General features: G+C 41.7%; 11 protein-coding genes across 24 annotated transcripts; 5 read left to right on the forward strand and 6 right to left on the reverse strand.

Annotated features, from left to right (window-relative positions):
• Positions 1-462: 462 nt before the first annotated feature.
• fhdc1 (FH2 domain containing 1) lies at positions 463-28,607 on the reverse strand. 3 transcript variants are annotated; one of them, XM_084371863.1, is made up of 12 exons: positions 28,482-28,607; positions 13,921-14,740; positions 11,327-11,388; positions 9,298-9,400; positions 9,095-9,180; positions 8,463-8,563; positions 7,258-7,328; positions 6,831-6,938; positions 5,966-6,036; positions 5,213-5,330; positions 4,883-5,047; positions 463-4,588 (listed from the first exon to the last, which is right to left on the reverse strand). In XM_084371863.1, exons 2-12 carry the CDS (start codon positions 14,422-14,424, stop codon positions 2,393-2,395), a joined length of 3,585 nt encoding a protein of 1,194 aa, XP_084227989.1. In that variant the 5' UTR covers positions 14,425-14,740; positions 28,482-28,607; the 3' UTR covers positions 463-2,392. The 3 variants fall into 3 exon arrangements, with proteins under 3 accessions (XP_084227989.1, XP_084227988.1, XP_084227990.1); XM_084371862.1 differs by lacking the exon at positions 28,482-28,607 and adding an exon at positions 15,191-15,252; XM_084371864.1 differs by lacking the exon at positions 28,482-28,607 and having other exon boundaries at positions 13,921-14,975.
• Positions 28,608-30,181: 1,574 nt separating this feature from the next.
• arfip1 (ADP-ribosylation factor interacting protein 1 (arfaptin 1)) lies at positions 30,182-45,737 on the reverse strand. 3 transcript variants are annotated; one of them, XM_084371948.1, is made up of 10 exons: positions 45,243-45,737; positions 43,108-43,577; positions 38,297-38,398; positions 36,653-36,761; positions 35,944-36,045; positions 34,589-34,701; positions 34,060-34,281; positions 33,339-33,496; positions 33,015-33,189; positions 30,182-32,919 (listed from the first exon to the last, which is right to left on the reverse strand). In XM_084371948.1, the coding sequence occupies exons 2-10, from the start codon at positions 43,573-43,575 to the stop codon at positions 32,764-32,766; spliced, it is 1,605 nt and encodes a 534-aa protein (XP_084228074.1). In that variant the 5' UTR covers positions 43,576-43,577; positions 45,243-45,737; the 3' UTR covers positions 30,182-32,763. The 3 variants fall into 3 exon arrangements, with proteins under 3 accessions (XP_084228074.1, XP_084228075.1, XP_084228076.1); XM_084371949.1 differs by lacking the exon at positions 35,944-36,045 and having other exon boundaries at positions 45,243-45,736; XM_084371950.1 differs by lacking the exon at positions 43,108-43,577 and having other exon boundaries at positions 45,243-45,734.
• An 81-nt stretch (positions 45,738-45,818) lies between these two features.
• Positions 45,819-65,487, forward strand: fam193a (family with sequence similarity 193 member A). Of its 3 annotated transcripts, XM_084371834.1 has the most exons (24): positions 45,819-46,229; positions 47,885-47,959; positions 49,702-49,944; positions 52,478-52,653; positions 52,739-52,906; positions 53,613-53,859; positions 54,324-54,448; positions 54,671-54,818; positions 54,933-55,007; positions 55,117-55,191; positions 55,280-55,392; positions 56,213-56,455; positions 56,590-56,746; positions 56,920-57,066; positions 58,151-58,429; positions 59,438-59,660; positions 59,749-60,111; positions 61,386-61,665; positions 61,754-61,937; positions 62,035-62,274; positions 62,453-63,350; positions 63,987-64,068; positions 64,459-64,560; positions 65,062-65,487. In XM_084371834.1, the coding sequence occupies exons 1-23, from the start codon at positions 46,008-46,010 to the stop codon at positions 64,550-64,552; spliced, it is 4,857 nt and encodes a 1,618-aa protein (XP_084227960.1). In that variant the 5' UTR covers positions 45,819-46,007; the 3' UTR covers positions 64,553-64,560; positions 65,062-65,487. The 3 variants fall into 3 exon arrangements, with proteins under 3 accessions (XP_084227960.1, XP_084227959.1, XP_084227961.1); XM_084371833.1 differs by having other exon boundaries at positions 45,820-46,229; positions 64,459-65,487; XM_084371835.1 differs by having other exon boundaries at positions 45,820-46,229; positions 59,749-60,063; positions 64,459-65,487.
• A 5,496-nt stretch (positions 65,488-70,983) lies between these two features.
• Positions 70,984-74,625, reverse strand: tnip2 (TNFAIP3 interacting protein 2). Of its 2 annotated transcripts, none has more exons than XM_084371986.1 (6): positions 73,952-74,625; positions 73,119-73,421; positions 72,913-73,002; positions 72,462-72,725; positions 72,234-72,350; positions 70,984-72,136 (listed from the first exon to the last, which is right to left on the reverse strand). In XM_084371986.1, the coding sequence occupies exons 1-6, from the start codon at positions 74,267-74,269 to the stop codon at positions 71,840-71,842; spliced, it is 1,389 nt and encodes a 462-aa protein (XP_084228112.1). In that variant the 5' UTR covers positions 74,270-74,625; the 3' UTR covers positions 70,984-71,839. The 2 variants fall into 2 exon arrangements, with proteins under 2 accessions (XP_084228112.1, XP_084228111.1); XM_084371985.1 differs by having other exon boundaries at positions 70,984-72,139.
• Positions 74,626-78,971: 4,346 nt separating this feature from the next.
• On the reverse strand, positions 78,972-82,491 carry sfrp2 (secreted frizzled-related protein 2). The gene is made up of 3 exons (XM_084372036.1): positions 81,927-82,491; positions 81,606-81,686; positions 78,972-81,376 (listed from the first exon to the last, which is right to left on the reverse strand). Exons 1-3 carry the CDS (start codon positions 82,426-82,428, stop codon positions 81,072-81,074), a joined length of 888 nt encoding a protein of 295 aa, XP_084228162.1. The 5' UTR covers positions 82,429-82,491; the 3' UTR covers positions 78,972-81,071.
• Positions 82,492-100,688: 18,197 nt separating this feature from the next.
• On the reverse strand, positions 100,689-129,712 carry dchs2 (dachsous cadherin-related 2). The gene is made up of 20 exons (XM_084371824.1): positions 127,745-129,712; positions 124,054-124,245; positions 123,721-123,952; positions 121,989-122,225; positions 119,806-120,834; positions 119,493-119,680; positions 119,305-119,404; positions 119,040-119,209; positions 117,604-118,447; positions 117,169-117,408; positions 114,695-114,829; positions 111,530-111,739; positions 110,435-111,295; positions 110,241-110,354; positions 109,266-109,477; positions 109,016-109,167; positions 107,897-108,027; positions 107,530-107,816; positions 106,973-107,114; positions 100,689-105,033 (listed from the first exon to the last, which is right to left on the reverse strand). The coding sequence occupies exons 1-20, from the start codon at positions 129,488-129,490 to the stop codon at positions 102,422-102,424; spliced, it is 9,834 nt and encodes a 3,277-aa protein (XP_084227950.1). The 5' UTR covers positions 129,491-129,712; the 3' UTR covers positions 100,689-102,421.
• Positions 129,713-129,838: 126 nt separating this feature from the next.
• On the forward strand, positions 129,839-133,818 carry LOC311268390 (uncharacterized protein; the record flags this gene model as incomplete). The annotated part of the gene is made up of 6 exons (XM_084372019.1): positions 129,839-129,894; positions 131,108-131,249; positions 131,348-131,548; positions 131,642-131,847; positions 133,259-133,402; positions 133,610-133,818. The coding sequence occupies exons 1-6, from the start codon at positions 129,885-129,887 to the stop codon at positions 133,816-133,818; spliced, it is 912 nt and encodes a 303-aa protein (XP_084228145.1). The 5' UTR covers positions 129,839-129,884.
• On the reverse strand, positions 133,776-138,201 carry plrg1 (pleiotropic regulator 1). The gene is made up of 15 exons (XM_084371976.1): positions 138,035-138,201; positions 137,715-137,821; positions 137,083-137,210; positions 136,835-136,888; positions 136,661-136,754; positions 136,442-136,532; positions 136,247-136,345; positions 136,041-136,133; positions 135,507-135,656; positions 135,314-135,415; positions 135,104-135,206; positions 134,886-134,994; positions 134,419-134,558; positions 134,074-134,267; positions 133,776-133,967 (listed from the first exon to the last, which is right to left on the reverse strand). Exons 1-15 carry the CDS (start codon positions 138,041-138,043, stop codon positions 133,908-133,910), a joined length of 1,533 nt encoding a protein of 510 aa, XP_084228102.1. The 5' UTR covers positions 138,044-138,201; the 3' UTR covers positions 133,776-133,907.
• Positions 138,202-140,381: 2,180 nt separating this feature from the next.
• Positions 140,382-144,520, forward strand: msmo1 (methylsterol monooxygenase 1). 2 transcript variants are annotated; one of them, XM_084372044.1, is made up of 6 exons: positions 140,382-140,458; positions 141,586-141,881; positions 141,967-142,115; positions 142,238-142,364; positions 142,454-142,608; positions 143,806-144,520. In XM_084372044.1, exons 2-6 carry the CDS (start codon positions 141,618-141,620, stop codon positions 143,990-143,992), a joined length of 882 nt encoding a protein of 293 aa, XP_084228170.1. In that variant the 5' UTR covers positions 140,382-140,458; positions 141,586-141,617; the 3' UTR covers positions 143,993-144,520. The 2 variants fall into 2 exon arrangements, with proteins under 2 accessions (XP_084228170.1, XP_084228171.1); XM_084372045.1 differs by having other exon boundaries at positions 140,398-140,519.
• A 1,888-nt stretch (positions 144,521-146,408) lies between these two features.
• On the forward strand, positions 146,409-162,100 carry cpe (carboxypeptidase E). The gene is made up of 9 exons (XM_084372007.1): positions 146,409-146,812; positions 156,451-156,647; positions 156,837-157,004; positions 158,150-158,267; positions 158,611-158,793; positions 159,105-159,244; positions 159,621-159,720; positions 159,950-160,068; positions 160,892-162,100. Exons 1-9 carry the CDS (start codon positions 146,572-146,574, stop codon positions 160,988-160,990), a joined length of 1,365 nt encoding a protein of 454 aa, XP_084228133.1. The 5' UTR covers positions 146,409-146,571; the 3' UTR covers positions 160,991-162,100.
• Positions 162,101-163,671: 1,571 nt separating this feature from the next.
• Positions 163,672-221,392, forward strand: tll1 (tolloid-like 1). Of its 6 annotated transcripts, XM_084371896.1 has the most exons (24): positions 163,672-163,830; positions 164,466-164,672; positions 166,307-166,360; positions 167,718-167,784; positions 190,900-191,022; positions 191,223-191,303; positions 193,054-193,227; positions 193,328-193,445; positions 196,046-196,224; positions 196,684-196,789; positions 197,461-197,585; positions 198,979-199,094; positions 199,306-199,408; positions 200,423-200,539; positions 200,644-200,789; positions 201,358-201,553; positions 201,651-201,776; positions 203,100-203,260; positions 203,856-204,036; positions 209,718-209,843; positions 213,735-213,862; positions 217,184-217,397; positions 217,656-217,906; positions 219,121-221,392. In XM_084371896.1, exons 5-24 carry the CDS (start codon positions 190,944-190,946, stop codon positions 219,253-219,255), a joined length of 2,862 nt encoding a protein of 953 aa, XP_084228022.1. In that variant the 5' UTR covers positions 163,672-163,830; positions 164,466-164,672; positions 166,307-166,360; positions 167,718-167,784; positions 190,900-190,943; the 3' UTR covers positions 219,256-221,392. The 6 variants fall into 6 exon arrangements, with proteins under 6 accessions (XP_084228022.1, XP_084228023.1, XP_084228021.1 ...); XM_084371897.1 differs by lacking the exon at positions 166,307-166,360; XM_084371892.1 differs by lacking the exons at positions 163,672-163,830; positions 164,466-164,672; positions 166,307-166,360; positions 167,718-167,784 and adding exons at positions 171,676-173,443; positions 173,728-174,010; positions 175,584-176,045.
• The last annotated feature ends 5,277 nt before the right edge of the window (positions 221,393-226,669 follow it).

The raw sequence follows: 226,669 nt of genomic DNA on the forward strand, positions 1-226,669 counted from the left end.
ATCTGCGCTCACATACTTCACTCTTTTACCCTTCATGTTTTAATGCAATGTAAACATATTGATAGTCAGAAAAATACTATGTCTTTACATTATGTACAAGGTGAATCACTAACCAGCAGTTTGGTGAGACGATGGAATGAAGGAAAAGTTTCTACTCTCCTTTTACAATCGGGTTTCTACTGGTGATGAGATCGGCTACATTAAGCTTTAAGGCAATGCACTGTTGTGAGTGTTGTTGCCATCAAGGCAATGGCACAAAGCAGTCTGAAAGGCAAGTGGTGTGAAATGGTCAACAGGACTTCATTAGCTCCAGTTTGCGCCTCTCGTGTGTCTCCATTATGTCCGAGTCACAGAGCTAAGCAACCATTTACATAAAATAACAATAATGATTATAATCTCTGATTTTTTAAAAGCTAAAAAGGTTCATAAAAAGGTTTTATAAAAGGTATTTCCAGACGTGAGTGTGGCCCCCTGGTGGGCAGTGAAGGCACTGCAGGTGGGCAGCAACAGGTCCTTCAGAATAAATAAATAAAAGGATGTTAAATTTTCATTAAGTTTAAATTTGCCTTAACATTTTTATGATAAAATATTTTATTAATGAAAACAAAAAATCAGAACTGATAAAACAAGGTAGTTAATTTACGTGCAGTTCTTCATTTATCTGACATTTATCCGGTGTTGTGTTAAAAGTCTGTTTTGGTGGGTGGAATTGCAGGAAACTCAATTTTAACAGGAAGGCAAAACTATTTGACACGTACACAGACTTTGACTCATCAGCATTTATCGCCGTGTCAATGACGGGATCAGAGTCGTGATTAAAAGTGTGGACTGGTGGAAGATTTTCTGATTTCAAAGAGGGCTGCTGTACTACAAGATAAACCCGATTTTTAAATCATTGACCAAGTTGGAAACAAAACTATCAGCCAGGTAGCTGGAGTCCTAGTCCACAATCATTTCGTGTGTCACAACGCATGTGTGTTTCATCCATATTCATATTTCATGATAAATGGTGATATCAGATCAACAATTTGAGTGAAAAGATTAATCTTTCAAAAATGGGCACACATTTCAGAATATCTTAGTGTAAGTATTTGGTATATATCTTCTCCCGGTATGATCTGACAGTGTTAATCTGACACTTCTACTTACCTACTATACTTCTTATTTCCAGGTTTATATGACTATATTAGAGATTATCAATGTGGTCAATGTGGTATAAATATTTTAATTGCAAACTGAATATTTTTCTCCACACGATTCTGGGAATACCTTCAAAACATCAGTAAGTTCTGTTAAACAACCTTCTGGTATCTATTTGATGTTTTTCTGTGTCGGTACACGAGAGGCACAGACTGGAGCCAGGCTGAATCATGACCAGTTATTGTTGCAGTTGAACCTCGTCAAGAAAAAGGTGCAGGCCTAGAGAAAATATGAAACGACTACATTCACAGTAGAAAAATTAGACCAGACTGTCAAAATAATCACATGACTGATGATCATGTCAGTGTCGTTTCAAACGCTTTCCTCTCAAAGCATTAGCATTGATCGTGTTATTAGCCTACGGTATACAGGAAACATCTCCTACGTGCACGTCTACTCCACGACGTTATGGAGGAGTTCTAACACATTTACAAACTACCGACACAAACATACACGAGGTACAACAAGTACCACAGTTGGTATACACTGGCTTATAATCTGTGACTTTACATATTGTAGTAACATATCTATACCAGGAATCTGTAAAAAGTGACATTGCAGTTCGAACCAATGTATCAGATTTTGTCTACATCTTCATCATGCAGAGCCGAATGAACACATACTACATTTTCTGCTGGTACAAGGCCACTGCGATCGTTCTGAGGTATCAAGCAAAGGAACGGAAAAGCAAACGGAGCGATTCTCTACAGGAGGGTGCGACAAAACTAAAAGTAACAGCAGCAAGTTAAGGTACAACGACTCTTGTAACCTGACCTGAATGAAAAAAAGACACTGAAACTCGGTCTCAAATTGTCAGAGCTCATTAGCAGCATCATACAGTCGGTAGTGATCGACATCAACATCATCACAGACACTAGCGGATACAGGACGCAGACAGCTAAGCAGGCAAAGAGGCTCCTGTGTAGAAACATCAATTTGCCATTTGTCAGTTGAGTTAATGCCCACCCCAGAAAATAAAGGAAGTTGTGAAGCTTTTTTTTTTTGTACGAACACAAGAGGAACACCTGGAGCAGTTCATTGCATCTTGCTCTTTGCAATTCATAAACCTGATACAGAGTCAGCTACTGGAGGATCCTTAGTTAGAGAGCTTGATTTTGTCTGTTGCATGACATGAGGAGTGAAAATCAATTTACATCAAACTCAAGGAGAACGTTTCTACACTAGGTTTGTTTCATTTCCAGCTCGGTTTAGCACTCCTGCTGGGCGTCACCATGTCTCTAGACTTCTCAGAAAAGCTGTTAGTCTTGCGAATATCCTCACGTGTCGGAGGTGGCGTCTGAGGTGGCGGCGGAGTCTCGCTGCGGTAGGCGCTGCGACTGGCTGCTTTCACACTCTGCACCCGCCGCAGGTTTGTCCCTTGTGGCCGCTCCTCGCTAGTTTGAACCGAGGGCGACAACCTGTTCTGCTTCAACGATGTTTGTCGACCTCGGAGTGAGGGGCTGTGAGACGGCGTGGAGGGGACGGATGGCGGGCCCAGCTCCTTCTTGGTCCTGGAAGTTGAAGCTACGGTGTTGCGGGCAAAGCTGGGGACACCAGAGGTGTTTTTTAAGCTGACTGTGTGAGAGCTGCTGTTCTCAGAGGAAGCTGCAGCAGGAGTCTGAGCTTGAGCCTGAGCTTGAGCTTGAGCTTGAGCTTGAGCTTGAGCTTGAGCTTGAGCCAGGGCTCTCATGGTGGAGCGGCACATCTTCTCCTCAGGTGCAGGTTTGGGGATGTTCCTCAGGGGTTTGGCGCTCGGCTTGTGGATGGAAGCTTTTCTCTGGGTTGAATCACGTGCCCATCTTGAAACGCCGGCTGTGAGGCTGCTTCCCCTCTGAGCTTTCGACTCGTCCGGTGGCAGGCTGGAGTGTCGGAGAGGTCTTGCGGCCTTCTCGGTCCTTCCTCTCGCTGGAGTGCTCTGATCTCGAAGAGGCCGACGTGACTCTCCATTGTCGTGCACCTCTGCTCTCTTGCTGCTACCCGTCCTTGTCAGCTTGCTAATGGGCACGACTTTACGCATGCCCTGGCTCTCGCTGCTGATCAGCACTCGTACGCCACGACCTCCGCTGGGCTTGGTCGCTTTGTTAGCTTTGCTCTTTGTGTGGGCTGGCTTTCTGCTGCTTCTCTGTGGATCTTTCTCCTGTGCGCCTTGCTTCCCCTCAGCGGTGTCACAGCTCTCTGTGTCCCACTCCTCTGTGGTGGCAGACGGAGTCATGGATGCTGCGTCCACCGATTTTGGCGCTGAAAGCTCATTGGTTGAAGCGGACTGGTCGTTGGGTGACAGGGACTCCATGTTAGAGGACAGAGAGCTTGGATCTTGCGGGCTCTCCTGATCTTTGCTGCAGTCGGCCGCTCTGAAGAGTCCCTCTTTGGTTAGAGACGAGCTTTCAACCTCAGAGTAATCCAAAGCGACAGAGCAGTCTGTTTCTGTGCAGTCTAGTATATAAAACATTGGTTTCTTATTGGATACAGAGGTGTCTAATGGGAGGGGCGTATCACAGGTTGTTGATGAAACTGTACTGTTGTCCTCTTCTTCTTTCTCTCTCTCAGGAGACACACCAGCCTGTATTGGAAGATCTAGTTTCCCTGCTCCTCCTTCTAAAACTTTACCCTGCAGGAGATTGTCCGGACTCACGGGAGAACGTCTCTCCCTCTCTAAATCAGTCACCACGACATCCCCCTGGTTGACAAAGTGCAAATGATTACTGTTATTGTTTGGACTCGGTAGGTCAAAAGCTTGAGGACCTCGAACTAAAGTGTGCTTCTCCACACTGACATTCATGTGGCTGGTGGCTGTTGGGTTGGGAAGATGTGCCGGTTTCTGAAAGACACAAAAGGGGCGAGGCAGTGCGCTGCCCTCTGACACTGATGAGTAAATATTGTTGTTGTTGTACGGATCGTTATCGTTCAGCCCAGAGGAGGAAAACCTGGCCAGAGGGCTGATGGGCTCAGTTTCTGCGTGCGGAGACGTCACTTGTCTGTCACAGCCCAGTTCGCGGTTGTCGTCCTGCGCTAAAATCCAGGGGGTCGTCCTCCGCTGCACGGCGCGGCCCGACCGAGGTAGGCTGTTAAACTTGGAGTAGTCTGTAGGATTCCCAGTGCCTCCGAACAGCTCCAGGTATCCTTGGAGTTCTCGGTCTGCTATGGAGGTCATGGTGTGACGGTGGCGGCGGGCGCTGGCAGAGCGTCCCAGAGGGCTTTGTGGGCTGTGAGACCTCTGCTGGAAGAAGTCCAGCAGGCCTTCCTTGGTGAGCATCTCCACGTCGTTCTCACTGCTGCTCCGACCAAACACACCGCTCTGATCTGCACCCGACCAAGCGAAGCGCTTCTCCTCCAACTCTCTCAGACGACGCTGCCGGGCTGCTTCCTTCAGCTCGCGGTCCGTGTTGTCCTGAGAGAAAGAGGAGAGTGGAGAAATGTTCAGAGGCAGGCAGGGAGGCAGAGATAGTAAAATCCAGCAGCTGTGACAGATTTCTGGTCTCCGTTAATCCATCAGTGCATGAAGATACAATTAAACAGGTTGTAAGAAAATTCAACATTTATTTGTTTCTTTCAACACATCCAGTCAGACTTCTTTCTAGTGATGTCGAGGTGTTCAGAGATCTCAAACAATGCTATTTTCCCCCATGGGCATGAAACCCAAAACTTTGAAAAGTTGTAACCAACCCTTTTCATGAAAACCAACCTTGACAGCTTTGTTGAACTTGTTGCAGAAGTCCTGAAAGATGCGGAAGCACTCGTCCAGCTTGAAGGTGTCCTTGTCCTCACAAAAGAAATCGATGAGAGCGTTCCCCTCCTTGCGCAGATCCAGCCTGCGTCTCTTCAGGTCCTGAAGCGTCCGAGCTGAACTCTGAGACATCAGACACACAGTTTCAATATATATAATGTTACACACCTTTATGGGTGTAATCATCCGTAGCACTTGAGTCAGCAGTTCCAGAAATGTACACTGGCCTGGATCCAGCTTTCTGTATGTCTGTGCACATGATGTATTACATAACGACTGCTGCATCACCTGCAGAAAAGGCTCCAGCTGCTGCAGCAGCTCCTGGTCTCCTTGAACCTTCTCCTCCAGAGTTTTAATCCGAACGTATAAGGAGGAAAACTCCATCTCGATGCTTTCCACTGAGATTCTACATGAAGACAGAACAGCAGCAAGAAAATGTGCTTAGAGACATTTTTTGGCGATGACATGCATAATAATCACATTACCGACTGCAAACTGTCCTCGTAACACTGCTAGGCGTGACACTTTGCTGAACGCAGTGTCAGACTGTCATCTGTTAAAGGTGAAGACAGACCCGCTGTGAGGAAATGTATGCAGGAGGGAGGGAGGCTCGGCTCTGTGGTGCAGGAGCTGTACTGACTAAACACAGAGGTGACCTTGGGAAGCTGACAGAGCCTGACAGCCACCAGCATCACACTGCAACTCTCAAAGTACTGCACTTAAGTCAGACGTCAGCTTGAGTAATGAGGCTGGATGAGCGCGTCAATTCAGCGGATGATAAAAATGTCAAAACATCAGTTACGCTTCTGGTCGTTTACAGAATAAAACACAGAAAAATATATTCATCCTATACACATTGATTCATAGAACCCCTTTAAGCTCCGGGAATGAAATTAAGTTTGGTGAAACTGAACAACCTTTGGTGGAAAATGTCCCTCACTATACTTCATAGACAAACAATCGGTGCCATCGTTCTCTTTGACAGAAAATGACGTATTACTATGTTTACAGTGTTGTCTAAAAATGTCAGGAGCAGATTACCTGGCTGCACTTTGCACATCCTGAAGTTTCTCCGGAAACTTGAGCAGCTTCTCGTCTTTTTTCTTTGCCTCCTGTGTGAAGAGACACATCATGCGAATTAAATCTTAATGTTGGTGTACTTTGCACGATCGAGTGGCATCACTGCAGTGTAAAGCACTGCTCTTTACTTTGTTATATAAGTGCTTGGCCAGCCTCTCTCGGCTCTTTTTCTGTTTCCTGTCACCATCTGCTGTCCACCTGCCCCTCCTGAAGTCGCAGTGTTTGGACGCCGTTTACTCAAACACCACTGCTGTGACAGATTTATATAAAATAAAGTCTCTGTGGCCGACAAATGATTGTCTCTTAATGCACGCTGGACTGAAATACAGTATGTCTGCACATTTTGTTTCACACATTTGAAGTTAAGTGTGATTTGACTGTAGTAATCTGATAGACCACAGAGCTTCTAATATTAAATATTAATAGGATTAAATCTGTGTTTAGTTATATCCTACACACCTCAGCGTTGTCTGAGAAAGAGTTTACATAGCACATCACTTTAATTCAGTATATTTCATTGATTCAGTACACATTCAGAAATAGTATAATCTTCTTTACAGGTGAAAAATGTGTCCAATATAAAAATAAATGGCTTCAAAAACACAAGAATATGTTACATGGTTATTATTCTTATATAGACGTATATAAAGTAGAGGTTTGACTTCATGTAGCCCAACAAACAACACACAGTAGCCTGTTAGGTGTTAACTCCATTGTCATTTCTGAAGCCGCACTTGGCTGCATTGTATTGTATTACATAAGACAGCAACGCTCTTCATGGTATTGTATATACATTGTATTGTATAACTGAAGCTTTTCCACTAACCATGGCGACAAAGTGCAGCAGGTTCATCCCTGGCTTGTTGGCTTTGGTGTCAGCCAGTGAGAGGAGGGACGACAGCTTGAACCCCACAGCGTTGCCTGCGTAGCCGCCCTGAGAAACACACAGAAACATATGAAGACGATCAAAAAAAACCAAAAATGATTTGCTTTACTAGCAAGCAGGATCTGAAATATATATGCGGAAGGCTTTAGGATTGTAAACACTGATCACCGGTATCTGACAGTAGCTTATTCCCTGACTAAGTAATGAATTCCCTGTAAGTTATGAAATTAAACGTTCTTGGTAGGTGGAGAAAAGTTTATATTCCTTGTAGAAGCTTTTAACAATAATAAAGCAAGCCTAATCTTCTAACCCAGAAGGACAGGAGAGTGGTATTAATGCACTAAGTGAACATTACTGTTGGACTTACAGCGTTCATGATGTTTCCGGCCTGCAGCACCAGATGCAGAATGGCATGAAGCTCCTCGCAGCTCATCAGCTCTATAAGATGAAAATCAATACGAAGTCAATTAGAGGATGGACATCCACACATTGCTTCACTCTCATTTTCCACCGTCACACAGAGCAACTATCAGCAGCAATAATGACAATCTGCTCTAAATTCACAGGAGGTTAACTGGAATGTGTTTCTGCATTCTGACCATGTCTCCTTTGGGACGAGCAGCGAGGGTAAACGTCCCGTACTGTTCAAAGTTTTTTCATTAAACGGTGTCATTAAAAGTTCTACTCAATTTGTCCCACGCAGTGTTTAACTGATAGCTCTGCAATGCAGTGAAAAGGTCACAGTCCTGCAGAAGAGGGTGAAGAGGGTTTAAGGAAAACCAATAAAGCACAGAGAGGAGAGTGTGACTCAGCCGAAATGACACAGGCTCAAGTGATGGCTGCAAAAAACGGATGGATGGCCGTAAAATTTGATACAGACATCCACATCCCCTTTAGGGTTTATTGTAACAACTTTGGTGCCATAGTCGGGCCCAAAACTTTGGTTTGCCAAGTATCTGGAAAATGAATGGCAGTCCCAGCAGCCTTAGCTGTACTTCATGTCTACATGTGAATTATGTTAGCATGCTAACATCCTGAACTAAAATGGTAAACATATTAAACATCTGCTGTTTGCGTGTCAGCATTTTGACTGTGAGGATGTATGAGTGCTGTAATGTAACTGAGTGTATTTACTGAAGTACTGTACTCATGTTGAGGTACATGTACTTAAAAGTAACCAACATCATACTTGAGTAAAAGTAAAGATATCATGTTAAATTATTACTTTGGTGTAAGTGAATGTTGCCCATATGAATTGGGCCTTGTTGTACCTGATATTAAAAGTATCAAAAGTTCATAAATAAAATGTATAAATAAAAAAAATCACAATTATAACACATTACAAAGATGACACAGCCTTGTCTTTCCACTCTGTCCCCACATCACTCTATCTCAGGTGACACATTCCTACTGTGTGTTCAGCACCGCTGACAGCTCAAATATCTGGGTCACCTGTCTGAGCACATGTGACTGTATGCGTATGCGTATGTGTGTGTGTGTGTGTGTGTGTGTGTGTGTGTGTGTGTGTGTGTGTGTGTGTGTGTTTAGGTTCAAGTGCCCGTGTGTTATTACCTTTAGTGGCGACGCGGACGACATCGATCTCGTGGCTCATTACAGCACAGGAAGGGAAGAACTCTTCGCGGAGGACAATGGCCTCGATCCGAACCTCGAACCTGCCAGAGACGAAGCAGAAAGGTGTTACATTTGTTGAATCGCATGTGGAGAAGCTCATCCTGTAGGTTGTGATAAGACAGACTTCTTTAACGAAATAATAAGTGACGGGCATGTTGGGTGTTTAGTCTCTCCAATCACGCCCTTTCAGTCTTATATTTCATTCGTTTTATGACAAACCGATCTCTAGAGTTGAAAATTTGACTTTTAAACTCACAAACATCATATGTGTAATTCAAGGCACAATTCAAACTGGATCAAATAATTATATGTCTCTTGCCATTCACTAGCATCTAATGAAAGTGACATGCCCTCGCCTCTCTATTAATGTGCACTGTCCAAAAAACAAACAGACAAGAAACATACAAACACAACACTTTTATATGACTACGTGTGAGGGAGGAAGGCGGCGCGATGTTGTTGTAAAGTCCCCACAAAATGCAAATCTATCGTCAGAATGACTGTCAAACAAGTGACTTCACATTTCCCCTTTGACTGAGACTACACCGTGTACTCTATAGAAATCCACTTACCGAGGCACCTGGATCAGGAGGTACATAAAGGAATCGACCAGCGTCAGCTTGTCTGGGTCTCCTTTAAACGACTGAAGTTTCTTGATCTGTCGGGAGAATAAGAGAAAGAGGAAGCTCAGCAGTCTGTATTGTTTTCTGTCTCCATTCACTGTCTTTTATCATCAGTTTGAGTTGAAGCCACACAGACATTCACAAACACAGACCTCCTCAGTGTCAGGCAGGAGCTTCAGCAGGTCTTTGAGCAGCTCTGCTCCATAAATCTTTCCCTCTCCTCGTCGTATGTCTTCAACAATGGAGCGGTTGGACCTGGAAGACAAAGAGTTTATTTCGTTTAGGATCGATGATAGACGGCACAGGTGCTCTCTCTTAATGCTCGCTCCCGTTGTGTTTACAAATGCAGTAAAAAAAACAGCTGTTAGTCTGACGTCCCCGTCGGAGCTGACTTCATTAAATGGAAAAGCAAAACTAAAAATACGGACAAAGACGAGACAAGTAAAATGAAAAACATCCTCTTCAGCTGAGCTCAGTTCAACATGTTTTCTCAACCATGACTCATTGCTTCTCATAACACGCTGAAGTCTGGTGCTGCAACACAATTCCCAGTTACATCACGGAGATAAAAGATGACTGTTAGAAAACCTTCAAGGACGATATTCAGTAAGCTGACACCTTATAATGTGATGTAACACGTTACAGCAGCTTTGTTATGAATGTCACCTTCGTGCTTTTACTGCATAATTCACTGACTGTATCAGAAACACATTTATTTAACTCCAGGCCTGAGTTTTATTGTTGTATTAGATCAAATTATATGTACAGCTGACATCATGAGCTGCAACGATTAGTCTTTTAATCGATTAGTCCATCACAAGAATACTAAATGTCAAACATTTACTGTTTCCAGCTTCTTAAATTTAAGGATTTGCTGCTTTTCTTTCTCATTTATTCCAGTAAATGAATCTTTGGGTTTTGGACGGTTGGTTTGACAAAAGAAGATGTCACCTTGGGCTCTGGGAAACTGTAATTAGCACACATTTTTTTAAAAACATTTTACAGACTCGACAATTTATCTTGAAAGTTAGTGGCCGCACTGTTGTAGTGTTGCTGTTTTATTCAAGATCCTAAATTTATGGATTGCTGCATGCAAGAGTGTCACTTTATGTTGTAAAACGGTGGGAACATAAGGGCTCAGATGAAGAGAGACATTTTTTTTGAATGATATTCAACATATGTGTTTTTTTGGCAGTGTAATAGAGGATCAGTATGAGGTCAGAGTAGATAATTACAGTGGCACTTTGAAAGGATGTTGTGAAAACTGAACTAAAGCATTTGTCAACACATGTAGGAGAGCATAGAGGATGACATATATGAAGAGGTTGAGCACATGTTAGATTTGAAGTCAAATAAAAAAAGGCACACGCACAAAAGTAAACACTAACTGTGATGAAGTCACTGCTCAAACTCAGTCCTGACTGAGTACAGTAAAGCTCACAGTCAAATGTCATTAAAATACAGAGGGGAGCCATGCAAATACACCGTCATGCAAAACAGACACCTAACACACTTTTTGTACTCTGCCGCTCCAGACGACTTCTGTAACACAACGCTGAGTCCAGTCGAACACGCCTCTAGATTTCCTGAACCAATTAATTATAAACAATGGAGAGCTAAGAAGGCCTCTTAAAGACACTGACACAGATTTTGACCCTAATCTTCCTCAGTTATTAAGGTTTTTACTTCCTCAGTCAGGCGCTGAAACACAAACTGAAACTGAGAGTGTTTTCAGGATAACATCAGTGATAAGTCTCATATCTCTGGGCAGTCTGAACAGCTGAAACGCACCATTATCCTGCTTCATCTACCACTTTGGATTATAAAGTCTTATGATGTTATTCTCTATTAGATATTATCAGTTTTATTACATCTATCCCGAGTCGCAGATTAGCTTGGGAGCAGATATTGTTTTTGTTAGCTAAACAGAAAACTGTGTGCTGTCGTCATCAACTGACACACAGTAAAAGACATTAACCTATGTTAAGTGTTCTTTAGAAAGCACTCTCCACCACCATCATCAAAACACCGAAGATGCAATAACAAGTCATGTTTGACTCCAGAGACTAGAGCCGAGCAGCACCAACGCTGTTCACTGAGACATCTTATGTTGTTTTGTTTCCCACTGAGCTCTAAGGAAGCAGCTCTTCTCTCAGGTAGTGAAGCAGGTGGACGACTTACTTCTTGAACTGCTTCAGGAAAATGCCCACATTCATTCCTCTCTTCGAGTCGAGGATGCTGATCTGAAAACAAACGAAAGGCACAATAAGCGATACGTGATTTCATTGTGGTTAAACACACAATGAAACACACACACACACACGGTATGTACCCACCCCCCTCCCCTTCTCCTTGTTGTTGCTTGAGTTACCGACACCACCCCGACCACCACCCGTTGTCACCCTATGGGACACTGAAACTCCACCGGGCCTCACTGTGGTTCACACACCTCCCTCGTTAACAATGGCGCGTACATGCTTCCTTTCACAGGCGACTGTACAGTACGTACATTTTTAAAAAGGCTCCCTCGCAAGACCTAATTACTGCTTTTAAATCATTTAAATAATAAATTAAGTTTTGGAGATACCTGCCGCATTTTATGGAACTAGATGGCGCTCAGCTGGTGGTGAAAAACATACAGATGAAAAACTGAACAGCAGTGTCTCTTTCCAGAAATCATGACCCGGTTACTCAAGATAATCCTCAGACCTTGTTGATAATTAGTTAATAGTTTCATGAAGGAACTATTTTCTTTCTACCGAACTACAGCCGCCAGCCGTATCACTGCACACATGGCAGCATGCTTCCACTCATGCTTGAGATGCTGGCTAACTAAGCTAAATAAGCAAGCTAACAAGCCGAGTGACATCTAGACATCTAGAGAAGGCAGACATCTCTACGGACGCTATCTCCAAAACTCAGTAACTCACAACAAAACAATCTAGATGAATAGATAGCACTACAGGAAAGAGAACAAAGATCTTTTTTTGATTCTTGGGTTGAAAAATCTTTGTGTTTTGGACCGTTATTTGCACAAAAAAGCCGAGAGAGGACGTCACCTTGGGCTCTGAGAACTGGGTTAGTTCTCAGAGCAAACAATCAATAAATAATCAATCAACTGAGGCTGAAAACTGTTTGAAGCCCTAATATATATGAAAAACAAGAGCACACAAAGAGCATCAACCACAGATACAGTATGTTCCTGTGTGCACATTATTTTAAACTCCCAAAGGAGTTTTTGGTCACAACTGTTCCCTGCTGACAATGTGAGGTTTGACCAGCAGCAGCCGGTTCATTGTGGGGACACTGAGGAGTCTCCCTGCGCCTCACGCAGGTATTGCTTTACAGTTCACACGTTACCTTCCAGGAGTCCATAAAGACGCAAACATGTTTTTTGTTCTGTTTTTGAATGCAAATCATTTTTTGCACTGAAAGAAAAGCTGTAACTGAGCACCGTTACCTAACGCGTCCCTGCAGGGGTATCTTAATACAGTGGGAGCAGGGTAGAGTTATGTACTGGAGTATTGTGATGTGTGTTCAGGACCTGAGGTAACATGTGCAACACAATGGCAGTGGATGCAAGAGTTTGTGGGCATCGGGACGAGGAATGTTCTGAATCTGAGCGTTTCAATGACAGCAAACTGAATATAGATACTATAATATTTGTAATTACAAATCTGAGAGCGTTCCAGTCGGTAGATCCTCATCAGGTAAGATTCAGGCCAAAATCCTGACTGTGACTGTGTGAGTTTTTGGCCTGATGCTTATCATTATTACGTAATAACATGCTAAATGTTCTTGAAATTCATATAATATACAGTTTAATATAAATCCTAAATCTGAAAAAAAAACACTTTCCTCAGCAATAAAAAAATCTGTGAAACTGTCCGCACAGATCACAAACAAGAGCACTTTTTAAAATCTTATTTGTTGAGTCGGTGTCATGTCTGTGTTCGACAGGCTTGTTGGAGAGGAGATAAATATTATACTAATCACTGTTTACTTTATGAAAAAGGCAATCAAGTCCTCACAAGCAGCAACAACAAGGGTAACTATACGCTTTTTGTCTCTGTCTAAAGCTGCCTCAGTATATCTCATCTTCTCAAATTCAAAGCGACTTTTAAGCAGATCAGATCAAGTAAATCCTGAACTTGGGACATCTCATCATATTGGATACATTTGAGATCTATGTGATTGTCTATGATACTGTTTTGTGACTGGCTGTGGGCTTTGTGCGTCTTCTACAAAAGAGAGATCTTGATCTTAATAACTACGTTACACGCACACTATTATTAAAATATAATTAAATATGGCAGTTTGCGACACACGGCCTTCGTGCCTGTTTACAGTCAGCTCTGTGCACTGCCTGGCCGACAGTTTGTAAGGTCGGGGTAGAGATGCCCACATTTCTGGTCAGAAGGAGACACGCACCTACTTTCAAACACTTCAGAAGACTTTGATATCAACAAATATCACTGAGGGAATGAAAGTCGGAGGCTTCACTAGCCATGTAAACAGCTGCACATGGTACAGTAACAGGACATTATGTGCAAGTAAACGTAGTCACTGAGACGACGTGAGTAAGTACATGTTACATAATAAGTACTGGTGATTGTTAAAGGGAGTTGTAGTGGCAAGTCCTGCACGTTGAATATAATGACTTCTTAGAGAAAGGGCCACTTTAATCTTAAGAGGATTTATTTACAATCACTGTTTCAACACTCTCTAAGTGTTGCTGGTGTCAGTGTTACAACAGACTCGTGACAACCACTCACCTCATCCTTGCTGCTTTCCTTGAAGGAGCGCGACCTGGAGATACGAGCTGAGCTTCCAGTGGCCGGTGTCGACCCACGTATGCCTGTCAACGCCTCCTCTTGCTGCCCGAACAGCTCCTCCACAGAGCGAACATCGATCTGATACTGCTGCTGCCGCACCGCCATCGTCCAGATGTTGGGCTTCCCGCGTACCTTCTCCTCCGGTATCGGCTTCCAGAAGAAGCTGCGGACGCGGCGCTTCTTCCTTGCGTTGTGGCTGGTGGATGTGGTCGCGGGGGGTGGAGGGGGCGGGGGTGCCCCCGGCGGCGGCGGCAGGGGGGGCGGTGGCGGAGCATCATGCTTAGAGGTGTCGGGGGCGTCACTGAGGGAGGGTACGGTGGCGTGAGTGTGTCCGGACATAGAGGAAGGGTCAGAGGTGGTGATGGAGGAAGTGGTGCAGCTGCTTCCCTCGCTGCTGCAGCTCTCTGGCTCATTGGTTGTGGATGGACAACTCATAACAAGCATCACAGGGACGAGCAGTCAGCATATGAGCTGACACAGAACACAAAATGAATATGTCTGATCAGCGTTTACTCTTCTTCAAAATGATCTCCGAAGAACTATTTTGTTTTTTTCACTCTGGGGAACATCAAAATGCTGCAGGGTACGTCCCCTCACTGCTGGAGGAAGGAAGGTGTCCCTTCATCTGGTCACAATGAAGGGAGCACGTCCTTTGATTCTGTCCATCTCCATCACTCAGCTGGTCATCCATCGTGCTGAGCAGAGCCTTTGAAGGTTACCTCCCAGGGGGAGAGGGTAGGGGGCGGCAACGGCCATGGAGCTACGAGAGCAACAAAAACAACATAGGACAGGATTATACAGAGGTAGTCATGCATGTTGTCATGGACAATCTGAAATTAGGGGAAATTAAGGGGTGCGACAGATCAAAAGACGAGGGGTACCCAGTCAAAGGGGCTCACAATGAGGGGAATGGCAAATCCTATTTTTTCCTGCTTTTGAAGGGCTTTGAAGTCAGGCTGTGGGGTGTATAATGATCAGAGACATCCACAGCTTAGCTTCTGTTACACAGTTTGGTATCGTTTTCAATCTGAAGAAGTTCTCATGTAGCGGACATCGAAGAAAGATACAAGATTAAACAATGATGTAACTTTAAAGTAGTGTGTTCTGTGGTGCAGTGAAAAAGTAAAACATGAAAAGTAACTTTGTCCAATAAATAAATAAGTTCAACTAAAATCAGTTCTTGCTGTATGTCCAATAATGGCCAGCTCACTTATTTCTGGGTTCATTTCAAATGTATACTGGTGGCCAATCAGCATCCGGTGCTAACTTTAGCTTTATGGAAAACAACCGGCGGTCTCTCATGTATTCACATCAACATCATCTGTTGCCGTAGGGCAGAGTCTGTTGCGTAGCAACGGCATTAACAAAAACAACACAGTGCACCAGGAAAAAAATTGAGATTAGGCAAATCCAACAAAGACACACGTTACCAGGCACAGAAACGGACATATACACGACTGCACATGCTTATTTGCTTTAGAGCAAATCTTAATCTGTAAATCCCTGGGTGGACTTCAAATTCATTGAAATACAAAGCTTTTAAAGGACGACTCTTCAGTTACATTGTAACTCCTGCAAAACTCTGAGCTGAGCTGACAGCTCACTGCGACAGGAGACGGGTGGAGAGGGGCATGAGGAGGAGCATGAGCTAACAAAGACATCACACAGTGATAATCTACAACCAGTAATACCACCAGATCATAAACATAAAATAAAGAGATAAATAATAAGTCGATTGACACACAAAAAAAGAATTAACACGTATTTTGATTATCTGTTAATTGTTGAAAATAGTCAGTGCTTACTGGTTAAATCATACAGACAGTATTTATCATCAGGGCTCCAGGGTGCGACCGGTGCACCTGAAACTAAGCCATTTATTTTTTAAAGAAGTTACAACAGATTGATGCAATGTCATCTTGCAATTGCTGTGATCTGAATGAAAAAAAACATGTATTTGCACCTTTATTCCTGTTAACAACCATATACATAATGTGTTAGAATAAGAATTAAATTAAAATGATAGATTATTACTGGATGCACCTAAAGTATGTGCGTGTGCACCTAAATGAAAAAGCTACAGACGCACCAGTGCAGCCGGTGTGAAAAGTGAGTCTGGAGGAGTAACAGTAACTGGACTATTGAGGCCATTAATGATATCAGTATTTTTGGACTGCATCTAACTAATCATTCTTAATTATCAAGATTATTTTCTCAACTAATTGATTAACCATTTGGTCTTAAATAAAGTAAATATTTGATCTATTTTAATGTGAAGAGAGATCAAGTGACGAGAATCTGGAATCACCCAGTTGACAACTAGACTACTTAAGTAAAAAAAAAACAGTCTTTGAAAACACCAGAGGATAATTTATTTAATACATACAGTAAGAGGTTATTGATGGTATCGTAAATTATTACTGGAAAACCCAACCAGTCCTCGACCTCACAGACCAGAAGGAGACCAGAAGGAAAGGAAGCACTTGCCTCGCCCACCCTCCTCTGTCTCTCTTTGTCAAATTAACGGTTTCACTGTAGCTCTCAGTTGGAGGGAAACTGCTTCTGTTTCAGGACAACACATCACTCACTGCCACGGTTGACGTGACTAGAGTGATCTGATACCTCTTCTTGGCCTGAACAAAGAAATGAATGGTGCTTCTGACAAAAAAAACAGGAGATAAATCAGAGGCAGGGTGGCGATGGGGGTGAATATGTTGCTTCCAACAACTTAACGGAAAGAGTTTGGTTTCAGGGCAGATGATCAGTCTGGGCATTGGTTCAAAATAAATATACTAATGAAAAATGTCATGCTGTTGATTTCTATAATCAGCTCTCTACCACTTACACAACTTTGAAACATCTTAGTGGTAATCCCCCGTGAGATAGCAGCCTTCACCACCTGATACTCGGAGATTATTACTAATTAATAAAGCAGACGTCACAAATGGCCTCATGTTGCCAACATCAGCCTGCGTGCTCAGCTGTCCCGTCCTCGGAGCTGGACCACACCGTCACTCATGTCTAATTCATAAGACTGTGAGAACATCTGACCTCACACCGAGTCTTCGCCTTCTGCGGTGCTTAAAACGTGAGTACGCTAAGGGATGCTACTCCCTCGTCTGTAGGCCTACGTTAAAAATGAAGCTACGTGTAGGAGCCGGTTAGCTTAGTTTAGCGTAGGTTACCTCTTGTTTCTTTAATCTGTACAATAAAACAAAGAGACCCCACAAAGTCAAAGCATGTTGGGCTAGCTAGGCTAATGGTCGGGCACATCACCCCATAAAACAACTAACAGTGTTTTTCACTCTTTGGTTTTTGTACAAGTTGAAATCAGCTCTCCGTGATTGATTTGTAGCCTTTCACATTCATTTAATCATATTTCAAAAGGGACAACATCGACCAAGCAACAAGTCTGTAACTGACATCCTTTTGTCTGACATGATTTACAGAGAGGAAGCCACCTGTCAGTAACACTATCCAGAGGAGCCCTGAGGGAGAGAAAAGACTCTGTGTTAGACAGTTTCCAGATTCTTCACATCCACCTGCTGCCATGACTGAACACAGACAGATAGTGGGGTTTCATTTAAAAGTTCACCTGTTGTCAGCCCTGAGGCATTCCCGCCCCTATCAGTCTTCATTACTGACAAGTACGAAGCGTACCCCACACCCTGTCATTAGTCTTTGATCGGTAACACAGCCCAGGAAAACCTGAGGTCGACATGAATATGTTTTTCTGAAGCAGTGGTATCGGGACCTCTTGTCACAAGACAAAACTGAGGTTCTGATGGTTCCACTTGGGTCCGAGTAACTGAAACCACACCCAAGACCCAAGTCAGCAATTATATTCAGATTAAAAACAGTGATAATTTTCATTTGTCCAGTTTCTAACAAATTAATGTCTGTCAGGATGAAATATTTTGTGAAATTATAACAAAGCGTTTGTTCAACCTACTTTATCTTAATCTTATCTTAAACACTCCCATTAATACATATACCTTTTATTTGTTGCATCGATGTCTGCAAGACACAAGGAGATTGAAGGGCAAATGGCGATGTTTTTTATCCTCATGTTTACATCAGACTGTGGCTCTTTCATCCTTTTTGAATCACAACTCTTTTCTTGAAATTCATTAATGCACGTTGATTTTAAGTAGGCCTGTTCTGGGTAGGACATTTCAGAAGACCTCTAATTTGACGGGTTGCGATATGATTAACAGAGTTTTTTCAATCTGGCTGAACTGGTCACCCTTAGACAAACTATGCAATGTTGAAAGTAGGCTTTTGCTTCATTTTAAGGGGTCCTGAAGGAAGAAGAGAGTCCAGAAGCGTCTCAGACTTCAGTGACAAATTCAAGGAAAAACCTTCATAAATATGTCAAGAAACAATACAGATGCTTCAGAAGGCTCACTGAATAATTTGATAAGTGTATTCTTTGTCCAAAAGCACCAAATGAGGGGATATCTCTCAGATGAGTGGTGTTAATCCCTCCGGTAGAGGTCTAGAGACTTGGAGACCCTATGTCAAGGAGCACTGAAGCTCTCACTCCTCTTTAGTTACATAACAAGACCTCTGACTGTATGAAGCATTTTTCTCAATCTTTAAAAAACATTCTGCAAAGCTGAAAAAAGATTTGAACCGGAGGTAACTGTCATCAAGCATCCAGGGAGCCACAAAATCCAAAATAAATAATCCCAAAGGTCAAGGCGCTACTGCCTGTTATAGTAATTCGCTGTTGGTAGATTCTAGTTCAATTTCCTGAGGGTCAGTGAACACCCCACAGAGCCGAGGTCTTTCGCTTACACCGTAGGGGCAAAGGGGTGCGTTCACAGGAATTTGGCGAGTCGCGCTCCATCATCATTACCATGGGAGCGCTCGTTAGCAGAGCGAGGTTTTGCGTAGGGCTCAGTGGGATGTCGCTGTCAGACCTGTTTGTTTTTTGATCCCTCCGACCAACTTCATCTCTACTTGTCCAAACAGTGTTAAAGGGGCAGCTGGTGACAGTTTGTACTTTTTAAGACCGTAACATTTTGCTCGGTCATTATCGAATCAGCTTTGGATTGTTTTTCTTTCCCTAACATTTAATGAATCAAGTGGAAAGTGCCCTCACCCCACTGTGACTTATCGATTGTTTTGTCCACCCAGCAGCCCAAAGATATCCAATTTGCAATGGTATAAAACAAGAAAAATCAACTTTATCATCTCCAGGCATCTCTTGTTTCTCCTCCCTCCCTATTTATTGCATCCTTTTTGTGTTTTGTGTAGTCGGCCCTCTTTCAAGGTACAAAACTGTATGTAAGGCTCATGGATCTTAGATTAAACTGGCAAACTGGGCAGTGCTGATCACATATAATTTAAAAGCCTGTTACTGTATCATCTATTTCTTGTCTCAAATGTTATCAGAAGCACATTTTTTGAGTTTTGTTTGGGTATAGCTTGAGATTGTTTTTGACCAATCCTGCTTGGCTCTACGTCACATCTTTCGTTGCTCTTACTGGTTGTAGTTTTAGTCATTTTAGTCTGCGACCCTTGATAATGCCCCTTGCAAATTGAAAATTAACTGAGCGGTTCCAATATGTATTTGCCTGACTAATGAAGCCAGTTCAATCAGGGAGCAATCGCTCTAAGTTGTCATCAAACCTGAGCCTTCACCTCTTGGGATTTTAAACAAGCTGTTTGTCTCTCTACTGTCACAGGGAGTCCGTGCCACTTTACCCTTTCCCCACTCAACCACCATGATACCAAGGGCCCTGATAATGGCTCCCAAGAGGGATCTCTGTAAGGCCGCCATCTAAAGGGTTTTCACAGATTAATTGATTGAACTGATAAGCTGCTAACTTACCAATCACTGTGCGAGAATCATGAACAAACACGTACAAACTGTCTGTGCTTTACCACTTGGATTGTGTGTTTCTGTATCCTGCAGCAGCTCAGTGAGTTTTCTGGGACTTTTTGGATGAAAAGGACTTAAAGTCCACTTGGGAACTCTCTTCACAGCACTGGCTTATCTCTCTGATTTCCATGTCTTGTTTACAATGGAGAGGATACACAATAGACTGAGCATATTCTCAGCAACAACGCACACAGACACACACTTCCCCCGGCTACGACTGCCCAGATACCAAAGACAAAAGGAGCGCAGTGCCAAAAATTCTCTTTTCACACACAGAGGATATGAAATGACACCTTTTAGGTGTGTGTAGCAAACAGAGACAAGCGTTTACAGTACGGCGGCTCTTGGCAACCGCAGAGAGACTGCGGTTCATCATTCAGATGTAGCAGAAGGTGACAGACTGCAGCAGGATCTCTAATGTATTCAAGCCATATAAATCTGGTCTGTTACATAAATCACATTCAGCCTCCAGCCTTGCATGTAAACAAAATGCACCATAATCAAACAAGATGTACGTCACTTCTATGTAAAAAAAAACAACTTGCTCTTAGCACACTTTGTGTTATCAGGACAAAATACGCTTCAGTTTCAAGCTAAATATCTGATGAACTGCAGGTCATTCATCACCTCATGCCACTGGTTGTGTAATGCACCATAACACCCGAGCAGAGCACAGCAGAAAAGTCGTCTAATTGGGAAACACGGTGGTGGACAAAGAGCCTATTATTCAGAAAATCCTGGATTTATCAAATATTTTCAAAGATTGAGAGCTTGGTACTGACATGTCTGTATTTTCGGAGTGAACTCTGGCAGAACCTGACAGGGTAAATTATTCATGTCCCCATGAATAAAGTAACCTCTCTTCCAACACGACTGCTGATGTCCTGAGTGGATAGCCACTCAGTGGTGCTGACCCAGAGGCAAGTCACCTGTGCAGGTTTATGGCTCGGTGAAATATTTATAAAGGAGGAGCAACATGTCCTTGAATGAGAAGAAATATAACTTCTGTATCTTGTCTCTAGAAATGGACAGGTTTTATGCTATATCAGGATTCTTGCCAGGTTCAACAAGTTCAAAGTGGAAACAGACAACTTCCACCGCATTTTATAATAACTAGCATTAGCAACTAGCATTACTGCTTACAACAGGCTTGAAAACATATGTAAGGCCAGAGGAAAGAAAATTAAGACTTTTTTCATATCTTTGAATTAGGGCTGTACTGAATTGTTCAAAGCTTCATTCATCATTTCTGAATCAACGCTGCAGAGCACTTTTTTTTGTGCATATTTGACTGTTGATTCTCAAATCACGGCCGTCGAATACAGACGCTTGCTCGGATTGAGCCACCAAATCGCGGGTATCTGACGACCTAGAAATGAGACACAACAATCAACTATCTTTCTCCAGAAACGTTCACCTTGAACGGGGCGGTCCAGCAGCAATGTAACAGCCCTTTGACGCCCTTTTGTTGAGTAAAGGCCTGCAGATACCCTGCATGTGAGGTCCAAAATGCTTAATTAGCTCATCTGATAATCAACTTTGAAGGATCAATGAGTTAAAACACTCAAGCTTTCAGCCCTACTCCCTCGACACAAAGCGATCACGATTTGGCCTCCGGATGAGCGAATACATCAATGGACATGTCAGGACTCTGTCCACAGGCTGTCAAATCAGATAATCCTCAACACAGGAGGAGTCTCCTTTATTTCCTCGGCTCAGCTCCGACATGTCTGCTGATCTTTTAACTTTTGTTCAAAAGGTTGACAGAGTTCGTGCCACTTCTTTTTTCCCTTTCAGCAGCCCTAATTTATTTAGTGAAAAAAAAGAGGACACTGATTAAAACAGTACTTTATGTGACACGTAGCTTCAAAACATTTGTTGCACATACAGTCCAACAGCCTCCAAAACACACAGCCATGTGTCGCACAGTGGGCCTCGCATGGAGGATTAACGTGGCTTGAACAAAACTCAGCAGTTCACTTCACTCGCAAAGCTGCAAAATCGTTTTAAGGAGATTATTACATGGTGTTATTTGTCTAGAGTGAGGAACATAACTCTTAACGAGGCCAAGGTACAGTTCCTGGTACGTCATGCAATGTGAAAGTAAACCTGCAATATTGACGAACGCGGATCTTTCCATCACGTTTATCTGCTAAAAGTCGGCTGAGCATCATTCTAGTTATCTAACTTTGTTGATGTTAAGCTGCAGGAAATAGGAACAAACATGAAAACTGAGAACTGTCTCCTTAGATCGATTTAAATAAACAGCTGAGGTCCTGCTCAATTTTTAGCATGGCAATTAAATCCACCTAAAAACTGTCCCTGATGTTCCTCTGCCTCGACTCAAAACTGGCCCACAATCTACAATCAACGTTACTTAAAATAGACCGCAATCTCCCGTCCATCTCTGTCTCTGCACCACAGACCCATTCAGTGTGAGAAGAAGGAAGCTGTCAGCTGGAGGTGACAGGAGTGTCTTTTTAATTCATAAAGTTTAATAAGCACCCTGATTATTAACCTCACAACCCCAATTATCTTGTTTTTTTCTATAACTGAGCAAAGAATACTTGAGGATTGAAATTTTTTAAATAAGTCACCCAGTAGGTAGTTTTTATTGTTGTGGACAACTGGATTATAATTTGTATTTTCTAATCAAGTTGGTATGAGAGCAAATCTCCAGCTTGTGCCACCAGCGTGGCTGAACCTGAGATTTAGCAATGTGGGTTTCTGGGTTATGTAGTACAGACTGGAAAGTACAAAACACTTGGCTGGATATTTGTGGCAGTTTTGATTAATGATCACGTCAAACAATTATGGCATTGTGTTCTGCTGCTACACTTTGAGTCCTGTTCATGAGTCATGAAACCGAGTTGCATCCTTCTGTATCATCCACTGACCCAGCTCTTGCCCTAGGACCGCCCAGTCCTGTGTCAATGGTGTCTACGATACATTAGAAATACATCATAAATCATAATTACATTTACAGGGTTAGGTTAGTAATTGGGAATGTGTTCTTTCGTCACTTTATATATATAAAATGTAAAAAAAATAGCTGAAGCGCCATTTATAATGGGGTCATAGCTCAAGATGACGTCTTCACGTCGCTTGTTTTGTCTGACAAACAGCCCCAAACCCAAAGATATTCAGTTTAAAACAATGTAAAACAGAGAAAAGCTGCAACTTATCATTTAATCAACTAATTATTTCAGCAGAATTGGAAATGCTCTTAGAAGTAAGCTTGTGATTGATGAGTCATTATAGTCAAGACTTATTTCATGCTGTGTGGGATCGTATCAGTCCCGTTTCAGATCCTAAATTATCAGCTGTTTACCAACAAAACTCTTATCTGCTCCGTCAGTTGTTAAGAGGATAATCACAGATTTCTTGTTTGCTTGAATCAGATTTAAAAAGGCTTTACTGTTGGTTCTGATTAGATGAATTCCCTCTCCAGTTACAGGTGAGCTGACAGGCGTGATACAACCTGTGTTACAGCTGAGACAGTCGTTCATATTAGTCTTAGCTGAACCCGTCTGAAGCCTGTTCAAACAGTCACTGACACGGCAGGCGTGCGTGCTCTGCAAACTGTCAGCTTTAATCTTTAAAATCTGAAAACCTCGTTCGAGACACGGGCTGTTATTAGCAGATTTATGCTAAGCTTGGGGGATGTGTTGTGTTGGGGCCTCCTGTATCTGCACACAGTCGTTACTAAACCCTTCGTTCTCTGACTCTGCAGGTGCTCGTGTGACAGGAGGAGGTGCAGTGAAGTTCAGTTACAAGACAGGTACAGGGGTTTTGCAGCCAAGGTATTTCTTTTTTTCTTTCATCTCCAGGCACAGAACGGTGTTTATTACATGGTGCTTTACTCTATGATTCAGAGCTGATGTAAGCTATAGCATGATTTGTGACAGTGTTGGCAGTACCTGTGTTTTGGCGCTCTACATCTTTTAAATCCAGTATGCTCCTCGTCATCAATAATTTCCTCATCCTGTCAACAGAAAGTAATGCTACACTTGCACAGTTTTCTTTAAAAAATGCCTTGTTAGACATCATTTCTCCCTCAGCAGTCTGCAGGGTATCGCACAATGCTTCTCTGTGCAGAGATAATGAAAAAAGAGGGTTTTAAAGTGGACATGACTGTTGGCACTCAGCATTAATGCGGATATAATGACTCAGTGGGTAAAGAGAAGTATTAGAACAAGTAGAACAGTCTGTTATTCAGAACATTACATCACTTTACTGTAACGCCTTTAAAACCAGGAAAAGACAACACTAATATCACAACAAGACAATACATAGTCTCATATTGGGGTAACGATACAGTAATGATATATTGTCCATCAATGAATCCATCCAATCTCTGAATCTGACTGACTGGATGTGAATATTTTCTGGTTTCTTTACTAATTCACGACAGCAAAATTGAAACTTGGGTCTCTCTCAGCAACGTCTCAGAGAACGTGTGATTGACAACAGGAGGTCAGATTGTCCACTAAATATTAAACAAACACCTGTCGGTATAACGCAAAACAAACGAACAGTGCCACAAACTACATCCTCCAAAATGATCATAAAGACGGTTACAGTAGGATGCACTTGTTTCAGCCAGGTGTACCTGACTAACTGGCAGCAGAATGGATGTCTTTAAAGCTGCTGACAAACTGACTTCACATCATATACTGTAGGCCTACCCAGCATCAAATGACAGACGGCTGGTGATGACACTGAAGCATTTGGCTGCTGAAGAGCCAGAGGGAGAGTTAACAATGAAATTACACATACAGTACGCTCAGACCCACTTCTGATAGGAACCATGCTATCCCACACAATGACACAGCAGTTTCAAACCTACCCCAGAGAGCATTTTTACACTTCAGATCACAAAACAAACACTGAATCTCCTACTAAAAGATACACAGACATTACGCTCCCTGAGAAAAAGTAAACCAGGTGAAACAAAACCCAGTCATAGGAGGTAATGACAAGAAGGAGGGATGAGAGGAGACATCTGCCGAGCTTTGAATCGTCTTCTGTTTGTTCTTTTGTTTAACAGGTGATCGGTGTCTGGCCTGCAGCAGACCGCTGCGTCTCTATCACTTCTGGCTCTGCTCCCCAATTGTTGCTTCAGCAATCTGAGCCGGATGCCAAAGTTAAGCTTTAGGCAAATCTCGCTGTACTTCTTGGCTTTCACAGCCCTGTGCAGCATCAAACCAACGTCGGCCACAGAAGCTTACAGATTAATCACAGCACGTTTCGGGCATTAATAAAGCACGTACTGTATGATTGAGTGAAAACTTCCTGAATCAGGCGCAGGTTATTGTGGCGAATAAAGCCGGCGTTCCAGTCACCGTAGAGACAACAGCAGGGAAACATGGGGGAAATGCAAACATGTTTACATGGCGGTGGGGGAAAGAGTTCGCCCGAGGGCCCAGAGACACAGCAGCCTTCATTAGAATACACTTTAGTACCTGTGACACACTACGTAGAGGCAGCGCATGTGCACGGATCACGTTACAGCCTCATAGACAACTATCATTAAGACAACATCCGAGGAATAGATGTGAATATATGAGTATGCGTTGTTATTTTAGACAGGAATTATATATTTTTCTTTTTTTTGGCAGAAAACATTTCTGGGGCTTCTCAGCGAAACAGCGTTGCAGCTTTCTTCTAAACAACTTCAGTAGATGAAGACTTGTTTAAAATGTAAAAAGCAACACAGGCCCAGACAGCTCATCCGGCGTAATCAAAGTTTTCTGAAGCCTAAAGCCTAAAAACTTAGCCGGTCACAGATATATTGGTATCGGCATATATGTTGGCCAATATGCGCCGAAATGAGAGCTTTATAACCCAGAAACTCCCATTTAGTTTTGTTATTTTGGACAATAAAGTTTATTGTTGAACAGTAAATTATCCTGCCGCTGTCGCATGTCTTTGTCACAAGTGTTTGATAACCATCTGTGCAAAAAATTTGTGTGTATCAACCAATATATCAATATCGGTGTTTGTTTTACACAATATAGAGTGCAATATCCAAATCGCAAGAGCTGCAGTTATTTTCTGAAGGTAAATTGTGTCACAGAACAGTGTTTTAATGAAATGTTGTAGTGCTGCAGAGATGCTCTGGTCCATGAAGCTTGTTCTCCAGATGTAATAAAAACATGTTTCTTTGGCAGAGGCCGAGAGAAATGCTACATCATCATGATTTTACTAGTGTTTTTGATGACAATATAAAATGTAATCATCCGTAATAATCATGAATTATATCGCAATCGCGATATAATTCATGATTATTACGGATGATTACATTTTAATTAAGTGGGATGCATTTTGGATCAGCCCTCAAATCGTCTATAGTGAAGATTTCAGCTTTAAAAAAGGATGTGAACAAGTCTTTTCAAGTCAATTTAGGGATTCTGGAGACTTTTTTTTGCGTTGTAAAACCGCTCACCGTCTACTTCGATCGTTGCCGCAATGCTGTTTCGCTGTGAAGCTCCAGAAATGTTTCGTTGACCACAAAACTGCACCCGATTTTCCGTCAGCATGAGGGTGAGTAGATGATGATAGGGCGAACTTTTCCTTTACGTTTTCTTGTTTTTCTTTATCAGACGGTTTATAGCTGAGAGACCTGGGTGGTAACAGGGGTGGGGGTTTGGGGCGTGCAAACAAGGACCCTTTAATTTCCTTCCTCTTTTGTCGTGTTTTTTTATTTTTTCGCCGTTTGTCACTGCAGACTAAAATTGAATTTAAAAGACGGGGGCAGATTTCGGGGCCATAAAGACCACTCGAAACAACCCAAGTCGGCCACAACTATTCAGCCCCTCCTTGCTCCCACAGAGATAAATCAACCCCCCCCCAAACACCTTCCTCCTCCGGATGACGTCAGAGAATTGAGTTTTCCGTGTTACTCTCGGCTTCCACAGCAACCGGGGGGCGACACCGCCCTCTCCCTTGACCTGACCCGGGGAGAAACTCTTTTTTTTCCACGGGGGTATTGTTCCCCACACTTGAATGGATTGCCCTCTAATTCATCCCCAGCATGTATAATAGTGTACAAAAGCCAAGGAAGCCGGGGTCTGAGGCGCAGAACAAAACCAACAGGGGCAGAGTTGTAAAGCCATACATGTTGGGCTCAAAGGGCTGAGGACGGGGCGGTGAGCTCTGTGAGTGGGTCCACAACAACCAGTAAACACTGCTTCGTACTGCTGTTATCACTTAAACTTAAGAAATGAGCAGAAATTGAGCTAGCAACCAATATCCATCAGCAGCACCATGTGGCATGAAAAATTATGAAAATGTCTGGTCAGATCTGTGGTTTTGTTTACTTATTCTTCGGTCAGATAATCCTAAATATAATCAAAGTTTTGCAAATTTTTAACTGATTTATTTAGGGGAAACTTCTTGTGTGACTGGCTGTGAATAGACATTTTAAATTTGAGAACTTTGGCTGCTTTTGTTAAATAAAACAACGAGGAAAATATGTTTATATTAAGCAAAAAAAGTCACTGAGCACCAAAACATACAGCAGAAGCACCAATATCGGAAGATTTCAAACAATATCCAGCAAGAATTCAATATTTATGGATTATGCAAGTAGTTAAACTACCAATTAAACAAAATATCTTTTGCAAAAGCAGACTTTTAATCGAAAGTGACAACTGGAAATATTCAACTGTGTATATAAATGTTTTCGTATCTGAATGAAATCAAAGTTTTGCCAGTTTACCCGTTTTATTTTGCCGATGTTCTTGTGTGACTGGCTGTGAACAGACACTTTAAATCGTAGCAACTTTGTCGACTTTTGCGAAATAAAACAAGGATTTTGTAGGAAAAGTTCGATCAACCACTCAATCGTACAATAACAGCAGTAATGCTGGAAGATTTCAAACTATATCCAGCCAAAATACAATATGTATAGATTATTTAAGTAGGCAAACTACCAATTTAACACAATATGAAAGCTTCAATCACACTCAAAACTCCAACTATGAGCAGACATGTTTTACTCCAACATTAAATGACTACTACTCTACATACTGTGTACCTACAGCGCCTATAAAAAGTACTCTGGAGCTTTTATTCTTTCTATAGGCTGCATGTCTACTTTTCATTTTACATTACAGAATAGTTGCTTATATGAAAATGAAGTTTTTCTGGAAAAACACTGAAGTAAACATACAAAATTCTTCATTTATTGTGCATTAAGTTACATTTTAGTCTCTCTTGTGGCAATAGTCACAGCATATAAAGTATATTATTGAATTAAATATTCAAAATACTGAGAAAAACTCCTGTTTGCTCGGTGTTTACACTGCCCAGAGCAACAGCAGAGCAACAGCTTCAGGCCTCAAACTACACTAAATCTTCATAATGATGTAATTTTGGACCTTAACTGCATTGCAGGACACCTTCAGCTGTCACCTTACAGATAGACACAGCAGCGGGGTGGTTGAATCCTTTTCTGCTCTGCTAACATGAACACAGCCTGCTCTCTCACGGTACAATGACTTCTCACAGCAGAGTTACAGCAGCAGCAGCAGCAGCAGCAGCAGCTCGGTACATATCTCACATCCACACACAGCATGATGCGGCGGTGCCGTCCTGCCTGACTTACCGGAGGGGGGGAGGAGGATGAGAGGGCTCGTCGGGACACGCTTGCTCGCTCCGACGCCGTTCACAGAGTTAGTGGTCGATACTTTTCAGAGGAGAAAATCTGTGTTATCAGGTGAGCTGCTGCTGTCCGGCTCGAGCTGCGGTACAAACAGTCCGGAGTCACCCCGCAGCGGCAGCACCAGCAGCAGCAGACGGCGGTGTGAGCTGAGCCTCCTCGGGACGTGATTGGGCAGGTGGAACAGGCGCGTTCACGTGGACCCTGCGCCCGCGCGCGCCACACGCAGCTTGTGACCACTGGTGCAATCACAAGGCTGCAACACAGGCTCAGGTGGGCTCAGGTAACTGAGTGCACTTCATCAACTGGGGAGGAATAAACTACATTTTGTCAAGTACTGTAATTAAGTACACGTGTATTTCTATTTTATACAACTGATGATACACTTCATGTTTTTTAACATTAATTTTTTGCATCATTTTGGCTGTATCAAAGCATATTTTATACATTTTGGCAAATGTGTCTAAATTTCAACCTGAGCTCTAAAAATAAAAACCATATATAAGCAAGAATAATAAAAAATAGAATAAAAATATAAGAAATGTACATTAGAAATATATCTATTACACTGTATATATAGATATATTTCTAGTAGAATGTACATTCTTTATCATTCTTGCTTATATATAATTTTTATTTTTCTGCATATTTCTTAGACTTTTGAATGGGAGCAGCTGTAACACAAGCAATTTCCCCTCTGGGATCAATAAAGTCTTTCTGATTCTGATCTGATAATGTGTTTATAATACGCTGTCTATATTACAGACAGACAGCTAAAACTTGAACCATTCAAACCCCATTAACACCAATTATTTGAATCCCAGCATAAATCATGTATCCCACGTTATCAGGCTTTCATTCTGTGGTCCTGGGTGAGTTTTTGTAATTGTTTACTATTTTTCACCAGATAGGGCAATTGACCTGTATTTTGCCCAAATACATAACATTTTGTTTTTTTCATTTAAAAAAACAGTGGCGTCATGTAAACAAACTGGACTTGTTTCAAGAGGCTTCTTCAGTCAGAACTGACTCTTGTCAACTTTTTCATACAAGCTGTCTTCAGCTTGATGACATAATGCATTTCAGATGTAATTGCAAAAATATCTTCTCATATATTCTTGCTTTCTCTCCTACTCTGAATTTGTATACATGTGTGCATTTTACAGTACAAGTACAGTTAAATAGCTTTATTTGACATGATGTCTTGTCTCTGTCCTGGTGCTTTAAAACAAATCTATTTGTTCTGAGGAGCCACGAAGATAAAACAACACTGAGGCTGTGATCAACATCCTCAGAGCTTTTCTGAGGATTAACCAGATCCTGTCAAATGTATACCTGTGGGTGTGGTGGGGTTGTGATTATAAAAAATCTAAAAAAGCACCTGGAGTTGAGTAAACAGAAGCCAATTTGAATTCATATGGCCACAGAATATAAACCATTGCAGGATAACTGCAGAGCGGGTTTACTGAAAATACAATTATAAAATGTCACGGGCCGTGACAGACGCTTTTCTTTGCTTTTACTGTATCTTTTATGCTGTAGCCAATAAGACTTTATCTTGCATCATACGTCTTTGTTGGCCCCTGGTGGTGACTTTTCATACAAGCTGCCTTCAATAATAATAAAAATAAACCCTCTGAACATGCTTAAAGAAAAGAAAACTTTTATTTTCCCAAAGAGGTTACACAACATTCAGAATCCTTTCTTAATTCAACACTTGTTAATGTTTCATTATTATAAAAGGTGGAGATCCGCTAGCACGTACTAGTACTAGCACATCATTCTGTAGGTCTTCAGGAAAAACAAAGCCGAGCGGCAGCATTGGTCAAAGACTACATACTCAAGGTAAAATAGAGAAAATTACAAATATATATCCATCTATTTCAGGGAAACAATAGATTGTTGTACAAGATTCACACTCTCAAACTGCTATGGTGAGCCATAGGAAAAGTACAAATCAACAAAGTGAAGACGTGACGGCTGGTTATCAATACCAGCGTTCAATATGTCCTCTTTTGAAAAATATACTTTTATATAGCCCGATGAAAGAGACTGTTAGCAGCTCAGACAAAAAGATGCTGGTCAATTTACAAAAAGTTTCTCAAGTTAATCGCATTTTGGTTTTCACCTTTACATTTCATACAGTTTTTACAAGTCTTTTGTAATTAGTCTCAAATGCATAAATGTGCGTATGTGCAATATGGATAAATATCTTTGAGAAGTCTGAAAATATATTTAGACTTTCTGAAGTTACTGAGTATTCTTCAAGTACAGCTATCGTTTTTTTTGTCGTGTGGTGTGTTTTATCATGTACAGTTGTACAGACTAACTGTACGTCCTTCCTGGAGACAGAGTTTGTGTATGTGTGAGTTTGTGTTTGGTCCATTCTCTTACTTCAAGAGTTGGTCCCGAGTGCCTGTTTTCAATAATAAGACCAGAAATCGTTACACGGAGGGGAAGAGGAGAACAAATTCAAGAAATCAAGGCACATTTAGTCACATAAGGCTGGTCCTTCATTTTCTCTGGAATTTAACAGAATCAACACTTTAACCCATTCAGTCATACCATACGCCGTGAATGTAGACAATTTGGAAAATGCTTAAAAAAAACAAGAGGGCAATATTGATTAAAAGTAGTCAACACAATCATATCACAACATGCGAGATTTGTTGTGAACAGCCATCAATATGACTTTTAAAACATAATTTTAAAGACATGGTTGGACATTTCAGAAAAAAAAGGCTTATTTGTTTTCTTGCAGAGAGTTAGATGAGAAGATCTATACTGCCCTCAGCTTCAGCCTGCAGCTCAAGCCCCCAGAGGGAGCGCCAGGCTTTGAAGCCAATTTCACATAATAGTCAAACCCTGTAATTACAATGTTAAGTAATGCACACTGGTCAACAGCTGGAAACAGCCAGCCTGACTCTGTTCTGGGGCACATAACCTCCAGTAAAAACCACAGCTTGATTTAGTTTTTACACTTTCGTTTTTGTATTAGTGATGTTTAGAGGTGCTGGTAGGCAGAATATTTTACCTTTGGACAAAGCCAGTGGTTTTCTGGTTTCCGGCCTTTTATGCTATGCTAAGCTTACAGCAAATGGCTGCAGCCATAAAGACCAATCACCATAACGTCCTGCAAACAACAACTCGCTTTTTGATAGACAACTGGCGATTGATTTGCAGTGAGAAATTATGTGAAACTTGTTTTTTTTCTGTTGTCATTTTCAGCCGTAACTCCAATGTCTAGAGACCTGATGTTTCTGTTGTGCTTATTTCATGTACTGTGTTGCTTTGCTAGCATCTTCTACCCAGCAGTGACATCTGAGACTAATTGTTAGTTTGGGGCAAACGCAAGCTGTCATTTCTGTTACCTAATGGGTGAAAGAGTTGTTATTAATGAGGTATGAAGCATCGAACATGCAATTTAGATGAATAAGATTTATACACTTGGAAATAACATAATAATAACAAGGCAAGGCAATTAGAGCCTATTGCCTGATGCAGGGGTTTTCTACACAGCAGTTATTGTGATTGGTCTTGTATGGAACAGACAGATACGACAGCTGTGTTGAACTCTCAGCAAGAAAGCAAATAAGCATATTTCTGAAAATGTCAAACTACTTCTTTAATCAGAGTTTGCTGGTAAAAGTGACCAGTTTGCATGATCCAGAAATCTGAATGCTGTTTTTCTCCAGTTTATCAGTACAGGTGAAAAGTCAAATCATCAGAGAATTCATGATCAGAGTCTCTGGAAGCGTCCTGATTACACTTTCATAAGATTTCCATTCTATCTCAGTCAGTTGACAAGAGTAATTCAAACAAGGTGAGCAAAACGGAAGTTGTTTTTTTTTTTTTTATCCCATAGCTGCCCTTACAGAGCCAAGATGTCCGCCATGTGAGATACAACATTCATATGCTGGAATACAAAAGGCCATTTACAGTTTCCAGATGTGTTTACTGCAGCAACTCCTGCTCAACAGATTTGTCAAACAGTACAAAAGTGCATTTCCTATGATTTGAAAGAACTGCAAGACAAAAAGGTTGATTCAACATCAACAGTAAAACGGATTGTGGAAGTTTTTTTTTTTTTGTTTTTTTCTCGATTCATGTATTGAGTTAAAAGATTTACAATTCTGAAAGTTTGAAAGGCAGTGACAGTAGAGTTTAAAGGGGGAAGGGTTTCCTGTAGTTTCTGTAGAACTTGCCACGAGGGCTTCATAGGGAGTGATTAGTGCTCTTCCAGCCAGGATGGACTGTCCCCACCTGGCATTTTCAACTTGATGTGGAACTGCTTGAGTGTCTGTTCCAGCTGCTGTTGGTTTCCAGCGTAGTACGCAGCTATGGCATTGTGGAACAGGATGAGCTGGTTATGCAATACCTTTACCTATTTGTGAGCAGGAAAACAAAACAAAGAGATGATGAGCTGAAAGCCAATATATTGGTGCAGGGTATTTAGAGCAGAACCAGCCGTTGACCCACCTTGTTCTCTTCCAGGAACTTCAGCTTGACGGAGACGTCGTTTCGCATCCTCTCGTACTTCTCGCGGTGGACCTGGAACTGCTGCTGGGACAGCTCGATCTTGGGCATGGTGGTGGCGTCACGTGGCCCCAGATTCAGTTCCTCCAAGTCTGTACGGTACGCGTCATACTCAACCCTAGAAGCGTGTCATTATTTTAACAGTATTAGGATATGTTGTATGTGAGTGAGTGTACACGTTATGATGGGTGCTGTTTCTGTTTTTTAAAACGCGTACTAAACATGGTGGTCACTTGTAAACAGGCTGCCTACCTACACATTACCTACCTGGCAAATTCATACTGCTTGATATTAAGCATGGTGTCTTCGATCGTTTTGTCCACGAGTGTCTCAACACTGCAGATGAAGAAGTTGATTGCCCCCAGCAGTGTCTCTCCATTTTTGGCCAAAAGCTTTTGGGTGTCAGCATTGTAACCAAACTCCTCCTAAAGAACAAAGGTAACACATTTTCATTGTCTTGGTTATTTGGCATGTTGTCCAGTAAATTTTTGCAAACATATACACAGTAATAGTAACTGTTGAAATTAGGAGCAAATCAAACAATTTTGTTTCCATTTGCATTAATTAAAACACAAAAAATGCAATGAATGTAGAGACTAAATCCTCAGAAATCAACACAACATTCCCAGAAGTAGAAGTGTATTGTATATGCAAACATGGAACAACAACATCAATAAATCCTGTAATAAGAGGACTCGAAGGAAGTAGATGAAGACTTAATCTTTAATTATGCATGACTCTCTGTTGTCTTTTAAACCGTCAACTTCCTAGTTTAGGGGGTTTGTGATGCCTTAGTAAAACAAACAATACACAGAGACAAACATTATACTAAAAGGATGAAAGTGGAGTCTCAGAAAACAGTTTTTTGAGCAGATGACCCCCCGAGTCAACAGATATTCTACATTTATTTATGAATCTTTGCTAAAACACTTATTAGGTATTCATCCTACCCAATCAATTGATGTATAAATGATACATATGGACTCACATGGAGTTCTGGTGACTTGAGGCTGAGGTCGGCGAAGGCGTCGCCCAGCTGCCTCTGCGTCTGCATCATCTGGGTCAGCTGATTGGCCAGCGTCTGAGCCAGCTTGATTACATGTTGGTACTTTCTCTTGTTGTCGCGGAGGACTTCGATTTGAGCCTCCAGCTCCATGTCCACAGTCCTGGAGCCCCGACCCAGCTTCTCTGACAGGATCTGCCTGGTACACTGCAGAGGACAGCAGGCTTATTAACACACACTGATAAGAGTTAAATAAGTCCACTTTTAAAAAAAAGACTTCTGGGAGTTTCTACTGTTTTTGTTGTAGAAGAGACAGTCAGACAGAGAGGAGCCAAAATAAAAAGTTTACAGCAAGAGACATTTTTAATCATTTGTCTGGGTGAGTTTGGGGAATAGTTCACTCTTCTGCCAACATCCTAATAACTGAGAGAAGACAAAGAGTGGGACAAAAGGCTGAGAGACGGAGCAGGGTAGAGGAGGGACATAAATATAAATCAAGGACAGAGAGGATTACTTTATATGTGTTGATGCTCCACTTTCTCACAAGGTCCAGTTTTTCCATGGCTGGGTTCTTTAAGTCATCTGAAAGGACCACCGCTCCACTCTTTGGCTGTGCTTGCATCGCGCCTGGACAATTAAAAGTCATTCACTTAGTAAGTGATTAAGTTATTGGGATTGCAGGCTAGAGAGCTGTGGTGAAAATTAGGGAGGTATAATTCAAGTTTAATTATCAAACAGTGTGATGAGATTGTCATTTCAACAGTGACTCACAGACAATACACCGAGGCAGTAGAGGAGGCTGATGATTATTCAAATCAAAATGAACATTCAAATACAATTAGTCATGACTTACCACTTTTTTAATGCTAATAGTCACAGTAAGAGTGATGAAAAGTGCTTTATTGTGGTTTGGACAAAGAGGGGAAATGTTGAAAGATATTGAGCCCCGAAACTGTATTTGAAGATTACCAGACAAGTCAGAAATAGAGCTGAATACATCATTTAATGTTGTTAAATAATTAACTTTGAGTATTTAAAGAAAGATGTTATACTTTTAGCCAACAAGCTAGTACTAACAAAGGTAGCCAAGAAACAGGACCACAATGCAAATACGTAATGGACTTTATTGCGTCATCTTTGTGAAGATGACATAAAAAAGATGACTTAATGTCTTTATGTCTCTTTTCTAATGATGTTGACAGAAAATTTTAAGCGTCTTAATCAACTGATTGGTAGCAAATGAAAAAACAAAGTTTTTAATGTTTTTTCACCACCAACTGAATAGAGGTTAAAAGTATAACATGTATATTTCTTTTTTCACTCTATTTTAATTATTTTTTAAACCAAAAATATATCTATTCATGTATTCAGTTCGATTTTTGACTCGCTGGCAACCTTCATCTCGTCAGTGTCGTGACTCCATAGAAGAGACTATGGGTGCCAACTTTTGCAAGGACAAAGGTTGCAAGCAGGAAAACCCACTGAGATTAGATGTGAAAGAAATTTTCTTTCCAAGCCAAGCGAATGCTTTAGGCATCAAGAGGTTGCATCAGATCTAGAAGTCTTGACATCTAGATCTCAGGAAAATTACTCAAAGGAGTAGCCTATGTCAACGCTTATAATTAGCCACTGCAAAGCAGGAAACTACTTCAATAAGCCCAGACTCATTGAGAGGTTAAGTTTGGAGAGCCAACATACAAGAAAGGAGAAGAAGAAAGGTTTGATTCTGAATGGAGTACAGCCTGTGGGAACAAGTAGCAGGTAAGAAACTGATGAAAACCAAGAAGGGTACAAAAGACTGCGGTTAATTCAGTGTGCAAATGGTGACGATTCAGTATAATCTGATTCATACTCCATCGCTGCCGGTACCTTTCTCAGCCTGACTATCGCTGGAAGAGCGTGCCAGGCGGCTAGCAACAGCCGAGCTGGGAGCTACAGGTGCCACGGGAGACGTGGGCAGGCTTGCTGACCCTGGGAGATATTCAGAGTTATCATTCATTAGTACTGTATGTCACCATCCCGCCAACACAAGTGTAAGGGGGAATTTCTTATTGATTTTTTATTTCCTGTGCGTTCGTTTAAATAACGGTGGCTCTCTCCATGTTGTAGGATCAATGTGTTACTGAACAAAAGCCTACCTCATCCAGTGTAATTAACATGGAAAATAGCCATGGCAACATTGTGGTGAACGGGCTACAACAGCTCACTCCTCTATGAGGAGGGTTTTTATTTGCATTTGTAACAAGGGCATGATGATGAAAAGGAAAGGAGGGTCACAACCTGGAGATCAGAGGAAACTCATTAAATTCAATTGGATGTCCACCTTTACAAATTCAAATGTCTGCCTTTCAAATTTCACAGAGATTATAAACCAAAAAAGGAGCGCTGAGAGTACATGGAGAGAACGACTGCTTGTGAGCAACGAAAGCTGCAAAGCAATCAAATATTGGGACAAGATGACAACCCCTAATGATGTTTTTCAATGAGCCGCTCCATCACAAAACTCTTAAGAGTGAGGAAACACTGCAGACACAAAACAAGGAGAGCAACAGTAGAGATGGGGAGTGAAGTGTTTTACCTTTGTATGGTCCGGATTCAATGATGCCCTCTGTTGTTGAAGCATAGTTGCTGGAGCTGACACTGGACTCTGAAAGGTTTAGGGCCCCAGGGACACTGGGGTAAGAGTCCTGTGAAAAAAATCAAACAGGATTTATATTAGGCTAACAGCTTCCAAGCAGAAGGGCAGCCATGGCAAGAAAGTTTCTGCACTTTCTGTATTTGCGATCCACATTCGGGATTCACCAAAACACTGCACCTAACCCGTTAACCTTTGTGAAAGTGAACTACTCACAACGAAGGAAAATATTCAAAAAGTGCACTACATTTAGATCAACTTCATAATAAAAGCCGTAATAACTTCCCTTTAAGCCAGTTATTGTAAATCAGGTGAAAGACATGTTCTGATAAAATGAACATGCTCTCCACACTGGGTCCCTGCTAACATTTTCTCATTATTTAGCTGCTCTCAATGATGAATTTCCTGTAACATAAATATAATTTCAAACTGAAAGTTTACATGAGCACAAAACAGCAGAGAGGGAAAGGACAAGGATAGTAGATTTTAAAGTGTGATGAGAACTAAAAATTGCAAAAATAATCATTCCCACTAATCGTGAGTCATATCGCAGTTGCAATATAGGTGAAAAAAAATTGCAATATGTTTTATTTTTACCGTTTTCAGCAGAATTTAAAACGACTGAATCATAACTTTGGCGTGGTTGTTGCTGATGTAGTGTTATAAATTGTTTATTGAGAAAAATAGTTGATTATACAGCAGCAAAAATGTTATACCACTTATGTCACCCTACTGATTAAAGTAAAGCTGCCTCATCACAAACCTAAAGTAATGCACTGCAGCTATGTGTAGCACTGCATAGCTGTGAACGCATCAATTTACATTCAAGTCAGGTCTGACACAAATGATCACAGAAGGACAGAAAACTAGACAGGATACAGTAAATCCTTTGCCTGAACTAGTTTTTGAAATGTTTGAATCAGCGTATGTGCCTGTGGCTGTGGTGTCTTCCCTGCACAGACTGCCAGTGTGGCTGTGAGCTATTAGGAGTAAACAGCATCCCATCTGGAGGCTCTGCCAGCTCAAGAGTCAGATGGATGAGAGAAAAGGCGAGGGCACCCTGAGGTCTCCGTCTTAATGACTTCACTGCAGAAGGATCTCACCTCGACTGTCCGAGGATGCCACTGCTACACAGACAGAACAGAAACCTATTTTCTACAACTGCAACAAATTATTGAATCGTAACGAATTTCAGTACGTTTCCTTAAGCTATGGGGAACCATAAAAGGCATTTCTCACCACGTTGTGTTATTTCACAATTTAATTAAGATAATAACCTTTAAATTGATGTTGCAGCCCTTGGAAGACATACATTTCCTATATTTGTTTGCCCTGTTAATATTCATCCAGAAGTAGAGTTTTTACTCTTTCATGTTGAGCCAGTTTGATGTAGGATATCTTGCTTGATGTGTCAATCAAAGACACAGTCATCATAACAAGGGGTAGTGTTGTTGTAAAAGACACCATCTTTTGAAGACCTATTCATTGTTTTCTCTGGGAAGCCAGCCAGGAGACTCATTTACATTGTCTCAGACGCTTGTACAGTTTTGAGAGATGCTGTTCTCAAGTCTCTGAACGAGCCCTTACCCTCTGGAAAACCGTCTCAGGGCTCTGATCCAGTTCTCCGTTGCTGGTGACTGGGATCTCAGCGGCTGAGCTTCTGTGGGACTCCTCAGCCATTGTGCTTTCCTGTAATGAGGAGGATGAAATGAAGCAGGTTATTCTTGAGAAGCTTTCCCAACACAACTTCAAAGAGAGGGAAGTCCACTGGGAGGACTCAGGGTCCACTAGTGGGACACAACAGTTGTGGGCTGCCATCTTGTGGACACAGACATAGTGGACTTAAGTGACCTGGGCCACGATTCAATACTGATCATTACCTGTGGAATCACATTGTGATGACCTGATACTGTGATATCAGGGTGAACAACACTTCTATACATTTATGATTTTGATCTAATGACACTGTTTTGGATTTAACATTAGAAACAATGTGACAAACACTGTACCGATAAAACAAAAAAAGATTATGATGACACTGACTGATTGTTCTACCCCAGCAAGAGTTTGAGAGTCACACACCTGTGTTCTGATCAAACCACCTTTTTTTAATGATTTCTTGCAGGGCAGGGTGAAAAGCTTAGTGTCATTGAACTTGAGTCAGTTATATTGCTGCATTACAGTATTTACCAGGATACCAGGAAGTGCTTGTGCAACAACTGACATTCAAGTTTGAACACTCCTCTATTTTACAACACAGCAGGTGGGAATATGTAACCAGTAAGATTACACCATCTGTAACCCTACCCTGCAACCAGTAGGATTGCATTACATACTGTACATACTGGATTTTCAAGATATACTGTGAGTGCCACGAGTGACGCAAGCTTTTGTGCTATTAAAGGTGGAGAAATGAACACAAAAATAGAGGGGAAATGATCACTATATATGATCCAATAATAATAATGGTATGGCTACAGTATACAGAAAGAAGAACTCAGAGAAGCAAGTTAACAGTAGTGATGGAAGGGAGGGGGTGAGGCCGGGTTAAGTTATCATCATCGGATGATGATCGGACCTGTGGCCTTTGCTGCACGTCGTCCCCTCTCTCTCTCTCTCATCCCTTTATCCTGTCATCTCTCAAAGCTGTTCTATCGAATACAAAAAATCTATATTTTCTTACCAACAGCGAATTGACACACACACACACACACACAATAATACAATGCCCCATAAACTGCCTCATTCAGTAAATGGACTTCGATGCTGTTGTGCTGAACTCAAAGTAAACAAGTACTGTTATATTTATTCTTTTTTTTAATCTTAAAATGTTATACCCTTATTAGGTTTCTACATAGTATTGAACATCATATCAAATATCTATATTTTTCAAGGTATTGTATCAGTTATAAATTCCAGTATCCTGACAACATTGCTACTGATGTTTACAAACCTTTACAACTGCTTAATAAATGGTTTATAAAGCATTTATTTGTCCGTTAACAGTGCAAAAAGTATTAACTAAAGTTTCATTAACTATGAATTTACCATTCATTAGCGATGGTTATCATACAGTGTTACCGGGTTATGTAGTGTCAACACAATGTTTCGCTACGATTGATTTTCATGCGAAAGATCTATATCATAATAAAAAAAGGGAGGAGAAAGGTAGACCAATAAAAATGTGGTCACAAAAAATAAATTCTTGGTTTGTGGAGTATTGTTAACACATGACATTATTTATTGTGAGGGTTTAGTGCATATGACTAATGACTTAGGAAAGGAAATGAAGGGAAATCAACTGGTCATCTCGAACATCTGCTGTTCTCCATAGCAATGCTTTGGTCAGATAACATCTGGTTTCTCATTGCCACGGTCATGTCAGCATTTAATAACAAACACGAGGCTTTATATTTTACAGTGACATCAATTACTTCAGAACATGTTAAACCCTGTGTGTCGCGGCTTATAACTGCTCATTTTGTGGTTCATCTTGGAAAATCCAGTGAAGCAGGAACACGCATGGAACAAAATTCTCCTTGGCCTTGAATAAAACTAACAACCACGTGGGCTGACCAGTTACAATCTTTATGACCACGTATAAATCATGGTCTCTCTTAATCGTGCCTGTGGATTGAAATGACAGTGACACATTGGCTTGCTACGCTGCGCATTCACTTGTTGGCTTGCAGCAAGCCACAGGGTGGAGACAACAGTTTGTGGCAACATCACATTTGCTTAAGTTGTAATAAACTTGCTGCCTGTAAGTGTAGGCTGAAGATGTATCTGTGCTATTTTTAGAGAAAATGCTGTGGCTTAATCACTGTGGACTATGGAACTAGGACACTGGGCTAACTGATATAGAGCTTTACAAGGTTTAACAATCTAAAATTGGTTAGTATTCATGAGTGAAATGCCTGACAAAAGGTGGCAGGTACCCCCAAGAGACCATATTATAAATCAACAAATCTGTATTTGCATCTTTGAAACAACCTTCAACTATAGGTGGACCTTGACCAGTGTCTAAATAATGCAAATAGCTACCAGATCACCAGGTAACAAGATCTGTGTCTGGTCAGAGGGACGGACTTGTTTCACTGTGTAAGCAACAACAGTGAGTTTAAATCTTGGGTTTACATTAATAAAACATTTTATATCAAAGTTAGAATGTTTGGGTTGAATTCATTTTGTAAATTAAAGTCTTTCCAGTCGGTCCTGGGTAATTATAGTGTATCAGTCTCTCGTTTCTATTCAGTCTGGCTTTCATGTTGTGTCTTCAAATTTATGTTTTGTGTTTATACTACAATTTTCAACTATTTATTCTGCCATTAACATTTTACTGTTAATCATTATTATTATATTTTATTGTATCAACTTTTTAAAGTGTGACTGTAGTATTATATAATAATATTTTTAAAGATTTTTTTTTGCTTGTATATCCTCATATTCTTCATCTTTTATTATTTTAACTACCCATATTTTATTGCTGTTCTTGTGTTCGTTCATCTCTAAATCCATTGTTTTCTTAAAACTTGTGAAGCACATTGAACAGCATTTGTATTTGTTTGAAAGGTGCTGTATAAATAAAGTCTGATTGAGTGATTTCATACTGTATGTGTGTTTATAAAGAGTTAAAAACCTGTCTTTGAGAAAGAAGCTTGATGTAAACAAGCTGGAATGTTTGTCTTTCCTAAAGTCACAACATGTCATTTGAAAAGTGAGAAGCAGTATCTTAAGATTTCTGGTATGTTAAGCAGAACATAATATCAAACAGACCAAAGTGAAGCTTTTTAAAATGATTTCCGTAGGCATGTGTGACAAAGACTTAACTGAGTGTTGTGTCATGTGACACAGACACATAAATACTTAAAGGCCATATGATGCCCGCATGCAGGCGGGCAGCACAGACATGCACTGCTAGGCTTGTCTAACCACCGACTGCAGATAAGGCACACTCCTGTCCTGTCTGGCAGTCCTCTCTGACATCAACTTAAAACGGGGTGTCTGGTAGAGGTACGTCTCTGATTACATTACAAAAAAGAGTGAAAATAAAAACTGACTAACAGAATTTGCTGACCAGCACTGTTTGTGTTATTTGGCTGCGGATGTAGCAGAATTATCCACGTATCTTGATTTAAGAGTTTTCTTCTTAAATTGCAAACTCTTATGACGCAGATTCTGCCATTGGCCCAGTGATAATCAGTGGTCACAGAACCACAACGATCTGTAATCACTCTGCAAGGAAGTCCGTTAATAGTGTCAGCCTGCTGGAGCACTGAGAGTAGTAAAGTAGCTGCAGATTAATCAGGCATAAGAAGAGGCAAGGTGTGGCATGTCACCCTGTGCTGATCCTTTTAGTTCAGTATCCTGGATACGAGCTAACATGACGTGGGAGGCTGGGAGGAATAACAACAATGAGCTAATCGTCCAATTAGCTGCAAGGAGGAAAGGGGAAAGCATCATCTATGCCTCTCAAACTGAGGAAGAACACGACACAAACCATGTTGCACAACGTCAGGTTTCAGCTGCAAAAAGGACGGAAAAACTGTCTTAATTGTGTTACAACTGTGCTGCTTTAAGGGATACTCAATGAGGAAAGGGAGGAGTTTTGATCTTAAATTCTGGCGATCAGACGTGCAGTACTGGCACCGAGCCCTGAAACAGAACGTGAATCAACAGTCTGACGTGTCACACATTCCAGCAGCACAAGAACTGTGGGACTGCCTGAGAATGTGCAGTCAGGAGTCCAAATCTGTTTCACTTACCCAGCCATGTGACTGACAGCATGTAGGGCTCTGTGTACAACCAACTCACAAACATTGTCACGGGGAAACATTGTGAAGAAATGGCATAATTTACACATCACGCTCACTTACACACAAAAAGGTCAGTGTCCAACAAAAGAAGGCAAAAATGTAAAGAAGTGTATACTTACTGACTTACACTTTATAATAACATTGTATAGTAATGAACAGTATGATGATCATTCTCAACAATCACTTTGAGATGAACCAACACTGATAGAAAGCAGAGAAAACGAAAGACGCCTTGATCATCCCCAAATACAGAAGGCACCTCAGTCACAAGAAAAGAGAGAAAGCCAGTAGCTGCACCATCAACAAAGAGCAACAGCTACACCAGATTTATATTTCCAAAACCTCAAACAAAGCAGGAAGAAATCTGAAACACATCTACCCACATAAAAGTGAGAAACAAACACAATCACTTCACAGCTGTAGCTCAGGTTGATGTTGTTGATTATATCAGATAAGCCATCACAACGAAATACATTACGTAGGAAAGAGACCACCACCAAATAAAGATCAAATCAGCGACAAGACCAAGAGCAGAGTAAGGATTTGCTAAAGAGGATTGTCCAAAGTGAACATAAATATCACCTTTGTTTCAGTGTGCGAATCTCCACTTTCCTCTGGTGTTTCAGCTGTCTCAACATGGTGATTTGTCTCGTGCCGGTCATTGTCTACACTGTCAGACACGTGTGCAGCATCACTGTCACTGTGCGTCACCACACTCTCACTCTGAACACCCTCATCCTCCTCCTGAACACCCTCGCCACTGTTTTCTGCATGTTCTTCAGCACTGTCAATATCAATGTCGTAGAGCACTTCGTCTCTGTCCTCTCCTTCCCTGCTGTTGTCTACACTCTCCTGTTTTACATCGTCACTCAAACTCTCCTGTTTTACATCCTCACTCAAACTCTCCTGTTTTACATCCTCACTCAAACTCTCCTGTTTTACATCCTCACTCAAACTCTCCTCTGCTTTGTCAGCCTCCTCCTCACAATCCATCTGAGGGTCCTCGGCTGAGGTGTTCCTTGATTCCGCCTCAAGACTAACTTCAGACATACCTGAAAACAAACAGATAGGAGGGTATGAATGGGTCCTACCAAGCTAGCTGAGTGTTACAATACAGAAGTGAACTACTACCTATCCCCAGTTTGTGCCTGCATGTTAATGTTTCTGTTATTGAATTCACATCTCAGGGGTAAGAAGGAGATACATCACTGACAATATTTGCTTGATAAATATTTAATTTCTTTTACTTTTCCTTCTAAGTTGTGACTATGGAACTGACATATCTTCATGTTCATTTTGTGCAACATAAGGAAAATATATAAAACTCATTATTTTGAATAAAAGTCTAAATTAGAGCCTGACCAACACTTGATTTTTGGGCCAATACTGAGATCAAGGAGTAAAAAAAATCTGATACTGGTATTTTTTGCAAGTGTGGTTATCAAACAGATGACAAAGATTTGTCATGAAGGCAGGGTACTTTACAGTTTAACCATAACTCCACTGTCAGCAGTGCACTGAAAAACTAAAGTTTACTCAGAATATCATAATTTTAAATTAACCCAAGCATCTTTTTTTGCATTACAGTCTCTTAAACAAAAGTTTTTCTATCAGCGCATATCAGACAACATATATGCCGATACCAATTTAAGTGTGATAGGTCAATATCGGCCAACCATCGGGCTGTAGTCTATAGTCTGGATCAATAACATTAATATAATCAATTATACCTATTATATATTAGACCTTATTGATCTGAAAGTGGACATTTGTTTCCACACTGTGTACATTAACGCTGCCTATGAAACATAGATGCATGCATACAGTACATACTGCCGGACACACCCAAATAAACATCCATACACATACCAATACAGACAAATGATGAGCTAATTTAATTCTGCTTCATGTCATGTAAATCAAGCAAATATGTCATTTTCAGCTCCCAACTTTGATTGATTTTTTCGCTTTGTAAAGCCTTTGACCTGCTGTTGTATTTTTTTTTTCTTTTACTTTACTGTCCAACCATCTTCCATTAATGACAACATCAGCTGTCACTTGAGACACTACAGCAATCCTTGGATAGGATACAGATATTGTGAACACCTGGCATTGGCAACGTTTCAGGTGTGCATTTCCAGTTTTGCAGCTTCAGACAATATGACCCACTTACATACAGTAGTGATGACCGAGACAGCTTTTGTACTACGTGGATGCTATTACTTGTACACCTGATAGCTAAACATTACAGCCGTTGTCAGAGTTTCTCTCTTTAACATCACACAACACCTGAACTGGCATGGCAAGGTTAGGTAAATTACCTGTTGCGGCACAATCACGTGACTAGGGTGTCCAAAAAGTGATAAAACACGTTATAATGCTGCTAACGAGACAACATATACTGTAACATTCATGTAATTGTCAAGGCTAAGCAGACATAATGTACTTGGAAAGCAAGCATTGAACAAACCCTTCTGTAGTTTTACCTCCTGGTCAGTTAGCTTAGCTAGCACCCACTAATTTAACTTGACGTGAATGTATCAGAGCCGTTGACGTGTTGTTAGCTAACGTAGCTACACAGCAGATAGCACAGATGACGAACTTATGAAAAACTTCAATAAAGGCACTTAAAGTTGTTAACATCTCGCCGTTTTGCCACGTATGCAACTAGAAGCCAAAAGGGAATGGCTGTGAACAAAAACTTTAGTTTACATTACCTGTCTGCGGCCGTGGCTAACTGTTTAGCTGTGAACTGTTAGCCGCTGTAGTTGCTCACTGAAATCCTTTAGTGTCGTGTCGCACTGGACGCTTCTCTGAAAGGCGGTGCGCCTGCTGTTAATGCAAACGTTGCATAGATGTACTACCAAACGATCATCGGTGGTCCTCGGCTCTTCTCAAGCACAGTACTCTTGCTGTTTGAACCCCGGAAAGACAGATCCAGTGTGCGGGCCCTCGGCTGTCATCAGAAGCAGACAGCATCATTTGCGGCGTGCGCTCTCCCCCTGCTGTCAAAATATGTTGCTTGCAGCTTGTGTCGACTGTCTCAAATAAGCTCATTTAATATTTTCTTTAACCGGGTGAATACGTTAAGACAAGTCTCAGGTTAAAATACGATAATTAATCGACTATTATGCTGGTCAAGCCTTCGTCGTTAACGTTTATCTCAGCTCAACCACATCTTTCTCCCTTTAGCTTGCTTCAATGCGATGTGACTCAAAAAAACTCCGTTTCCCACAAGCCCCGGCATGCGCGACGCACAGTTGCGTCGCGACGCAAACCGAAGCCTGGCTGAGGCAGCCCAGCTAGAAGCCATATTGGAACCTATGAAGTCGGCTTGCACTTTGATGGAACTGAGTGTCTGTCGTTTTGGGAGTCTCTAAAATCGCTATCCCGGATCTATACCCGAGTGATTGCGCCCGGCATTCCACCTGAGACCCTGCCAAGTCTGGACGGCACGTTGTCTCGCTTCTGTTGTGGAAAAAATGAGTCCAACCGATGCTAAACGAGGGGCTAAACGCAGGAAGAACAAGCGGGGCGGTGGCAGTAGCTGCAGTGCTGTCTGCAATACCAGCGGTGGCAAGGCCGGGGTTGCCTCGGCCCTAGGCTGTGCGGGAACAGCAACACCTGCCTCTGTCGTCAGCTTTTTAACACCTGGCAGCACAGGCAACGGGAATATGGGGTCCATCACGGGCATAAACGGAGAGGTAAGAGTGTCACACACCTTGAACCGGTAGATGTCAAAACGGGGGCGACTAGCTAGCAGCGTTATCAACGACACAAATCTGCTTTGGGCCCGACACTGATGCGAGGAAGGCAGCTAGCTAACTAACCTATGCAACGTAGCTAGAAATTAACTGGCTTAATTACTGCTAATGCCGGTTGTTATACTTTGTCGAATACCGTGCTAGCTAGCAAATCGTTAGCCATAGCTGTGTAGTTGAACGGGACTTGTTATATTGTATGGGACTGCCGTAAACATTAGGTTGCCTGTGCCCTGGCCAAACGCTGTGACTACCATCGTTAGCTTATGTCAAGGGATCGCAGCTGAATCGGCAACAATTTAAACACCACGAAGCCTTATTTTGAGCTAATACATCCCAGGTAGGTGGAGATTACATTGGTCAAGCCAAGATTATTCGTGAGTACTATTCGGGTAAACACTGTTGGCCACAGGCTGCTATTACACAGATAAACATTAATGCTAGCTAATGCTAACAGTGCAGAGTACTAACAACTTCAACCCCGTCGGGCCTCGGTGTGTTTTTACAAGCAGACCTCACAATTATCGTGCTTATAAAGGTTTATCCGAGTTAAACTGCATTGTATTTGCCAAAAGATAGGCTAAACCACCCAACTGCCTTCAGTAATCCAAGGTGAATTAGTTATACACGTTAAGTTGGCACTTAAATAATAATTTGCATTGACACCACAAGATGTTAGCTGGTTTCTGTGAAACTGAGTGTTTTCAACTCACAGATGTCAGCTCAAAAGTTAGCTGGTAAGCTTTTCGGGTCACAGTGATCTCTGATGTTGCCTATAATTCTGTATGTTGGTGAAATGTCTCTTTTCTGTTATTCTCTGTGTATTTAATGTGTAGTATAATACCATAAGGTAATCAAAAGTCTAGCAGATGTGTGACTGTCTGATATATGCCGAACAGCCAACATCCTAACAAATGAATAACCTCCTTGGATGTTGGGACCTCTTCATTTAGAGAAATCTTTCAATTCATGAGAATTACTTCCTGTATTTATCATGGGAAAATAACAGACTGCATGATAAAATGTTTAAACATTGTGTAAGCTGTGGTTTCAGCATTTGTCTACTTGTGTTGATACTCATTAGTGTGTCTAATAAGGTGACACAGCATTCATTTGCAGTAGTTTTAACACAGCTGTCTGCACGCTATTTACATTTTATCTGTCATGAATGTTAATCGTCAGTTTTACCCAAATTGACAAAAGGAGGGCAAATAAAACCTAAATAACATGTTATTAGGCGAAAGTGGGAAATTGTTTTATTATAATTTGGATGAACTGACTCATTAGATTACATGATGTTTATATAGTAAACAACAGTCTACCTGCCTTGCCTGGGCAGGCCTGATAGTAATTCCTCCTAATTTTCTTCCGTGATTGTGCGCCAAACACACACAGGTCAAAAACTCGGAAAATACATCCTTCTACTTCACGATGTTAGGATTGAACTGTGATTTTCATCCAGTCAGACGTCATAAACAAAACTATCAATCAGACTCACTCTTAAAGACTGTCTTAATTCAAGTTTTACTAACTGTAATTAATAAAGCACATACGTGGTCAGATCTATGTTAACACTGAGTTTTTTTTGTATCCCTCAGGTCAAAGTCAACAACAGTGTAACACCACAGTTTACAGAAGGACCAGTGAATGCTGACTTCTCCGGAGTCCTTCAGGTAAAGTGTCTCAGAAGTTCATCTAAGGTCACTGTGTGAATTTCTCTGTCCGACTCTTCTGCCTAACGTAATTTACGCACTGATGAAGCGCTGGGACGACTAATCTATTAGTTTACATAGTGAACTATTAAATTATTTTCATAATTAGAAAGCACACTAGAAGGAGATGGACTCTACAAGATGGCTTGATTTAGTCTTTATTTTTTTGCATTTACTCTCCAAAGTTTGGAGTGACACAACTGTGACAAATATCAAGCATATTCAGTTCTGACAAGCTCCGAACACAGTTGTGTGCTCCTGCAACAGCGGGACATCACGATGCTCAGATAACTGTATTCAGTCTCATCGTAATGTGAGTGATCACTTACAGGCGTAATTTCACTGTCGGCAGCCCTTTTTTGTTTTGTTTTCAGCAGTGTTATAGTGCAAATTCAGCTTTCTGTCGGCATTCAGCCGTATTTGAAGTGACTGTTATCAAAACATGCTCTTGAAACCAAACTTTAAATTGTCCTATTGGAATAATCCACTGACACAAAACACCAGCTTAACTGGATATCACAGCATCAAGACAATTACTGAGGTTTATTTGAATGTATGCCGGAAAGGCATACAGTCAAATTAAACTCATTTGAATAATAGAGAGGAACTTTGCCCCATATCACAGTAAAATCTCTGTATCTTGCCAAAATTGAATCCATCTGATTGATAGTCACATAGTAATAACATGCGTGTTACTGAATAGAGTAGAATATGTTGTCCTGTTTACACATTTACACAAGTATCTAATCAGTAAAGCCTCACCAGTCTTTTTGTGCGTATTATTCAGAAGAAGACATTTTATTTAGCGCGTATGGTGAATCCAATGATTTCACTGTTGTTCAAAATCTGTCATGTGGCTCTTTACCTGGGCTATCTAATGTTTTTGTCTCCACACCTGGTTGTTTGTCATCTTATAAAACACTGTTTTTGTATTACGCTGATAAGAAATCGCTCTAAATGGGTCCGACAAAACTCCATTGCTTGATTGCAAGGCAAATGTCATATTCTTGCAAAATTGATGGTTGTAGTGAATTGGAAATCGAAATGTGTGGAGCATTGTTTGAAACTGCTTTTTCTGTTATATCAGAAATGTATCGAATTGAATGAATCAAACCATGAACTATTTCTGTTGTTACGCTCCATCTGACCATATACAAAATAAACAGGCAAAGACTTTTGGATTGAAATTATTCGTTAACTGTTCAGCTTTTTAGTGTAGTCATAAAGCGCCACTGCTTGGAGTGGGTGAAGTTGAATAACCCAGAGCACCCACAGATTCAGAGTCTCCTGTGAACTACTGGTACACCTATAAAATGTTGCTGAAATAGATGCTAAAGCAACCTACTTTTTGAAATCATGAAAGCCATTTTGCTTACTGACAAACACTGCCAATTTGGACATCATGAATTGAATCTTCTGGCTGCTAATTATGTGTCTGTATCACTCTGTGGTTCACTCACTGACAAGGGTGTGCATTAAGAAAAGGTTCCCGAGTTTTAATGGAGTCCAGTGGGGCGGTTCAGACAGCTGGTTACCCAGAGTGCAATGGGAACATATACTGTATAGCAGACTGTTCAATCTTGAAGGCAATGTGGACTTCACAATTTTTTCTAAAAAATCAGTTTTTCTTCCACAACAACCTATAAGATGCTAAGTGTCTCTGTACCTTATGGTATATTTCTCTCTCTACTTCCTCACCACAGACTCCATTCACGTTCGGCTTAAACCAGCGGGCTCCCTACACAGCCGGTGATCGCTGCCTCTTGTGCCGATGTGAGCGTAAAGACGGTGCCGTGCCTTCAGAGACAGGGATCACAGGCCAGAACGGTACGTCGCAACCCAACAAGACGCCCAGTGCCCTGCAGCTGCCTCTGTGGGTGTGCTCCGACTGCAGGCGCACAGTGGAGAAGGAGGACCGACACACTGCTCTGGAGCAGTCGTTGGGGGTAAGTCACAAGCGTATTGAGTTTTTTTTAAATGGTGGGGAAGGACGTTGTTGAAGTTTGTGGCTGTAGTGAAAGGACTTTAAGTCTTTTGGTTCTTTGCGTGATTCCACCGCTTCCAAACCATGTCTGTGTCTGCATTGATGCCACATATCTTCGATTTAACTCGCACAGCTGTGGTCAGTCTTGCAGAGGATGGTGTAGTTCTTGTTCAGCCAGAAAAGCTAGAACAGATGGAGCAACCAGAAGCAACAGCTGCTACTGTAAAAAGATGTTACAATGGACAGACTATCGTTTAATATTCTAGCTTGGGTTCACCTTGAAATATAGCTAGAAAATAGTATCTAGGTCAAAAATAAGTGATGCAGCAGATGAAATACTTCCAATATTATACTCTGTAATTTAGCTCTTTTCAGTTTCTTTCAAGTATTTTCCCAACTTTTGTAGAAGTTGCGTTTTCTTTACACATCAGAGTGTAAATATCCTCTCGGGCGTACGTTGTGAAATGCCATGATGTGTTAGACTAATGCCTCTTCATATAAAGAGCTTCTTACATTAGACGGCCTAGCTATGTGCTGAACACCAACTTAAATGTGGAAAAATCTTGTGATTCCACACACCGTTGTTTTTTTTTCCCCCAACTGAAATACAAAGTAACTTTTCTTCCACTGGGTTGTGTTAATAAGGGTGTGATCATTGGCTGTAATTAATAAGGCCGGTAACAACTCTTGTCGGGACTCACCATATATTTTCCTTTAATCACTAATTCTTTGTTTCTATGTCTGGTGTGATGAAGAGTAAAACACACATGAGTAGGATAATAGTTATTTGTAGTTTAGACTCTAAGGAAATAGTTTCATATTTCACCATTCATTTTTGAGCAGAGCCTGAAACTGTCTGTCTTTACTGTTTCCGTATATCTGCTGTCGCTTTACTGTGCTGTGCGCTGCAAGTTTTGTTTTGCATGTGTGACCTGAACCTCAAGTAAACTCTTGTCAGAAATAATGTGCAGTCATCTTCAGCAACTACAATTATTGGTTAATTCCTGCTCATTTTGCTGTTTGCACATTGGTGACTTGTCTCCTAATTATGTGAAATTCCTGTATCATTACTCAACCATCGGATAAGGACATTAAGTTAGGGAATTTAAAACACCAACGATTGTAGCAGATTACTAAATTTTATTTTATTTTACATACTTTTTGCTGGTACCAGGGGTTTCACAGAATAATAACTATCAAAACCACTAGTCGACACTGCATTGTTGTGGACTATTTATTTTTTTTATTTTAGCACAATGCAAAATAAGCCTTTGAGATGGCCTTCTAATGACCAAAAGTTGAGAAAACTTTAGTTGCTGTTGAACATATATGTGCTTGAACAATGTTTTTCTACGTAATGCCATGTTAAACATAGTTCAGGTGTGAAAAGGAACGACTCCCGCTATCCCTGCAAGCAAGCAGTCCTGTTGTTCCCACAGTCGAACAGTATCACGGTTGCGTCGAGGACTCTTGATTAACCCTTTACTGTTTCTTTTTGAGACCTTTTGTTGTGAATTGATCATTGTAATTGGCTGACAAAAAACTCCTGCGATCAATACCTCAAGTAGTTCTATTCTATTGATCATGCTTCGGTGATCAGGCTTGTTGGGTATGTCAGGGGGGTTTAGTTTCCTCAGTTGTGGGTGTGGGTGCCTTGGCCTTTTCTATTTGGCTTGGGTTTGGTTTCCTCCATATATGTATTGTTCCATTTCATCCTCAAGGCAGAGGGGTACAATGCTGACTCACAATATCACAGACCTGTGGTAAACAGAGCCAAACCACTGGGAAGCTTTTATCGTGATGCAGCTGCAGAATGTGTGCCTGAAGAGAAATTTAACGCTTAATTATAGCCCCAATAGCTTGGCAATGGATAGATCAGAAACCAGCAAGCCTCCTATCTTGGTTCACAGAGGTTTTTTGTGACCAACTGCTAACCTTAAAAAACCCAGCATGTGATTTAAGTAAGAAAACACTTACGCAGTGTCATTTCCTGTCGTAGCAAAGATTCTTAAATGGGGACAAGACTTACTCCTCGGATTGGCTGATCCAAACAAACTGTACCTGGACTTCTTCTGTCATCAGCTCATAACACGTCTTCTTTCTTGGCCTTGCAGCTGCCACAGTGAGTTAGGAGAAATTTATTGCTGGATTTAACAATGTCCAGACCTCTGAATCCTGCAGTTCTTGCTTGATAAAGTAATGTTATTCTTTATTACTGAAGAGTTTGGTTCCATAGGCAAGAATTAATCATAAAATATTCCTAAATACAAACGGTCGATCTACATTTGCATTATATGTTATATTTAATGCTTACTGCACAATCCTCCTGACATGCCCGATGTGTTCCCGTCATGTGATGTTTTAATGACTTTAGATATCAAAAAGTGATCAACATCAATGACACAATTGATACTTCGTTATATTTGCTCAGTTGCATCTTGAGGAAAGTATAAAAATTGTTGTGTATCTTTAACTGTTCTTCATATTTCCCACAGAGCCAAGACTTCCTTTTGCACATGCCTGTGGGTAACGGAAACCTGGGCCAGGAGGCAGCCACAGGGGACAGACTGACCACTGCTGTGCCTACACTACCCATGCTCCCTGCCCCGGACCTCACCGCACCGATGCCTGCTGATACAGTGTGCAGCTGTGAAGCCTGCAACGAGCGACGGTCAGTTCAGACCTATTACCACTGAGGTAGATTCATTATTTAGTCTTTGTGTTTGGTCTTTATTAATATATGTCCTGGTTAACAGGGAGATCTCTGCCGAGTCAGAGAATGAGTCACAGCAGCTGCAGAACCACTGGTCGGAGGTTCGCTACCTGGTGCGCTGCATCTACCGTCAGACAGGAACACCACTAGCAGATGACCACGATCAGCCCCTCGAGAGAGACAAGGAGGGCATGAAGGAGCTGGTCGACAGGTAGAACTACTTTGTCTTTGTCCACTAGGGGTCTCTATTGAACTGCAAACGCCAATGTGGATGCAGTAAAAGGCCTTCGAAAGCAATGATGTCACCAAATTGAAACTACTACCCTCGCTGCTGTCATCAGTTAGGTTAAAAGCCCCTTACAATGCCGTCTTTATTTCCTTGATATGATGCATTTCCTGTTGAAACAGGAACAGCTGTGCCATGACTCACTGAGGGAATATTTGATCTATAGAAGGGCAAGATTATGGAGAGAAAACCAGTCTTGTTTGGAGGAGTTTCCTTATACATATATATTTTTAGCTGTTTTTTCATTTAGACCAACATGTCCAGTCTCACTTTATTTTAAGATATGTAACACTTCTGCTTTAAAATGTCAACAAATGAATAGACCTTCTTTTAATTTATTTTGAGCTGTGTACTTACAGTATCCTAAATGTTTCCTGCAATGTTCAAACCAGAGTGATGTAAGAAGTTGGAAAATATGACCAAACATCATGAATAAAACTCTATAATGTTACCGTGTCTGTTAACACATCTGCCTGAGTCACATCACAAAGATTTCCATCTGCAATGGATCGGCACTCCCATGATCCCACACTACTTCAGTGTCATCAACCTATGTCTTTTGTTTCATCGTATTGATCGATTGATTGAGATACTGTTTGCTTAAGATTAGTCTTTTTATTTTCCCATGTAGACTCTGTGAGAAGGACCCGTTCCAGCTGTATCAACGGTTGGAGCAGCAGGCTCGTGAATACGTCTTGGAAATGAAGGTGCGGCTTCTGAAGCACCTGTCGACAGGTCCCAAGACAACAGGACCAGCGGGGACCGTGGCTGCAGCGCAGGGTCCTCCTCAGGCCTACCAGTTCATCTCCCTGCTGCTGGAGGAGTACAGCGCCCTCTGTCAAGCTGCACGCACCATCAGCAGTTTCCTGCTCACCCTGGTCAGTTTACATTTAGTGTAGCGAGATTTGCAAAGAGATACTGTGTTGGCTATCCTACAACTTAAAATGTGTTCAATTCAGTCTTATAGATTTAAGGCTTTAAAATTCATGTCTTACATTTTAATTTGTGAGATCTTAATTGCCACAAACATTGTATATATTTTCATTAATTCATCTTTGAATGTCTTTTTGTCAAAATAAGTAATTTTTACTTTACTTGAATTAACCTGTTGGCATAATGCAGATTAACCTAATTTACACTATTAACCATATTCCCACATAGAACCTATGGGATTACATATATACTATGTACCTTAAATGCTTGATAAGAAAAAGATCCAACAATGTGTCCAAAATTGGGTTAAAAATTATCTTGGAAAGGTCTTGAAGGCATTGAATTTAAATGTCTGACACATGTCAACATCCTGTCACAGCCCGTCTTACTGTATTTGTTGTTTTCTCAGGAGAATGAGCACCTCCAGAAATTCCAGGTGACGTGGGAGCTGCACAACAAGCACCTTTTTGAGAATCTGGTGTTCTCTGAACCGATCTTGCACAGCAGTTTACCTGCACTGGTTGCACAGCTGAAGTAAGATATAGTTGTACTTGTTAAAAGAAAGATATGAGATATTCATCCATCACTATTACCTAATCTGTTGATTTAGAGATGAGTTAAACCAATGTTGCACACACAAGTTTAGAAATTCAAAGACCTGTTCGTGAACACAAATTCAACAAATTTCTGTCTTAAGAGTCTACAAGTGTCTTTAATAGCTTGCGCTTGTCTTTTATCCTGCACCCTTATTTTTAGACATGGCACAGCCTCCCATGATTCATACAATGAAGATATGTACAGGACCTTGTTAGAAAGCTACCAGCAGCTGCAGCAGGAGATGGCTTCGGTGGCTGCTGAATGGCAGGAGTGTGAGAAGAGGATTGACGACTATGTAGATGAACAGGTAAACACATCCAAGACAAACAGACACTGATCCAGGAAATCACAGTACTTGTATAAATTGTTGGTACTTGTCAAAGGAGCAGTAATTAAAGCTGTCGGGTTGTGACTCTTACAGCTGCTTTTTAAGGTGGAGGGTCAGGGTCTCACCAACCAAAGAACAGAGCCACACAAGTCCTTGATTAGCAAAAACGTAAGACATTTAAATGTTATATCCACACAAAGTCAGCCTTTTCATCTTATCTTCAAATGTATATCATTTATGGAAGTTCATGTTCTTCTCATTTCCTGCCCATTTTCAGACTTTGAAGACAAAGCAGCGGATGCTGAAGGAGGACTGGGAGTTCTTTAAGCAGAGAAGATTTATAGAAGAACAGGTACACAACAAGAACACAGAGCCGTCACGACAGATTAAAATGTGCATTTCTGTGCTTCACAGCAGTTTTTTTGCTGTTTTCTTTATAGTTACCCAACAGTAAGAAGTCCCCAACTGGAGATAACAACTTCACAGACACGATGAGGATGCTCTCATCTCGTCTGAGTATTCCAGACTGTCCAAACTGCAATTATCGAAGAAGGTGAGTTATATCATTTTCTGGGCTGGGATTTGGTGTCACTTTCACTTTTGAAGCTTCCAAATTGATTTAATTATTATTTTTCTTATATACTCATTGATCTATAATCAGGGTTGTTATGATTTCCTTATGTCAGATGTTTTTTGTTTTAAAGATTTCATTCACCAACTTTGTGTTGTCAGGGAATTCATCCCTCCCTAAATGTTATGCCCATGCCTCATATAAGTGAGCTAATGTCTGAGAACATGTTGAAGCTGGTATTTGTGATACATGTATGGTCCCATCTGTAATTATGACAAATATCAAAATTTAGTTGTTGCTCCCATCTTCTGTCTTTAATCAAGACACCTAACATAGATGAGAATGAGCCATTATGGGTTATTGTAGTTTTTTTTTTAATTGATTGTAGCATTTTTAATTTGTACTTTTTGTGATTGTTAAGTTTATAATAAAATATATTATTATCTTGATTTGACATTTTTTGCAGTCTGAACCAAAACATGTTGTCTTAGCTCTGGAAAACAAGATTTGTCATTTTATCAACAAATTGCAGCTTCTTTTGATCTGGATAGTCCACTTTTGATGATATATCAACTTATTTTTGGCCTCTGGTTAATAAGACCCCCAGGAAGACAAGCAGCCTTTTTGTGGAAGCTAATGAGCATCCAATTAAGAATGAGAAATAAAGAATTTATCAGATTTTGTAGAATTATTACTGTCTTCAATGTCATTTTGAAGGCTTTATATCATATCAATATTCACACAATGCTGTGATCATTATTGTTATATGAACCCTGTTCTTATCACCCACTCCGACCAACAGGTGTACATGTGATGACTGCAGTCTGTCCCACATCCTGACATGCGGCATCATGGACTCTCCGATCGCCGAGGACCTCCACATCAAACTGCCCCTGCAAGGGGAACCTCCCCGTGACTACCTGGCCGAGGTGCACCCTCCCAGCCTCTCCTCCGGCAGTTCAGCGTCTGGCTCCAACTCTAGTTCTCCCATCACCATTCAGCAGCATCCCAGGCTCATCCTGCCTGAGGGGGATACCAACACTTTGTAAGTCACTTTGAGGCATGTGATATGATATATTGTGTGTCAGATGGTCGTAATTACACACCTCTTCCCATAAACAACAATTTCCCTTTGTTAACTTCCCCCTAACCCGACCACTCATTTCTGTTTACTGCTAGTATTAGTGATGATGACGAAGTGCCTCCGTTGTCCAGTAAGTTCGGGGACATCTACCCCATGAGTGGTTATGAGGATAACAGCGTTGTGACTGCTGCTGTGAACGGCCTCCATAATGACATCAACGGGGAAGCTGAGAACGTGGCACTAAAGGCAGGGGTAAGTTCTGCACTGAGGTATTTTAGATTACTTGTGAATTTCCCTACCGAGTTTCTGGATGATGTATCTGGAGTTCATTATTAGTGGGTTACTGGTAGTAGGGGAACTGTTCTGTCTACTGTTCCTTGACTGTTTCCTAATCTTGTCTTCTTTGTTCAACACGTCTGTTTCAGTCTCCTCACATTACCAGCAGCAGCAGTTCATCGGAGGGTGACGAGGAGGAAGCTGACGGTGATGTTGGCAGGGAGCCCCGAGGGCAGCAGGAGGAGCTTTCCTCAGGAAAGACCAGCAGTCCTCCACCTTCTTACAGCCACCAACAGGTGTTCAAACACTTTTAATGAGCTTACTTTGTCAAAACTGGTTGAAAATCTTGTGAATGAATCTGTTGCTCATACACAGTGAACATGCACCTGTAATTGCTGAAAAAAGGAAATGACGGCAATCACAGCACTGTTCACATTTCACAAGATCATTTTATATTATAATCAAGAAAAAGGACATTTTGGTTTAGGGAGCTTTTTGAAAGAAGTAGCTATTTGGGCTGAGTAACAAATCTCAAAACCTTGTCCAGAACCTCTTCTTTACTGATTCTGCTTGATTCTAACCGTTAAGCTTTCTTGGTTAGAGATATGCTTGAATTTGAATAATCCTTGAGCTTCAAAATAATCTGGTGTTTCATCTACGCAATCACATATGTAAACCAAAAATCTTTTAATATTTGAAATGAAACGATCCTGTAATCATATTTGTCTATTCTCTCCTGGTGTCAGAATTAGCAAGCATTAAATAATTATGTTCAAAACATGCAATCAAAGATAATATGAACTGCTGGTAAATGGATTGAATGCTGTTGGTGTAAGATAATTCTCTAAGCATTATTTTTTGCAATAACCTTTACAGTAACAACCAAGATGTGATGACAAAGGCTCAGAGAGTCTTGACACTTTTGGTTTCGGTTCTTTAAAGCATAATCTGATATTTCACAGCCTTTTTAAAAGTAAAATCCAAGTGCTTTAATTGAGGCAAAGTTTGACGGTTAACATTTGAGAGCTTATCTTAATTAAAGGAAAAAAATGGGTTGGTAGAAAAACAAGTCTATATTTATCAAGTGAGGTATTCATACTGAAACTTGACTATCATAATGGTACCAATATTAAAAAAGGTCAAACAGTCCCCTGGTCTTTGACTGTAAGGGTGCAACTAACACAAACTTTCATTACTGATTCATATTTTGTCAATTAAAGGTTAGAAAATAGGTCCGCATAATTTCCAAGGTGACGTCTACAATTATCTGTTTTGGTCAAAACCCTGAAAATAGGGTAAATGATAAAGTGCAAAGCAGATGATCATACACCCCAGAATTAAAGTGGATAACGTGTTTTGAATTTGTGTCACTACTCTCAGATAGAACAGGTCCAGCATGCCTGCGAGTGCCACGTGTGCAACCAGGACCCCAGCTCCTCCACCCTGGGCCCCGCCACATGCTTGCCCCCCAGTCGGCTCCACGCTGCACCTCCTCCCACTGCCGGACACCAGTTCTTCACAGACAGCAAGACTCCCCCCGCCCACCCCGCCCTCCACCTCTACCCCCACATCCACGGCCACCTGCCCCTACACAACTTCTCCCGGCCCCTGCTGCACCCCACACTCTACCCTCCCAGTCCTCCACTCACACACAACAAGGTGAGGATTATTCTTGAGCCCATACAGTCGCAAGGCTTTTTACAGTGTGTAAAAGTATAGCTGTGAGCGTCTCTTAAGGGAAAATTGATTCATTTCCTTATCACCGGGGATTTTTTTAAGGTTCCAGGAACAATACTGAGCTTAGTTGTATTCTAGTTTCACTGTCATTTTTACATTCACTGCCACAAGAGGTCAGAGTTAATCCATTGTCAGAAATCTAAAGCAATCCAAAACCTGTGTGTGTGCTGTCTTAAAACAGTTCATCTCATACTCCAAAACTCATCGAGTCAAGTCACAATGCCTCAGGGGTTTTTTACAAGTGGATGACACCGTCTTTCCTAAGACCCTCAATTTGAGTAAGGAAAACTACCCCAGAAAAAAACCCTTATACCAAGGGGTAAAATGGAAGAAATCTTTTTTTATTTCATTGCGCACAAGAAAAGAAAATGCATAATAGATGTGAAAAAGAAAGAAATACATACAGTATATAATTATTAGGAAGTAAAAAAAAAAAAACTTTGAAAAGAAACTTGCAGATAGAGTAAAATAAAAAACAATACGGATTTGTCGAGTGGCCCTATTTAATGTGAAGCATTTAACATAAAGAAGTACAAACAAATGTATGACACGGCTAAAGACAAAACATTGTTTCTAAGGTGTAAAAAAAAATTTACAGTGATGTTGCACTGCTTAATTGGCCTAACAAAAAATGAAGGGTTTCCTTGGATTTGTGTCTCCTCGCCACAATGGTGACCTGGAAGAGGACAGGTCACAGAAAGGAAATTACTAATAATAATTAATGAATTATTAGTAGCTGAGAAAAGATAGAGGAGCAAACTAGGGAACGATGGACAGTTTGAGGGAAAAACCAACAGAAGTTAGAGAAATTCAGTGTTTATTGTTTACACTTGTATTCTCATCGGCAGGACGCACATGAGTTATAACTAGTAGGATTGAGATTGTGTTAATGGCATGATTTATTTTCTAACTCCTGTCTGTCTCCTTAAGCCTCTGCCCCCGAACCCTACATCAAACCACTCTGCAGCCAAACAGCCAGCATTCAGCCCATCGTTACCGGAGCACGTTTACCAGAATTGCTTTGGCGGTGCGGGTGGAGCAGGCGACTGGAACAGCTCGCTGCAGTGCCTCTCACTCAAGTTCGAGAACCTGTGGGACGCTGCCGTGATGAAGAGCTGGAATCCGTCTGTGCTGTTGCCAGAGTCCCTGCCAGGTGAGCCACTTTGGCGTAGCAGAAACGACCAACGAATCTCAAGTGAAAGAGTTAAAATCATGACTCGCCTCGTGCCGTTTCTCAACAGGTGACATGCTTGGACCACCCCTCGCTGACGTGCCCCTCCCTCCAACGTCATCTATCGGCCCCCAAGGGGAACACCCCTCGCTGCCCACCCCTCTGCCCCCTTCCTCCTCCACTTCTTCGTCATTGTCATCGTCTTCATCCTCTTCATCGTCGTCATCGTGCTCCTCTTCGGAAGCCAAAGAGCAGAAGAAGAGTGGTGCCAAGAAGAAGTGTCTCTACAATTTCCAGGATGCCTTCATGGAGACCAACCGAGTGGTGATGGCCACATCCGCCTCCACGTCCTCTGTGTCCTGCACTGCCACCACTGTCCAGTCAAGTAATAACCCACCCATCCACCTAGCATCTAAAAGACCCAACTCTTTAGGTAATCTAGGATGTAGGAGCAGTGGTTAGGTTTGTACTGATGGTTGTTTATTTGTTTTTCTTCATAAGTAGATTATGGGTCCCTAGTTATGAGTTAGTACAGCGTGTTACATGTATTGTTGAACCCATCAAGGAAATGTTGTGCTGTTTAACTTTAAAAGTGAGTTAAAAGACTGAATTCTTCTTCAGTCATGTTGGTGCTGCTATTCATCAGCAGCATATCAGTAAGATAATTATTCAGTTACTCTGGTAATAGTTTTTTATGGATTTGTTAAATAGGAACCACCTGGACTATTCAGTCCTAGAATGGATAGGATGTGGGAGGCATGCGTGATGCCATTTTCAGTGTTAAGTGTCTATAAAGGCATTTCTACCAGGCCTGCTTATGTGACTTAAGGGAAGGAATTCCCCTTACAGGACAGTTAATGCACTAATAGGGCACTAATGACAGTAAAGCACACCCTCTTGTGTAAGATTGCTTAAATATAAACAATAATTATGTTGCAGCTATTGTGCAAAATTTTCCATCTTTTCAAAAGACCATTGAAAGAGTTTGGACATATTTGTGGAAATGGCATCTTTCAGGCCTTTAGCACGGCGTTTTATCATTGTAAGGAGAGAAAATAAAAACTTCTGTGCTGTGCTACAGACTGAAGGACATCATAGTGTGTAGCCCATGTAGCATTGCTCATGCACCGTTGTTGATTTAAGACATCTGACCCTTTTTACATCATCAAATGTTTTTACTTCGCCTGGCAGACTAGCAAACTAGGTTAACTACTGCACATGGAATAAGTTTTCCTTGAGGGATTTCTGCCAGAAACCCTTTCTAACACGTTGCTTATGTTAGGAGAAAGTCTATTTTAACCCAAATAATTATCTTTTCTCTAACCCTAACCTAACCAAGTAGTTTTGTTGCTTAAACCTCATTTAACAGTGGCTGAAAAACTGGAAGTAATTCATTTACTTTCAGTTTTTGTATTAAGTCTGAAAGTTGTTCTGTAAAGCTGTAGTAGGAAGTGCTAGTACTACCAAAAAATAGATAAAACTTGAATTTCTCCTTTTTGCAAAGTTACCAATTTCAAGTCCAAAGACATACTAAGGATATATACACAGATTTAAAAAGAAGAAGAATAATTTCAGCTCAACTTTAAATGAATCTTATTCTTAAAAATATGAGTGCCAGCTCTGTGAATACCTGCATGTTTTAAAGAGTTGGTTTTAGGACAAAGACCTAATCAAAGATCTCATCAAATACATCTTTGTCTCCTCTAGACGATGTATTTCACAATCTAGGTAAAGAGGACCATAGGCAACCCGCTCCAGCCACCCCTAGAAACGGCCCTACAGGACTGACTTCCCTCCCTCCACTCTCGGGCCCCACCCTGCCTCCAGCCCCCACCACACACCTCCCCACAATGGGATCCCAGCCCTTTCCAAAGATGGCCGCTCCAGCTCCAGACTTCGAGGCGCACCAAGGTTTGTGCCTCCCGCCTGCTGAGCCTCCCGCCTCTTCAGCAGATGGTCCTATCAGTGCCCCACCTAGTGTCTGCAGGTGAGACCACTACGATTTTCTACACCCATTAATGAAATGTAATGTCAGTGTATTTCTAGGGACCAGTTTTAAGCATCATTCTTTTCAGTGATCCGGACTGCGAAGGCCATCGCTGTGAGGGGAACGGGGCATACGACCAGCCGTACGATGGAGAGGAGAGTCAGGACGAGGACAGCTGCTCCGAGCATAGCTCCTCCACCTCCACTTCCACCAACCAGAAAGAAGGAAAGTACTGTGACTGCTGCTACTGCGAGTTCTTTGGGCATGGCGGGGTAAGAGACACGCATTCATCACTCACTGGAATTGGCCTGTTCACCTCAAATTAACATGTCATGTCCTCACTGATTGCTTCATTCCCTTTTTTTCCAGCCCCCAGCTGCTCCTACCAGTCGAAACTATGCAGAGATGCGGGAGAAGCTGCGCTTGCGTCTGACAAAGCGTAAGGAGGAGCAGCCTAAACGTGAGGAGCACCAACCAATAATAGAACGAGATGGAGGGGTGGAGGACCACAGGCGGGTGGAGGACCTGTTGCAGTTCATCAACAGTGCCGACAGCAAACCTGCCTCCAGTTCTAAGGCAGCCAAACGGGCCAGGCATAAACAAAAGAAGGTACTCTCCCTTCTAATCTGTTGAGAAATCTTTTTAAAATCATTAAAATAGCCTCCAGTGATTGATATAGATATACCACAACTCTGCTAGTACTTAATACGCAGGTGTTTAACCCTAACCCTAACCCCACAGCTAGTAAGTGCTGAATGCTGAAAGTGTTTGTCTCTGTCTGCTTCAGATGGAGGAGAAGGCCCGTCTGGAGGCGGAGGCCCGCGAAAGGGAGGAGCTGCAGCTATTGGAAGAGCAGCAACGACGACAGCGGCAGGAAGAGGAAGAGGCAGCGCTTCAAAAGGAACTGCTCCGGCTGCAGGAGCTGCAGCAACATCGTGCCGCCAAGAAGAAAAAGAAAGAGAAAGCAAAGGAAAACACCGCTCCCCCTCAAAACAACCCACAGCCCCTCAAACAGACAGCTCAGAACGTCCTAGATAACTTACAGAATGGAAAATCACAGCTGCTTCAAACCCTCATCCGCCTCCCCCACCAGAAAGAGCCCCGATTCGACCCCGCACCCCGGCCCAACGCACTGCACAGCCCAAAACACACAAGTGAGAAGGGGTTTTCAACCGAGACCAACGTCCCCAACTCTCCAGCCACCCTCCACAATGGCACTTCTACACCTCAGCTCGAGGCCAACAGTAAAATTAAGGCCAAGCAGTCTGTTAAAGTGGCCACTTGTGAGGCTGCTGTAAAGAAAGCTCCAGAGTTACCCAAGAGCTCAGATGTGCCAGTAAAGCTAGCTAATGGCACCACCCCCATCACTACAACAGACACCAAAGCAACACGGATCAGGCCTGCCGAGGCCCTGGCTCCTCTCCCGACCACCGAACCAAGGAGGGAGGACAGGAGTAATATCAGAAGCGCCAGTGGAAAAAGGCAGCAGCAGCAACCGCTGACTCAAATGAAGGAAGACAGGAGAAGTCCACCTGTGTCAAACCCTTCCCCGTCTCCCCCTCCAACCTGCCAGTCTGAGCAGAGCCAGCAGAATGGCAAACCTCCCAGTGCAGAGTCCCCGCAGCCCAAAGGCAAGACCAAGAAGAACAAGAAGAAGAAGGGGGACAAGATGAACAGCTCAATAGGTTGGTATTTATTTGGTGGTTGAGGTGTGTGTTAACCACAAGACAGTACTGTATCTTTCCAATAGTTTCGTCTTAGTCTCATTCTTGACCAGCTTTACTGCTGAATTAACTGGTGTGCTTCCACAGAAGTGATGCTAGATGAGGGAAGTGAGTCTCAAACCGAACCCTCTGACCAGGGACTGCCTGATCTAGTCCTTCACTTGTCTCTTGAGTATTCTGTGGTATAACCGCGTCATCACAGCGTGGTTTGTGAAAGTGTGCACTGCAGTTTGCTGCACTCACTTATTTCTCAGTGCCATTCACAGGTAGTATGGGAAGTTCCTTATTGTAGCTTGAGTTAATGACACAAAAAATGGTATTGAACTCGTGCTCTTAAGATGTGGCTGCACCAAGTGGCGCACAAGTCCAACTATGTATCTCACAGTTTGCCTGAAGTTTGAGAGCAAGTCAGATAGGACTAAACATTAAATATAACTTCAGTCTCTGTTGTTATTTAATAAACCCTTAATATATAAAACTATTTTTATCAGGGCAAGTAAAAATTTGCCTCGAGCAAGTAGATATCTGACCCACAAGTGAAAAAAATCATTAACGTTGAGCCCTGCAGTAAAATGGCTGTATGTTATTTTGTTTCAGACGACGTATTCTTGCCCAAAGACATCGACCTGGATAGCACTGAAATGGATGAAACAGAGAGGGAGGTTGAATATTTCAAAAGGTACGTATATAATGCCAAATACTGATGAGATAGTTCTGAAATCTTTTCTCTTAGAGGTACCCTGTGGAGATTTGGACGACTAGTGGCACTATTGAGTGATGTTTTCATACATTTAGCTTGTATTGCTTGTACAGTATACACATAAAAATGCATGTGGTGAAGCACAGTTCCCATTTTTTTACGCTTGATTGACATTTGGATAGCAATCAGTGTGTCGGCAAAGGCAACGAAGAAGCGTCTGTTATCCGTAGTAAAGACTGTAGGTTTTAAAATCTCCAAAACTTTGTTCTTTGTTGCCGTTTGTTCTTTCTTTGGGGTACCTTTAAACATTTAAAACAGAGGTAGTACGACTCTCCAGAAGCTGAATGTGTGTGTATTTCTTCTCTGCAGGTTTTGCTTGGATTCTGCCCGGCAGACCCGCCAACGTCTTTCCATCAACTGGTCAAACTTTAGTTTGAAGAAAGCAACGTTTGCTGCACACTGAGGGTGTTAGTGAGTGACTGTCAGGACACAATCAGTACCTTAACAGCTATACCAACCCACGCGGTCTCCCCCCACCCATCCCTGTTGTCCTCCCAGAACTTTTCTCCTGCTGTGCCCAAATCACACCCACGCTGCCTTGCTTTGTTCTTGTCACTGTGTGGTTCCAACACAGACCCATCTGGACTGATCCACCTGCAGAACTAAAACAAAAATGAAATGAAATGACACAAAAAGAATCACAAAATGCTACTTTACATCTGATTAATTTTCCTTGCGTGCTTGTGTGCTTTTAGTCTGAGTTGGGCATTTCTCTTGACTGAAAAAGCCATGGTATGAAATTATTTTCTTATACTGGCTTTACCTGTAGTCAAAAGATGCTTACTATGTCTGGATGGTTTCCTTCCCAAAAAAAAAAGACAAAGGAAACTACAAAAAAATGAGAAATGTAATGAATTAAAAGCTGTATTTGAGATATTGTGGCTTACTATCCCATCGTTTCCCCGTTCCTAGCACGGCATCTCATCCACATGATTGACAAGGGAATGGGCTTGGTCAGCTGGTCTCCACTCCCTGCCCCCAACCCACCCACCACCACCACCTCCTCCTCCTCCTCCTCCTCCACCCTATTTCACAGAAAGGAGGAAAGCGTAATACTTGACAATGTTCTTTTTTGGTTTTTAAGTACTGTTTAACAAACTGTTGAGTAAAAGTGTTCCAGTTACAGTTTTTGTTTTCTTTCTTTTTGACCTGTAGCCAGCTTGTATCAGAATACTTTCAGAATGAAATTGAAAAAGAACAATACTCACACTATCAATCTGTTATAGAGTGTATATTGTATTAACACTGCAGCCAAACTGGCTACTTTTAACATATTGTTAAGTAATATTAAATCTTGTCTTTCTTTTTTGAAAGATGGAATACAGTAGTATGGCAGGATTATGTGTCTTGTGTCAAACCTTATTTCCTACATGCAGTAGAAATTGCCAATAAAGGACATGGACACCTAAAACTACACACACACATGTGAAGACATAGTTCAACATTTTTTGGGGAACTAAGCGTGTTCACTTTCAGGGGAGAGTTGTGTGAGAAGATCAACGCCATTCATATCTTTATTTCAAGGTGCGGGAGTTAGGAGGATCTATTAGCAGAAATGTGATATAGTATTAATAATTATGTTTTCATTAATGTGTATATAAACAACTGTAAGTAGAAGTGGGTCCGCCATGTTTCTACAGTAGCCCTGAACGGACAATCCAAACACTGGCTCTGAAGAGGGCCCTTCATGTTTTAAGGGGAGTTTCAGATAAGCTAGCAGCCAGTTAGCTTAGCAAAAAGACTTGTTTACATGGCATCTTTTTGTACAGATCAAACAAACAATATTTAGCTTGTTGAGGTACCTTCAGAGGCAGCGTTACCTGATGGGAAATGTTAACTAATCGCAGCAGAGGCATAAAATTATCGCATTTGGGGGGAAATTACCTTACTTGAGTCATAACCACAAGGAAGAAAATGGATGTAAATGTGTAATTTTACAGAACACACGTTTAAAATAAATGACCGGGCTTATTGGTGCATTCGAAACAGCTCGACCACAACAAGCCTTTGTGTGTGAAAGCTGAAGCTCCACTTCCAAGTTGCTTGTGAATCACATTCATGATCAAAGCCTACACCGTGCATGACTGGCTGAAAAGAGCTCACGTGAGACGTAGGATCCAAATTTTGCCATCCTGATAATGGCCAGAAATGAGTAAGCATAGACTACACTCGCAGTTACTCTGTTTTTCCAGTCTTTGTGCTAGCTAAGCTAAGCTAACCAACTCCTGCTAGATTTGAGTTTAAAGCAGCTGCAAGGACCTTTAATTTTTTGTTGATTCTGGCGGCCCCTGTGGACAAAAGTGGTACGAGCATCATGGCCTACTGTGGTAAAGATCTCGATCTGCTAGCACATGCATTCTTATTGAAATGAAGTGAAAGATTCAATACTATTTTTCTTATGTAAAAACAGCTGTTTATAATGATATTGATGAGACGTACTGTACCACCAAACTGTAGAGAAGCTTCTTTCCTCAGCACCCTGCCATAGAAATTGTCTAAACTTTGACTGATCCGACCCGGTGACGTGCATTAAGAAAAAGTACAATGACATCCAATCTCTGTCTCTGGTCTCGTTTACTTATGTAGGTCATACAGAAGCAGCAGTAAAGCGAGAGTGTTTCATAACCAGTTAAAAGTTCCTCGTAGCACGGTGAAGTTATTGAAAGCAAAATCGAGAAGACCAAACTTCCCTTAAAGGCCGTTTGCTTCAACATGATCATGTCCATATGAGGCAGGTGAAGAACATGTACCGCTTCCTCCAAAACAGGAATTTTACCCATTGTTGCTTCTCTGCACGTCTGCGGCGAGATGAGGTTGCAGGGTGAGTCACACCCTGAAATACGTGTTCCTTTTGGGAAATGCACTAATTGACAGTCATAATCAGTGTCGAGGGACACTGTTACTGAGTCATGTAGATCCTGAGGTTCAGTTTCAAATGTGAGGTACTTAAAAGCCACATAGGTAGCTGCCACTGGGCTACTTCAGGCATTTACATGTAGCCCCATTTCATACATGCACATGAAACTTGAGGGAAAATTGATTTCAAGCTGTTATGAAATCAAGTACATTCCCTCAGGGTAAAGCGAGCGCGAAATGAGGTCATGCTCTGGCTTATCTATGTAGATGACTTAATACATACCTTTGACTGAGCCTCACTGACAGGACACTGGGTACATCAACAGCAGTAAAAGCTTTCGCTTGGTGTTTTTCCACCAGTTGGTTTGAATTAAATCTTAATAAACTTTTGTAAGGTATCAATGATTGTTGGGGTTGTAGTTTCACTACTATCTGTTTTGGAAATATGGATGTATACTAACAAAAATGCACATTAAGTTGATTCAGTAAGCTTTTCTTAGAAACAAATATGTTGGAGACTAAACAGCGTTTTTCTTAGACGGCACTGTTATACAAAAAAAAACCCAGAATCAAACCCACAACCACAAAGGATCCATGAAAGTTTGAACCCTTATTTAACAAAGAAATAAGTGTAATGTGGTGCCAGACATACTGGAGTTTTAAGCAGCACTGGACTTTCAAAAAAAATGTACAATATGTTCATATCTTCCATCCAGAGCCAGACGGCTAATGTGAAGAGGAAGTGAGTTACAGTAAAGTTCACAGTGGCTGCTTCCTCTTAACTTTTTCCACTTATTTCTTAAAACCGCGGGATTTTACTATGAAAAAATTACCACTCTTACAAATTTGATGAATGAGAGAATTGCGGTAAAAATGTAGAAAGGAGCAAAAGGTTTTGGTTTTTGTGCGAGCCACCCGAGCCAGATATGACTCAGAGTATATTTCAGGTATGAATGACTGCCGGGCTGTTTGTAGCTCTACGTGCTCGCTCTCAGTCACCAGTGATGTAAGATCAGATCTACCACATTTGAGCAAATGCCCCGCAAAACTACGCGAACGTAGACGAGTCAAAAACACCGAGCAGAAACGTCTGAGACGAAAGGGGGCCGTGATCTAAATAAAACATGAACATTGGAGCAGATAAAAGACATTTTTTGTTCATAAAAAGTTACTTTAAACAAATTTCCATCATGTTTCCTTTGAAAACACTTTGTTGATTCGACCTTTGCTGTAAACATGGTCTCGGTCGATGATGAAGGGGAACACAATGGTGCACTTAGAGCAGTCTGACAATGACAAGGGTGAGCGCCAATAGGATTATTAAAAGGGATCACGGCTGCCTTGTAGCTTGTAATCAGAATGCTGATCTTTTCATTGTCAACTTGCCTGGAGCACTTCAGGATCACATACACTTCTAAAGAGGGAATCCCCCCCTCTTGTTTCCTGGCTACACTTTGCCACAATAGTGTTTTTTTTTTTGGTGGCCGAAACCTTGGACTTCCTTAGAGAAAAGCCTTGAGAAAACAACATTAATACCAACTACCTCCACCGACATACTTTAAATCAAAACGATCTGCTCAAGTCGACAGCACTCACATTTTCAAATAAACTCGTCTGCTTTTTTTGGGAATTCCCTCCGCGATGGCGGGAAATTCCCATTCTTTTAGGATACACACAAGATTAAAGGCTGCATCTATCCATTCTGTGTTTGTCGGGATAAGTGTCAGGCTGAAGTTTTCCCTCTTTGTTAAAAGTACATGACAGCTACGTCGGCACATCCTGATGCTTTGAAACCTGGTTTATTTTAAACAGGAACTGGTCTACCGCTGTCACCTGACTTTTCTCATTAATTCTTTTCTTTCTTAGAAAAAGTTCCCAGACACTCAGGTGGGGATTTGTGACCTATTTTTTCCACTCTCAGATCGGTGGGTAGAGCGTTTTGTGTGTGTGGAAGTTCAGTCACTTATAGACCCTGTTGTATGCGTAGGTGTGTGCTGGCGGGGGGAGAATCCCCAGCAGACAACTCGTGGCCTTTTTTGGGCCTGTGTGTATTTCTACCAGTCTGTGTGTGGTTGGCTTACAGGCGAGATACTCAAGTTGCCCTTTAAAGCACAAAATTGGAACCAATCACTCTGTAATGTAAATGAATTGGGGCCAGGCTGGTGTTATGTAAATGAAATACATGTGTGGAAACTAATTCGGCTACAATATCTCCCCCTGTTAGCTGATGAGTAACTTAACATGTGACGCTGCCTGAAGGCTGAAGCTGAAGGCTGATTTGTAGGCTTGGGGAGTTGGGTGCATAAACTAGCTTCACAGCTAACCTCTGTTCATAATTTATATGTTGTGTATTTAATCCGTACAAACCAAAAGTGTACTGAAGAAAAACCAAACAGACAATTTGACATTTGCTAGCCTCACACTGTCCAATCACGAAATAAAGAAGCCTATATCTTGTGTGCTTAATCTTTACACTATCAATGGCAACGTGTGATAACAAATGACAATTTGACATTTTATTGTGGTTTCTGGCTGAAAGTTAGATGAGAAGACTGATACTACTCGTGTGCAGGGTAAACCCAAAGCTACTACTAGCAGCTGATAAACTAGCTAAACAGCTAGCCTAGCTCTGTCCAATCACTAATTAGCATCATATGTACAAAAAGTGTAAAGAGTAAGTGTGAAAAAAACAAAACAACTTTCTCTTATACGAGGGGTTCAAGCAAAAACTTAGATGAGAAGATTGATAGCACTTATATAGCCCATCCTATTAGTAAGCTTAGCTAGCATAGCTCTGTCCAATCACTAATTAACGTATATCTTGTGATTGATTGGTACAAAAAGTTTAATTTACAAAAAAAAAACAAAAAAACAGTTTGAATTTTATGGGTTTCTGACAACAACAAAATAATAATAACATAGATAACACTTATTTTGTGCAGTAAATGTGAAGTTTCCAGTGGCAGCCCATAAGCTAGCGGTGCAGCTAACCTAGCTCTTTCAGTTTACTTATATATATTAATATAAATATAAATATAATATTTAAATATTAAATATTTCCTGGACTATTTCTCTGAATTCTGCCTTTTACACGTGGTTAAGTGTTTGTGCTAAGCTAGGCTAAGATAAACAACTGCTCGCATTAGCTTGGTTTTTACCCTACATTGTTAAGAGTGGTATCAATCTTCTCAACTGACCCTTAAGAAAGCAACAAATCCATTTTTGAACATCCTTATCTTAATGGGATTTTAAAAACAAAACCCCTGAGAGTGTAACTTCTAATGGATTCAACTTTTCACTGATAAGAATAATGTCTGTTCTTTTAGTTTCATGTGTTGTGTCTTCACTGTGCCTTTGCTTTAAATGAACCTTTATCTGATCGAAATAACAATGCTGCTCACTCAGTCGCGGTGAACACAGTTGTTAAGCTACGTCTTTTCTATGCACTGCAACTGCCTACTTCCTTTTAAACAGGGGATGTCCAGCTTCCTGTTCTTACTACACAAAATCCATGACAACTGATTCACCAAACAGCACTGTTGGCCCGTTTGTGTCAAAACGATACTTCACGACTGACTGCACAATGTTTAGGTCCCCGAAGTGATCAGCAGGCGGTTATTGAGGGTCGTTGGGATGTAACTTGAGCTACCATCTTTCACTCTGTCTTCTCAGTACCCCTGTAGTGTTTGCCTCAGCCACACAACAGCTGGGAATATGGTTTGTCACAGTACAGCGTGCCCATTCAGGCAACACTGGGAAGGGGTTTTCCACCGCGCACAAGCACATACACGTGACACAGATGGACACACACAAACACACAAAAAAGACATGCACACAGACTTAGATTAAGTAGTGCCAACATTTTCGTGGTTAGGCTGTGATCTGTGGTTACAGCTCCAGGCTGCAGACTCAAGAAGCAAAATACACCACGCAGTTATAAAACATATTTAAAGCTGTATAAATCACCATAAGATAAAGTGAGGCTGAACAGTCTTTTATTACAAAAATAATGTGCCAGCTCAAGAGAAACAGCACCAAGATCTCCAAAAAAAATAAGCATTTTGTCAGTTGGGATGCAATCTTTAAAAACAGTTTAAAAAAAAAAAAGGTGGATCTCAAACATTTTCTCCAGTTGTAATGTATTTTACATTTTTGATCCCAAAAAAGTTTACAGAAAAAAACAAAGTATTTCATGGCTTTATAGAAAAAAGGCAACAACACATTGCACTAAAAATAATTTGCCTCTTCCTATCACTATGCAAAGAGAATAAATATTAATAGAATAGTTATATATTTTAAATCTGTTATTAAGAATATATAATTTACAGACCAGAACTACGTAAAGTTCAATCAAAAACAACTAATAGCACCACATTATCAACTAAGATGTCTAGATCCAAAAATAAGAAGCTTATGCGTCATGAATCTCTTAATCGTACGATTAATTTTTGGCTAAATGTCAAAAAAGTGCAATAGGTTTGTAATTTGACACATTGAGGTATATTATATTTGATATATTGCATTGGCATCCACTTCTCCACCACAACAACCTCCTGCATTGCAACAGGAGAACACTAAGAACCAGACACTGGATTTTTTTTTTATACTAGAATAGCCTGATGAATTCATTTCTCTTGCGACAGGGGAACTTTGGGTTGTACAGTTTTGCTTCACCGTGTCCAATCATCTCAAGTCAGTCGTTTCATTTGTTGTCAAAGCCTCTCCGAATTGGAAACTCCACTCAAGTTGTTTTTCTGTCGTGTAGTGCTGCTCCTCAGTGTTGAGTTACTGTCAGCGAGAGATAACTGTCTTCTCCAAATGAGTGTTGTTCCGTTCATAGTTTGGCGCACTCCTCGCAGTGGTTCAGGTACTCTGCAGCGTCCCTGTCGTTGAACGTGGCGAGGCACCGCGGGCACTGTAGCTCCGACAGGCCTGGGCATTCGTTCCAGGCGGGGCTCGGTGTTGTTGTTGTTTTTGTTGTTGTCGCCGCTGCAGCTGCAGGCTGTTTCTGCATCTCAGCTGTGGTCATCAGTAGAGGCTCTGAAGAGTCCTTATGTCGCCTCGAGGAGATCCTGTGTCCTATGTGCACACGACACATGGGAACCACTTCTCTGCTCTCTCTGCTTGCTCCCTGCTGAAGTCACATACAAACACTGTTAGGACTGCACAAGCAAGCGTATGTGCACAAAGCTGCTCTTATCCACCTGATTTATTGGTTGTCGGCTCACCTGTTTGTGTAGCTGCCGTTTTAACTGATGAACCTGCTCCTTCAGGTCTTCGATCTGGCCCTGTGCTCGCTCTCTGTCTGCACGCTCAGACTTAAAGTCCTCTGCATAGATGAGCACCTAAGGGATGAAAAGAAGAAACCTTTAGTCGTCTTGATCCTGTTAACGCTCAAGTTATACAAAAGCAATCTCAAGATTAAATGCAGCAGACTACAGGGATGTAGCACCAACCTGCTGCTCAAGAGTCTGGATTCGCTCCCGGTCTTGCCTCCTAATGTCCTCCACTTCTCTATCCAGCCGCTCACACTCGGTCATCTTCTCGTCGAGTAAGCCGTTGAGCCTGGAGATCTCATGATGAAGCAACCCAGTGCTTACAGAGCCCAGCACAGGCATCATGCCTGGCCCAGAGGTCTCCTTCAGCCTCTGACATAAACCTCTGATATAGTCCTCCCTGCTGGCATCATACTTCTGCCACTGAGAATTCAGACCTTGAACCTAAAAGGAGCAACCACAACAAAAGGTTTAAGTTGTAAAAAAGGCATTTGAATATATTTTCTTGAACAAAATCACCGCAATATCTTGTCTAAATATTTGTTTTTCTTGTGCCAGGTTGACTTTAAGGCAAAAAATACACATTTCTTTATGAACACAACTTGTAAACATGTTCTGTGTGAAGACTTACATATGCCACTCGCTGCTTTAGCTGTTGATTCTCCTCCTGAAGTCGACAGATTTGGGTGTTCACACCACTTACGTCAGCAGACTCTGACAACTGAAGAAAATGGTGGAAGTAAAGTTACAACAGAGCCCTCCAAAAGAATATGTACCAACACTGCAGTTAAATGTCTAATGCAATGAAGCTCCAAGTATACAAAAACACATCCACACCTCCTTAGCATTTTGCTGCTGAACCACAACCTCCACTTCGTCTCCCCCCTCCTTCTCTTTCTCCAGCCTGGCCAGCAGCTCCTGGCACACCTTCACTGTTGCGCCGAGCTGGCTGCGCAGCTGGTCAGCCTCCTCCGCCAGGGATGTGCAGAGGACGGCTCTGGTGGCCTCGGACCGCTTCCTCTCCTCCAGGGCGGACCGCAGCCTCTGGATCTCCTGGTCCTTCTCGTGGTCCGGCTGGCACCTGACAGTCTCCAGCTCCAGCTCCTTCTCTCTGAGCTGCACAGTCAGCCTCTGGATCTCCTGAGAGATGAATCAGATGATCACATGAGTTCGTTATAGGTCATCTTATTTATAGTGCATTGATGTATTAAGGATACATGTAGAAAAAAAAAATGTGTGAGTCTTATTATTGCTACTCATTACTCAAAATGAGTTAGGGGCATTATGGATATATGTGCATGGATGTGCAGTAAAAGTCAAATGAAATGTGTCGCATTATTTGTGGGGAGCAAAAACACTCACAAAACACAAAATAGAAATTAAGCTACTAATTCTGAGTAGCGTTTTTATTGTCTTTTAATCATGCATCTATTTGTGATCCTATCTGATGATGTCCAGCAATGAATTTAAATAAATCCATGTAAAAACAATATTTTTTACACCCCCAGAAGACAGAGAAAGTGGAACATTGCAATGTGGATTTAATAGTTTAAGCTAGTTTAAGGTTTGTTATTAAAAGTAGACATATGGACAGAGATGTTACACTTTTTCCTCCATCACTCATCTGCACGGAAAACAACTTATTCACATCATTTTCCTGCATTATTTACCTCTGCCTGTCGCGACGCCTTGAACTCCATATCGTTCCTCTTCTGTTTCAGTTTGCATATTTCTTTACACAAGCTCTCCAGCAGAGACTTGGACGGCCCGATGACCACAGACTCTTTATCTCCCAGCGACATGTAGATCCTCTCATATCTCCCCAGCCTCGCTTTCAAATCGGCGATGATATTGTCCTTCACGTAGATCTGTTTGTTGAGGAGGTCGATTTCCTGCTGCGTCTCATGATACAGAGAGTTCAGCGTGCTGTAACTCCGGACCTTGTCTCTCAGCACGTCGTTATCCGTGTTTATACTGACGTTATCCATTCCGAGGCTGTTTGTTGTTTTTAAAAGAAGAAAAAAAAAAATGTTTGACAGAAGGATTCGTCTTATTTAATAATCCTGCATTTGACGCCTCTGCTCCCGGCCGTGTGTCTTTTAGAAATGCACCGAGGAGGTCAATTGTGTGCACCAGTCTTGAGAATAATATCCCCGAACAGGGGATTTCCTAGGGAACTTCCCCGCGGACTTTTTTGAGCTTCGTCAAAATGAGCTCTGCTCGCTTTTAAAGATTCACCGTCGACCGTCATTGGGAGGTAATTGGGGTTTTATAGCCTATTGGCACGAATGTTGAAGAAAACACAGAAACTCAAATGTTTAATAGCGGCTCACGAACTTTTAAGCTAGCTGCCACCAACGGCTGAAAAAAAGAAGTAGCGGTGGTGCGTTCACAGCGGTCGTAAACTCGCAACTCTCTCTCATCGCAGTGAGTTAGCGGTGTTTGAACGCAGTCAAGTGCTTTTGATTAGCAGTAGCGCACAAACAGTGTTTTAATTTGTTTTATTTTTAGAAATTGGGGCACATGACTTTGACATGACAACATTGTTCCTTCCACTCCAAAAAAAAAAAAAAGGAGTTCAACAGAAACTAGCTTTAAAAAAAAAAAAAACCCTAACCTTAGACATGAAGTCCCCCCCTAAAGTATTAGCTAATATTTTGCAAGTAATCACAAACAATACTTAATTCAAGGGCATTAATTTTCCCAGCGGTAGTTTACAAGGTTTTCCACGCATCCCGCCCCCTAAACGTCACATCAGTGCCGGTGAGTGTCTGCAAATTCCCCACACACTCCAGTCATTTGTGTTCATTTATTCACCGTCGCTCACACGGTTTCAGTTTTTCCCATCGCTCTGAAGGCATCACAAGCGTCTCTTCTTCGTGATGTAATTGATTGCACTGAGCAGCCTGGATTGCGCAGTTGTGGCCAAACCGGAGTGTGTTGAGTCTGCTGCGGCTGATTCATGCTGTGACTGACCATTGTGTGGCTCTTAATAACCGTATGGGACATTTCTGCTTTCTGAAATGTTGGAATTAGAAATATATCCGCTAGGACCGTGATCTCATTGTTCTTGAAATTTACCGGATATCAGCTTTGTCATTAAAAAAAATATATATATATATATAACCATGATATCATACTGTATAGTGACTATATTCTGGAAGATTATGCTGGTATTTCACAAGGGAAATAAGCATTGGTTTAAGTATGATTTTCCCTGTGTGAAGATGTTTAATTTATGGGCTAATCCATAATTTAATCAGTTAATTCAAGATATGAATAAATATGTTTGTCACATATACTACAGGTTCAATTATGACATAGGCAGTGTATAAAAATACTCTGTTACAAGTAAAAGGCTGGAATTCATAATATTACTTAACTACAAAAAAGGAAAGAGAAGTTAAAAGTGCTCAATATGATGAATAGCCCCCGTCAATGTTGACATGAGTGTTTTAAAGAGTCCCCAAAAGTCATAGTTAAGTAACAATAAACATATCGTGTTAAAATATTACTTTGGTAATGTCTTAAAATATCTGATGTTTAAATATACTCAAGTATCAAAAGTAATTTTCTGGCAATAAATGTGCTCAAGTATCAAAAGTGCGAGTTATATTAAATTATGCGTATAAAACATTTTTTTCTGATTTCAGTGGGGTTTTTTTTTAATCGATGGTCAATAATGAAAAAAAAAAGTGCTACTTTCGCTCTAATGCAGCATGCAATCTGCAAAGTAACTAGTAACTAAATCCATCAAAAACATGTAGTGGAGTAAAAAGTACAATATTTGCCTCCAAAATGAAGTGGAGTGGATGAATAGTAGCAGACAATGAGAATACTCAAGTACAAGTACCTCAAAATTGTACTTAAGTAGGCCTACAGTGCTTGAGTAAATGTACTTAGTTACTTTCCATAGCTGGAAAAGATGTAGGACTAATCTAGCCTATATACAGTACAATGATTGAAGTATTCAGGTGCTGTACCTCAGTAAGTATCCCTACAACAGTTTTTGTTGAAGTACAAGTCTGGTATTCAAAATATTAAAGTAAAAAAAGGAAAGGAAAGAAAAGTAAAAGTACTACTGAAAAGTAACTAGTAACTAAATGTATTAGATACATGTTGTAAAAAAAGTACAACATTTGATTCCAAAATGTAGTGGAGTAGAAGTATAAAGTAGCAGAAAATGTAAAAATACTCAAGTAAAGTACTAGTTCCTCACAACTACTTAAGTGCAGTACTAGAGTAAATCTACTTAGTTACTTTCCATCACTGTTAAAGATCTAAGATCTATATATACACACAGTGCAATGATGGAAGAAGGCTATTCAGGTACTGTACTTAAGTAAAAGTTTCAATACAACAGTGTAAAAATACTGTAAAAAGTAAAAGTCTGACATTTGAAATATTACTTAAGAAAGCAAAGAAAAGTAAAAGTACTTGTTATGAGGAACAGTCCGTGTCAGCGTTGACACTTATAGATGTCACCGATTAATTATAAGCAGCTGTGGCGCTGACTTTTAATGTTATAACCTGTTAGCATTAGAAAACCTGGACTACAAGAACGAGACCAGCACCGGGTCAGAATGAAACTACTGTCTAGACAGGAGGTGTACAGTTAAAAACTTTTCGGCACTCTCAGCTCTACTGGCCGGTGGGGAGTCCCAGGTATTTCTGGGTCGGTCACACTGTAATGTCACATGAGGGCTGTGGAGGTGAGTCATTGAGGTCAGTCACATGACTCAAGGTGTGAAGCGTGTTACAAGTATGTAGGACGAGGTGTGGTCAGGGTGGCATTGTGAGTGTGTTAATTCATCAGTCATTATTCACTTTCAGTTCTGTTCAGAAGTCACAGCTGAGGTATACCTGAGTGTAACGACCCTTCCTCGTGGGAGATCTCACTGTAGGTACCTGTAGGAGTACTGTAGGAGTACTTTGGCAGTATCACACAATGATGTCCTGATACTCCTTACTGTACTTCCCGTTTCACCTTTTAATGTAATGTCAGCCATCCAGGTAGTGCGACAACTGGAAGACTGAGGTGAAACCACCCAGACACATTTTACTGCATTCGGCTACTTGAAGACAACACAAGTTGATGGGTAGACCTGTCAGTAGTAACACAAGCAGCTGATTAAAGGGTAACTCCACCAATTTTAACACATCAAAGTTTGCTTGGGGAGTACAACTGCATATGTCGAAAAAAGTAGTATAAAGCCTCTTGCGTCTCCAGGGGAAGCTGCATGTAATCTGATAAATTGCCTCCAGTGATGTCACTCGGTAGCTGAGATGCATTGTGGGAAATGTAGGCACCAGAATTTGAAAAGGAAGAATGCGTGGAATAAAAAAGGTGATATCTCTGGTTCTGATATCGATTTTGATCCATCATTTTAAAACTGTCCAATGTGTCCAACAGTGTTTAAAGTAGTTTTCAAAACCTGGTGCCTACATTACCCACAATGCAATGTAGCCACACAAAGCTTCCTCTGGAGCCACAAAAGGTTTTACACTACTTTTTCCACATGTGCAGACCTGTTCACACACTTTAATGTGTAAAATTGATGGAGGCGCCCTTTCACTGATCGACAAAAAAATCAATCACCCACATCTTTGATAATCAGATTTTAACACAACCCATTTTAGGTTATCTATAAAACAATAACGTGGTACACGTGCTGGTTCCAGCATCTTATGTGAGAATTTGCTGCATCTCTCAACATTTATGAATCTGAATAATTTAAATATTTGAGTTTTGAACTGTTGGTTACACAAAACACACAATTTGAAGACAACACTTTCACCTCAGGGAAACTTTTTCACTATTTGTCTGACATTTTATATACTTAATAAATAGGCAGACCCAGTTTAATGTTTTCAGATCTGTCAGTGTGGAGCTTTATGGAGCTTTTGGTATTAAGTAAAGGGTAAATAAAGATTTTATGTTGTTAAATTGTTATTCAACACAACAAAAGTTATCCTCATGCCACTTTTCATATAAAGCTAGTCTAGACCCCATCTTTTTTGAGGTTTTTTGAGTTAGATTGAATTGGATGATTTAAAAAGGAGAAATAAAAACTCTTTCAAAGTTTACCGGTGAAGTTTTTGACATCTTTTTCCTGAATAAAATGACCAGTTGGAATATTTTCAAAGCCTCAGGACTCACTCATACCCACAGTTTGTGAGCAGTACAAGAATTTCCCTCAGTAATCCCAGTACTGAAAAACAAAGTGGTATCAGGAACAAAAAGTGCCATGTGTTTCTCAGAAGTGTGTCTGCAAAATGTACAACAGCTGGTATAAAAGTACAGGCTTTTTTATTTATTTATTTTTTTTAACATGTTTTCATTTAAGTGACACAAGGCTTACAGGCCCAGATTCATTTAGCATTATAAGCTTCACTTAGGTTTAATAACAGGACACAAAAACAAAATACAGCTCTGATGTGTTGCAAAAAACATTAATGACTATTATTGAAATAATACAGCAAGTATTTGTAAATACATTTAAATATTACTAGACACACCAAAAAAAAGTCTCACATGCTTCCAATTCTTACCATGACCAGATTTTACCATTTAATTCCACTAGAGGGTGCCGTTTATCAATACATACTGTAGGTTTATTGGTTTCCTGACACACACACACACACACACACACACACACACACTAATAAAATGAGTCATTTCAAAACATGTCGTTGGCAGCTTTTAATCGCTGAAAACTTTATACAAGAATAAAAGACGGTATTTGATATTTACACGGTAATACTTCAAAAAAAATATTTTACATTGCACACATACAACACATGATTATTTGCGCTTAACAAGTTACTGCTCATCAAATCAACACTACCAACCCAAAACTCAGATATTCAACGTAAATACCTAAATAATAATAAAAAAAAAACAACTTGTCTTACTCAACAAACAACAGGATGAAGATGGAACATAACAAGTTTAAATGAAGTATGAAAAGTCTGGAGTAGAAAAATATTTGTTTGTTAAATCATACTGTGGTAGAAAAGTATGCAGTGGCTCAAGTACAAAAAAGATCCAAGAATATTAAAATGTGGAACAGGAAGAGAATATAGCCAGCTATCTCTCATTTTTGCTTGAGAAAACGGTATGAATAAAAAAAAAACACTATTTTGTCGTTGAACTTCACACTACGCACACGGGGATCACAACTTCACTCAAAATGCACCACACAATATGAATTAGATTTTTGTTTCTGTAGAATTGTGATTGAACATAGTTTTTTAATGCAAATATTTTATTTTTGACTCCCCTAAAAAATCTTACCAGAGCTCTTTTTATTTAACTTGCAGACTTTAATCATCCAGTCCTACCTTGAGCAAGTCAAGGCCTTTAACTCCGGCTGTATTTTGTTCCCTGCAGGAGTTTTGAGTTGTCTCAAACACCTGTGAATGATTTAACATTGTTTGAGGAATGCCCATGAAAAACAGTTTAATTTTTCTATTATGAAGCAGATCGCTGCAGAAACAGGGCCTAGGGAACACCAGATGAGAAAAGGAAAATGACTCAAATTCACCCCCATCGTAGGATTAAACAGCAGGCCACATCTGTCAGTGATTTTTAAGAGTCAACTGTTTTTAATCCTGGATTCAAAGCTCTGCCAGTTTTCACTCTAACCATGTAATTAGTGATTTCTTCACACGTCGGACACCCTCTGAGTGCAATCAACTGCAATGAATGAGGTGACAGCGACGACGCGCCACTTTAAAACTGACCACTAGGGGGCGCCCGGAGCTCACTAAGCGCAAAATGAATGGGAGTCAATGGATGAACTTCATAAAATCTCACATTGCCACGATTTAAAGGGTAACGCCACCATTTTTTCACATTAAAGTGTGTTTACCTGTCTCGTGGAGTACTACTTCATATCTGGATGAAAATTAGTATAAAGTATTTTGTGGTTTCAGAGGAAGTTGCATGAAATCTGATAAAGTGCCTCCAGCGATGTCACTCGACGGCCAAATTGCATTGTGGGTAAAGTAGGCACCAGGTTTTCAAAAGTAAGAGGAATGCATGGAATAAAAAGGCAGTATCTGTGGTTCTGCTGCATTGATTTTCAAACCGAGTCCAAATAGTAGTGCAATACAAGCCCAGTGGACTGCTTTACAGAACCTGGTGCCTACATTACCCACAATGCAATTTAGCCACGGAGTGACACCACTGGAGGCAATTTATCAGATTACATGCAGCTTCCTCTGGAGTCAAAATAGGATTTATACTACTTTTTTCATATGTAGCCGTACTCCCCAAGACCTCTAATCTCACCTTAATGTGTGAAATTGGTGGAGTTACCCTTTAAGTCATTTTTTTTTTGCTTTCTTCTGTGTCTGCCAGACATAAATGTGTGCCCTGCTCAGAAGAAATGGACGATCTGTGTTGTTTAGCAACTTAAAAACATGGTTTTTTAAAAATATGGTGGCCTTTTTGATGAACGTAGCTCGAGTGTATCGGAGTGTAACACCTTTTAGAAGATGAACATCCATGAAAATAATAATTGTAGAGTCAAACAAATGCTTTAGCCAGCTCAAGATATGTTGTATGTTTCCTATTTTTTAAGATAATGCACATTTTTCACTATAAACCATTCGAAAACGGAGGAATTTGTGTGTTTTCTAAGGTGAAAGACACATTTTTGCTGAAAGGAATCTATGAATCATAACTGCAACTTGTGTGACAACTTGACTGGGATAACTGGAACGAGCTAAACTAAACTTTTCCTCCGACAGCGACACATGCAGTGCTTTTTCTTTTTTTCCTTCCTAGCACTGCAGCTTGCGGATGCTGCGGGAAATCCTCTTGAACTCTCGCTGTCCCTTCTGCCAGCGCTTCAGCGAGGTGATGACCAGATTGCCGTCCATCTTCTGGCCCATGACCAGGTAGGCGGCGTTGATGTCGTTCATCTCCTCGCAGATGCACTGCAGGCCGTCCTTCAGCCACAGCACCGTCTTCCTCAGGTCACGCTCCGTCACGCCGTTCAGCTTGTAGATGGTCTTGCTCTTGGTCTCTGGCACTATCTTGGTGTCGCCGTTGATGTAGGAGATCTCCTTGACTTTGATCTTCAGAGCTTGGTGCAAGAAGAGGGGAAAATGTGTTGACATGTATTTATGAAAACCAGCTGAGAAGCTTAAGAACGATGTATTTGCAGTTGTTTTAGTGATATAAACAATTAAAGTGAGGAGGGAAATCCTGGTCACAATTTCTCCTCCTGGAACTTGAAGGGTCATGACCTCTTGGAGCTCCTGAGCTCCACCTTTGGAAACTAATGCTCTAATGAAATAGGTGGGTGGACTTACCAAAGTCATTCTTACACAGGTTGTCTACAATTTCGTTGTCGTTTTCATCTGTTTCCTTGCAAGCATCGCACACTCTGGGCACTAAAGAAGAAGTTAGACATGGTAAATGTTACATAATCTTCCATAATTCAACACACAGTTTTATGTTCTGTGCAGAATAAGTGGGACACAACATGGGCAGGTGTGGATTGTGGTGCAAATTATGGACAGAGTACTGAAAATCAAGCTGTTCACACACATTATTCATGCGCCAAGAAGCTAATTTACCCATTTACGCACAAGATTTGGCGATGTTAAATTTAAAGTTTAACAAAACCTTACCCTCTTTGGTGACTGGCGCGAAGCTCTCGACGCCTGCAGGTGGGATGCACAGGTCATTGTCGAGTGGGAAACGCTCGCAGTCCAACATCTTCGGCCAGGGGAAGCCAAACGCGGACATCACGGGCGCGCAGCCGTTCTTGACGCTCTCGCACAGAGACCTGCACGGCTGTATGGGCTCGTCCAGATCGTCCAGACAGACGGGAGCGAAAAGGGAGCAGAGGAACTTTCTCGTGTCGGGGTGACACTGCTTCTGCACCAGCGGGATCCAAGACGAAGCCTGCTGCAGCACCTCATTCATGGTTTCGTGTCCGAGCAGGTTCGGGAGGCGCATCTCTGTGTACTCGATGTCGTGGCACAGGAGGAGGTTTGCAGGAATCGGCTTGCAGTTGTTCTTTTTGTAGAATAACTCATGCTGGCCAAAGTTGTACAATCCGTGGATAGCTTCCATGCAGGGTAATGTCATCACCCACAGCACCGTCACTGTCGGGATTAAGGCTCTCATTTTGTGTGCGCGTAAAAGCTGCAAAGTCTAAACGCGTAAAAATCAGTCAGAGGCTGTTGAGCATCAGTCAGCGTGGATGGATCTTCTTCCAGTGGCCAGATCCTACTGTACAGGAGGTTTTCTTCCAGGCATGTGTGGGAGGAGTCTGTGCGTAAAGACCGCGTCTCCACTCAGCGCTTGGTTCCCTCATATCAGGTGAACCCAAATCTGACTCCTCGCTTGTTGCTCCTCTGGGTCTGACAGGCTTTTTTTGATTTCTAATTATAGCTCGTAGTATTTTATCACCAGTCGTTTTCCTAACAGCTTCCCTCTCTATTTCATCCTCCTGCCCTTCGTGGAAATAAAAACAAAACGTGTCTGACAGGGTTTCCTCATTACGCCCAGATCAACAGAAACATATCCTGAGTGATCCCCTCAGTTGCTGTTTTTAGACCCACGCTGTAAATAGTTTGGAAATGTAGTCAGTAGGGGCATTTAGCTCAGTTCAGTGAAGCGTTAATTTTCCATCATTAGGAGTTTTAGTGTTGAAATCCTCTGGGCAGGTCTGCAGGTTCGTACCACACGGTGAAATATTGTTCGCCCTGGTGTGAGAAGCAGACCTCCAGCCAGCACACCCAGGGGTGAAACCGAATCTGCCTCCTCCCGCTCTGCAGCTCTGGCTCCTGTCCGCTCTCAGACCCCCATGAGCTCCAGTCTGGTCTGCAGACACAGACAGCGGTGTGGTTCTTCTCAGGGGTGACCTTCCTCCTGCTCCACTGACCTCAGTGAACACTTAAATCTTGGATGTGATGTTTGTGGAAATTTTCGAGCTTGAAGGGTCAGTTCACACAAATCACAGAGACATATTTTACCACTTCCTCCTTTAGATTTTCAGGATACTTTTGGAAAGTGATGGAAAGTAACTAAGTACATTTACTCATTTACTGTACATAAGTAGGCCTACAGTTGTGAGGTACTTGTACTTCCACTCCACTACATTTTGGAGGCAAATATTACAAATATTTGTTACAAATATTTGCAAATATCCTTTTTACTCCAAAAATTTGAGTTGCTTGTACTTTAGTAGTTTATTTTCATTTTCTGCTAAATTACACTTCCACTCCACTACATGTATTTGATAACCTTAGTTACTAATTACTTTTCAGATTGCATGCTGCATCAGAGCCTAAGTAGTGCATTTTTTAAAGGTGCTATGCGTAAAAAAAAGTTTACTTTTAAGTCTCATTCCCAACTCGTCAAACAATGACTGTTGGACAGCCGCCATCCCAAAGCATCATTGTTTGACGAGTTGGGAATGAGACTCAAAAATAAACTTTTCTTTCAAATTGCACCTTTAAATGTATTTTATCAGCAATCAGATTAAAAAAAACAGCTGATTCTGATAATGAGAAAAATGCTGAATATTGGATCTGATAATCAACCAGGACAATAATCAGTCGACCCCTATTATACAATATTTACTGTACATAATGTAAACATATATATAAATAATTCATATATATATTTAGTTGTACTTTTGATACTTAAGTACATTAAACATCAGATACTTTAAAGATATAATATGTGACATTTTGGCATTAAAATGTCTAAAACCAACTACATCTTTCATGCATATTTTGTTGATGTTATTGTTGTTGTTTACTTAAACTATCCAAAATGTTTCAAATAATCAAATCCATCACTTTATTACAGTGCGTTTCATTCAGTCCCCTGTCGCTATAACTCCCAGGAGAGAGTCAGAGAGGGAGGGAGGAAGTTGGCGAACGTGACTAAACAAAACGTAGATAAAAGTTTAAAACATTACCTCGTCCATGAACGCGTCGGCTTGAGTCACGTCAGATAAGTTTTCATCGGCAGTCGTGTTGATTCCTGTCACAACTCAGTGTCTCCTCCCTCCTCCACTCAGCAGCTCCCTCAATCATTCACAAAGGTGGTGAGTCACCTGTTTTAAGTCGTAGGAAAAAGAATTTGACTCGGTATATTTGCTCTGAATTAAACCTGCCATGAAAGTTTATAGCTCTACGTGCGCCAGTTTTTTTTTCTTCTAGCAGAACTGAACAAAGAGAATGTTTTGGCAAGAGGTTTCCCCCTTCACGTGTTTTTCTTTCCGAACGAAAACAAGACAGGATCTATAAATGATTTGGGGAACCTGACGTGTAAAAATAATGTTTTATGAATCGTTCAGCTTCTGAAGATACAGAGAGTGTTTTACACTCCTGAACAAAGGAGTTTGAATCAGATGTCTCGTACCACCTCGTGAATCCACATAAATATATATCAGTCAGGGTACATGTGCTAACTGTTGTAACTGCTGACAGTGGTGTTTCTTCCAGGATGACTTTGGAGGATTTTTCTTTATATTTAAAGGCTCAGTTCACCCAAATTACAAACATGTTTTCTCACTTTTCTCACAGTTTTGATCGGTTATGACTGATACGTCTCTGAAATGTCTGCCACCATCACAGTACAAGTTTAAGTCAGACGCTAATGTATTTTAACATTTTTTGTCTTGGGACTTGATTTGCCTTCGGCTTAAGGACTCGACTTGACATAACCTGTGACCTGCTTATTAAACCGGCATTCAGAGCTTTAAAATAATGCGAGCGCCTGCGTTGGTGTGGCTGTGTTGCTTCAGGTAGCACCGAGGCGTGACATATAATCCAGGAAGTCCAGTCTGAGTAACAGATCCATGTGTTTGAAGGATTGTCGAATGCCAAAAACATAATATTATAATACTCTGAGACAGAATTATATGACTGAAAAGTTCTCAAAAGCTGCAATTTTGCAACATTTGAGAGATAAACGGTAGAAATACGGCATCAGACTCAGGTTTACTGCCAAGTAGTTTTACACATATTTGTCTTGGTGGTTTTGGCGAATAACAAAAAACAAAGCAAGTAGAAAAATATACAGAAAGATTAAAAGACAACAACTGCAAGTAAAGAAGTATAAATAGACAATGTACAATAAAATATATAATAAATACAATATGTCCATTATTTAAATGAAAGAGCTGTGCAATTCTGTGCAAAGTGTTCACTAAGTAATGTGCACAAAGTTCAGATTATGCCAATTAAGCAATTTGAAATGTGCAAGCTAGATTTTTCTTTCTGCACCAGACTGGCCTCTTTCATTGTTGTCAAAGCGCTCTGGAGCAGGATCCTAACTGGTTCTTCGTTCTGTGTCAAAGGTTTAACTGGCTTTTATAGGGCAACGCTCCCCCTCTCATCCGCTGTCCTTCAAAGTGTGTTAATTCTATTCAGGTCTCTGTAGAAACACTTATAAGGCCATTTAAGGGCTCGAGCCCCCTGTTAACCTGCAACTGGACTCTTAAGCTGAGCAGCAGGTCAGCTGGCTAAACTGTACCTGCGGTGTGGCAGGTCACAGGCTAACCTTCTGCTGGGCGACTGAATGTGGTCAGCTGTAAACGGGCTCACGATGCGCTCCTATGGGACATACGTTGAGGCGTTAGATCGACACAAAACACGTGGTGAAGTAGTCGGAGTGAAACTTCTCAGACACCTCGGCTTGTTTTTTAAAATGCCGAGAACAAAGGCTGTAAACGGTATAAATAGCAGGCGCGAGGTTTCAGTTCTTCTGAGCAGTCTGTATTAACAATATGGTTTCACAGACAGTTAAGGTCAAAGGCTTGCGATAGAGGTAAGCTGATCCCAGGCCTGTGCTTGAAGTCACCCCAGTGGGTTCTCATTACAGCGCTGTGTGAAAATGAGACACAGCTTGTCGGACCTAGTCGTCCATCTGTGGCCCAGTAACCCTTCATTCTTCCACTACCCCTCAACCCATTACCCTTTCCCTTCATCTTTTTCATAAGGAATCAAGGGCTCGGCTGCAGTCAGAAACGATCACAAAATGTGTTGTGCAGGTTCAAAAGATAGAGAAAATGTTGAAGGAATCAATTTATAGAATGCTCACGAAGACTCATCCCTCAGTGTGAGGAGCATCAAAGCCATCAGGGCCGCTATAATGTGAACCAAACCAACCATGTTGTTATGCAGACAAGCTACCCAGCTCCATGCAGGATCTTGGGATTTGGACGAAAATAAAATCTGATCAGAAGAGATTAAAGGATCGGTCTGGTCGTATTCGATATTTTTCTTATTTTCATTAAATTCCATGAAAAGACCAAAACCAACAATGAAGTGATCCTCATAACAAGTATCGTCTGTGTAGTCAAAGCCTCTGTGTCAGACCTCCGCCGAGGACCAAAAACTATTTAAAACCAGCTCGGTCTAACTCATCGTGGCCCCACACTTCTCAGTATGACGCTGTTGTTACCCCTCTAGCATCACTTCTTAAAGTGACCCTTGTAGCGGTGTAGTCTGTAGTCCTAAAACACAGAAATCAGTTAGCATTTTTGCACATCCGGTCCCCTCGCCTCAAAGTCGATGAGGTTTTTTGAATTCGTTTTCACTTAAATGCCTGAAATAAGGTCTGCGGTTACTGCAGGCTTGTGATATTTACATGTTTAAATTAAATGCAATTTGTCCCACCTTTACAAATATTGTGTTCTCTGGCATTATCTTGCGTGATCAAATAACGATTATCTAGCGGCCCAGAAAGAAAAAAGATCCTGCGTCTTCACTACTAGGACCACTCATCGTTATTCTTATCATCCACGGCCCCTTGACTGCCAACTGAGAATCAACTATTCAGCTCTGAACATTGTCCTGAAGTGCACTAATGAGCTTGTTAACTTCAATCACTGCTTCTACATTGACATTTGGGAAGGAATTTATCCCAACCAAGAGGAATTAATCTCATTAGAGCTCCAGAGTCATATAGATCGTGCCTGCTTGGCGTAATTGATGTCCCTATTGTACAGGTCTAATTGACTCAGTATGGGGCTTCAGAGCAGCTGTGGGACACGTAGGCGACTCTACCAGACTTCAGGACAGCCAGAGATGTGTGCACTGTACACAGCGGTGGACGAATATGAAGCGAGCTCAAAAACAAGGGATGGGGTAAAAACTGGAAATGAGATTGATTCTCTGTGTTTGCAGTCTCTCTGTGCTAAGCTAAGCTGCAGGTTGCTGGCTGTAGATTCATATTTACCGAGCTAAACTAGGATCTGTAGTTTTTCTTTTGTGGGGATTTTGCCATTTTAACGCCTGTGCTCGCCTTCGCACTTGCAAAACGGGTTCCCCTGACATTATTTTGCAGTGCACAGTTGCTGCATCCTTTATGTGATTGATTTAAGGAAATACAAACAAGCCAGAGCAGCATTTCTCCCCTGGAGCAGAATGATAACGGGTGACCTGTCTAGGCGAGAAAAGATATATTTCCCAAAATAAAATGTCAAGCTGGTACTCCAATGGCTTATAACGACCACCAGTCATATAATTAGTATGGGAACAGCTTCAGTATTTGAAGGCTGGTCAAAAGAACAACCAGGTTTGCGTTACAGGATCCAAAACGGTGACATTGTACCATAAAACACAGCACTGACGCAGGCAGGTTTATGTTCGCAGGATGTCCATGGATCAGTGTGACAAGCAGATCCTCCTGTAGGGCCCTGCTCTTTGACCCCTGACCGACACTGAAGCTGCAAGACTCACACTGTGAAGGGCTCTACGGGGACATTTTACAACTCAGACCAAAGTACGAGCGGCTCAGAGAAGTGTTTTCTGAGTGACCCGTACCTGATCTCCACCCCATATGGAGAAGGGCAGCCCGTAGCCCGGCTCTGTTTAATGAGTAAATAAACTTTTACTGAATCTTTTTCTTGAATGAAAATCAGAAGACGGTTCGAACGATTTAAAAAGTGCATGTATCTTCAGTTAGGGGAGTTTTCTGCTCTTTAAAGGAGGATACAGTCGAGTTCTGCCCAGCAAGTCAAGTGAAATTATAAACAAATAACTTAAGAATAAAATCACACATCCTCTGAGACATGTTTCTGAGTGACTGTAAAATGCATCATTGATTAGGATGGATATGTTAGCTGACATATTGTATAATTCACAACTGGGTAGTTTTAGTCCATTATTTGCCTTTTACAAGAGAATCGCTGGTTTTGATTATGTTTGTAGTAATTTTATTGTCTGCATGTGTCGATGTGGTACTACATTTTTTAGGTTTTAGTTTCCATTTCAGCCAATTTTTTTTATAATATCATTCTCTACCAAGGAGGTCGTGTTTGCACCCATTTCTGTTTGGTGGTTTGTTGGTTTGTCAACAGGGTTTCACAAAAACTACTGAACTGATTTCCACATAAGGATGAAGGATGGGTCTCAGCCCAGAATAAACTTTTTGGTGCAGATTCGCATAAAGCAATGGATCCAGGATTTGTTTCTCATGTTTGCTACCATTATAAGGCGTTTTTTTTTTTTGACATTTTCGTTAGTTTCTCCTGTATAACACTCCGGTGTATTTAGGTTGCTGGTATCGATGAGCGAGTACAATTTGATGCGGATCTGGAGAGCTTAAATCATAGTTGAGTAGTTTCAGTGATATGCGTTTGAGTTTGATATTGGATTAGCCTTGATTAAATTAAAGGGGACTGTTGGGCCTTGGCAGAGGTATGCTCTCTACTGAGTGCCATTTCTTGTTTCTATTTACATTTGATCAATATGTTAGTTGCTACTGGATATTAAGGATTTTGCACAAATAAAATAAACTTTTTTAACATTAAAATGAGATATTGCATCTTTTTAAATCAACATTATGGCAGATGTTGTGTAAATCCTTGTATCTGAGAGGCTTTACTAGTAGAACGAGTGTGATTATATTTATAATATGTGACCTTTTAAATTCTGTAATGCTCAATTTTTTAATGGTATTGTGCAGTTATTTTAAGTCAGTTTGATTTATATAGCGCCAAATGACAACAAAAGTTATCTCATCGTGCTTTTCAATAAGAGCAGGTCTTGATAATACTACTTATAATACTTTTGTTTGATACACATTTGTTCTTTTCTAAATTATGAGATTATAAAATAGACTTTATTTTAAATATCAAATTACATTTTGGATGTAAATGCAAGTGAAAAAGCTAAATGATCTGTTACATGTCTGTTTTTTTTTTCTCCGAGTCAAATTAATTTACTTCCTACAAAGACAACTTCTCCATGACATGAACAAATTACCACTCCAGCACAAGTTATGGATCATTTGCTTCTTGACAGTTTGTGTTGTGAAATATAATCTCACATACCTTCATCACAGGAACTTGGGGGTTAAAAAAAGAAAAAAAAGAAAAAGAAAACCACCCCTCTTAATTTTAGCGACGGTGGCAGCGGGTTAGCAAGTGACCCACAGTGACCTCTGGAATACCAGACGCGGGCTCAAGTGTAAATAAAGGTTTGGCATTCATTCACAGTCGTGGCACTACAACAAGGACGTATAGCTGAGGAGCGTGTGTCCCCTGAACAGAAACAGACTTTACACCAAGTTCAGCCCAAACTCTGAACAACCTCTGCTCACTGACTCAACCTCCAAACTTCAAAACAGCCAATCTGAACCATGAAACAGGATTTGACTTGTAGCCGCTTTCTACAGTTTCAAGAATGAGACAAAACCATCAAAATATAACAATCTCCTACAAACCTGCACAGCACAGAAAACAGATCTCAAAGATTATCGTTGTCCAGATGTATGTGATATGATTTTTTTTCCTGTGCACTGTAAAATGTTTTAGTTTTTCCTTGTATACTACGGTACAAGCAAGACTGATAACTCTATTCAACTCAAGTCAAAGCAATCGAGGGTAATTTTATCCTCTGATCTGCCAAAAGCTACAGACATTTATGAATAAACATAATATACACTTTATCGAAATTTTACCGCGATCTGGAATGCAATTCATCTAGATAAGAGCAGAAGGAAAACAGCTCATGAAATAATATTTTTTGTTTTCCTAATTTTTAAATAATTGAACAGCATTTTTACTGGTTGATTGTGAAAAGCATTGTTGCCATCAGATCTGGCTTTCACCACCGTTTGCTCTGAGCACAGCATTGAGCCAAAATGTGTATTTTCAGTGGAGCGTTCCTTTTAAAAAGCCAAAAATTGGCTCTCATTATACTCTCAGCCCAGTCATTTGTTAATAAGACTGGACTGTATCAACCTCATCAGCCTCAACAAAACTACATTTCTTATCTATTCATGCATGTTTTAAAAATATGCTCAGTACTTAATCTTTTCATACTGGTCAAAGCTTTCCACCATATATACATTTCATTACTCAACGTTTATTTTATAGCTTATTTCCAAACATAGACATTCCCCCGCCACTGAAGTAAATGGTTTTGTAAAAGAGCCAACTATAAACACTAAGTTTAAGTTTAATGGACCCACCGACGTGTCATCATTACCTCCCTGTTGTTTTCATGTAAAAAAGGCAACATTAAAACCCCCACGTGCTGAATTCACCTCGGTGGTAACGGAGGAAAAGCACCCTAAATGCCGTCAGAGGGAACCACCGAGCCCTTTATTATTCCTAGTGCACTCCTAGAAGAGAGTATTAGCACTGACTTACAGCAGCGTCACCACCTCGTGTGTGTGCTTCTGTCTGATGGTGTGCGGAGGCAGACGGAACAAGCCCGAGGCAGTCCACATTAAACCTGCGGAGCCCCGCTGAGAGGAGGAGGAGGAAAGACCCCGAGTTATCCTAAACTCTTTGGGAGACACATCCATGGCTGCACACTTAAAAAACTGGCCTCACTTTAACTAAACGATGGCTCCCCTTCAACGCCGAGGGCTTTTCCAACCTCAAACATCCAACCATCCAACAACCCTCCTCCAAAGTGCTTCTGCTCTAATCTTTTGAGATTCTGGTTGTTTTTGGACGAATCTGAAGCCTTAAGAAAGTGTTTTAAAGTATCATCACTGCACCGCAAGGTACACGAGCAGAAAGTAAACATGGCCACGCTTATCTTTCACTGCGGGGCTTAATTAAATATTCTGCCAATCGTTGCTCGATGGCGATGGCACAATGTGAAGTTTCAGCGTTCCAACCAAAACATCGCCCCGGCTCTGCCTCGTACTGCCAGAGGTTACGTATCCCCTATCAGATGACACATTCAGTGTATACAAGCTCGAATATAACATTTATTCTAATCCGTTCCATGCACGATGTCTGGGATTTTCAGGCCGCTGTTACAACTGAAATGGCGAGCAACAAGTGACAAATGTACTCAGTATCAAGACGATGACACTGCTTTGTTTGCTTTATTGCTGCTCTGCCAATGAATCATAAGAGTGAAATAGCGATGAAATATTTAAAACAATAGCTTCATTGTTTTCTGCAAAATGAAGCTGGAGTCCCAGATGATATGATATTCAAAATAAAGTTAGGGTTGGTGCGGTGCGTGTAAAATGGACAATGAATAATAAAGTCATTGTTCTTTACAAAGACGCTCTGGTGAACCGCTTTTTTAGTTCGCTCCAAAGTTCAGACTTTGCAACATGACTGACATTAAGAGGCTGAATGTTACAAGCAAGCCTGAACTTCATAATAAAGGAGAAGTTAAACATTTTGATGAATGTGCTCATTTCTTTCTGTCTACTTCAGAGTCAGGGGGCAGTTACCTTAGCTTAGCATAAAGCATGTAAGCAGGTGGAATTAGCTAGCTAAGTTCAGAAATACACCGCTGGAGCTTTAAAACACACAATATCTAATTTATGCTGCTAGGTAGTAACGCAAAAAAACCCCCCACAAATGATCCTGCAGTCAAACTCACTACACTGGTGGTGAATACCATTAAATAACCACCATTGCTGATAAAAATCTGTCGGAAGGTTGAGAATTTTATAGACATGACATCAAAATACGTGACAGCTGAAGAGTCATTGTTTTTGGAAATGACATTTTCCAATAAACTTTTTTTTACCTTCGACAAAGACAGTAAACTTTGCTGTCAGCCTTTCATATCAACTGTATGTTTACTTGGCTGTTTGACACTGCCTGTTCCTATACTTTATGTTCAGCTACAGTGTGTCTGTCTTTTTTATGTTTTTGCACTGTATATAAGTACATTAAGAAACAGAGTCACAATGTATATACCAGTAAAGTAAATAGTCCAAATGCACACATGCTTTATGCTTCTACACTCTGCAGATTATCCTCAAAGTGAAGGGATAAAATGAGCTCCACATGGGACACCGTGCATAGTCCTGCACGACCACTTTCATAGGCCTGGGAACCCCCAAACACACACACACACACACACACACACTGAGCTTTTCCTTCTGTCTCCCACATCTGTGTCTATGGCCCTAATTGTTTAATACCTCTCCCCTTCCAACCTCCCTGTGCAGCCGAGGCACTAATAGGCCCATCAAAAACCTGCCGGGGCCTCTGATTCCTGTTACCCTGAGCTAACTGATGGAGATTTCACTGGTCAGTGGATGAACTCGTGCTCCTCGCCACCTGTGTTTATCCCACATGGTTGTTGTGGCTGGATTGTGTGTCTGAGTGTGTGTAAAAGAGGGTTGAGCGGTTGAAAAAAAAAAAAACCTTTGTTTGTGACTTCTTGAGGGTAACTAGGAGAAAAAAAGAGTTTTTGGTCTGTTTGTTTCAGTCTGTCTGCTCTTAATTTATGCATGATGTTGAAGTTCCCTTTGTTTCTGCATGTTTTTTTGCACTGCACTTCATCAGTCAACATCGGCTTGTCTTTGTTGAGCAGGACACACACAAAGACATAAAGCTGGCACCATGAAAGTTTGTCATTCTGCGTCATTTGCTACCTGTGCCGCTCCAAGTCGACACACGCTGAGGGACGCCCAGTGAAAAAAAGGAAGACGGCTCGGTTGGAAAAACTTGACCCTAAAGTTGTTTGAACCCCTTCATCCTCCTGATGCCCCCACAGACAAAAATGGATGGACTTCTTTTGGACTAGAAGGGAGGAAAGCTGTCATTGCCACCTCTTCTCCGCAGTGTCAGACGCAGCCATTTGAACCTGAGGTTGGGGCGTAAATCTCCATCCCCGGCCCGGCCTTGACATTCTGTTCCCAGATGGTGCCTCCCCTGCTGTGGACTCTGCCCCAAAGGGGCCTGGCATCTCAGAGAGTCCCATCCATCACCGGAGAACCAGGCCCCTTATACTGGCAGCAGAGGCCCCACTAGGGAGCACCTGCCCTCGTGTTTTCACCCTTGTGGCTAAAACAACTCCACCCCACCCGAGCGCAGTTCATCCCCCGCTGCTTTCCTGAGGGGTTACAGGTCGTTTGAGGGTGTGAGACAACTTTGCATGTCCAGAGACACTCTTCTAAGATGACATTCACACTCAGGTCTGTGGTTAAATCTATTAGGGCTCATATTGCAAGCGGGTCAAAGGTTGAGATGTTGTTAATGTTAACAGAAGGCCACACAGACTATATATATATAAAAAAACATGAAATAAGCAGTACTGGAGACATAACGTCAGAAAACCAAAAGGACAGCTGCAGAGCAAAGATCAATCGCCTTCAAACGAAAAAGAAAGGTACTTCTTCACTCCGAACAGCTTTTATACAAAAGAAATGCACTCCTCCCTTTTTTGGTCCATCTGTTTTATATATTGTGGCCAAAAAACATCACTGATTTGATTGGACCCAAATGTGATGCTTGAGGCTCCTTCATACATCCAAAGCCTGTTTGACCCTCCTTCTCCTGCCCTCCACCAACAAAGCTCCTTTTCCCTCTCCCCACTGGTCTCGTTCAAGGGGCTCCAGGCCTGAATACGTGTGTGTGTGTGTGTGTGTGTGTGTGTGTGTGTGTGTGTGTGTGTGTGTGTAGTCTTGTCCCGGCTTAACTGGCTGCCAACGGTATATACTGTGAGAAATACTTGACAAAGGACCTATGATTTAAATATCAAACCACCTGTTAAAAGGTGGCTCTGAGAAGTTTGAACTTTCTCATACCTTCAGCAAAATACGTCAAAATATGGCTGAATATACAGCTTTCATTCGATGCAAGCAGTTTGTCACATGCAACTACCTTTGCATACGTGGTGGCAAGTTATAGACAGAAACAGCACAAACAGCTGGTGTCAAACAGAAGCTGTATATAACCATGTTACGGCAAAAGTTTTTGCAGCAACTTTTCTACAAAATGTGTCATATCACGTTCACATTATATGTTTAAGACCAGACTTTTACATCGGGATGTGGAGGGGACGATGCTGGAGTTGCGAGGGAAGAGTCTGTTGAGAAAGCACAGTTTGAGCTGAGTTTTAAGATTTGTTGGCCTGAAACCACTGAATACTTTTAGGGCGACCACGGGACAATTTCTAGTCATGTTTGTGGTGACCAACACAGATATTTTAAACCAAAACATGATCTTTTCCTAACCAAGCAGTTTTGGTAAACCTAACCAGACCATAAGCACAGCACTGTGTCAACATAAAATGGATAACTGAAAGTCTGGACCAAAATGGTGGACCAACCATTTTCATATACTTTTGGATATTTGTTAAATACTTTTATGGCCGTGAAACTGCAAAAGAGCCACCGTTTAAAGGAAAAGTTCACCCAAAAATTCAAATTCAGTCATAATCTTCTCACCCCCCATGCCGATAGAGAGTTGGGTGAAGTTTTGTAGTCCACCAAACATTTCTGGAGCTTCACAGCAAGACAGCGTTTCAGCAATTTCCTAAAAAGCAGAAGTAGATGGAGACAACAGAGAAAGAAAACCTCCTAATCCAAGTCTCCGAAGTCTCATGACCCTAAATTGATGTGAAAAGACGCTATTTACGCTCTTTAAAAAAAATAAGAAATCTTCACTTTAGCCTCTAAGCTAATAGCATTAGCACACCCTGTCTGGAGCGCGGATTGAGTATAAAATCACCCAGATCTTCCGCGTTTTAATCTTGTGGCTCTTCTGGACTTTCCAAATTGTATTGGACCAAATGGATCAAATTATGAAACGAGTCATTTTGCGGGGGGTTGTGACAGTCAAAAACAAATTCAGCTACCATTTTACAGATGCTTCTTTCACAATGTAAGCTTATTGGGAAATGTCTTTTTGAGCACTGGTGCGACGCGTGACGTTGTAATTTCAAGGTTTGGCTTCAAGGCCTGGTGCTCTTCCTGGGTTTGGATTGGGAGTCAGAGGTGTAAATAATGTTTTTTGTTGTTTTTTTTTCCACTCTCTGTTTGGGAAAATGGCATGAGGTTGAGTAGATATTGACCGAATCTGATTTTTTCGTTTTTGGGTGAACTTTAAGCCAAAGCGAACTAACTGAACGAGCCTCGATAAGAGTCTGGAAGAAATTTAGCAAGCAACAAGTCACGCTGCATGTTACCATCCCCACTTTAAACCCCTTGTTCCTAGCTCTGCTCGGCTATCCCACATCATGTCTGTGTTAATTTCCATCAGGACCAGGCAGAGCACTGCACTCTGGCATATATCGTCCCACACACTTGTCAAACATCTGAAAAAGAAGATAGACAGGATGTCCCACATGGTTCTGATAAACACAGAGGTAAGCTATAGTCAGCACAGTTTACTCCTTCCTAATCTGTGATTAATTCTTTATGTAAAGTGCATTGTGATTCCTCTGTGAAGAATGTATGGCTGAGGGAAAATGGCTGTATTATAAATAATTGCTTAAATTGGTGCCTGTTATTAATAAATCACGATGGTTCACATTTCTTTCTGTTTCTGTCAAACGTGACCCCTTTTTGTTTTGGGGAAGAAAAAGGTGAAAGAGAGAGAAAACAGAAAACATTTGGATTGTTTCCATCTTGCAAATGAAGCGTAACACATGCTTCCAGTGTGACAATGTTTATACAATCTCTCAGCAACACAGCGTCGATGAACTTACAGATGTATGGAGAAATATCAAGACTCCGCACATATGTTGATTTTCTGGAGTCAAAGGACCGAGCGGTAATTTATGATACTGAGGATGATGATTTATGTTTTTGCTGCAAATCTGCTGATAGACCATAAACAGATTGTGGCTGTACTCTAAAATAAAAATGTATCTGAACTGTCTGAAAGTGCAGATATAATTCTCCTGCAACTATTTACTCTATACTGATAAGAAACAAAACTGTAAGTCAGTTGATCTTTAAATAAATCAATAAAATAGCATTGGACTAAATTACTGAGTTGTAAAGTGGTCTGTGTTTCAAACAATTCATTTATAAACTGTGGCAAATCCCCCACTCAGCGAGTTTTAGGTATAAAAGCTTAAAAACATTAAAGTAAAGTAACATTAAAAGTGTAAAAACATTTTTTTTACTTAAAAAGCTATAATACAGAAAAAATATGCACAATTAAAATGCTGTTTGAAGACAGGAACACTGCTGCTTATGCTGTTTTTTTTGTTTTCCAGTCTAAGTTCAGTCTATAATCTGTACCATCTTTCGTGTAGGGGAACTTCAGAAGAGCTCCTCGATGCTCATGCAGCTTTACTTACAACAGGTGGAATTTTTTATGAAAATCACATGCTACAAATCTGCATTACATAGGCCTACAAAAAGGTTTTGTTTTACCGCTCTAACCGGTCTAACAACCCGCCGTACCTCTGGCATGAAACATAACAAACCGAGATCTGACCGCTGCAATTACATTTAATTAGATATGACATTTGTCAGTGTTAAAATATGTGGGTAACACACAGCAAACACAAAAAATGTTCTTCGTTCTGTATCTTCTGGTCCATCAAATCATATTTTTAGCCAAGAGAAGAATGAAGCAATCCATCACAGCCCTTAAGACTGGATATGAAAATAGTTTCAAAACAATTTATTATAAAATCAGTTGTCACCGCAACTACACTTTCCCGCTCCTCAACGGTTTCTCTGCCAAGCGAATGTAACCTAAATTCCTTCAGTGCATCGTACAGCCCCAAGTCCCCTGAGAAACAAGCCAGAAACCACAACGCAGAACGTGTTTAGAGGCCAGTACTTATCTCAATAGAATGCAAATAGAAATAAATACAAAATCTGATCCAGGATGAGAACACAGCTGTCTTTTATTTGCCACAATGCCTCCTCTTCCAAGTGACTATCAGACCGGACTATCAGATGATAATCTTTTCTCCTTGTTCTGCAGGAAAAACGCGGCTCAGGGCGAACGTTGTGAGATCAGCCTTGACCAGATTTGACAAGTGATGATCTAGTACAGATGTGTATTATTGCGGAGGATCTTTCATTGGACTATGACTTTTTAACACCGCTCTTTACTGCAGTATTATCTGCTCACATACTGATTTACATGGGATCAAGGCTTGATTACCAACTACAGAAGCAGCCAACTGCAGCTGGGCTCACGGGCTCCAAAAGCCCCAGGTGTGTCAAGTGGTTTGTGTTAATTTGATTAACTGAAATTCTCTCATTTCGCTGACATGACAGGTCCAGTGTTATTACCTGATCTTAATGAAAGGTCCCTGTGTTAGCCTGAATTTCTGCCCACATTCCACATTCAGTCATTTAAATTTGTAGACACAGCTTTATGGATTGTTTTAAGTCAACTTACAGGAATAACAACTCTTATTACAACGTTATCTGCTTCTGTTTAGAGCTGAAAATGATATTCACATCAACAGGTACAGTTGTCAGTCACTGCTGACTGTTTAAAGCAATATATGTTTCCCCCTCTCACTTTCTCCAGAGAGCTGATTTCTTAAAATTTGACAGGTGGCCAGTTCTTACCTACTGCACCTTCAGACCAATCAACAATCCCAGGATGCAGCGAAGGTGACCCTGCAAAACAGTGCGAGGGGAAACCTTTTTTTTTTTGCATGTGGAGAGGCGAGCTCCAGCATTAAAATGGTTAAGCTAGCTTTTTTACATTCACACTATTAGCAACCAGGTTGGGGTAACCAGCCCAGTCGCCGCAATAAAATGTTGGCAGTTAACGTTTCTGCAAACCACTGATACGTTAAAACTTTCTTTGTGAACGTATCTGTGGTCTGCAGAAATGTACATTGCCAACATTTATTGTGGCGATTGGGTTAGTGTCATTTTCAGTGTATAGGTTGCTAGCTTGGAAGTTGTTGTTGACTTAAGAGGATTTTGGAAGAGGTAACACGCAGATAGCCCGTGGCAGGCTCAACCAACAATCTCCATCTGGTGAGTCAGACTACACTGACACGAAACTGAAGATAAATGATCTCTTGTTATGTGTAGTCAGTGTAAACGCACTGACACACTAATTAATGAGGTGAAAACTAAACAGCAATTCACTCTCATAATCAGACTATTCCTGCATCAAGATCTAGTTTAATGAGCTGCTTTTTTTTGCGCTTACATGCGTCATACTGGAGATGATAATAGTGGAGGGCATACTATACACACTGCACATACAGTGGGAAACCCAGCAGCTCATTTTTGCCCTAGATCTCCCTAACAGGTTAATCCCACCGTACTGGGGATTACAGTCAGTTTCCATGCCTTATTAAACTGTGAATAATCTCATTTATTGCACACAAATCCAAAAACATCTCCGTCCTCAAAGAGCTGCCAAGGAATCTTATTGTACTTGAGACTTCCTGACCTCTCAGCAAATTGAGTTGCCTGACTGACAGGCAGTACCTGATAAAGATCCACTGAGCAGCTCTTTACTCCGGTTGTGTGGACTGTTGAGCGGCTGAGAACCAGAAGCTTGTTTGGCCAGCTCACCTGATATGGCGAGAGATCTCTTCGCTCACCGTGATCCCAAGGCCAAGGACCCGCTGAAATCACAAATACAGAGGAGCGCAGGGCTTGTCAAAACCCACTGAGGTGCAGAGGAGAGTCTGAACTGAGTCAATAAATAATTACGCACCTATCAGCGACTGCATGTAGGACACACTTGGCTGGTATGGTTTCGAGGCCAGACTGTTTATTATCTTTCATGAGAGTATCTGATAAAGACTTTAGCTCCTCAGCTTCCTCAGCTCTTATGTTCCCTGAGGGTAGCACATTTGGATTAACAGCAGACCAAGTGGAGCCATGTTGAATCACTTTGTATTCCTTTACTGTTCTTAGAGAAGCAGACTTCTGTGATGTTCAGGTCACTTTTACAAGCAGCAAAAATAAAAATCCTCTCTTCAGCTTTTTAAATCCAAATAGCATCAATACTGGATGAAAGTGGTAGAGAAGAAATAATAAATCAATGACAGTTTGTGTTCAAAATAGCTGCAATGATGGATACAGAGAAATACAGTTGCAATTAAGTGTAATAAATAAAAAAAAAATGCTTGTCAAAGTTTGCGTTTGAGAAGTTTTGAGTCTCACTGAAGCCGATTGAATCAGGATTTATGAGATATGCATGTTCTTTCACTTAATACATTTTATGATTTTATTATTATATATACACATCATAATAATAAAATAAGTAAGTATATCTAAATAATTTTACTTTTTATTAAATTATCAAGTTTTTAAAGGGCTCTTTACTCACCTGTTGTGGGACTGCTTTCTGCTTTAAATTTTGTTTGACACAATGTCATTGTGAGGGTCACCCTTCTATGATTGATTGATGGATTGACTGATTATTATTATTTTATTTAGCCCTGAAGCTGCTCAAGAAAATTAAGGAAAATGGTCAGATGCAATTAGAAGGTTATTCACAACTTTAACCAATGTGGTTTCTGTGCTATGATTCACTCTAAAACCTGACTGGAAATCCTCATAATAAGTATTGTTATGTAGAAAGTCGCATAGCTGATTGCCGACTGTTTTCTCAAGGATCTTAGAGAAAAGGGGTTAGATATGGGTCTACGATTGGCTAAAACCTCTGGATCAAGTGCAGGCTTTTTTAAGAAGAGGTTTACTTACAGCTACTTGAAAGGACTGTGAAATATGGCGTGTTAAACAGGGACAGATTAATCATGTTTAGTAGAGACGTGCTAACTAAGATGTAGAACTGCTTTAAGCAATTTATTTGGGCTTGGGTCTGAGAAACTCTTTGTTGAGCATGTTTTTAATCTGAAGTGATGAAAACCCTTGCATCAATTAGGACACTTAAGTAAAACCACAGGAAAACAAGTCAAATTGGATTCAGGAAAAGATGTCCAATGAAATGAAAATGTGCTTCTATCATTTTATAAAGAGGCTTTCCGATTCTTAAATTTAATGGGAAGCACCGCCGAAAAGTCTTATTTCTGTGTGGTAAAAATACATCATTTAATCATAAACATCACCATCTAATGATCATTTTCCTTGTTTTATTTAATTTATTAAGAAATTATGAGCTAACAAATCACCCTGAAAGGCAATCAGTGCCACAACATCCCACCTTTTGAATGCTGAACAGAAGAAAACACAGAACAAAGTTTCTGTATTGCAAATTTGTTTGCAAATGTATCAGTATCTACTCATACACTCTCTGGAAATTGTACATAAAGTGCTGTTTATTAACACGGTGTCCATAATTTACAGTCAGCACACACAACAACAATCATGAAGGGAAGAGACAATTTCTTTTCATGAGTAAAAATCATAAATGTCAGAACCTGGAACTGGTTTATGAAAATCTCGCCAACATGCTGATCAGTGACAGCGGGAGAACATAATACCATCTCTTAAATCTGTACAAAATTAGTGTCAGTAAAAAAATCCCCCATATTTTTTTGTAATATTTGGATGATGTCTCCATAAGCGTTGCCACTTATCTAGCTTTCAAAGACCGAACAATATAATAATGATATTAAGAACTGTCCTAGATTGAAGGAGTACCGCTCTCCACGGGATTTTATTGGCATTTTATTGGCAGAATATATTAAAGAAGAGGGAGGCAAAATGGGTCTGTATTCAAAACACTGTTTTTTTATGATTCCAGGAAGACAGACCTAACCACAGAACAATGTTGCCTTTCTTTGGATATTAAAGTTAAACCAGCCTTGAAAACTTTCCATCTAGAAGCTGCAACCAACAGCAATAAGAAAGTGTTTCATTTTCTGCACGTATAAACATGTTTACAATAAAGCATTCGATAATTAATTGCATTCGAACATCTGCTCTTATTCAAGCGCTGCATTATAAGAATATAATGCGAGACTGAGTCCAGGTTTTTCCAGATATTAGTTTTATTACAGAAGCTGGTTATGAAATCGACCTCAATCTAAGTAATTAAATGACTACATTATGTTCAAATGACAAGTTTGCCCGGTATCGACCCTTTGAGACTAAACTCATGGCGCTCATGAGTCTATCACCATAGAAACAGGAACGACAATGGAAATAAGTCCAGGACTTTATAGCTCTATCTGAAAATAAGTTTGATATGATGCATTTTATACATATATTATAATGTTTTCAAGACTAAACTGTACAGTGTCACTTAAGCCTTGTTTCCACCAAGCAGTCCGGTTCAGTTCAGTTCGTAACACTTTGGTGTGGTTATTTTTGTGCTTCGTTTTGGATGGTAGCAAAAGATACACTCTGTGGCCTACAGTCTTTTTGTCACCCTTCTACTGAGGTACCTAACACACTGGTCGAATACTACAAGGTGGAGTTAAAACACTGCACACCACTGATTGGTCAACCAGAACAACCAGAGTCCTCTCATTGGCCTGCAGCATTTTCACACGCTGTGGAAAAGTGGCTATTTGAAATGTCGCTGCCGTATTTGCCCCATTTTCACTCAGCTGAAGTGTTATTTTATGTATCATTTTGATGTTAAACTTTAGAAGAAGAAAAGTTAGGTTGAATGGTGAAATGAAAACAAGACTTGTTGCAGTTGCCCTAACGGACTGTAATGCTGCTACGCTAAGTTATATCAAACAGGTTTGAAAATGTTTAAATTGGACCAACCCTAGAGACGACAAATGCAGCCAGAGCAGAGGAAAAAAAGGGTTACCAGCTGTACTGTAAGGTATATGTCACATTGTGTCAGTTAATGCAGCATCTTCTCAGGAGTCAAGACCAGGCTCCCTGTTGTTTCCCAACTGCTGGAAAAGAGAAACTGTCCACTGTGTAAACACAAAGTACTTCTCGCGATTCAATGGGTGCTATGCCAAGAGTACTTTAGTGGAAACGAGGCTTTAAAGTCCCTTAAAATACTAGAGGAAATGCCTTCAGGTGTTGAATGAAAGATGGAATTGAATGTGAAAGTTCATGTCTACACCTGGATTTCAGCCTCCAACAGGCTTGCAGTGAGGGGCCCTGAGTCAAGTCTTATACCCCCTATCCCGGTCTCAGAGACAACTGGTGAGGCACTGGGGGTCCTAATGGTAAGAGAGGAAAGTGATGGGGAGAAACTAGGCGTCATGGCTGACGGGGTAAGTCCTGTGTTCCTCGCTAAGGGGGAATATGCATATCTGCGGGAGGAGTGCCTTCTGCTCAGGGTTGGTACACGCCCTGGCTTTCGTGGAGGTACAGTTCTGATGCCAGGCTGAGCCACTCCTGTTAAAAGAGGCGGTGGGTACATGAGACAGCTTGCCTCTCCTGCCAAGTCCTCACGGCCACCCTGAAGCTCCTCATCAGGGAGCATCCCAATGTCAGTGAAGACAGAGGCCAGAGATTCGTAGCGTGGCTCCCAGTCCAAAATGTATTCCCAGTTGTAGCTGCCCTGCATCTGCTCCTCGAGACACATCAGCGAAGAGAGAGAATCTGCAGCGGCCTGGGCCTCCGGGAGCGGAGCATACCCATTTGTCCTCATGCTCTCCTCCAAATCTCTCACTCTAAGTATTGCAGGGAGTAGTCCCTCACCTCCTCCCTCTTCTTTGAAGTGGTGGAGGCTTTCTGTACTGGCCAACCCTGAGATCAAACATTTATTGAGAGATAAAATGTGCTCCGGCCCTACATCGATAGAGTGGCAGGAGGCATTGTCCCCTGGTAAAGAAGAATGTGGGATCTCAGTAGTCGGGTTGCCTTGCACAGGTTTGTCTCTTTTACGGCAGGGGTACTCATTAATCCACTTGATCTCCTGGTCCTCAGCGGTCTCACCTTCTGCTGATCCACGGCCACTTGAATCTGACTGATTGTATGAGTTCATCAAGTCTCTCGGGGTCACCAAGAAGCTGGGCCGTTTCATCTGCCTTAGAGAGATTACACTTTGCCTTTGGCCACTGGATCTACCAAACGAGCCTGTGCCGTGGTTCAAGTTTGCGGCAATGGCAGCGGCCTTTTTGATTGCCGCTTCCTTGATCTTGAACCTGAGAACCACGGCCACAAAAATGAGGAGGACAACTAGGAACATGATTAGTGAGACACTCAAACTGAGCATGTGCGCATCAAGAGGGACCCCAGTGAGTGCCTCTGCTGAGCTGGAGATGTTGATGAAAACTAGGCAGTTGCTGGTCTTAGAGGCCATTTTAGGACTACCTGCAGACACTACCAGCTTCACCATGTCCTCGCTGGCATGGCTGCCTCTTCTGCGGTATACAGGATCTGATACAAAAATGGTACCAATTGTTTTGTTTATTGAGAAAAACGGCGATGGTGTCAGAAAAGAGTACTGCACCAGACCATCCATCCCTGCATCATGGTCCATCGCCATCACATAACCGACTGTATCTCCAAGCTTGGCATTCTCTGGCAGGAGGAAACGGTACTGCTTTTGGGTGAAGATGGGACTGAACTCATCCACACCCTTGATGGTCACCTGCACTCTCACTGTAGCTGCTTTGTCGCCTTTGTCCCTGGCCTCCACTACAAAGCAGTACTCACTCTCAAGTTCGTAATCAAAGGTCTGTCGTGTGTGAATGTCACCTGTAAGGGGGTCGATAGCAAAGGCCTCCTTCTTCTCAGGGCTGCCACTGCCGTAGTCCATGAAGCAGGAGGACAAAATAGAGTAGGTGAGCTGTCCATAGAGGCCTAAGTCATTGTCGACAGCGTGGACAGAACAGGTGTGGGTAAACGCTGGGAGGTTCTCCAGCACAGAGCAGTTAACAGTCGGGAACATGAAGTATGGAGTGTTGTCGTTTTCATCCAACACTGTGATGAAGACCACTGCAAAAGCCACCTTACGCACTTCAGATGATTCACCGCCATCGGACGCTCGGATGGTGAGGGTGTATTTTGAGTCTTCCTCAAAGTCAAGCGAGTGGTTGACCACCAGAAGGCCGGTCTGAGGGTCCAGCCTGTGGTGACCTTTGCTGTTCCCCGAGATAATGTCATACCGCAACAGGCCGTTAGTTCCCAGATCAGGATCCTGAGCAGTGACCTGGACCAGCCTGGTACCTACATGGCTGTTTTCACTCACCTGTGCGTGGTATTCTGTGCTGGAAAAGACGGGAGCATTGTCATTGCAGTCCGTCACAGTCACCATAACCACAGCAGAGCTGTTCAGTGGAGGCGTTCCTCGATCAGATACGCTCACGGTCAATGCGTAGCTCTCTGTTGTCTCACGGTCTAAAGGGTTACACAGGACAAGTTTTCCAACATTTCTCATCTGATTCTCAACCTGAACCATTTTTACTTCCAGGCAGAATCTCTTTTCCTCATTTCCCCTGATGATGGCATAGTCCAGATGGGTATTTTCAGGGCTCCAGTCTTGGTCCTCTGCAGACAGTGTCAGTAAGGTGATGTCTGTGGGTGTGTCCTCTGGGACGGTGAGCGTGTAGATGTCCTGGTGGAACACAGGTGAATGGTCGTTGGTGTCCAGAATCAGCACATCTATGGAGGTGACAGCGGACAGCACAGGATCGCCTTCGTCTTTGGCCTCAACCAGGAGATGAATCAGGTTGCTGTTGGTGATGGCCTTCAAGGGCTTATTGGTGAAAACAGACCCTACAAGACAAAAAATGAACAGACAGTTACCACCAATCAGTTTTATGGAGCTATTGGCTGCTTTTAGCTACTTGTTGTTGTACACTACTTGTCCAGCACCAAATAACAGACAGAGAAACATAGCAGTGCATTTAGCAAGCTAAAGATTAAAACTTTATTCTGAGGAGTTGGTAGATAGTAAAACAAAGCTAAAAGGAGAGTGGCTATTGAATTTAGGTGTTGTGGGTGGTTAGAGACACATTTTAAACTCAAACTGACAAAGTTTCTGAAGAGTGATCAGTCATGTAGTCATGAATGATCTGGTGCTTGTTTTATGTATTTTTTCATTGTACTGTATCACAGGATGTGTTTTATATCTTTCTGTCTGTATTTTCTTGTATGTATTTATTGTTGAATTTGTGTTTGTATTGTCTTTCGTGTATTTGTTGTTAAGTTTTATGTATTTGTATATGCTGTGGGTTGTGGCATCAGTTTATGCTGCATACCTGTCCCTATACAAATAAACATTAAATACAAAATGAATAAATAAAATTTCCCTACAATAAAAGTACACAACTTCTTGCTCACACATTTGCAATAAGAACTTTACAAGGAGATCTTACTATATATCAGATTTCAGTGGCCAACCACACCCCCCACTTTCTATAATCTGTTTCCCTGTTATCAAATCATTATATTGCAGTCAGTCAGCAGACATATGTTCAGTAATATTGAAATGAAACCACTTACAAGGTAAAGAATCTTTAGCAGACATCTGTTCTCGACGATGTAAAACTATAAAAGTCTTGTCGATTGATCTAACAGATGGTTTAACGAACACACAGATTGTTCCTGGATTTGTTTCTCTTCAGAATAAGAACTATAAAACATGTCTGCTTGTATGACAACATACTGAGTTAAATCAAAATTGTCCTTGTCATTATGCGCTGCAATACAACATCATTTCCTGCGAGACCGTTCTTTAATGAATTCCATATGCATACTGTAAGAGCTTTTCTTTTTCCCAGTAACTGTTTGTCCATCCAATTTATTATTCCACTTCGCTGCCACTTAAACTTTTCTACAGGACGACTATATTAAATCTAAAGCTCCACTCTAAAGCGCCACTATTCATTGTTTGCGAAACAAATAGGCATTGAAAAACTGGAGAGGCACCGCGCCGCAAAAAAGCACCATATTAAATTTTTGGATTCCCTTTGGAGAGCTTTAGTCAACATTGATGCAGATTTCACTTTCCATTAGTGCTTCCTCGCCACAAAACAGGACAAATTCATTTCTCTCATATATTAAACTTTGGAGTTCAAATATGATAGAAGCCCATAAATCACACTGCAGTGGAAAAGACTGGCCAGAACTGAGGAGTGGTGGTTTCCTTTCAGCCCTGCAGGATTTATCTTTCTTTCTTGGGTTGAGGGATTTTTAAAAAGGGAGATAATAGGATAGGCATGGCTCCTCTGAAGCACTTTATCTCAATGACTTATAATTACCTCTCTGCTGCTTCTCTTTACCGCTGTCTGAGGAACTCACTGGCACATCCTAGACTACAAAAATATAAACAGTAGAGAAGTGTACTGCTACTGGCAGACGAACAAGTCTCTATAACTCCTGATCCTGTACGCCGAGAGAGACTTTCCCTGCGCCCTTTTCTTTGGCGTGTGCGCCTTTAACGACGCCAGAGAAACTGATTTTAATGGAGGGATGAATATGAAAATCAGACCACCAGACAGCAATGAGTCACGAAACTTGTAAAGCTTGAGTAAATGTCTTTTACAGAAGAACTACAATACATTTTGGATCATTGTTTTATCCTTCTGGTTGATTCTTAGCCTTTCTCTTATTAACATACTGTATATACAGACACAGTGATGGTTTGCTGTCAATGAGGCATTAATATGAGAGCATTGCAGGAAGTCTTTCCCATCAGTCAAGCTCTTCTCACCGTTGTCTGGCTCGATGTAGAAACCTTGTAAAGGAGATGAAAGCAGTCTGTATGTGGTCTTGCCATTCAGCCCAGAGTCTCTGTCGGTAGCGGACACTGACAGAACTAACGTGTCTGCTGAAGCCAACTCTGACAACTCCACCTGAAACGCGGACAGATAATGAGTCACATCTGCATCTTTAACAAAGGCTTGGTCACTTAAAAAACATGTACTGATGCTTTATAAATCATTACAAACATATGTATAGACAACTTTTAGGTTGCCAGGTTTGAAAAATCTCTTTGGCGGGGATTATCTCTCAGCATAACTTGAAAACAGGTCTTTAGATCAGCCATATTTTTACAACGTAGCAAACCCAAAGTTGTCCTCATTGATTACTTTAAAATGCATCTACGAGAAATTTATTACATATATTTATTAAAACTCATAAATCTGGAATAAGTGTGTGTGTCTCTAGTAAAAACAAGCAGAAACAGTTTTATTTATGGCTTGCTGACCCCAACCAGTTAACATATCGACCTTCTACCCTTTTTATTGATAAATATATCATCTGTACCTGGTAGGAGACCTTGGTGAAGACTGGAGCGTTGTCATTGACGTCAAGCACTTGAACTCTGACCTCTCCGGTGGTCTGGTGGAGGGAGTCGGACGCCCAGACTGTCAGCATGTACTCCGTCTGCTCCTCATAGTCCAGGGCTCGAGTCAGGGTAACCACGCCGGTGTATCGGTCGATGGCAAAGGGAAAGTTGGTGCTGCTGTTGTCTGAAAAGCTGTAGGTGATGGTGGAGCTCAGATCCACGTCATTCGCGGTCACCTGGGTGACCATGTAACCCGCTGGCAGATCTACAGACAAACAGAAGCTGTAACTCACAAATAGACAAATAACATAAAGAGCGTTTATATCCAGTGAGGGTTGGTCTTACTCTCTGCTATAACCACAGGCTCCATGGGGGGAATGGCGGGGCTGTTGTCATTGACATCCACCACTTGGACCCTGATGGTGGCGGTGCTGCTGAGTGGAGGGTTCCCCCTGTCTGCTGCCTGCAGAACCAGCCTGTAATGTGAAGGCAGGAAATACATGATAAAATGTAATAAATTCAGTAATTCTCGTTTCACTTGGGCAGATTTTGACTGTTGCACTGAACACGAATTACAGAGTCGTCCACAGTTATGCAGTTACCATTTTACTTTATATCTCTTTCCATTCGTTAGGAAATCTTTCAGACAACTTTCTAATGAAGACAGCCGTAATGAAATTGCTGGAGCAGGATCAGAAGCCCACTTTATCAAATTTAGAGGTAATTTGGATCATGAGATAATGACCGATTGATTTATAGTAGACACAGATGAAATAGCTTCCAAGAGCCATGTAGGACGTATCCGTCTTCAATTTGCAAGTCACAAATCACCAGTATCCCTTCTCCATCAACATGGAACCAGTTCTCTTCTCATTCAATCAATTTATTTTGAATCGTTCAGAGAAAAAAAATGGTTTGGAAGCCAAAATGTTCATTTCAAGCTACCAAAAAAACCCCAAAATAGCAGGTTTTCCTTGATCTGTTTTTTTCCTTGATCTGTCATATTAAACAGGCTGTTGCTGATGTTTTCAACTCAAAACTGGTGTAAATGCAAACTGGTTTTCTAGAATCTGGTTCTAAGGAGGTTCTAAGAACAGAACCGCTTTAAGAACCAGATATAATTTGGTGGAAAAGGAGCTTTTGTGAGACTGGCCCCACATCAGCTCTCAGACTCACTGGGAGTTGATTTTCTATTTAAACTAATATAAAACTAGTAAAGTATTCTTGCCTATAGTTTCCACAAGGGTTTGCAGTGTGCCAGTGGCAACTTCTCATTGGATATGTGCTTATCGAATGCTAACGAAGTGATTGTTGCTTTACCTTTGTCATTAAAACAATGGTTTGATGATAAAATCAAATGCAGATAATGTTAGACTATGAATATCAACAGAAAGCTCCTGCATCATCACTCATCATCGCTTGTGATTCAGACGGTACCCTTTTTAATATGTGAGATGTGCTTACTTGTACGAGTGGGTGATCTCGCGGTCCAGTACAACATTGGTGGCAAGAATCCCTCGAATAGAGTCTAAGATGAACACTTCGTTGGGGTTACCGGACACGATGGAGTACTCAATCTGCCCGTTCATCCCGCTGTCAGCATCAGACGCAAACACCTGCAGAGTACATGAGCACAGATCGTTATTAATACGATCTTATCACAACTAAATATACGAAACACCTGCTTGGTATTTGAGAGTTGAAATATTCACACCTGCATAATGTAGGTGTTGTGCGCTTGCCCCTCCCAGACAGCTGTTCTGTAGCTGTTGTGTTCAAACACCGGCGCGTTGTCATTCACGTCCAGCAGGCTGATGGAGACCCGGCAGTGAGCCGTCTGCAGCCCGTTGTCAGCCAGCACCACCAGTTGGATCTGAGGGCTCTCCTCAAAGTCCAGAGAGTTATCTTTCTGCACACGGATCTCACCTGGAGGAGAGGATTAAAAACTGATGTATGACCCCAAAAGACTGAGACAAGAGTCGCTCAGATTTTTATTTTGCACTTTATCAAAGTTTAATGTTTATTCTAATGATATGTTCCAAATTATAATATCGGTATTTGAATTGATTTTCCACTTCAGCTTCAGTCTTTTTCTCTTTGGCCTTGTGATGTGCTTTTTTTTTTATCTGATCAGGGAGAAAGATGGAAAGAAAAACACAACTTTTAGACTTTTTAAAAAGGTGTTGACAGAAGCTCTTTTAGGTTCAAGTTTTTGTGGTAACCCTACAAAAGTATTCAGTCTACTATGTCACTATAATGTTGTGTCTTTGAGTCTGAACTGTATCTACTTCATTACTTTATGTGGACGTGAATCCAAAAGGCAGTTTGTGGTGGAATATGATAAAATCAGGCAGGCAACGATCATAATTCTCAAGGAAATACTTGCATATAAACAACCAGATGAACTTGATAAGCTGAAAAGGCCTTTTGAAGAGAGACGCAGGGCCTAAAACGGGTGGATTAGAAGCCCTGATTGATTTTACATAAACAATGGCGAGGGCTGGAAGTCCAGCTGTTTTCTGGATACTTTTGTGGAAAATAAAACGGATGAACGAGAACGAGAATATGTGCTATTAGCATAAATTAAGTGATGAAAGTAGGCGTGACGTTCCTGTAAATGAGAACCAGTGAACTCGGTTAACAACTATGGAAGGGACAAAATAATGTTTCTGCTTGCAAAATGTGTTACCGGTGTGACGATTGATGGAAAAAATGCGATCATCGTTGCCACTGAATATGGTGTATGTGATCCTTTGTCTGCTGTTGTTTTGGTCACTGGCCTCCACTTTTGCAATCCAAGTGCCTTAACAAAGAGAAAGTGAGAAAGTTAGTGAGGTCAGTGTCGGTGAAAAAAAGAGAAGTGAACGAGGCGGTGAAACGTACCAGCTCTACTGTTCTCCTTGACAGTAGCGTTGTAGACTTTGTTTGTGAACTGTAGCCCTTCGTGTTCTCCCTTCAGGTGGATAAAAAACAGGCAGGTGGAGGTTAAAGCCGGGTGTCCTCGGTCTGAAACCACCACCTGCAGCTTCCTCCCGGAGAAACCCGCTCTCACGCGCCTTCTCAGTGAAATCTCTCCCGTTTCGCTGTTGATGTCAAACAGATTTTCCTCATCCGTCAGCGCAAACCGTATCGTCCCATTCTCGCCCTGGTCACCGTCTGTTGCCATCACCGTGGTAATGATCTGGTTTGGTAGAGTCCTCATGGAGACCCATGCATTGAAGGGATTCTGGTCACAAACCGGCACGTTGTCGTTCACATCCTCCACCTGTATGGTCACCGACGCCACGGAGCTCAGCGGTCCCTGAGTGCAGCCGTCAGTAGCCACAGCTCTGAGGGTGTACTGGGCCCTGCTCTCTCTGTCCAGAGACCTGGTGGTGCTGATCGCTCCTGTGACAGCGTCTATGGAGAAGGCCCCCTGGCTGCTGTCCTCTGTCAGAGAGTAGGTCACGTCCCCGTTGGCGCCCTCGTCGGGATCAAAGGCGCCGACGCGCAGGACCTCGGCCCCTGCAGGTAGGCCCTCGCTGATGGAGGCGTGGTAGCTCTTACGGGTGAAGGAGGGGATGTTGTCGTTCTGGTCCAGCAGCAGCAGCTGGAGCTGGGTGGAGGAGCTGAGCGGGGTGGGGCCATAGTCGCGAGCCTGTATGGTGAGGGAGTAATTCTGTCTTTCCTCACGGTCCAGGACCTGAGTGGTGCTGATGACACCTGTGTGGCTGTTGATGGTGAAGCGACCTCTGTAGTCCTCACCTAAAGACAGTAGATAGACATTAAAGGATCATTCGGCTTTAAGTTTCTCTTCTGAATAAGTCAGGGATTGTTTAAACGTGTGAATGTTTAGTTTTGTTTCCCCTTTAAACTGAGAATGAGTGTCTAGATCTCAGAGTATAACATTATCATTGATAGAAATGAAAAAAATTACCAAAATATACAATATCAGGGTCCAGATAGCTTGACAGACAGAGCACTTCCTCGGTTTCTCACCTAATATGGAGTAGTGTATAGTTCCATTCTCTCCGTGGTCGGGGTCGGAGGCCTGAGCAGTGTGGACGACCCCGGGAGGCAGGTTTTCCGGCAGGCTGATCTGGAAGGAGGACTGCATGAACTCCGGAGGGTTGTCATTGTCGTCCAGCACAGAGCACAGCACTGTGGCCGTCCCCGACAGAGGCCGCGTGCTGCTGTCACGAGCCTGGACTGCAGACAGGAAACAAAAGGAACGGACACTTACGCTCGCTGCAGAAATCTTGGTGTAACTTCTATTTAATTTTTAACAGTCGTGTGAAATCAGTAATCCGATACATTTTACAGCGCTGGGGAAGCCACTTTGAAAGGCAGCGTTGCAGGCTAGACTTACTTCACACTGGATGAATTAAACTACATGAAAGCGACCCATGGGAGAACTAAAGCTTCTCAGTTATTCGATGAAAATATTAAGAGTTAAAGAGTTACATTACACGCATCATCAGTTGTCTCAGTCTCTTAACAGCTCAATGAGCAGATCTTTTTACTTTCTAGACTTTTAAAAGCACGACAGACCCTAAAAAAATGAAAGAAAAATCCCGTCGACGTAAAGTACACACTGCAGCCAGAGAAAACTGTCCCCACATATTTCAGTATTTCCCAATAAGCTCTGTACGATCCTGGAACAACTTCAAGACACCCCGGCCTTCCTGTTATTATACTTTGTTATTAGATTTAATTGTTCGTCATTCTGCTGACTGCACAAATATTACGATAAAACATCTGAAAGCAGTTTATGCCTAAACACTGCTCGACGGTTCGAATGCAATTACCGTGTGTGCCCACGAGAGAGTGAAAGCAAACACTTCAAAAGGCAGAGGGTGCAGTCAGCAGAGGTTAGATATACTGTACCTCAGCCCTGTAAAAGTCTACTGTTTCCTTTACATAAATCAATCTGCGGAGTAGCGTTGCCTTCATAGAAGCAGACCTCGAGTCCTTTATGACTTTGGCTGTGAAGCATGACAAAAGAGAAGGTAGAGAATGAGAAACAGAGTGAGAGAAATGTCTGTGTTCGATGGGGAACTCTGTAAGTTTTGTCTTAGCAGGTTTAGATTTTCTTTTTAGATATTTTTATAACCCTTTAGTAGGAAGATCTGAGCCAAGTGTCGACGTAAACGTGTAGCCGAGCAGGAACGCTGTACAAAGAACAGACTCACGGGCTTTTAAAGATACAATACATAACATTTTTTTCATTAAAAAACGACTTAGACCTTTCTCGTTTTTTTTCGAGTTGTGTGCCCAAATGTTTCCAACATTGTTAAAAACCAGAGAAATCCATTCCTGAAGCTAACAGTGCCTTTCATGTCGTTGCCTTTCTCCATGATCGCTTCCGGGGGAAACATCAGATGAAACAACAGAGTGAGGAAGGAAATCCACAAACTTTACTTCACATAACCAAAAAAAACCTTTAGGAAATGTATGTTTCCCTGAACATTTTTCCCAGAGTCATATAAGATTGATTTTCATCAGCAACGGTGGTTGTTTAACAATGAAGACAACAACTCCCATGATCCCACGCTACTTCAAGACATCATCAAACTTCATTTTGTTAGTATTGTTTTCCTTAGTGACAGAAATTCTGTACTGTGTTTAGACGTCGGTGTGTGCCGTTGCTCGCTAACGTTAGCTTAAGGCTAGTGCACAGTAAACACTGCATGAGTAACGCAAATAAACACAAATGTTCCTGCCGTCGAGCTCGCTCCGCTGTTGACGTATACACCATTAAATAATCACCATCTGATGTGACTCAGGGACAAAATGTTCACAGATGAGTGAATGTTTTAAAGTTTTATTCACCTTAAATTTAATCTTGTTCGCCGACTTCCCTAAGGAGCGGCCGCGACCTACTGAGCTGCGCCGTTACCTTGAGTCAACTTGTGGATTTCTCTGGTTTGAACACAACTCAACAAAATATATAACAAAGGTCTCGTGGTTTTTAGACATTTTAATGCAGAATTAATACTTTTTAAATCGCTGGATGTGTTTATATCCTTAGTTTTATGTGGCAGCCTTTTGTCAAAGACAAATCTTCCACGGGACAAATAAATGAATCTTGAATCACTGCTGATACGGGTCAATCAGGTCAATATGAACTTTAAACTTACGACCCGGATTCCTAAAAGAGCTGGGACGCTTTGATAATTAACCTTTTTGACATACGTGCAATTGAAAACAGTACAAAAACACAAGATATTTAACGTTTACTTCATCAACTTTATTGATTTTTGTAAATAAATGCTCATTCAGAGTTTGATGGAGCAACAAAGGACTAGGAAAGTTGTGAATTTCTCCAAAACACTGGCTTGGATCGTCCCACAGGTGAACAGGTTAACTGTTAACAGGTGATGGTATCATGACTGGGTGTGAGAGGGGCATCCTCCTTATTCACAAGTAAGGATGAGGCGAGCTTCACCACTTTGTGAAACACATGATTTCATGAAGGACATCACCACATGGGCTCAGGAACAACTTTCTGAAACACAGTTCGTATGCACATGATTGCATTCTGTTTGTATTTACACTTCTCACGGCGTCCCAGACTCCCGACATGTGCACATCTGGTGATTATGAAACTAACCTCGGCCTGCTGTCTGACCCGCAGTGCAGTCGTGAGTTATTTGTCTCACTCATCAGCACCTGATTGTGACTGATTGCACTGTTTGTTTCTGCTTTTCCCAACTTTTAAAAACTCACAAGGTTTTATTTCCCCTCTGGACGCTGCAACATGCCGCTCTGATTAATTACAGCCAAGAAAACATACAAGGAGGCTAATCACTGAGCTGATTCCAGAAATTCCAAATGTCAATTCGGTTTAACGGTTACCTTACTCAAGAAATGCTACGAGATGCAGTGCTGCTCCTTGTTTTCAATGAATCTTAATGATACGGGTGGGTAAAGCATCCATTTACATAAAAATTGCGATTCTTGTGTCCCACGATGGAATGGAAAATCGATTCTGAATCAAATCAGACAGCCAAGAATCAAAATCGAACCTAAACAGGTATTTTAAGCCAAAACATGCTCCTTTCCTGTCGCTAACCAAGTGGTTTTTAACCAGATTAGAAGCACAGCGTTGATACAACATAAAATGATTTGCAAAAACATACACTTCCAACATTTGTGTCCTACCTCTGAGGGTGAAGTGCTGCTGCTGCTCCCTGTCCAGGTAGGAGGTGGTGGTGATCAGGCCGGTGTAAGGGTTGATGCTGAAGAGCTCGTAGCCGGGGCCGGGCAGCAGACTGTACCACACCACTGCGTTCTCCTCTGGAGGAAGGACACAGGAGGTTCACGTGTGTTTTCACAGGCACTGGAGTAATGTTAAAACTTGTGAGGAAACATAACGTCCTGGTGTTATTGTCATAGTTACTGACTGACAGTGAATGTAACACTCTGCGGTACCTTGAGGAGAAAATGACTCACGGTGTCTGAAACAAGCTAATACTTTCCAAAGATCTTCCTATTCTCCATCAAATCTGTGAAAATTGTTTTCTTTCTTTCAATCTTGGCATTTCTGTCTGTCCTGAAGGTTGAGTTTAGCTCATGCGAGTTCTGCTGCCAGTTCAGACGGGCCTTATCTGGAATTGAAAACAGAACCCGTCATGTTCAAACTGACGGGGGAGCAAAACCTTTATCGTTCGCCGCTCTGGTCCGGCTCCGCTGCATTCAGTTCTCATGGCTTTTCTATCGGCAGCAACACAATGTTTGCTTTAAGATACACAAACTGTGAAGGTGAAGCTCAGCAGTAGTTTTAAATCATTTGATATCAGAGAACCTCTGCAGACGAGTGTGACTGAAAAGTTGGACTGTCCTGTCTTCACATGTTTTCATCGACATGTTATCAGCTGACGCGTTTTTCGTCATTTGGTGGATTTTTGCTGGCAAAAGAGGGGGGAGGCAGTGAAAATCATCAAGGCTCCTGTTTAATTATCAGCCTGTTATTTATTATTTACTAGTTTTAAATTATTTTCTAGGTGAACGGGCGAGCTAAAAAAACAAACATTTTAACTCGGCACATGAGATCGTGCTAGATATTGAACAAATGCAATTATTTTATTATATAAACAGCAATTCTTTACACTTCTGATGCGAGTATTGAGCAACAAATTGTGAGATTTAACATTTTCAGCAAAAAAGGAGCGAAATAGTACAAAAAAAAAACCCTAGGGTTTGTTGACCTCATACACGATGAGTCTGATGTTGTTCTCAGATCTCACCACCAAAGATCTCTGCGAATAATAAAACCGTTTCTGGTTTTCACTCCGAACAGACGAACATTTGCGCAACAAAGTGAAATCCGGGACACGTACAGCAAGACAAAGGTTAGCTGTCACACTCGGTAATATTGCACATCTCCTCTGACCGACTCCGGCACATGGAAACTGTGTACATACCAACACGGACGCAAAACAATGGTCACCTTTGGGGGGCGTTGGGGAGGGGGACGGCAGCACAAATGATAATCAAATAAGACTGGTGGGAGAGCGGGCCGAGCTGCCAGACGAGCCGATTTCGAGGAGACGGGTGAAAACACGGCGCCTATTGGCACAGATGGCTTGGATTATAGAAATCATCATGAGAGAGGACCTTTCAGATCTCCCAGAGGAGCTGTGTGCTTGCTGTTCTTGGACAATTCTCACCCCCAAGAATGTTAGTTCACATTGAACCCCCTCTTGCACTGATCCACCCGCCACATGCCCTCCACCTCCACTATTTAAAAGTACTGTCAACAAGACGGGATGAAATGGGATTTGAGGAGGCCCCGCGCGCAACGTGTTAAAATAAACAGGGCTGATGTGTAGATTTGTGAATATGATTCTGGGTCAGATGGATGAGATTTGCTGGGATTTACAGTGAATGTATAACACATGAAAAAGACACAAGCGGAGCGACGCAGGAGGGAAAAAGGGGCAGGGGTTGGTTTCAATTAAACTGCTAATGGAGTGAAACAAAACAGACGATAACCTTGATTCACTGCAGCGCTGACGTTTAACCAAAACATGGCAGGCTGAGCTGCTGCTCGGCTGCTTTTTGTCATGTGCTACATCACTTTAAAATAATAAGAAAAGAGCTGTTTTACTGCAGCTGAAAGAGAAAAATGTTGCAGAGGAGTTTCCTCTTTTTGCCATTTAATGCATCACATATTTTAAAACCGATTTAAATACCACAGAAATGAGAAAAAAAAGCTACTATTCTTTCATAATTTACAAAACACAACATTATTTAGGAGCTCAGATGCTTTGTTCTTCAGTTGAATCTTATTTCCATGTGTCACTATTTGGTTTGATGTGTATTGAGTCTATGATTTGAGGCCATTAGGCCTAAAAAATACACATGCTGGTGCTGCCATCTAGGCACTTTTGAGGCATACTGCCATCACCACTTCCACAGACACGCATTGGGTGCCATGTCTACGTACAAAGAGGTAAGTACACAGCAGATGGTTTGGACTCTGGATCATGACATTAAATCCAGGAGTCTGATCAGATCCAATTCACCAGGAGCTGAGGTCATTCTGAGTCAGTTTATGCACTGAAAAAAACAAGCATGCTTCACCAGAATCTGGGGGGGGGGGGGGGGGGGTATTAAAAGCTGATGACTATTACCTGAATCCGTATCGGTGGCAGACACCCTGATCACCGGCTCTCCAGGGTCTCTGTTCTCCGCCACACTGGCGTTGTAGACGCTCTGACTGAAGACCGGCGACTGGTCGTTCACGTCGCCGACCTCCACTGTCAGAGTCTGAGTGGAGGAGAGCGAGGGCAGGCCGTGGTCCACAGCGCGGACGGTCAGACGGTGGGAACGTTGAGTCTCGTAGTCCAGAGAGGCGGAGAGAAACAGGAGGCCTGTAGGAGATGGAAGAGGATGGACTATGAATATGATCGACAGAGGGAACGGCTTATCATTATTATTATTATTACTATTGCATTTTACCCCAATACAGATATAACAGCAGTGAGCTAATGCCTGCTGATATATAAACCCAGGCTAGCTCTACTAAAACCAGTATCCCTAATAATCATGCTGTGTAAAACTCCTACCTGTTTTCTCTTCTAGTGTGAAGAATCCGTTCTTGTTTCCAGCCAAGATGACGTAAGAGACGACCCCATTTTCACCCAGATCTCCATCTATGGCCACAAAATGATGCAGCAGACTCCCCACCTCTGCGTCCTCCATCACCTGCACCGAGTCGGCTGATATGAACACCGGCCGGTTATCGTTCACATCCAGCAGGAAGACCTGAGCTGTCACCGACGTCTGTTTTCGCTCGTCCTTCCTCTTCGCCTGGTCGGTGGCTGTGACAGTGAAGGCGAAGCTGGTTGTGGTCTCCCGGTCTAAAGGTGCAGCTACAGTCAGACTCCCTGTGTAAGGGTTGATCTGAAAGGGGAAGCGTGGTGAAGAGGTGCTGAGGTCAGGGTCAAAGGCCAGAGAATAGCGGAGGGCGCTGTTAGGAAAGGTCCCATCAGCATCTCTGGCATGGAAAGCAAACGCCAGTGATGCGACTGCAGCGTCCTCCTGCAGACCGAACGTCACCAGTTTATCAGGGAACCAGGGCGTGTGGTCGTTGACGTCCTCCACCATCACACTGACCAGCACTGACATGTTCACTCCAGGAGCCAGTGCTGCATCTTCAGCTCGGACCAGGAGGAAGTACTGCTTGGCAGACTCGTAGTCCAGCGGCTGGTTGATGTATATGTCACCAGAGGAGCTGTCGATGCCGAAGTGAATGCTGCCGTCGCCCTCAGAGATGGAATAATGGAATCTGCCTCTATCTGCGACACCGGCAGAGCCGATGACAGTCGCCGGCTCCGTGTCCTCTTTCACCGTGAAACGCCTCACGAGCTGATGGTCGGAGCGGCCGTGCAGAGCCTCCAATCCATGAACCTGTGGAGGAAGCACACACGGAGGGATAATGTTTGTTGGGTGATTTGCAAAATATCATATCAACATTTTTAAAAGTCCCAGCAAAATTATATCAGATCAAAACACTTGGAATAATTAAAAAGTAGAGTTGAAGCAAATCATTTGGCACCTCTTAAAGTGACTTAAAAACTTTTTAAAAACTTTTCATAAAAAAATAGTATGTGTCTCCCCCTGGTGCCAAACTTTTGCTACTACTACTACAACTACTTTCATTCTTTTCATTGTGCTTATTGTTTTGTCTCTGCACATTTTTAAAAATATACATTATACATACATATTTTTGGACATTTTTCTGTCTCATGTTATTTCCAAATTGTAGGCAAAACTGGTCAAAACATGTTGGCTTTTTTATGATTTTTATGATGTTACAATAAAGGCAATTTAATATTTTCGTCCTCACTTTTTTGAATGCCTGGACTGCGCCTGAATGTAATCACCCTTTTCTAACATTTTCCAAGAAATCCCCGAGAAACAAATACATATACGTATCCAGCAGGAATTTCACCTACAGAGAAAGCTGTAAGTCACAGTGTGAAGTGGAGGAAGGCGGTACCTGTACATGAATGACTGCTGTGTCCTCCAGAGGTGAAGCTCCGCTGTCCTTTGCTTTTACTCTCAGTGTGTAAAACGGTTCAGTGTTCTGGGCGAACAGCTCCGTTGTTCGGATGTCTCCACTTTCACTGTCGATCTCAAAGTGTCGGAGACCCTCCTCCTCTAAACCCACTGAGAGAAAAACCACATGGTGATACTCAGGACCTCAATAACAAAGAGTGCACTGCACAGCTCAGCGTACCCGAATACAAGTGTTCAAAACTGACCTGTAACCATCGAGAAGATAACTGTCCCATTCTCTCCTGCGTCTAAATCTTTGGCAAACATGTTTGTGACTAAGGATCCTGCTGGTAGACCAGCCCAGATCTGAAATAAAGAGAGGAGCAGAGTGAATTGCACTGGATATAACAACAACGCACTCTTGTAGTACGATATCAAAGCTCAACATGTTTACCTGGATGCTGAGCTCCTTGCTGGCAGGCAGGTGTGTGAACTGCGGCGTGTTGTCGTTGATGTCGGTCACCAGGATGTGAACGGTGGCGGTGGCGTTGAGGCGAGGGTGGCCCTGGTCCGTCACCATCACCTTCAGACTGTGCTGGCTGTGCTGCTCCCGGTCCAACGCCACCCAGTTGATGATTTCACCTGGAAGGGTAACGAGAAGAGACAGAGAGATGTATTTACAGATGTATACTACGGGTTACACGATTATCCGATCTCATATTCAGCAGTGCACGTTGCATATTTCACCTTTCATTTTAACTTATTACCTGTTTTAGTGTTGATGCGAAAGAACTTCCCATCTGTGAGCAGGATGTAGGACAGCTGGGCGTTTTTCCCAGAGTCCTTATCTGTGGCCGTGACTGTTCCCACCAGGCCTTGAGGCGACGACCCCTCTGACACGGTGAAGTAGTAAACCTCGCTGCTGAACACCGGGGCGTTATCATTGATGTCCAGCACCAGCACGGTCACTGTGGCTGTGGCTGTGATGTTGGCCAGCGAGGCCTCCCTGGCCGTGGCCACCACCCGAAAACGAAACATGGACTCCGTCTCATAGTCCAGATTGTGGGAGAGATACAACCATCCCGTCTTTGGGTGGACGCGAAACGGAGCAGGAGGAAATCCGGCTTCTGCCTCCAAGGAGTATGTGAGGCCTGAGTTCGACATGTGGGCACCTCGGCTCCGGTGTGCCCTCACCTGGATCACCCTCGAATCTTTCCTGTAGCCCTCACCGATCTCCACCTGGTAGACTAAAGTCTCGAAGGCCAGGCTGTCTTCAGCAGCGGTGCGGTCCACGTTGACTGTGAGGGTCAGTGTGGAGCTCTGTGAAGGTTCTCCTTCATCTTTAGCCACGATCTCCAGGCTGTACCTCTGCTGATGATCCACCTGTAAACTCTGATTTAAAGTAACGGTCCCGAGGTTCTGGTCGATGACAAACGTGCCGTTTCTGGTACTCTTCAGGTAATACTGCACCCTCCCGTTGGCGCCGCTGTCATAGTCGTGCGCGTGAGCGATGAACAACACTGTGCCTGGGAGCGTGTTTTGAGACACCGTGATGGCGTCACTGAGTTTGGGGAAAACTGGAGCGTTGTCGTTAATGTCGGCGATGGTGATGTTGACCTGCGTGGTGCTGTAAACTGGAGAGGTGTCGGTGTAGGACTGAAGGACCAGCAGAGCGTACGGCTGCGACTCGTGGTCCAGAGGTTTGACGTTGCTGATCAGGCCGGACTTCGGATGAACGGTGAACAAACCCTGAGGGTCTCCGGATGAGATTCGGTAGGACACCGACTCCCGAAAGTCTGCGAAGGCAAAAAGCAACAAAACATTACAGGGTTGGTTTTCCTAAATATAAACTCAAACTGAAAAAAAGCAACATTATTATTCTTCTTATTATGATTATTATTATTAAATAATAAAATTAGGTCACTACTATAACTATATGTAATTTGCCACATGAACACGCAGCACACACACACACAGTAAGCCACATGAAGTAATTACAGTGCAGGTCAGAAGATCTCATTAATCTCCTCCAAGTGTTTGCTGCACTTCAACAGTAACTACAAACCACCGAAAACACGCAAAGAGCTTAAGGGTGCCCGACCCCTGTCAAACAGGCCCAATCCTGTTGTTTCTGCTTTAAGTTGAAGCTTTAATCTTTTAATGGATTAGACAACCTTAAATGCCTGTCTAGTGTAGTAGCTGCTGAAGAGACGCAGTGGAGTTACAAACGGACTGTGATGGGAAACAGAGAGAAGAGACTCTACTCAGTGTTACCGTAGATCAAATATGACACAGAACACAAGCTGCTGTATCTCCGTCACTCTGAATTATATATGTATTTATAATATGCGCTCACTTTTAAATGGCAGCTACATCCAATTGCTCACAAAACAAGTACAGTTATTATATGTAGAAATCACACTCCAGCCCAGGTGTGTGTTTATGACAGGACTGTCAACACTGTGTCCGTCTGTCGTTGACCCTTTATCATCTGTCATCCGTACATGTGGCTAAAGAGGATTAAAGATTAAACTGCAGCCCTCCTCTTTACCGCTGCCTCTTCGTGTCTGGAAGGAGATTTGAACAATGACAATGATCGCTCAGTTGTGTTTGTCACAGGTCGTCTGTCGGGACAAATCCTGCTTAAATATTGCATGTCTGCAGCATCCGACTCTGACTGTATTTTCATTATCAGTTTTTATTTCTACGCCATTTTTTAAAAATCTTAATTTAGTTTAGTTTCAGTTAGTTTCCAGGGTGTGTTTTCTCATTTCAGTTTAGTTTTTATTGTTGAAGTTGTGGCACGCAGCTGATTTGCTGACTCCTTGGCAACATTAAACTTCTGTTAACATCCTCCAAACCCCTTCAGTGATTTTTTAAATTGTGTTAAATAATCTGATTATCCGTGGTAAGAGCTGCTCTCAGGCTTGGACGTAGGACGCTCACTCACCCGCTGGGTTTATGGCCTCCACCGTCCCCACGGAGGTCCCCGGCGGCGCGTCCTCGTCCACTGCGAAGGAGTAGCGCGACCTCTGGAACACAGCTGGAGCCTGAGCGCTGCGTAAAACATTGATGGTGACCTCTGCGGGTCTGACTGAGGTCAAGCCCTCGCCGTCCTGCGCCGTTATCGAGAGCTTCACACTGGCTGCACCCAGGTGGGTCAGAGTGGAGGTCAGGAAGAGCATTCCTACACAGACACAAGCAAGTACACTCAGTATATACTCAATGAATAATACTCAAGCTTTATTTGAGTTTTTATCCAGTTAGTCAGGTCATACAATCAGTTCAAAGTTCTTGGGGGGTTTTTTGGTTTCCTAATAACGGCGACACAACAGACGGTCTGCCATTGTTTTTTCTTTCTTCTTGGTCAAAGTCTCTTTGAGATTAGAGCCAGGTTAGGTTAGATGACTGATAACAATGTTAACTATCAACTATCTTTGATTGATTGACAATGACAATTAATCAATAATGTGAATAATTTTTCAAGCAGAAAAATTATGGAGAGAATTTGCTGAGTTTTTCTGTTTTATATCAATATAAAATGATTTGGTTTTTTTTGGTTTGTTTTGTTGTGTTGGTTGGACAAAACAAGCAATTTCAATATGTCACCTTTTGCTCTCGGAAATACTAAATACTGAACATTTTTCCCCAACATTTTATATCAATCAATTAATATGGGAACAAACAATATCTATTTAAGATTTACATACAGGTGTTTTAACAAACTAGGGATAAAACGTTTATTGGGGGCCGATATTCAGCATTTTTCCATTTATCTGTATCAGTGTTTCCTGTGTCTGATTGCTGATAAAATAAATTAATTTAAAAATGCAATATTTTGGCTCTGATGCACCACCCCCTTCTGTCTGTAGTCTCACTCAGTGTCCACGATATCATCTGATCGGTCACACTAAAGTTATCAAATAAATGTAGCAGCAAATGGAAATACTCAAGGAAAAGACCTCAAAATTGTACTTAAAAAGATGGTTCGGGTCTTTTGATGTGGGGTTGTATGAGATTTTTGGCCCTTTACGCTGCCGTTAAACAGCCTTTTCCTTTGGCACTACATTCTGCTTGTGTGTAGGAATACGGACGTTGTGCGGTTGAGGGAATGTAGTACCAGGTGGGACTTATTTCATGTCTCACTGCTGCTACAGTTTCAGCGGTACAATGAGTCAACATTTAGTTTGCTGCATTAACAGACAGACAACAATGGCAGATGGGTCGGAAGAGAGGTGACTCATTTTTATCACCTCCCATCTACAGCAGCAAACATCGTTCTGGACGCACCGCCTCAACACTACTGCTCAATAAGTTTGGTAAAAGGACCCATGTGCAAGCAGAATCATTAAAAATGGTTTTCTATTTATTTTAATATTTTATGTAGTATCACACTGTGAGTGCAGATCTGATCTCACACTCAGCACATGCGGATATAAAGCTTTGGGATTTCTGCACCCCCCTGCTGAGCGGTGACACTGGCAATCATATCAGTGGGACTTACACAAAGTAAGCAGTTGTTTATCCCAGAACACCGGGACTGCCGACAAGTCACTTTAAGAGCATCTGTGACAAGTCACTGCAGCTTGATAGGTCAAATAGAGTTTGAACACAAAATGTTTTCACTTGGAAACAAAAGTGAAACACTAAAGAAAACTCTGTGTCTTCTTCTGCCCGCCTACCTGTTTGTTTATCCAGAGCAAACAAGCTGGACATGTCGCCAGGAACCACGTCATAGGTGACCTGTCCGAACCTGCCAGAGTCTCGATCAGTGGCGATAACGTTGAGGATCTCTGTGCCGGGCTGCGCGTGGCTGCTGATGCTCATGGTGTACTGGTCGGGGTTAAACACCGGAGCGTTATCGTTCAGGTCCACCACCTCAATGTGCACGTAGGTCTGAGCGCTCAGGCCTCCCTGATATTTGAAAAAGTGAGAAAAGAGGAGAATTTTGTACGATCAACACGTGCAACTTTGCAATCTTCACAACTTTGCAATGTACGCAGTTTATGACTCACTGGGTCTTCAGCTTTGATGAGAATGTCGTGGACCGTCTGTCCCGAGTCTCGATCGATATCCTCAGAGACGCACAGCTGTCCGGTCTGCGGGTGGATTCTGAACAGAGGGTGTTTGTCCTGCTTGTCAAAGCCGTCAGACAGAGAGAAGAGCAGCGTGCCGAACTCGGGGCTGTCTGCATCTGTGGCAACAACCTCAATAGAAGGAAAATACAGTTTTATGAGCCTTTAGACACCAAATTACTGCCAATATCAACACGTCCTGCTGAAAATGAAGGGAGGGCTGATCAACTAGTCAACAACATCATGCTGGTGTCATGAATGAACAAGTATTGTAGCAGGAAATACCTCAGAAGCGGCTTTAAGTACTGCAGTCCAGTCGCACGAATAAAATGATGGCAGTGAACCACTGATCTGTTCAAATTTGTACGTGTCATAGGCTACGTACCATACTGACATTTCTAAAAAAAGAGTGCCATATCATGCTCACATTACATGTTTATGACCTGACTTTCATATCAGGAGATGGAGGGGATGGTGGTGGACCTGTGTTTGACCTACAAACACAAGTTCAAAGTCGACCATGTGAGGACAGTTGGGCATTTTTAATAAATCTGGCACAGTTTTAGGAAACTAACATGTCAAGTCATGTATTCCACTGCACCGTATACACAATGATTTGTTGTTGCAGGTGCTGTGACCATCACATGATGGTTTCTAGTTTGTTCCTGCTGCTCCTCTTAAACTTGTAAAGCCTTATTTGACGGTAATCCTTTGTTTGCACGTGCACTCACTGACAGTCTTGTCTGCTATCTACCGTAAGCCTCACCGTGGTATATAAACCTACAAACTAGTCTTTTTTCATGTTTTTATATATTTTGTTCTGCTAACCACTTCTACGGTGGCCCTGAGGGTCAAAACACAACAACATTTCACAAAACACAACATCTGCAGTGTGTTTTGCAAAATGTTGCTGTGTTTTCTGATATGAAATTGTGTTTTGACCCTCAGGGCCACCGTACAACCCCCCATATTACTCGTCCAACTATAAGATCTAATACACAGTTTGCGGTCTCTTTTGGACAATGTCACAATAAAACGGATGTGTTGTTCAGCCTCTGTAGCTGCAGATCTATCCCTAACAGCAGTGCTGCTGCAGTCAGGGTCATGTCTCGGGTGTCAATGTTTAGTCAGAACTGTGAATCATAATACTTGTTCTGCCAGAGAAGGTCAACATAATAAAAGCATAAAAATCCCAACAATCAAAGGGTGAGGAGTTTCATTCAGGCGGAAAACAAGACACCGGAGCCAAACCGCCGAGTAAAGACACGCCTCAGACCCGAGCTTTCATGTCCAACTGTGCGCGTGACAAGAGACACAATTTACAGATAGAGCGCTCACTTTCCTGCCATAAAGATGATATCACCTCAGACTTTATGAACTCTGATTGGTGACAGGGGTCAAGGTCTGGTTAGACGTGTAACACACTCTCCAACCTTTCGGTTACAGGACGTTTGTGTGTCCATGAGTCATTAGCTTTTCTTTTAAGTGTTAACTGATCTCATGAAACTTCTTCTACTTCTAATTCTCGAGACGTCCCTGGAAATAATAATTTGAAGCCCCTATTCAATCAAATGTAATGCCAGACATCACTTATGTTCTCATAAAATGAACTGCTAAATAAGGCGTCTTTTGTAATGGTCTTCAGCTTGTGGTACCAGGCATCACATCTGTCATATCGAAACCACAATGCTGAACTGGACGGAGTGCGTGTGTGTTGCGTGTGTTCAGGATGAACACTGATGTCTTTGTGTGTACACACTGAAGGCTACTTTTGTCTAATGAGACGGAAGAAAAGAGACAACAAGACAGAGAGCGTGAGACGTTGACTGCTCACACAAACTCTTCTTCAGCTGCTCCGGTTTGCATTTAAATCGTCAGCTGTTTTTGTAAAAACCAAACTGGGAGAGTTGTTGAAAGCAGCTGTCCACTGGAGAGAGTTGTTGAGTGGTGGGTCACAAGATTTTTGTCGTACGACCCTCAAAATAAAGTGATGTCTGCTTGTGTTCTTGTCAAAAACCCAGAGTGAGTTATGTGTTGCGTTAACTTTGACTTTGACATTGAATTTGCAGGAAGAATAAGATGAATGCAAACAATGTCAAACAATTTAAAGGATAAGTTCACCCCAAAATGAAAATTCAGCCGTTATCTGCTCACCCTCATGCCGATGGAAAGTCAGGTGAAGTTTTGTAGTCCACAAAACTTTTCTAGAGCTTCACAGCAAAACAGCGTTGAAGCATTCCTCAAAACACCCAAAGTAGATGGGGACTTGTTTTAAAACAGTGTAAAACAACCGAAAAACACTATAAAATTGATCCATACAGCCTTTTAGGCATAACCCAAGTCTCCTGAAGCCTCTAGGTTCCCAAATTGTTTACTTACACCCTCGATGTGTGGCTGAACTTGTGCCTCTAATGTTTTTAGCCTAGCAGCTAAAGTTAGGATTTTGGCCTTAAAGGGTGTAAATAAAGTCTTTTCAAATCACTTTGGGGATCAGGACTTCCGGAGACTTGGATTAAGACAGACACGTTTATATGCAGCCATTTTATGTGTCTTTTTTTCTGTTGTTTTTGTTTTAAAACAAGGCCCCATCTACTTCAGTTGTTTAGGAGAATGCTGCAACGCTGTTTTGCTGTGAAGCTCCAGAAATGTTTTGTGGACGAAGAAATTTGAGCCGATTTTCCAAATTTTCATTTTTGGGTGAACTTCACCTAAATTACAAACATATTTTCACACTCCGGTGATGTCCATGCAGGCAGCTTTGGTGCAGGTAATGATTATTTGTCATTACAGATTACTGCTCATTCTGTTCTCGGATAATGGATGTGCATTAATGTAATGAAAAAAGGCTTGTTTTTTATCTGACCGTCAGTCCTAAACACAAAGATATATTGTTTATAGTGATGCTACACAGAGAAAAGCAGCAAATTATAACAATGAGTGGAAACTAGTGAATTTCTTTGCTTGGAAAATGACTAAAATTACTTAGTTGATCATCAATATAGTTGCAGATTAATCAATTTATCGATGTCAATTCTCAAAGTTTTGAGATTTCTGCCTCCTCTCCATTATAATATAACTAAAAGTAACTTCTCTGTGATGCTCACTCAGTTGCAAAATCTCTTCACAGGAACACGTTGTGGTCACTCTGGATAATCCACAGACTTCACTGCCAACAATGTTTACTGGAACTACTCTCTACCAAAGAAATGGCCACTAAGAAAGCAGCTTACAGTGTCTTCTGTGGATTATCAGGAGTAAGCAGGACAATGTTCCTCTGAAGACAAGTTACCACTGACCACTTCAATCATCATCTTTCATCCCAAAAAAAAAAGAATCTGACCACTACATTTTGGCAGGAGAGGGTTTAGACACTGATCATGTAATCCCAGTGTCTCCAGTTCAAAGTGTGACTGGGTTCGTTTGTTATAGGGCTGCAAAATTAATTTAAACAAATGCATGTTGTCCCCTTCCTCTCTCTGTATTTCCTGTCAGTTCAACCCCAAAATGCCCCCCAAAAAGTGCAGCGGGGTGAAATTTCAGGGCCTTATATCTCAAAACTGGACAGATAAACAAAACTATTTGGATGGAAAGATGCCCCTGAATGTAGGTGAGCAGATATTCTCCAACATACTTGTAAAAAGCAGCTCCCAATGTCACTGTGCTCTGGTATGGACACGTTGTACAGCTGATGCTGGAACACTGGCTCGTTGTCATTCACATCCTCCACCAGCACAGTGACTGTGGCCGTGGACGACAGAGCCGGGTCCCCTCCGTCAGCCGCCACCACCAGGAACCAAACCTCCATCTGTGTCTCTCTGTCCAGAGCTGCAGCTGTCGTGACAAGGCCCGACTCCGGGTCGATGCTGATGAGGCTGTCGTGGTTGGACTTGAGGATGGAGTATCTGATGTCTGAGTTGACGCCCTCGTCTGCGTCTCGGGCCTGAATCCGGATGAGGGAGCTCCCCTGAGGAGCATCCTCGGGAATGCTGATGATGAACACATCCTTCTCAAAAACTGGGGGGCAGTCATTGGTGTCGGCCACCTTCAGGAGGAGGACCGTCTCACTGCTCAGGGGCGGGTTCCCAAAATCTGATGCTTGCACCTTCAGCTCATACAGATCCTGCTCTTCCCTGTCTAGCTCTGCGTTGACACACAAAGCATACAGGAAGTCATCCGTCTGCTTCAGGGCGAACTTGCCATCACCTCCCTCCAGTGTGACGGTGACCCTCTCCTCCTCAAAGTCAGGATCTGACACCGAGATCCGAGCAACATAGTCCCCGATCCCTGCTGCCTCTGACACCACAGCATCTCCTGTCTCACTGAGAAACAGCACACTGATGGTGGGACTGTTATCGTTGATGTTCAGCACCTTCACGCCCACAAAGGTGCTGCTGTACTCCGGCTGAGCCCCGCTATCTCTCGCGCTGATGATCAACTCGTGGAAAGCTTGGGCCTCATAATCAAGCGGCTTGTTGAGGTACACCACCCCACTGGTTTGGTTGATGGAGAAAACCTCGTTGGGGTCACTCTGCCGCCTGTTGATCTCATATGTTACTCTGCCGTTGTCGCCCAGGTCGAGGTCGTAGGCGTGCACCTGACACACAGAGGACATCAGTGGAGCATCCTCCAGCAGCGAGGTGTGATATTCAGTCTGGTTGAACACGGGAGGGTTGTCGTTCTCGTCCAGGACGTGGATGTTCACCTGAAGCCTCCCCGTCCTGGCTGGGATGCCACCATCGAAGGCCTCGATGGTGAGGGAGTAGAAGGCCTGTGTTTCTCGGTCTAGTTTGTTCGTGAGGATGAGATCCAGGCTCGGGTGGCTCTCAGATCCACTCCTGTACTCCAGGTGGAACAATTCCCCCATCTCACTCTCTGTGATCCTGTATCCCCGGGTACCAAACTCACCCTCATCCTCATCTTTAGCTCCTTCAAGCTGAAACCGGCTCCCAGGGGGGCTCAGTTCTGATATCTCCAAGTCCACCTCCTTTGAGGGGAACACAGGTGAGTGGTCGTTCACATCCTTCACTTCTATTTTCACTTTTATCATCTCACCTGTGAGAGTGGCGGCCACAAACTCATACCTCTCTCTGCTCTCTCTGTCCAGGACCACAGCGGTGGAGATGATCCCCGTGTCCGCGTCTATCTCCAGGTCTCTGAACACGTACGAGTCTCTGCTCTCTGAGATGAAGAATCCAGTGCTTGGCCTGCTTAGCCCCGCTCCCAGATCTCCGACGATGGTTTTCGCAGGCAGGCCTTCTTTGACCGACAGCGTCAGGTTGAACACCTGCCCGAGCGACTGCGCGCAAAGCAGCGACAGGACGAACGTCCTCAGGAGCCCAGTTGCGGCACTTTTGCGACCCATTCCTCCTTTACACATGGCTTCCAGCTCTTGGTTTGAGAGGCCAAGTACTCTACATATTTCCGTGTCAAAAAGTCACTCACCAAAAATCACATTTTAGAGCTCCTCTCCAAACAAAAACAGGAAAACGCACCATTTTTGCGCGCCGGAATTCAGCCAGCAGTCATTCTCCATCACGATATTTCAGCAGCTTTTTTTTCTTTGCGTGATTTTACAGACTAGAAATCCACACACCAAGCGGCGTAAATCCCCCTGGGCTCCTTCACACATCCCGGCACTGAGTGGCCACACAGCCCAGTGCGCACTGAGCACACCTCCTCCTGGCAGGCGGCGCGCCCCACGCTGATCGGCTCCATCTGTGGCCCTGATTGCTTCAGATTTAATTAGGCCGACAGATTACTTACAGTGCCGCATGCTCACAGGTGGTATATTATGTTTGACCTCTTGAAGATCATAAAGTGTGCAGGAGGCGGAGGAACATAAAGACATGCAGGCTGAGCTGTGGAGAGAAACCTCAGCTGATACAAGCTGTGATTTAGCTACACTGATCTGTCTTAAAGTGGTTAGAAAATCAAATTAAATCAAATGAATAATAAGAAGTTTAATGAGCTTCACTTTTGGCACATGTCCATATAGTGTTGGGGTGGCGCCCTCTACTGGTACAAACGAGAACTGCAGGGACTTTTCACTGTTTAAGGCTTATTTGAGTTCAAGTTTATCCGGTCAAATCTGGGCTCAGTCAGAGGGGGAGGAAGCGTTCAAATCCTTTACTGAGGTAACAGTGCTAATACTACACTGTGAAAATACTCTGCTACAAGTAAAAGTCCTACTTTCAAAAGTTATACTCTCAAGTATTTAAGTGAAATCAGCTAAATGTCCTTCAAGTGTCAAAAGTAAAAGTACTCAGTGTTCCTCGTCAGTGTTTTAACATCATATTTGATGTTTTTGGATTCATATCACAGCTGCGTTTCATTTTACTGCTCTACATGCTTCTGGTTGAGCTCATTTTAAAGGGCAACTCCACCAATTTTACACATTTGACTCCCAACTTGTCAAAGACCGACGCTTTAGGATCCCGTCCCAACCCGTCCTACGATCCCAAAGCGTCAGGACTTTAAAATTAAGTTGTCTAAATAAAATGTGCACAAGTTTCACAAGAACTCTGAGGAACTTTTCAACTTTAACCCTGCGCTCAAGTTGTTTCTCAGGTCATCTCATACCTCCACCAGGGCCCAACAGTCCCCTTGTGCACTCACTCATAGACACCAACCACCTAAAATATACCTGGTTTATGTCAACAGGATTCATGTATTATTCCCTTAGAAATGAATGAAAATGGGAGATGCATTTTTAATTATACCAGACCTTCAATTTCACATTCATTCTTTTGTCTCATAGCTCTATAAGCACCTTTAGTTGAGCCCACAATGGTCCTGCTGGACTTCATTCCCATCATGCATCCTCCCATCGGTGCTGTAACCAAGCAACAGATGTAACCTGAGCTGTATACCTGAGCAAACAAACAGCCTAGCTGCTGAGTCTCCCCTTTGTCTGCCTCACTTTGTCCAGCAACTCCACAAACTGTAAAAACTCCACCACAGAAGCTTCTCACTGATCTTCTCACTGATTTTGTAGTGAAAATGCCGGCTCACGTGATGCTCTCCTACCAGTGGGATGATCAGGCTCTTGTGAAGAAGATATACAACCGCCTCAAGGATCACGGTCTGCCAGTGTGGATGGATATCGAAGGAGGGGTGACGGGGAACATCAACGACTCGTGAGTACAGTGGAGTGTGTTTAAACCTCCATCGTAACCTGTGACACATGTTGGAGGCTGATAAATTACAATCCATTTGTGTGTTTGTGTGTTTTCAGGATGGCTGCAGGCGTGGAGGAGGCCGTGGTGATTTGTCCGTTCATGACTCCAGCTTACCAGGCCTCCCGCAGCTGCAAGAAGGAGCTTAACTACGCAGACACCAGGGAGGTCATCATGGTGCCCGTCATGCTGGCCAACAACTGGGAGGCCAGTGAGTGGCTGGGACTGATCACTGCAGGCCTGCTGTGGGTGGACTTCAGGTGAGGAGGCCTGTCAGAGGGCACAGGTGACGCACTTTCACACCATGGATCAAACTTGATTTTGGTGTTTGTGCTTAAAATTTTCATTTTCAGAAACGCAGAACAGGATGAGGAGCAGTTTGAGATGTGTCTCCAGTCTCTGGAGGAGGAGATCATGTTTAACGCCGGTCACCTCCTGACAGTTGAGGAACCTCAGACAGAGGTGGTGGATCACCCTGAGCCATCGAAGCCCCGCCTGAAGAAGAAACCGGGTCGAGGGTTTCGCCATGCTGTCTCGAAGCTCTACATCCACGAGTCGGGTAGATATAGAAGACTGAACCTGAAGTTTTTAAAGTGTGTTTCAGGAAGGCTCATTGAATGAAAGTGAAAAACACATCAGTTGTAATCAAAAGGAGATCATAGGACCTTTTTTTAAAGTATTTGGTGTCGTCTGAACTTCAACTTCAGTCATCAGACAGCAGTATTAGGCTATCTTGGCTCAAATGTTGAGTGTCTACGGGATCGAATAACTTAAAGGATAAATTTACGCCGGAATGAAAATTTAGTGGTCATCTGCTCAGCCTCATGCCGATGGAAAATTGGGTGAAATTTCATCGTACACAAAACATTTCTGGAGTTTCACAGCAAAACAGATTTTGCAGCGTTCTCCTAAACAACTGAATTAGATGGGGACTTGTTTTAAAATGTAAAAAAACAAACAAAAATAATAAATAAATAGCTCATCCGGTGTAATCCAAGCCTCCTGAAGCCCCGATCCCAAACTGATTTGAAAGGACGTCATTTACACTCTTTTGAAAGCCGATATCTTCACTGTAGCTGCTAAGCTAATAGCGTCAGCGCACACCCTGTCAGAAGTGGGTGTATGAGCTCAACCGCACATCGAGGGAGAAAATAACAGCTTTTCAAATTAATTTAAGGTCCACTTGCATCCAGAGATTTGCATTATGCTGGACGAGCTGTGTGTATGAATGGAGCCATTTTTTTTGTTGTGTAGGAGAATGCTGCAACACTCTTTTGCCGTGAAGCCCCAGAAATATTTAGTTGATTACGCAACCTCACACAAATTGCCATCGGCATTGGAGAAAGAAGATAATGAGTGAATTTTTAGGTTTTGGGTGAACTTATCCTTTATTCATGACCCCAGGTATCCAGGAACTGAGCCAAACTAAGGAAGTAAACTGAGGCTTTTCCCAAGTTGTGTCTGAGGGGCGGCTCAGTCTCAGACTGATGAAAAAAAACTGCTACACTAAATATTTTGCAGAAATTCATCCAAACTTTTAATAACGACTCTTTGTTCAGTATGATGTAAGTGGGACATTGTGAAATTGTTAGTCATTTTCCAACTGCATGGCTAGATACCATTTAAGATTATTAGCCATTATTTGTAATTGTGGAAAACCATTTAAATTGAATAGCAGTCTGATACTAATCTAAGAGTTCATACAGCTTTTTAAGAGTGGCACCAAAACAATAAAGGCTATTGTCTGATCATGTAAAATTTGATTGTTCTGATCATAATTTTTATGCTCTCTTATTTCTATGTCATGCCCAGGACACAAACAAATAGGATAACAGGATTGTTTCATTACAAATATTCAAATAAGTTTGGTTTACATGAGTGATTGTGCAGAGTAAACGCCTAAGCTTGAAAACATAAAGGTTACAATTAAGCATATGTACAAATCCTGTTTTCGTGACATCATTTCGCAGGTGAGCGACTAACCAGCCTGACCGGTGACAGCAGCAGAAACACAGTGAAGCTCAACAACACACCTGGAGATCATTGTTACTGGGAAGAGATTAAGGGCAACGGCTGTAAATACTACAGGAACATTGTCACCAAAAGATACCTCGGTGAGTAAAGAAACTGATCTTTACTGAACAAAAGAAACAGCAAGTATGTGAAAAATGTCGTCTTTATTCAATGGAGCAAAATAAACTTCACATTTCTGCAAGCCAGAAAAAAAACGGGCAGTTTGTTCATGTCTGTACAACCGGCAATTCTGTTGAGTCGATACAAAAAAACTGATTTTTTTCAAACATTTTTTCTGCCCTCTGCAGGGTTTGACCCCAGCAGGAACCAAGTCCACTCTGAAGCCGGTCCGTCTGAGTGTGAAGAGTGGGTGCTGTTGGTGGATCAGACTGACCGGAGCCATCAGAGAGCCGTCATCATCAAGAACAAACACTCGGGGATCTTCCTGGCAGTCCAAAATGGCCTCTTAGTTGGACAAACATCTTACAACGAAGACTGCAAATGGATCTTAGAGTAAAATGAACAATTCATTTTCAGGAGTTTGTGTCTAGAACATTTTGTAGAAATAAAAATTGTTACTGTGAGAAGATGAACAAATAAAAAACACTAGAATCTTTTCCTCTTGAGGATTTCTGGTTTCCAGTTGACTGGATGGCTTTCTTCCGTCTGCAAGAAAGAAAAGACAAGAAAAGAAAACAATGTGGTCAGATTCTTGTGCCCGGAAACTTAAACTAAAATCTTAACTGGTTTCAAACATTACAGCATCACTTACAGCTGTGTCGTCCTCTTTGTATACTTTGATGGTCTTGTCAGCCTCGGCGGTGATCAGCCTGCTCTCAGAGTTGTCGAACATGCAGGCAAAGATGCCCGACTCGCTGTCCAGAGATCCAGGCTGCACGGCTGCATGAATCCGCTGGAAGTTGTAGCCCGTCCTCCAATCCCACATGTGGATGGTTCCATTGTCGGCTACAGAGGGAGCAAAAAATGAGTCCCGAGCTAAATGTTTGCTCTAATCCAATACTGTACTGACCTGGATTAACAGTCAACATCAACCCAAATAAAAGAAATTAAAAGCTGAACATTTTCCAAAACAAGCTAACAAGCTACTTATGATTACCTCCAGAGACCAACACGCCATCAGAGTTAACAGCGAGTGTGTTGATGATGGCGTTGTGGCCTGACAGGTTCTGGATGAAGTTGCCATCTGGGAACATCCATTGTTTGATGTTATCAGCAGAACCAGAAGCAAACGTGTATCTGTAAAACACAGGAAGTGAGATGACAAAATGTTTAGCATATTGACCATACGACTCTTAATTTGTTGGTTTAAATGTTGTACTATTCTCCCACAGGAGCTTATTTCTATATTATGGATTAATTTCCCAACTGTAGTCAAACCAGACCAACATGTATTCAGTTTAAATGATACAACACTGAGAGAAGAAGGACAAAAAAGATCAGAACCAATGTAAACGTTTAGCATGTTTCCTCAATAACTGATAGTCAGTCAAATATTGTCTACATGTTGTCTACTACTAGTTGTTTCACACTACACAATATGTGTAGTGATCCGAGTTAACTCACTGTCTGGGGTGCAGCACGACAGTTCGGACGGACTTCTTGTGGTTCGTCAGAGTCGCTCTGGTTTTTCCAGCAATCAAATCCCACAGCCTGATGGTTGAATCGTGGCTGCCTGCAAGACGTTAAACCAGTGAAGTTAAAGACGAACCAATCTGCTACAACTTCAACACAACTTCAACATAATTAGTTTGGTTTTGCTTTAGACTTGGAAAAAAAATTACCTGTGATGATTTGTGGTTCTGCAGCCTGACATCTCACTGTGGCCACAGTGTTGGTGTGGCCGGTCAGTGTGTGCACGTTAGCTTTTGTCCTGATGTCCCACACCTGCATGAGCAAAGAAGAAATCCAATAATTTCAGCTAATAAACCAAGAGGAGAACTAATTGTAACTTAACATGCATTTAATAGCGAACATGCAAATCATGAGCTTACCCTCGCTGTGGCGTCTCTGCTGCAGGTCACCAGCACGTCAATAGTCGGATGTAGATCTAAATCGTACACAGCACTAAGATGTCCGTGGTAATGCCTGATGACCTAATACACAGATTAATATTGTCAATAAACACACAGATAATTAATATATTAATTCTGCTGCGTTAACCTCCCTCTTATCATCATGTCATACCTTGTTGTACTCCAGATCCCAACACTTGACTTGCTTGTCTTCTCCACAGGAGAACAGGTAGGGGCTGCGTGTGCTGACCGCCACACCACGCACTGTACTGATGTGTCCAGTCAGGGAGAGTTTCAGTTTCCCACTGGCCAGGTCCCAGATCTGTAGAAACAAACAGTTTCAAGGTCATATAATGAGCATTTTAGAAGATTTCCTGACATAGCGTCTTCACAGCGCCATCCTGAGGTGATACGAGGCACATGATCGTTAAATCTGCAGTGAAAGATGCTTAAAAAAGTGTGTTTTAATTAATGTTGTATCAGTTTTCAACATGTGAACACATGCAGTTTAAAGCTCTGGAGACAGAAAGTTGACCTTATTTTAGATTGTTTGGTAAAACTGCTGTTCTCAAAATCAAATAGGAGCTTTCGAGCTCATAATCTTCTACATCTACATCTACATCTGGACAACCAAAGGATAAAACTTCTGGATAACATTGATAATTTCTTTAATCGCCAAATGTTGATTATTTTAATGTTTACTCACCTTTATGGTTCTATCAGCAGACCCCGTGACAAACCACTGATTCCCAGGCTCCACGGCGATGGACCTCACCCAGCCGAGATGACCACTGATGACCTGCCAGATAAAGCACACTACAGTTAAAAACAAATGCAGGCTTCAGTTTGGTATAAGTGTCAATTTTATCCACAGACAAATGGAAAATAGAGGTCAAAGCGATTTGTAGTTACCCGAAACAGTTTCCACGGTGGATGCCACTGAGGTTTGGGCATGGTTGGTGCTTTCCTCATGAGCGAAGAATTTCTGGTGCCGCCTCCTTCCATGAGCGACTAAAATAAATACATTCATTATCAACTCTGCATTTCTTTCAGGGATGTAACAGCGGGTGTAAAAAAAAAAAAAAAAAATCACATCAAGTGACCTACTAGAGCACTCGACGGAGGGTGAGATCTCCCTGCTCCTCCCGCATGTTGATGGATGTCACCCACACTGGCTGCTGTGCGGCTCACATCTTGCCTAAAATTAAGCAGAATTCATATTTTTTATGAATAAGTTGTGGCAAAATCCTGAAAAAGTCCTGAAAATGTACCTCATCTGGGTGACTTATGCCATATTAAATATTATGGAAGAAAAGAAAGGCTTACCTGGCTTGTGAGGGCGGCAAAGCCAGCGCCATGGAGTGGATTCCTCCCTCACTTGGATTCCTGTGCATCTTCGTGTCAGCAGTCAGAGCCACTCCTGTTGAAAGAAAAACACTGGTATAAACACTAGAATAACACTGCCACACGGTTTGGTTAAAATAATAGTGTAGTTCTTACCGGGTCCAGAAGGATACGCATGTGTTCCTGCGATCAGGTATTCTGGGTCGTCCCCTGGAAGAACAAAATGCTTCAATGTTCAGAAGAAACAACAAGGACATTATCTTCAAATCAGTCCAAATAAGTTACAACACATGTTTAAATACTGGGTTTTCTGGGGGCCTAAAAATACAATTTCGTACAATACTGCCTCTGAAATGCACTCAGTCATCACACTGAAGGGTGCGCACGCAGTGTTTCATCCTCACCTGGCTGTGAGTAGCTGTGCTGCATGCCGCCAGGATGTGAAGCTCTGTCTTTCCCTTCCTTCAGGACAGGCATGTGTAACACGGCACCATACTCCGTTTTCAGTTTCACACCCATCTTAACCTTGTGGCTGCAAATACAGGAAATATAAGGAAATATTATGATGCCTGTTAGAGCGTCGACAATTAATCAATTAGAAGTCAACTATTTTAAACATCAATTAATGTATTTAAGTAAAGAAAAAAAGTAAAAAAATATCTGATTCCAGCTTCTTTAAACTGAATATTTTATAGTTTTATGACAGTAAATTGAATAACTGTGGATTGTGGACAAAACAAGACAACTGAGGACATCATATTGGGCTTTGGGAATCACTTTTCAACACTTTTTTAACATCTTCTGACATTTTATAGGCCAAACAACTAATTAATTAACCAAGAAATCAATCAACATGTTAATCTATAATGAAAATAATCATTAATTGAAGCCCTTGTGTCTATTCTCTAGTACAAGAATGGAGGAAAAGGATAGTTCAAACTCAGTTAAAGATTTGTGAACCCTATAATGTACTTAAAACACAATAAATACAGTTCAAACATGGACATTAATGTAAGTAACAGTTAGCCAGAATCACCTTTCGTCGTCCAGAGAGATGGACTTCGCATGGTCAGACACAAACATATCATGCGTCCTTTTCAGAGATCTGAAGACCAGAGTGTGGACCGAGTGCTTCTGAACATCCTGTAGCAGAAAAGTATCGTGTTAAATACATCATCCATCACCATTAACAAAGACGACGATGTTTATAAATGACTATTATCTATACAGACTAGAAATCGTATCGTAAACGCAACGCGATCCAGCAATTAGCCGGGTCCCGACGTTGAATACGTTGAGTCGCGCCGGAGCGGGAGCGAAGAAAAAGCAGCGAGAAGACTTCAAACCTCGACTCACCTCCGTCATCTCGGTGATGTATGTCCGGATAAACCAGCACAGTTGGAGAAAATTGTGTTTTGATGATTACTGCTTGGTCGCGCTCAAAAATCTATCACAATCCTAAACAACATGTCCAACACAAGCACAATCCGACAACTATACGCCCCGGAAGTAAACAAAACCAACAGCAGCTGGTGTTTTGTCTGCGCCACCCAGCGGCCAGGAGGGGTATGACACTGCAACACAAATACTCAGGCTACAGTAGTACACATTTGAGTACTTTTACCCTACTTTACTCCACTACTTGTATGTTATGCTAGGCCTACTTAACCCTCATGCAATTGTTGATACATTTCATGTTCATTAACTTACTTTTTTGGATCATTTTGGCTTTATTAATGTATATTGCATACATTTTGGCAAAGGGGTTTGTTAATTTTCTTAATTTTAAATTTCATCCTCAGCTCATATAATATGTCTATAACACACTGTGTGTATTACAGACAGACAGCTAAAACTGTTTACATATTATGAACCATGAAACTATTTTTTTCTTTTCATCCCACTGTCATTACAGCATAAAAACATGCATACATTGTATCAGGCTTTCATTCTGTGGTCCTGGATGAGTTTTTGTAATTTTCACTATTTTTTTTTTTTACTCTATAGGAGTAATAATAAAAACTTCCATCATGCAACTGATAAAAGACCACATTAAGTTCAAAAAAAAGTTCCATGTCAAAAACTGCCCCAAAAATACTACTAAAAAAATATACTTTGTATAAAGTATATGGAAAATGACATTTTTTGTGCGTTTTGTTTTTTCATTTAAAAAAAGTTGCATCATGTAAACAAACTGGTATTCAAAGGGTTAACATCTTGAAAATTTATGAATATTTTGTAGTTATTATCAGAACTGATGTTGGTTAAAAAATGTAACCAGGCAAAAGTTAAAAATTATTTTAAAATATAGTATTTTTATGGCCGGTTTTGACATGAAATGTTTTTTGTACTAAATGGAGTTTGATGTGTGATTTTTCTTTTTTTTTTCTTTTTAACAGTCCTCAGACTATAGGCCTACATAAAGCCCATTAAAAGCACTGTACAACAATTTTTATGTACTTAAGAAAGCTTAGAAAATGAGGAATTCTACAGAAAATAACTTCAAATGCTGCTTAAATATAATTAAATTTATATGAATATATAAATGAAAAATAATGGGACATTATAGCTCGTTGAGCACCATATATGTCAATATGACTGTCGGCCTAATTGGTTGTATCTGATTATGTATGCTGATTTTTTATGTGATTTGTGAAGAGAAAAGGTAAACAAAGAAGGGTTGGCCATATTATTATTAAGAAAGGCAGGTGTTCTTCTTCCTGCTCCTGTTTTGATCATTGAATGTGTAAGTATAGTGGGTAAAGTGCATTATGTGTCCTGTACATTTGTTTTGGAACTCACACACTGAAATTGGCTAAATAAACCAAATATGGATTAATTAATAAACTTCACTACATTTATTTGACAGCTATAATAACAGATTATGACTTAAGCATACTTATACTGCATGAACATCTTATAAATTGCAAAAAAAAATCTTATTGATTAACCTATAGCATTAAAGAAAGATATGACATTATAAATGCTGACTTAAGTGTTAATTAAATAATATATAGCTCTTATGAATACTGTACTTTTGATACTGAAAATACACCACTCAGATAATAATTCTAACTACTAAGACTTGTAATGAAGTACTTCTAGTGTGGTACTGCTACCACATGACATAACCATGATTACCAGAGTAAGTTATCAGAAAAAAAGTTGTATTTTTGTTATTACCACAGAAACTAGTACTAAAATTTGAAATGATACTCAGCTCTATAGACCTGAAGTACAACACGAACACATATGAATAGGCTAAATGTAGCCACATTTCTGAAAAGATGATATCAACCTCTATGAACAGGGAATATGATTTTATTTTTTTAAAAACAAAAACATCAGTTTAATGGTACTTTAACTGATGCATGAGGCTATTTAATCATAAATAAGTTTGACTTATACCACACTTTACATATAGCTATCTGTCTGAAAGCCTCTACAACATTTCCAGCGTTGACATTGGAGCTACAGTCATTTAAATGACAGATAAAGGCAGCGCACGTATGATTCAGGCTCCCTGAACGCCCCATCTCCTCTCTCATAACACTTCAGCACTGCGAACGTTATGAAAGCCAACGCTCGCCTCTGATTGGCCGTTGCTTTAGAAACCTACAGTCTCACTATCATCACTCCATTCCGCGGACCAATCAGCGACGCCGCTCGGCCCCCCGACGTCAGTCTCCTCTCCTCTCGGCCAATCAGATTGTTCTATATGACTGTACTTCACCCGGCCGGCCGCCTCTCGCTCAGGTAGACGGGACGTTCAGCCGAAAGGTGAGAGACTTCAGCGTCGTTTTGTGGCTGCAAACGAGAAAGTTAGCTGAATTTAGCTAATGTGAGTCTGTTGTTTATGTGTTTGAGAGGAGAACAGAGGCAGGTGTTGGGCTGTGAGTCGTGAAAGACGAATATTTAGGCCTGTTTCGTGATCTGAAGCGTAGAAGTAATTCATTAATAATGACAAAGTGTCAGGTGTCGGTGATGTGTTTGAGCCGCCCAGGTCTCCTCTGTGTGACTTCAGAGAAGAAATCTGTGGCAGCTGTGTCTTGTTAACGTTTGTAACAGGGATACATATGAACGTTGACGTGTGGGGATTTTATGTGCAGCGTCTTTTGTTGTTTTTGGAAGTTAAGTGCAAATTTAGCTCTAAAAATGAGTAAATTCTTGTGAGTTAATTAGTTTTTACATAATATTTCAGTCAAAATGTTGCAGTTATGGGGCGTTACTGCACTGAAGTATGATTTTATGGTACTAGTCCTTTCCTTGGATATTTCCATACGTTTTTACTTTGCATTTCAGGGTACAGGTTGTACTTTTTACTGCACTAAATTTATGTTTATAAAATATGATATAGCTTATATTATAGATGAATCTACCCAACACGATATAAAGTAGTTAATATCACATCAGCTAGCTGCAACATTAAAATGTCGCCTCTGTATGTATGCACCCATTATAACTGTGTATCAGTAGCATACAAGAAAAAAGGTAATTTTGCATTAAAAGTACCATAACTTTTGATACTTGTAGTATATTTTGCTCATAACTCTTCTTAACTCTTACTTCAGTTATATTTTGAATGCAGGACTTGAAACATAATCATTAACCTGGTGTTACAACAGCTTTTTATCTAAATAAATTATCTTGAGTACCTCATAAAGTCAATGATAGTGTCTGTGCATGCTTATAAATAATATTTATTGTTCCATGTAGTGTTTTCAGATATTTAATGTAATTGTATCAGGACAAGGCAAGTTCAGAAATGGTGTAAACTGAATTTTTGGTGTAGTTTTAATTAGAGCACATTTAAAGTTGTGACTTAAAGACAATCTTTGGCTAATTTGACAGCGAATATTAGCTGTAATGATTACACGTACCCGTGACACAGTGTTCCTGTTTTCCAGTCTTCTCTCTCCAGACCTGCAGTCACCTCGCGATGTCCATCATGGCGGTGAACGGCACGGCAGACATCTTGAGCTCGGCGTACCTGGCGGTGGAGTACGTCGATGCGGTGCTGCCGGAAAACCCCTTCCAGCCCTCCCTGAAACACGCCTGGGGCTACATGCTGGACAACTACACCAAGTTCCAGATTGCCACCTGGGGGTCGCTCATCGTCCACGAGTTCATCTACTTCCTGTTCTGCCTGCCTGGATTTCTCTTCCAGTTTCTGCCCTTCATGCAGAAATACAAGATCCAACAGGTTTGTGTGAGGTTTTTGGTTGTTTTGATTTTATTTTTAAAAAATCTATGTCTATGTCTAAATCTATGGTTGTGTGTGTGTGCAGGACAGGCCTGAGACCTGGGAGAAACAGTGGAGATGTTTCAAGATGCTGCTCTTTAACCACTTCTGTATCCAGCTTCCTTTGATCTGCGGGACTTACTACTTCACTGAGTTCTTCAACATCCCCTATGACTGGGACTCCATGCCACGCTGGTCAGTGGAAGTACAATAAAACACAATGTACCCTCGCCACACACTCAGTGGGCTACCCAATGATACTTTTTAAAATATGATATCAGATTAAATGGCCCTCCTCTCCTGCTCTCCTCCTTCAGGCCGTTCGTCCTGGCTCAGTGCTTCGGCTGTGCTGTCGTTGAAGACACCTGGCACTACTTCCTGCATCGCGCGCTGCATCACCGCAGGATCTACAAATACATCCACAAAGTCCACCATGAGTTCACCGTGAGTACAACATGCATTAATAATAATGATAAATTAAACATGAACGCACCACGAGTTATTCGTTAACCTGTGTGTCTGCTGTCCCTCAGGCACCGTTCGGCATGCAGGCAGAGTACGCTCATCCTGCTGAGACTCTCATCCTGGGTGCTGGTTTCTTCATCGGCATCATGCTCTTCTGTAACCACGTGTTCTTCCTGTGGGCCTGGGTGTCCTTCCGCCTGCTGGAGACCATTGATGTCCACAGGTAGGAAACAATAACAGCTTGTTCTTCTGCTCTCCTTTCCTTCCCTCTCTCTGCTATGTTAGATCGATTGTTGCCATGACTGAGGAGAGCAGTATGTACATTGTTTTAAACAAACAGAGCAGCAGTTACATCACTGGTTACAGTGAGAGTACAGCGGGAGGACGGTTACATGTGGAACGGCACGTTTCTCATCATGTTATCTGTGTCAGTAACTTGTGAGGTCGACCACTAGAGGGCCACAGAGAACATCAGATGTTACTCTCACTTTACTCGCTGACAGAACGCCTTCATTTAAATACTGACACATTTACATTTTACATTTATATAGTTATATATACAGACTGTGGTGGCGTTAACAATACCACAAATTCTACATTTGTCAAACTAGCTTTTTCTCTTTGTTCAAATTCTTTAACTGTGTTATAGGTCATGTCTCTGAGCTTTGGTTTGCTTTTTCATTTTTTTTTTTTTCAATTGTCTAAAATTTAATATCATCTAAAATGTAATTAAATTTCAAAAAATACATTTTATTTTATTTATATTTAGTTTCACTCTAATCCATTCATGTTCCTGGTTTTGTGACTTTTCTTTTACAAACCTTTGACTTTTGCTTTTAAACATTCTTTTAAAATTATGTTTTATTCATCGTTATTTTATATGACTTACTGATTCCTCACTACACAATAATTTTTCATAATTAATATGACTTATAGAGTAAATAATTAATCACAGCTACTGTATAGAAAACATGAAACATGCAACAGTCAAAAAAAAATAGAACAATCAATTTAGAAACATTTTTTTTAACTAATAAACATGAATAAGTCATTTTTTACACCATTTTCTCTTTCTCATTTAGCATTTAGGAATTTGACCTTCTAAGAAAAATAATGCTTTTGAGCAAAGACAGACTTTATTTCATCTTTATATAAAGAATTAATTATATGTACTAGTTAGTATTATTGTTTGCTGAAACATTAGAGAAAAGAAGCTGTCTATTTATATGTAATCACATGGCAGCAACATAAGAACAGAACCAGAATAAATGCATACTTTCATCATAAAAACCTGAATTTATCATCAGCTTCCATCTGTCTTTTAAATTGTAAATACTGACATCTGAAACAGAACAAAAAAAGGGTTATTTTTTAAAATAAATGTCTGACGGGCTTGATTTTTGTCCTTGCTCCCTCTCAGCGGTTACGACATCCCTTGGAACCCTCTTCACCTGATCCCGTTCTACGCCGGCACCCGTTTCCACGACTTCCACCACATGAACTTCGTCGGGAACTACGCCTCCACCTTCACCTGGTGGGACAAGCTGCTGCAGACTGACAACCAGTACAACAAGTACATGCAGAAACAGGACAAGAAGGAGCAGTAAACCACTCGAACCTCTATTTCACACACCTGTTCTGTCGGGGAGAAGGAACAGGACACACAACGAGAACACAAACAGTGCTGCTTTTTCTCTCATTACACGTACTGAAACAGACACACACAATCTAAGAGTGTATTTTAAATGAATCTGGACCAAGAAGACATTTTCCCACTTACATTGCAAAAAGAAGTAGATGTAAAAACGGTGGATAAATGTTTTTTGGTGTCACAACTGCAAAATGACTCATCAAACTGTAATCAAGTAAGCACCTGTCTGTGCAGTGTGCATTAATCCAAGTCGTTACTTCACATCAGGAAGTGGCCTTTTTACGCAACATGTATAAGAATGACAGAGCCTCTGACGCTGTATCCAGTTCTGATCAAACATCCATGATCAGGACTCCTGTGATTTGATTCTGACTTTAATCGGACTGCATGCTGACTTCAGTCCGCCTCGTGTGCCTTTCTGCAAAAGCAGTATTGTTCTTCTGTCAACAGCTGCTGGCTAAATAAAAAACCGTCAACATCCTCATTTTCATTTGTTGCTTTGCTCATTGAATGAAGAAAGCTGTATGATAGGACTCTCTTGTGAAATTCTTCCGTCAATCTCTGAATGTCCGAGCACTTTAGCGCTTCCTCTTGAGTTAAACTGAGTCACTCAGTGACGATGTGTTTTAGAGCTGCCATGCTGCAACTCGGTGCCGACTTTTGAAACGATTTAGGCGCGTACGATCCCATCTCGGTTTTCTATGGGATTGGCTCATATGGCACTTGCAGGTTGTTGCTGCCTATTTTGTTTAAGACTGTAATAATAAATCAGTTTTTGGTTTTACAAAAAGAAACCTTGAAAATGTTTTGTTTTTGTGTTTTAGAATAAAAATGTATGAACAAATTTGAACTTGAGTTCGGTCGTGTTGAGCAGTTTTTTAATTCAAGTTAACATCACAAGATCTTCTCTGAGTATTTTTTATATTTCTGGTCAACAGTTATTAAGTGTGGGTTGATGGGGAGCTGGGGTAATTTCGTGACTAGATATTCTCTCCATCTCCTCTCTGCTGCACTGTGGACACACCCCTGCTGCCCCATTCAGCTGCGTCAAGGCAGCGAGCAGCAGCAGGCACCAAACAGGAAGTGAGGCAGTTTTATAGAAAGAATGATTAAGTGGATAACAAGCTTCAATTAACAACTTTATTAGTCACGCTGTACAGTGTCATCTCAGGGTTTGTAGTACATGAATTCCAATAAGTGAATTATGCAGCAGCCTTTTGTAGGATATAAACTGAGAAAAATGTAATTATTAAAAGGAATCGAATTTAAGTAAAGATGTTAAGGCAATCACCCTACCAACCTATATTAAATATGAAATAAGTAAATAAAGACAATGAAACAAATATACAAATGTGTAATGTAACCATGAAACTGAGAAATAATAGACATATTTAAAGTTAAGGTCGTTTGTTATAAAGTGTTATTTCTTCCCGCTTTTTTTCCACAATGACTCAATTTAATCGTTTGAGAGGCAATTTTATTTTATTTTATTTCAGCAGTTATTTGTTGTTATTTAAAAATGTTGTTAAAGCCTTTTGTTTTTAAGAAGGAAAATAAAAAGTGTTTAGTTTTTTTTTTACACAGTGACAATTTTCTATGTCTTAATCCGTCAGAACTGGAATAACACTTGTGATAAACTGTTACTGCCAAACAGCAGGATAAATAACAATAAATAGTAATAAGCTGAGTTTTAACAATTTATTTCATTATTTCACATTTCATGATTTTTTTGCATTATTATTTACTGATATATAAGTCTTAAAGACTGACTTCCTCCAAGCATTCCCTGGATGTATACTTTCACAACTTCATTCTGGCCTGTTGTCTATTAAAAATGTAAAATATATATATAGGAGCTGGAAATATTGATACTTTTAAACATAAAATAAAAACCTATCTATTCAGCCTGGCTTTTATGTAGTGTCTTATTATTTTCATCGACTTATTTAAACTTATTTTGTTTTTATCATAACCATATATTCTTTTTACTATATTTTATATTTACATTTACCTGTTGTTTTTCTTATTATTATATTATATTTTATAAACTTTTTAAATCAAATTTTATGTGCAACATTTTATTTTATTTTCGTCTTTGTTGCAATTGGTGTGTTTTAGTCTCTAAACCTGTTTTTATACCACTGGTTTTATCACTTAAATCACTTTGAGTTGCATTTTGATTCGTTTGAAAGGTGCTATATAAATAAAGTTTGATTGATTGATTGATTGATTGATATATCATGAAAAGATATAGACAAATTCACACACCTTCTGCTGTTGCTCTGTTGATAAAACCCCTTTATTTTGAAAGCTGTGCCCGGATGTGCTGATCCTCTGCGGGGCTTGACGGCGGAGGCAGTCTGCGCTCAGGTACAGCAGCGCATCACACTCGGAGAGAGGGAGAGGGAGCGAGAGCTGCACAGGGACAGATATTTATAGCCTAAAGCGAGGCTGCAGCACAGAGATAAGGCTTGGGACCGAGCCGCAGGCAGGCACACAGACAGACAGGGCTTAGGGAAACGAGGACGCGTCAAAATGAAACAGTTGCTGTCGGTAGTTTTATTCGGGGCCGCGGTGGTCGCCCTGGTCCGCGCAGCCGGTACCGAGGGCGAGATCTCCTTCGAGTACCACCGCTATGAGGAGCTGCGGAAGGCGCTGGTGTCGGTGTGGCTGCAGTGCCCGAGCATCACCCGCATCTACACCATCGGGGAGAGCTTCGAGGGCCGCGAGCTGCTGGTGCTGGAGATGTCCGACAACCCCGGGACGCACGAGCCTGGTCAGTTTTTACGCATACGTAAAGTGTTGCTTCATAATGCGGTGAATGCGCACCGCGCATCCCGCACCCTTTTGTCCCCTTCGTGGTAGGAAACTCATCACCGCACGCTGTGATGATAACACAAACACATCACGCACTATTGCGCATTCAGGAGCAGCCTGCGGTTGCTCTTATTGTCGTGCGGGGGTTAAAGTGAGACCTGTGCGGCTGATGTTGAGAGGCGCAGAGGTGGAGCGCAGGTGTGTCGGTGAGCGCAGGGGCCCGACTGCAACACTTCAGAGGAGCCTAGATGATAGATTGTGGGATCAGCCACGCAAAGCCGCCATTTTGCTGGTTGATAGGGATCTCTTCACGCTTATCTCGAGTCGTGATGCTGACCAACACGTCCCAAAAGGCGGTGGATCACGGGCACGGCGCACTTGGGTTTTGAGTTCACATCCATTCAAATCAAAAGCAGATGTGTCAGCAGTGTGGCTGCAACACATCAGAGAAAAGAGTAAACTGAAAGAAGGGAGCCGTTGACTGAATATTAAATGAACCAGTACAGTTATGATGCTCCTATAGTAGACCTGGGCTATGTCAGGGCTTTTCCCAGCATCCCCATCACTCTCCTCCATACTGTCAGGACTGGATGGGACCATATGGTAGAAGAGGTGATGTTGGAGGTCTTGGTTTTAGGATCTGCAAATATGGGGAGTGACCTCTGCTGTTTTAGATGCAATGCACCTTCTTTTTCTGAAGTCCTGTGTGAATATTCAATTTAAAGGTGCAACATCACCTTCAATCGACACATATCTCCAAAAGCAGCACTGCTATAAGGAAGCTGTTTGTACCCTGGCTTCTAAAGCTTTTTGGAAATGGAGGATGTCCCTGAAATATCTTCAGATGTTTGTGTGATGGAGGTGAAGAACAGCAAGAGTCGGTTTCTCTAGAATGTTCCTTTATTTCTTCCCTGTTTTGTCCTGTTACTGCCGCCAAGGAGGTTATGTTTTCGCTAGCGCCCATTTGTTTGTTTGTTGGTTTGTAAGCAGGATGACACAAAAACTACTAAACGGATTTCCACAAAACTTGGATGGAGGATGGGCCTCGGCCCAGATTAGACCCCATTAACTTTTGGTGCAGATCCTTGAATTTTGTCTGACTTTCCTTAACATTGCGACATAGGGCGTTTTTCAACAATTTCGTCCCAGGGAATAGTGCTTGGATTGTGATGGAAATCCGATCTGTGAGTGAGTGCAGTTTAAGGCTGTTAAGTTTTCTATTGGGCCTGAGTGGCATTTTAGTTTCAGGCTGGAATTAAATCGAAACCCTAGCATTGTCTTTTTCTTGAAGTCAGAACATAAATTCCTGTCTCCATCTTCATTGCTGGACAACGATGGAAATGAAGACTTTATCGTTCAATCCCTGACAAAGTCTGACATGTAATATTTTAGAAATATATTTCAAAAACTGTTTACAGGCTTGAGTGAGACAACATGAAACTTTCACGTCACGATTATCCTCTCCAATACAATTTTATTCCTACAATAATCAAAATATTCTTAAAATATTCAAATTAAAACTTAAATTGCACCAAAGCTTACTGGGTTCACTTAAATCTTATATTTTCCTCAGAAACAAATATTTTTATTGCATCACAGATAGAAAACAAACAGAATCTGAGTCTTCAGACATGGTGTCAGGCGCAGTCGCGCAGATAATTCAAAATAAGTCAGGAAACCAATATAGGACTGTATGTCAGCGAGCTAGACGGATCTTTCAAGACATTCATGAGAGGATATACACAATTATCCCAATGTGAGTGTTTTTTATCGCAATACTCGATTAATCTCTTAAAATTGAGTTCACCAGCCTGGAAGACTAAAGAAACTACACTTTCCTGATACTGAGAGACGATGTGTTTCCACCTACAGAGCAATCATGCAACATGCATGGATTAACCTGTGGTACATAACCTTAATGAACGCCTGGGAAAGTGTCAGCGATTGTTGTCTAATCAGGAGACGTAACGGTGACACTGCAGGAAGTGATTAATGTCACCCCAGTAATCCTGAAGCAGAGTCCTCAAAAGAAAAACAAGACTCTCCCTGTAATTACTGTATATATAGTTTACAGTCTAGTTTGTGGCGCTTCAACTATACGTCTCATGTACGTTTTTGTCATAAAGGTGTATTTTCTTCTCTGTGTGGTCTCGACGGTGCACCACAGGTTTGTGTGTTTTGCAGCTCACATGGTCACTGAGTCTAATGACCGTATGGACGTACTAAATAAGCCTGTAATAGTCCGGTGGGCGTACGCAGGCATGAGTCACAGTAGCGTCGCGGAGCACTTATTACTACCAGATGAGTTTCCAAGCTGCTGTTTCACCAACGGGGGCAGCACCTCCCCCCCCCCACCACCACCACCACCACCACCGCCACTGCCTCTCCCCTCCTATCCTCGCCTCTCCCTCCACCTCTGCTGAGCAAAACATTCATGGTAGGAAGGAGGGGGATGAAACAGAGAGGGAACCAGGGAGAAGAGCTCCAGAGACCGATGGAGCAGAGATGAGTGGAGGAAGACGAGAGAGACGATGGTTTCTGTATCAGGGCTAGAAAAGACAGGAAGCGTTTCTTGAGCTTCCCTTTATGTTGCTCAACCAATATTTTATCTGACCCTGCGATGTGTTGAAACTCTAAAGGTGGAGCCGAAATAGCAGTTGCCGGGGCAACAGATCGGCTTAGTGCACTGAGCTGTCTGTCAGCTCCTGGTTGGCTGGCTGGCTCTGCTCCGGAGGACGACAGTCCTGAGCGCATGCATCTGTCAGTAAGCAGCCATCTGTCAGACTCTGCGGCACAGGAACTGCCTATAGCCAAGAGTGTCAACACGCTGGTTACATATTAATATACAGTGCAGGAACACGGTGTAGGGCAGCGGTGGAAAGTGCAGTTACTGAGAAGGACTTGCCTAAGTAAGCAGCCATAATGCTTATTTTTATATCGGCAATGGGTCACATCAGTACTGATCGGGGTTCGCTGGTAGAGATAAACTCAGACTCTGCAGTTCCCATTCAGCTCTATGGTGATTTATAGCATCTTTAAAGGTGCAATATGTAAGAATTTTAGTTTAAAACATTCAAAAATGAACAGAAATTTATGAACAGAATGTGAAGAAATAACAGTTTTGAGCTAACTGAGTTAACTAGCTAACAGCAGCTACAGTTAATAGCAGTTAGTGGTTCCTCTGGTGATATGCTGCCCCCTATCCGATTTGTTTAGTTGCCAATTCATAAATGTTGCACTGTTAAACTCATTGATTTTGTTTTACTGCTGCATCTAGCCTATTTATGTTGAACGAGTTTTCAGCGAAAAAATCTCAAGCTAGTAGCGCTACCTGCCCAGCTCCAAACAGCAGAGTTAGCGACTAGCTGCTGAAGAAAGTGGAACATGTGGCTGCAACACAGTTAGCTAAAGAGCCAATTAAAAGCACGCTAACAGGGTGAATATTGGACTTAGCTTGACATGACTCCAAATGAATGCTAATGTTGCGTGTTTGCTGCATGTGTAAATGGACAACTATTTGTATATTAACTCCTCTACTTCTCACTATTAACAAAAGTGAGGAGTACAAACCACAGTTTGTTGTTTCACACGGGTGATGCGTTGGACTATTTCTTGGACAGGACAGCTTGTTGCTAGGCAACTGCTCGGCGCCAAAGATTTGTTCTGAACATAACCCCTCATAAAAAGACAAATTGTCTTTTTTTTTTTTTTTTACACTTTTGTTTTTGTGCTGAACAAACAAACAAAACATAAAATAAAACGTGTTAAATTGTGATCTATAGAGGAAGGCGTTTGTTGTTTCCTCTGAACTGTTTCCCGCGTCGTCCTGTCCCTCCTTAAGCTAAGCTAACCAGCTGCTAGCTTTATGTTTACCTTAAGCAAATACATTAAAGCAGCAAGAGTCTTGTTATTTCAATGTCTGCCATTAAACAAATGAGAGCATTTCCTGAGTTGAACGTCGCTTCAAGTAGGCCTACAAATGTGTTACACTTGTGCGGTATTACTATTTCTACTTAAGTCGTGGCTCTGAATAAAACATGTCTGCTTCCAGCAGCTGGGTCCTATTTGAGCGAACAAGAGCTACAAAGAAGGGTTTCTCCTCAGTGAAGTGGGCTCTGGCCAAACTGTTTCGACTCTCATGTCTGGAACATATTTACAGGGCTTCTCTAGCATGAGGAGAAACCCTATCTTGTAATGGGGTTTGCCTTTGTCTGAAGGTGAAAAAAAATAATGTCAGTAAGAGGCACCGCTTCATCCAATACGCTGCGCACCATCTCATGTGGCGGAGACTCTGGACTGTTTTATCAGATGACAGAGGAAGTATGTAATCCCCCGTGAGCACGCACACAGATGCCCAGTAAAACTGTATAGCAGCCAGACACACTGCTGGATGCGGTCGTATCAAATGACATATGATGATGTAATATATATAAAGTGGAACACAGGTGGACATGAAATATAATATAATAGTGCACGTTACGATGGAGGAGAACAGAGGAGAATTGGGTGTGAACTCGGTGCATTGTTTGGACATTTTAGCGACGAGGAGCAGAGATTACAAAAACAGCCGAGAGGAAGGAAGAGTCGATGAGCAACGGAGATAAAAAAGAAAGGAATGATGATTGAGAAAACGGCAAGGGGTGTCGAGGGAAGAGAAGAGAGGTGGTCCAAAACACGTAGAGGGAATAAGGGAGAGGCAGAAGAGGAAGGAGGATGAGAGAAAGGCCAAGGCATCAGCCAGAGGTCATTTATTATACATCAGACAGCGGCATCCACCCTCCTCCTCCTCTCTGCCTTCATGTGCTTCTTCTTCTTCTTCTTCATGTTTGCAAATGCTGTCTTCTCTGCACATTTTTCATTTTCCGTTCTCTTTCTTTGGTTCCTTTTTTTCTCTCGAATGTCATCACGACTTCCTGCCGTGCAGTTCATACTCGACTTATCTGCGTGCTTCATCTTCTGCGTCTCATCGTGCCGCGTGACGTCACTTCACCTCCTTTCATTGCCTCCGTTCTACCTGCTAAGAGTTTAATATGTATCTGCTTGTTCACCGGGATTCAAAAAAGCTCCCACAAAGCTTCCACTGGCCAAGAAATGAGATGTTAAGTACTTCAATCATTGAATTTAATTGTTTAAGTCAGCTGAATACTTTTGGTTTTGGACTGTTTGTTGGATGAAACAAGACATTTTATGCACCAGACAATCAAGAAAATAATCAGCAGATTAACTGATAATAAAAAATGATCATCACAGTAGTCGTCGCTTCATTTAAAGTAAGAAACACTCTATTTAGAGTTGACAGCACAGTAGGTGGTGGTTATTTTGTTAAAATCTGAAAGCTTTATAAAAAGATATTTAAAAAAGAGTAATGTTTAGTCACAGAAGCTGTAGTAGAACAGAGGATAGCTGATGGTTTAAGACCTTGGCTTTACGCGCATGTACATGTATCAGCTATTATATGAGTCTGAGCTGCGTCGATTAAACGGATTGATTGTTGACTATTAAATTAATTCCCATCTATTTTGATCAATTAAGCAGTCTGACTAACCTCCACATAATCTGCTTCTGACAGTTCACTTTGGGTTGTGAACATCATCTTGTTATACGGGGAAACGATGATCAACCTTTGTCATCATTTTCTGACAATTGATAGGTTGAAAAACGTATTGATTAACCTAGAAAAATAAATGATGTAATCCGATATGATCCCGCCTTTCAGCATATTTCTCCTTCTCCTTTGGTGCTCGATCTGTTCCTTTATGTGTGTCTGTGTGATATCAGATGACAGAGCTGGCAGTCATTCAGAGCTGACATACTGCTTGTATGTGTGTGTGTGTGTGTGTGTGTGTGTGTGTGTGTATGCGAGCATGCGTCAGACACAGTGTTTACTCATCCCCCGACTAGATTTGTCTCCCTGAGCACCTGCCTGTGTCAGCGTTGCCACGATGACCGGGAGCACTCTAATGTGGTGCTTCCCTGATGTCGTCGCAGCGGCGGTCATTATTACGTCGTCGCCTAGGAGACCGCATTGATCACCTGCCAGTCGCCTTTGACAAAGTGAAGGATGATGCAGTGGGCTTTGTTCTCATCAGATGTATTTTATCGACCCGTGGACGGCAGAACTGAATGCAGTCGCACCACATCACACTTTGACACCCAGGTCCCCGCAGCTCAGGGTCATTTAAGATCCCTTACCTATGTTCCAGCCTGATTTGATTGATTAGCATTCAACTAAATGTAACCCCCTGGAGACAGATCTGATTGTTGAGTCTCATCCCCAGGTTGTCTTATCCTTCTCCGGGTTGGCGTCCGACTCGAGCTGCCAGCCCAGAGCGTCAGCATTTGACAGGACTCAAACAACTATCTTTCTCCTGGAAGTTACATTTTGTTGCTTAAAGTAATTTTTCAAACAAAAAGAAAGCAATTTTCTAGTTTTATCCGTTTGAAATCATTGTAAACTATCTGGGTTAAATAGATTTGTTAGTTGCTGCCACCAAAGGACAGCTCCTACAATTTTGAATGGGCACATGACACAAAATAGAAACTCATAATGTTTCTCATTTAAGTACTACTTATTTATTTGCTGAAGAAGACCTTGAAGGTCAAAACAATTGCATCATTAAATGTTTGAGATAGTTAATGTGCAAGACACGCAGAAGCAGGATGGTAAAGAACAAAAAGCGAGCTTTAATGAACTGAAGTCCCAAAACAATAAAATGACAGGCAAAGGAAAATACCAAAGTAATAAAAACATTGAGGACAAATCAGGAACACAGACCAACAAAGACCTAAACCAAACTAACGAAGGATGAGGGGCAGGTGGAGAGACACTGGGAACAGGGCAGTACTAACTGCTAACAGGTGTGTGTGTGTGTCGGGGGTCAGGCTGGAGACGAACACAGGAGGGAAACAACAATGGGGACACAGCGAGCAGGAAGTGACAACAAGACAGGGGACATTACTACAAAATAAAACAGAAAACATCCAACCAAAAACCAAAACCGTGACAACCTCTGCCTTTCCTTTCACTGTTGGCCTAACCTGGTCCAACTTTTTTATTGTTTTGCTTTACATGTAGCGAATTCATCTGTTTCTGTTTGAAAACACAAATGGGAAATTGGTATCACATGTGGTTATACATTTCAAAAGTGAACTGTAAAAGAAACCATATGTGACGTTATCACACTTGAAATGGTGTTTCACACGCACGCTTTTTCTTTCACTGCGTGCGTGTGTGGTTATGGGTGTGCACAAGAGCGTAAACGCTCAGAGAAGTACAGACAGTTGCATAGAGGAGAGTCATAAATTGAGATAAAAGGGAAAAGACACCGTTGGCTGGAGGAAAAAGGGCAGTTTGATTTGTTCCACCTACGCAGCGATGCGTCACGCTCGCCTCTGTGTAAAAATGCATCCTCTCTGTGTCTGTGTGTTTAGAGAGTAAACAAAGCTGTTATGCAAATGTGAGTTAGCAAAAATGGTAATTAAAATGAATACAAAAGGATTTATGCAGTAAATTATCAACAGCCCTCCTCCTGCCTGGCCTACATCAGCACCTTACCCCAAAACATCCTGATTCATCAAAACCTACATGTGTTGGACAATGGAAAGGTCTCCAGATACTGAGCATCTGTGTAATAGCTTGAATCACAGTAACTCATTTAAAAGTCCAACTTCAAAGTGTGTGTGTGTGTGTGTGTTGTGTGTGTGTGTGTTGTGTGTTCGACAGCTCTGTCAGGCCTCTGAAGCCTGTAAAAAACATTCACCAGCGTCAGGACAGAAAGAGTTAATTGTAGTCTTGAAATCATTAGTAGCGACTCAGAGAAAAACCAGCATTTAAAAATAACCTGAGTACCAGATGTGTGTTTGGTGGTGTGTGTGTGTGTGTGTGTGTGTGTGTGTGTGTGCACGCGCTACTCACTCAGGAAGCCTCTGGGAATAATTTACAGATGCATCAAACACTCAAAGAAATGCGAGGATTACATCTTGAAAGCGTTATTTTCATAGAGTTTACCAGCTCGGCAAATTAATTTTAGTAACGTAAGAAGTGCAAGTAGAAAAGCAATCCCTGGAAACGGTCTAATCAGAGGTAAGAAACAATAAAAAACACACACACACAAAAGCCCCCCTGTAAAAACAGGACCCCTGCTGTATTTTGGCTTCAGACACACGCGCGCACACACACACACACACACACACACACACACACACACACACACACACACACACACACACCTCACCATCTGCTGGTCTCGAGCTACATTTTCTTTCTCAGCGCTTTGAACAGCTACAGAAAGTTGTCTTTTAATCATCTTTAAGCTTAATATAGCTCCTTTAAAACTCTTGTAGAGAAGGAAGAGCTTATTAATACATGTTAAACAGATGGTCATTAAAAACACAGGTTTCCTAAATAAGATGATACAACAGCTCCCAACCAAAATCTCCTGTGATAAAGAAAAGCGAAGCTAGTTGGTAGCAGTCTGGTCATGTGTTCGCGCCCACGCACTGACATGGAAACAAATGTAGGATCAAACACATACAGAAAGCACCTTTATAACCTTATTCTGAAGTCTTATAAAAGAGTTACGGCAAAAACAATCTTCAAATTAATCTACACTGAAAACAATGTGCCCGACTAAATGGTCCCCAGGTGTTTCACATTTCTTCAACCGATCAAATTAATTGACAGATTCCTTTTCTCCTCATTTTAATTAAACACTACGCGTCTATTTTTATTGATGTGTTTATTTTATCTTCTCTTTTATAATGTACCCCTTTTCTGCGTTTGTGTCCATGGATGACTGTCACTATTCATTTATTTTCAGTAGTGGAAACTAAATTAAAAAATGCAATAGAAGAAAAGAGTTGCATCTTTGAACATATGACAGCACTGTGTGATCGCAATTGATGAAAGGAAACAAAAAGAAGTCAAATAATAATAATGTCATTAATCCTTGGCTGCAGTCTGAGTAAACGAGCATCCATTTTGAGAATGAACTCTTTCACATGTTTATCAAACGTGAAACGAGAAAATGATTTTGACATAATGTTTATCACGTATGAAACAGCTTTTCAAATTTGTGAAATATCATCATATTTAGCAACTGAAAACATGAGTTTCATATTTCCTTTCCTTGTGAAAGCATTGACCGCATGAGGGATGACTCACTGATTACATGCAACAGTCCAAATAGCACAGAGTGCTGTGTTGCACAAATCCCCGAGGATGGCTCATTTTGTAGCATCATGTCCTGGGGTCAGACTTCCCGTGATGCAGTCGAGTCTGATCCCAGACCTGTCACTCCAGCCGGCTGCTCTCCACCAAGATTTAACGGGACAATCTGTGACAGTGTCACTCAGTAATCTTGACCATTATTTCCCAAATGGAGTCCTGGACTGCGACGTTCAATTCAGTTTAACCTTTCAGCTGATGAGTCAGTGTGTTCGTCACTGCTGGAGTGTGTAGATCCAGTGTGTGTCCCCTCTGAGCCATTAACACGCTATACGGATGAAGGTTGAATGCATAATGTAGTTGTATCTTATCTATTAGATCTGCGTGTGTGTGACGCAGTAACACAGTAAGTGTCTCTTTGTTCCTCGCAGGTGAGCCTGAGTTTAAGTACATCGCCAACATGCACGGCAACGAGGCCGTGGGCCGAGAGCTGCTCATCAACCTGGCTCAGTACCTGTGCAACCAGTACCAGCAAGGCAACGAGACCATCATCGACCTCGTCCACAACACACGCATCCACCTCATGCCCTCCATGAACCCAGACGGCTTTGAGAAGGCTGCCTCTCAGGTGATTACACAGCACGACATAAACACTCTGCATATACAGAAATCTGACCCGGGGATTTGCCACCAGGCAGATTAAGCTCAGAAGACTACGAACACTGATTGTAAACATTATTAAGCTAATTATTAAGCTCCAGACAGTCTCGCTTGACTCCCATGAGTGTCTGAACATTATCTCCTCTTCCCTGCTAAGCCCGGGGAGATCAAGGACTGGTTTGTCGGCCGCAGTAACGCGCAGGGGGTGGATCTGAACCGTAACTTCCCTGACCTGGACCGCATCATCTACATCAACGAGCGGGAGGGTGGAGCCAACAACCACCTGCTGCAGAACATGAAGAAGGCCGTGGATGAAAACACCAAGGTACCAAAGAGACACACATCGCACATTTAGACAGAACAAGAGATTAAAGGATAAAGCCTAACCCAGAACATCTTTTCAAACTAAATATATAAAAGTATAATCTCATTTTTTTTAAACATCTACCAAAACATTTGCCCACTGTAGTTTCGAACACTCTCAAACAGGATAAAATAGTGTTTGTTAAGGACTATTTTCAGGTGTGGAATAATAGACATACAGTTCTCTTGTGAGTGAAACGGCTATATTTTTTATTTAACGATGTATGAGATGACAGTTTGAAAGTGTAAAGTAGTCACTCCCACGGATGAAGCTGCAGAGAATTATCACCTGAGTCTGCAGCTTGCCTCGGCTTTACGTAGCTTTATGTAGTCCCAGCTGTCTGTTCACTCTCACTGCTGTCTTATTATTCACAGCAGGCAGCTGTTTTCAGTGAAAAATAATTAAAACCTACTGTACACCACTTGCTCAGCAACAAATGACAAATTTAGCGACCAGCTGGTGAACAAAGTGGAGAATTTAGCAGCTAAAGAGACAGATATCCCTCTCTGGAGAGGTGGAGACTGAAGAGAGAGCTTAACTCAAAATGAATGATGATAGAGCCCAACCCATATATGGCTTGGCCAGTATTATGGGCCAATATTGGCCTATCACAGATATATATTGGTATGGGCGTATATGTGGTCCAACACGTGCCACAAATATATGAAAACCTTTATTTTAATCACGTATTGCAGATAAGATGCTTGGGGTAATTTCTAATTATTAGATTCCCAGTGATGGTTTCAGTGCGCTGATGTTGTGTGCATGTGTGTATCAGCCGATATATCGTTCAGCCCCAATAATCCAGTGTCGATCAGGCTCTGAATGATAATGTTGCTCCTTAACTGCTTATATGTGTATCAGTGTTGCTTCTGCTGCTGCCAAGTCACCAAAAAATCAGGTAATATAGGTTTAAAATAAACTACAGAGCCAATGTTCATCGTAATGAAGGAATATGTCACCCAGTGATAATAGCTGTGGAGGTCTGTGGCACGGAGGAATAAATATCATTAGGCTGTACTTGTCAGTAAAATTGTTTTGTTGCTGGTTTTGGTTGGAGTATGTATTTTGAAGTATTCGTCATTTAGGAGTTATTTCCTTTGCAGCTGGCTCCAGAGACAAAGGCAGTGATCCACTGGATCATGGACATCCCCTTCGTCCTCTCAGCTAACCTGCACGGAGGAGACGTGGTGGCCAACTACCCATACGATGAGACCCGCACTGGTACATAAACACACACAATCTCAAACACACCCTGTTTTCCCGTCCTATAAAAGCTGCCCTCGCTCTATATGAGAATGTTTCCACTGGTTTAATGATGTAAAATGTTTGACCCGTAAACAAGAAACACTTTATTCTTTTTCCTCCGAATGTCGTAACTCTAATTTAAATCAGATGGAAAATGTTTCCCTCTCTGGCTTCCTGCGCATTATTACTCAAAGTAAACAAATTGTGTTTGTGCAGGCGCACGTTTAATGCGTTGCAGATGCAGGTGTTCAGTTACAGTAACACTTTATCAGAGCCGCTGTCTAAACACGGTGCACTTGTTTGTTCCCTTCCCTCTCAGGCTCCACCCACGAGTACAGCGCCAGTCCTGATGATGTGATGTTCAAGTCCCTGGCGAAGGCCTACTCCATGTACAACCCAGTCATGTCCGACCCGCACCGACCCCCCTGCCGTAAGAACGACGACGACTCCAGCTTTAAGGATGGCATCACTAATGGAGGGGCCTGGTACAGCGTGCCAGGAGGTGAGAAACAGCCAGCTACTGATATGAAAAAGGAGGAGACGCTTGTTTTGGCCTTGTGTGTCTATCCTGAGCTTTATCAGGCAGAAACTAGCAGAGCAGACACAGATGAGCCTGTTCGTGGGAGTAGATCGGCTGGATACTGAATGTTGCTGGTGTTGTGCTTTTATCACCCCAATGCGTTGTGAACTTTGTAGCTGCCAGAAAAAAATGCTATATGTCTTCTGAAAAATCACCAAAACCAGACAGCGTCTCTACTTCCTTCCCCTTTCTCTCGTTAATGTCTGTATCCCCCTCTTCGTGACCCGTTACAGGAATGCAGGATTTCAACTACCTCAGCAGCAACAGCTTTGAAATCACTCTGGAGCTCAGCTGTGACAAGTTCCCCAATGAGGACTCGCTCAAGAACTACTGGGACCAGAACCGCAACTCGCTGGTCAACTACATTGAGCAGGTAGGCAACACCATGAGGGAAGCAGTTCATGAGATCTGATGTGGTGGTGGAATAAGATAAACCACTGTCTCACTGTGTCAGAGTCACAACCATCCACCCTAACCTTTGACAACATTCACCTTTCACCACGTCGTCATTGACCTTTGCTATTTGGAGATGTCAGTTGTTGTCAGCGTTGCCGTTGTTTTTCTGGTCGAGGACTGTGTACATTTTAATACATGGTTCATGGTTACAGGAATCCAACATTTCCATGCGTCATTTTAGTGTATTTCCCCATCCAAAGAGCTCCATCCATCCCCAAACAGATATGTCTCCACTCTGTCCTTGAACCAAGCCTTCATTTTGCTTCAACCAGTCTTTGATTTGTGTTTTGAAGGTTCACCGTGGCGTCAAGGGCTTCGTGCGGGACCTGCAGGGCAACCCCATCTCCAACGCCACCATCTCCGTGGAGGGCATCGACCATGACATCACCACAGGTATCAGCATCAGTGCAAAATTCATGAGGTGTGACATGAGAAGTGTAATGGCAAGGTGTTGTAATGCCATCTGGTGGACAAACTTGATATCGCGCCACTTTTTCAGGAGCTGATTTTATACTTGCACCTGCTCAGTGATAGTGACACTCAAAACACTCTATATTGTGCTGTTAGATGCTCTTTTTGTTGCTTACATACATGTATTAATGAGAAAACATCCATTTTACAGCCAAAGACGGAGACTATTGGCGTCTACTGGCTCCAGGAAACTTCAAAGTGGCAGCCTCTGCCCCGGGATACCTGACTGTCATCAAGAAGGTGGCTGTTCCCTACAGCCCTGCAACCAGGGTAAGACTCACAGACAAATAAACCAACCAAAATCTGCCTCAAATTCACTTTGTGCCCCTTCATATTTACAAAAGGATAGCTGACAGAGGACATCACAATGTTTTTTTAATGCTAAATTGAGCGCCATCCGTAGATCAAATCGTCCATTATGCCTCCGCTGTCAGTCAGAAGTCAAAAACAGCAGATACAAATAGCAATCTTTGGTTCAATTTAAAAGAAAAAACAACTGCAAATTTATTCAAATAATTTAATAATACTCAAATACTTTCGAAGACTTCGAAAAGCTTGGATCTAATGGGAAAATGGGACTTGATCCCTCTAGATGCTGCATGTTTTACTGATGCCCGAACTGTCTAAAAGGTTTCAACGAATGCAAAATCGTGTGTAAAGCTGCCGGCCTTTAAAAACATAAAAGCGCATACCCAGCAAGGATCTGGTGCTTCATCTACAGCTGATTTACACATAGGGGGAGCGGTTGAGAAGTACTGTGAGACAGACTGACAAGATGGTGGTTTTGATCTTGTCAGGGGATTTGGCAGTGATAAGAAGAGTAAAGAATAAAAGCCTGATCTTTTCAAGTTTTTAAGTCCTAACAGACTCAAGGAGTCTCTTTCGGTCTTTGGTAGGGCATTTAGAAATAGGAAATAAGTCCTTTAACTCACAAGTGGCGCTAACGACTCTATAAGGACGCTCCTTACTCCTTGAGAGGTGAAACGTCTTCAAGAAACTGAAGATGTCCAGTTGGATGACTTTGACTCGACTGCATCTTTTACTTCTTCTCACCTTTTATCTGTCTCCATGTCGTCATCTCCCTCTGTCTCAGGTGGACTTTGAGCTGGAGTCTCTGATGGAGAGGAAGGAGGAGGAGCGGGAGGAGCTGATGGACTGGTGGAAGATGATGTCAGAGACACTGAACTTCTAAAGACGTTTGTCTGGCTGATGATCGGACCGTCCGCACATCGATGTAATATATTCAACAGTCTGTGTGCCCGTCCACTCTAAAAAGAATATATTGTCTCTCATTTGTTTTCGTTCTCTTTTAATCTTTATTTTAATTGATTCTATTGTTTATTAATGTAATGGTTTGCCTCATACCCCTGTGGGTTGTTTGAAAATCCTGCAGACACACAAACATACTGTATGCTGACCCACACGGGAGGGATTTGCGGGTCGTTTGGTGGCAGCGAGATCGATGTTGGTTTCTGTGGTATTGTGTTCTTTATCGTACACGTGATTGGTAACCATGGCACCCATCTATATAACCAATGAGTGACTGAGTAATTATGTATGTAAAAGAGCTGTTTACATCATTACCACATGGCTCCGTCCATAATAATCTGTCTTTATTCTGTTTTAAATGTCTCTGTTTCTCCAGGCTTTAGTATTATCACACAAACACACAACTCGAGTGCACACGAAAAAAAGACAAGTGTAACCTGCACACACACTCGCACACACTCTGCTTCTCTTTTTCTGTAATATACAAAATACAACACTATGGTTTCGAGATAATCAGGGACATTAAAAACACTGTAAAATCACTGTAAACATGATATTGTAAACAATCTATACAGGCAAGCTCATTTCTCTGTATATGTTATTGATGTGGAGATTTCTTTTTTTAACTGACTGCAGCACAGCTTTGATTTTAGCACAAGATGAATGGTTATAATATATACTGTATTTATGAACTAGGTATAGCAAGAAATATGTGGTTTTTGTAACTAAAAAAAAAATAAAATCAAAGAAAACCAGGCCATGACACCTATAAATCTGTCTCCCCTCAGTCTACCCAAAGCCATTCCTTTGTATCTGCACTACACAGGGGATACGTACGGTACGCGAGGGACTGTGGTACATGTAGACGTTGTTTTTCAAGGATAGACTATTACTTATCTTCTGAGTGAACTGAATGGATGCAGTTGAGACCACAGAAAGAATTTATTGAATGTATAGCAACTATAGAAACAGTTACAAATGTAAAAAAAAATAATTAACTAATCAATAAAACTCCCCTCTTTATGTTGTCAAACTGCTGTCTCGTCAACTTTGTTTTAGCCAACCCTGAAAGAAACTGTGTGACCTGTGAGTGGTATATCAGTGTACTGTATTTTCTGATGACGCTGAAGCTAGTTAGTCCCTCAGACCTGAAACCACATCTCCTCCTTTATTCATAAAGAGACATTACATGAGTCCAATATCAATCTGAATACATCTTAATACTGTCGGCCTGTATGGTGCTATGAAGTATTTAGGATCCTTCCTCAGGGACTAATTTATTGCAGTCTTGGGCTTTATTGAAATAAAGTTGAGTCAAATTTTCTACTACATCTACTACAAGGGATTAAATGTACCTTGCATTGGGTAATGAGTTAAATAAACCTTATTTCTAGGGTGCCTCTTAACTCTGAGTTGGTGCTTCATATTTCAGGCACAATGAATACAATATAAAACATAGAGAAATAAAACTAGAATATAAAAAGGCAACAAAAATAAAAACTTGAATATGTTTGTCTGCATGGGTGTGTTTTCAAAAGCTTAAAATGTACCTGGAGAATGGGACAAATATTGTCCTCAAGTCAGATAAGATAAGCCTTTATTGTGCACACAGTGGTGTGATTAGCAGCTGCAAAGTACAAAGCATACACCAAAATAATACATAATATACTTTAGTAATGATATTTAGTGTTTGCCTGTATTAATATGGAAATATAGTACATGTTATGATAAAGAGTTAATACTAGCCTACGTTTTAATGTCATCACTGAGTCTGGTTCTGCTCGAGGTTTCTACCTTTCTTGGAAAGTACCATGAGATGACTTTTGTTGAATGTGTTTCATTGTTGTAGGAATCCTGTAGGAATTATATCGATAGGCTATATATGAATGAATTCATGAATATTTCATTTCTCGTGTCTGGCCATCTATATGACCCACCCCTCATGGAGTTATTCACACATTGATTTACAGCAAATCAAACATGCTGGCTTGTTAACCCACCATCATCTAGTAGCACAATACATCAACATCTGATCAGAGACATCATCCAACTCAACAGACCTCCCCCACATAAAAACATGCCAGGAAATACAAAGAACAGACATACAAACCCTGAGCCCAATGCACAAATCAAATCAAAACGAAACACACAAAACAAAAAAAGTTAAACAAAAGTTGATCCAGTTTGTAAGTCAAGACATACAAAGTCATATCATAGTCTTCAGTAGAAAAGAGAGGATTGCATGTATTGTGTTTTACTGTCCTCGTCCAATCACATGCTTTGGAGACATATTTAGAAAATGCAAAAACATTACCAAAGAGGCATTCAATCAATCATGATATAAAGCACAGTATAAAATAACATTAATTTCATTCTCCACCTCATTAAGGTCACATTAATCACAGATTATTTCATCTTTTCAGCTTCAACATGCATCTTAACTGTGCACACAGTGATCTCTGGCTTTTAGGCAAATTGTACCAAACATATTTTATGTGTAAAATAAATAGTTAAGTATAAATAAAGAAGATTATCAGCTTCATTGTTCCCATGTTGCAGATGTCAATGTGAGGTCATTCTGTTTCTGGCCGCCAGGGGGCGAAACATGTGCTAAACAAGCTAATAGCCACACAGCTAATGTTGTCATTGATAAAGTTGTTATGGCTAACGTGTCGGCAAAAAGCAGCTTATTTAAGCATTTAACAGGTGAAGAGCAACAACATCGCCGTTGGAGAAGTCGTGTTTTTCATCCACCTGACAAACGTAAGTTCAATGTTATCTCTCCTTTTAGCTCTGGTTTGGTCCCCACCAATTAGCTCGCAGCTAGCTTTAAGCTAGCTGGTTGCTAACTTTGTCTGATGTTGTTTGGTACTTGGCAGATGACCAAACAGTATATTCAAAGGTTTATTACTTTATTTGCCTGGAAGCTGTGATTAATTTACTAATTTGGTTTAGTGTGGGTATTTAAAAAAGACACAGAAAAGCAAATTGACTGAATGTAATCACAATATGTTGTATATGAATGTGAAGGAAAGCAAAAATGTCACAGGTAATTTCATTTTTTGCTTGATTAGATGTTTATTTGACATGTCTCTGACTCTTCTGTTTGCTTTGCATCTTTATTTTTTATGTACATGGAGTCAGGTGACCTCACATGGCATGAGTTTAATAAGAAATCATAACTGAAAACACCTGTGCTGGTGTGCAGGGTGTTTACATTGACTTACACAGAAACAGCAGTGACCAGTCAGGAAACAGGAGGTATGGGGTAGATGATGTTTTCCATGAACTTGTTAAGTCATCACAAGGCCTGTAATGGCTTCAGAGTTTAAACAGGATGAATACATCGAGCAGCCACAACATTAAAACCAACTGCCTTATATGACGCACGTTCTCAGCATCTACAGATCCTGTTCGTTCTGTAAGTTAAGAGGTGGGACCTCCATTGATCGGACTTGTTCCAGCTCATCACACAGATGCTCAATCAGATTGAGATCTGGGGAATTTGGAGGCCAGGTCAACACCTTGAAGTCTTTGTCGTGTTCCTTAAACCAGTCCTGAACACGTATCTATAAGTGTGCATCCTGGTGCCAGCTCTTTACCAGGTAAATGACACGCAACTTTCTTTCATTGCTCCATGGTTGAGTTCTGATGTTCACATGCCTTTAGTAGGCTCTTTCTGCGGTGGACAGGGGTTAGCATGCGCACTATGACCGCTCTGAGGCTACACATTGTCATGCACAGCAAGCCATCATCATCATCGTCTGTCTATTGTCGACAGAATCAAATTTTATAGGGGATCAGACCAGAAAAGCTAGCTTTGGCTGAGCCTTGGGTGCCAATTATCCTGTCTCTGCTTCACTGGTTGTCCTTCCTTGGACCACTTTTGGTCGGAGGTCCCCACAAGGCCCGTCATTTTGGAAAAGCTCTGACCCAATCATCTAGCTATCACAATTTTGGGCCTCGTCGAAGTCGCACTCCGACACTCCTCGTTGCCCGTTTTCCTTCTTCCAAACCATCAGTTTTAAGAACTGACTGTTCGCTAGCTGACAAATATATTAAATATAAATAAATATAAATATCAATGGCATATATAGACAGTACATGTTCTCTTTTAGTTTTTTCTCCCTGTGAAACCTACATTTCAAGAGCACAAACCTTTTCACGTCGCTTATTTGGCTCAGAACAGAACCGCTTTTTGTGGTCTATCCAGATTGATCCATGTCATTACCGCCCACAATCCCAATTATCCGTTATTGTCTAAATGTAAAGATATACTTAAAACCATACGGTGTCCTTTTGTGTGATCGGTGCAGGTATTGTTCAGCCTAAAGCAGGAATGCATTGTTACAGGAGTGTATTGTTAAGTATTCACCTCCTGGCACACACACACACACACACACACGCACAGAGCAAGGGTGGCACTTTTAGTCCAACTATGCAGTTGAATCAGCTGTTTTAGCATTAGATGCTAACTCTGCAGATCAATGGCCCCCTCAGCCTATTAGTCATACCGGTCCTATTAGCATCTGCTATTAGCATCTCCTCATCAATACCATTGATCAAGCTGCTCTGGTTTCAGGACGGTGGGGGACACAGAGGAGACCTGGTGAGACAGAGAGAGAGAGACAAAGAAGGATATTAATCTGATGAGACAGTCGAGTTTGATGTAAGAGTCTACATTGTGTAACCTCAGTCTTTAAAGAAGAAGAAAAGACAGTTTATTGAGTTTATTTTTGAGTTATTGAAACATAATGAAACATTTTGATATTAGAGCTCAAACACAGAGTAAGAAAATGTGATGATCAGTTGATCATTCGAGTCATTTTTTCCAAACAAAGATGCGAAAACATTTGCTTGTTTCCTCTCAAATGTGAGGATTTGCTGCTTCTTCGACTGTTGAACAAGAGATCTGAATATAAACACTGTTCAGATACGGTATTTTTCACTATTTTCTGATATTTTATAGACAAACGATTCATCAAATAATCGATAATAATCTTCAGAATATTGTAAGTTGCTCTAGTTGACATCTCTTCAGTCAGACAACAGTGCAGATGTTGCACATTTTGATAGCATACATCATCTGTAATGGGGTTTCTGATATATCTAAGTGTTTCTGTTGCATAAGTACCTTTCTTGGTCATGGCTATCAACTGTTTTTCTACACCCTGACATGGCAGTTCAGTGTGACAACAGCAGTCTATCTTCATTTGTCATTACTCCTGTAAACCTGCAGATGACAGTAGTGTGCTGATGACCTGACACTCACTGAGAGGACTCAGTCCCTGAGGTGAATATGAGTGTTGAATGAGTCTCTGCAGCTCCTCTGTGAGGATCCACCGCCTGGTCATCGATCATTACTTTGATGTGGATTTAAGCTCTTGCATCACGAGGAAGTGGCTGTTGTAGATGTGGAGTTTATGAACTCTTGTCAGCGTTACTCATCCGAGTGTGGTTTCCCCTTCAGAGCCCACCAACTCCGAGAAGTTCAAAGTGGCGCCTGACTAGTTTTTTGCTAAAAACCTGCATGTGGAGTTAGTGGTTTTTTGAGAACATTAAGAACTGCTGAGAACACACAACAGTACATCCCCTCGTCATTCAGTGCTGTGTGTGTGTGTGACTGTGCTTGGTTTCTTTTTCTTTCAGCTAGGAATGAAGTAAGGCCAAGTATCAGCAGAGCAAACTGCCAACAACACTGAGACAGAAAAGCTCTAAGTCATCATAGCAAAACTTCTTGTATTTACTTGCTAGATCCTACATAGTTTTTGTTTTTCTCTCCAACAGTCAGGTATTGCCAGTGTAATATTTACCTGCTGCTGGTCATGTTTTACCAACACAGAAGCAGTTTTGAGTATCATGCCAGGTATTGACAATGTATGTTTCTGTATGCATCCGTCACTCTGTGGAAAGATTTCATCAATGCGTTGAAATGAGGTCAAAAAGAAGGTGAAGGTTTGAAGGTGGGTGTCGTTCGACCCAAGAGTACTGAGTAACTATCGTCATAGTTTGAGTTTGCGGACACTCGTGTAATAATGAAGCTTTGACAACTGAGTAGTCATGGGTCGTAACGTCAACGTGTTGACGGGTGTCGCGGCTGTCACATTAGCAAAATGGTGAGGACCCACATGCAGACACACAGGCAGACGGGTTGAAAACAACGAACAACAAGAAGGCACGCAAAGAAAAACAAAAATAACACGAAAACTGAGAACAAACCAGAAAACCACGAGAAACAAACCAAGAACACGGGGAACACATGCAGACCGGGGAACAGGCACAGGATAATATTAAATGGAAAACAGATGAACCAACAAAGAGTGAGGGAACAACACAGGCTTGAATACAAACTAAACTAATGAGGGGATGTGGTGCAACCCAAAAAATGAGACAGGTGTGGGGGGGAAATCAGACAGGGGAGAAGCACAGGAGCACGGGTTGCTGAACAAGTAGTTTGTAGTCTTCAGCCCCAACTGAAGTCTTTAATAAGATGCTGTTTATGAATCGTTCTTTGGGAACTTATAGCTTGAACCCTACAAGATTCAGGCTTTAGACGAACAAGAGAGAGAGAGAGCCTCTCTGCCTCTTTGTAATTGTGAATGCACTGTTACGGTCTGAACTGTTGCTGATGATGCTTTCTTCTCCTGTAGGTGGTGCAGGTCAACAGGTGTAGAACAACCCCTGCTCTCTGGCGACGAATCTGCCGAACATGACCGAGTGAGTCTGTGAGACGCTTTACAAGAGACGCTTTACGTCAAATAATTCCACATTAAATTTTATCACAAGTTGGGGAAATAAATCGTTTTCAGTGTACCAAAGATGCTTGGTGGGGCTGAAAAGTATTTTTAAAGAAACTCAACTCTCACTCTCTCTCTCTCTCTCTCTCTCTCTCTCTCTCTCTCTCTCTCTCTCTCTCACACACACACACACACACACACACACACACACACACACAGAGTCTAAGGTCCTCGCTGCTTATTTCTACAGTCTCTCTGAAAGGAAGCATATCTGCAGGGAGCAGAGGCCAGGGCACACACATACATACGCACACACACAATCCCAAGTTCCTGAAGAAGTGCTGTGTCAGCAAGGGACTACATTTACACACACACACACACACACACACACACACACACACACACACACAGCATCTTCGGCATTCAGAGCAGCGAGATGGCGCGAACAGGAAGATTCAGTCTGTTATGGCGTTATTGCTCTCTCAGTACAATTCTTTCTCTGGCACTGTTCAATTCACTAAAATCTAACTCAGCATCATCTGGTCTTTTATCTAAATGTCATTCTCCTTCTGCCGCGTTTAACAAACGTCCAGATCGACAAATGGCTCAAATGTTTTTGGGTCAAACTAGAACCGGGTGGGTTCAGCTTTACCTGTGTCCGAGTGAAATTTCATCACGCAACACTGGAAGTAGGAAGAGGCGAGAAGAAGCATCAGGAAATCACCAAGACTGGAAATAAATGTCAACCTACTGTACGTCTGTATAGTTTGATTGAAGGGTTTGATAGGACGTCGTCTTTGTATTGAACTCTGCGACATCTCATTTTAGTAGTGCTGTGAATAGGAGCAGGGCAGCGATAGTAGTTACCAGAACTAACTCAAGACTAAAACAGTGAGCCCGGACCCTCATTTCTTAAACTAGAGTGCCTACCTCTGCCAAGGCCCAACAGCCCCTTTGTACTCACCCACCCAGAAATTAACAAAGTGTAAGAAAAACTGGCAAAATAAAGTGAGAAAAAAATCCTTGATCTGTGCCTTTATAGGGATCCGCAACAAAAGTTAATGGGCTCGTCCTCCATCAATGTTTCGATAAAATCTGTTCAGTAGTTTTTGTGTAATCCTGCTGCTAAACCAACCAACCAACCAACAAATGTAGAAGGATGAAAACATAACCTCCTTGGCGGAGGTAATATATTCAAAGGGGTAATTTCGCACATTGGATAGAGCCAGATTAGCTCTTTCTCCTTATCTTTATGCTAAGCTAGGCTAATCACCTCCCAGCACCAGCTCCGTTCTTAACACACAAACAGGAAAGTGGTAACAATCTTTTCCTCCAACTCTCAGAAAGACAGCATATAGCGCGTTCCCCAAAATGTTGAAGTATTCCTGCAAAAAAGAGTGTAAATGTTTTTTATTTAACTTTGAAGGTAAGGTTTCTTGGACAACTGCTCCTCAGCACTGCCCTACATTATTTCACAGTCAGGTGTTTATCCAGAGTATAACTGAAACTGGAATAATGTTAATTTAATTTTCTCTGTCGTCTTTTCCAGTATTCATTTCTCTGTTTTCCATATTTTCCTCCTGACAGTCACAGACGTTTTCTTTTTTACTCCAACCTGCATCCTGCGTTCATTCTTCTTCTCCCCTGTCGGTTCATTCCGGTGGCACAAAGACAAAAGCATGTCCGTGTCATCTTTCCTAAAGCACGACCAGGATCATGAATGTGAGCCACAAGCTGGCACGTGCACTCCCCCGCAGTCACGCCCACATGCACGAACACACAAGAGGCAGCGGAGGAGAGATGAAGGTGGAGAATCTGAGCCCTGAGAGGTGCAGAAAAGAGGAAATAAGAGCAGGAGAGAGAGAATGGCACGCACAGCTTGGCATTTAAACAGAGGATTTCCTCTCTGTACCTCGTCTTCCCTCCGCTCTTTCTGTTTACATAAGGAGAGACTATTTAACATTGCTCGTATGAGGGTCCAGGAGTGTGTTTGTGTATGTGTGTGTGCTCTTTCCATGATTACAGGACACTAGCAGCCATTATTTGTATTAAAAATAAAATAAGTTTCACACTGAATTATCACATGTTTAGTGGAGGTGTGAATAAATGAAGTGCTGTGAAAAAGCTTTCAACTTAAACTCCTTTAAGAGAATACCTCCTTATAGTTTGTTTCTTTTTTTTGCACCGATCAAATTAAAAGTGATAGAGAAATTAAACTGCTTTGACATTTTGGCAGCTACTGAAACAATATCTAAGCATTATCATTCTCTCTTGTAGTCTCCTGTTGTGTCAGCAGACTGTCTTCCTGTGGCATTTCAGCCAAAAGGTGATGGATGTCTGTGGCCACCCCTCTGCTCCCTCCGGGGGTGTTTCGTAAAACACTTAAGGCTCTATCAGAGTCAGCAGGCCTGAGAGAAAAAATAATTTCTTCTTTTCTTACCTTAGGTGTTCCTAACATTTCTGCCCTTCCTCTGTCTCCACTTTATATGACCAGATGAATTTTTTAGACACCGTACCTTGTAGAAAAAGTTTGTGGGCTGTGGTGAGTCATTTTTGGCTTCGTCACAAAAAAACAACACCAGACAGGAAGCACCGATGAAAAACATGGTTGTAAAAGACTTGGATGTGGTTGCTGGTGCATGTCAAGATTGATTTGTTTTTAAGTTATGTAATGTAATTAACTTAAGGGACTGAACTTTTTGTAAGTGACTGAGTTATTTTAACTCAAAGCACAATCTTTTCCTCAACTTAACTAAGTAGCTTCTGTGTCTAAACACAACCAAACCGTGACCGTTTGCGGTAAAAACAGTGAAAAATTTGTGAAATATGTTTGTCATCAAGCAAGTTTGGTCAGTCTGCCATGCTCTCAAACAGACAATTACCCTACCAGTACACATATAGTACACATATCCACAGTAACTCAGTAACGGCGATAAACTCATTCATATCGCCTACATGCCAATGTGATTGGCTCTCAGCCTGTGATCTGATTAAGCTCACCTAATTGGTACTCACCTGTTGCCAAAACCTTGAAGTGACCATCAGTCACTCCCCTGTAAAGATGCGGTGACTGTAATTAGTATTTTGACTTCTCAAATGTGATGTAATCTTTCCCAGCTGCCGGTAGCAGGCCTACTGCTTTGGTGCCACTCAAGAGAAGATTACAAAACCAGATCTCTCTTTATTTTCCAGCTCACGACAAAGATGAAAAACTACCTTCTGTTGTCCTCTTAATAACCACTGCTTGCTCCAGATTTAGGCCCTTATGTCACCCCTACTAGTCCACGCACTGTCCTGACTCTGTTTTTCAGTTGCCTTCTCACTATGCGTCAACCTCTTTGTTGACATAAAAACAGTGATTAGTGCAGCTTTCTGAGAATCTGAGTTAAGTCAAGTCTCAAGTCAACAGCTCATTGTATTAGCAAAACTACAGTGTTTTGAACATTGATGCTTCAAAACTTTACCTGCGTCCTTGTTGTGTTTAGAGATAAAGTGATGACTGTTTTGAACATAATAAGCATTTTGATGGACACTATATAGAAGAGGGTCATGCTGAGTGAAGTTGCAAAATACTGTGAATGTTCTGTATGCAAAAGACAGACTTTTGGCAGAGTATGTGCCTTTTAAAGTTAAACAAGTACGCTGCAAACCTTGTGGAGTCGAGCCGCTGTATATAGAATTGATGGGAAAATGTGTTTGAGGAAAACAAAGCTAATAATAGTGCTCCGATACCTGCAGACCACAGCACTTGGGGGAGTCTCGAGGGGCTGCTGCTCAGAGTGAGGGTTCCTCCTGTTATGTGTGTGTGTGTGTATTAGTGTGTGTGAGCGTGTGTGCTGTTTCAGGGAGGGGTGGTGGTGGTGGTGGTGGTGGCGGTGGTGGTCAATGTGCTGGGTCAGAATGCTGGCGAGGTACTTTCACAGAGTTTCAGAGACGCACTGATCGATAAATGCTTTAAATAGGGACACAAATACCTGCACACAGCATTAATCTCAATAGCTGGATCCTATTTAAGAAGGGAGCATTTTGCTGAATAGATTGGCTGGATGGCAACCACACAAGAGGTACAGTAAGTGGTCGGAGCGGCCCGAACCCCACTCAATGCCTTTTCCAGTGTTAATGAGCAATTGCTTAGGAGGGAAGTCCAGGCCACACAGACACACATAAAAACACACACACATGATGTTGTGTAGAAGGTTGTTTTCACAAACAATGCCCCAAGTATTGGTTTATTAAGTTTTATTATAACTAGGCTATATTAATCTCCAGAGGGTACACTAGTTTGGTCACACATGCACAGCGACAAATTCATAACGAACCAGAGACCATGTTTGTGTTCTGACCCATGACTGCTCAGTAGTCGTCATTATTACATGAGTACTCAGAAATCATGGCTCGAAACACAACCATCTTCGAACTTGTCTTTCATTTTGATCTCAACTACACACCCGTTAAGTTTCGTGACTGTATTTTTCGTGGTTGTGACGCTATTTTGCTGACAAAAATCTGCACACATACAGGAATTTAAACAAACTTGATTAAAGGACACATCAAAACGTTGAAGCGCCATGAACTTCTTTCTAAACCAAGAAATATAAACACTTTGCAAAGCACTCAAAACCACTTCTGTGTTAATTGCCGCTACAAAAAGTCAAGAGGCTGAGAAAAAGAAATCGTGCATCCGTCCCTTTATCCGGATCCACAACAACAGTTAATGTGGTCTATTCTGGGCCGAGACTCGTCCCCCATCAAAGGTTTGAAGTAAATCTGTTCAGTAGTTTTTGTGCAATCCTGCAAACCAACCAACCAACAAACGGACAAGGGTGAAATCATAACTCAGCCTGACAGAGGCTAGTTTGACACCAGGGGATACAGTACAGAGGCGATTTACAGCGGCTCTGACCAGGACTTTGGTCAGCAAAGAAGACTTCTGTCATCACCACATGCTAAAGCAGCGTGTAGAGCTGGAATATCTTCATTCTAACTCGACGAACAAAGGACTTTGGTGAGTTTTATTTTCTTTCTCTCGATCATGAATGCAATGTGTACGCTAACAAGGCAGTTAAGCTCATCTTAGTTAGGGAAAAAGATGGAAACTTGAATTCAGAAATGGTAAAATACTGTAACTGTAAGAATATTTCCTTTCTTGTATGTTTGTTTGTAGATTTACTTGTCCGACGTGGCATTTCACTTTTCGGACAATTCTTATTCTTGAGCTCTGTTAAGGCGAAGAGGTATTAGCGGGCGATCACACCCAGAAACGTCTCCAAAAAAGCATCGCCAGCTTTTGACGTGCCAGGTAGGCATTCTTCTCTGCCCTGCATGTCTCATTCCCAACTCGTCCAACAAATGGGGCTCCGGTTTTCCCATTTATTGGACGAGTTGGGAATGAGGCTCAAAAATCGACTTTTCTGACAAATAGCACCTTTAAGTGCAAGGCGCAAAGTAGCGCTGCTGTTTCTGTTAATCACATTTAATGGCCAGTTGTGCATGTAGCTCTGCTCCACAGGTACACCATGCACTTTTCCAGCCTGTTGACGAGTCTTCGTGTGATCGGGGCCTTAGGGAACAGGACGGACTCAGGCTAACTGGTTAGCGTGCTAGGCTACCTGTGCAACACATTACGTCTTTGATATAAGGTTAAAATGGTTATTTCTGCACCTTTTGTTGTTGATTCAATGTTTTAAACTTCTTACATAAATATTACACACTGCACCTTTAAATTAACTTTTTTTTCCTGACCAGTTCAATTTCATATCAGTATGAACTCCTCATGATTGCCTGAGGAAACAATTTCCTCAGCTGCTTCATGTTGTAATAGGCTGTTCAGGCTCAAGTTGTCACCTATTTCTGGGATAAAAATCAGAGTGTGTTGACCTACACTAAATAAACTCTGTGAATGTGTGTGTGTGTGCGCCTCCAGGGGATTTGTGTCCATGCCCCGGCCGTGTGTAGTGGACAGCTTGCGGCTGGATTGATAGAGTGACGTCAGCGCGCCGCTACCTCTCCCCGAGGGCAGGATTAGTCGGGAGCAGCAGAGACAGCGCTCCGGTAATCTCCCGGTAATAAATGGGGGGAGACGGGCACGTTCGGGACCGAGTGACACCGGAGGCCCCCCGAGACTCCAGAGAAGATCCCCGCGTTTGAAGCATGATGGGCCGCTTCGTGACGCCGCAGCAAACCGACCGGGCAGGTAAACGCAGCAGGTAAGCTGTGGAGACGCGGGGGGTGAACTCGTCTCAGGAGGATTTACCTTGGCAAGGTGTTCACAGGCTGCACCGCTTGTCTGTCAACAACTGCTGCTGTTTTATTTTTACTGCTGCTTGTGTCTGCCGTGTGTGTGTGTGTGTGTGTGTGTGTGTGTGTGCACTTGGGAGATTATGGGTGGCTGTTGACAACTTTACAGTCCGTGCAAATTTAGGGAAAAGACGGCAAGTTGAAGTGGCTGTAAAAAGCTCTTTTCTCCATTTTAAACGCGTCTTTGGTTCCGCGCGGAGACGCACAGCAGAGCAGAGGTTCCCTCAGTGAGTGGAGGCTACTTGTGGGTACAAGTGATGCGGTGGAGGATCGTGAACCCGCATGAACTCAGTCACTCATCTGCTGTTGACCGACCTACTGCTGGCAAGGTTAATGTTTATGACAGATTAGAGAACATCATAGCTGAATGAGAGGCTGTAGATCCATCGACCTGCCTGCCCGTCTGCCTGTCTATCTTTTTCTGTTGCTTGCGCTCAGGATTTGCAGACAAAACCAACAGAAATAATCAGAAATAAAGCTCAAAAATCACCAATAAGTCTATTTTAGGCTCTCTCCTGCACATGAGATCCAGCTTGTAGCCTCTATCTCGACCGTTCCGCCAGATAGATGGTGCTCAACGTGCTCTTTTTACGCACAAGGCCTAATTAAGCTTAATTGTTTTGGATTGCATTGAAACTCCTCTTAGATCTTTTTCAAGTTTCTCTCTTTCTGGGACAGAAAACGAGGAGACCAGAGGAAGTATGAGGACAGACTTGCCGTGATCACAAAGGCAGGCTATAGGCGGCTACCTCTGGGCATTTATGGTTTGACTGTCACCTACTTGGCACCTGCCTCTGAATAACCAGATAACACCCATTATGCGCCGGGTCTCAGGGCTGATGGGCCGATTTGTAACCGCCGTGTGACTTTTACCGCTACCGGTGTGCACTGTAAGCTGACTGTATTTTACGGATCAGTGTGAATAAAGGTCCAATAACCTGTGAAGATCCGCGCAGCGCCTCCTCCACGAGGTAAGAAGGAGGCTGTGAAGTGTCTTTACTTCTTGGTGGGCTGTCCAAGTGTGCGCGCTTTGTGTCGGTCCTTCTCTGCCTCAGTCATTGCTCATTAAAACGGCAGCAAATGCTCAGTGATCAGAGACAAAAGCAGGCAGAAGAAAGTTTTGGTTCTGCACCACTTGGGCCAAACAGTGCAGGTATTCGGCGGTGTGTGTGTGTGTGTGTGTGTGGAGGCGGGTTGAGAGAGACAGCACCAATACCGGACACAAGAGAGAGAGAGAGGGAGAGAGAGAGGGGGGAAAGAGAGGGGAGAGATTGCACTACGCGAGAGAGTGTGAGACAACATTACTGGCTGGAAATATGCGAGGCGGATGTTTCTTGTGTGAGCAGCAGCAGCAGCAGCAGCAGCGGCAGCAGACACACCGCCGTGCGTCTTTGCGCTCAGAGATCATCCAGTCCTGATCCCCCCCCCTCCCCTCCCTTCCCCTCCCCTCCTCCCCCCTCTTCTCTTGTTTTTATCCCACAGCAGCCTCACCTGCGAAGCCACAGCGGAGCTCCTCAGCGGACACTTTGCTGACTGACACACACCGGGACAGACGGACGGACAGACACGCACCTCAGCGTACTTCCAGCATGGAGGAGAGCCGGGCAGAGTAACTTACAGCGGTCCCGCGGCGAGACTGTCAAGAGAGGAGAGCGATCCTCACAATGACCCGTTAGATTCCTGCCGCCGATGCTTTCTTTGGAGAGTGGATTGACCATCACCTGACGGCAGAGAGGCCTTTATTCGTTTATTTCAGTCTTCAGATGGACCGAGTGCCCCCGGCACTGGCCGCTAAGATGCGCTGGATCACGCTGGTGCTTGCCGGCTTGACTTTCTGGGGCAAAGTGACTATTTGTAACTGTTTCGACTACGATGAGCCAGATTATGATTATTATGAAGAGGAGAGAGCGGAGACCATTGACTACAAAGACCCCTGCAAAGCTGGTGAGTCTTGTTTTGTCTCTTTTCTTAGTTTTAAATCATTTTTAAATAGCGCGAGTAAAATAGGTATTTTTGCGCGCCTGGTCACGGTGATCCTCCCCTCGAGCGCGCTGCTGGCTCTGAGGTGGCACGTGTATGTGTGTATGAGAGATGACAGCGTGTGTGTGTGTGTGTGTGTGTGTGTGTGCACGCATGCATGTGTGTGTCCAGATGCCCCTCTTTTCCCCACCCTTCATAACCGATAAGTCAGACTCGGTGGTGATCCCGCGGTCGGATGCCACGTGCATACCGGTGACGGTCCCGCTAAGCCAGTGCCCTCCCGGGATGCACGCGCGCACAGTCGTCCGTGCGTGCGCATCACCTGTAGGCAGAATTTTTGGCCGAAGTGTTTGTGCGCATGCAGAGAGGCTGTGCGTGCGCACGTAAGTTTGTGTGTTTGCACGTTTGTGAGTCCAGATGTTAAATCAACCATCAAGGAAGATGAGAAACAGCTGGAGTCAACTGTACCAAAACAAGCGCTGATGCACTCCCTCTCTCCCTCTCTCTCTCTCTCTCTCTCACGCACGCACACACACACACACACACACACACACACACACACACACACACACACACACACACACACACACACACATCAAACACAGGCACACTCTCCCTCTGTCACTCTCTCTCTTACACACACACACACACACACACACACACACACACACACACACACACACACTCTCTCTCTCTCCCTCTCTCTCTCTCAGGAATACACACACAAGCTCACACACTCTCTCTCTCCATCGCTCTCACACACACACGCTCTCACACACACACACACACAGTGATAAAAATGTTGTCAGACACTTGGAGGCTGGGAGCTGCTGCTGTACGACAGTCTAACCACATTCGGTTTCACAAGACAAACAATAAACGTGTGAATAACTAGAAAGAAGGAACATTTATAAGAAATAATCATGAATTAATGTCTTGATAGTGTCAACAAGTCGTTGTCACTCATTTTAAGGTGAGGTTTACACATTAAAAATATTTTTTTCTCTCAGTATTTTACCGGTCTTATATAGGTGCTTCTGTGTGTCCTGTGGTGGCTTCGTGTGCTCCACCCAAATGAACTCATGTCTCACAAGACACAACGCCTGGAGATTCACTTGAGATTTTATGCAGTCCTTGTATCCTCCTTTCTTTTACCACATATTGTATGTATGTGTTGGTATCCAGTACTTATAATGTGAACATTTTTTTTATTCTGGTACCAACATGATACCTGAGTTTCAGAATTTTAGATATTTTCCCAATATCCTTCTCGTAACTTTGACTTAAGAACACAAAAACAGACAGTCTGTCCAGACTGTGTAGCAAAGCTCAATGATCAGTGAGGATTATTGTTGCATGTTAACCCTCCTTCAGTTTTAGCATCATTCCTGCAGAGCAGGTGGAGGAATCTGAAACTCTGCTCTCCTCTTCTGTCGGCCTGCTGTTTGTGCAAAGTACCCAGAGAGCAGTGTTGTCAAATATATCGAAGTATTGATACATATTGATTCGGGGTGGGCCGATTAGCAACGCTGATATTCAGTATTTTCCCATTTTCGGTATCTGTGATTTTTCTGTCAGATTGCTGATAAAATCTCTCACATAATGTCCCGCCCACAACAATGTCTGATAACACGTCACAATTAATAGCCCGTAAACACTGAATCTGCCAAGTAACTAGCAACTAAATTTATCAAATAAATGTAGTGGGGAGGAAGTTTAATGTAGCAGAAAATGGAAAGACTCAAGTAAAGTACCTCAAAATTGTACTTAAGAACAGCGCTTGAGTAAATTGCACTCAGGTTTATTTAATCACTGGTTGTTGGAAATTTCGACACAAAGTGTTTCATTTTTACTGCAAACGAATATCGGTCCCAAATATCAGTTTTCAGTCTTCTTGATTTCTAATAATCAGTATCGGTCAACCCCTGATATTGATTCTGGATGTTTTGAAACGATTTTGATTCTCATTTTTCGTTATATTTGTCTTTTAATAAGTATCTTCCCCGTGGTATCAAACATCGACATGACAGCCCGACCAGAGAGACGTTCATAGACCAGTCAGCATCTTCCTCATAGGTTCCCTTTTGTTTGCGCCTGTCTGGCTGCGTGTTTATGAATCTGTGTTCACATGTATTTAAATGGCACTCTGCAGCCTTAATGTTGTGATGACACATTGGACTGATAAGGACTCCACCCAGCGCGCTGAGTGTCCACATGCTGACCGACACACATTCCTCACATACCAAATACACAAACCTGACAACCCTGGACACAGCCCAGTGTGTGTGTCTGTGTGTGTTTTTTTCATGTGCATGTTACACTGATCCCTGTGTGGGTGATTTTATGTTGATACTGCAATCCCATGACTCTGTGGTTTTTAGTTATGCTGAGACCTTTACCGTGTGTGTGTGTGTGTGTGTGTGTGTGTGTGTATTTGGATGGCAGCCCGGCAGGTTACAGGGAGACAGTCAGTCTACATATGTTTGAGTAACTGAGCGACTCTTGTAGGTTAAAATAACTGGGTGAGAAAATGCAGGCAGTGTTTTTATTTGCGACAAATATCAGTGCACATAAAGAAGGTATTCACGCTGACACGTGTAGATTTCACACACGAGTATCCCGTTTTCAGAAGCACGCCATAAATAATTATTCAGTAAAATCATGTGTGCCAGGTTTACCAAATATTTTCATTTTTTGTTTTATTTGAAGGCACTGTTTGCCTTTTCTAGATAGTTATAGTGGAGAGAGCAATAAATAATAAGTCATACGCCTCAGGAAAGCTTTGAATGTTTTACTTAAGTTGCAACGCTCCAAATCAAGCGTATGCAGTATGTCTTCATGGTAATTCACACAGCCCAGATCAAATCTACATCTGTTTGCACCTGTACATAAACTCCTATGCCTTCATGCCATCTCTGAAGCCCTTTTAACGCAGAGATAACGCAACCCCATTACGCTGGGTTTGTTTTTTACGCTCAACGTGTGGCTCATTCCAGGCCTGACCCTGTGGCATCGGTCTGAGTGGTTGGTATTCCGCCTCCTGTTTTTGCTGGGAAAACACAAGGGGAATATTTGGCTGTCTGCTTATCTCCTCCGAGTCCCGCGCTGGTAGACAGGAGAACACACACTTCCAGGCCTTTGTGAACTGATTTCCCTACGTGAACACACACATGCACACAGACGCACACACACACGCAGAGCTCCCTCCATTCACCCGCGCTTATCTCTTCCTGGTTGTCTGCATCCTGCTACTCAGCTGGAGATGACACACGCGCGCGCACGCACACACACACACACACACACACACAAACGCGCTCACACACTCACACGGACGTGCACGAGCTCCCTACGCTCACTCAAGAGTCATTCATGCTTCCTTCCAAATCACTGTTCTCATAAAATGCTCGAAAAAACGGAGCGAAAGCTAAACAAACCAAGACGTCCGAACGAAGCTGTGGGTCATTCCTTCAGGAGCGACCCGAGAGACCAACCGCCGGTTCTCGTCTTCGAATACAATAGTTGATTATCATAGGAGTGTGTATAGTACGATACATAATGTACATTTTTTTCTTGAGTGTACATCCCTGAACTCGGATGTTACAGTGCAAGAGCTCTATTTCAATTAAAAAAGAAGAGTTTAACAACGCAATAGTTGTTTTTATTCTGTTCATCGTGCACGAGCTGAGCCTGTCCATCCAGAAGAAACAGCAGTGATGCAGCTTAACTGCAGTAATATTTCTCCAGATCCTGGAGCGAGAAGCTCTTTCTACTCTGTCAGGTAGATAATAAGTTGATAGTGATAGTGTTGACTTCACGAGCACTTAAGTAACAATAGTTACATCACAGTTTCCATGGGGAGCTTGAACCAGGACCTTCCACTTGAGGGACGATCTCCACCCTGCTGCCTGCATGAAGTGGTTTCATGTTGGCTGAAGCTCATTCTGATGTTCAGATAAAAGCTGGCTGGGTAGAGATACAGTGCTGATGGTTATACATGATGTCACTGTTGTCTTATTTTTGTAGGTGTATGGATGAAGGCAACTTTTTGCAATTAATTTGTTTCTAGCAGCTCACAGAGTTGGATGAAATGTTTACCTTATCTTCCTCAGTCCGGTTGCTGTGCTTTTATTGGAGTCGCCTCGACCTTTTATAGAGACTGGGGGCGCTCCACTCGAAGCGCCTGCTCTATTAAAAGCAAAGGAACATTTTAATTACGTGTCAAAATCACCGTCATTTTGGTTCACCGTCTTAGGTTTGTACGAACTGTGAAAGCAAATTCAAAGGATTAAAAGACTGGATTCGAGGGGATTATTGGTAGTTTTAACAGTCTGTGCTTTTTCACTGCAAACATCCTCCACCGACTGTGAGGACATTAGCTGTAGCTGTTGGCAAGCTCGCAATACATGCGCCGATTTTTTGTGAAGTGCGTGCGACTGTGTTGTAGGTCTTCATGATTCTAGGGGTGTAAATCACAGGTTTCATCACGATGCAATAATGTATCGATACAATATTTGCGAATGTCACAAATACTCTACCACACTACGATTTACCAGTGAAGTGCAATAAAGTTTACTTTAAACTGACTCGACTAACACATAAAACATGGCTTAACAACAGGACAGGACATTTGATATAAGTATAAAATTCAACTCAGTAAAAACTGTCAAGTAGACAAAACAATTGTTGTGTTAGTCATCATTATCAACTCAAAGCTTCAGAAATTACATGTATAATTTCAACTTTTTCTTAGTTTTCTTAGACCTGATCCAAATAGGACTCCAGGACCAAAATCCTTTTGCTGAACGGATCCAAATTAAGACTGAACACCGACACATCAATCCAAATAGTACATTTAACTTTCCCTGCTTGTCGCAGTTTATAGTCTCTTAACTTTTCTCCTGTAATGATCATGGTGCACTAATGATCAGAGCTGATTACACTTGTAGCTCCTCAGGTATTAGACATACTCTGCCGACAGACAGACCCGAGAGTTGAGAAGAGCCAGGTCCATCATCTCTCTCTCTGTCTGTAGCAACCAGCAGAACCGTAGAAACCTCTAGTTAATGTGTGTTTGTGCGGCTTAACAACTTACCAGGAACTCCAGTTCTTCCTGTGACTTCCTGTGAAGGAAAACAAAAGTCAGTTTCGTTTCTCTTAATGGTTTAAAATGTAAAGTAGTTTGAGATAACGCTACGGGGACTGTAATCTGTGTCGTTTTTTGCTGGTTTTAACACAAAAAAAGCATTTAGGAAAGGTTCGTGATAACAGCCAGTATTTCTGGAGTCAGGCGGCATTTCAGTGAACGCAGCTGTTCGTACAGCTGTTTAACGAACACTTTTGTATTTATTGGTGAACCAGGTGTGTCTTAAACAGCTGAACGTGTGTGTGTGCCTGTGCCCGTGTGGACCGTGTGTGTGCTTTTGAGTTTTTCATTCAGAGAGTTTAGCCCACCATGTCGTGACAGTGAGCTGCAGCTACTGTTCACCCCTTCCCCCATTCCTCAGTAGGAAGGAAACTGGAGCAATGTGTGTATGCGTGTGTGTTTGACACTGTGGCTGCGTTGTGTGGGTATGTGTGAGCGAGAGGACGAGCGGTCTCACTCATATTATATTAAACAGGATTTTCCCGAGCAGAGTGCTCCTGCCACTGAGCTTCCGAAGTCTTCCTCAGGATTCCCGCCTCAGCACAAACTCTGCGGCCGCGCTGAGAGCCGACTGTTTGTTTTGGAGCATCATTGTTCCGGAGCTGCAGAAGCCATGAGTCAGCACCGCCGTCACTCCGCCCACCTGCCACGCATTGCTCAATTATTAAATCTCTGGCTGCTTTTATGTCACCTAGCTTTTCCTGATGGTATTTATAGAAGCAAAAATCATTCGCTTACACCCGTTATTGACTGAGGAAACCTTCGCCTTACAGTCAAACTCTTTTTCCAGCTTTCCCCCAGTATTGTGGGAACCCAGCTGTGCTCACAGATGCAGCGTCCCCGTGATGTATGACGCACAGCTGAGCACTCTTAGCTAGGCGCCTACGTAGGTTGATATTTTAGGTCCTAACAAATCTTGCCGTGTTTAGCGTGAAAAAGCGCAAAAACAGGTTGTCACAATAATTTTGAACTTCCCTGCAATACTAGTAATATATGTAAAGATATTTGGTTCCGCTTTTGATACCAAAAAGTTTTTTTTTTATACCGTCTGTACTGTCAGTGTTATTATATTGTTTTAAGCATGTGGTATCCAAAAAAGTGTCAAAGTATCAATACGTTTGACAACTTTAGCATGTACAGTTATCTACAAATGTTAATCAAATCAAAACAATTTTATTCATATAGTCCAAAATCACAATCACATTGCCTCAGTGGGCTTCACAATCTGTCCAGTGAAGGACGAAAAACTTGCCATATTGAGACAAAAACAGGGTGAAAAAAGATGGAAGAAACCTCAGGAAGGGAGGGATCACTAAGTCAAGGACAACCAGTCTTGCCTTAATTTATCTCAAGAACCTTCACGGATGTACAGTCGATGGCCGACAAACAATGGGTTTTTTTTCGGCTGCTTCAAACAGACATCCCCACATTATTATCTAATTAATTTGAGCAACATTAGTCCCATTATGTTATACCGCTGGCCATAGTATTGCAAGTCATTACAGTTTATAAAAATGCATACGAGTAATGGTAAACTGCCAGTTTTTTCTTTTGACATACTCAGATTCTGTTATAATCAAGCATTTGGGAGGATTTCCACAGGCACCATAAGCTAAACTTTAAAGGTCTGTAAAAGTATGCGGAGCTGCAGAATGAGAAGATAATTCTCTGTAGATTCATCACTACATACACAATAGATTGTTATTAACACAATATTGATTACAGCTGCTTTCAGACTGTTTGAAACAGCTTGACTATCAGCCAGCTGTGTAAGATGTCATGTCTAAACCTCATCTATTCACTGTAATCTGTCTATGAAACTCATTATTCCTAGTAATTACACTGATTTTACATCAAACCTCAAAGAAGTGTTTTTCTAATCAGCGCAGTTATGCGGTCGCACATTCAGAACACGACTGGTCGCCATCCTCGCAAAAAAAAAATCTTTATTTGATCTCGGTTCATTGCCGGGCCCCTGGGTGCACACGCAGGGCACCCTGATGGTTAAATCGAGCCATGATCGCGTCCCGTCACAATGTCTGGCCAAACCCATGACCTGCTGGAGAGGAATCTCAGTATCACAGTAATGTGATTAAGAGGTTACACCAGCTCTCTCTCGCTCTGTGTGTGTGTCATATGATATCATGTTATTTTTGTCTCACACTGAACATTTCTTTGCCTGTTATTCCCTTCAGTTTATGTGGTGGAGTGTTTTTTTTAAAAACGCGCACTCTTTTGAGGTTGCAGATTTTACTTTTACTTTGCCTTAAATATTATAATTATCTACATTTTAAATTCTACATCAGAGTGACAAACACAGGGACTGATTTTGCAGAGCAGCTTGTGAACCTTTTGATTTTAAATAACCTTTTTATTACCTTTACTCTGTAATTTTGCCGTAGCATGATATTTGTTGCGCTATCCACAGCTGGTGCTTGTTTTCGGTCTCTTGTCAGGTTGTAGAGATTGCACAACAGCACAAACACATGCTTATGCCTGGTGATTTATGTTTCAAAAACAAAAAGATAAATAGTTCGCCTTGGGAACTGATGGCTGACTGACAGTACTTCTATGTTATTGGATTTGTTTATGATCGGCCTGGGCTTGATTTCTCGGTCATTTCAGGTGTCCAGTTGTTTGCCTCACTGCTCTGCCATCTGTTTTTAGCTGCGTTCATGCATGAAGAAACTTGCCTATCCTTATCTGTAGAAACACACACACACACGCACACACACACACACACACACACACACTGTGCCGGAGGAGAACACAGTGATGTGTCAGTGTAGAGGTGTGCAATTGGGTCTTCAGTCTCTGTCAAGGACTGTGTTTAAACCAGGTGTGGTAAAAATTGCAGCTTAGCTGATCCATCTTATCTCTTATCCATCTTATAATTTTCTTCTTCTTTATTCCCACATGATCACACAAACACAAACACACAATTACTTCATCTTATGCCACAGAAGTTGAGAGTAACCCGTCCTCTCTCTTGGCCTGTGTCTCTCTCTTAAACACATTCTTGCAGGAGGGTGGAGGTGTGAACTTTTTGAACTTGGACTGAGCTTCTACATTTTTTCTCTAAAATCACATTTCTGACCGATGACATTACCGTCTCCAGCATCTCCTGACAGCACCTTACACAACCAAGCGGTTCATTTTTATCCCATCTTAAAGCAGTAGTCTCAGTTTAAAGTGCTTCTGAAAGTGATGGACAATGAAGGCTGTGGTTAGCTTGGTTTCAAGTATCAAAACATCCAGAGAAACTTCTGCCGAGGAATACTGTCAACGTTTTTTGCGATTTACATCTAATACCAACATTCAGTGCAGATGCAGAAAGTAATGTACCCTATATGTGCAGAGGGTTGGGAGAGTGGATCTGACAACTGAGGAGAAACCCCTTTTTTTTCAGTCCAAACTGAAGTTTGTAGATGTCTTTATTTGTCCAACCCAACCCAACCCATTTGTCAACACCCAAAGGTATAAGTTACTTATGAGTTACTATAATAAACAGCTTAGAAGTACAAATCGATTACTCATCACCTTGTTTCAGCTCTGTTTGACAGGGTTATGCTGTGGATTGCAACAGTAGCAGTGAGATGTATTTGGCCATATTCTGACAAAACTGTGTCAGACTGCTTGAAAATGCCTAAGGATGGGAATTGAGAACGGGAACCTTTGAGAACCAGTTTCAAATTGCCCAGTACATCAAAATCAGATGCCTCAGAGCTGATCAGTTCCTTTTATTAGTGTTGTGCATGTTTTTCTGACAGTTGTGCGCTGCAAAACAATGAAGTCAAACACACGGAGACTCGACGCTACAGCCAAAGTGCAAGAGACAAGCGCATGTCAGGCGCACTACACCATTGGAAAACAGTGGTTCACCTGGCGACAGGTTTCTGGCAGCGCTGCGCTGTGTATCACGACTTACGAACTGCAGCACCTGTTGTTGCTCACGAAGGGTTAATGTGGATCAAGCAGCTTGCACAATGATTACTTTTGGAGAAAATCCTCAAACGGGGGCGAGATAATCCTTTTTTTAATATTACAGCACGTTCACAGTCGCAGTTACGTACAGTATAATAATATCATGCAAGTGAAAGGGCCCATACACGTGCACATGTTCATACACATGCACACACACACACACACACACACATATCTTAGCCCACCTACAGTGTGACCTTATATTTGCTTAATGAGGAGCTTAGTGAGTGAGTGTGTGTGTGTGTTTTTGTGTTAGATACACCCCAGTGAGTACAGCATGAGCACATAACTCAGCAGTGCATAATTCTCCGCTGTATTGTACTGTAGTGTGTAAAATGTCAAAGGACCACCTGAATTTCTTATTGTAAGAAATAAGAAGAAGTCCAGAATAGTATTGATATTAAATAATGTCCTATATCAATTTTTAACATTACTGAATGTTAAACACCTGAACATAAACTCATGTTTCTGTCCACTCATGTATTTCCAAATTTCAAATTCAGTCACAGCAACACTCATTGAATCAGTGCATTTCTTTCAGTAAAGGACCAAATATTTTGAGCGATGGAGTCACATTTTGGAGAAACATTGTAGAGAGAGAGAAAACCAAAGCATCAGTTTACTTATTTAGGGGAGTTTCACTGACAGCAATGATGTCTTTTTCAGGAAAGCTCTGATCACATTCTCATAAGATCCCATCGGACACGTCTGTTGTTGCGTTACAGGTCACTGGAGCCGATCGCGGCCGCTCTAGACAATGCTCTTGGTCGCACCAGCTGCGCCACAGCACATTTCAGCAGCGTACAATCACAGTCTGATCTGCACTGAGCAGCATTACTGGAGCAATTTGGGTTTAGAGCCTTGCTCAAAGGCACCACAATGGTGGTATTGAGGGAAGGACAAATGCTGCCGTTCAGATTGTCAATTAAAATTGTCTATTTAGATATAATATAAATATAATATGATATAATCAGGATTAGGCGAGAGATGAGGCACATCCTTTGGATGTCGTGGAAAATTCGGCGCGAGTACTTTACAAAGAAATCCACAGTCCAGCAGCATTCAACAACTTACTTCATGATACAAATGTCACTTCAATAAATCTAAAATCTAATGAGTAACTCTAACAAAAGCTTTTCAAAAAATGCTATCTCGTGTTTAAAAGGTATTCATTAATTAAAAACATAATTAATGTTTTCGTTATTTTACAGTTAATTTGCATCTATGAATGCAAATGTTTATTATTTAATTTATTAATTGTTTCTGTGTTTTATCAGTTTATTACCAGATTATAATCAAGCACTGAAATTGTTTACGATCAGGTTAATGTGATCCTTCATAGGCACCAAGTAACAGCTAAGTAATCACTTTTGTTGCATTGTTCAGGTGTGCGTTATGTTTCAGGACACATTGTTGCATGACGACGAGCTTTAACTTTCTCAGAGTAGTCCTGTCTGCCTAAAACGTTGGTCACTACAACACAAACCAGCGTGTTCACACTCCAAACAGCCATCATGCTGTGAGGGAAGTCTTCCTCTCAGTTGGTGTTTGGTGCATTATTCTTGTGTGTGTGTGTCTCTGTGTGCTGATGTGTGTGTGTGTTTGCTGCAGTGCCCCTGCTGAAGGGCGAACAGTAAGGCCCTGGTCAGCATGATGTAGGTCTCCCGGGACGTCCTGGGGTTTTTGGATCAATACTTTTCCTCCTGCATCTCCCTGCCTCACTGTCCTCACCCCTCCTCACCCACAGGCTTGACTTTGGGCTATTTATGGTATCTCTATGGATTAACAAGACCCCAACAATCAATGGGCCAAACTTACTATCACTGTACTCTCCCTCCTCTTCTCGCTTTGTGTCTCTGCTTGTGTCAGCTCCTTTTCACTGGGAAACTTTTAGTCCTTGTAGTTTCTCTTGTTGTCCTGAAATATCCCAAACTACAAGGTGTGTAATGTCACAAACACACCGTCCCACAAATAGAAACAAAAGCCAGGGGAATATCATCTCTGACGCAGCTGCAATGCAATACGGTTAATGTTTATGTGAGAACTCACGCAGATAATGACCTTTTACTGGTGTAATGTGGGTTTCTTTTTGGCGTAAGTGGACTTTTTTGGACCCATAGTTTTGGTGGTTCGTGATGACACCACTTTGGGAGAGTTTGCATTAGAGGAGAGTCTCAGTAGCGACACTTTTGGTGTAAAAAAAACATTTGTACCAACGCCTGTTCAGACCACATCATGGCACAAGTGCTGGTGTAATCGTGATATTTTTGTAGCTTTATATGGCAAAGCTACACTGACATCAACCACAGAATCAAATAAAACTTGTTTATATATGTCTGCTGTACTTTTCAACCAGAGATTGGGTTTGTTAAAAATCTCTTTAAAAACACACACAAGGGGAACACATTTTATAATGCTACAAAGTTCGTAGCATTATAAAATGTGTTCCCCTGCACGCCATTGCTTTAGAAATAACTTTTCCAGCTACAGATATGTGTCAAAAAGGCTGTAGTGACACTTCAAATAATAATATATAAATATATAATAGATGACAAGGACTGATATGACTGATTGTGATGAATGCCTTCCATTACTTATCACTAAATCATAACTGTTTTGTCCTGATCCAACCTCAGTTACAACTGCACCTGTGCCAGCTGTGTGCTAGTGTACTTGCTTATGAAACATCGGTCATGTCCAAGAAGGTTCCAGCTCTTGAAATATGAACTTTTGATACTTGAACTTGTCTTAAATCACTTTCAGAGACCTCATTCAAATGATCGGTTCATCATCAAGCTGTGCCAAAGTCTGATCACATCCCATTTATTTGGATCAGGTGTGTTGGAGCAGGGAAACATCTAAAACATGCAGGGCAGGGAGGACCAGTATTGAACAACACTGTCTTAAATTATAGTGAACCAGTGTTACTTGTAAATCTTACACAGTGTTGTCGACATAATAGGTGCATGATCTCAGCTCTACCCTTTAGATCAGAACATTATCCTCATATCTATCTCACCAACATATCATATACCACCATCCAGCAGCCGCACTTTTGGTCTGTATCTGATATCATGATTTGTAAACCATCTGTGGTCATTGTGGTTTGCTCCTCACTTCAACAATAGCTCAGAGTCAAGCACAATGGCACCCTGACCCCCCATTTCCTTTAGTGGCAATCCTGATTAGCTAAGTGACAAGCTTCTCCCATGCCATTGTTAATGCATTAGTGTCTTGAATCCCTGTGGAGGGCAGTAACTCCGCTCAGCTAATCATTTAGCGATGGTTATCATTCAGCTGTTCATTGTTAGAGGCTGGGAGATTTACTGTAGATATGTAAGGAGGGGGAGACAGAAAATAAAGAAAGTGGGTGAACACGGGATCCGAGATGTGCTTTACGTGATGCTGAGGGGCGTGTGAGCGACAGCCACGTACATATCACGAGTTTCAGTGTCAACAAATGGATGAGGAGTGAAGCGGCAGCAATGGGGAGGAGAAGCTTCTGAGTAAGATGATGGTTGCTGATTAAATTGTGGTAACAGAGTAGGCTATCATTGATTAATAACGGCGTACTGTCAGAATGTGGTTTCCCCCATTTCAAAGTAAAAAGTTTCTTTAAAAACGACTTTATTATCAGACTTTAAAAAGGGAAACCAAAGGGTTTAGCTGGTCTCCACTTACTGTTTATTTGTACACAGTGCAAACGACGGAAAGGGTATTCATATATTACACATCCAGAATAGGTTCACATTGAGTGAATGAGTTATTGGTCTCTGTAATCATTCAATTTGAAATGGGTCTTCAGCAGTGTGAGTTACTCAAATCCAGAGGAAATCTTCCAAAGTTGCAAATGTTTTCGTACAAAATTCTTTCTGTGTTTCCACAGACAACATTGTCTTGCTGAGCTGCAGGGGAGGGATAAAAACAAATGAAATACCTGCTTGATTTGACTGAGTGAGAGACTGCTGATGCCTCATATTGGCTTTGCTGAACTTAAAAAATGCATTTTTGCGTCACATTAGAAGGAATCTCTTCATGGCCGGTAAAGACGAGGAACTATTAAAGGGAACAATAACTGTTTCAATGTCCTGTACACACGGGCAGGTGACACATCTTTTAATGGTTGTGGACAGGAAAACGCCAGACTCTTTGGCTGGATCATCCTATGGAAAGAGGGAGGAAAGGAGGATGTGAGGATGAGGGGTCCGAGTAGGCAGAGAGTGAAGGAGGGTGGGAAGCGTGGAGGGGACAGTGGTGGGAGTGTCACTTGCCAAAAGGCTTAAACATGGCCTGATATCAGACCACTGTAAGACCACCGGGGGCGGCTGTGTGTTTGTGTGTGTGTGTGTGTGTGTGTGTGTGTGTGTGTGTGTGTCAGACAAAGACCCAGAGAGTAGGAACAGGAGGGAGGGAGGAAAAGCTGCTCTCAGCTCTGTGGGCACTGATATTAGACACAAGTTTATGTATATTTCTGAGAAGTACGAGGTGTATTTTTGGAGCGAAACTACAATGTTGCTACAAGTCAGAGAATCAACAACCAGAGGATTCAATTTATGTGATGACTTCACCTCTGGATTGTTCTGCCTGATGTGAAAGTACACATTGTATTCACTTAATCAGAGCTCTGCACTGGAGGTCTTAACGGGTCAAACAGTTTGTACTTGAACCAAACTTAAGTGCAAATAAATCCAAGCCTGAACAGCCTTGAAAAGTAAAAATAACAGGACATCATTCTGTAGAAGACTTGATCCGATTTACTGGATCCGATTTTCTCCACTGGTTTTAATATCAACCTGTTGATGAAAAGTGGTCAATGAATGCACAGTACTTGTTTCCAACATCTTTAAAAGAGCTTCACAGTAAAACAGAGTTCTCCTAAACAAGTGAAGAAGATGGGGACTTGTATTAGAACTTAAAAAAAAACAACAAAACAAAACGAAACAAAACATAAAATTACTCCATACGTAATCCACGTCCGACGTAAAGTCTTGGGAAGCCCAGAGATCCCACATTGAATTGAGAAGATGTTTTTTTACACCTTTGACGAACAGTCACAGTGAATATTTTTTAATCAAAAAGTGTGTAAATGACGTCTTTTCAAATCAATTCGGTACCTCTGGGCTTTGGGAGACATGGCCGACCAAACTCTGTGAAGCTCCAGAAGTGTTTTGTGGTTTTTGGTGAACTTACGCTTTAATGAGGAAATCAGTTATTGTCCTTAGATTTAATGATGCACTCAAGCAGTTACACTCACATTTTAACCAATAATCTGCCATAGTACAACTACAGTTTCATTTGTTGGCACTGGAGCTGCACTGGATCATTTGGGGCTTAAAGGCCTTGTTTAAACACACCTCAGCCGTAGTAATGAGGGAGGAGCAGGTACAGCTTCTTTCTCAGTGCACAGTGCATCTCTCTTGAGTTAACAGAAGCAGAAAAAGACTTCTCTTGGTTCCTGTTGGAGCCATTAAAAACTAACTTTTGAGATAACGCAGACCTGAGACCTTAGACAGGGAAACAGATTTTTAAAAAATCCGAGATCTGATGCACTTGAAGTTGAAATTGATAAAGAGTGTCTACACATAACGACAGCTTGTTCTGGTGACACTGCTGACCAACAGTCGGTAATGTTAGTATTACTGTTGCTACAGTATGTATGAACATAACAGATGTTTTTCTCTTCACTTCCAGCTGTATTCTGGGGCGACATCGCTTTAGACGAGGAGGACCTGCGCATGTTCCAGATTGACAGGACGATAGACCTCACGCAGCACACACACATGCACACACACTCCCGGCAGGGGCACACATCTGGTAAGTGGACTGGACATCTCACTCTCACTCAGTAATCATCATGTATTGCTCTCCCTCATGTTTCCTCTGAAACTCCATCCATCCATTGGCTGCAGAGTAAAGCGGCTGCAATAGGAAGGAAGTAGAGGGGGCCACCTGAGGATATCAGCATTTATTGTGCATTGTTCGTGTCTTGATTTTTGGCTCTTGTGTGTTGTCAGGTGGTCTGGAGGAACATGACATTTCTAAGAAGAGGGGATCTTTATATCTACTGCTGGAGAGAATACGTAGGTTCGGCTTAGGTAAGGACTCTAAACTTTACTACGCACGCTAATTTCTGTTGCCAAAGACATAGTTTAAATGTTTTATCCAATAAACCATCGGTCCTACGTGCTTCAACTTCATGCAGAGATGCCACAATATCATCCTAGATCTTCTGGGAAGCAACCGGTTGAGACGTTCTTTGGAATAGTTGACAATCTCAAACAAGTCTCGACAAGTTGATTTCAATATCGTGATGAAATGAATTAAGCACGAGGTGAAAGCTGTTCTGTTGTCGGACTGAGAAAGTATTTGTGGGGCGAAAATGTTACCCATAAAATGTGGCTACCACGCTTGTTGCCAAGGCTGTCAGAACCTTTTAGCGATCTAACCATGATATCGAAATTGTCGTCTGCGGGTCTTTGCCAGAAATCATTTTGTGTCATCGTAAAAAACACTGCGTATTTGCAAATCAACATTTGGCAGTAATAAACTAACCCTCCCAGACAGCCAACCATTCTCCGCAAGAATCCTGTGTAGAGCACAACGGCATGCAGAGCACAAGAGCCTTGTTTTTCTGCAATGATGTGAATATGACCCAAATCCTCCAAACCACTTGTCCTTGATTTCTTGAAGCTTCATTTCATGGAGATTGTCCATTTCAATGTTTTGACTGTAATTACCTCCGCCAAGGAGGTTATGTTTTCACCCGTGTCCGTTTTTTAGTTGGTTGGTTGATTAATGAAAAACTGATTTCCTCGAAACCGCGATGGAGGAATGGGTTTCAGCCCAGAATAGATCTCAATAACTTCTGATACGGATCCAGATAAAGGGACAGATCCAAGAATTTCCTCTCACTTTTTTTTTAATATTGGGAGATAGGGCTTTTTCAAACATTAGGGAATATATTCTTTAAAAAAATTAGGTGGCTGGTATCTGAGTGTGAGTACAAGTCGATGCGGATCAAAATAAAGATCTGGATCTAGCATATTTAAATATGTTGTATTTGCTACGGGATAGGCTTAAAAGGGCTCTGTGGAAGTTTTGCGTTGTACTGAAAGCATGTCCTTAGTTTATAAACTAATGTTAGCTGCTCTCTGTTAGTGGAATGGTGAGAGGCTCTGAGACGAGGCACTCGTGCGTAAAGTCACATCCTTTGGACTTTCGTGGAAAATCCGACCCGAGTCTTTAACAAAGAAATCCACAGTCCAGCAGCATTAAACAACTTAAACAAATCATCCACAGGTCTGGATAGGCAGCCGAGAGAGACGAGGAACGTCTCATTTTCTCCATCACGTTACAATCCGCTCACATATGGCCAATAAAAAAGTGATTAATGCATTTAAAATTTCTAAACATTGATACATCGAGCCCCGTTAATTCAGTCGTAAGTCAGAAGCCTCCCCTGATTTAGGCTACAGACTGAAATGTGTCAGTTTTATAATAAAGTTGCTTTCAGAAGTGTTGATAGACCTTTAACTGTTCAAGATTTCCTTCCTTCTTTTCCACATACCCTTTTTTTAGCACCACTCAGCTTATTCAGTTTACATTATAAACCTTAATTTAAGTGTTTAATAAATCAGTATATTGCAGAGCTATATCTGTCTGAGTTTTATTACCCTCTGATCTGAGAACAAACTCTTAAAGGTCACATATAATAAGAAATAGTGTGATCCAATAATCTCAGAGCACATTTATGAACTGTTATGCGTAATAATAGACCTGTAATTTATTCTGTTTGAACACACATAACACCAAGATGGTTGTCTCTCTCTCACCTTGCTCTGTTAGACTATCTTCCCAAGAACTCCAGCAAGGGAGCTCCCAGTCCCAAGAGCCAAACTGGGAAAGGCGGGAAGACTGGGAAAGTGGTGAAAAGCCGTGTACCCCGAGCGGCCACATCCCGAGCTGAGAGGATATGGCCTGGAGGAGTCATTCCCTACGTCATCGGAGGAAACTTTACTGGTAAGCAACCCAACTGGACTGCTGCCCGCACTGCTCAACAGTCAAACACACAGCGACGTGTGATTGTGTAAACATAGGATGTGAAATGTGTGTGTTTCAGGCAGTCAGAGGGCCATGTTTAAGCAGGCCATGCGTCACTGGGAGAAACAGACATGCGTAACTTTCATTGAGAAGACAGACGAGGAAAGCTACATCGTGTTCACCTACAGGCCCTGCGGGTGAGTTTGGTGACTCTTTCTGCATATGTGTGAGTGTGTGTGTGAGTGTGTGTGAGTGTGTGTGTGTGTACCTCGAGGTCAGTATTGACCTTGTCACAGCGAGAGACGATACGGTCACTCAACAATGGCTTCACTTTCCTTCCTGTCCTGCTCCTGTTTCCCCATCCCACCAATCACGCTGCGAAGTTTAAGTTTTTTGTATGTTCGTGCAGTTTTTTTGTTCATACTCTGCAGAAGTGCATTGTTCTGTTGAGTGGCAGCACGGTGGGGTCATAGTGTGTTTGTACAGTGGTGGCACTGCGCTCACGGTTGTAAGTTGTAAGGTTTTAGAAATCCGGACGCTGAGGTTTATCTTTCTAAGCTGCTGTGCAGATGGTTGAAGGAGTTTAATATGAACAGTATATGATACCAGTACTGAAATGATAGGACTCGAGGAATAACTGCTTTTTTCGACATTTAATGTAACTTTTAATCATTAAGCTTTGAGGTTTTTACTTTATTGATTTCTACCAACTGCTTTTCAAGATGACACTTCACATTTAAGAAGTTAGGGGTTTTTTTTGTGTGTGTTTTTGCCTGTGGCGGTTCGTTGGTTGGTTTGTAGGCAAGATTACACAAAAACTATTGAACAGGTTTCCATGACACTTGGATGTAGGATGGGTCTCGGCCCAGAATAGACCTCATTAACTTTTATTGCAGATCTCGATAAAGGAGCAGATCCAGCATTTTTTTCTTAGTGCTTATACCCTCCCCTCCACACACACACACACAGTTCGCTGTTAGTGAAAGCATGAAGAGTGACAAATGTCGTAATGTAAGCTTAGAATATATGAGCTTGGAAATTGAAGATGATGCTTTTTTATTATTATTACACCTTAGAGGCATAGTTTGCAGACGGAAAGAGACAGAACAGCGAACTTCAGAATGAAAGAAGAGAGCTAGCAGCGAAGGTGCGGACAAAGCAGTGAATCAGAAAAATAAAACGCTGTTTTCTGATTGTGTCAAAGCAGTTGCAGTCTAAAGCACAGAAACAATCATGTGGCCTATTGCCAGATTTTTGTGAATTCAGCCGAAGCGTACGCTTCATCTTGTGCGCTGTGTGTGGCCACTGACCAGCCCTGTGTCTGTGTGTAGCTCAGCCACACCCCTGCCATGTTCAAGCAGACACAGACCTGTAGCTCCTAAGTCAAGGAGAGGAAACACATTATAAAGCAGGCGAGTGGCGTTTATTTGTTGCAACGTAATCATGCAGAGACCTACGTCACGACACGTGAAAAATCTTTTCAGAAGAGCTTAGGAAAATATCATTTAGAAGATACAGAAGGAAATTATAACCTCAAAAACACAAAAAATAATGGCCATGCCCTTTAACATGCAAGGTGGGGAATAATGCAGGGAAAAAAAATGGCATTTTTAGAAGGTGTCTATGAGTGAGTACAATTTGATGCGAAATCCAGATCTATTATCTAGCAGAAATAATATTGTTTTATTTGATATTTGGATTAGGCCTGATGGAATGGTACTGTTCAGCCTGTATATATGTATTAATGTATATTTATATTTATATATGTATAAATATCTATATATTTTCCCTTTGGGGCACCATTAGAGATTGATATTTTCCTGAGTATGGAAACATTTTAAACGACACCTAGAATTTAAGGAAGACTTCTGTGGACTGAACAATAATAGTAAGGCAAAGGAAAAGTCTGTACTTGATGCCTGATGATGATATATGATCAAAAAGTTGCCTTATCCAAAGTCTTAAATACTTTGGATAATGTGTGAGTTGGAGCTGAGTTTAAATACTTCCTTTGGATGTCATGTAGTTATCTCTAAGACAAGTTCACATGGAAAAGTCTGCAGAAGCCCACATAATTGATTTTTCAATGTGAATGCCATTCATATAATGAAGATCTGTGTGTTAACTGATGATGCCACTTGTCTCGTGTCCTGTGATAGGCTGGCTGCAGCAGAGATTAGACACTTTAATCTGATGTATAAATACCCTGCTGTCTTAATGTGCAGGCGTGTGTGACAGAGAGACACACAGAGAGAGAAATGCAGAAAAATATGTTATGGTTTATCAATACCACGGTATATTTGTGGCACCTGCTGTGAGTGAAGTAGTCGCACTGATACTAGAGCTGCAAATGCTGAAAGAAAAGACTCTATCTACTCCAGTGACTCCTGATCCTTACCCAGCAATCAGCTCGCTGGATAACTTTAATCAGATTTGTTAGCCTGGCACGGATGTCTCGGCTAACCAGAAAAAAAAGATTGAGTGTGTGTTTGTGTGTGTGTGTGTGTGTGTGTGTCCTGTGAGCAGCGATATGTGAATTCTCACAGCTTACTCACATTGGGTTATGAAACTGCAGCGTTATCGGAGCGTTGTATGTAAATAAATCCTGCTGCTTTTCCTCTGGTGGACGTAGTACAGGGCAGGAAATCCTGAAAAGACTGTGTGTACGTGTGTGTGTGTGTGCGTGTGTGTGTGTGTGTGTTCATACAGCACTGCTGATATCTTTTCCACTGCCAAATGTGTAGTAAAAATCATCCGCCTATCTCCCTGCTATCAACCTCCTACTAATCCTTATTAGGTGTTGTTCCTATGTGGGTCGTCGTGGCAATGGGCCCCAGGCTATCTCCATAGGCAAGAACTGTGACAAGTTTGGCATCGTGGTACACGAACTGGGTCACGTTATTGGCTTCTGGCATGAACACACGCGACCTGACCGTGACGATCATGTGACCATCATCCGGGATAACATCCAACCAGGTGAGACTCGGCCTCCAAGCTGCACCTGCTTCTGAATGTAAGAGGCATTCAGGTTTGTTTCTAGCTGCAGACGAAAAAGGATGTTACGTGTGTGTATGTGTTTTCAATTTCACACTCATGTCCAGCCGTGTGTGAGTGTGAATGAGGCTTTTAAAGACTGTGAAGTCACCTCGAGTCTCTTCTCCTCCCACACGCTCCTCTGCACCACAGAGCAATCTGACAGGTGTTAGATCAAATGACACAGCAGCGCATCAAACCTGACCAAACCAAGTTTTTATTTAGAAACATATCAGAGCTACACTGCTCTATTGGACTTGTAGTATTTGAATAAATGTCCCTAAAATGAAATGTCTCTTCAGACTTAACGATTTCAATTGTGCTTTGTGTTACACTCTGTTTTTGTGTGGTGAAACAAACTCATCTAATGCTGCTGTGTATGTGAATATTTGCGGTTCCCAGGCCAGGAGTATAACTTCCTCAAGATGGAGCCAGGGGAGGTCAACTCTCTGGGGGAGCCGTATGATTTTGATAGCATCATGCACTACGCCAGGAACACCTTCTCACGGTAACCAGAGGCACAATCTCTTCACTAGTGTTAAATAACACAGAGCAAAGACAACATCTAAGATATCCATATAGGAGTGCAAATGTTTACACATTACACATACAGAATGCTGGACTTATATTCACATTTATATGCAGCACGCAGATGCTGTATGACGATATGTTAAAAATGGATGTAATGGATATAAGTTGATGTTTCGGTTCTAGACAGTTTCTAACATTTTGATAATATCCAACCCTTTGTGGGGGTTTCGGCTTTCAGGTTAGAAAACACTGAGTCACAGTCTTCTAATTGGACTTTTATGGACATTCACAACTAAAGCACAACTACCTCAGGAGAAACTGGAAACAATAGCTCACCAGTGTAGTAAAACTTGCGGAAACTTTTCAGCATCATGAAATCCATTCCCACGTTTTAGACCATCTGAAATCAGCCAGTTATTTGGCAGTGCGAGTGGACACAGGTTCACTTTACATGTTTTCCATGTGAGGATACATTTTAATCTTTGCCAAAACACAACATTGGTGGGGCGATCGGTGTTCGCGTGATGGTCATATTGCTTTTGGAACATAAATTATATTACAGTGTTTTGAAGCTAAATTGAATCTTGTATTTGATTTCCTTGAAATCAAAGCATGACGTGTGTGAGATCTCTCTTTTCGTCTCTGAAGGGGGATGTTCCTCGACACCATCCTTCCATCCAGAGATGAAAACGGCGTCCGGCCTGCTATTGGTCAGCGAACCAGGCTCAGTAAAGGAGACATTGCACAGGCAAGGAAGCTGTATAGATGTCCAGGTACTGATATATTTACTATGAGACCACAGCGTGTGTGTGTGTGTGTGTGTGTTGTGAAATGAAAGATGTTTATCTGCCCAAATCTTTGGTGTAAAATTTTCCCGCCCATCCACTCTCCAAGGCACAGAGGTGAAGTTGAGTAAGTTGTTTTTCCATGTGTTTCTCTGTGTTCGGGTCTCACACACATCACACATTTCTTCCCATAAGTACTTGCGCACACCCGTGCTGTTCTGGCGTCCGTGTGGTCCCTGTTGTACGGTTCTGACGTGATTTGGATCTGCTGTTCAGTAATGTCGCAAAGTTTTACGACTGCAAACGCTGCCACCCCTTTTTGGCCCGCACACACACTGTAGTTCACACTTTAGGTCATCGTGTACACATGATGTTTTGTGTCTGAGACAATCAGATTAGATATCTGTCAACATCTACTTTGGATAATAGTGTTTTTGTGTGCGTATTTTTTCATTTTGACTGATTTTGTTTTGTTTTGTCTGAGAGTATTTAAGCACGGCTTTTATTTTATCCATACGTATTAATAACACCACATATATCACAGTATATATGTTATTCAGCTGAATCCATTTTAATACCAGAGAGAGAAGAAGACTGTGTGTCCCAGCTGGAAATAGATACAACTTCAACCTTATAAGGTCACATTTGAGTGATACCATATTCACTGACAGATGAACAGAGCCCCAGGGCATTGTGGGGGAAAACAGCATGCATGATGGGATAGGAGGGGCACATTTGGCTAACCTCCTTTTGAGAGGGAGCGACAGCGTTAAACTCAGAATGTAGAATAAAGGGAGCATATCATCTGAACATTTTCCACCAATTCCAGTCCAATGATTGTCTTCTTGTTCACGTACAGAAAATGACTTCTACTTGGGGAATGTTTAATTCTGCTCAATAGTGACGAGCCTTAATGACTGCGGTCGGAAAGTCATATGTATACAGACTCTACACAGGAATACAAACATACATACTGCGGCAAGATGCAAACCTAAAACAGGCCAAGACGACATCAAGCATGAGTTTGTTTGGGAGGGTAATTTTAATTCCTTTACTGGTTTCCGAAGGACAAATACATGTCTAACAGTTTCCATATGTAAAGATCAGATATTAAAGACATACACTTTGGCAGAGAGTGTATGAGGCTGTTGTTTTGACAAAATAGACTGATGTATATTTATTTTGGTTAATTGGCAGTAAAAGATTGCGAATAATAATAGATATGAGAGCCATGTGTTCTTTAGTAATGGACCCATCATAAGTATCAGTACACAGCTGAAAGGATTATGCACAACAGCAGGACTCACCACAAAAATGTAACTCCATCTGTGTGTGTGCGTGTGTGTGTGTGTGTGCGTGTGTGTGTGTGTGTGTGTTTCAGCATGTGGAGAGACCCTCCAAGACTCTACGGGCAACTTCTCGTCTCCTGGTTACCCCAACGGATACCCGTCATACACACACTGTGTCTGGAGAATATCTGTTACACCAGGAGAAAAGGTGCATACACACACACACACACACACAGAGAGTAGCACCCCGCAGTGCAGTGAATGTACATGCAGTAACAATAGAGACTGCTGACAGACTGGCTGTATATTGATTATAACACCATAGGTACCACCCTCTTCCTCTGCTCTGCCTCCCCTCCGGTCTCTGAGGTGCAAATATCTGAATAAAATGTGTTAAATACTTATTTTTGCTCCTCCAGATTGTCCTCAACTTCACCACCATGGATCTGTACAAGAGCAGTCTGTGTTGGTATGACTACATTGAAGTTCGGGATGGATACTGGAGGAAAGCTCCACTGCTCGGTAAGATCAAGGCACAGGCAGCCAAGGGTGAGCTGAAGGAGCGCCAGAGGGGCACTGGTTACCCTTCAGTGAACTGACATGACATTTGTGCCTCGTTGTATTTTCTTGTTCCTTCATTAGCTTCTGAATTCTGCTGAAATCTTCCACTGAAGTCACCTTAAATGATTAAGACTGCTGGGGCTGCAATGAACGGTGGCCCCGATAGCTTAAAGGTTCACTGTGTAGTTTTGGGGACGTATTTTTCATCAGAGGAGAGAGATCTTCATTGACTGATTTTTCATGACTGAATAAACTAATTCAACAGTTTCACAGTTTTTCTAATATTTTATATGTGGCGGACCCTGCCACCTTTCTAGCTTCAAACAGTGTTCTGAGGACCTTATTTTCCTCTGAGAACAGCGTGTTTATTCAATAAATACTTCTAAGTTTGTTTTATTAGCTCATTAAATTTTGAGTTTGAATTTCTTCAAAACTACACAGTGCCCCTTTAATGCACGGCGAATTAAGATTACAACAACGTAGAAAGTAGAAGTAGCTGCCAGGTGTTTCTGGGGTTAAACTAACTCAGTTGTTGATCACTTGCAGCCCCTACCGGTTGTCCAAGAAGAGTGAGGAGTCAGCAGTCAATGGCGGTTATTAAACAGAGCCGTCAATATATTTGGTTGATCAGTATTCCTGCCGGCCTCCAGACATCATAGCTTAAATCAGGAGACCGAACCTTCATTTATGATTTATTAAAAGCATATTATCTTAATACACCCCATTTCTTTAATTAGATTTTCTGTAATTTTAACGCAATAGAGTTCCTTTCCTTGGCGTCCTGATTTTGTAACGCCGTTCTGTGTATGTCATTACTACCGAAGCCTGTTCAGCATACAGAAAATGTGTTGGACTGATGGCTACAGTTGTTTTCAGATAAGCTGTGGACAGACGCACACGGACGCATGCGCAATAGTGAGATAACACCAGCCATGATTCTTACAGGGTTTGTTTTCATGTGTGTGTTCTTCACAGGCAGGTTTTGTGGAGATAAAGTCCCCGACGTCTTGATCTCCACTGACAGCAGGATGTGGATTGAGTTCCGCAGCAGCAGCAACTGGGTGGGAAAAGGCTTCGCTGCCATTTATGAAGGTAACTCCTCTACCTTAGAAACAAACAAATAATTAAATAAATACATGTGTTTCGGATGTTGTTGGTTTGTGCTGTTGATGCTAATCTCTGTGTCTCCTGTGCAGCAATCTGCGGAGGGGAAATCACAAAGGACTCGGGACAGATTCAGTCTCCGAACTATCCTGATGACTACAGACCGTCCAAAGAGTGTGTGTGGAGGATCACTGTGTCCGAGGGATACAACGTCGGGCTCAGCTTCCAGGCCTTCGAGGTGACTCACTGCTTACGTGTTTATGTGTGCTCGTGTTTGTGCGTGCATGTATGCCCCCCGTCTGTGTGTGTATGTGTGTGTGTGTGCTCAGGAATGTCTGGGTCAAATTTCACGCTCTTATAGCTGCTAAGAAGTTAATAATGGTGATGGTGTGTGTGTGTGTGTGTGTGTGTGTGTGTGTGTGTGTGTGTGTGTGAAACAGAGTGTACAGAGACACACAGCGGGCAGCTGAGGATTAGTTCTGTAGTTTGAACGCTGTAAAAATGTCAGTGTGCTAAATGACTCAATCTGTCTCTATCGAGACTTCACACATGTAAGTTCAAAGGTCAAAGGTCACTTTTGCACAGAAGTTAAGATCAGCCTCTTTTAAAATCACATTAGCCTCAGACACGTTTCCATTCTGTTAAGGGGATTTATTTCAACCTGGTTATCTTGTTGTTGTTGTAGTCAAACTATTAAGCAAAGGAAGACGAGTGCTACACATATCACCGATATGTGACAGGATGACTGTCGGTCTCCACAGCAGCTTTTTGTATCTCACTGTGGACCCGCGTGATTGCTTCTGTAGATTGAGAGGCACGACAGCTGCGCTTACGACTACCTGGAGGTCCGAGACGGCCCTCTGGAGACCAGCCCGCTGATCGGTCGATTCTGTGGCTACGACAAACCCGAGGATGTGCGCTCCACCTCACACACGCTGTGGATGAAGTTTGTCTCAGACGGGACGGTTAACAAGGCCGGCTTTGCTGCTAACTTTTTCAAAGGTGTGTGTCGGTTGATTGTGTTTTTCCTCACGTGTTTTTTTTAACCAAAGCATTCTTCATGTGTGTGAAAATGTCCTCTGACGTGTGTGTTTTTCAGAGGAGGATGAGTGTGCCAAGCCAGACAATGGTGGATGTGAACAGAGGTGTGTAAACACTCTGGGCAGCTTCAAGTGTGCCTGCGACCCTGGCTATGAACTAGCTCCTGACAAGAAGAGCTGTGAAGGTAACTGTGTGTGTGTGTGTGTGTGTGTGTGTGTGTGTGTGTGTGTGTGTGTGTGAGCGTGCGTGTGTGTGTTTGTGCACGCGCGTGATGCCGAATTATGTTTGTATGTGCATTCCTTTGTAAGCCTCTGTGTGTTTCTGTAGGATATGAGTCTAAGTCATCAGAAAAAAAACATCCGAACAGCCTCTATCAACAGGAAAAAACATCTCTCTGACACAAAGCCACATGCCTCGCTGCTCCAATGCCACAAACGCTGTGAAGGTCCTCTAATCCCACGAAATAAATTAACTGCCCGTAATGACCCACATACTGAAACAACTGAACAAACCACTTCTGACGCAGAGAGAGAAAATCCTCTGCTAGTGAAATATCCAAAATGTGGTTTTGCTGTATATCTTTGAAGAGCAGTCGTGTTTTTTGGCATCCCCAGTGAATTAATGTGTGGGAAAATCATGTAGAACGTGGATTTTGAATGTCTCGGCCTGTATATACAATGACAGTCATGTTTGGACTCACTTTTGTGAGGAAATTCCACCATGCCCACCTCAAAAAGGAGCAACCCTCGCTCACATGCGGTAGAGGGGCTGATCAAGGTCAAGTACAGCACTAAAAAATTTGAGTCAGGAGAAATAACGTGGGCATAATGATGAATTGTGTTGTTGTTTGAGGAAAAACCTTGCGTGAACTCTACAGGTGTTTTTGAGTTCCCGTTACCTCCTTCCACTTGAAATAAACAAAGATCAGCAGTAATGACTTTGCAAACACGTTCCACTCTTCCTTTGAGCTGAATCTGGTTCCTCTATGACAAATATTCCCAGTGGCGTCATCAGTAGAAACACGTTCTGCAGCCGGTGACGCACCTGATTGTCCTCCACATTCCATTCTTAAGAACATCATATCCGAAATACAACCCTCGTGACCAAAATAGCTGCTGTGTTCATTAAAAATGTGGCAGTCGAATCTGCTGGTTGCACAAAAACCAGCCTCTCAAACATGACAGCTGTTTTATTTTACATGTTGGGAAATTTGGGGATTTGATGGGATCCAGTTGGTGTAGCTTGGAATGCAATAGTTAACAACTGTGAATTAGAAATGTAATTTGCCAAAACAAATGACTAAGCACTGACCAGATTCTGCACCACCCGCTTATGTACAATGTGGTTTGGCTGGATCAGGGGAAACCCTGCTCCCACCGCAATGTTAATGAAACGGCTCCAAATTCCAGTTTTCTTTTTTCTATGCAGCTCCGTCCGTGTGGCTTGTAAAACATGAAACACATTTCCTTGTTGTGTGTGCGCGTCTGAATTGTTTCTGTGTTTCCAGCGGCTTGTGGTGGCCTCCTCTCCAAGTTGAACGGGACTATCAGCACTCCCGGTTGGCCCAAAGAGTATCCACCCAACAAGAACTGTGTGTGGCAGGTGGTCGCGCCCACTCAGTACCGCATCTCCATGCAGTTTGAGGCCTTCGAGCTGGAGGGAAATGAGGTGAGTGTGTCTTTGTGTTCATGAAAGGAAAAGGGAGATGCCAACTATATTATCTGTGGAGGACTTATGCTGCCAAAATCCACAATGGCTCAATAAATGAATTAATATGACATTAAATGCATCAAAGATAATATTAAAATGAAATGTACCAAGGTAATGACATTTTAAAACATGACATAAATTGACCCCATGCTTTGAATGATATATATATATATATATAATTTGAAATTAAATGATAATAAATTAAATGAAAATACAGATATAAATACATTTGAGGAAATGAGCATGGAGAAAAGGGTAAATAATGCAGAAATAAACCTGTTAATTAATAAATACATTGTAAAATTGAACTAATTAATATTTAAAATTGAAAATTTAATGAAAAAAACCCAGAAATAAATTAGTTTGGGGAAGTGAACATGGGAAAACGGCAAAGAGAAAATAAAGCAGAAATAAATCCATAAAAAAAAAAGAAAATTAACTGATACGGAAATTTTTTTAATAAATGGGAAAGTGTTTGATTACCGCAGTTTTGGTCCTCCATAAGTAGCCGCCTCGTGAATGTGTGTTGTAAGAGCCTTATTTGTGTGTTTAGGTGTGTAAATACGACTACGTGGAAGTGCGAAGCGGCCTCTCATCCGACTCTAAGCTGCACGGTAAATACTGCGGCACCGAGGTCCCCGAGGTCATCACATCTCAATACAACAACATGAGGATTGAGTTCAAGTCAGACAACACTGTGTCCAAAAAAGGATTCAAGGCTCACTTCTTCTCAGGTAAGACACGTGTGTTACGTGTGTGTAACATCTGTGTGTGTGTGCGTGTGTGTTAGGGGTGGTCAGAGCTAGTTATTTCGATCAGTACATCTCTACCCAAAATTTGTTTTAAATGCAAATTGCCCATTGTGCAAATTAATCATAGATACAATACCCATCCTTAGCAACCACTATATGGTTAAAGTGGTCTACATCTTCTGCCCACCTCCACTGTGAGTTGATTTATGTGTGTGTATGTCCGCTTGCATGGTTGTAAGTATTTGTGGAAGTATCCATATGCGTGTGCATACCCCTGTGTTTTTCTGCCTGTGTACATGTGATGTGTCCGTCTGTCATGCTGTGTCTCCTGAGCCTCCACCGGCTCTCAGGCCTCCTGCACCCACCCTGCGCTCTGCCCTCTCTCCATCAGACAGGCTGGCTCCGTGTCAGGAGCGTATGATTGTGTTTGAGTCATGCCAGGACATAAAGCGCGGCCGCTCTCCCACTCGTGGCCACGTCAACAACAAGCTGGCAACCTCATCAAAGGTCAGAGGTAACATGACCTCACATTCGGCATCTCTGATCGGCTTCGGTCTAACGTGTGATGAGGGGAATGGATGGATCCTGTTTTAATTTGCGTGGATCATTATTGAATCCATTCTCCTCCAGAGAGAAACATGTGCTCTGTCCCGATTCCATGTTACATAATAATACTACCGAGTTACTGAGAATACAATAATAACATTTATCGACTTATAATTATGTCATTATACAAAGTTATGTGGTTTGAATTAAGTAATTTCATGCAAGCTGCAATTAAAATCAAAAACACATGGTATTTCTTCGTTTTAGATTTATGAAGCGTTTGGTCATCAATCATAAAGTTCTTGGGCTCAAATATAAGTTTGATTATTTTAAATGATTTATATGATTTTTGTATACATTTGCAATATCATGACCCATTTTCAGGGCTCCAGGAGGCCACTTTTTGCTTCTCATGCAACAAAAATCTTTCAAGTGCAACTAAACATTTTCATTGGTCACATTGGTGCGCCTGAGATTTAGAGGTTTATTTTTTTAAACAATTGAGATTATTGCAATTTCTTGTCGCATGTGATTTAAATGAAGAAACACACGTATTTCCACTGTTGACAGACCAGTGCGACCAGTGTGAAAAACTAGTCTGGTGACCTGTTTTTACAATTTTAGAGCATTTAAAGGTGCAATATGTAAGAATTGACCACCTCTCGGATTCATAGTCCAAACAAATAGGGGGCAGCATGTCACCAAAGTAACCGCTAACTGCTGCAAACTGCAGCTGCTGTTAGCTCAGTTAGCTCAGTTAGCCATGCAGCTAGTGGTCTAAACTTGGAGCTCAAAGTGGCATTCTTTGAAAGGACGGGGACTCTTCTTTGGTAATAATTGTAGGTTTTTTTGTGTGTGTTTTAAACTTAAATTCTTACATATTGCATCTTTAACTAATATTTACAGTAGGTACACAATAAATGAATCCATTAAACCATGTGTAGTAAAACAAAATAATTAGTAATCACTGGAAGACAATAAAACAGCAACTTTGGGAAGCTACAGTCAGTTTCACGTCTCCCAAATAAAGAAATAATGACAGTGTTTATTGTTGAATGTGTTCCAGAAAGTCACAGCTGCCCACTATTTATTGAACAAATTAAATTAAATTAAATTTTAATTTAATTTAGTTAGTATGTTGTATGGAATTGGGACAGCACTATGATTCTCCCGCAAAAACACAACAAATATCTCCTCCTCGCTGCAGGGATGAATTTGTTGGATTCTAACAATTTTAGGAAGTTGTCCTGATGAAAAGATCAAAATTTCTCTTTAAGATTTACAGTAACTAGAAGGGAAACAGGGAAACTGATCCGAAAAGGCAACTTCAGTCTAACATTTTCGGCCGCCTCCTCCTCCTTTAGAGGAAGTAAAGCTGTCAGCTGGATGAGCGCTTCAAAAATCAACTCCTCGCAGAACATCTGGGACACGAAGTTAAACCGCTCAGTGGAGCTCGATTTCACAGGGAATTTACTTACTCAGATATAGATAATGTGTGTGTGTCAAAAGTTGCTGTGTGAGTGTCTCTGCTATTGTCAGAAGCTTCCAGGGATAGCTTTTGGTTGGCAAAGATCCAGCAGCTTTAGGGAGGTCCCTCCGGCCTCCCACACACTACTAATCCATGTGAGTGTGCGTGTGTGCGCGCGTGCACGTGGACATTGTGTGCTTGACCCGAAGAAAGCTACAATGAACACGGTGTAGCATCAACTGCAAAGCTTCTTAGCCTGTGATAGGGTGAGACTGAGCCCACAATAGCACCGTAATACCACATCAGACACAAACACACACACACACACACACACAGCGAGAGAGAGAGAGAGAGGAGGATTTAGTGGTTTCATTAAAAGCAGATCTAGTTTGATTCACAAGCTCTTGAGTTGAGGTGAGACTCGGCGTCTGTGTCTAATCTCACATCTCTTTATAGGAATCTGTCTCTCACTCACAAACACACTCCTCTCTGTCTCCCACACTCTCTCTGCACATGCTCCGTCTGCCTGTGCGGTCATCTCTAAATCCCCACCTCTCTGCTTCTGTCTCTTGACACCTTCACTGTTGTCAATGTGGCGCCCCCCCCCCCCCCCACAGACCGAGTCTTCCCCGCTCCTTTCACCTCCGGCCTCTGTTCCTCCAGTGTTCGGCTTCACTGAAGGGCCTTTGTCATCACTCAGCCGAACTGAGGGGGAAGCTGTGTGATTTTGAAGACGCCGCAAATTAAAGGATGAAGGGAGGGAAAAAAATCGGCGAGAAGCGAGAAAACAATTCGGTTGTGTTGATTCTTTCACTTCTTGTTTTATCATTTTATCTTCTAAACAAGCAGCCGCCCGCCAGTGAGTCATCTTCTCAAGACACCAAATATGTTCGGGTGAATTACGGCTAAATGCAATTAAAAGTTTTGGTTTCGAAATATTTCAACATCAAGCTAGTGACAAGCTTAACCAGAAAATTTATGATCCTATCAGAGAGGGTGGAATAAGTTAGGACAATTTGGCAAATTAAAGTTTAATAAACACATGTAGAAATCAAGGGTGGGTATAGCTGTTTTACCAGCAACATATTTCATTGGCATGTTAAAGAATTGCATTAGAAAAGCTTGATGGAAATGACAACATTTTAAAAACTTTAAAACATTTTTATGCTCGCTTGAGTTGGTTTTTGCCTTTTTTCAGAAAAAGATTCATGGGAGATGAAAACACCTTTTCAGGATAAGTTATGATGTGGCAAATATTGAACTTTTTCCACTCCGAGAGAAGAAGAAGCTGTTTCTGTTGTCTTCCTGGATATAAATACCAATATTTAGCTTACATTAAAGGATAATTACAACTTGCCAAATTAGTAAAAGCTGTCAAATCTCTTTTCTCCTTTAGCTCTCCAAGGCAGCTGGTTTTATTTCTTCTTCTTCTTTCTCGAGATTTATTGGCAGCAAAAAACTTTTGTTTCATCGACCTTTACTTTTTCTACTCAGTTTACAGCCATGCATAAATGTATCCTATACCAGCAACTTCTGATTAAACTACGCATCGCACTGCCTAGTTTACAGATGGAGACATGGCATTTCAAGTTCCAGCCAGCAGACAGTTAGCTTAGCTTAGCAGAAAGACTGGGAACAGGGGAAAACAGCTGTCCTGGCTCTGTCACAAAATCTGTGTATGAGCACATCTCAAGCCAGCAAATCAAATTTTTAAGTGCAGGATTATTTTCCCTAACCCTGGCCCAGCATTTGTTGGATGTTAAATCTCATGTAATTCTCAACAAGAAAGCGAATTCCACGTATTTCCCTAAAATGTCGAAACTGTTCTTTTAGTTGTGGCTGTAAATATGTTTTCAGTACCAACTAAGCCGACTAAACCACCTTACCTACAACATCTTGAGTGCCCTGTTGTACACATAACTTACATTTTCTATTAATTTAACCCTAAAACAGTAAACTCTATAAAGTTATTGAAGTAATTATTTGGGCCAAGCGAGGTATTAATTAGCAAAACAATCATAAGAAGCAACCGTTTCAGATGTAGCAGCGAGGCGTTTCTGTACTCTCAAGGAGGTCAGTTCTGCTTATTTGTATGTAAATTTATGGAGCAAAAATCTAATCAAATTATTTATGGGGAAGAATTTGTGATCTACATTTAGGCGTCACCATGACAACCTAATGGCCCACATATCCTACCATGTACCGTGTGGACTTACACTCGCAGAGAAGTAGGTCTCCAGTAGCTTTAGATCCAAATGTGATGACAGAAGCTCTCGTCACATTTTGCAGTTTCCCTTCGGCTGGCTTGGTGACCACATCAGACTGATTTAGCTGCGGTGGTCTGGCTCGAGGAGAACCCCAGCTGATCTGAAAACAGCTGTTATGGTCAGAGACGTTTTGAGAGCCAAGATCAGAGGTTGACTGCAGAGCGATCATAACTGTGAACCCAAAGAGCAGCACAAAGAGTTTTACAGGCCAACAGAACCACACACAGACTCACAGGCGAACTAACTTAACCCTTTGTTGTTGTCTGTCGATGCCTTAATGCTAACTTTGGTTACTGTTTTCTTTAATTATCATTTCCTTCTCTCTAACCTTTCTTTTGGATGTTAGCTGGGCTGCATGGGATATTTAAAGCTGCGATGACTGTGCTCAATGCAACTTTTGCCATGCCCCATTCCCCTTAGTTAGCCCACTGTTGGTCAAGCTTTCCACTGTAGCATGGCACATGTCGAGTTTACAATGATTACAGCAGCAGATTTACCACTCAAACCTCTTAGTAATTCTTGGAACAGTTCGTCCCTGATTTTACACGGAGGGAAACAAAAGCAGGCTCTTCATTTCTAGCTTGAAACAAAGTTTTCTAGCTCGAAAACACAATCTGAGGACTCATTTTAAAGGTGCTGTTTGTAAAAAAGTAGATTTTTGAGTCTTATCTCCAACTTCCTTGTAAATAACACCTTTAAAATGAGAAGCCTTTATATATTTGATTACAGACGTAACGTTCTGGTTAATGCTGTAATGTTAATGCTAACGTTAGCCGTGCAGCTGTTTGCAGTTTATGTTAGAAACATGAATGTATTAAGGACCAGGGTGAGTCGATGCCGCTCAGCTTTGCTTCCAATTTTGCCCAGTGGCCACTTGCGGTATTGCAGCCGAAAAAGCATTTTGTCCATAGACAGCCATTATAAAAGAGATCTTCACCTCAAACTGCAAACAAGGTCAATTATGACTCTTTTTTCTATGTGTTTTATATAAATGCTTTGCTATATCTATGCTTAGAAGAGACACATACAGTTTCACCCATGAATTACACTTTTTCTCTTATGTTTTTACTTCAGGAAATACTAAAATCCAAAGCTTGACAGGCCTGTTGTACCCAGAAACTTGAAGAAACTTGTACTTCAGATTTTTCTGTTGACCTTTACTTCCTGGTTTGATTTGATTTCCGTCTGGTCCTCTCCTCATATCACTGTTTGTCTCTCCTGTTTCTCCTTTTCTTATCATCTCATTTTTCAAAAAACTCTCCTCCCCTTCCTCGAGGTCTCATCCTTCCACTCCCCTCCCCTGCTTGACCCTTTGCTTCCCTCCACCTCGTCTTTTTTGCTGTCTTCACATGAGTGATGTGTTGCATGTGTATCCCTCACAGACAAAGATGAGTGCAGCAAGGACAACGGCGGCTGCCAGCACGAGTGCATCAACACAGTGGGCTCGTACGTTTGTCAGTGTCGCCATGGCTTTGTACTGCATGAGAACAAACATGACTGTAAGGAAGGTGGGTTTCACGTACATTCACATCCGCACACACACTGGCACAAAAACATTGGACCGCACATGCACGTGCTGCCACACTCACACAAGCATGTGATCATTCACAAGAACAGCCACCGTCCATCGTACAGCTCGTACTCTGTTTACCAACATCAGAGTCACCCCGACAACAGACTGGCCCTTTCCATTTGAGGGGAATGTTTCCTTTACTTTTGTACATTTACACGCTTGGTGTCTGCGTCAGAGCTGTTGACCCAAAACTCATGAACTTGAGACTTGACTTAAGGGACTTGAGATTTACTTTGAAAGACTTGTGTCTTGACCTGGACTGTTTTCAAAGAACTAAAGACTTGAATTGGCTTCAAAATGCTCAAATACAGTTCTTTTTAAACGTGGGTCCTATATCTACGTGTTTTGATGTGTAAATGTTTCATACTTACTGAAAGTTTTGGAGTCAGTCCAGTAGATCTCCACAGCTGCAATGGCTGCAATGTAATCCTTTGGGGCAACTCCAACGGTCAAAGTTACATCCACCAAAAAGTGCTTGTTTTTGCCACTGAAAGGTTGAGGTTGACAACATTATGGACCTTTTTGTCAAAGAGTAAGATCCTTTTTGTAACCAGAAACACGTCTGGCTCTGAAATCTTGTGGACTTGGAGAGAAGTTGGGGAGAAGAGTTTGGAGTTTACCTCGAGAACTGCCAGAACGAATGTATTTCCAAAGTTGTGGATGTCTAGATGAAGCAACAACACTGTCTCTGTCTCCTGCCAAGGGACTACAGATGTAAAGTAGCTTATAGCTGACTCTGATACATCTGAGAGGCCGAACACTGTCCCTCTCAAATAAATATATAAACTGAAGAAGCCTTTGTGCTTACAGAAGGACTTGTTATTTAACAATCTCCATAGGAAATGTTCCTGTATTGTTGTCAGAGACTTAATAACAAACTCAGCTTGTCAGCACACACAAAATCTTAAAGATGCAGCACAAACAGACAAGTTCACCGTAAAAATCGGATATTTGTTATGAAATTACAATACAGCATTTTTGTGACATGTTACCAGTCTGTGGTCCAGGGTTGGGCCTGTCTTGAGACTTATTGTGAAAGACTTCACTTAAACTTGTCTCAACTGACTTGAAACAGCTCTGCATGCAACTCACTGAGGGTGTGTTCACTGTGATGTGTGTTTGTGTTTGTGCATGAGAGAGAGAGAGAGAGGTTCCAGTTTGACAGGAAAACACTATTTCTTAAAAGCCATTAGCAAATATACCCATGTACACACACACACACACACACACACACACACACACACACACACACACAAACACACGGTTAAATTGACATATTATACTCATCTCTTTGAAGTTGAACTTTTGAACGTGCACACACACACCACATCAATACACACATGCACACCTCACTAAAGGCTCCCCGTGCTGCTCATAAAAACACTCATGTTTCAAACATCTGGGAGCTTGAAAGCTTCTCATGTAGCCGCTGTCTTCCTGTGTGTGTGTGTGTGTGTGTGTGTGTGTGTGTGTGTGTGTGTGTTTATGTGTGCATTAGACCAGCTTGACCCAGTAACCTTGCAGAGTCATGTAAATCCATATTCCCATCACGCAGCTTGTGTCCGTGTGTGATTATGTACATACACACAGCATGTGCATGTGAAAGTTTCAACATGTGGAGACAGACGTTTGGACAGCGTGACGCGTGCTGCTAACATGTTGGATTGATATGAAAATCATCTTTTAGTGATAAGACTCAGTGCAGTGGAAAAGACAAAACAAAAAACTTAAAATGTGTGTTTTTTTATGGCCTCAGGGATCACATTTAGTCTTTTTCATGGCAGTAAGACGTCTCTTAAAGGTGCACTCTGTAGTTTTGGGAAAGACATTTTTATTCAGAAGAGAAAAATCTTCATCAACTGAATTTCATGCCTAAACAAACCAAATACACAAACTTGTTTTCATGACAGAATAAACCGAATAAAGTTTTTCATACTGTTTTACTTTGTTAATATTTGCCTTCAAATTTCTATCTTCAAACCTTATTTTCCTCTGAGAACAGCTTCTTTATTCAGTTATGGAAAAAACAAATATGTCTGAGTTTGTATCATTACCTTATCAATTAATAGAGTTTGATTTTCTTCCCTAAAACTACACAGTGTCCCTTGAAACTTGAAACTGTTCTACTTAACTTATGTTTATATTATGATGCTGTGGCATTGTGAACTGTTTCCTGTTAAGGACAATGACTTGATGTGAAAAGATGCTTTTGCTGCTGTCAGACAACACGGTTTTGTCAGAGCTGAAATTTGTGTCGTAGACTTTTAAGCTACACAAGCTGTGAGGGTCTTCTGTAACAGTAGTGTGTGTGTGTGGATTGTGACATCTGTATTTATACTTTCTCCTTTACATTAATACGCTGTTCTTGTAACTTCATTCATCTCATTCTGTACGTGGGTTCACCTTGTCTGAGTCTAAATAAAATCTGTCACTCTGGAATACATCTTGTTGTCCTGTGCATGCCTCCTGCCTCCCATCACCTTCATTAAGTCATGGCGTTCTTTTAGCTCATACCACACACAAACACAACTGCCTTGTTGTTGACCTCTGGTGGATTGCTTAACTGGTACAAACGCTCCAGGAGGAAAACAGTCAGGCTAAAGTCCAACTTCTATCAGAAAGAGTTGCTACACAGTTGTTAGCATGCCACAGTGCTATCCAAGAGCTCATGTGTTGTCATTAAGTATAGTATCAGAGTTACAGTCAGTCAGATAACCATCAGGGACAAATGAAACCAAGCGGACATGTAGTATTTCAATAGCTGCGTTTCCACCAAAGTAGTTTTGGCATAGTACCCCTTTGGACCCATTTGTATCCCATGGCAACTGCACCTAAATGCAAGATCTGTTTCAGGTTTCCCCGCAGACGTTGCTCCTAAACGTAGGCGGGGTTGTTCCCTTTTCTTACCTTAACTCTTAAGAAGCAGCTGCATTTATAGACCTCACTCACATTCACCCTCTCTTTTATGTCGTTCTCTTTCTCTTGCTCGTCCCCACACTCGATACACACTACACAAATGTGTGCTGTTGTTTTTTTTTATTACAACAAGAAGCTCGACTGGACTGCTTGGTGGAAACGAGGCTAAAGCAGAAGTATTTCTGGTGAAATGCATTGCTATTACTCTGCAGTAATTTGGGAGTTGCTGAAAAAAAGTAATAACAGAGGAGTTGGCGTCAGATGAAAAATAGCCTTTTGGCAATCTTTTGGTGCATTAACAGCAATATTTATTGATGTGCTCTGTCCCTGTTTCTGTAACGTAACAGAGCAGCAATGTGGGCCGCAGGTCCCAGAGGTACTTCCTTACAGAAACAAGTTTTTGTAGGATCTTTTTCCTGAACATCTAATCACCAAGTGCTTAGATTTTAAAAGACAGTGTTTGCAATGAAACAGTCTGAATGTTATTTACCAGCACAAAAAAATCAAACTTCCTCTTGGGTGTCTACACATACAAATCCAACATTCAGAATAACAACATTAACCTTTAAATAAAGTAAGAAACGGATGGCTTGTGCTGACACAGATACAGATTTTCCTTTGGTTCTTTGTGTGCTGTGCTCCAGAAATGCAAAGTGCAGAAGGCTTAATGTAACAGTGTTTGTTTAAAACATGCGTGCATGCCATGTGAAATTCACACTGAACTTGTCATCAGGATGTGTTTCTTTGAAATCTTTTCTTTCTCTTTTAGTTCTCTGGTTTCTCTCCTTCCTGTTCCTTTTCCATTTCCTCTGACCTTTTCCTGTGCAGCCATGATTTTAACTTCCTCTCTATGTGTGTGCTTACGTGTGTGTGTGTGTGTGTGTGTGTGTGTGTGTGTTTGTGTGTCCAGCCGAGTGTGAGCATAAGATCCACAGCCCCAGCGGGACCCTGAGCAGCCCCAACTGGCCAGACAAGTACCCCAGCCGTAAGGAATGCACCTGGGACATCACAGCCACGCCGGGACACCGAGTCAAGATAGTAAGTCTGCTGAATTCAAGCAGATTTCAGGGCTTGTGAAGGATTCCTCTTCCACTTTTAAACCCTGTAGCATTGCTGGCCTTCTTCCCTTCCTCATAAGAATATGTTATTCTGTCTGTGGGGTCATATCGTATGTAAAAGCCGCAGGCTGCCCTCCCCCCTTCTCGCTCGCTGATCTCTCTTTCCCATGTTCCACTTATGAAACCCAAATGTGAATGCGGGAGAAAGTGCACGTTCGTATATTCGGGCTCACTGCAAGCGTGTGCTCATGCGTTAGAAAGAGGCCTTGGGCAGTGGCCATCTGTGTCCTTGTGTCTTTCTATGTGTGTGTATACATATGCCTGCATTTAGTCTGCATGTGCACACATTTGCGCATGTACGCATTTATGTGTCACCAAAGATAGTCGTCTGCACATTTGACTGAGTTGCTGCAGATGTTCGTATTTAGGAATAAACCGACATATTGCGCTCTGCCCTGTGCATCATGGAGGCTGAAAGCTCTGATTTGCAAGGTTATCTGTCTGAAGAGAGACAGAAAGGAGAAGAGATTATCTCAACTTTTGTGATGGCATGTTAGCTCAAACAGATGGTCTTTGGCTAACAATGTTAGCATTGATGCAGTTGGAGTCGTGCAGCACCATACTGGAACAATTTATTACATTTTTATTTAATATTTTGGTTTGATTTGCTCTATTTGGAAATCATTAATCATTCTAGAACGATTGGGGTGATTTTGTAGGGGATTGCATTTTAACCAAACAACCCGTCTGGGCCCTTTTATGTTTGATGAATGGATCAATGATCAATGAATGTTCGTTGTGCATTCGGAGCCTCACAACAACAAACTCTATCTAAGAAGCCTTAAATTGGACTAAATTAATGAACATCAGACGGACTTCTGTTGTAGATTCGTCAAGGACAATTAGAAAGTACAAGTTTTCTATTTTTATCAAGGAGCAAAAGCTTGTAGCAGGACATTTGCACGTCCTGCGATGTATCTAGATGTTTGATGCTTTCATATCAACACTTTCGCAAAGTTTAGAGACCTGAATCACCTGTTGGGCCAGAGATTAAAGAAAATGGCAGCTTAAGTTTACCCAAAAGTAAAGAGAAAGCAACACAGTACATGAAATAAACACAGCAGGAACGTCAAACAGGTTGGACCACCTCGTTTAGCTATATATCTTTAAATGTTACATTTACAGCTGAAAATGGAGATTTCACATCACATCTCCGCGATACAAGTTGTCTCCCAGCATCTGACCCGCACCGCAACATCACAGGGATTCGGTCTCTGTACTCGCACTTGCCTGGTCTAGACACAAAGTCAAAAACATCACACACTCAGTACAGTCCTGCAAAGTGTTTGGATTTGGCTCTTCACCTCACTTCCACTCTGCAGCGTCCTGCCGAGCTCGCTGTGTGTTATCAAAACTGTCATTAACGGTCATTTAGGTTTGATAATCTCTAATCACCGCTTACGCAACTGAAAATACAAATTCCATCATCAGCTGTCACGACACATTTAGGAGTTTTTGCAACTGTTACGAATGTGTGACTACATGTGATTTAGACACATACACACACATTGGAGAATTTGTATGTGTCTGTGTGTATGTGTGTGTTTTGAGATTAGCGGGGGTGCTCTCTATATCCACAGTAATGACATCACAGCGGCATAAATTTAATACCAGAAATCTGAGCATAGACATGAAGGTCATCCTGTTATTGCTTCTTCACTCTCTGTCACACACACACACACACACACACACACACACACACACACACACACTCACACAGACACGCGTTCACACACCAGATTCCCTTGAGAGTAGTAAACAGATCCACAAACCAGTGTGCGATCCGAGCTACAGTCAGAAACATCTTGAAGCCATCACGACCCCAGAATCAAACACTTCACCTTCGCTCTCCTCTCAGTTTCCGTCGGGTTTGTTAAAAATCAATTTGGTGTGGTGTTTGTGGTGGCGTGATGGAGCAGTCAGAGAGGTGTGTGACCGAGCGTGGGAGAGAGGCCTGCAAGGTGTTATGACTCAGCTCAGGGTGACTTGATTAGATTATGAATCGTGACTGTGTGTACATGCATGTCGATGCGTAAGCAACGTGTACGCAAAGAAAGAGGGTGGCAGGGGTGCTGCTCTGTAGTATTAAAGAGTATGTAAATATATTTTTAATTTGATTTAAAAGTGTGTAACACTGATGTAAGAAGTTATTTGTGACAGAAATTTGGTCTATTTTGGTTAAAGTAGCTTTAATATACATATAATATAACATTTTAGGCGGATAAAAGTCTGAGAGTATAACCGAGCTCATCCCAAACTCAACTCGGCTCTTCTGTTCTTTTTACGTCCGAACCTGACTCAAGCCAGATGCAATATTAGCATATTCAGCAAGTACTGAATTTTTTGTCCCATATGAATTTTTGCCACCTTGAAAACAACAAATAGTGTGTTGTGCTCAATACACCATATTTTCACAAAAAGAACTTGAAAGCACCACGTCAAAAATCACCGAACCTGACCCGACCTTTACATCATTTTTTAAATGTTTAGGTATCCATGACAAGTGACTAGCTGGTGGTGAACGTAAGCAACATTTAGCAGCTTAAAAGCTAGATACTCTTCTCAGGAGTTGGTGAAGACCAAAAAAGAGTGAAAACTGAACCTTAATCTGGAGGTTAGAAACACCAAATGAATGATAATGTTGTACCTGCTGAACTGGATACTGTTTCACCATATCATCTTAAAAGTTGGGTCAGTCTTGTGTCATGGCTGTTTTTCTGCTGCCTGCAAGTTTTAAATTAAAGACCTGTTACTCAGTAAGGTTTTCTAGCTTCTCCGTCCAGCTACACTAACTCTGGACTGAAGGATTGGATCCCGATTAGCTGCATGCTTCTTTCTGCTTGTGATATGGATGGTGGGTGTATTTCGGTTGAAAGAAAATAGTTCCTACAGCTCACCACAAGCTCTGTGGAATATCTTGGGTAACCAGGTTGTGATTTCTGGAAAGAGACATTACTCTTCCAGATCTCAAAATCTCTGCTTATTGTTTTGATTTGGGGTTGAACTGGCTCTTTAATGCCGTTTTATTTTTGGTGCTTAAAGCCTTGCAACAATGAAATTTGAGAAACTTGACAGCAAAGTGCCTTCTCAGAATCAAAGTCCCATTTATTCTGGATACTCCTGGGAACCTCAGCTTCAAATGTTTTCACTGGAACTACTTTCAAACAAACAAATAGTCCTTGCAAAAACTAGAAAGGCTCATTTCTGACTCAGCGATGTCTCTCCGCCTTTACCTTTACAGACCTTCAATGAGTTTGAGATCGAGCAGCACCAGGAGTGTGCGTATGACCATCTGGAGGCCTTTGACGGGGACAGTGACACGGCAGCCATCTTGGGTCGACTGTGTGGCAGTAAGATCCCGGAGCAGCTGGTTTCCACCGGCAACAAGATGTACCTCCGCTTCATTTCTGATGCCTCAGTACAAAGGAAAGGCTTTCAAGCTACACACTCCACAGGTGTGTGTCTGTATGGAAGCATAGCAATGTGTTTTTATGTATTTAATATAAGATCTCACTTCATGTTCAAGACTGTGTGTGAGTGTTTATTGTCAGGAAAGAGCATCACTCACAGTCACCAGCTTGGATTCCTTCAGTTGGAATAGTTTTTTAAGAGCAACATCTCCCTCTAGTGGCTCACAGCAGCACATACACGATGGAAATCATTCATAAAATCTGACAAAGTCCACCAACTCACTCTTTCTTAATTCTCTGCAGAGTGTGGAGGTCGTCTGAAAGCCGAAGCTCGTCAGAAGAACCTCTACTCTCACGCCCAGTTTGGAGACAATAATTACCCGGGTCACACCGACTGTGAGTGGCTGCTGACGGCCGAACAGGGCTACGGCATCGAGCTCACCTTCATCACTTTTGAGGTAGAGGAGGAAGCCGACTGTGGTTATGACTACATCGAGCTGTACAATGGGTATGACGCCAACTCACATCGACTCGGTCGCTTCTGTGGTTCAGGGGTAAGTTTCCATCGAAGGCTCATTTTTCATCTTTGATATGACTGTTAAAGGACTACGCCAATGTTTTGCATGTTTTGCTTGGGAACTATATGTAACTATACATTTTTGCTGACATTATTTAGCCTTTTAGTTTTTAGTCATTTACATTTGGTATGAAAATGTTGTGGATTCCCCAAACAGCAAGTCTGGTGAAGGTTTTTTTTTATTTTCCCCCACTGAAAAGCTTGAAATATCTTATTCCTCTTTGCTTGAGAGCTTCATTGCTTCAAAAACATTTTAAACACATCAGTGAGTCAAACAATTGCACTAAATGACAATGATCGTGGGCACTGTAGTTCATTTTGACGTCTGATCCCTCATACACCTTCATGACGTAGATACTCACTAGAGCACCAAATGTGTATTAAACTACGGATGAATTTAGTCGCTAACAAACAAACTATGTAGTCTTTGAGTTTAAGCAACGTTTCTTAAAAACTACAGTACTCAGGTGTTTTGGGAAATTTGCTTTGAGGATGGACGAGTTGTTGGTTGTGATCTTTTCATACATTTTGTCAGAAAATACGGAAAAAATATCAGACTTGTCTTTAACTATAAACCATGTTTGCTTTGTATTTCTCCTGATTTTTGGTTCATATTTTTCATACCCTTCCAGGCAAAATGAGTCAAAGGCAACATGCATACCACTTGCTTCATCTCTTTTTTATTGTGGTGCAGGGAATCAAATACCCCCAAAAGTCGAATTCCAGTGAAAAAGAGAAAATGCCTACACACACTCTGTGTTTTTGTTACTTAAGAATGAGAAACAGACCAAACACTCGCTGTATGGAGGGCTTTTTGCGTTTTTTAACCACCTTAGGGAAGGTTGAGGTGAGGGGTACTTAGCTAGATGCCACTAAATCCTACACACTGTATAACATAATATAACACTACAGTAATTGTACCTACTTGTGTTCTATCAAGGATGACAAGGCTCAAATCAGTTTCAGAATAAATGGTAAGGCCCGATCGTTGCTCAAATTTTGGGGCTGATGCAAATACCGATATTAGGAATTCAAAACTCTGAACAATATATCAGCTGATACACACATTTTTTCCAATGATCCCTCAAATGTGGCTACCAAACACTTGTGACAAAGATATGTAATGGAGGCAGGAGCCTCTTTAATGTCTGAGAAACTGCTTCACGTGTCTCTCTGTCTTCGCCTCCTCAGCCCAGAGAGGGGATCTACTCACCCGGAGGCGCTATGCTCATCCGCTTCCACAGCGACGACACAATCAGCAAGAAGGGCTTCCACATCCGCTACACGAGCACCAAGTTCCAGGAGAGCCTTCACACCAGGAAATGACCTCACACACAGCCCGTGACCTCTGACCTCTGTGCAGCCCCGCCACTGTTACCCTGACCTTCACCATGGCAAAGAGAAAAGCACAGCCTGTCCCCTCTTCTCAGACCCGCGGACAGACAGTGGACGCTTGCCAGCAGCGGGAGGAAGACGATACTTACGTGAACATTTGTCCCCCCTCTGTGGCTCCACACAGGTCGTCGCACTCTGAGATGAGACAGGAAATACAGCGAGATATCGAGTTTGAACAAATGTGGGGAAACACGCTGACAATTGAGTGAGCCATTTTTGTGGAGGAGATGGTTTTGATTACTGGACATGGAGCTACCCTCAGTGTGGACAAAGGGTTCCCGAGGATCCGAGTCAGTTTACTGAGATGCTCGCTCAAAAGAGTACAAACACACATAAACATGCTTGACTCATATCCTGAATTATAAACTATGGATGCTTGAGGAACTGAGGAGCTTCTACCTAAACAAAAACGCATCCGACAAGGGAGTTTTCGAGTCTTTCTGACTCCTTGAACTGTGCGACTTACTGTGATCAGACGGCTGCTTGTACCAACAGTAAGTGAGAGGAAACAGACATTTTTATTGCCTTTGATGCCTGGGAACTGGTCTCTTTAACCCAGCTCAGAACGGCTGCAGATTATTTTATTTCATGTCTTATTGTAAAACCCATTGTGTTTACTGTATGTCTGTGTGTACAGAGAAAATAACAAAAAACAAAAGGCCGAAGTCCGTCCTTTGCCCTTTTGCTTAAAGCTTATGCAGACGACCATCGTGGAATGGGGAAAAAAAAAAAATGCAAACGGATAATTTTCCAAAATGAACTGTGATGTTAATGTAAAGCCTTGCATTATGTTGTGTGTGTGTGTCCTCGCTGTTTTATGAGTTTTGCACCATCTTGTAACAAACTGAGCAACTTCCATGGATGTTTCCACCTCACCCCCTCCAAAAAAAGGTTTTGTTTTTTTTTTGTTTTCTTTCAGTGGATATCGGAAGGGAATATTTTCACAGCTGTCTCTCGGAGTGACACGATTCTGATTGAAGGAGAGATTCCCATGGTGCTAAAAATAAAAACACACTGAATGACAGGTGACTGCAGATGCAAGTAAAGGTTTTCAATAGGAGACACAGTCAGCGTGCAGACAGCACACTGCATCAACAGCACTAGTCCTGTGGAACTACAATATTGCCTTAGAACCAAAATGTATGCTATCGGAGGTCGCTCCTATGCTCTTGCACAGGTGTTTTCGAGGTTTTTTGGCAGCGTATTTCATTTGTTTGGAGATCTTGAATGGTTTTATTGTAAAACAAAAAAACAAGCAAAAAAAAAAACTAACAAACATGGGAAATGTAGTCTGTGTGAGAGATAGAGTGTCAATGGTGCATGTGTGTTTGTGTGTCATTTTTGTAGCTGCTCTCAGAGATGCATACACACACACGCTTACACGTCCACAAAAACACAAAACGCACCTCGTTCGTGTGCGTTTTACCCGAACATATCTGAACGCACCCGGTTCCCTTCTCTAAGTTTGAAGCGTGGAGAGCAAAGTGCTGTAAAGTTGAAGGAGTATCACGGTGCGCACAGGGTGCATCATTTCTGTGTTAAATGCAAATGTGTAAGTGTGTGTTATAGGAGATCATAGAGAAATAATGTGTGTGTGTGTCTGTAAACTGTTTTTAAGTTTGAAATCATTCATCGCTGTACGTGCCAAGCTCCAGGTGACCCTGATACACTGTAGTGTTTGTTTTTATCACTCCACCTCTGTAGTTCACAGACACCAACATGACGCCCTCTGCATCAGTCATTAAAATACACACAGGTAAAAACGACACGCATCTGTCTTTCATGGATCGTCGCTGTGTTTTGTGAGTGAATTGATGTTTCGCAGGTTTGTGGCCTGTTTAGAAGAGAAGACCGTGCCGGGCGACAATTATTGATCCATCAATCAAGTCCTGGCATTTTACCTTTATGATAATTATATTCGTGTTTTCTCTCACATTATTATTTTCACAATATATTATGAATGGATGGTATTTAATGGTCTGCTGTAATTTATTACTCAGTCAGGTGTAGTAAAAGAAGCCACCCTAAAAAAAAAGAAATTAAAAAATCATTTGAGTGTTTTTGTTTATTTCCTGTCAGCAGGTGTTTCTGTCACTTTAAAGCTTTTGCATCTGTATATATTTATTTATAAATATATGGATGATAAAAACTGCCAAAATCAAAAATAAATAAAACTCAGTAAATACAGTAATAAGCCATTAAATGAAACAAAAATAATCACATTTAGACTTCAATTTTTTGATTCGCCTGTATTAATTTAACCTTTGTTTATTTTCCCATTTAATGTTTAAAACTTTGTATTGTAGTGAACGGAGAGAGATAAATAATTTTTTGATCCCGTTTGAATTGTGCCATGAAGTACACACATGGTCTTTATCAATTTAAAAGACAATTTTCCAAGTCAAGGAAGTTGCAGTTTGTCGTGATTACAGTGACGACGAGGAACTTTCTGTTTTTGTTGATTCTAGCGCCCCCTTTTGACAAAAGCAGTACGACACCAGCTCCTGGTCTTTGCTAGCGAGTGCCGGCAGCACGTGCATTTGTTATGGAGGTGAGTGACAGAGACAGCAGGATGGATCGCGATGAGGTAATGTATTTATATGTTATATATCTTATTGGACCTGAGCGCAGACATTAATAATAACTATATAAAATTAGCAGACTTTTGGCTGATGGTCATTTATAATCATCAGAGGAATCACAAGACTGTTTCATAAACGCTTCAAAGTTCTAACTCATCTAGTTTTGTGTTAAACCGCTCAGTGAGCTACGTCGTCTAGCTCAACACGTCACCAACATGGCCGCCACATCTGCACAGAAAAGGTACTAATGAAGATGAAAATCACAATGACTCTGTCCATTTTGACAGTTGCAGTTATGCGAGAGTTTGTCAGTTTTGTGAGCTGCTAATATAAACAGGACCAGTGTTTATGTTACAGGTTTTGGTGACCCTTCAGCGAGACAAGGTCACTCACACGACTGTCGGCTGTGTAGTCTTTATAATTACATATTTTCACAGTCTGATAATTTCATTAGTTTTATGATAAACTGCGACTTTACTGACTTGGAAAATTATCTTTTGAATTGACAAACAATAAGGGCATCAAAAAGTTAATAAAAAATAAAGAAATAAAGATGGGGCAAACCGGAAGGGGGCGTGACTTCCGCTGTCTATGCGGAAGTACCAACAACTGCAGTTCCTCGAATGGCCACTTGAGGCCGCCTCCAAAAACGAGTCAATTCCCATAAGCTCCTGTTTTACTGCGGAAATAAACATGTTTACAGCCTGGTGCAAACACGGTTTTGGTCTTTATACCTAATTCACTCCTTCATGACAACTGTATGGGGGTGAATTTTTATTTAAATTATATTAAGACTTAAAGTTAGGCATAATTAGGGGCGTGGCTACTTTGAGTGACAGGTAGCCAGGAGCTGTTTGCTCTGCTTCACCTCAGCTAATTGCAGTCACTGAACTGGTGCATTTATGGTGTTGGTGCCTTTTGGAGGGTTTTAACACAGATGTCAGACACATGATTTGTCTTTCTGTGCGGTTAATTGGACTAAAAGAGCGGAGTGGAGGGACAGAGGCCGGTGTTTTGGATTAAGGAGACACTCCTCTTACCTGGCAGACAGCAGCTGGAGCTGGCGAGCTCTGAAGGAAAACACCTGGAGTCGAAGAGAATAAGAAGTTTGCTTGTTTTTTTAAACTTAAAATTATTTATCTTCACTCTCACCTTCCATAACAAACTCAGACTTTGAGACGAGGGAATCAGATGTGCAAAAATGCAAACAAAGTTCTGGGTTTCAGGACCACAGACTACAACACTCAGTAGTCCACCTATCATATTCCATCTCACACACAACAACATTAATTTCCTTCATCCTGCAGCGCTATACAAGCAGTGAGCCAGCTGGAAATTAAAATGGTGCACCAGCAGGAGGTCTGATCGCTCAGCTGATGACCTCTGACCCCACACATGACTCCTGCCAACACAGAACAGCTGATCGGTCAGGTGCCAGATGCTGCTCTGATCAGTCTTCATACAAATACCCCTTTTAAACTGATTACATGAAGCACTGCTAATATTTATAGTCACTGCTAGACTCCATAAAATCCCACTAGAGTGAATCAAGATTTATGATTAATTATTTATAATTAAAAATAATACAAACCAATCAAAACGCACCTTTAACCATCTGAGGCTGGTAACAACAGCAATGTTGCTTTTCCATAAATTAACATTTTGACTTCTGACCCATTTTCAACACAACAGCTTGGTGTATCTTGAGGATAAGCTACTTATCTTTATTGGATCAGTTAGATGAGCTTCACTTGTCACACATTTGCTGCAACACACCTCCAGCTGTTTGCTGCCGCTGTCATTCAACCAGTTCACCACAAGATGGCGCCCTATTTGAGCTTTCCAAAGGTCAGTGCTCTGAAATGGCTCTTATACTGTTTCCTGCTTTAGTAGTTAAGTGGTTTTTCATTATAGCAAGATCATCTGTGAGAGGAATACAGAACATTGGTCAAGTATTTGTAAATAATAGGTGTTAATAGGTGCAACAATACTTTTAAATTTAACTTATATTATGAAGTAAATGCTCTGTAGTGCTCATGTTGGGTATTCACGTTGAATCAACACCAGTTATTGTGGGACTGGGTCAGTTTGGCTTGACCAGCCATTAGTTTCACAATGTTTGTTGGACTCTCCAAACCTGCAGCAGTTTGTTCAGATCAACGCCAATGTTGTGACTTTGGCTCCATCTACAGTTCATCCAGAGAACTGCAGCCAGAGTGCGCTCACCATCACTGTATGTAGTTAAAGGACCAGTTCACCAAAATTAGAAACAAATAAATATTTCCCCACTTACCTCCAATAGTATTTACCCATGCATGTAGTTTTGGTTTCATTTGCTGACCCCAACCCCAATACAATTAACACAATTCATAGTGTGTCGAAGCATTTCATGTTTTTAAGCATTAAAAAAGCCTTTAAACCCTGATGAAGACCAACAAGGTTGAAAGAGATAAAGTTAGTTAGAGTTAAAAAAGGGTATTAATATTATTATTATTTTTAAATTAACCTGTTAAGAACTAGCCTCTATTTTGTATCTCTGCAACTACAAGGTCTATTTGAATAATCAAGGTATCATAATAAACACTTGAAATATTTTTTCAGATAAAAGTACAAGTATATAACGTCACTGGGTCCGAGTAAATTACGTTAGCACACAGCATAAATGAAAGTTTCTTAAAAAAACTTGAATATCCCTGAGGAATGATGCAGCTGCAGCTCCAAATCTCGAGCAAACCACAGCAAAACATCTGAACATTACCTCCGACAACTTTTATGCTAATAAAGTGAATCAGAACAAAATAGTAGAGTACTCGGGCAGAATTTGGCACATTTTGGCACCATCCATTAAAAAATTCAGATACCAAACTATATATTTCACCATAGGTGCTCAAAAAAGGGGATTTCAATATAATTTTCTCATTGGTCCTGCTACTTAAAAATGTAGTGCCTTAAATTAAGTGCAGCAACTTTTGAAGAAAAAGGACAAACCCAGTGACACCAACATTTTCCTCGACTTGCACTGAAAGATTACAAAATTATTTAGTGCTGCAGCTAACAATTATTACCTCCGCCGAGGAGGATATGTTTTCACCCATAGGATGGAACAATAATTTTTACTCACTCTCTTTAACATAGTGAGACAGGGCCTTTTTGTCCGGGAATGATGCATTAAACTTTGTTGAAAGAAATCTGGCATGTTTTGGTGGCTGATATATGTGTGACTACAAAAAGGGGCCTGTTGGGCCTAGATGGAGGTATGCGCTCTACTGAGTGCCAGTTTTCATGTCTATTAATCTGCTGGTTGTTTTTTCGATTCATTCATTCAGTGTTTTGTCCATAAACACTGGGAAGAAAAAAAAAATCAAAATGTCCCAGAGCCCAAGATCATATCTCTCCTATTCAGTTAAAAAAAACCCAAAGATGTTCAGTTTACTTGCATGTAAGACAAAGAAAAGCAGCAAATCATCACATTTCAGATGCTGAAACCAGGAAATTTGTGGAATTTTGCTTGAAAAGTGACTAAAAACTATTCAGTGATTATAAAACCATTGCTGATTAATTTTCTGTCAATCATCTAATCATTTCAGCTAACCTGATAACCTTCTAGAAATAATATCCTGGTTACTCTACATGAAGCACAAACAGTACTGTCAACAGTTCATAAAAACTATTTGCTCAAGCGAAAACAGAAAATGAAAATAGAAGAGTATGAAATGTTGTTACTGTAGTTGTAGTGTGAGTCTGCTCATCCTGCCTACAGCTGTCACAGTGCACCATGTTCATTTTCATTATCAATTAAACTACTGATTATTGTATTCATTGATCGTATGGCCTGTTGAAAATAATAACCACCATTAATAAATGGCATATTAATAGTTAATTACATTTTAGTTTAGTTATTTCACTGTTAACAAACAATGAAATGCTTTATAAACCATTTATTAAGCAACTGTAAAGTTCATTAACATCAACACACATATCTTTATCAGTAACTATTGCTTGATAAATGGTTTATAAAGCATTTCATTGTTTGTTAACAATAAAATAACAATTAAATAACTATGAATTTACCATTTATTAATGATGATTATTGTGTTACCAGTCTGACATTTGAGAATCTAAAACAAGTACGATATATTTGCTCCAAAATGACTTTCAATAATCAAAATTATTTCTGATTAATATGTTGATTTGACAATTAATCAACTGCTGATAATCAGAATTATCATTAGGAACAATTTTCTCCTGGAAATATAAAATTAAATCTTGAAGAGTTGACCATTTAAAGTCTTTCTAACATCCAAGACTGCAGAGTCAGTTTATACGGTCTACTCAATCTGCATACAGTTCCCACAATGCACCATGTCTGCCCTGTTTGGAGGAGAAGGGAAGTGAAAACCAGAAATATGAGGGAAGCAACAGCTCAGAATTTCCAACATAAACCCAACATTTTTATATTCACACCCCTCTTTAGACTCCAGAGAGTACATTCTTGACTTTCCTTTGAAGAAGTAGCGGACACAACAATTTAAAGGAATAGTTCATCCAAAAATGACCCTCACCCTCAAGCTGATGGAAATTTGGGGGAATATTTGTTCATCTCTGGAGCTTCACAGCAAAACAGCAGTGCAGCATTCTCCTAAACTGGAGTCAATAAGGACTTAAACTTTAAAAACAAACATAAAATGGCTCCATACAACACGTCTGCCGTAATCCACGGTGTAAATAATGTCATTTCAAACCAGTTTGGGATCTGAAGGCTT

Source organism: Pagrus pagrus, assembly GCF_965226575.1.
Source record: "Pagrus pagrus genome assembly, chromosome: 2".
Taxonomy (NCBI): Eukaryota; Metazoa; Chordata; class Actinopteri; order Spariformes; family Sparidae; genus Pagrus; species Pagrus pagrus.

Coding starts and splice junctions, on each gene's coding strand:
- plrg1 (XM_084371976.1), bottom strand. Junction 135,207..135,313: donor GCAGAGACGCCACAGCGAGG/GTAAGCTCATGA, acceptor TTGCTCATGCAG/GTGTGGGACATCAGGACAAA. Junction 134,559..134,885: donor GTCGTGCTGCACCCCAGACA/GTGAGTTAACTC, acceptor TGTGTTTTACAG/ATACACGTTTGCTTCTGGTT.
- msmo1 (XM_084372044.1), top strand. CDS start 141,618: ATGTCCATCATGGCGGTGAACGGCACGGCAGACATCTTGAGCTCGGCG. Junction 142,116..142,237: donor TGGGACTCCATGCCACGCTG/GTCAGTGGAAGT, acceptor CTCCTCCTTCAG/GCCGTTCGTCCTGGCTCAGT. Junction 142,365..142,453: donor AAGTCCACCATGAGTTCACC/GTGAGTACAACA, acceptor GCTGTCCCTCAG/GCACCGTTCGGCATGCAGGC.
- tll1 (XM_084371894.1), top strand. CDS start 175,865: ATGGACCGAGTGCCCCCGGCACTGGCCGCTAAGATGCGCTGGATCACG. Junction 176,046..190,899: donor CAAAGACCCCTGCAAAGCTG/GTGAGTCTTGTT, acceptor CTTCACTTCCAG/CTGTATTCTGGGGCGACATC. Junction 201,554..201,650: donor TGCTGCTAACTTTTTCAAAG/GTGTGTGTCGGT, acceptor TGTGTTTTTCAG/AGGAGGATGAGTGTGCCAAG.
- fhdc1 (XM_084371863.1), bottom strand. CDS start 14,424: ATGCTTGTTATGAGTTGTCCATCCACAACCAATGAGCCAGAGAGCTGC. Junction 11,389..13,920: donor AGGAAAGCAGCAAGGATGAG/GTGAGTGGTTGT, acceptor GTTTGTTTTCAG/ATCAGCATCCTCGACTCGAA. Junction 5,331..5,965: donor GATGTGCAAAGTGCAGCCAG/GTAATCTGCTCC, acceptor GTCTTCATGTAG/AATCTCAGTGGAAAGCATCG.
- cpe (XM_084372007.1), top strand. CDS start 146,572: ATGAAACAGTTGCTGTCGGTAGTTTTATTCGGGGCCGCGGTGGTCGCC. Junction 157,005..158,149: donor CCGTGGATGAAAACACCAAG/GTACCAAAGAGA, acceptor TTTCCTTTGCAG/CTGGCTCCAGAGACAAAGGC. Junction 158,268..158,610: donor ATACGATGAGACCCGCACTG/GTACATAAACAC, acceptor CTTCCCTCTCAG/GCTCCACCCACGAGTACAGC.
- arfip1 (XM_084371948.1), bottom strand. CDS start 43,575: ATGTCTGAAGTTAGTCTTGAGGCGGAATCAAGGAACACCTCAGCCGAG. Junction 34,702..35,943: donor CGATAGTCAGGCTGAGAAAG/GTACCGGCAGCG, acceptor TTAATTGTCCAG/GCGCGATGCAAGCACAGCCA. Junction 34,282..34,588: donor GGAGCATCAACACATATAAA/GTAATCCTCTCT, acceptor TGTCCTCTGCAG/TGTACCAGGCAGATCCTGTC.
- tnip2 (XM_084371985.1), bottom strand. CDS start 74,269: ATGGATAACGTCAGTATAAACACGGATAACGACGTGCTGAGAGACAAG. Junction 73,422..73,951: donor AGGCGTCGCGACAGGCAGAG/GTAAATAATGCA, acceptor TTCATCTCTCAG/GAGATCCAGAGGCTGACTGT. Junction 72,351..72,461: donor TCCAGACTCTTGAGCAGCAG/GTTGGTGCTACA, acceptor TTCATCCCTTAG/GTGCTCATCTATGCAGAGGA.
- dchs2 (XM_084371824.1), bottom strand. CDS start 129,490: ATGTGTAAAGGAGGAATGGGTCGCAAAAGTGCCGCAACTGGGCTCCTG. Junction 114,830..117,168: donor TGCCACCGATACGGATTCAG/GTAATAGTCATC, acceptor TCCTTCCTCCAG/AGGAGAACGCAGTGGTGTGG. Junction 109,478..110,240: donor TTCCATCAATCGTCACACCG/GTAACACATTTT, acceptor CCTCTCCTCCAG/GTGAGATCCGTGTGCAGAAA.
- fam193a (XM_084371834.1), top strand. CDS start 46,008: ATGAGTCCAACCGATGCTAAACGAGGGGCTAAACGCAGGAAGAACAAG. Junction 47,960..49,701: donor ACTTCTCCGGAGTCCTTCAG/GTAAAGTGTCTC, acceptor TCCTCACCACAG/ACTCCATTCACGTTCGGCTT. Junction 55,008..55,116: donor AGTCCTTGATTAGCAAAAAC/GTAAGACATTTA, acceptor GCCCATTTTCAG/ACTTTGAAGACAAAGCAGCG.
- sfrp2 (XM_084372036.1), bottom strand. CDS start 82,428: ATGAGAGCCTTAATCCCGACAGTGACGGTGCTGTGGGTGATGACATTA. Junction 81,687..81,926: donor CGCGCCAGTCACCAAAGAGG/GTAAGGTTTTGT, acceptor CTTCTTCTTTAG/TGCCCAGAGTGTGCGATGCT. Junction 81,377..81,605: donor CCTGTGTAAGAATGACTTTG/GTAAGTCCACCC, acceptor TCTTGCACCAAG/CTCTGAAGATCAAAGTCAAG.